Here is a 288358-nt window from a genome sequence, read left to right as displayed (position 1 = left end):
CAATAAAAAGAGCAGCGGTTGTCAGGTTGGGTGAGGGACAGAGGGATGAAGAGTTGGAGTACAGAAGATTTTTAAGGCAGTGAAAATATTCTGCCGGGCACAGTGGCTCACGCCTGTAATCCCAGCACTTTGGAATGCCAAAGCAGGCAGATCACTTGCAGTCAGGAGTTTGAGACCAGCCTGACCAACATGGTGAAACCCTGTCTCTACTGAAAATACAAAAATTAGCTGAGCGTGGTAGTGCATGCCTGTAATCCCAGCTACTGGGGATGCTGAGGCAGGAGAATTGCTGGAAGCTGGATAGCAGAGGTTGCAGTTAGCTGAGATCACGCCACTGCACTCTAGCCTGGGTGACAGAGCAAGACTCCATGTCAAAAAAAAAAAAATTCTCCACATGACACTGTAATAATGGATACACATCATTATACATTTGTCCAAACCCATACAATATACAACAAGAATAAATCCTAATGTAAACTCTGGACTTTGAGTGACAATGATGTGTTAATGTAGGTTCATCGGTTGTAACAAATGTACCATTCTGGGAATGTTGATAGTCGGGGACGGTGTGCATGTGTGGTGGCAGAGGACAGATGGGAAATCTCTGTATCTTACTCTTAATTTTGCTGTAAAGTAAAAACTGCTCTAAAAATAAGGTCTTTTTTTTTTAAGAAGAAATAAAGTCCTTCTTAGACAAACAAAATTTAATTTGTTGCTATTAGACCTTGCAAGAATTGTTAAAAGAATTTCTTCAAACATCAGCAAAATCATGGAATAGGTGGTCCCCAGTTTGCATTCCTCTATAGAATCATCTGGCAGCCATCCACAGATTAAAGTGCCTTTGTGAGAGCTTTGAGATCCAGGTAAACTCCAGAGACGTCTAAGACCCAGAAGAGCTCCTTTGAGAAGGCAAACCTGTACTCCATTAGCTGGCTTGCTATATATGGTCCCAGCTGCAGACCGAAGCAGCCTCATCCCCCTAAGGACTCTGCTTCAGCCCTACTTTGCTGTGGTCCTGCAGCCCATCCCACCTTCCAAGAGAACCAGAAGGAGCCATGCCCATTCGTGTCACCAGTAACAGGCCAGCTGGCCATGAACCCAACTGTGGATCCGTAAGTGGCCCTGTGACCCAGATCCATACCTGATCTCAGTCCGGCCTGACCAGTGACCAAGTAACACCCACTTGTGTTCCTATTAGCAGGACCAACAACCTCAGTTTTGGCTGTGGACACTGAAGTCAGTCCTGGCCATGAACCCTGTAGTGGCCTTGACACTCAGTACCAGTCTCTGCTGTGGTCTGGAGGCAGTCCTGTCCACTCAGGGAACTGACAGGAGACACAGCCACCTGAGCCCCCAGTGGTAGGCCTGCTGACTTAGGTCTCAACTGTGGACCCTGAAGCAGCCCTGTGACTCAGCTCCAGTCCTGGAGGCTGTTCTTCCCACACAGAGACCCAGTGAGAGTCACACCTGTCTGCACCCTGATAACAGGCCTGCTGCCTATGGCTTTGACTACAGACACAGAAGTGGCTCTATGACATGGCTCTAACCCCACTGGACTGATTTTCCAGAGGAAGTCTTGTCCACCTGAGGGTCTGATAGGAACCATGCCTGCCTGTACCTATAGTAACACGCCTGCCAACAACAGACCCAGCTGTGGAATTGTAAACAGCCAAATTACCTCGCTCAAGCCCAGCTCATCTGGGATCCCGGAGACAGACCTATCAGTCCAGGGACCCAGCAAGGTAAAGACCCAGGAGGTCTTTATCTGCCCAAATTAGTCTGTAAAACAGATGTGTTTATTCCTTTAAATGCATAGACATTTGTAGCAAGGCTACAAAGAGCATGAAGAATCACGCAAATATGGCATCACCAAAAGAGACTAATATGGTTCCAGTAACTGACCCCAAAGATGGAAAACTACAAATTGACAAATTATTCAAAATAATTATTTTAAGGAAACTCTGTGAGCTACAAGAGAACACAGATAGACAACTCAACAAAATCAAGAAAAAATACATGAATAAAGCAAGAAGTAAGCAAAGGGACATAAAGCATAAAAAATATTAACAGAAATTCTGAAGCTAAAGAATACAATGAATAAAATAAAAATGCAATAGAGAACATCAAGAGTAGACTTGCTCAAGCTGAAGAAAGTATCTGTAAGTTAAAGACAGGCCATTTGAAATTATCTAGGCAGAGGAGAAAAAAGAAAAAATAATGAAAAAGAGTAAAGAAAGTGTATGGGGTTCATTGGACACCATCAAGAGAACTAAAATACATGTCACAGAAGTCCCAGGAGAAGAGATAGAGAAAGGGGTGAAAAGCTTACTTTTTTTACTCTGTTGCCAGGCTGGAATGCACGGGTATGATCTCAGCTCACTGCAACCTCCGCCTCCCAGGTTCAAGCAATTCTCCTGCCTCAGCATCCCAAGTAGCTGGGACTACAGGTGCACGCCATCATGCCCAGCTAATTTTTGTATTTTTAGTAGAGACAAGGTTTCACCATGTTGGCCAGGATGGTCTCAATCCCTTGACCTCATGGCCCGCCTCTCTCAGCCTCCCAAAGTGCTGGGATTACAGACGTGAGCCACCACACCCAGCCAAAGCTTACTTTTAAAATTATGGCTTAAAACTTTCCAAATGTGAGGAAAGATGTATATATCCAGATACATGAAACTCAAAGTACCCAAACAGGTTAAATTCAAAGAGGACTTCACTGAGACACATTTTTATTTCTTAATTAACTAATTAATTAATTTTTTTTGAGACTGAGTCTTGCTCTGTCACCCAGGCTGGAGTGCAGTGGCACGATCTTGGCTCACTGTAACCTCTGCCTATCAGGTTCAAGTGATTCTTCTGCCTCAGCCTCCTGAGTAGCTGGGACTACAGGCGTGTGCCACCATGCCTGGCTAATTTCTGTATTTTTAGTAGAGACAGGGTTTCACCATGTTGTCCAGGCTGGTCTCAAACTCCTGACCTCAGGAGATCTGCCCGCCTCAGCCTCCCAAAGTGATAGGATTACAGATGTGAGACACCAAGCCCGGCCAATTAATTAATTTTTAAGGCTAGCCAGGGCCGGACATTGTGGCTCACACCTGTAATCCCAGCACTTTGGGAGGCCGAGGTGGGCGGGCCACCTGAGGTCAGGAGTTTAAGACCAGCCTGGCTAACATGGTGAAACCCTGTTTCTACTAAAAATACAAAAAATTAGCCGGGTGTGGTGGCATGCGCCTGTAATCCCAGCTACTCTGGAGGCTGAGGCAGGAGAATCGCTTGAACCCGGGAGGTGGAGTTTGCAGTGAGCCGAGATCACACCATTGCACTCCGCATTTCGCAACAAGGGTGAAACTCCGTCTCAAAAATAAAAATAAAAAAAGACTAGCCAAGTGCATAGTGAGAAGTGGGGAAAGAGTAGAATAAGGGGTTCTATCTGTAACTGACTGTGAACCATCAATTGAGATAACTTGCTACCATTAGACCAGCCCACTAAGAAAGGTTTTAATCAAACCATTAAAATTAAAGGCAAAGAAAAATGTTTGAAAGAAGAAAGAGAAAAGTGATGTATCACAAACAAGAGAATCACCGTAAGACTATCAGTGGCTATCTCAGCAGAAATCATGTAGACCTGGAGAAAGTAGAATGAAATATTTTAAATGCTGATAGAAAAAATAAAAGTCAACCAAGAATATTTTACCTGGCAAAGCTGTTCTCCAGATTGGAGGCAAGATACTTTCCCAGAAAGATTAAAGCTGAGGGCATTCGTCACTGGACTTGATTTACAAGAGATGCTAAAGGGAAGTGGGCAGGAGGGACCAAGATGGCCAACTAGAAACAGCTGCTGTTAAAGGTTCCCACTAAGAAGAAGAAAAACGGTGAGTGAATCCAGCACCAGCAACTGAGGTATACGGGTTCTGTTGTTGGGAATGACTAGGTGGTTGGTGCGACCCACAGAGGCTGAGGAAAACAGGGTGGTGCAATAGCCTACCTGGCAGCCACACAGGGCAAGGGGAGCTCTCACCACCAGCCAAGGGAGACGGTGAGTGATTGTGCTACCCCGCCCGGGAAACCATGCTTTTTCCACAGATCTGTGCAACCCATGGATCAGGAGATCCCCCTTGTAAGCCCATGCCATCAGGGCCTTGGATGCCAAGCACAGAGCTATGCAGATTCTCAGCAGCCACTCTGCTGGAGACTGCCTAAGACTACCAAGTTCCCAGGGAGAGGGGTGACCATCATCACTGCTGCTGCCTGCTGCCTAAGATGACTGAGCTCCTAGGGGTAGGGGAGCCTTAACTGCAGCTCCAGTCTGCCGGTTTTCCCCTGCCGGAGCTGAGGACACTGGGCAGTTTGGATCCAGGAGGAATTCCCCACAGTGCACCACAGCAGCTGTGGCAAATTGTGGTCAGATTGCCTCTTTAGGCCGGACCCTGACCCATCTCTCCTCACTGAGTGGGGCCTCCTTGCAGGAATTTCAGCAACTCCAAGCAGAGGTTTATGGGCAGAACTTTGATCTCCCTGGGACAGAGCACCTGGGGGAAAGGGCAGCACAGTCTCTGCAGATCAGCAGACTTAGTCTTTCCATCTGTTGGCTCTGAGGAATCTAGGCAGTCTGGTCAAGTGGGATTCCCCACAGCACAGCACACACCCCTCTGCCAAGGGGCAGTCAGAATGCTTCCTTAAGTAGGTCCCTGATCCCATGCCTCCTGACTAGGTGAGACCCCCCAACAGGGGTCATCAGACACCTTATACAGGTGTCCCACTGGCATAAGGTCACTGCCCCTCTGGAATGGAGCTCCCAGAGGAAGGAGGAGGCAGCCATCTTTGCTGTTCTGCGGCCTCCACTGGTGACACCTCCCGGTGCAGAAGGGACTGAGGTGAATAGAGTCTGGAGTGGACCCCCAGCAAACTGCAGCAGCCCTATAGAAGAGGGGCCTGTTAAAAAAAATAAATAAATAAACAAACAGAAAGCAACAACAACATCAACAGAAAAGTCTCCACAAAAACTCCATCAAAAGGTCAGAAATGCTAGAGGTAGTTCTTCAAGCTGAAATGAAAGGTTGCCAATTAGTAACATGAAAACATACAAAAGTATAAAACTAAGTGGTCAAAGTAACATATAGTCAAATTCAAATTACTCTAACACCATAATGGTGTTGTGTAAATCACTTTTAACTGTAGCATAAAAGTTAAAGATAAAAGTATTACAAATAATTATTGCTGGCCGGGCGCAGTGGCTCACACCTGTAATCCCAGTACTTTGGGAGGCCAAGGTAGGCGGATCACGAGGTCAGGAGTTCAAGACCAGCCTGACCAACATGGTGAAACCCCATCTCTACTAAAAATACAAAAATTATCTGGGTGTGGTGGTGCACACCTGTAATCCCAGCTACGCAGGAGGCTGAGGCAGGAGAATCACTTGAACCCGGGAGATGGAGGTTGCAGTGAGCCAAGATTGCACCATTGCACTCCAGCCTGGGTGACAAAGCAAGACTCTATCTCAAAAAAAAATATTGCTATAATAATTTATTAACAGATACACAATATTAAAAAGATAAATATTGTGACTTCGAAAACATATGAAGTGGGGGAAAAAATAAAAGTGTAGAGTTTTTGTATGTGATCAAAGTTAAGTTGTTATCAGCTTAAAATGAGCCATTATAACTATACAATGACTTATGTCTGCCTTATGGTAGCTGCAAAGCAAAAACTCATAGTCAACACAAAAACCAGAAAAGAATCAAGCACGCCTCTATAGAAAATCATCAAGTCAAAAAGAAAGACAGCAAGAGAGGAAGAAAGGAAGAAACACACTCTGAAACCACCAGAAAATAACAAAGTAAGTCCTTATGTATGCATAAGTACTTTAAATGAAAATGGATTAAATAAAAAGAATGACTGAATGGATTAAAAACAAGATCCAATTGTATGCTGCGTACGAGTGACTCACTTCACCTTTAATGACATACAGACTGAAACTGAAGGGATGGAAAAAGTTATTCCATGCAAAAGAAAACCAAAAGAATGCAGGAGTAGCTACACTTATATCAGACAAAATAGACTTTACATCAAAACTTTAAAGTGAAACAAAGAAGGTCATTGTATCTTGACTAAAGGGCTAATTCATCAAGAGGATCTAAATAATTATACACATATATGCACCCAACATCGGATGATCTAAATATACAAAGCAAATATTAACAGAAATAAAGGGGGAGATATACTATAATGCAATAATAGAAAGGAACTTTAATACACAACATTCAACAATGTACAGATCATCTAGACAGAAAACTAATAAGGAAACTTTAGACTTGAACATTTTCCAGGATAGAGCATACATTGGGTTACAAAACAGGTCTTAACAAATTTAAGAAAACTGAAATTACATCAAGTCTCTTTCCCTATTACAACAGTATGAAACTAGAACAATAAGGAATTTTGGAAAATTCACAAATATGTGAAAATTAAACAACACACTACAGAACAAACAATGGGTCAATCAAAAAGGAAACACAAATCTTTTGAGGCCAACAAAACAAAACAGAAAAAAGGAAACACAAAATACTGAAACCTGTGAGCTGCAACCAAAGTAGTTCTGAGAGGTGAGTTTAGAGTGATAAACACCCACATTTGAAGAAAGATCTTGTGTTAATCCATTTTCTTTGTCTATAGCAGAACACTGCAGACTAGGTAATGCATAAAGAAAAGAAATGTATTTCTCACAGTTCTGAAGAATGGTAAGTCCAAAGCATGGTGCTGGCATTTGATAAGGGTCTTCTTGTGGTGTTATCCCATGGCAGAAGAGCAAGAGAGCACATGAGACAGAGAGAGGCATCAGGGGCTGGACTCACTTTATAACAACCTACTCATGATAACTAACTTGCTCTCACAATAATGATATTAGCTATTCATAAGGCTATTCACCCTTAGGACCCAGTCACTTCTCATTAGATCCCATTTCCAAACACTGTTGCATTGGAGATTATGTTTCCAACAAATGAACTTCAGAGGGATGCATTTAAACCACAACAGATCTCAAATAGTATAACTTTTCACCCCAAGGAAGTAGCAAAAAGTCAGCAGAAGAAAGGAAAGAATAAAAACTAGAGGAGAAAGAAATTAAAGACAGACTTGAAAAGATATAAAAGTCAATGAAACCAAAAGTTTGTTTTTTGAAAAGTAAACAAAATTGACAAACCTTTAGCTGTACCCACTAAGAAAAACAGAGAGAACACTCAAATAAATAAAGAAATGAAATGGGAGACATTAAATGGATACCACAGAAATGCAAAGGATCCTAAGAGACTACTATGAACAATTATACACCAACATATTGGGTAACATAGAAGGAATGTATAAATTACTAGAAACACACAATGCACCAAGACTGAATCATGAAGAAGTGAAATATCTGAAAGACCACTTTTAAGGATGTTGAAATTTTAATAAAAACTCTGTGAACAAAGAAAAGTCAATGTCCAGATGGCTTCATGGAAAATTCTGCCAGACATTTAAAGAAGAATACCAACCCATCTCAATCTCTTCCAAAAAATTGTAGAGGAGGGAACACTTCCAAACTCATTTTATGAGGCCAGTATTATTGTGCAATATCCTTTGGATATTTGTCCCCTCCAAATCTCATGTTGAAATTTGATCCCCAGTGTTGGGGTTGGGGCCCAGTGAGAGGTCTTTGGGTTATAAGCCCAGGTCCCTCATGACCACCTCGGTGCACTCCTTGTGGTAATGAGTGAGTTCTCACTCTAGTAGTTCCCACAAGATCTTATTGCTAAAAAGAGCCTGGCATCTTCTTCCCTTTTGCTCTTGCACCCTCTCTTGCCATGTGACATGCTGGCTCCCCAACACCTTCTACAATGAGTGGAAGCTTCTTGAAGCCCTCACCAGAAGCAGATGCTGGTGCCATGCTTCTTGTATAGCCTGTAGAACTGTGAGCCAAATAAACCTCTTTTCTTTATAAATTACTCAGTCTCAGGTATTCCTTTATAGCAATGCAGAACAAACAAAGACATCCTGGTACAAAAGCCATAACCAGGACATCAGAAGAAAAGAATATTATAGACCTTATTCCTGATTAACATAGATGCAAAAATCCTCAGCAATATACTAGCAAGCATAATTCAACATTAAATTTAAAGGATCACACAACATGATCAAGTGGGATCATCCTTCAGAGGCAATGATGTTTCAATGTATGCAAATCAATAAATGTGATACACCACATTAACTGAATGAAGTATAAAAATCATATGGTCATCTTAATAGGTGCAGACAAAGCATTTGACAAAGTTCAACATCTTTCATGATAAAAATTATCAACAAAGTAAGTGTAGAATGAATGTACCACAATATAATAAAGGCCAGATATGACAAGCCCACAGCTAACATCATACTCAATGGTGAAAAGCTGAAAGCTTTTCCTCTAAGATCAGGAAAACGACAAAGACCCTCACTCTTGTTACTTGTATTCAATATAGTACTGGAAGTACTACCAAGAGCAATTAGGCAAGAAAAAGACATAAAATGTATCCAAATAAGAAAGGAAGAAGTAAAATTATGGTTGTTTGCCAATAATTTGAGTATGTATAGAAAAGTCTATATACTTCACCAAAAAGTGCTAGAACTAATAAACATATCAGTAAAGTTGAAGGATAAAAATCAACATAAAATATCAGTTGCATTTCTATACACTAACAACAAGCTATCTGAAAAAGAAATTAAGAAAAACTTCTCATTTATGATAGCCTCAAAAAGAATGAAATACTTAAGAATACATTTAACCAAGGAGCTAAAAAAATCTGTACACTAAAGGGGAAAGATATCCCATGTTTATAGATTGAAATAATTAATACTGTCAAAATGTTCATTTGACCCAAAGTGACCTACAGATTCGATGCAATCCTTCTCAAAATTCTAATGGCATTCTTCACGAAATAGGGAAAAGAATCTTAAAATTTGCTGGAAGCCACAAAAGACCCAAATAGCTAAAGTGATCTTGAGTAAGATAAAACAAGCTGGAGGAATCACACTCACTGGTTTCAAATTTTATTACAAAACTATAGTAATCAAAACAGTATGGTTCTTGCATAAAAACAGACACATAGGTCAATGGAACAGAATGGAGAGTATAGAGTTAACCCATGCATATATAGTCAACTACTATTTTACAAAGGCATCAGGATTACACAATGAGGAAAGGATAGTCTATTCAATAAATAGTGTTGGGAGAACTATATCCACATGCAAAGGAATAAAATTGAATCCTTATCTTACATTATTTGCAAACATCAACTCAAAATGGATTTGATTTTCAGCAGAGCAAGATGGCTGATTAGAACCCTGCAGCAATCTCACCCCTGTAAAAATGGCTTTATCTAAAAGACAGTCAATAATGAATGCTGGCAAGGATGTAGAGAAAAGGGAACCCTCATACACTGTTGGTAGGAATGTAAATCAGTACAGCCACCACAGAGAACAGTTTGGAGGTTAATCAAAAAACTGAAAGTAGAACTACCGTATGATCCAGCAATCCCACTGCTAGATACAGACCCAAAAGGAAGGAAATCAGTATATTAAAAAGATATCTGCACTCCTTGTTTGTGGCAGCACTATTCACAATAGCCAAGATTTGGAATCAACGTAATTGTCCATCAGCAGATGAATGGATAAAGAATATGTGGTACAGACCAGGTGCAGTGGCTCACACCTGTAATCCTAGCACTTTGGGAGGCCAAGGCAGGAGGATTGCTTGAGCCCAGGAGTTGGAGACCAGCCTGGGCAACATAGAGAGACCCCCCCATCTCATTTTTATCTTTTTAAAAACAATAAAAGTATTGTAAAAAAGAGAATGTGGTACATACACACAATGGAGTACTATTCAACCATAAAAAAGAATGAAATCCTGTCACTTGCAACAACGTGGATGGAACTAGAAGCCGTTATGTTAAGTGAAATAAGCCAGGCACAGAAAGACAAACCTCACATATTCTCACTCATTTGTAAGAGATAAAAATTAAAACAACTTAATTCGTGGAGATACAGAGTAGGATAATGATTACCAGAGGCTGGGAAGTGTAGAGGGGAGGCAGCAGGAGGAAAGTGAGGATGGCTAATGGGTACAGAAATATAGGTAGATAGAATGAATACGATCTAGTGTTTGATAGCACAACAGGGTGACTACAGCCAACAATAATTTATGATACATTTAAAAGAAACTAAAAAAGGATAATTAGAATGTTTGTAACACAAAGAAATGATAAAAGCTTGTGGCGATAGATACCCCATTTACCCTGATTTGATTATTATGCATTGTATGCCTGTATCAAAATATCTCATATATTCCATAAATGTGTACACCTACTATGTACCTATGGAAATCCAAATATAATGGATGAAAGGCTTAAATGTAAGATCTGAAACTTTAACACTCCTAGAAAAAAAAAAAACAGGGAAAAAGATCCATGACATTGGTCTTGACAGTTATTTGTTGGATATGATACCAAAAGCCCAGGCAACAAAAGCCAAAATAAACAAATGGGGCTAGATCAAACTATAAGGGTTCTGCACAGAAGGGAAACCATCAACAAAATGAAAAGAAAATCTACGGAATGGGAGAAAATATTTGCACAACATACACCTAATAAGGGGTTAATATTCAAAATATGTAAGGAACTCATGCAACCCAACATCAAAGATACTTAACAGCCTAATAAAAAATGGGCAAAGGACCTGAATAGACACTTTTGAAAAGGAGGTATACAAATGGCCCACAGTTATATCAAAAGATGCTCGATATCACTAATCATCAGGGAAATGCAAAACAAAGTCAAAATGAAATACCACCTCACACCTTTTAGGATGACGATGATCAAAAAGTCAAAAGATAAGAGATGTTGGAGAGGATGTGGAGGAAAGATAACCCTACACACTGCTCGTTAAAATGTAAATTGGTTCAGCCATCATGGAAAATAGTATAAAGTTTCCTGGAAAAATTAAAAATAGAAATTCCATATGATCCAGCAATCCCATTTCTGGGTATATATCTAAAGGAAATACAATCACTGTCTTGAAGAGATGTCTGCACCCGCATGTTCATTACAGTATTATTCACTACAGTCAAGGTGAGGAAATCACCTAAGTGTCTGTGGATAGTTAAATGGAGTTTTTAAATGCAATATCATATGTACAATGGAATATTATCTAGCCTTAAAAAAGAAAGAAATGCTCTCATTTGCAAAAACATAGATGAACCTGGAGAACATTATGCTAGGTGAAAGAAGCAAGACACTAAAAGACGAATACTGCATGATCTCATTTATAGGTGGAATCTGAAAAAGTAAACCTCATAGAAGTAGAGAGCACAAGAGTGGTTATGAGTGGCCAGGAGGTGGAATAAATGAGGGCATGATCAAAGAATACAAACTTTCCACTGTAAAGGTTCTGAACCCTAATATATAGCATGGTGACCACGGTTTATAATAATGTATTGTTTACTTGAAAAGTGCTAAGAGAATAGATCTTACATGTTCTCAACACACACACACACACACACACACACACACGTGAGGTGATGGGTATATTAGATTGTGGTGGTCATTTTACAACGTATACATATATCGAAACATCACACTGTATACATTAAACATATACAATTTGTATCTGTCAATCATAGCTCAATAAAGCTGGAAAAAAATAAATAAAGCATACTTCAGAACCATGAAAAAAAGAATTTCTTCAGCATGATATAGCTCAGAAACTCTGATCTATATAAAGAAAAAAAAAGAACATTATAGAAAGAATGAATAAGGATAAAATAAACTATTTCATTTTACTTATTCTTAATTCATCTAACTAAAAACAGTTTATTCAAATCAATGACAGCAACAATGGATTCAGAGATTATGGCCTTTGGAAAAGTAGAAAGACTGACATTGATGCAGGAAGGAGGAATTTGGAATACTCTGTGTGTTGAATATTTTAGCTGTTAGCTTGACTGAATTGAGGGATGCCTAGATGGCTGGCAAAGGATTGTTTCTGCGTGTGTCTGTGAGGGGATTATTCAGAGGAGACTGGCATGGGACTCAGTGGATGGAATGAGGGAAGATCTGCCCCCAGCGTGAGCAGGCGTCATTCAACCAGCTGAAGGTGCATGGAACAAAAAGGCAGAAGGAAAAGGAATACTTTCTCTCCCACCAAGGAAGTGATTACTTCCTCTCTCTCTCCCTTTCGGAGCAGGGAAGCCCCTCTCCTCCTGCCCTAGGATGTCAGAACTCCAGGTTCTTCAGCTTTTGGACTCTGGGATTCCCACCAGCACCCCCTACCCCCAGGGCTCTCAGGCTTTTGTTTCAGACTGAGTTACACCATCAACTTCCTCGGTTCTTCAACCTTCTGATTAGGAATGAGCCGTGCTGCCAGCTTCTCTTGTAGTCTTGCAAAAAACCTATTGTGGGACTTCTTAGCCTCCATAATCATGTGAATCAATGCTGACAATAAATCCCCTCTCCTGTGTCTATATCTATATCTATATCTATATCTATATCTATATCTATATCTATATATGCCTCTGTTTATCCTATTGGTTTTGTCTCTCTATAGAATACTGATCAATGCAGTCTGTTATAAAGTACTTGTGTTAGGGAAACAGGAGCATAGGAGAGCCAGGGTGACACAATTTTAAAATCCACTCCAGTCCGAGCACGGTGGCTTACACCTGTAATCCCAGCACTTTGGGAGCCAGGTAGGTAGATTGCTTGAGTCTAGAAGCTCAAGAACAGCCTGGGCAACATGGCAACACCCTATCTCCACTAAAAAATACAAAAAATAAGCCAGGCATTGTGGTGCGTTCCTGTAGTTTCAGATACTCAAGAGGCTGAGATGAGAGGATCCCTTGAGCCCAGGAGGTGGAGGTTGCAGTGAGCCAAGATCGCACCACTGCACTCCCACCTAGGCAACAGGTGAGACCCTTTCTCAAACAAACAAACTAAGAAACAAATAAACAAACCACTCCATCTTAAAACTGGCAAGGCACATTCCTTGCCAGTCATGACCCATGGTCATAAGATGTTTACAGCTTAGGAAATAGTTTAGTAATGCCTGATAGCAGAAACTCCTACCACAGCAGAATGTCCTGATGTTCCCACATCGCATAATAATGTATGCATTTTTTTTTGAGACAGACTCTTGCCCTGTCACCCAGACTAGACTACAGTGGCATGATATTGGCTCACTGCAACCTCTGCCTCCCGGGTTCAAGCAATTCTCCTGTCTCAGCCTCCCGAGTAGCTGGGATTTCAGGCACTAGCTGCCATACTCGGCTAATTTTTGTATTTTTAGTAGAGACGGGGTTTCGCCGCATTCGCCAGGCTGGTCTCGAACTCCTGACCTCAGGTGATCCACCCGCCTCGGCCTCCCAAAGTGCTGGGATTACAGGTGTGAGCCACCATGCCTGGCCAACTATAACTATCTTAAAAGCATAGGCTGGGCTCAGTGGTTCACACCTGTAATCCCCAGTTCTTTGGGAGGCCAAGGTGGGTGGATCACCTGAGGTCAGGAGTTCAAGACCAGCCTGGCCAACATGGTGAAACCCTGTCTGTACTAAAAATACAAAAAAAAAAAAAGAAAGAAAGCAAATTAGCCGGGTGTGGTGGTGCATACCTGTAGTCCCAGCTACTCGGGAGGCTGAGGCAGGAGAATTGCTTGAACCCAGGAGGCAGAGGTTGCAGTGAGCCGAGATCACACACACTCCAGCCTGGGCAACACAGCAAGACTCTGTCTCAAAAAAAAAAAAAAAAGATAGTTATAGTCATGCTTTGATGTACTTTGATGTACTTACACACTAGAATGCCAAGGATAGTTTTTTTTTTTTTTTAATCAGCAAAGTACTAAATTTTGCCACGCTGTCAGCTTACCTGCACATAGACATAACTTAGCTTAACTTTTGCATAGATAAGAACCCTGTATAAAAATAGTTTAAAACAAAGCAGATTCCCCCTCTTGCCTTCTGAGGACACCCTGCTCTCTGAGTTGCTTTCAATAAACTACACCCTACTCTCTGAGTCGCTTTCACTAAACTATCTCTTTTCACTGAACTCTGACTCACCTTGAATTCCTTCCTGCGTGAAATCCAAGAACCCTCTCTTGGGGTCTGGATAGGATCCCTTTTTCTGGCAACACTAATACTACCCATGAAGTGATATAGTGTTATATGAAAGTCAACTTGGAATAGCTATGAATGTAGGCAACTAGTGAAATAATTTTTAAAGGAGTATAGTTGATATAATAAGGGAGGAGGCAAAATGAAATCACATAATATGCTCAACCAAAACCAGAGAAGACAGGGAAAAGTGAAAAAGGAAAACAAAGAACAAGGGCAGCTAGTAGAAAACAGAAATGAGGCCAGGCACAGTGGTTCACACCTGTAGCCCCAGCACTTTGGGAGATTGAGGCAGGAGGATCTCTTGAGGCCAGGAGTTTGAGACCAGCCTGGGCAACATAGCAAGACCCTGTCTCTATAAAAATTAAAAATACAAAATAAGAAAAGTAGTGAATATGATCAATATTAATCCAAATATATCAATAATCAATTTAAATATTAGTAGTCTAAATACATGAAGTAAAAGGTAGCAGCTGTCTGATTGGATCCAAAACAATACATAGCTATATGTTTCTGTAATAAAACCACCTTAAATGTAAAGACACAGTTAGATTAAAAATAAAGGGATGCCGGGCGTGGTGGCTCACGCCTATAATCCTAGCACTTTGGGAGGCTGAGGCGGGTGGATCACCTGAGGTTAGGAGTTAAAGACCAGCTTGGCCAACATGGTGAAATCCCGTCTCTACTGAAAATACAAAAATTAGCTGGGCAAGCTGGTGCGTGCCTGTGATCCTAGCTACTAGGGAGGCTGAGGCACAAGGTGAGAATCGCTTGAATCCAGGAGGTGGAGGTTGCAGTGAGCCGAGATCACGCCACTGCACTCTAGTCTGGGCGACAAGAGCAAAATTCCATCTCAAAAAATAAAATAAAATAAAAATAAAAGGATGGAGAAAGATATATTATGCGCTAACACTAATTCAAAGAAAGCCAGAATGGCTATGTGACTATCAGGCAGAGTCCATTACAGAGGAGGGAAGGTTATTTAGGGTTCAGAGGGAGGTAAAGAGAGATGAAGAAGTGGATCACAGGAGACTTTAGGCAGTAAAACTATCCCATATGATACTGTAATATCTAATACATGATTTGAATGTATTCGGGAAAACTCATTGAATTATACAACACAAAAAGTGAATCCTAATGGAAACCATGGACTTCGGTTGATAACGTTGTCTCAATATGGTTCATCAATTGTAACAGATATACCACACTAATCCAGGATGTCACTCATAGAGAAACTGTGATGGGAAGCAAAGGTATGTATGTGAACTCTCTGTGCTTCTCCTTAATATTTTCATAGAACCCAAAACTGATCTATAAAATAAACTCTACTTAAACCAACAAGTAGAAACAACTCTCCTTTTGGCCTTTGACCACCTCCTTCCTGACCAACCATCTTGGTCAGAGTCTCTGTTCTCTCCATTCATGGACGTTCCTGTAGCTTGGGCCATGGTGCCCCTCAGGACCCAAGACTGACCTGAACTGGTTCTCCTGTGTCCCTCTGAAGCAAATATTCTGGGGATGAGTTAGACATGGAGAGTTCCAGGAAATGGGCAACGGGATTCTGAGCTTGAGTGGGCCATAGGGATATCAGAGGGTGAGACGTAACTTAACAAAGTACAGGCATACCTCGGAGATATTGTGGGATCAGTTCTAGACCACCTCAATCAAGAGAATATTGCGATAAAGTAAGTCACAGGAATTTTTGGGTTTCCCATTGAATATAAAAGTTGCATTTATATGCTGTAATCTATTATGTGTGCAATAGCATTTTGTCTAAAAAAAGTACAGACTTTAATTAAAAAACACTTTATTGCTAAACAATTTTATGATCATCTGAGCCTTCAGTGAGTTGTAAACTTTCTGCTGTTGGAGGGTCTTGCCTCCATTTTGATTCTTGCTGATTGATCAGGGTAGTGGTTGCTGAAGATTGGGGCAGCTATGGGAATTTCTTAAAACAACACAGCAGTGAAGTTTGCCACCTTGATTGACACTTCCCTTCATGAAAGGTTTCTCTGTAGCATGTGATGCTGTTTGATAGCATTTTACCGATATTCCAACTTCTTTCAAAGTTGGAGTCAACCTTCTTTAATGCTGCCATTGCTTTATCAACTAAGCTTATATAATATTCTAAATAACTTATTGTCATTTCAACATCTTCACCAGGAGTAGTTTCCATCTCAGAAAAACACTTTCTTTGCTCATCCATAAGAAGCAACTTCTCATACATTGAAGTTTGATCATAAGATTGCAACAGTACAGTGACTCCTTCAGGCTCTACTTCTAATTCAAGTTCTCTTGCTATTCCCACCACATCTGCAGTGACTTCCATCACTGAAGTCTTGAACCCCTCAAAGTCATCCATGAGGATTGGGATCCACTTCCTCCAAACTCCTGTTAATGTTGATATTTTGATCTCCCATTAATCATAAATATTATTAATAACATCTAGAATGGTGAATTCATTCCAGAAGATTTTCGACTTACTTTGTCAAATCCATCAGAGGAATCACTATCTGTGACAGCTATAGGCTTAAAAAATGTATCTCTTCAATAATAAAATATAAAATTTGAAATTATTCCTTGATCCATTATGGGCTGCAGAATGGATGTTGTGTTAGCAGGCATGAAAACAATGTTTGTCTCCTTGTACATCTCAGTCAGAGCTCTTGGGTGACCAGGTGTACTGTTAGTGAGCAGTAATATTTTGAAAGGAGTCTTTTTTTTCTGATCAATAGGTCTCAACAGTGGGTTTAAAATATTTAGTAAACCATGTGGTAAACAGATGTACTCTCATCTAGGCTTTGCTGTTCCATTTATAGAGCAACACATTTATAGGCAGAGTGGACTTAGCATGATTCTTAAAGGTTCTAGGATTTTCAGGATGGTTAACGAGTAGTGGCTCCAACTTAGAGTCACTAGCTGCATTGGCCCTACCAAGAGATTAAGTCTGTCCTTTGAAGCTTTGATGTCAGGCACTGACTTCACCTCTCTAGCTATGGAAGTCCTAAAAGGCGTCTTCTCCCAACCGAAGGCTCTTTAATCTATGCTGAATATCTGTTGTTCAGTGTAGCTACATTTATCAATGACCTTAGCCAGGTCTTCTGGATAACTTGCTGCGGCTTCTCCATCAGTACTTGCTGCTTCACCTTGTACTTTTAACTCATGGAGAAGGCTTTTTTCCTTAAGCTTCAGGAACTTACCTTTGTTAGTTACAAAATTCTTTTGCTGCAGCTTCCTTATCTCAGAATTCACAGAATTGAAGAGAGTTAAGGCCTTTTCCTCTAGATTAAGTCTTGGCATAAGGAAATGTTGTGGCTGGATTGTTCTTCTAGCCAGATCACTAAAACTTTCTTCATATCAGCAATTAAGCTCTTTTTTTTTAGACAGAGTTTCGCTCTTGTTGCCCAGGCTGGAGTGCAATGGCACGATCTCGGCTCACCACAACCTCCACCTCCTGAGTTCTAGCAATTCTCCTGCCTCAGCCTCCCAAGTAGCTGGGATTACAGGCGTGCACCACCACGCCCAGCTAATTTTTTGTATTTTTAGTAGAGACAGGGTTTCTCCATGTTGGTCAGGCTGGTCTCGAACTCCCAACCCCAGGTGATCCACCCACCTCGGCCTCCCAAAGTTCTGGGATTACAAACGTGAACCACCACGCCTGGCCAGCTGTTTTATTTTCTTATCATTCATGTGTTCACTAGAGTAGCATTTTAAATTTTCTTCCAGAACTTTTCCTTGTTGTTAATATTTATAGCTTGGCTGTTTGGTACCAGCGGCCTAGCTTTCAAGCTGTCTTGTCTTTTGACATGCCTTCCTCACTAAGATGAATCATGTCTAGCTTTTGATGTGAAATGAGAGATGTGCAACTCTTGTTTTCACTTGAACACTTAGAGGCCACTGTGGGGTTATTAATTGACCTAATATCAATATTGTTGTGTTTGAAGGAACAGGGAGGCCTGAAAACTGGAGCGAGATGGAGAGATGGCCAGTAACAGGAACAGTCAGAACACACATAACTTTAATCAGTTAAGTCTATAGTTTTATAATGGGCATGGTTTGTTGCAGCCTAAAACAATTACTGTAGTAACACCAAAGATCACTGATCACAGATCACCATAATACATATAGTAATAGTGAAAGTTTGAAATATTGCTAAAATTGCCAAAATGTAACAGAGACACGAAGTAGGCAATGCTGTTGGAAAAATGACCCTGGTAGACGTGTTCAAGGCAGTTTTGCCAAACATTTTCAATTTGTAAAAATCACAGTGTCTGCAAAGCACAATAATGCTAAGTGCAATAAAAGGAGGTATGGCTTTATAAGGTGATACACTGGGCCCAAAAAAGGACCTGCCACCCTCTGCAAAGGCGGATTTCTGAAGAGGACTATGAGAATTGAAGAGGTGAGAACTGAAGGTGCACCTAGGGAGCCTGAACTACGGATGTCTGTGCCACACAAGGGCAGGGGCCTAGGTCACTGTGTCCCCACAGAGTGGAGTCACCCCATCCAGGATGCTCAGATTGAACGGAGACACACCGGATCCAAGGAAAACTCTTGGGAGTGTAGGACCTCATTCAAATCGATTTCTCCCGAGTTCTTACACTTGAAATCCAGGTCTGTTAGTTAACACCTCTGGGGAGACCCTTCAGTCCTGTGGCCCTATGCTCCACCCTTGACCAAACACAGAGAGAAGGAAAGGTTTAAAACAAAGACCATTTCTAATCTATGAGCTATTATTAGAAAATAGTACAGTAAATTGGCTGGAATCAACTTTGGTTTGAAAACAATGCCCAAATAGAGTCATAAACAAGACCATTCAAAGTTCATCATATTTTGAGTAGTTTGGTTCTAGCCTTTATAGTTAATTTCGGGAGGTGGACATTTTGCCACCATTGCTTCTTATATTGCAGCAGGCACCAGCACCCAGGGAGCCTGGGCCTTGCAGAGCAGACAAGTCAGCCTCCTGGACCAGAGCAGGCAGGAACAGGGACAGGCGCACATGGAGCCTGGGCACCACATGCAGCTCCACAGAGCAGAAGCGTGGGTGTCCCTGTATTCACTGGCGTCTATGCAGTCAGTCAATATCCGTGAGCTTCTGCAATGTCTTCAGCACTGATGCAGGCACTTGGGAGGTGCCATGGCAAAACAGCCCCAGAAGGCCTGAGGACCACGGAGCTCACGTCCTCGTGGTGGGCAGGCAGACATCAGGGCCCAATATACATGAGATGGTAACAGGCACTCTGCAGACACCTGTGATAGGGCTGAGGGCTGACGGGGAGGGAGCACACTGGGAGGTGACTAAGCTGAGATCTGAATAGGGCAGGAGACAGCTGGAAAGGTCCAGGAGAATATTCCTGGCAGCAAAGCAGGATCAAGGCCCTGAGGGCTCAGAGGCTGTCTTGGGGGAATTGGAGAAAGATGGGGGAGGACAGTGGGCAGGGTCAGGTGCACAGGTGGGGACCTCAGTGCTGCCTGATAACCCCAGGGAGGGTTCAGGGTGGGGCTGGGGTTTGGTGAGGGTCCTCACAGGTTCTCCTGGGAGCTCTGGGGGCTGCCCTGGGTGGTCGTCAGGGATGGAGAAGGAAGAATAGACTGGGCTGGCTGTGGGCGGTTGTAGGGCAGGGAAGAGGAGTGAGGGACGACACTGAAAGGTTTCCTAATGATCTAATTAAGGGGACTTCCCCCAGGGAAGTCTCTGTGGGACCTGAGGATAGGTCGTGCTGCAGAGCCCAGTGAAGTGGGTACCCCAGGGAAGACTGTGGGAAGGTACATCCATCTTGCACTTCTGTTTGGTGTCTGCAATACCTGCCGGCCCTCATGACCAGGTGGCCTTACCTCTCGGCTGAGCCCACAGCAGGGACCCCAAGGGCAGGTGCAAGAAGGGCTTGAGGGCATGGTGAGGCCTCCCAAGTGTGAAGCATTTACATCTCTCTGGAGGCGTGAGTACAGAGAAATTTAGCCCCCAGAGCTCCTGGCCAGTGGAAGAGAAAGACTCATGAGCTGGAAATGCTCAAGAATGTGATGGAACAGTCAGGGCTGTCTCAACACCCGCTCTCTCACTATGCTGCCATGGCCTGGGAGGTGAGGATGGTCAGGGAGGGCCTCCTGGAGGAGGTGGCCCTGAGCTGAATATTTCAGGATGGTTAGGAGATATTTACAATGCTCTGAAAACTTCACGGTGCCCGGAAATCACTTGGAGGTCTTGTTGCAATGCAGACTCCCATTCCTCAGATGGTGCCTGAGACCCTGCATGGTCACAGGTCATGCCCTTGCTGGGACCAGACATGGGGTAAGCAGCACCTGGAGATGCTTCTTGGGTAGAAGTGGGGTGAAATGAAGGGGCTGGCGGGCCTGGCAGAAGGCTCACCACAGGCTGAGACACAAGGTCGCAAACATCCTGGATGGGAGTGCGGGTGGCAAGTTGGTGCAGTTGGTTTGCTGGGGCCCCGCATCAGGGAGGGAGGGCAGCACCATGTGGCCGAGCCTGTGTCCAGCTCTGCAGGGGTGCTGCTGCCAACTTCGCTATCAAATGCCCCAGGCCCACTCACTGCTCGGCCCAGACCCCACATCCTTCCTGACTTGTGCTTCTCCTCACCCTCTACATCCCGTCCATCTTGTGTCCCACAGATCTTACCTTCAAACACCCTCCCTTCTCTCCTCTGCTCCACCACCATCTTCATGCAAACCAACTTTACTTTCCATGGAGCAGTTTCTCCTGGAGCCGTGCCTCTTCCTGGGAAAGCACTTCACTCCTGCCCCTCCCATGCACCTCCACTCAGCCGTGGGACCTTTAACCAAAGGCCTGAGCTTGTCAAGCCTGAGGCCGGCACGTGGCGTGAGTGTGGTGAATGTGCAGCAGCCCCTGCCCGTGCCCGGCTCCCTGGCTCCGGGTCATGAAGGGCCTCTGGGCGTTGCCCTGCATGGTGCCTGTGTCTGCTGTGTTATTAGGAGTTGCCCTGCCCTTTTCACTCTTAACATTTTCCAGTTAGGATGATCAATTATAGAGTCACAAAGTGATGGCTTAGCTGAATTAGTAAAAAAAACTACATATGTTTTTAAATATAACTATTGTAGGGTCACCACCTTTCTTTTTTTAATCATCTTTTTAGTTAAGATCATTGTATTAGTCCATTCTCCCGCTGCTAATAAAGACATACCCAAGACTGGGTAATTTATAAAGGAAAAGAGGTTTAATGGACTCACAGTTCCACATGGCTGGGGAGGCCTCACAATCATGGCAGAAGATGAAGGAAGAGCAAAGGAACTTTTTGTGTGGTAGCGGGCAAGAGAGAACTTGTGCAGTGGAACTCCTCTTTATACATCCATCAGATCTCGTGAGACTTACTCACTATCATGAGGACAGCTTGGGAAAGACCCACTCCCATGATCTAACCTCCCACCGGGTCCCTCCCACGACATGTGGGAACTGTGGGAGCTGTAATTCACGATGAGATTTGGGTGGAAACAAAGCCAAACCATATCACTCATTCTACCTCCTTGAAGAGCAAAGGTAGCCATTTTAGGTTTGAGCAGTTTCTAATAAAATCTAAATGATGTGCAAAAGAAGCATTACTTGGAGCCTTCTTTTTGTTAAAGTAAGGTCTCTACAATTTGTCGTGGAACCAGAAGAGACTGCACTTGAAAATCTTTTCCCAAGAGCCCATTATTGTGCAATATTCATGTGATGCAATATCCATGTGAATCATAAAACAGATGACCCTTATATTAGATCTGATTTAAGGACTTTTTCATGGTGAGATAAAACACTGAGCCCCCAGATATACTATAAAAACAGAAGTTGTGATGCCAGGAAAAGAACTACTGAGAAGACAACGCGGAAGAAAGTACAATAGGAAACATCCACGTCTAGGGCCCTCCCTGGATGTCTCTGCTTCAGTTGATCTTAGGTGGGGCATAGATCTCTGTATTTTTTGCAAGTTCCTCTCATAATTCTGATGCAAAGTAAAGCTGGGGAATTCCTGCAGTGGGGCATTACCTTTAGACTGATAGTGAAGAGACATGTGTCTTTCACCTACACCTAGGCATCTCATAGTCAAACTGTCAAAAATGTAAGATACAGGAAAAATCATGAAAGAAATGGCAGGGGAAGCTTATATGTAGAGAAACATCTCATTTACATCTCATTTTTCTTCACTAACCATCCAAGCAAGAAGAGTGAAGTGAATTATTTAAAGTGTTGAGAGAAAAATATCCACCAACCTAGAATTCTGTAGCTTGCAAAATTATTCTTCAAAAGTGAAGGAGACACAGAATATTCTTGGGAGATGGCAGAGTAGCAAACACCAGGGATCTCTCTCTCCACGCAGAAAATAAATGAACTGACAGAATTTGATGACAAACAATCTTGGAACTCTGAGTCTATTAATGGTTTGGAACTTCCAAGGGAAGGCTTGGATGTAAATTGCAGTTAACTTCCGCTCTTGGCACAGTAGCAGCTACCCATTCTCCACCCTCAGCCCATGGCAGGCAGCTCTACCTGCGTTCCTGGAGTGGCTTGCACCCAGCTGGTGGAAGCCAAGGTGGGAAAAAGACCTCTGTCTTCCAAATATCAAGGATCTGTGCTCTGATTGCTAACTGCTCCTTCTGATCACAGAGGTGCAAAGGGCCTGGAGGTCTTTGTGGTTGCACTTCTATCTATTGGTACAAGCTTCCCCACTACAGTTAAAGTGATGACCAGGATATTTAAAGGACCAAGTATCTTTTCTTTTCCCCCACCCCTTCATTTTTATTTTTTCTTTCTCCTTTTGGGAACCAGACATTAAAGACTAGGGCATTAAAAACAATGACATACACAGGGAAAATCAGAAAGTGACTGCACATGCCTAGGCAAAGGTGCAGGCACAGAGAGAACCTGAGAAGAACTTAAGTTTACACCTCAGACTGATCCTTGGCACAGAGATAGCCTACACAGCTAAGAAAGCAAAAACAGAATTGGACCTGGTGGCTCATGCCTGTAATCCCAGCAATTTAGGAAGCCAAAGCAGGGGGATCACTTGATCCCAGGAGTTCCAGACCAGCCTGGACAATATAGCAAAACCCTGTCTCTACAAAAAATACAAAAATTAGCTGGGCATGCTGGTGTGTGCCTGTAGTCCCAGCTACTTGAGAGGCTGAGGCAGGAGAAGTACTTGAGCCCAGGAGGTAGAGGTTTCATTGAGCTGTGATCACACCACTGCACTCCAGCCTGGGCAACAGAGTAAGACCCTGTCTCAAAAAAAAGAAGAAGAAGGATAAGGATAAGGAGAAGGAAGGAGAAAAGAAAAGAAAAGAAAAAATTTGAATAAAAGCAAAACCCAGCAAATTCTGAGGAGTGGAATAAATATGCTTTCCAGAGTTACCACATTAGTAAATTCAAATGTCAAATTTTCAACAAAAAAATCATAAGGCATATAAAGAAACAGGAAAGTATACCCTATTCAAAGGAAAAAAATAAATCAACAAGAACTATCCCTGAAGAAGACCAGATGACAGATCTGACAAACCAATTAGACAAAACTGAAAAATAATAGTCTTAGAGATGCTCAAAGAACTAAAGGAAGATGTAAAGAAAGTCCAGAAAACAATACATGAACACAATGGAAATATCAGTTAAAAGACAGAAGTCCTAAAAAGCAACCAATAAGAAATTCTGAATCTAAAAAGTACAAAAACGAAATTAAAAATTTGCTAGAGTGATTCAAAGGCAGATTTGAGCAGGCAGAAGAAAGAACTAGTAAACTTGAAAACAGGCCAATGAAAATCATTAAGTCTGAGAAACAGAAAATGATATCGTTTGGATATGTGTTCCTGCCCAAATATCATATTGAATTGTAATCCCCAGTGTTAGAGGTGGACCCCAGTCGGGGGTGATTGGCTCATGGGGCTGGATTTCTCATGAGTGGTTTAGCACCAACCCTTTGGTGCTAGCCTTATGATAGTGAATGAGTTCTCATAAGGTCTGGTTATTTGAAACTGTGGCACCTCCCTGCTCTCTCTTTTCTTGCTTCTGCTTTCACCATATGACGTGCAAGCTTCCACTTGGCGTTCCATCACGATTGTAAGCTTCTGGAGGCCTCCCCAGAAGCAGCTGCTCCCAAACCTCCTGTATAGCCTGCAGAAATGTGAGACAATTAAACCTTTTTCCTTATAAATTACTCAGTCTCAGGTATTTCTTTATAGCAATGCAAGAATGGCCTAATATAGAAAATTGATACCAAGAGTGAGGCATTACTATAAAGATACTTGAAAATGTGGAAGCAGCTTTGGAATTGGGTAACAGGCAGAGGTTGGAAGAGTTTGGAGGGCTCAGAAGACAGGAAGATGAAGGAAAGTTTGGAACTTCCTAGAGACTGGTTAAATGGTTATAACAAAAATGCTGATAGTGATATGGACAGTGAAGGCCAGGCTGAGAAGTTTTCAGATGGAAATGAGGAACTTATTGGGAACTATAGCAAAGTCTTTGTATTTATGGAAGATAAATTCAAAGAGACCCACACTGAGACACATTATAATCAAACTTTCAACAGACAGAAGCATCTTGAAAGCAGCAAAAGAGAAGTAACTCATTACATAAAAGTGATTCTCAATAAGATGATCATCAGATTTCTAATCAGAAATTTTGGAGGCCAGAAGGAAGTAGGCCAATATATTAAAAGTGCTAAAAGAAAAATAAAAACCACCAATATGGAATTCTATATCCAGCAAAACTCTCCTTCAAAAGTGAGGGAGAAATTAAATTCCCAGATAAACAACAGCTGAGGGAGTTTGTTACCACTAGAACTTCCCTTCAAGAAATGTTCAAGGGAATCCTGCAGGATGAAATGAAAGGACACTAGGGAGAAACTTGAAATCATGTGAAGAAATACATATCTATGAGAAAAGTACGTGGGTAATTATAAAAGCTAGCACTATTGTAACAATAATAATGTTTGTACCTCCAATTTGTGTTTTCTACACTATTTAAGATATGAATACCTTTAAAACAATACATTTTAGAATACATTTAAAAACAATTATCAGTCTAAAAAGTAGTATTATTGTAATTTTAGTATGTAACTCCAGATTTTCTTTTCTACAAATTTAAGAGACCAATGTACTTCTTAGTTTATGTTTTTGGTCACAAAAGATATAAAAATGTAATTCTGTAACATCAACAACTGTAAGGAGGGAGAAGGAGCTGTAAAGGAGTAAAGTTTTTGTATGTCATTGAGATTAAGCTGGTATAAATTTGAATTCGTGTGTTATAACGTTTGGGTGTTAAATGTAATCCTCATGGTAACCACAAAAAATAGATATAGAATACATAGTAGTCCCCCTTTATCTGTGGGGCTTATGTTCCAAGATCCCCAGTGGGTGCTGAAGCTGCAGATAGTACTGAACCCTATAAATACCATGTTTTTTCCTATATATAAATGCCTATGATAGAGTTTAATTTATAAAGTAGTCACAGTAAAAGTTTAACAACAATAACTAATAATAAAACAGAATGATTATAATGACATACTGTAATAAAAGTTATGTGAATGTGGGCTCTCCCTTTCTCTCAAAATATCTTATTGTTCTCTACTGTAGGTGACTGAAACCATGGAAAGCAAAACTATGAATAAGGGAGTGTTGCTGTATACAAAAGGAAATGAGAAATGAATGCAAACATTTTACTATAAAAACTCAACACAAAAGAAGACAGTAATGCAGAAGATGAGGGACAGAAAAGAATATTAGGCAGATGCCTTGGCCGAGGTCCAGTGGTTGGAGTCAGCACCTACATAAGATACAGCCCAATGGCTGCACCGAAAACTGGGCCATACAGGAGGTGAACTAATGCAACAGGTCAATAAGTGCTGGGATCTAACCTTGCCCACACAAGATACCTGGGAGGCCTGCTGGAAGTGCCCAGCATGTGCACAGGCATACCCCAGATGGAGACAGCTGTCCAGTGTTACACAACAAGTGACGGTAGGGCAGATTCCCTTGACTAGATGGCAAATAGACTACATCGGGCCGCTGCCGAGGTTGCAGGGGCATAGGCATGTGCTGACAGCTATACACATGGCCACCGGTCTGTTGCTTGCCTACCCTTGCAGGACGGCCGACCAGCAACATACCATTCAGGCCCTGCAGCACTTGTGTGCCCTATACGGTCGTCCTCTGACTGTTGAAAGTGACAAGGGAATGCATTTTACTGAAAAGCAGATACAACAGTGGGCACAACGGATGGACGTAAAGTGAAGGTTCCATGTTCCACATAACCCACAAGCTGCTGGTATGACTGAGTGACATAACCGACTCCTGAAAAACGGTTACGCTTGTATGTTACTCCCCTGTCTTTGTGGGGCTGGAGTTCAAGGTTGGACCTGGTGTTGCAAACCTTGAATGAACAGCCATGGAAAGGTGGCCCAGCCCCAGTGGAGGCACTGCTACACCGGACTGCCACCCGCATCTAGCTACAGACACACACCAAGGATGACCTCCCCCGACTGGGTATGGGGATGAACAGTAATCTGTTGTTGCCTGCCCCAACGGCCCTGAAGGCAGGGGAAGAGAAAACCTGGCTTTGGTCCTGGACCCTCCTAGCCCCACATTCCCGATGGTTGGCTATTGTAGCTCCCTGGTGGCAGGGGGATGGGGGTGGGGGGCTACAGTATGATTTACATGTCACTCCTTAGGTATTTAATATGTGGCCCCCGCGATGGACTGTTCGTAGGGGAATGGCTGGGGAAGGAACCCTCCTCCGGGGGACATACGTATTGTCTGTGTGGCCTATTATGAGCTCCCCGGTGACTTTGGCATGGATACAGGACCCAAGGGAACCATGGGGAGCTGAAAAGATGTGGTACCATCGCCCAGGGCAGAAGTCCTTGGTGGCTGCATTGTTATCCGGAGATGAAAGGTTGTTCTATATTTTACCTGAGGGCTATGATTTACCCCTGTTAGTATCTGCACCTGCTTTGTCGCTTCAACAGTAGGTTGACATGCTCCAACAGCATTGTGGACTGGGTCCATGCCTACACTGAGGTGACCAATGCTTCCAACTGTTGGATCTGCACCACCCTTCCAGCAGCAGCTGCGGATGGCTTGCTCTGGCACATACATCCAGCTTCTGTGGAAAACTGGACATGGTTAGAGACTTGGGGTCCCGTGGCCGACATTTGGAATGCGGCACGACAAGCTTTGGATAGGGCTCCGCAAAACCCACGGCATGCCCATCCCCTGGCTGACCCATAGTGCCTACGATGGATGGGGCTGGTTAGTAGGAGAACACGTGGTGCCCCCAGCACAGGTACCACAATGTATAGAGCAACATTGGGGTAACATCACCGTGGGGAAGTTGCCCGCCATAGCCTGCATAAATATAACATGTCACCACACCAAAGGTGTGGTGGAATAGACAGCCTCATCAAGGCCGAGCCCCAATGGACTTTGTGCCCCCTGAGAGTTTATGGGTCTGTGGAGACACAGTCATATGTGCCAGTTACCTGAACTGGCCACTGTACCTGGGGGTGGCCTTATGTGCCTGCCACTGTCATTCCCACATTGCCTAGATGCCCACACAACAGAGGCACTACATTCCTTGTTTTTGCAAGTTCGACGAGCCCTCTGGTGGCTCTACCCCTTAGCATTAACCATTCCTGGAACAGGTGTCATAACTGTAGAAATGCAAGTTACGGCCCTTGTGGAGCACACTGCTTGAGCCTTGAATTACACCTGAGTTGCCCTCCTTCTGCTGACAGATGAGGTTGATCAAACCAGAAAGGTAGTACTGCAGAAGTGAATGGTCCTAGACATATTAACAGCTGCCCAAGGTGGCACCTGTGCTCTTTGGGGAACTCAATGTTGTACCTTCATCCCTGACAATCAACAAAACCTAACAGCAGCTTTGCAGGGGGTTCCCCAGAAAATCAAGGCAGTTGAGAGCCTTACTGACAACCTCCTACAGACACAGTGGGTGTCTCTGGGCTCTGGCCTGTGCTGGACCCTAATAATTATAGGCAGCACCATGGGAGTATTAGTAATGAGTTGTTGCTCCCTGTATTGCTACTGTGACCTATAAGTTCAGGGTTCCTCCCTGTGGGCACGTCTTCCCACTATAAGGACTCTCCCGGTCTAGAGGATGGAGTGTAAAAAGAATGGCTGTGCTTCAGTCAGGAGCAGGCCGAGGCAGACATCCAGTACAGCATGACACAGCGGGTCTAGAGCACAGGCACACACACCTGTGCATTATGTGATCATATTTATATAGCCATTTAAAGTAACCTGTTTGTGTGAGCTTATACCTGGCTTTGAGCCACTATTGTCTGTAAGTCATATAACTGCACTGCTGACTCTGTAGGAGAGAGAATAAAGCTATGTCCCAAATGCCTACGGTCCCTCGAGTGTTCTTTCAGCTACCTGCCACCCGTCCACCCACTCCCCTCGGGCCCCAGCTCAAAGTGGAACCTGACACCTGGCATGCTCTACATGGCTGGGGGTTGCTTTAAAGAAAATGAATGTGGCCAGGAGTGGTGGCTCACGCTTGTAATCCCAGCACTTTGGTAGGCTAAGGTGGGCAGATCACTTGAGATCAGAAGTTCAAGACCAACCTGGCCAACATGGTGAAACCCCCACTCTACTAAAAAAATACAAAAATTAGCCGGGTGTGGTGGCACATGCCTGTCATCCCAGCTACTCAGGAGGCTCAGGCGGGGAGGAATACTTGAGCCCAGGAGCTTGAGGTTACAGTGACCTATGATCATGCCACTGCACTCCAGTCTGGGCCACAGTTTTATTTCTATACACTAGCAATGAATAAGCTGAAAAGGAAATTTAAACACAATCCCATTTACAGTAGCATCAAAAAGAATGAAACAGAAATAAACTTAATTAAAGAAGCAAAAGACTTGTACACTGAAAACTATAGAACATTTATGAAAGAAATTATTAAAGACACAAATAGGAAAACATCCTGTTCTCAAGGGTTGGGAGATTTAATATAGTTAATATGTCTATGCTACTCAAAATGATCTAATGATCCAATGCAATCCCTATCAAAATCCCCATGGCATTTTTTATAGAAATAAAAAAATTATAAAATTCATATGGAACCACAAAATACCCCCAAAACACCAAAACAAAGAAGAACAAAGCTGGAGGCATCACACTTCCTGATTTTAAAACACATTATAAAGATACAATTATTTTAAAAGTATGGTTCTGGCATATAGACAGACATGCAGACCAATGGAATAGAAAGCCCAGAAATAAATCCATGCATACATATGGTCAACTGTTCGTCAACAGGATGCCAAGAATACACAATGGGAGAAGAGTCTCTTCAGTAAATGGTGTTGGGAAAACTGGACATCCATATGCATAAGAATGATATTGGACCCTTACCGTACACCATATGTCAAAAAAAAAAGAACATCAGAATGGATTAAGAGCTTAAATATAAAATTTGAAACTGTAATATTCCAGAAGAAAACAGAGGGAAAACTCTTCATGACATTGTTCTTGGTAATGATTTTTTGGATATAATACCAAAAGCACAGGCAGCAAAAGCAAAAATAGACAAGTGGTGTTATATCAAAATAAAAAGCTTCTGGGCCAGGCATGGTGGCTCACTCTTGTAATTCCAGCATTTTAGGAGGCCGAGGCAGGTGGATCACTTGAGGCCAGGAGTTCGAGACCAGTCTGGCTAATATGGCAAAATACTATCTCTACTAAAAAAAAAAAAAAATTATCCGGGTGTGGTGATGTGCACCTGTAGTCCCAGCTACTTCAGAGGCTGAGGCATGAGAATTGCTTGAACACGGGAGGCAGAGATTGCAGTGAGCTGAGATCGTGCCACTGCACTCTGGCCTGGGCAACAGAGAGACCCTGTCTCACAAAAAAAAAAAAAAAAAAAGCTTCTGCACAGCAAAACAGAACAAAAAACAATCAACAAAGTGGAACGGCAACCTATGGAATGGAAAAATATATTTGTGAATTATGCATCTGATAAGGGATTAATATGTAAAATACCTAAGAAACTCCTACAACTCAATAGCAAGCAAAACAAAACAAATAAATCAATTTAAAAATGCATAAAGAATTGGAATAGACATTTCTCCAAAGAAGACAATACAAATGGCCATTAGGTATATGAAAATATGCTCAACATCAATTATCATGATGGAAATGCAAAAAAAAACCACACCTGTTAGGATGGCCATTATTAAAAAAAATAGCGTTGACAAAGATTTGGAGAAATTGGAACACTTATGCACGTTGACGGGAATGTAAAATGGGGCAGCCTCTATGGAAAACAGCATGGAGTTCCTCAAAACAATTAAAAATAGAATTATTCCTATGATCTGGCAACTCCATTTCTGGGTATTTATCCTAAAGTATTAAAATCAGTGTCTCAAATTGATATTTGCAAACTCATGTTTATTACAACATTATTCACAATAGCCAAGATGTGGAAGCAACCCAAATGTCCCTCAACAGATGAATGAATGAAGAAAATGTGCTATATACATACAGTGGAATATTACTTAGCCTTAAGAAAGAAATTTTATCATATGTGACAACATGGATGAACCTTAAGGACATTATGCTGTGTGAAATAAGCCAGGCACAGAAGAACAAATACTGCATGATTCCGTTTATATGAGGTATCTAAAGTAATCAAACACCATAGAAGTGGAAAGTAGAATGCTGATTACCAGGGGAAGGAGAAAATGAGGAATTGCTGTTCAGTGGGTATAGTTTCAGTTATGCAAGAGAAAATATTCTAGAGAGCTGCTGTATAGCATTTTGTTTGTAGTTAACCATACTATACCGTATGCTTAAAAGTGTGGTAAGATTATGTGCACATAAAATAATAATAAACTAATTAATTAAAATAAAATGAAATTTGAACAGACATCTTACCAAAGAAGATATACAGATGGCAAATAAGCATATGAAAAGATGCCCAACATCATATGTCTTTACAGAATTGTAAATTAACATTTAGATACCGCTACACACCTGTTAGAATCACAAAAGTTCAAAACACTGACAACTCCAAATACTGGTGAAGATGTGGAGCAATGGGAACTCTCATTCATTATTGATGGGAATGCAAAACGGTACAGCCACTTTATTTTATTTTATTTTTTGAGACAGGGTCTCGCTCTGTTGCCCAGGCTGGAGTCCAGTGGTAGGATATCAGCTCACTGTAACCTCCTTCTCCCAGGTTCAAGTGATTCTCATGTCTCAGCCTCCCCAGTAGCTGGGATTACAGGAGTGTGCCATCATACCTGGCTACTTTTAGTATTTTTAGTAGAGACGGGGTTTTACCATGTTGATCAGTCTGGTCTCGAACTCCTGATCTCAAGTGATCCGCCTGCCTTGGCTTCCCAAAGTGCTGGGATTACAGGCATGCACCACCAGACCCAGCTAATTTTAGTAGAGACAGGGTTTCACCATATTGCTCAGGCTGATCTCAAACTCCTCACCTCAGGTGATCCGCCCGCCTTGGCCTCTCAAAGTGCTGGGATTACAGGCGTGAGCCACTGCGCCCGGCAGGTACAGCCGCTTGGGAATACAGTTTGCCAAATGAAACTAAACATACCCTTACTGTATGATCCAGTAATTAAGCTCTTAAGTATTTGCCCAAGGCGTTGAAAACTTATGTCCACACAAAAACGTGCACACAGCTGTTTTATTCATAACTGCCAAAACTTGGAAGCAACCAAAATGTACTTCAGTAAGTGAATGAAAAAAATAAACTATGGTGCCTTCAGACAACGGGATATTGTTCAGTGTTAAAAAGCAATGAACTATTAAGCCATGAAAAAACATGGAGGAACAAATGGTTTCTAAGTGCTAGAAACCAATCTGAAAGGGCTACATGCTGTACGATAACAAGTATATAACATTCTGGGAAAGGCAAAACTATGGGGACAGTAAAAAGATCAGTGGTTGCCAGGTGTTAGGGAGGTGAGGGGGATGAAGAAGTGGGGCACAGAAGATTTTTAGAGTAGTAAAAGTAATCTGTATGATACTGTAATGGTGAATACATATCATTATATATTTGTGCAAACCCATAGAATGGACAATACCAAGAGTGAACCTTAATATCAAGGATGGACTTGGGTGATATTGATGGGTCAATGTATCTTCATCAGTTGTAGCAAATGTACCTCTCTTGTGTGGAATGTTGATAGTGGGAGAGGTTGTGCATGTGTCAGTACAGGGGGTTTATGGAAACTCTGTACTTTCTGCTCAGTTTTGCCATGAACCTGAAATTGCTCCAAAAAATAAAGTTGACTTTTAAGAAGACAAATATATTTTTAGACAAGCAAAGCTGACAGGAGACCTGAACTACAGGAAATGTTAAAGGATGTCTGTCCTTCAGACAGAAGGAAAATGACACCAGACAGAAATAGGGATTTACAAGAAGGAATGAAGAGCACAAAAAATAATGAATACGTGAAAAACATGCTTTTTTGTTAAGTATCTTTAAAAGATAATTGTATTTAAGCAAAAAAAAAGTAGCAATATTTTATTGTCTTCATAACACATGTATAAGTAAAATGTATGATCAGGCCTGGCACAGTGGCTCACGATTGTAATCCCAGCACTTTGGGAGGATGAAGTGGGAGAATCACCTGAGGCCAGGAGTTCGAAACTAGCCTGGCCAACATGCTGAAACTCCTTCTCTACTAAAAATACAAAAATTAGCTGGGCATGGTGGCGCACACCTGTAATCCCAGCTACACAGGAGGCTAACGCAAGAGATCACTTGAACCCGGGAGCAGAGGTTGCAATGAGCCGATATTGTGCCACTGCACTCTAGCCTGGGCAACAGAGTGAGACTCTGTCTCAAAAAAATAAATAAATAAATAAAAATAAATAAATACATAAAATGTATGGTCATATGTAACATAAATCTGTTGAATGACTTATCCTATTTTAATACACTTAGATGCTACTGTAAATGATGTTTTTAAATTTTCAGTTTCCCATGATTTGATGTGATTATTAGAAACGTTTTTTTAAAAACATATAGATTGTGTTTCCTGCAACTTGTTAAAGTCATCTATTTGTTCTAGAAGGTTTTTTTTTTTTGATTTTTTTTTTTTTTTTTTTTTTTTTGAGACGGAGTCTCACTCTGTGGCCCAGGCTGGAGTGCAATGGTACAATTTTGGCTCACTGCAACCTCCACCTCCCTGGTTCAAGCAATTCCCCTGCCTCAGCCTCCCGAGTAGCTGGGATTACAGGCACAGGCCACCACGCCCAGCTAATTGTTTTGTATTTTTAGTAGGGATGGGGTTTCACCATGTTGCCCAGACCGGTCTTGAACTCCTGACCTCAGGCAATCCGCCCACCTCAGGCTCCCAAAGTGCTGGGATTACAGGCGTGAGCCACTGCGCCCAGCCTAGAAGCAATTTTGTAGACTCCATTGCATGTTCTACATAGACGATTATATTGTGCAAAGAATGACTTTTTTTTTCCTTATTCCTTATGCCTTTGTTTCTTTTTCTTCCCTGATTGTCCTGGCTATAAGCTTTACCATAATTTTGAAAATAGTGAGTAAAGCAGATATCCTTGCTTTATTTTTGGACTTACGAAAAGAGCTTTAATCAAACACAATTAAGTTTAATGGTAGCAGTAGGTTTTCTGTACATGTTCTTTATTAGCTTGAGGAAGTTCACTTCTATTTTTAGTTGCTGAGAGTTTTTTTTTTTTAATTGGGAATGGAAGTAGGATTTTATCAAATATTTTTTGTTTACCAGTTGAGACTATTGTATGGTGTTTCTTAGTTTGTTAATATGGTGGATTCTACTGATTGATTTTTAAAGATTAAGCCAACCCTGGGATATTATTTCTGGGATAAACCTCACTTGGTCATATATTTTTGGTTTTGATTTGCAAAAAAAAAAAAATTGTTAAGAATTTTTGCATCTATAGTCACAGAGGCATCAACCTGCAGTTTTCTTTTCTTTTCTTTTCTTTTTTTTAAGCCTGGTTTTGGTTTCAGGGCAATGCTTATCTTAAAGGATAAATTGGGAAATATTCCTTCATCTTCAATTTTCTGGAACAGTTTGTTAGATTTAGCATTATTTCTTCCTTAAATGTTTGGCAGAATTCACTAGTTAAGCCATAAGTCTTGAGCTTTCTTTGTTCAAGATTTTTAACTACAGAATAAACTTCTTTAGCTTAAATAGCTTCACGGATATGAAGCTATTTAGGTTATCTATTTCTTCTTGAGTAAGCACTGATAGATTGTGTCTTTAAAATAATTTGTATATCTAAATTTCCATTTGTTAGCAGAAAGGTTTTTTAAAAATAGTATCCCCTTGTTATCTTTTTATATCTGTGGAGTCATTCATGATGTTACCACTCTCATTCCTGATACTGGTAATTTGTTTCTTCTGTCTCTCCTTTTTTCTGACCAGTCTGACTTGAGATTTATCCATTTTGTTTGTCTTAAAGAATTAGCTTTGGTTTCATTGATATTCTCTGTTCTATTTCTTTTTCTCTTTCATTCATTTATGCTGTTTATTATTTTTCTTCTGCTTATTTTGCATTTGACTTATTTTTAGCTGTATAATGTAGAAACAGATTATTGATTTTGCCTTTTTTTCTAATAAAGACAGTTTAGTGCTATAAATTTCCTTCTGAATACTGCTTTAGCTGATCTCATAGATTTCTAGATATTTTGTTTTTATTTTTATTGAGTTCAACTTACTCTCTAATCTCCCTTTTTATTTCTTCTTGAACTGTGAGTTATTTAGAAGTAATTTAGCTCCCACGTATGAGGAGATTTCCTAGATAATTTCTTGTTATTGATTTCTAATTTAATTCTATTTATGGTCTGGGAGCATACTTTGTACAATTTAAGTCATTTTATAGTTTTGGGATTTTTTAATGGCCCAGAATATATCTTGGTAAATTTCCCATGTGCATGTGAAAATAATCTGTAGTTGCTATTTTTGAGTGTTCTATGTCAATTAGATCAGGTTAATATTGTTGTTCAAATCTTCTATAATCTTACTGATATTCTGTATACTTGTTCTATCAATTGTCAAGAAAGTGTGTTGAAATCTCTGAGTATAATTTATATTTGCCTATTTTTCCTTCCAGTTCTATCAGTTTTTGCTTCCTGTATTTTGTAGCTCCATTATTAGGTATAGAAAAATTAGAAATTATTATTTTCTCTTGATTAATTGACTCCTTTATAATTATGAAATGACCATTTTTTGTCCTGGTAACAATATTTGCACTAAATCTATTAATGTAGTTATTCTAGTTTTATTTTCATTTTTTTAACATATGTCTTTTTCCTTTCTTTTACTTTTAACCTGTGCCTTTTTAATTTATTATAGGCAGTAATTAGATGGGTCTTGCAAACTTTCCAGTCTGATAATCTTTTAAAATTGGAATGTTTAGAATATTTAGAGTTAATGTAATTGTTGACTTACTTGGGTTTAAATCCATCATCTGGCTCTTGGTTTTCTATATGTTTATCTGTCGTTTGTTTCCTTTTTTCTCTTGTATTTTTTTTATTAATTGAGCAATTTTTATGATCCTAGATTTTCCTACTTTTTGCCTTAGTAGATACAACTCCTTTTTTTCTATAAAAGTTAATTCAAGGCCTGGCACGGTGGCTCATGCCTGTAATCCCAGCACTTTGGAAGGCTGAGGCGGGCGGATCACAAGGTTAAGAGATCGAGACCATCCTGGCCAATATGGTGAAACCCCATCTCTACTAAAAAATACAAAAATTAGCGGGGCGTGGTGGCATACGCCTGTAGTCCCAGCTACTCGGGAGGCTGAGGCAGGAGAATCACTTAAACTCGGGAGGTGGAGGTTACAGTGAGCCGCGATCATGCATCCAGCCTGGCGGCAGAGCGAGGCTCTGTCTAAAAAAATAAGTTGATTCAGTGTTTATAATATGCATTTTTAATCTATAGTAATCTATTTTGAAATAGTATCATGCCACTTTGCATGTAAAAAAAGAGCCTTACAAGAGTGAATTTCCATTTCGTATCCTCTAGCTTTTGGGCTAATGCTGTCATATATTTTACGCCTACATGTTGTAGACCTCATACTGCATTGTTGTTATTATTATTATTTGAGACAGAGTCTCACTCTGTCACCCAGGCTGGAGTGCAGTGGCACGATCTCGGCACACTGCAACCTCCGCCTCCTGGGTTTAAGCAATTCTCCTGCCTCAGCCTCCCGAGTACAGGCACCTGCCACCACGCCCAGCTAAATTTTGTATTTCTAGTAGAGATGGGGTTTCATCATGTTGGCCAGACCGGTCTCGACCTCCTGACCTCTCGTGACCCGCCCACCTCAGCCTCCTGAAGTGCTGGGATTGTAGGCATGAGCCACCGCACCTGGCCACATTGTTATTATTTTTGCTTGAAACAATCAAGTACCTTTTAAAGAACATTTTAAAAGGAGGGAAGTCTTTCATAGATCTTCTACCACATTGGCCACTTCTATTGCCCTTTATGACTTGGTGTGCATCCAGATTTCCTTCTGGGATCAATTTCTTTCATTTCAAAATGCAGAAAACTACATTTTTTATAGTGCAGATCTGCTGCTAATTTAGTCTTTCCATTTTTGTATGCCTTAAAAAGTCTTTATTATGTCTACGTTTTTGGAAGCTATTTTCTTTCGGTACAGAATTTTAGGATGACAGGTTTTTTTTTTTTCTTTCAGTACTTTGAGGTATTGCTTCATTATGTTCAGGCTTGTGTTTTTCTGATGAAAACAAAACACAAAAATTAGAAAGACCTGATGTTCTCCTTATCTTCATTCCTCTATATGTAGTGTGTCTTTATTTATTCTGGCTGCCATTGTCACTGACATCAGTTTTTCAAGCAATTTGACTGTGATGGGCCTTGGCTTAGTTTTCTTCATGTTTCTTGTCCTTGTGATTTGTTGAGCTTTCTGGTTCTAAGAGTTTAGATTTTCATCAAATTTGAAAAGTTTTTATTTATTATGTTTTCAGTTATTGTGCCTTATCTTTCTCTAGAGACTCCAATTACATGTATATTAGGTCACTTGAAGTTGTCCCACCACTCACTGATGTTCTGTTCATTTGAGTATTTTGTATCCGTGTTTCTTTTTTTTCTTTTTCTTTTTTGAGATAGAGTTTTGCCCTTGTTGCCCAGGCTGGAGTGCAACGGCATGATCTCGGCTCACTGCAACCTCCACCTCCTGAGTTCAGTGATTCTCTTGCCTCAGCCTCTCGAGTAGCTGGGATTACAGGCACCTGCCACCATGCCCGGCTAATTTTTGTATTTTTAGTAGAGATGTAGTTTCACCATTTTGGCCAGGCTGTTCTCAAACTCCTGGCCTCAGGTGATCCACCCAACTCGGCCTCCCAAACTGCTGGGATTACAGGCGTGAGCCACCGTGCCTGGCCTGTGTTTCATTTTTGATAGTGTCTATTGTCTAACTTCAAGTTCACTGTGCATTACCTCTGCAGCGTCTAATTGGTTATTATTCCATTTTGTTGTATTTTTATCTTGCTCTTTGAATTTGAGTCTTTTCAAGTCTCTTGTTTTTACATCTATCATGCCTTCATTTAACATGCTCAATCTCTCCTGTCTTCTTGAACATATTAAGTATGTCATATATTATATATTTAATATTATGTGTAAATGCATAACTTTTTATTGTTCTTGCGTACTTTTTACTTTATTTTTTTGAGACAAGATCTCTCTCTGTTATCCTGCCTGAAGTGCAGTGGTGCAATCATGGCTCACTGCAGCCTCGACCTCCCAGGCTCAAGTGATCTTCCTACCTCATCCTACTGAGTAGCTGGAACTACAGGTGCATGCCACCATGTCAGGTTAATTTTTGATTTTTTGTAGAGATGGGGTCTTACTATGTTGCCCAAGCCAGTGTTGAACTCCTGGACACAAGTGATCCTCCTGCCTCTACCTCCCAAAGTGCTACGATTACAAGTGTGAGCCACCATGCCTGGCCTGTCCTTGCCTACTAATTCTATCTATTTCTGAATCTCTTTTTGTTGATTTACTTTCTCCTTATTATAGGTCATATTTTCTTGATTTTTTTCATGCCTTTCCATTCCAATTGCATGACTGCCATTGTAAATTTTGTTTTTTTGTTTGTTTGTTTGTTTGTTTGAGACGGAGTCTCTCTCGTTGCCCAGGCTATAGTGCAATGGTCCGATCTCGGCTCACTGCAACCTCTGCCTCCTGGGTTCAAGCAATTCTCCTGCCTCAGCTTCCCAAGTAGCTGGGATTATAGATGCCCACCACCATGCCTGGCTAATTTTCGTATTTTTAGTAGAGATGGGGTTTCACCATGTTGGCCAGGCTGGTCTTGAACTCCTGACTTAAGGAGATCCATCCTCCTCAGCCTCCCAAAGTGCTGGGATTACAGGCGTGAGCCACCGCGCCTGGCCCTGACATTGTAAACTTTTACCTTTGAGGTGCTCAATATTTTTGTATTCCAATAAATATGTTGAACTTTGTTCTGGGATGCAGTTAATTTACTTGGAGCAGATTAATTGTTTTGAGGCCTGCTTTTAAGTTTAATAAGCAACAGCAGAATAGCCTTTGGTCTAGAGAAGTGATTCTCAACAGGAGCTGATTTCCTTCTTTAGGGGACTTTCTGCAATGTGTGGAGACCATTTTAGTTGTCACAAGTTGTGGAGGTGCTGCTACTGGCATCTAGTGGGTAGAGGCCAGGGCTGCTGCAAAACATCTATAATATGTAGGATAGCCTTCACAACAAAAAATTATCCAGCACCAAATGCCCACAGAGGTAAAGTTGAGAAACCCTGATGCAAGAGCTAATTTCCCTTCACTACTGTGACAATACACTTCTGGGCACTTTATCCAATGCTTCATGAGTTATGAAGTTTTCCACTCTGGCTGGTGGGAACAGAAACTATTCCCAGCCTTGTGTGATTGCTAAGGATTGTTTCCTGTGCTTCTTTTGGGTGGTGCTTTCTTCAATCGAAAGTAGTTTCTTCTATGCAGGCACTGATCAGAACCCAGCTGAAGACTTGACAGGAATCCCTGCAAATCCCTGGAATTCTCTCTCTCCGTGCAGCCCTTATTCTCCATTATTTTATCCCAAAAACTCTAACTGTGTTGCTTTCCCTAAATCTGCAGCTTTGTCTCCTTAGCTCAGGGAGATCATCAAGCTCTATGTGAGCTATCCTTGTGCTGCAGCCTGGTAAATGTCTCCAGGCAGGAAGCTGGGGAAATCATCAGGCTCACCTCTTGTTTTTCAGGGATTATAGTCCTGTGTTGCCCCATGTCCAGTGTCTTTTGAGAACTGTTGCTTCATATATTTAGCTTGCTTTGTCAGTTGTTTCATGCAGGTAAGTTAGGCTCCTGTTACCCTACCTTGTCTGGAAGTGAAAGTTTTCTAATACTTTGTAACACTGGGCCAACACCTTGCATGTCTTCATCATTCTGAGAAAATTAACTGCCTCTTTCTTTACATAATGACATGCAAAATAAACACTTTATTATCAAAGTATGGGTGCATGCAGGCATCATTCATAGGAAAACAAAAAATAGAATGTTAAGTGAAAAAAAGGATATAAAACCAAATGTATATTAGGAATACAACTGTGTTGTTAAAACTATGGAAGTAGAAAAGGGGATTATGCTCAAGTGGAAGAATCATTGGCTATTTAAAAATTATTTTTCAGCCGGGCACAGTGGCTCCCACCTGTAATCCCACACTTTGGGAGACCGATTCAGGCAGATCAGCTGAGGTCAAGGGTTCAAGACCAGCTTGACCAACATGGTAAAACCCCATCTCTACTAAAATACAAAAGTTAGCCGGGTGTGGTGACGTATGCCTGTAATCCCAGCTACTCATGAGGCTGGGGCAGGAGAATCGCTTGAACTCAGGAGGCGGAGTTTGCAGTGAGCAGAGATTGTGCCACCGCATTCCATCCTGGGCGACAGAGCAAGACTCCGTCTCAAAAAATATATATATACTTTTCAAAATGTTTGTATTGTATTATATTGCTTTTATAAGTTTATAAGTGTATACATTTTAAAAGAAAAGATTATATATTCTCTAAGTGAAATAAGGCTATCACATTCTGAGAGGTGAAGTGCTTCCAGACACCAGAGCCCCAAGTAAGAGCCAAGACACTGGACAGGTTATTTGCATCTCCCTTTCAAAATGATAGATACACATTAAATATTTATTGCTAATAGCATAGAGTGACACATTGTATTTGTGAAATTATAAAAGGCATGAGGTTCAAGAGAGAAAAGATTTTAGCGCAGTGCAATACCCCTAGCATCCTCTGGGACATGAGCTAAAAGAGTGCAGCACCAATATTCCTACAGACAATTGATTTTCAATCCTATATTGTATTAAGTTGGACTGGCAATGAAGGTGAACTTATGTGACACTATCATGTCAGTTTGGTCAGATGATCTCTATTTGACAGACCTAAAGTTTCCTTTTTTCTTAAATGGCTTGCCACATATACTCTATGACACATTAATTTTAAAGTAACATTTCAGAGAAACTGTATTCATTATGAAATCTGATAAAATATATGCAGGTTTCAAACCCTGTGACATGGGTTTGTTTCATTAGGGTAGATGGATGAACAGGAAGCACCAAGAATCCCTCTCTTCACTTTAACAACAATTGTGCTGGATGAATCTGTCTGGTGTAATTATTTTCTGTGTGTGTGTGTGTTTTTTGAGACAGAATTTCACTCTTTTTGCCCAGGCTGGAGTGCAGTGGCACGACCTCGGCTCACTGCAACCTCTGCCTCCCAGTTCAGGCAATTCTCCTGCCTCAGCTTCCCAAGTAGCTGGGATTACAGGTATGTACCACTATGTCCAGGTAATTTTGTATTTTTAGTAGAGACGGGGTTTCACCATGTTGGTCAGGCCGGTCTCGAACCCCTGACCTCAGGTGATCTGCCTGAATCGGCCTCCCAAAATGCTGGGATTATAGGCGTAAGACACCGCGCCTGGCCTGATGTAATTATTTTGAAACTCTGGAATCTATTTGAAGGGTTGCAGCTTCCAGGGGAAGACTTGGATGACATTTAAGAATTAGGACATTCCAAAGCAACCACATATATGGGGGAGTGTAGGAAGGCACCACACATGCTCTGGGAAAGACATGGGCTTAAAAAAAGACCTGAGAAAACCTGAAGTTTATAACTAAGTCTGATTCCCAGCACAGAGACATCCTACAACAATTTTTGTTAAAAAAAAAAAAAAAAAAAAGCAAACCTCTGGAGAAAGAAGAGTCAGATTTCTAAAGTTATCATATTATAGATTCAAATGTATAGTTTTCAATAAAAATCACAAAGCATACAAATAAACAGAAAATTCAAAGGTACCATACAAGGTACCATAAAATTTAAAAACGTTTAAAGTTATATTTGGTATACATGGGAGCTCAACAATGTGTACACATGGACACAGAGAGTGGAAGACTAGACATTAGAGATTCCAAAAGGTGAGAAGGTAGGATGGGAGGGGGGTGAGGGATGAGAAATTACCTATTGGGTACAATGCGCACTATTCAGAGGATGGTTACACTAAAAAGCCCAGACTCCACCACTATGCAATCAGTATATTCATGAAACAAAAATGCACTTGCACACCCTAAGTCTATTTTAAAAATTTAAAAATCCATAAAAATGATGTAATTTGTGACATCAATAAGTGAAAGAGGTAGGGACAGAGCTGTATAGAAGCAGACATTTTGTATGCTATTGAAGTGAAGCTGGTAAAAATTCAAATTAGAGTGTTATAACTTTAGGCTGTTAAATGCAATCCCCATGGCAACTCCACAAAGAAAATAGATATAGAACATACACAAAAGGCAATATAAAGAGAATTAAAATGTTTCACTACAAAAAATCAACTAAACCAAAAGAAAGCAGTAAAGCAAGAAATAAGGAACAAGAAAGCTACAAGCCTATAGAAAAAAAAGCAAAATAGCAGAAGTCCTTTTATATCAGTAATTACTTCAAATATAAATGGATTAAACTCTCCAATCTAAAGACAGAGATTTGCAGAATGAATTTTAAAAACATGATCATCTATATGCTGTCTAAAAGAAGACTTATTAGATTCAAAGACACAAACAGTTGAAGGTGAAAGGATAGAAGAAGATATTTCGTGCAAATAGTAACCAAAAAAGGACCTATACTAACATCAAATGATATTGACTTTAACTCAAAAACTGTTACAAAAGACAAAAAGGACATTATATATTGACAAAGGAGTCAACTTACCAAAAATATATAGCAACTATAAACATTTATACATCTAACAGACCATTAGAATATATGAAGCAAAAATTTTTAGGATAATTTTTAGGATAATAGACGGTTCTACAATAATAGTTGGAGACTTCAATACTCCACTTTTATAAACGAATAGGACAGCCAGACAGAAGGTGTCAGTAAATAGAGGACTTGAATACCAACTAGACAATAAACCAACTAGATCTAACAGACATATGCAGAATACTCCAAAAAACAAGAGAATCTATATTTTTCTCAAGTGCACATGGGACATTCACAAAGATAAACCATATGTTAGGCCACAAAACAAGTCTCAATAGATACAAAAAGATATACAGCATACAAATTATCTTCTCTGACCACAACAAGATGAAGTTAGAAATTAATAACAGAAGAAAACTGGTAAATTTACAAATAGGTGGAAATTAAACACACTTCTAAATGACCAATGAGTCAAAAAAGAAATCACAGGGGAAATTGGAAAAAACTTAGAGATGAATTAAAATGATAACACAACATTCAGAAACTTATGAGATGCAGTAAAAGAGATAAAAGGGAAATTTATAGCTGTAAACATGTATTTAATAAGGAGAAATCTCAAATCAACAACCTAACTTTACAATTTAAGGAAGTAGAAAAGCACCAACTAAACTCAAATCTAGCAGAAAGAGGAAATGATAAAGATTAGAGCAAAGATAAATAAGGAATAGGAAAAAAATAGAGAAAATAAATGAAATCCAAAGTAGGTTCTTTGAAAAGATCAACAAAATTGACAAACCTTAGGTTAGCCTGACAAGAAAAAGAGGATTCTAATTACTGAAGTCAGAAATGAAAGTGAGGACATTGCTACAGATTCTACAGATAAAAATGACTTTAAGTGAGTACTATGAACAACTGCACACCAAGAAGTTAGATGATCCAGATGAAATGGACTAATTCTTAGAAACACAAACCTACCAAGACTGAACCATGAAGTAGAAAATCTGAATAAACATATAACTAATAATAATAACAAAAACTCCCAACAAAGAAAATCCCTGCACCTGATGGCTTCACAGGTAAATTCTACCAAATATTTAAGAAGAACCACTATAAATCCTTCTCAAACACTTCCAAAAAGTTGAATCAGAAAAAACACTTTCTAAATTATTCTGTGAGGCCAGCATTATCCTGACACCAAAAGTAGGCAAAGACACTACAAGAAAAGAAAACTACAGAACAATATACCTTAAGAATATTAATACAAAAATCCTCAAAAATACTAGCAAATTGAATTTAGTAACATTAAAAGTAGGATATTATATACTGTGACCAAGTGAGGTTTATTCTTGTAATGCAAGCATGGTTCAACATACAAAAATTGATTGGTACACCACATTAATAGAATGAAGGGGGAAAACAACCATAATTATCTCAAATGATGCAGAAAAAGCATTTGACAAAAATTCAACATCCTTTTATGATTAAAAAAATTCAACAAACTAGGAAAAGAAGGAAGGTTCCTCAACATAATAAAGATTATATATGAAAAACCCATAGGTAACATGATAGTGATTTGTAGAGACATAAAGTAGAACAGTGGTTACTGGAGGCTTAGGGAAGAAATAATGAAGAGTTACTGTTTAATAGGTAGACAATTTCATCCTTGCACAGGGGCCATGCTAATCTTCTCTGTATCATTTCAATTTTAGTATATGTGCTGCTGAAGTGAGCACATGGTAGAGAATTTCACTTTGAGATAATAAAAAACTTTTGGAGATGGACAGTAGTGATAGTTGCACAATACAAATGCACTTAATGTCACCCAAAATAGTTAAAATGGTAAACTGTGTATTATATATATTTTTAATTTTTAAACGCCTGTGACACAAAATCTTTTAAAAATGTATTTGTGTTTTTCTGTTCCACATTTCTTTGGATATGATGTTCTAATCAGCCAGGGGCACCTGTAAAAGAACTATTTTCAAAACAAGGTAAAATCATGACTCTCATACAGATATAAAATGAACATAATCTACAGATTTTATTTATTTCATCATTATGAGGAAACTGGTAAGGTATTACAACTTCACTTCAAAGGATAAACAAATGATGCACTTAAAGGTATGAGTAACAGAAGCAAAAACTTTTCCCCCATGGGGAAGAGGGACATTGACTGAAGCTCGTCCATGAGAATTCTGTGTTCAGCAACAAACAGTATTTACATAATCATGATAATGTAAACATGAACTACCATTTAAAACTCCAATTATAGAATTACACTGAAAACATGAGAGGAGGAGGAAGTAAACATGAGCATAAAGAAAGAGAAATTAAACCTCAAATACTCAACAGGTGTCAATAGATAATGTATACAATAAATAAGTCAATCTAGCAAGATAACAAATTACTTGGAAACATATAGGTAAATACTAGAAGCAACAATTGAAAGTATTGAAAGTTGTTTCTGTGGATCTTCATACATGAGAAAACACAAGCACCAGACTTATTAAACAAAGACTTTTAAAAACTTGTCTTAAATATGCTGAAAGAGCTAAATGACAACATGGGAATAGAACTAAAAGAAATAAGAAAAATGATATATTAAAAGTAAGGATATCAACAAAGAGAAAAATTGTAAAAATGAACAAAAAATTCTGGAGATGACATGTACATAACTAAGAGATTGTGCCACTGCACTCCAGCCTAGGTGACAGAGCAAGACTCTGTCTCAGAATAAATTAATAAATAATAAATAATAAAAATAAATGTAAATGAATTAAACTACCCAATCAAAAGTTACAGATTGGCAGAATGGATAAAAATATGTGATCCAAATAGATTCAGTCTACAAGAGAAGCACTTCAGATCTAAGGACACACCTACATTGAAAGTGAAGGGATGAAAAAGATACCTCGTGCAAACAGTAACCAAAAAAAAAAAAAAAAAAAAAGCAGGGGTGGCTATATTAAGATGAGACAAAATAGACTTTAAATCAAAAATGGTTACAAGACACAAAAATTACATTACATATTAATTAAAGTGTCAATTTATCAAGTTATAACAATTACAAACATATGTGCACCAAACACCAGAATTCCTAAATCTATGAAGCAAACATTGACAGAATAGAGGGAGAAATTGTTCCACAGTAAGAGACTTCAATATCCCTCTTTCAATAACGGATAGAACAACCAGATATAAGAGAAATAAGAAAATAGAAAACTTGAACAACACTATAATTTTATGTATTAACTTGAGTAGTCATGATACTCAGATATTTGGTCAAACACTATTCTAGATATTTCTGTGAAGGCATATTTTGGATAGGATTAACATTTACATCAGTAGACTTTGAGTAATACAGATTGCCCTTCATAATGTCAGTGAGTCTCATCCAGTCATTGGAAGTCTTTAAGAAAAATACTGACTTCCAATGAAGAAGAGGCAATTCTGCTAGAAAACTCCATTCAGACTTGAATGGCAACTCTTCTCTAGGTCTCCAGCCTGCCAGACTTCCTTGTAGATTTGGGACTTGCCAACCTCCACATTTGGGCCAGCCAGTTCCTTTAACACATGCACACATGCACACGCATACACACACACACACACACACACACTATCTCTCTCTCCCTCTCTCTTTCTCTCTCTCTCACTCACATCTTACGTGATCTAGTCCTGTTTGCCTCCACATTCCTTTGGTGTGTTAAAACATACAGTGCTTATTAAATTGATTTTTCATTGTTGTTATACATTTACTACATCTGATTAGAAGAAGTCATAGTCATTTGTTTAAACTGAGTTTTTGTATATTTTTCCTTAACTCAGAGAACCTACCTTTTCCTGCTTGGATTCTCTGCTCTCGCTGTGCAAATGTGTAAAGTCCTTAGGGAAAAAGCCCATGTGAACCTGTTGCTTCATTCTTGTGCTTCCTTCCCTTTTGTCAGGGATTGTAGCCCCTCAAGCTCTGTCTGCATGAGATTGGGATCTCTGGTCCTTCAGTTATGTGTATGTGTGTATGTGTGTATGTGTGTGTGTGTGTGTCTATATTTTGTCCAGCTTTCTTTATTGCTGTCCAATGCAAGCTACTCAATGAAAATGAAATATTTTACCCTGAACTGTTTTAAACCAATGAATATTTTGCCTAGAATTTCAATAGCAATAGTGAGTATTCTTCCAGCCAGAATATCTTGCCTTTCACTGTTTAGAACTACACTGAGTCTTTAATGCATTCTCTTCAAAGCCTATTAAAATAACACTGTCTTTTACATTTTGATTTTTGGTGATGGGTTTGCATAAGACACTTAAAAATACTATTATATACCCTCTTGGCCTTTCCTGTTTCTTGTATTTTAAGTAAATGTAGCAATGAGCTTTGTAGGTATCAGATTTGCTTGATGGAAGAGTAGCCTAACCGGCCCCCACATTCTGTCCCTGTGCCATGTCTCCCCCTTCCAACTCTTGACATCCATGTTGATGCTGGAGTGTGGAAAGACCATAATTAAAGCACACATGCACAGCCACAGTTTCTGTGTGAATGTGTGTGTTTGTGTTCAGCAATTTTCTGTGGCCACAGGGTGCATGGCCATTTTGTAATTTGTGTGTTGGTACGTTTGGTTAATGTATATGTGTGCTTAGAGGGTGTATGGTCAATATGGGCTCTCAGATAAAGTGCAGCCTGTGTGGGTGGTTTGAGTGTATGTATGGTCAGAGTATCAATTACTCCAATAACAAATTTTGTTTGTGGTAAGAATGTTTATGGTCATTTGAAACTTATGTACATGTGAGTGTGAGTATGTGTTGTCAGTGTTTGCCTGTGTCAGAGGGTGATTGTTATTGTGATAAGTGTGTGTGGGATAAGTATATTTTATTTTATTTTATTTATTTATTTTTGAGACAGAGTCTCGCTCTGTCATCCAGGCTGGAGTGCAGTGACGTGATCTTGGCTCACTGCAACCTTTTCCTCCTGAGTTCAAGTGATTCTCCTGCCTTAGCCTCCTGAGTAGCTGGGACTACAGGTGCGTGCCACCACACCTGGCTAATTTTTAAATTTTTAGTAGAGATGGGGTTTCACCATGTTGTTCAGGCTGGTCTCGACTCCTAACCTTGTGATCCACCCACTTCAGCCTCCCAAAGTGCTGGGATTATAGGCGTGAGCCACTGTGCCCAGCCCAACTCTCCTTTTTTCTTTATGATCTCTCACCAGAATGCCCCTTAATGTCCATATTTCTACCAATAATCTTATCAAGGCAATCTAGTCTTTTCTATCAGTTGCCTCAAAACTCTTCTTTCCTCTGCCCATTGCCCAGTTCGAAAGTGACTTCCACATTTTCAGGTATTTGTTACAGCAGCACCACACTTCTCAGTACCAAAATTAGTATTGGTTTGCTAGGTTTGACGTAACAAAGTACCGCAGTCTGAGTGAAACGGCAGAAATTAATTTTCTCATAATTTTGGAGGCTGGAAATCTGAGACTAAGGTGTTGGAAGGTTTGGCTTCTTCTGAGGTGTCTTCACATGGTCTTCCCTATATGTGACTCTGTGTCTAAATTTCCTGTTCGTATAGGGACACCTATTGTATTGCATAGGGGCCTATCCTAACGATCCCATTTTAACTTAATTACTTCTTCTTCAAAGTCCCTATCTCCAAATACAGCCACCTTTTGAGGTACTGGGTGGCCGGACTCCAACATATAAATGTTGGGGAACACAAATCAGCCTGTAACAGCCGGGGTCAGCAGCATCTGCACCTCCTGGGCACATGTCAAAGAGGTAGAATTGCAGGCCATGTCCCCAACCTGTGGAATCAGAATCTGAAATTAATGACAGCCCCAAGCAATTTGCACATTATACCGTGAGAAGTGCTGTTCTAAGTCTTTCTGGTTTATATATACATTTCAGTTTGAGAGGTGCTGGCCTGGAAGTCTTCCTGGGTCCAAAGTAGAAGTGAGAAAACCAACAAACAGAACTAATTGTTTGTTGTAGTAGGGCTGAGGTCAAAAGCGGGTGCTTAGAAATCAAGAACCATGATGAGTGTGCTAAGGCCACAAGTGGATACACAAGCAGGGGAGGCCTCTCTGAGAAGATGACATTTCAGCTGAACACTGAAGCAAGTGATGAAATGGCCATGGGAGTGTCTGGGGAAACAGTAGCAAGTGCAAAGATCCTGGGGTTGGCATGTGCTTAGTGCATGTAAGAAGCACAAAGGAGGCTGGGATGGCTGAGGCCGAGAAAAGCAGGAAGCCAGTGTTAGGAGGTAGTGGGTGTGGATTGTGTTGACCCTATAGCTCATGGTAAGGACCTGAAATACATTTTTGAGTGAAATTTGAAGCCATTGGAGGGTTTCAGTTGAGCCGTCACATGATCTGATTTTTAAGAGAAATCTCTCTGGTTGATGTGCTGAGAATAGACCAATGAAGGCAAAGCAAGAAGGTGGTATCAGAGGCAACTGCAGAAATCCCAGTGAGAGACGAATCCAGGTGGCCTGGGCTAGGGTGGGAGTAATGGAGAGGAAAAGTGCCCAGAGTCTGGTCATGTTCTGAAAGCAGAACTGATAGGATTTGTAATGACGGGTGTGAGATAAGGAGAGAGAGAAAGAGAAGAATCCCCCAAGTCTGGTCCGTGCACCCCTGCAGATCAGCCTTCTCAGAAGTGACTTCATATCTTGCCTTTGGGGACTACAACTGGCACAGACAGATGTCTCTTTTAAACATGGTGGATGGAGCATATATGTTCATCTCTGTTCCTCCCCAAGCCCCTAAAATGTTGATAAAAGAACAAAAGCAGGAAACCCACAGGACAAGGGCTGAAAGACGGGGCACAGTGAGCAAGTTAGAAATGACAGATCTGCCTTGATCAAATGTAGAGGAAGGGATTCAAAAGCTTAGGTACCAACAAACACAGGCAACCAAAGCAAACATGGAAAAATGGGATCACATCTAGCTAAAAAGCTTCTGCACAGCAAAGGAAACAATCAACAAAGTGAAGAGATAACCCACAGAATGGGATAAAATGTTTGCAAACTACTCATCAGATAAGCAGTTAATAGCCAGAATAGATAAGGAGCTCAAGCAACTCTATGGGAAAAAATCTAATAATCAGAATAAAAAATGAACAATACATCTGAATAGACATTTCTCAAAACAAGACATACCAATGGCAATCAGGTATATGAAAAGGTACTCACCAGCACTGATCATCAGAGAAGTGCACATCAAAACCACAATGAGATATCATCTCACTCAAGTTAAAATAACTTATCCAAAAGGCAACAGCAAATTCTGGTGATGATGTGGAGAAAAGGGAATGTTCGTATGCTGTTGATGGGCATGTAAATTAATACAATTGGAGGTTCCTCAAAAAACTAACAATAGAGGTATCATATGATTCAGCAGTCCTGCTGCTAGAGATATACCCAAAATGAAGGAAGTCAGTATACTGAAGAGATATCTGCACTCCATGTTTATTGCAGCACTGTTCACAATAGGCAAGATTTGGAAGTAACCTGTGTCCATCAACAGATGACTGGATAAAGAAAATGTGGTACATATACACAATGGAGTACAGTTCAGCCACAAAAACATGAGATCCTGTCATTTGCAACAACATGGCTGGAGTCTGGGGGGTCATTATGTTAAGTGAAATAAACCAGGCACAGAAAACAAACTTCCCATGTTCTCACTTACTTATGAGCACTAAAACTTAAAACAATTGAATTCACGAAGATAGAGAGTAGAATGATGATTACAGAGGTTGGGAGGGTAGTGTTGGGAAGGGGAAGTAGGGATGGTTACTGGGTACAAAACTACAGTTAGGTAGAATGAATAAGATCTAGTATTTGATAGCACAACAGGGTGACTACAATCAATGATAACTTGTATAATTTAAAATAACTAAAAGAGGCCAGGCACGGTGGCTCACACCTGTAATCCCAGCACTTTGAGAGGGTGAGAGATTGATCTCCTGAGGTCAGGAGTGCGAGACCAGCCTGGCCAACATGGTGAAACCCTATCTCTACTAAAAATACAAAAAAATTAGCCAGGCATGGTGGTGGGCACCTGTAATCCCAACTACTCAGGAGGCTGAGGCTGGAGAATCACTTGAACCCAGGAGGCAGAGGTTGCAGTGAGCCGAGATCGTGCCATTGTACTACAGCCTGAGGAACAAGAGTAAAACTCTGTCTCAAAATAATAATAATAATAATAATAATAAAATAATAAGATAAAATAACTAAAAGAGTATAACTGGAGTGTTTGTAATACAAAGAATAAATGCTTGAGGTTGTGGATACCTCATTTACCCTTATGTGACTATTACACATTGCATGCCTGAATCAAAATATCTCATGTACCCCATAAACATATACACCTACCATGTACCCACAAAAGTTAAAAATTAAAAAAAGTATAAAAAGGCTTACGGAGACTGGAATGTTAGAATAGATGTGTCAACTAAGACCTACTCTCCCACCCTGAAAGAGTCCAAAAGACACACCTTTCATGACTGTGAGAAATAAATTGGTGGCCAGGTGTGGAGGCTCATGCCTGTAATCCCAGTGCTTTTGGAGGCCAAGGTGGGAGGACTGCTTGAGGTCAGGACTTTGAGACCAGCCTGGACAGCATAGTGAGACCCCATCTCTTAAAAAAATGTAGCTGGGTGTGATGGCATGTGCCAGTAGTCCCAGCTACTTGGGAGGCTAATGTGGGAGGATGGCTTGAGCCCAGGAGTTCCAAATTACAGTGAGCTATGATTGCACCACTGCACTCCAGCCGGGGCAGCAGAGCAAGACTCTGTCTCTAAAATAAAAAAAGAAGAAAAAACATGTGCAGAGATCCCCAGCATTCTTGAAGAGCTCTGTGATAGCTTTTCTATATAGGCCAGAACTTACATAAGAGATGTGGTAACTGAATTGGGAAAACTATGTGCAATAGGAGTCACTGGATTCCAGGGTGACAGAGGCCAAGTGGATGCACTCAACCACCAAAGGCAAGACGGGCATAGGTACTATAAGGAACAGCAGAGGCAAAGCAGCAGTCAAAACTGTGATTCCACAAACCTACGGCATTTGTTAGTTGATCATGGCGGTCCTAGAAGTGAAACAGATAAGAAACCTACAGAATTCTTACTTCATCTGCGTTAGCATAAAAGTTCTAGGTTAAATGAACTAAAAGTCTAACTTGACTCAAAAAAAAAAAAAAAAAAAAAACAGAGAGAAATAGCCCCGTATTAGGCCATTCTTGCATTGCTGTGAAGAAATACTTGAGTCTGGGTAATTTATAAGAAAAGATATTTAATTGACTCACAGTTCTGCAGGCTGTATAGGAAGCAGAGTGGTTTCTGCTTCTTGGGAGGCCTCAGAAAGCCTCCAATCATGAAAGAAGGCAAAGGGGAAGCAGGCACATCACATGGTGAGAATGGGAGCAGTAAACCATGCTGTAAGTTTTTAAATGCATATAAGTAAATAGGCCGGGTGTGGTGGCTCACACCTGTAATTCCAACACTTGGGAGGCCAAGGTGGGAGGATTGCCTGAGGCCAGGCACTCAAGACCAGTCTGGGCAACATAGTAGGGCCCTGTCTCTACAAAATATTTAAAAATTAGCAAGGTATCGTGCTGGGCTATGATTGCACCATGGGACTCCAGCCTGGGTGACAAAGTGAGACCCTGTCTCTAAAAAAACAACAACATGGCTGGGCATGGTGGCTCATACCTGTAATCCCAGTACTTTGGGAGGCCAAGGTGAGTGGATCACCTGAGGTCAGGAGTTCGAGACCAGCCTGGCCAACAAGGTGAAACCCCATCTCTACTAAAAATACCAAAAATTAGCCGGGTGTGATGGTGGGCGCCTATAATCCCAGCTACTCGGGAGGCTGAGGCAGGAGAATAGTTTGAACCCAGGAGGCAGATGTTGCAGTGAGCAGAGATCACACCACTGCACTCTAGCCTGGGCAACAGAGCAAGACTATGTCTCAAAAACAACAACAGCAACAAAACCCAGAATCCTGTCTTCATTCATTAGAGAATGCAATTAAGCCTGGGCTGGGACGCCTGCCTTCCAGGTGGTTAAGGGAGTTCAGCAATGGTGACCACTCTGTACACATCATGGTTGTGGTCCCTGAACTTGGCTTTATTAGACTTGCCATTGAGAGGGGGCAGAAGGCCCGCATGCCACAGGCATCACTGTGCTGGTGGTGGCTCATGCAGTCCTGCAGAGGTGTGGAGAAGAGTCCCTCACCTTGAGAGGACACGGGGGGTAGAAGGCTGCCTGAGGCCAGGCTGGATGGGGAGGCAATGTTGTCCCATGCAACTCTGTAAAGAATTGGTCATTTCTCACTGAGGTGGACAGCAGAGACCAGGGTCCTGGGCTGCAGGGGTTGGAGCCACAGCCAGCTGGTTCTGCCTCCCAGTGAGGCTGTGTGTGCTGGGGCAGGAGGGCTTTGGAGCAATAGCAGTTCCTAACAGTTGATCCTTTTGAGCCCAAGCCCTCCAAATTTGATCACCAGCTCAAGGTTCTGCGAGCTGCCAGACCCATAAATCCAACTGCCTCTCCCCCTCTCCATGGAGACCCTCAAAGTCATCTTGAAGATGCTCCACGTTGTAAGACGATGTCACTCCCAAGCTTCATGGAGTCTTCCCAGATGTCCCAGTTTCCGAGGCTGGCATGACCAGTCACCCGGTTCATTCTCAGTCTAGGACTCAGACTCATCCTTGTCCCCTCATTTCCCAAATGTGGGCTGTGAACAGCTGAGTAGATGTTTTAGCTGAAATGTCCCCAAACCCCCTTCCATCCAGTCTCCTCACTGCAGCCTGCATTATCTCTTCAGAGTCAAACAGTGGATGCTCCGGTCCAGCCTTCTTGCCGGGCTCTGCCCCCTCCAGGTCTTTCATGCCCTCTGCTCCCCTCATTTTGAGCCCCATCACTAGGCGGGGTCCCTTGAGCCCCGAGGGGCCTGGCTCCATCCTCCTAGGGCCTCACAAATGCCTACTCGGCACCTGGTCCCTGCTGCAGCTTCACTTCCCCAGGCAGCCTCCCCAACTCAAGGCCGGGTCTGCCTGATGCCCCGCTGCTCCCTTCTGAACGTGGCCTTCCCTGTGGACCTCCTGCCTCACTTCTCAGAGTGTGACGATGCACCACGGAGGCCACAGGGGATCCCATGTGTGTCCCTCTCCATCCCCCTCCAGCCTCCCCATGGCTGCCGGCCACCTGGGCACAGAAGTCCTGTTTGTTTCACTTCCTATTTCCTCCTGTTGCTATGAGGGAGGCACTCAGCCTGATTCTGTGGAGTGAGTGAGTGGAGGCTGGGGAGAGGGAAGAGGGTGTGTGGATGGAAGAGGGGCGGGCAGGGGACTCGAGAGCAGCTGGATCCTGGGAAGGGCGAGGAACCACGGTGAGGACACAGCCCCTCGGGAAGCTTAGGTGGAGTTGGGGGTGCCTGTGGCTGCGTGGAGGGTGGTGAGAGTCAGAAGCCCCAGTGGACAGCGCCGGTCCCCACAGAGAGGGCTTACCTGTTCAGGCAGCACAGTGGGCTTAGGGAATGTTGACAGACATGGGTGAGGGCAGTGTGAGGCACAGATGGCAGCAGCATGTCAAGGAGGTGGGTGTAGGTCCTAGACCAGAAGCAACCAGCACATGGCACATCCCAGGCGTGCTCCCAGCAGGCCTGCGGTGGTGCCTATGATCTCTGCCAAGTAATGGGGTCAGGGAAGACAAACCCATTCCACAGATGCAGAAGCTGGTGCTCGAAGTGGAGTAACTGACTGTTTGTGATGGAGCCTAGGCTAGAACACAGGCTCCCATTCCCAGGTCCTTGTCCCATGCTACTCTAACAACCTGGAAGTTTCCCATATGTTGGATGGAACAGTGAGAGGCAGACCTTATCCAGCCTTCCCCTCCTACTTCTCTTGTTCTTGCTACAGACAGATGGATGTTGCTAACTCTCCCATCACTCTCAGACTTTAGGTTAGAGCAGCAAGGACTTCCTTGACCACAGCATCTAAAAGAGCCACCCAGCCCCACCCTCCTTGCTAATCCTATGCCTGCCTTATCAGTCTCCTGGGCCTATTGTAGCAAATCACCACAAACTTGATGACTTAAACAAACAGAAATTTCTTTCAGTTCTTGAGGTAGGAAGTCTGAAATCAAAGGCACTGGGCTGAAATCAAGGAGTCTCCAGGGCCACACTCCCTCCAGACTTGTGGACCCTCCTTGCCTTCTCCAGATTTTGGAAGCACCTGGCATTTCTTGGCTTGTGGCCACATCATGCAGTCTTCAACACAAGAATGTTCACATCTCTTTCTGCTCCCTCTTCACATGGCCCTCTCCTCTGCCTGTGCTGTGTCTCTCTCAGCCTCCCTTTCCTGAGACACAAGTGATTGCATTGGGGGCCCACCCAGATCATCAAGGAGAGTCTGGCCATCTCAAGAATCTTAGCTGAATCCCATAAAGTCTACCCCATTTTTTTTTATCACATATTATTCATGGGTTTCAGGGGTTAGGATGTGAATTTCTTTGGTGAGGTCATTATTTAGCCTGCAACAACTACTTTATTTTTGTTTTTCTTCATAGTATTTATCACCATCTGTCCAAGTCCATTTTGTATTGCTATGACAATACCTCAGACTGGGTAACTGATAAGGAAGACAGGTTTATTTAGCTCACAATTCTGCAGGCTGGGAAGTTCAAGGGCACAGTTCTGGCTTCTGGTGAGAGCTCTTGTGTATTGTCCTAATATGGCAAGGAAGGTCAAAGTGGAAGCAAATAAGTGCAAAGAGTCAAAACCCAAGAGGCATCATGTCATTATGACAACTCACTCTTATGGGAAGAAATACAGACTCGTGAGAACTAATCCAGTCTCTCCAGAGCAAGAACTCATTGCCAGGAGTACAGTACCAAGACATCAGGAAGGATCCATTCCCATGACCAAAACACCTCCCACTAGCTCCCACCTCCACACATCATCATGTTGGGGGTCAAATTGCAGCATGAACTTTGGTGGGAAGAAACCATATGCAGTCATAGTGCCACCCGATGAGGACACAGTGAGTGGTTTCTGTCTATACATACTATGTCTCCATCTAGAATGTCAACTCCATGGGAGCAGGAACTTTGTCTTGTTCAACACTGTATTCCCAGTGGTATGTGCCTGCACATAGTAGGTACTCAATAAACACTTATGACAATATAGAGACTGAACTGAGAATAAGAATGCACTGTGGTTATATACAATGCTGATGTGAAAACCAATCTCCTCTGTGCACTGGTAATACACAACACCTGTTGGAGGAAAATGACACAACTTCACTTAGAGATTCACAAAGAAGACCTGAATAAAAAGAGAGGCATTCCATGCTTCTGAATCAGAAGAACTTAGTTTTTTAACAAATCAAGTTTGGGAATCAAAATCCCAAAGGAATTTTTCCTGTACTTTGGCAAAGTGACTCAAGAAAGTTTCATTTGGAAGAATAAATAGGTGAAACGAGACTAGACATTTAGGGAAAAAGGAAGAGTAATCAATAGAAATTATACTACCAGTCATTAAAGCATTTAATGAAACTATCATAATTAAAGTAATATAGCATATAATTTTGGAAGAAAATTCAAAAGAAAAATTAATGGAACAGGAAGACACTGGTTTAAACCAGACTCTAGTAATTATAAAACTTAGAATAAAATAAAGAAACATTTCAAATAATAAGTTGAGTAAATATTCCTGAAATATTGTGTAACTGTTTATGGAAAAAAAAATGTGAGAGCTATGCCTCCACTATACATTTAGAGTGGTGACTAAGACATGAGATCTGGGTTCAGATCTCCACCTCATGGCTTACTTGCTGCACCACCTTGGACTACTCACCCCTTCAAGCCTCAAATAGGAGTTAGCAATTCCTAGTATCATTGTGAGGATTCAGAGATTGAGTGCCTAGAAAATACTAAGCACACCCTAGGTGTGTGGCTAAGCTATTTAGAGCTGATTCAATGAAAAAATGAAATGACGTAAAACCTGGAAAAAATGTAGTTTAGTGTCTATCAGAATTTCACATTGGTAGCAACAAAAACAGCAAAGAAAAGCATAAATAGAAATTTATCAGAGTTGAGTACATAAAAATTCAAAGTATACATGGTATATCACAAAAAATCTTCAAAATTGAAAAGGAAAAATACTCTGTATAAATCAGATGCACATCTAGTTACTATTTATAAAATATACATCTTATGAATGAATTTATGTTTAATAGCACAGCAGAAAATTTGGAAATAAAGGCCAGGTGCAGTGGCTCACACCCATAATCCCAGCACTTTGGGAGGCCGAGGTGGCTCACTTGAGGTCAGGAGTTTGAGACCAGCCTGACCAACATCGTGAAACCCCATCTCTACTAAAAATACAAAAATTAGCGGGTGTGGTGGCATGTGCCTGTAATCCCAGCTACTTGGGAGGCTGAGGCAGGAGAATCGCTGGAACCTGGGAGGCGGAGGTTGCAATGAGCCAAGATTGCACCACTGCACTCCAGCCTGGGCGACAGAGTGAGACTTCATCTCAAAAATAAATAAATAAATAAAATAAAAGAAGGGAGAGGACCAGAAGGTAGCTATGCGTTATTGTCAATGAAGGATTTGTTTTGGGATGAGATTTAGAGGGTGCTTATTATGTTGCTGAAAATATACACAGTCACATATGCAAGATCTCTGCCATGTAGAGCTCAATGGTGAGGCACCAAGGGATATAATCTATCCAATTCCAAGGAATGGAGACTCTGCTCATGTGCACACATACACATACACAAGTTACGTAGCATTTGAAGATTAAAATGTCTTTAAAGCCTTTCAAAATAGTATCAAAAACATGGAATACCAAGGGCTTTATTGGCCCCATAAGGGAAGCTTGATTTCTTAAAGAAAAGCACACCATTCCGGTCAAAGCCTTGGTAAAATAACCAGTTTCTCCAATTGTGTCCTGTTACAAATGAAAACAAATTCTTATTTGCATTTATACAAATAACCATATTGTCATAAGTTAAGAATACTCACAAATAGTTTCCAGATTTTGTGGAAATCAGATAGAGAGAAACAAATATGCTCCTAATTTTGTTCATAGGAGTACATTAAATTGTTAAAAGCTGTCAATGTCTCAAAAGAAAAGTTTCAAGACTCTAAAAAAACAAAACAAAGGATTAGCAACATTTAAAGCAAAAGTTGAAACGGTTACTTTAGTCATCTATCAGTTCAGTTTATGCAGTTAACTCCTGTTCTGCTTGATATTCCTGAACACTTCAGCTCTCCATAAGAGTCCTGAAAGGTTTTTTTCCCTCTGTTCTAATGTCACAACCTCCAAAGTTATCAGAAACCTACATTTAAGAACACCTGTTAGAGGCCAGGAGTGGTGTCTCACACCTGTAATCCCAGCACTATGGGAGGCTGAAGGAAGGTGGATTGCTTGGGGTCAGGAGTTGGAGATCAGCCTGACCAACTTGGTAAAACCCTGTCTCTACTAAAAATACAAAAATTAGCCAAGCATGGTGGTGGGCACTTGTAATCCCCGCTACTCGGCAGGCTGAGGCAGGAGAATCTCTTGAACACAGGAGGCAGAGATTGCAGTGAACCTAGATTGCACCACTGCACTCTAGCCTGGATGACAGAGTGAGATTCTGTCTCAAAGAAAAAAATAAACAACAAAGAACACGTATCAGAGTTCTATAGCTTATTATAGAACCACTTTCTAAAAAGGACCAAAAGATGACAATTGTCTGTGGATGAAAAAAAGTTTTAGGGCAGCCATAATCAAAGACACAATTGACAAGGAAATTTGTTATCTCTGTGGCACACAATAATGTAACATAATAATTATAATTATTACTGACAATGTCCTCTAAGTTATATCAGAATTATAGGAGTTTCCCATAATTTTGGAACACATGCCAATAACATATTTATATAAACACAGCCCAAAGAAAATCAAACACCATTTCATATTTGACAATGCTTCCTGTATAATTTTTGTAACAAAATAAGCCAAATTATGTCATTTTTGGACTTCAGGGAACCTAATATCTTAAGTGATTAATTAGGTCAGAAAAAGACATAATTTATAATTTGATTTTGGAAAGTTTGTCAAATATCAAATGTTTAAAACACTTGATATCACAAAATAAGATCACAGATCATTGTAAAATAAGTCGTTCATTTACCAAAGTGATAACTCAAGGATTTCAAAAAAAGGTGAAAACCTTCATTCTTTGAGAGAGGAGACTTAATTTACCAAGAACAAGCTGTAATAAAAATAGCATGAGGCCAATTAAATTTGTTTTTCAAAATTTTATAAACAATCTACAAAATCCTAATCTTGACCACAAGATTCAGCTTCCATAAGCCTTTTATAACTTTTATAACCTTTATTAAGGAGTTGGTTAATGCTTCAAGAAAACTTTGTTAATCTGACAGAGGGGCCCATATACTAGTCTTGCATCAGTGTGCCTTTGACATTAATGATTAATTTATAGAGAAACTGAACTTATTTTATCTTTTGAAATCAGTCCTTACAATCTCACATGCCCACCTCTTCTGTGATACTCCTTGGGCCTTAAGGAGTATTATATAGCTTTAATTTCTTGCCCTGTGTCTCAGAAATGCAGCTTATTTTGATTAGCATCTTCTATAGGTCCTAAAGATGAGGCTCTCATTGCTGTCAGTGTTAAAGATTTAGTAGGACTTCATGTCCTTTTTAGACCCAGAGTCAAAGCCCTGTAATGTATGAATGTGGTAACATTAATTAAAAAAATTTTTTTGGCTGGGTGTGGTGGCTTATGCCTGTAATCACAGCACTTTGGGAAGCTGAGGCAGGCAGATCACAAGGTCAGGAAATTGAGACCATCCTGGCTAACATGATGAAACCCTGTCTCTACTAAAAAAACCAAAATATTAGCTGGGTATGGTGGCATGCACCTGTAGTCCCAGCTACTCAGGAGGCTGAGGCATAAGAATCACTTGAACCCGGGAGGCGGAGGGAGGTTGCAGTGAGCCAAGATTGTGCCACTGAACTCCAGCCTAGGCAACAGAGCGAGACTCCGTCTCAAAATAAATTTTTAAAAAATCTCAGTGTTTATTCCTAAGCAAGCCAAAACTTAATAACAATATGACAGCCTGACCATATAAACATTCTTGTTTGTTTGTTTTTTAATAAATCTTCTTATTGTGACTTACACCGACCGTTCGTGACATTCTTGGACTTTCTAGTTTGTCCTGAACATCCCTCCTTCTTAAACAACCAGTCATTTTATTTTAGGACTAAATTTACCATACAAGATTCTTTCTCATATAAAATTATTTCTCTTTAAGCTTTCTTACTGACATCCTGACCTCAGGTGATCTGCCCGCCTCGGCCTCCCAAAGTGCTAGGATTACAGGTGTGAGCCACTGCACCTGGCCTATACATAACCTTTAAACGAGCTTTGAATTATACAAAACTTGTTCACCTTTTTAAAAGAGACGTATCTTTTTTTTTTTTTTTTTTTTTTAGCAAGAATGCTTTCCTACAATACATATTTGTTGGAAAATACCCAAATAATTAAATTTTGGATTCTAAATTATAACAAGTTTGTCTACAAGTATTTATGACATTACATTTACCTAAACAGAAACAAATAATTATAATTTACTTTAACTGTTTAGCTAGATTACTTATGGAAACTTCAATAGTCATGATTTAAAGTTATGAAACTGCCATTGCAAAATTATAACTGAGACAGCGAAAAAAATATAACCTAACTGACTCCATCTTTCTTCTAACCTCCAAGCTGTCCTTGTTCATACCTGGCCTTTGGGGAGGAATTTAATTTATAGTTTAGCTTTGAAACAAAGATGTTAACAGTCCTTTTCCTTTCCCAAAACAAACCTCCTTACTGCATGTGGACTAGACTGCCTAAAGCCACAAGATTAGAAGTTATGATAATTTTAATAAATAATTCAAGATGTAACTTTTTTTTTTTTGAGACAGAGTCTTGCACTGTTGGCCAAGCTGGAGTGCAGTGGTGCGATCTCAGCTCACTGCAAACTCCACCTCCCGGGTTCATGCCATTCTCCTGCCTCAGCCTCCCAAGTAGCTGGCACTACAGGTGCCTACCACCACATCTGGCTAATTTTTTGCACTTTTAGTAGAGACGGAGTTTCACCATGTTAGCCAGGATGGTCTCGATCTCCTGACCTTGTGATCCACCTGCCTCGGCCTCCCAAAGTGCTGGGATTACAGGCATGAGCCACCACACCTGGCCCCAAGATGTAGCTATTTTTATTAAACCAATATCAATGTCTTATTTATTAAGGATTACACAAGCAAAGATCATTCTGTCTTGGGCTGGGTTTATAGTTTTGTAACCCCTATGCCAAATTTTGACACCTTTTAGTATTTGGCAGGGATAAGTATGAAATTGCTTGATTAATAAATGCAAACAAAAATGTATGCTGGCAATTCTTAAGATATTTCTTATATTACTTTGCCAATAATTTTAAAGCTAGCTTACTTATTAAATATTTTAATTAAGTTGCATAAACTTGAAAAAGCATTTGACTAGTCTTTTCTTTTTTTACTATCTGATTTCAGCACTTTTATTTCATTTTTTAAGCCAATTAACGAGCACTCTTTTATATATTTGTAGTAGTGAAATATTGTGTACACAACACATAAATACATAGACCTATTAGGCATGCCAATAGAAGTACATTTTATAGATTCATAAAAACCTTTTTTTTCCTATCTTAGACTTTCAGATTCTTGATAACCTGTTTCACAACCCTGGGCAGTTGTCAGCTAAATAGCCTTGAAATTGCATATTAAAGGAAGTAACTCAGGTGAAAGTCAAATAGCAAAATTTACATTATAAGGTATGGAGAGTAAAAGCTGGTGTGCTAAAGGGAAATTAAAACACATTTAATTGCCAACTAAACATAAAATTATAGAAATCATAAGGGCCTTTTAAATACACACACACACACACAAAGATCCTATAGCTTTTACTTCAGAACTTTTAGCCATGAGATAAATACAAATTCACCAGCTTGCAAAAAGAACTTGTTGGATCTAAATGGTGGTTTTTGTCTTAATAGAAAAATAGCAGCAGATTTAGAGAAGACAGAAAAGAGAAAAAATAGAGAAAAAGAGGACTTAAAAACTCTATAGTTTGCAGGTCGACCTTAGGGCTCTTTTTCGTTGATGTAAATGTGCATGAAGACCATATTATTCCGATTTTACACAAACTTTCACAAGTAGAGGTGCCATAAAACCTATGGAGTGCTCAAAAGGGGGTCATTCTCCTTGTTTTCTCCTCATTCTTAGATTGTTTCCTGCTTTTTTTTTTCTTAAGAAGAGGAACTGAGCTGTGGCCTAGGGTTTTTGTGTGGTGGATTGATGTGTGCTGCCTGTGCACAGGACTCCACGGTGTGTCACCACTACATCATTTCCACCATCTTACATGTTTCAGTTTCTCTCTCTAGAGGTCTGTGACCTCAGAGAGGGCTCAAAACAGTGGGTGATCAGTCCTTATGAGCCATTTTTAAAATTAATTTTTGTTGGAGATTTACCTTCAGGATTGTGGCATGTCATGGCGGGGTCAACCTCCTAGACACTCCCACAAGGTCCCCCGTCACCCAGGGGCACCTTTCAGCTGGGAGGAGTAAATGCTGTTTCTCTTTGGAGCTGAGAAAATTCAGTCTCTCATTAATATATAAAAACAACAGTTCAGTTCCTTATGCAAATGCACACAGACAAACCAAATTAAGATTAAATTTGAGAGAAAAAGCAGTAGAGAAGATCCTTTAGAATGCATCTCCAAACTAGAATTAGGATCCTTAAACAACTTCAGACCAGAACAAACAACAACAACAACAAAAAACCCAACAACAATATGATCACTGAACACTCTAATGGTAAGGAGAAATTAAGACCAGCTGGTTGTTAATCTTAACTTTAGCCAAGACAAAACTCCAGTTCAGTTACTTACCTAGGGATGGGTCTCAGGCTGAAGACTGCTCTTCACAATCCTAGAAGCAGGGAAAAAATACAAACAAACACGTCTTCCCTGTGGAAGCAAGCTCAAACTTCATACAGGAGTTACCTGCCTTCCATCGTTACGGAAGCAGGAAAACCTTGACTTCCTTGTGTGGGAAGCAAGTGAAAACCTTGACTTCCTTGTGTGGGAAGCAAGTAAAACTCCAAAAAAAGAGGAGTTGTACAGCAAAATAAACTTTAGATCTCGACCAAATTTTGGAAGATCAGAGATTCTCTGGAGGCAGTGTTCTCAGACCTCAGCAAATTTTCCTATTGGTTTGAGTCATAAAGTTAGCTCATGCTGATACCAAGCATTGATAGGAGATTTGCCAAAGATCAGGGTCATCTCCATTCAGAATCCCTCCATGGTTACCAAATGTGAACCCCAAAATTTGAGACAGGTCTCAATTAATTTAGAAAACGTATTTTGCCAAGGTTGAGAACACATGCCCATGACACAGCCTCAGGAAGTCCTGACAACATGTACGCAAGGTAGTCGTGGCACAGCTTGGTTTTATGTATTTTAGGGAGACATGAGACATCAATCAATATATGTAAGAACTACATTGGTTCTGTCCAAAAACACAGGGACAACTTGAAGCAGGGAGAGGGCTTCCAGGTCACAGGTAGGTGAGAGACAAATGACTGCATTCTTTGGAGTTTCTGATAAGCCTTTCTAAAGGAGGCAATCAGAATATGCATCTATCTCAGTGAGCAGAGGGATGGCTTTGAATAGCATGGGAGGCAGGTTTGCCCTGAGCAGTTCCCAGCTTGAATTTCTCCTCTAGTTTAGTGATTCTGGGGGCCCAAGATGTTTTTCTTTCACACTAGTATGCTAGATGTTACTAAAAATTAAATCTTTAATCTTTAAATAGTCTGAGAAATAAAGATCTACACTATACAGATTATGCTTTTGCAAAACTCCAGAACATGATCAAGAATTTAGTAAAGGGTTCTTTTTATCATAACACTGATTCAACTATCTGGTCAAATCACTCATTAGTCTTCTAGATAGTCTTTAAGAAAAGGAATATACATGGGATGTTCAATCTTCTTAAGTCAAATCTATACAAAGAGATTAAATCACATCAGAATTTTTAAAAAATAGAGATAGGGTTTCCCTCTGTTGCCCAGGGTGGAGTGCGGTGGTGGGATCACATCTCCCTGTAGCTTTGACCTACCTGGCTCAAGCCATCCTCCCACCTCAGCCTCCTGAGTAGCTGACTACAGGGTCACACCACCACGCTGGACTCACTTCATTTTTTGTAGACACAGGGCCTTGTTATGTTGCTCAGACTTGTCTCAAGCAATCTGCCTGCCTTGGCCTCCCAAAATGTTGGAACAGGTGTGAGCCACCACATCTAGACTAGAAATGTCTTACTTGCAGAAAGGTTCTAAAATGGCTAATCAAAGATATTGCCATACTTTAATTAGTCCAAAAGATGAAAACCTATTCTTTTAAATCAATGGATTGATGTGAATAAGGATCACCAACCAAACAAGGAAACAACACAGATGGTAAAGCTCAGGTATCTTTTTCTTCGCCCATCCTTGTTAGATCAGCTGCAAGACACTGATGACAAGCTCTGTCATTTTACAAACTTTATGACAGCCAGCTACAAACTACAACAATTACATATTCCCCAAATTTCCTCTATTTTACTTTCACTGTTTGAGTACAGGATAATGAAATGTCAGTCCTCTTAATCATCCATTTTGCTAATGTAATGTACAAGATATATTCTACAATAAAACTTTACAGCTGCTAATATAAATAGCAGTATTCAGTTTATTCCAACTCTGAAATTAGTTTACTAAGGAAAAAAAAAAAGAATCAGGTACAATGTGAATGACTGAAAATCCAGAAATAAATACCATATTCCCAGACATTATCTTACCACTAATCATGATTTTATATTTTATACTATTACTTGAATAAATTTTGCTTTTAGAATTTTGGAATTTAAAAAATTGCATTATTCTGATACCATCAGTTAATTGTTTGCTAACTACTTTTTCTTAAAGGTCAGTGAATTGTAAAAGGCATATTTCACAGAAAATGTAAGATATCATGTGTTGCATTTTAAAATTTAATTTTAGAGTTAGAATTATACTATTTAACTACTTTCTGTGCTAGGTAATGTCACAATATACTTAAAAAGAGTTACATATAATACATAGTCACGAAATATAGATTATATGTATAACTACTACCCATGGGTGTGGAAAAAATACCATTCACTCCCAGTATCTTATGCAAAAAAAAGAAATGTTTACTAACCCATTTACAAGGGCACATTTGCAATCTTTCTTCTATTGGCTCAGCCTCTTTTTAATGAATGTCCACAATCACTAAGTGATACCGTGGCAAATTCTACTCTTCCAAGACTCCCCAGAGACAATCAGCATCACATTTTAATTCCAAAGACCATTAAAAAATGTACATTGCAGGAAAAAATAACTTTCAACAAGAGCCACTTTTTCTGACCTTGTCAACCTGTGAATCAGCTGTCCTTAGAAGCACAGTCATTTAGACACGACACCATTCCTTCAGATGACGCGATCTTAAGGAATTTAGTAATTATGTGATTTACTAACTTCTGACAAACTGAAAAGGCCTTCTCACCTACTCCTGGAGTCTTCCCAGAATCCAGGCACCCAGTGTAAGAAAACAGGTGTTGAAAGCTCTGCTGTCACTTCTGTAAAAGCAAACTAAGTATGGCCTAAGAAAGACTTGTGGGTTCTTGTGGACAAACTGTAAGGTAGCTTAACAGGTAGACGAGATTGAAAACCTAATTTAGGAGTCTGTGCCTATAACAATAGCTGAGTCTTGACCATACTTCAACCCCTCATATACTGCTAAGTGTTCAAACTGTGTTCACATAAGGCAAATACCAGCATGTAACCAATCCAGCTGTTTCTCTACCTCACTGCCACTTTCTTTCTTTCTTTTTTATTTTTTTGAGACTGAGTTTTGCTCTTGTTGCCCAGGCTGTAGTGCAACGGCATGATCTCGGCTCACTGCAACCTCTGCCTCCTGGGTTCAAGCGATTCTCCTACCTCAGCCTCCTGAGTAGCTGGGACTACAAAAGCCTGCCACCATGCCTGGCTAATTTCTGTATTTTTAGTAGAGAAGGGGTTTTACCATGTTGACCAGGATGTCTTGATCTCCTGACCTTGTGATCCACTCGCCTTGGCCAATTATATTTTTAGAAGGCCTGTACACTTGGAAAAGACTATTATAATAATTAGAATAACTTGTCTCATTATTTATTTAGAAATGCTATATTTAAAAGTAGGCTAGGCCAGGCGTGGTGCACTTTGGGAAGCCAAGTGGGGTGGATCACCTGAGGTCAGGAGTGGGAGACCAGCCTGACCAACATGGTGAAACCCTGTATCAACTAAAAATACAAAAATTAGTCAGGCATAGTGGCAGGTGCCTGTAATCCCAGCTACTTGGGATGCTGAAGCAGGAGAATTGCTTGAACCTGGGAGGCAGAGGTTTCAGTGAGCTGAGGTCATGCCATTGCACTTCAGCCTGGGCAACAAGAGTGAAACTCTGCCTCAAAACATAAAAGAATGAAAGTAGGCCAACAATAGGAATTTTGCAGTTGCACAACAGAGAACGTAAATGAATTAACATTCAGTGTCCATAGCATGTTACATACTGTGACTTACCCCATCTACCCTGAAGCATTTACTCCATCCATGTGGTGGCTCAAATAGAGTTCCCGTGTTAATCCCGCAATGAACCTCAATAATTCTCACATCACGGTGGTTGTAAACATTTGTTAACGGAAAAAGAATGCTTTTCCTAAAACAGCTACATAACACTAAGACTACTCAAATTTCTAAATAATCCTTTTACAAGACAGCCTGGCAACTTCCTTTTTTTCATGGGCGTCCGTGTGAAGAGATCACCAAACAGGCTTTGTGTGAGCAACATGGCTGTTTATTTCACCTGGGTGCAGGCGGGCTGAGTCCGAAAAGAGAGTCAGCAAAGGGAGATAAGGGTGGGGCCATTTTATAGGATTTGGGTAGGTAAATTACAGTCAAAGGGGGTTTGTTTTCTGGCAGGCAGGAGTGGGGGTCGCAAGGTGCTCAGTGGGGGTGCTTTTTGAGCCAGGATGAGCCAGGAAAAGGACTTTCACAAGGTAATGTCATCACTTAAGGCAAGGACCGGCCATTTACACTTCTCTTGTGGTGGAATGTCATCAGTTAAGGTGGGGCAGGGCATATTCACTTCTTTTGTGATTCTTCAGTTACTTCAGGCCATCTGGGCGTATACATGCAAGTCACAGGGGATGCGATGGCTTGGCTTGGGCTCAGAGGCCTGACATTCCTGCCTTCTTATATTAATAAGAAAAATAAAACAAAATAGTGTTGAAGTGTTGGGGTGGCGAAAATTTTTGGGGGGTTATATGGAGAGAGAATGGGCGATGTTTCTCACGGCTGCTTTAAGCAGGATTAGGGGCACTGTGGGAACCTAGAGTGGGAGAGATTAAGCTGAAGGGAGGTCTTGTGGTAAGGGGTGATATTGTGGGGATGTTAGAAGAAACATTTGTCGTATAGAATAATTGGTGATGGCCTGGATACGGTTTTGGATGAATTGAGAAACTAAATGGAATAACAGAAGGAGAAAAACAGGTATAAAAGGTCTAAGAATTGGGACGACTGAGGATATCTGATTAGAGAGTGCCTAAGGAGATTCAGCATAGTCCTGCCAGCAAAGATTATTTATTTACTTCAAGAGTTAAGAGTTGCAGTTTGGGGATAGCACCAAGAGATATCAGCTGTGATGGCTTGGAAAAACAGTGTAAACCGGCAGTGTAAACAAGAGCAGGGCATGTATGAGTAGTTGAGAACGGTGAATAGGAGTATGACTAGACAGAAGATAATAGGGATGGCAAGTATTTTTTGGGGCACAGTCTAAGTTGGTCTGGTGTCTGGAATGAGACTGGGGCCTAATAAAAAGGAGGGTCTATACAGAGCTTAAATGGGCTGTACCCTGTAGCATTCCAAGGACAGGCCTGAATTCTGAGAAGGGAAAGTGGTAAAAGTATTGTCCAGTCCTTTTTAAGTTGGTGACTGAGCTTGGTGAGGTGTGTTTTTAAAAGACCTTTAGTCCATTCTACTTTTCTTGAAGACGGAGGACCGTAAGGGATATAAAGGTTTCACCGAATACTAAGAGCCTGAAAAACTGCTTGCCTGATTTGACAAATAAAGGCTGGTCTGTTATCAGACTGTATTGAGGTGGGAAGGCTAAACTGAGGAAGTATGTCTGACAGAAGAGAAGAAATGACTGCGGTGGCTTTCTCAGACCCTGTAGGAAAGGCCTCTACCTATCTAGTGAAAGTATCTACCTAGACTAAGAGGTATTTTAGTTATCTGACTCAAGGCACGCTGAGTAAAGCTAATTTGCCAGTCCTGGGTGGGGCAAATCCTCAAGCTTGATGTGTAGGGAAGGAAGGGGGCCTGAATAATCCCTGAGGAGTAGTAGAATAGCAGATGGAACACTGAGAAGTTATTTCCTTGAGGATAGATTTCCACGATGGAAAGGAAATGAGAGGTTCTAAGAGGCGGGCTAGTGGCTTGTACTATAGCATAACCTGTCTTTGCTGGTGTGTGGCCATTAGGCCTGGTGGAACCAGCATCAATAAATCAAGCGTGATCAGGGTGAGGAACAGGAAAGAAGGAAATTTAGGGAAATGGGGTGAATGTCAGGTGGATCAGAGAGATACAGTCATGGGGGTCAGGTGTGGTATCAGGAATAATGTGGGAGGCTGGATTGAAGTCTGGGCCAGGGACAACGGTAATTGTGGGAGACTCAACAAAGAGTGACTATAGCTGAAGGAACCAGGAAGCAGAAAGTATATGCGTCAGGTATGAGGAAGAATATAGATTTTGGAAGTTATGAGAACTGCAGAGAGTGAGTTGAGCACAGTTTGTGATTTTGAGGGCCTCTAAAAGTATTAATGCAGCGGCAGCCGCTGCACGCAGACATGAGGGCTAGGCTAAAACAGTAAGGTCAAGTTGTTTGGACAGAAAGGCTATAGGGTATGGTCCTGGCTCTTGTGTAAGAATTCTGACCACGTTAACCATGCCTAGGAAGGAAAGGAGTTGTTGTTTTGTAGAAGGTGCTGGGGTTTGAGAGATCAGTAGGACACAATTGGCAGGGAGAGCACGTGTGTTTTTATGAGAATTATGCCGAGATAGGTAACAGATGAGGAAGAAATTTGGGCTTGATTGAAGTAATGGGGGCTGTCTGTGAAGCTTTGCAGCAGTACAGCCTAGGTAATTTGCTGAGCTTGATGGGTGTCAGGCTCAGTCTAAGTGAAAGCGAAGAGAGGCTGGGATTAAGGGTGCAAAGGAATAGTAAAGAAAGCATGTTTGAGATCTAGAACAGAATAATGAGTTGTAGAGGCAGTTATTGAGGATAGGAGAGTATATGGGTTTGGCACCATGGGGTGGATAGGCAAAACAATTTGGTTGATAAGGCGCAGATCCTGAACTAACTTGTAAGGCTTGTCTGGTTTTAGGACAGGTAAAATGGGGGAATTGTAAGGAGAGTTTATAGGCTTTAAAAGGCCATGCTGTAGCAGGCGAGTGATAACAGGCTTTAATCTTTTTAAAGCGTGCTGCGGAATGGGATATTGGTGTTGAGTGGGGTAAGGGTGATTAGGTTTTAATGAGATGGTAAGGGGTGCATGATCGGTCGCCAAGGAGGGAGTAGAGGTATCTTATACTTGTGGGTTAAGGTGGGGGGATACAAGAGGAGGACGCAAAGGAGGCTTTGGATTGGGAAAAAGGGTGGTAATGAGATTCAGCTGTAGTCCAGGAATAGTCAGGGAAGCACATAATTTAGTTAAAGTGTCTCAGCCTAATAAGGGAACTGGGCAGGTGGGGATAACTAAAAAGGAGTGCTTAAAAGAGTATTGTCTAAGTTGGCACCAGAGTTGGGGAGTTTTAAGAGGTTTAGAAGCCTGGTCGTCAATACCCACAACAGTTATGGAGGCAAGGGAAACAGGCCCTTGAAAAGAAGGTAATGTGGAGTGGGTTGCCTCCGTATTGATTAAGAAGGGGATGGGCTTACCTTCCACTGTGAGAGTTACTGGCAGCTCGGCGTCCGTGATGGTCTAGGGGGCTTCCGAGGCGATCGGGCAGTGTCAGTCTTTAGCCGCTAAGCCGAGAATATCTGGGAAGGAGTCAGTCAGAGAGCCTTGGGCCAGAGTTCCAGGAGCTCTGGGAGTGGCTGCCAGGTGAGTTGAATAGTCCGATTTCCAGTGGGGTCCTGCACAGATGGGACACGGCTTAGGAGGAATGCTGGGCTGCAGGCATTCCTTGGCCTGGTGGTCAGATTTCTGGCACTTGTAGCAAGCTCCTGGGGGAGGAGGTTCTGGAGGAATGCCTGGCCGCTGCGGTTCAGGCGTTTGGAAGTTCTTGTGTGCTGGAGGTGTGGCTGGGGTTTGTCTCACAGTGGAGGCAAGGAAATGCAACTTTTTTCTATTATTGTACACCTTGAAGACGAGGTTAATTAAATCCTGTTGTGGGGTTTTGAGGGCCGGAATTTAATTTTTGGAGTTTTATTTAATGTTGGGAGCAGATTGGGTAATAAAATGTACATTGAGAATAAGATAGCCTTTTGACTTTTTAGGGTCTAGGGCTGTAAAGTGTCTCAGGGTTGCTGCCAAACAAGTCATGAACTGGGCTGGATTTTTATATTTGATGAAAAAGAGCCTAAACGCTATCCGATTTGGGATAAAGAAAAAGGAGCATTAACCTTGACTATGCTTTTAGCCCCAGCCACCTTTTTAAGAGTAAATTGCTGGGCAGGTGGGGGAGGGCTAGTCACGGAACGAAACTGTAAGCCAGACCAGCTGTGAGGAGGGGAGGTGATAAAAAGATTATAGGGTGGAGGAGCGGAGGCTGAGGAAGAATTGGGACCTAGCTCCGCCTGGCGAGGAGCAGCCTGGGGAGGAAGGGAGAGGTCAGATGGGTCTGTAGAAAAGGAAGATTAGAAAGACTCAGTGATGCTTGGGGTTGGGACTGAGGGGACAGGCGGGAGGGAAAGAAGGAAGATTTGGGACGAGTTGCACTGGGCACAGAGACTAGGAAGGGACTGATGTGTAAAAGAATGCCTGGACGTCAGGCACCTCAGACCGTTTGCCTATTTTACGACAAGAATTATTTAGATCTTGCAGGATGGAAAAATTCAAAGTGCCATTTTCTGGCTATTTGGAACCACTGTCGAGTTTGTATTGGGGTCAAGCGGCATTGCAGAAGAAAATAAGGCATTCAGGTTTTAGGTCAGGTGTGAGTTTAAGAGGTTTTAAGTTTTTGAGAACACAGGCCAAGGGAGTAGAAGGACGAATGGAGGGTGGAAGGTTGCCCATAGTGAAGGAAGCAAGCCTAGAGAAAAGAGAGAGTAGAGAAACGGAGGGAAGGGGTTCGGGGGTTCTTACCTTCCAGAAAAGGGGTTGGGGTGCAGAGATAAGAGGTTGGGGCACGGAAATAAGGGATGGGGTGCAGAAATAAGGGGTCGGGGCACGGAAATAAGGGGTCGGGTATGGAAATAAGGGATTGGAGCGCAGAGATAAGAGGTCGGGACGCGGAAATAAGGGATTGGGGCGCAGAGATACGAGGTTGGGGTACTTGCCCCTCCTCTAGAAAAGTGGGACTTGCCGCTAAGAGTGAAGGAGAAGGGGTTGAGGGGTACTTGCCCCTCTCCCAGAAAAGCGGGACTTGCCGCTAAGGGTGAAGGGGAAGGGGTTGAGGGGTACTTGCCCCTGCCCCAGGAAAGCGGGACTTGCCGCTAAGGGTGAAGGGGAAGGGGTTGAGGGGTACTTGCCCCTGCCCCAGGAAAGCGGGACTTGCCGCTAAGGGTGAAGGGGAAGGGGTTGAGGGGTACTTGCCCCTTCCCCAGAAAAGCGGGACTTGCCGCTAAGGATGAAGGACCAAGGTAGGCATCCCTGCGTGGTCTGACACCCTTGAAACGTTAGTGTATAATCAGAGAGGTGTCCCTGCAATGATTAAACACTAAGGGAAGGCTGCCTTCCCAGTCCGTGACCGGCACGGGAGTTTTGGGTCCACGGATAAAACTTGTCTCCTTTGTCTCTACCAGAAAATGAAAGGAATTGAAATTAAGAGAAGGGAGAGATTGAAGTGTGGTGCCAAGATTGAAAGGAGAAAGAGGTTAAGGGATAGTGAGGGAGGTTGGAGAAGAGAGTAAAAAGAGGCCGCTTACCGGATTTGAAATTGGTGAGATGTTTCTTGGGCTGGTCGGTCTGAGGACCTGAGGTAGTAGGTGGATCTTTCTCATGGAGCAAAGAACAGGAGGACAGGGGATTGATCTCCTAAGGGAGGTCCCCCGATCCGAGTCATGGCACCAAATTTCACGCGCGTCCGTGTGAAGAGACCACCAAACAGGCTTTGTGTGAGCAACATGGCTGTTTATTTCACCTGGGTGCAGGCGGGCTGAGTCCGAAAAGAGACTCAGCAAAGGGAGATAAGGGTGGGGCTGTTTTATAGGATTTGGGCAGGTAAAGGAAAATTACAGTCAAAGGGGGTTTGTTCTCTGGCGGGCAGGAGTGGGGGTCCCAAGGGTGGGGGGTGCTTTTTGAGCCAGGATGAGCCAGGAAAAGGACTTTCACAAGGTAATGTCATCACTTAAGGCAAGGACCGGCCATTTACACATCTTTTGTGGTGGAATGTCATCAGTTAAGGTGGGGCAGGGCATATTCACTTCTGTGATTCTTCAGTTACTTCAGGCCATCTGGGCGTATACGTGCAAGTCACAGGGGATGCGATGGCTTGGCTTGGGCTCAGAGGCCTGACACTTTTCATACATTAACATGTGGAGCCCATTTTAAAAGCTCTTTAACAGTGACTGTCGAAACAGCTTCCTAGTTATTCATATAATGTTTCTTCTTTTTTTTTAAGTTTTCAAATTAGTTTTAGAAAAACTTAAACACTGATGAATTTGGGCCGCTATCAAATCCTTAAGAAGCATTTTTGCCAAATAAGATGGGCAAACGTCCTACATCTGCTAAATCTGACATGACAGGCCACGTATTTTTGAAAAAAATGAATAAATAACGATTTCTAACAGTCGCTGAGCCTTTTTTTTCTGTTTGTTTTTCTTTTCTTTCTTTCTTTTTTTTTTTTTTTTTTAGACAGTCTCCCAGGCTGGAGTGCAGTGGCGCAATCTCGGCTCACTGCATCCTCCACCTCCTGGGTTCAAACGATTCTCCTGCCTCAACCTCCTGAGTAGCTGGGACCACGCTCAACTAATTTTTGTATTTTCAATAGAGAAGGGGTTTCACCATATTGGCCAGGCTAATCTCGAACTCCTGACCTCAAGTGATCCACCTGCCTCGGTCTCCCAAAGTGCTGGAATTACAGGCGTGAAACACTGCACCCGGCCTAGCCTTTTAGTTTAAAATTATTTCAGTGTTATTTTCACACTCTGTTTGATAATACAATTTTTTTTGAGGCCGTTAGGCTTAAAGTATATTTCTTAAGAGCCGACCTAGCACATAAAGCCGGCCAGTCTGTACTGCTGATGGACCCCCAGTAGATTTGGGGTGCTGACAGCAAGGGGCAATTTCAATGAAGAACTTCACTGTGAGGAATGACATCCGAAAGAGATGGTGCTGGAAGGCAGGCGGAAGACCAGGGTGGGAGCAGAAGAGGAAGCCGCCGACGAGGGAAGGAGATGGTGTGGGACGCCGAAAGCGAAGGGCGAGCAGAGGAGCGAGGAGCGGAGCGCAGCGCGGGCGGAACCGGCGGTAAGGGCGTGGGAAAGGCCGTGTTTTCAAATGAGGCGGGCGCCGGGAGAGGCGAGCCCGGCCGGGGGAGCCACGCGCTCTGGTGGGGAAGAGCTGCCTGCAGACTGAAGCCGAGAGGAGGAAGCAGCGGATCTCCAGGCGTCCCTGCAAACTCCCGTTCCCTCCCCGCGCCCCTCGCGGCCCCCAGCCCGTTGGCGGCGGGAAGGCGCAGGATTCGGAGCTCAGAGGCCCGGGCCGCCGGCCGCCTCCCCTCCGTGGCTCAAGGGCGGAGGCGGAGGCGGGGACTGGGGTACCCCGCTCGCGCAGCCTGGAGCCCACGCTGGGCTCAGCCCGACCCTGCTTTGGCCGCTGCCCGCCGGGTCTCCAGCGCCGCCGGACCCTCACGCCGCCACCTTCTCTCCAGCCCAGCGCCGCTGCGGCCGCAGCCTCCTGCCGAGCATCTTCCAGATCCCTATCCCTGAGAATCAGTTCTGGGATGTAACAGAGCAAGCGGACATTATTCTGGGACCAGCAAGCCTCGGTCACTGCAGCCACCACACTACGTGGGTAAGTAAAGGCCTCTGGGATCAGCATGGACCATGCGGTAATCCAAAGAGGTTGAAATATTCATTCACCATAAAATCTTACAGATTTATTCCCTTGAAACGCGATTTTCTGCAGTCATACAGCCTGAGACAGCTGAGTGCTCTAGCAAAAGGACCAAAGGAGGCAGGTCCTCTAGGGCAGAAAGAGTGAAAACATGAAAGAGACCACATGGCGGCCCACACTGCCTGAGGCCAGGCCTGGCTGACAGCTGGACGGCTGGACCCACCCGGTGACCCTTCAGTCCTACTGTGGGCAGGAGCAGAGCCCCCGGGGCCTCCTGCAGAGGAGTGGGCTCAGTAGGGGGCAGGCACGGCATTGGGGGTTGGGGACTGACCAAGCCTGGGGACTATGACCCATAAGTGAGGCCCATTATAGAAGCTGGTGATGACTTCCTTATTTTCTCCAGAGATGGTATGATACTCCACAGTGTGGAGGTGCCATATTTAGCCATGTCCCTGCTGTCAGCATCAAGAATATGTTTTTTGCTATTATTATGACTTTTGAACCCAAATGCCCATCAACGATAGACGGGATAAAGACAATGTGGTACATATACACTATGGAATATTATGCAGCCATAACAAGGAATGAGATCAGGTCAGGCATGGTGGCTCACACTTTGGGAGGCCAAGGTGGGAGGATCACTTGAGACCGGGAGTTTAAGACCTGCCTGGCCATCATGGCAAAACCCCGTGTCTACTGAAAACATTATACAAAAATTAGTCTGGATGGCGGCACACACCTGTAATCCCAGCTACTCGGGAGCCTGAGGCACGAGAATCGCTTGAACCTGGGAGGCAGAGGCTGCAGTGAGCTGAGATTGTGCCAGTACACTCCAGCCTGAGCGACAGAGCAAGACCCTGTCTAAAAAAAAAAAAAAAAAGAGGAATGAGATCATGGCCTTTGCAGGGACATGGATGGAGCTGGAAGCCATTATCCTCAGCAAACTAACACAGAAACAGAAAACCAAATACTACATGCTGTAACTTATAAGTGTGAGCTGAACAATGAGAACATGGACACAGGGAGGGGAACAAGACACACTGGGGCCTGTCGAGGGTTGAGGTGAGGGAAGGGAGAGCATCAGGAAAAATAGCTAATGTATGCTGGGCTTAATACCTAGGTGATGGGTTGATAGGTGCAGCAAAACACCACGGCACATGTTTATCTATGTAACAAACCTGCACGTCCTGCACAGGTACCCCAGAACTTAAAATAAAAAATAACATTAAAAAAGAATTTTATTTTCACCAGGTATTCAATATTATACTTTTGCCATATTTTACTAATAACTTTAGAATTTTGACATTCCTTAAAAAGTTTTACATTAAATCCTCACTTTGTCCTATAACTTTGCTTACTAGACTTGTCCTTTCCTAGGTTTTTACTAAAGTTTTTTTTTTTTGTGGTTGTTAGGAAAACCTGTTAATGTAACAAAAAATAGAAGGAACAGTAGAATGAGTGGTGGCATACCTACTTCAGGTTACACAAATGGCAACCTGTGCTTGAGATCATTCTTTTATAAAAAAGAGATGCAACAGGCCTAAGTCATGTACAGCTCCCTTGAACATGTTTTTGTATTTTCTCACCTCATACCTATGGGATAATTAATAGCATTGCTTTGCTTTTTAATTAACGGCTGTAATTGTACATGCCAGTCTGCGCTTGCTCTTTTTGAGATGTGTCCTTGTTCATCTTTATCAGTTTTGTTGTTGTTGTTGTTGTGTTTGAGACAGAGTCACACTCTGTCGCCCAGGCTGTAGTGCAGTGGCACGATCTTGGCTCACTGCAGCTTCCGCTTCCTGGGTTCAAGTGATTCTCCTGCCTCAGCCTCCTGAGTAGCTGGGATTACAGGCGTGTACGCCTGGCTGATTTTTGTATATTTAGTAGAGACGGGTTTCAGCATGTTGGTCTCGAACTGCTGATCTCAAGTGATCCACCCGTCTCAGCCTCCCAATATGCTGGGATTACAAGTGTCAGCCACCGTGCCCGGCCAGTTTTTATCTTTAAAGCTAACGCAGATGACGTTGATGTTAAGCCCCGGAGGCTGACAGAATAAAGGGCACCAGAGGGAAGTCAGGGCATTACTCCCGTTGAGTAGAACGGCCACTCATCTTGCCCTTCTGGTCCACAATTCCCAAGTAGAAAATTGGATTCTCCTGCTGGTGCTGGGGGCTTTGCTTTCAGCGTCTGCTCTGCGACCTTTCGCTCCATTTTCAGTGAGTTCGTGGTAGTTAGTGTGAAGTAGGAAGTGACACAGGCTGCCTGATCGTGTGGCTGTTTTGGAAGGTCATTTTTATTTTGAACTTAAAAATCAGATGTTTTGGAAGAACCTACACCCTCCTTTGAGCTATTGTCTGATTTAAAACACTGCAGCATGTGTCTTCCCAAAGTGGATGCACTTAGGTTTATTAATGTTGTATTTGTTAATGGCGTTTTAATATTTGGTTACAAATGAGGAATGTCAGTTCAGTTTACCAGTGACTTCAAAATAGAGACCTGGTAGAGTTTTCTTTTAGGTTGTGCTTTTCCGAAACCCACAAATGGACAGAAACTAATTTATCTTATTTCATCATAGACTTAACAAAACACATTTCAGTGCCTAAATGGGATTTGGGATTTTTGTTTGTTTTTTTGTGTTGCTTTTGTGAGTGTGTGTACAAACAGTCTTGATGTGTTGCCTGGCCTGGTCTGAACTGCCTCAGCCTCCCAGTGTCGGGATTGTAGGCATGAGCCACCGTAACCAGCCTTGATGAGATGTAATGTTCCTATTCTGCCTTCTTGAACTTTGCTCAGTCAGTACAAGTATTCTGTTCAAACTGATTAATTAAACCCAGGAACTGAATACATTTAGATAAAACTTGCTACTTGAGACTCGGGCACCGGGTGGATTCGAATGATGCCGTATCTCGTGATGTCTACCCTCTCACTATCCACATTCAGGGATGGAAAGGATTTGGGGAGTGAGGAATGTTTATAGAAGTTCAGCCCAGCTCCCGCTGTAGAATGTTCTTGTATGAGCAGTCCAGCAGTCAGTAAAGCAACCCTTTTCATTGTTGAACTGCTCTCGTTCTTAGAAAGTTCTTGTTTCTGTTGACTTGAAATTTGCTTCCGTGGTTTAATTTTTCCCGCTGTTCTGAATTCTTTCACGTGCCACGCAGGACGTGCCTGTTCACTGAGTTCGTAATCTTACTTCTCATGGGCCTTGTACTTAGCCTTCTTCAAGCTGATCATGCCTCAGGTTTTGCCTCCTTCTGTCACCAGGCCTCCTCTTCTGGGCGCTGGCCTCTGGCTCTTCCCTTGGGGTCTGGCCAGCACCGCAGGCTCTGGGCCAGCATCAGCTGCCCCGGGGCTCTTAGCTCTTGGGAGTTGCTCCTCCATCCTTTGCCTCCCTGGGCACCGACCTCGTGCCTGGTCTCAGTCCAGGCGCAGCCAGCCAGACCGGCTCTGCAGGGCCTCCTCTCCCTATAGGATGGCCAGACGACGCGCCCTCTCACTGTGCTCCAAGGCCCCACCCTGCCTCTCTGGACACTGGATCTGTAGTGTAAGGGGAACAGGTCACATGACAGTTTCCTTTCTATACCTTTTCATCTTCTGTAGACTATTGAGATTTAGTAAGCATGTCTATTTGCACATGCTTAAAATGGTTGGAAAATTTTGCCTTGTCTATGTTTGCAAGCGATGAAAATTAAAGGTGGTAGGGATTATATTGACTTATTTAATCTTGGGCTCAACATTTTCAAAGCTATATTTTTTGGGTAATATATGAAAATCATACAATGTCTTCCCGTACAGTTTTTTTTTTTTTTTGCCCGTATATTTTTTTTTTGAAGACTTACTTTGTACTCTGTTTTGTTTAACACAACGTTTCAGAATAATATGCCAAGTAATGGATGAGCGTTTGTTAGGTTGGGCTAGGAATGGGGACTGGGGTAAGGCAGACTGTAGTTCTAAGAAGAGGCTCCAGTTTAACACCATTCCTTTAAGAATTATATCTTATTTTAATTCAGAGCAAAAGCCACACAGCCGCATATAGGCATAAGTGAGTCTTTTGAGGAAGTAGGTAACTGAGCTATAAAAAGTCGAGATTGCAGCCAGGTGCGGTGGCTTATGCCTGTAATCCCAGCACTTTGAGAGGCCAAGGCAGGCGGATCACCTGAGGTTGGGAGTTTGAGACCAGCCTGACCAACATGGAGAAACCCCATCTCTACTAAAAATACAAAAAGTTAGCTGGGCATGGTGGCGCATGCCTGTAACCCTAGCTAGTCAGGAGGCTGAGGCAGGAGAATCGCTTGAACCCAGGAGGCGGAGGTTGTGGTGAGCCAAGATCATGCCATTGCACTCCAGCCTGGGCAACAAGAGCAAAACTCTGTCTCAAAAAAAAAAAAAAAAAGTTGAGACCACACAGCCGAGGGACTGCAGTGCATGTTTCTTTTCTCTTCCTTCTGAAAGAACTTTTTACTATTTAAAAACTAATTTTAAAGTTATGAAATATTTCAAAATATAATAAACATTTTTTGGCCTTTTTTCCTCTTTTTGCTTCTTGTATTCAGTCTGCATACTATTTTAACAAAAGCCCACCTCTCTAGTAAGTGTGAAAGGAAAAGAATGAGAAACTGGTGGTGTGACCTCCACTCTGGAGCCCCGTGTCCCGTCTGAGAAAGATGCCTCTTGTAGAGAGGACACACAGTGGTTCTGCTCAGCTGCACTTGGGCATGGAGAACAAGAATCGATATAGACGAAGGCCTGAATCCGCAGAGGCAGACCCTGGGTTAGGAGGCACTTCTGCAGCCTTCAGAAAATACAGACGAATTAATTCACTTATTGGACTGCCTTGATAGAATAGGATTCTATACAGAGGATTATTTGCGGTCAATGATTGGAATGTGATTTTAGAAAATATTCTTTCCTTGGAATTCTTTGGTTCTATGCTGTAATGTAGTTTGTTTGCTTTAGAGGAAAATTGGTGCTTTCAAGGAAGGTTTCAGGATGTAATGGCCAAAGATAGAAAAACAAAAATGATCATCTTCACTTGAATGCTGCTGCTGCATGAGACTAGCCTTGCATTTTTACTATTACAAAGTTAGGGCTGGGCATGTGGCTCATGCCAGTAATCCCAGCACTTTGGGGGCCGAGGTGGGCAGATCGCTTGAGGTCAGGAGTTCGACATCAGCCTGGCCAACATGGTGAAACCCCATCTCTACTAAAAATAAAAAAATAAATAGCTAAGTGGTGGTGCATGGTTGTAGTCCCAGCTACTCAGGAGGCTGAGACAGGAGACTCTCTCGAACCCGGGGGGTGGAGGTTGCAGTGAGCCGAGGTCATGCCATTGCACTCCAGCTTGGGCAACAGAGTGAGACTCCATCTCAAAACAAAGTTAGGTATGTGAGGATACTCACAAGACGTTATACACTAGACATTTTACATTGATTTAAATTATACTGTTAGAGCTTGAATCGACTTTGTAATACTCTTTGGACCAAACCTGGCTATGATTCAGAATCACCTGTGAATGAGTTTTTGAAATAGTGGTGACTTCGATCGCATACTTAGAAGTGCAGATCTAGCTGACGTAGTCTTTGATTAGGAACACCTCCTTGTGTGGTCTGTGCCATGCATGTGTGTGTGGCATGCATGCCTGTGTGTGTATGTGTGTGTGTGCCGTGCATGCAAGTGTGGGGGTGTGTTTGTGTGCACTCCTGTGTGTATCTGCTCCTGTGCATGAGTGAGTGCTTGCTTGTGCACACACATCCCTTAGAGGCATGGATCTGTGGACTTATTGTTCAGTCAGGGACATGTGTGCACATGTGTCTGTGTGCATGTTGCATGCAAGTGTGAGGTGTCTGTGACTACACACATGCTGGTCTCATTATTCCCAGCTTCTCATACTGCAGTTTTCTTTGTTTTGTACAAAGCTGGAAGCTCTGCCAAGGTTTTTTCTTGGTGCGAGCCAGGATCAAAGGGCTATGGTGTTTTAGAGCTTGTAAGCTGAGAGCCCTTAGAAGGTGGGAACTTCACACAGGATCATAGTCTGTAAGATTCCTGGTCCTTCTCTGGGGGCAGTCAACAACGATCTGTACCTCACTCCCAGCCTCTGTGGGCCATGCTTGGCTCTCAGGAGGCTGGGCCCAGGACAAAGTTTGCACTCCTGGTCTCACCACCCCTAGTATCGGCTTAGGGAGCCTCTTGTGAGTGCAGCCATGGATGTTTGCTTTCAGGGAGCAGGAGCAAAGGTTTGGGGAATGTTTCTATCCTCACCTATTTTGGCAGATAGGCAGTGTGAAAGGTGGTGGTTCGTGGGTTGTGTTCCCCATCCCTAGTGTATTTGTCTGTTTTCATACTGCTATAAAGAACTGCCTGAGACTGGGTAATTTATAAAGGAAAGAGTTTTAATTGACTCACAGTTCAGCATGGCTGGGGAGGCCTCAGGAAACGTAACAATCATGGCAGAAGGCAAAGGGGAAGCAAGGCACCTTCTTCACAAGGCAGCAGTAAGAAGCTCCAAGTGAAAGGGGAACAGCCCCTTATAAAACCATCAGATTTTATGAGAACTCACTCCCTATCATGAGAACAGCATGGGGGAAACTGCCCCCATGATCCAATTACCTCCACCTCATCTCTGCCTTGACACGTGGGGATTATAGGCACTAATTTCAAGATGAGATTTGGGTGGGGAAACAAAGCTTAACCATATCATTCTGCCCCAGCCTCTCCCAAATCTCATGTCCCTTTCATATTTCAAAACCAATCATGCCTTCTCAACGGTCCCCCAAAGTATTAATTCATTCCAGCATTAACTCAAAAGTCCAAGTCCAAAGTCTCATCTGAGACAAGACAACCCCCACTCCGCCTATGTGCCTGTAAAATCAAAAGCAAGTTAGTTACTTCCTAGATACAATGAGGGTACAGGCATTGGGTAAAAAGGCCCCTTCCAAATGGGAGAAATTGGCCAAAATGAAGGGGCTATAGACCCCATGCAATTCTAAAATCCAGTGGGGCCATCAAATCTTGAAACTCCAAAATGATATCCTTTGACTCCATGTCTCACATTCAGGTCACACTGATACAAGAGGTGGGCTCCCATGGCCTTGGTCAGCTCCACCTCTGTGGCTTTGCAGGGTACAGCCTCCCTCCCAACTGCTTTCACAGGCTGATGTTGAGTATCTGTGGCTTTTCCAGGTGTGTGGTGCAAACAGTCAGTGGATCTACCATTTGGGGGTCTGTAGGACTGTGGCCCTCTTCTCATAGCTGCACTAGACAGTGCCCCAGTGGGGACTCTTTGGGGGGGCTCTGACCCCACATTTCCCTTCTGCACTGCCCTAGCAGAGGTTCTCCATGAGGGCTCCACTCCTGCAGCAAACTTCTGCCTAGACATCCATGCATTTCCATACATCCTCTGAAGTCTAGGTGGAGTTCCCAAACCTCAGTTTTTGACTTCTGTGCACCTGCAGGCCCAATACCACATAGAAGCCACCAAGGCTTGGGGCTTTCACACTGTAAAGCAATGGCCTGAGGCCTGAGCTGTACATTGTCCTTTTTTAACCACAGCTGGGATGCAACACACCAAGTCCCAAGACTGCAAAAAGCAGCAAGGCCCTGGGCCCAGCCCATAAAACGATTTTTTCCTCCTAGGCCTCAGGGCCTATGATGGGAGGGGCTGCCTTGAAGACCTCTGACATGCCCTGGAGACATTTTCCCCATTGTCTTGGCGATTAACATTTGGCTCCTCATTACTTATGCAAACTTCTGCAGCCAGCTTGAATTTCTCTTCAGAAAATGGGTTTTTCTTTTCTATCCCATCATCAGGCTGTACATTTTCTAAACCTTTATGCTTGCTTTTCTTTTAAACATTAGTTCCAATTCCAAATCATCTCTGTGAATGCATAAAACGGAATGCTTTTAAGAGCACCCAAGTCACTTCTTGAATGCTTTGCTGCTTAGAAATTTCTTCCACCTGATACTCTAAATCATCTCTCTCAAGTTCAAAGTTCCACATATCTCTAGGGCAGGGGCAAAATGCCACCAGTCTGTTTGCTGAAGCATAGCAAGAATCACCTTTGCTCCAGTTCCCAACAAGTTCTTCATCGCCATCTGAGATCACCTCATCCTGGACTTCATTGTCCATATCACTATCAGCATTTTGGTCAAAGTCTTTCAACAAGAATCTAGGAAGTTCCAAAGTTTCCTACATCTTCCTGTCTTCTTCTGAGACCTCCAAACAGTTCCAACATGTGCCTGTTACCCAGTTCTAAAGTTGCTTCCCATTTTCAGGTATCTTTATAGCTGCACCCCACTCTTTTCAGTACCTATTTATTGTATTAGTCCATTTTCATACTAGTATAAAGAAGCTTTCCTGGGACTGTGTAATTTATAAAGGAAAGAGGTTTATTTGACTTACAGTTCAGCATAGCTGGGGAGGCCTCAGTAAATTTATAATCCTGGCAAAAGCAAAGGAGAAGCAAGGCACTTTCTTAACAAGGTGGCACAAAGGAGAAGTGTCTAGCAAAGGGGAAAGAGCCCCTTATAAAACCATCAGATCTTGTGAGAACTCACTCACTATCACAAGAACAGCATGAGGAAACGACTCCCATGATCCAGTTACCTCCACCTGGTGTCTCCCTGACACATGGGGATTATGGGGACTATGAAGATTATAATTAAAGATGAGATTTGGGTGGGGACGTGAAGCCTAACCATATCACCTGGTGTTCAGATGAAGAGGTTGTAGAAGCATATCTACTGCTTAAAGAGGGAAATTGGAGTCAGGAAGCTCTAGGCTTGGTTTTCTTCCACATTTAAAACAAACCCAAGGAAGAGATGGTGCAGCCATGCAAGCCCCTGGTGGATCTGTTCTGTCTCACTCAGGTTTCTATTTTCTCTGTGTCTTCAGTAGTATGTGTCTTACCGACACCACCTTAGGGCTCCTGGCATCCTCTAGTCCACTTCTCAGCCCGACACATCATAGGCACTCAGCACCTAAGTGTTCTGAGAGGGAGTGCAGCTCCTAGGGGTCCGTGTCCCATGTCCTCCTGTTTCCTGCTGGTGGTGTCTGGAAGTGCTGTTGACGTTTGCACCCCAGTCGGTCCTTGTTACTGCGGGTCTTGTGCTGTCTCTGGAACAGCCCTTTATGGGCACCATCTACTCACTCATTCACTTCTGTTGGCTGACATGGCCCCTGAGCTCTCTTCCTGTCCTTAGATCCCTCAAGGCCAGATGCAGTGTTGAATGTGGAGGCTTCCAGCCCCTGCCTTCTGTCCCAGCTTCAGGCTGGCCCGGCTCCTCGTCCTGCTGTCCTGCTTCAGTTCCTCCACATGGCTTTCACTCCCCTAACAGATTTCTTCAATTTGCAAGGTAGCGTGGGAATGATGACTAGCACATGGCAGCACACATCAGGCAGGTTTATGAAATAATGTTTTAAGAGAACACAGAATCCCAAATTACTTATCTTGTAATACGTGTTAAAGTGTGTAACCTAATTGCTGAACAATGAAAAACAATTCCTTTTAAATTTAAAAACTCACTAGTTAGCTGAGAACCTAATGGTAGTTGCAATGTACTTTAAATAGAAAAGTCTTCTTGCTTGACAAAGGTAAAGGAAACTGTTCGGTCCGACTTTGTTCCTTTCATGCCTGCCAGGGCTTCTGGTTTCACGGAGACCTCAGGCTAGGAGCAGCCCTGAGCAGGGAGACTGAGTTACAGAGAATCCCCACCAAGTTGCAGGCAGAGGGACAGCCGAGGCCCTCAGGAAGTGCACGAGAGCAGAACCACTATGGCAAGTTCACTGAGAAATCTGGAAAGTTAGAATCCCAGCCCTAGTCCATCAAATCGAGCATCATAAAATTAAGTTTTCCTTACTGTGAAATGGCAATTTGTAATGATTTCTGAGAAGTGGGACCCATGGTGGTGTCGATGTCTGAGCCAGGTGAGGGTGAGATCCCTGGCACCATGGGCTGGCCCCCAGGATGCCCTGGAAAACGCATTCTGTTCACAGCTGTGTGATTCTTTTCTTTCTGTGTTGGTGAAGCAGCCAGACCCGGTCCGTTTGGAATGCCTGGGATGGTGCCGCCGCATGTTCCTCCTCAGATGCTCAACATTCCGCAGACCTCTCTGCAAGCAAAGCCCGTGGTAAGGCCTTCCCTGCGTTGGGTCGGGTGGCGGGTCTCAGACAGGGTGCATGCATTGAATTTCAACAAATGCTAAAATAAGTTCCTAACCTCTTGAATTGATATGTGAAATAGATGCCAGTGTTTGTTGAAATAAAAATGAGCCAGGAAACGTCAGCCTGGGCCTGAGTCGGGTCCTGCTGGCCACCTGTGCGTGACGTGTGCCCTTCACTTCAGGCCCCACAGGTGCCCAGCCCAGGGGGCGCCCCGGGCCAGGGTCCATACCCGTACAGCCTCTCTGAGCCAGCATCTCTCACTTTGGACACGAGCGGGAAGAATCTGACGGAGCAGAACAGCTACAGCAACATTCCTCACGAAGGGAAGCACACGCCGCTGTATGAGCGGTCCTCGCCCATCAACCCGGCCCAGAGCGGCAGCCCCAACCACGTGGATTCCGCCTACTTCCCTGGCTCTTCTACATCGTCATCTTCCGACAACGACGAGGGCAGCGGAGGGGCGACAAAGTGAGTGGTGCACGGGTCGCTGGGTGCTTCCTGGCGGGTAGTGACCTGGGGAAGCTGCCTTCTGGCCTGCCAGCCCAGCTGGTGTTTTGCTCAGAGATGTAGTTTATTGCAGGTGGGTGATGGTCAGTCTGTACTCAGATGGGGGCTCCTTGGACAGAGAGGAGAGAGGAAGAGTAGGTATGTTCTTGAAGTTTCCATGATTTAAAATCTGCACTATCCCAGCCCCATGGCCTGGAGCCACAGGAAACTTTCTGGGGAGGAATTTGACGAGAACTGGTTTGTGTGATGACCAAAACATGGGGGCATTTGTCCGGTGTGGTGCCACTCACACCCACCACAGCAATCCCCTGCCGACCCCCGAAACATTAATCTCCTGGCTCCTGGATCAAGGGAGCTCTGAATTTCCTCTCCTTCTCCTAAACTCAGCAGGTTACAGGACACTTTGGAAATAACACTGTTTGCCCAAGCAAAACCCTAGAAAGCTGCCTAGACCCAGGCTGGAATTGTTTCCTTAGAGGAGTATTGTAAACACTGTGCGGGCTGGATGCAGTGGCACATACCTGTAATCCCAGCACTTTGGAAGGCCAAGGCAGGTGGATTACCTGAGGTTGGGAGTTCGAGACCAGCCTGGCCAACATGGCGAAACCACGTCTGTACTAAAAATACAAAAATTGGCTGGGCGTGGTGGCATGTGCCTGTAGTCCCAGCTACTCAGGAGGCTGAGTTAGGAGGATCGCTTGAACCCAGGAGACAGAGGTTGAAGTGAGCTGAGATGTCACCAGTGCACTATGGCCTGGGTGACAGAGCAAGACTCCGTCTCAAAAAATACAAACAATAATAATAATAAAAACACTGTGTGTCCCTGAGTAAATGAGTTCACAAATATATAGTTGGTTAAAATCTGATCGAAGAGGCTGGGCACGGTGGCCCATGCCTGTAATCCCAGCACTTTGGGAGGCAGTGGCAGGCGGATCACTTGAGTTCAGGAGTTCAAGACCAGCTTGGCCAACATGGTAAAACCCCATCTCTACTAAAAAATATAAAAACTAGCCAGGCGTGGTGGCGTTCACCTGTAATCCCAGCTACTCTGGAGGCTGAGGCAGGAGAATCGCTTGAACCTGGGAGTTGGAGGCTGCAGTGAGCCGAGATCACGCCACTGCACTCCAGTCTGGGTGACGGAGCAAAACTCCGACTGTGGAAAAAAAAAATTCTGATCAAGGAAATCTTAAATTTGTACTCCTCCCCTCCCTTTAAACTGTCTTATATTTAAAAAAGAAAGAGAAAGAAAATGTCTTTCCTTTAAGTCAGTGTCTCTTTTTCCTTAGTGTGAACTCCACAGAGTAGATAACCAGGGCTGGTTGATGTTACGTCTATTTCTGATGTAAGAAATCTAAGAGATGTAGTTGTTAGTTTCCATGCCAGTTCTTACCTGGTGTGTCACCTGAAGCAGGTGATCTTTCCTCTCTGTCCTCTGTCCATCTTTAAAATGGGAACAAATGTCGGTTGACCCAGCGCAGAGGTCACTGAAGGGCTCACTGCCATCCAGGGATGCACACCCTGTTTATGGCAAAGAAGTATAAAATTAGTAAATGTTGATTTGCTGTATGTGCAGAGAAGTATAAAATTAATAAATGTTTATTTGCTATGTGTGCAATGCTGAAACTCTAAAATGAAGTAAAGAGTTGCAATTGAATATTCAAAGTTTTAAATTAACCTCTAACAAGATAATATATTGAGTACCCTTTGAATCAGAATCTCTGGGTTGGGGCCCCAAAATTTGCATTTTAAATAAGCACCTCAGTCAGTCTTTTGCACACTGAAGTTTGAGAACAACTGCTTGGTGGTCTTGGAAGCCCTTATGCACTAGAATTATAAGGCATGTGCATTTTGTTGTAAAATGTGACTCATGTCAGCAAGGTCAAAGTGTCTGTACAATACAGTTTTCATCTTAGTTGAATGTTCTTTCTGAACTCTGAAACATAGGTAAGAAGTAAGACAAAAGCAAAATAAGTAAGCTTTATGACCCCAACAAGAGTTCCGTGCTAGTGATGGAGATGTGGAAACCAGGTCAAGGTGCTGACTTGGGAACATGGGTGGTGACTGGGGCACGTCTCAGTTGAGGTGCTTGTTCCTCCGGCAGGGAGGAATTGAGAAGAATGCGAGTTGCCCATCTAATTTGGCAAGTTGTCTGTATTAGTCTGTTCTCATGCTGCTAATAAAGACATTACCCAAGACTGGGTAACTTGCGAAGGAAAGAGGTTTAATTGACTCAGAGTTTCCACATGGCTGGAGAGGCGTCACAATCGTGGTGGATGGCAAAGGAGGAGCAAAGTCACGTCTTGCATGGCAGCAGGCAAGAGAGCATGTGCAGGGGAACTCACCTTTATAAAACCATCAGATCTTGTAAGATTTATTCACTGTCACGAGAATAGCACAGGAAAGACATTCAATGACCTCCCACCAGATACCTACCATGACCTGTGGGAATTATGGGAGCTGCAATTCAAGATGAGATTTGGGTGGGGACACAGCCAAACCATATCATCGTCTTTGTTAGGATGAGCTGAACTTGGAGTGAGTAGAACTGCCCGAACATGTCCTGTCTTTTCTGGGTATGCACCTCCTACCTGTCTGTGAAGGTTGTGGTCAGCTTTTTGGAGCTCTGGGCATCTGGTCTCCCTCTGACCTCTCTCAGTGCTTATTGTCTTTATCTCCGTTATGGCATCTTTACTGTTTTCTGGAGATGCATCTTGTTTCTGCCACTGGAATTTGACCTGCTCAGAGTCTTGTGTTTTGCCATCCTTGTGGTATGAAGTGCCATGAAGAATGCAGGGTACACCCTGTAATCAAAGATTGGATTCAAGCTGTGTGTTAGGAGTAACTTAATTTCCTTGAATCTGCTTCCACTTTTATTATAATAAGGAAGAGACAGACATGTTAGACTTGAGAGGAATGAAGGCAGAGGAGACGAGGGTGTTTGTTCCTGAAGGCTTTGGGGTCAGAAACTGACATTTGACTTGGGGTCAAACCCTTGATCACGGGCATCCTTTGCTTCTGGCAGGTGCAGGGGTGTGATTTGGATTTATGTGTCCACAGCTGCCAAGTAGAGACAATGTTCATGGTTTCCTGCAAGGGTTCTAGTGTGTTGAATGCGTTGAATATAGTGGAGCAGAAGCCCATGAGTAGAAACCTCCGCAGGAACCAATGTGAGTGCAAGGAAACCTAAACTGTCATTGATAGATTGTTGGAGGCTCAACGTGGACAAACCTGAGAACTGAAGACTCCAGAGGGCCTGGTGATGTGGGGGTCCACATGCTTTTGTGCATTTTACCTGCTAGATCTCTACCAAATTCTCACAGTAAATATTGGAGAAAAATCCCTTGTACCTCTGGCACAGGGAAGAAAAGAGAATTATTTAAAAATGTGAGAGAACACTCTTTTTTTTTGAGACGGAGTCTTGCTCTGTCACCCAGGCTGGAGTGCAATGGCGCGATCTTGGCTTACTGCAAGCTCCGCCTCCGAGGTTCAAGTGATTCTCCTACCTCAGCCTCCCAAGTAGCTGGGATTACAGGTGTGAGCCACCACACCCAGCCAGAACACTGTTCTTAACAAGGCCTTCTGTCAGGAGAAACTACCTAACCAGAGCCTAACCTGCTGGGTTTCACAAGAACCTAATTAATCTGAGGGAAAGGAAACACCCAAATCTAGCTCACCATAGCCATCCCATCCCAGCTAAGCAGGGCCAGGGACTGAGAATCACATTTGAAGATCACAGCCCAGAGACTCATTATAAGACTCAGGCCTAATAATTGGACTGTAGAACCTGTGCCCCCCTGAAAAGAGAAAAAACAAATCATATAAAGTGCTCAACTGAAACAAGAGAAAGAAGAAAAAGAATGGAAGACATGGAGAAAGAATGGAAAACAGTAACAAATATAGTAAGTAGCTCTTAATCCACGTATATCAATAATTAAACATCAGTGATGTAGATACGCAAATTAAAAGAAAGAGGCTGTTGGATGGAATCAAGACCCAGCTATCTGTGTCTACAAGAAACTCATCTTATATATGAAGACACGTTCTCCTTCTGTTAACAAATGGTTACAAGTACTGTGATGTGCGAGTTACTGAGGTTTATTGTGGAATGAACACAGGAACTCTATTTGAATCACTGCGTGAATGGAGACGTGGCGAATGGTTCAGGGTAGATGGTGTAAGTCACAGAATGTTCTAGTAGATGGGGAAACGCGCCATGGCCACTGAGTGTTATTCATTTACTTTCTCTGTTGTGCAATTGCAAAGTTCCTATTGTTGGTTGACTTTTAAATAGAATATTTCTAAGTAAATAGTGAGACAAGTTATTCTAGTTATTATCATAGTCTTTTCCAAGTGTCAAGGCTTTTTAAAAATATAGTTGAAGTCATGGTAATTTTTTAAGGAAATGTTTTTGTAGGCCTCCCAAATGACAGTGTGTTAGAATAGAAATTTTTCTTTTTTTTTTTTGAGATGGAGTCTCACTCTGTCACCCAGACTGGAGTGCAGTGGTGCGATCTCGGCTCACTGCAAGCTCCGCCTCCTGGGTTCATGCCATTCTCCTGCCTCAGCCTCCCAAGTAGCTGGGACTACAGGTGCCCGCCACCGCGCCCAGCTAATTTTTTTGTATTTTTAGTAGAGGCGGGGTTTCACCATGTTAGCCAGGATGGTCTCGATCTCCTGACCTCATGATCTGCCCACTTTGGCCTCCCAAAGTGCTGGGATTACAGGCGTGAGCCACCGCGCCTGGCCTAGAATAGACATTTTTAAATTAAGTATTTAGAACAGATTTTTTTTAGTCAACAGATTTTCTTTCAGGGATGATCTTTTTTTCTGTGCTTCTTTCCCTCAATGCCTTCTTTGTCCTTATTTCTTAATGGTGGTTGTGTTTTCCCCTCTTCATTTGTTTTTACTCTCATAAAGCTTCACAGCCATTTCTGCAGTGCTTCTTTTTGTTGCTGTGTGCTTAGCATGCAGTAGTATTTTTATTTGAACATTTTCATACCTTAGGTTAAGATTTTCACAGTTTCTAGTACATTATCTTTTGCATTTCTTGTTGTGATTATTCTCTTTGAAGTGACAGCAGAGCTTTCAACACCTGTTTTCTTACACTGGGTGTCTGGATTCTGGGAAGACTCCAGGAGTAGGTGAGAAGACCTTTTCGGTTTGTCTGGTCGTGTCAGTAAATACTGTCTTATGTTAGTAAATCACATAATTGCTAAATTCCTTAAGATTACATCATCTGAAGGGAGGGTGTCGTGTCTAAATAGCTGCGCCTCCAAGAACAGCTGATACACAGGTTGGCAGCATCAGAAAAAGTGGCTTTTGCTGAAAGTTATATTTTCCTACAATGTACATTTTTTATGGTCTTTGGAATTATTCACAAAATATGATGATTATTAGCTGTCCCTTAGCCATCTCGGAAGAGTAGAGTTTGCCACGGTATCGCTTAGTGATTGTGGACATTCATTAAAAAGAGGCTGAGCCAATAGCGAAAAGAATGCAAATGTGCCCTTGTAAATGGGTTAGTAAACATTTCTTTTATTGCATAAGACACTGGGAGTGAATGGTATTTTTCCACACCCATGGGTGTTAGTTATACATATAACCTGTGTTTCATGAATATTTATATGTTATATGTAACTATTTTAAAGTAGTTTGTGACATTACCTAGCATAGAAAGTAGTTAAATAGTATTATTCCAACTCCAAAATTTGATTTTTAAAGTGCAACACAAGGTGTCTTATATTTTCTGTGACATATGCCTTTCACAATTCACTGACCTTTAAGAAAAAGTAGTTTGCAAACAACTAACTGATGGTATCAGAATAATAAAAGCTTTTTTAATTCCAAAATTCTAATAGCAGAATTTATTCAATTAATAGCATAAAATACGAAATCATGATTAGTGGTAAGATAATATCTGGGAATATGGTATTTCTGGATTTTCAGTTATTCTTTACATTGTACCTGATTCTTTTTTTTTCCTTGGTGAACTAATTTCAGAATTGGAATAAACTGAATACTGCTATTTATATTAGCAGCTGTAAAGTTTTATTGTAGAACGTATCTTATACATTATATTAGCAAAATGGGTGATTAAGAGGACCAACATTTCACTATCCTGTACTCAAATTAAACAGTGAAGGTAAAAACAAAGAAAATTTGGGGAATTTTTTTTTTTTTCAGACAGAGTCTTGCTCTGTCGCCCAGGCTGGAGTACAGTGGCGCAATCTCAGCTCACTGCAACCTCTGTTTCCCGGGTTCAAGCAGTTCTCCTACCTCAGCCTCCCAAGTAGCTGGGACTACAGGCATCTGCCACCATACTCGGCTACTTTTTTCTGTATTTTGTAATAGAGACGGGGTTTCACCATGTTGGTCAGGCTAGTTTCGATCTCCTGACCTCAAGTGATCCGCCTGCCTCAGCCTCCCAAAGTGTTGGGAATACAGGCACGAGCCCCTGCGCCTAGCCCCAGGAATATTTAATTGTTGTAGCTTGTAGTTGACAATCATAAAGTTTGTAAAATGACAGAGCTTGTCATCAGCGTCTAGCAGCTGATCCAACAAGGACAGGTGAAGAAAAAGTTACCTGAGCTTCACCATCTGTGTTGTTTCCTTGTTTGGTTGGTGATGCTTACTCACATCAATCCATTGATTTAAAAGAATAGGTTTCATCTTTTGGACTAATTTAAGTATGCCAAAATCTTTAATTAGCCATTTTAGAACCTTTCTGCAAGTAAGACATTTCTAGGCTAGGTGTGGTGGCTCACATCTGTCTGAACATTTTGAGAGGCCAAGGTAGGCAGATTGCTTGAGGCCAGGAGTTTGAGACCCGCCTGGGAAACATAGCGAGGCCCTATGTCTACAAAAAGTAAAGTGGGCCGGGCATGATGGCTCACGCCTTGGCCACCTTTGGGAGGCCAAGGTGGGCGGATCACCTGAGGTCAGGAGTTTGAGACCAGTCTGGCCAACATGGGGAAACCCTGTCTCTACTAAAATACAAAAATTAGCAGGGCATGGTACAGGCACCTGTAACCCCAGCTACATAGGAGACTGAGGCAGGAAGAATGGCTTGAACCCGGAGGTAGAGGTTGCAGTGAGCCGAGATTGTGCCACTGCACTCCAGCCTGGGTGACAGAGAAAGACTCTGTCTCAAAAAAAAAAAAAAAAAAAAAAAAAAGTAAAGTGAGCCCAGCTTGATGTGAGCCTATAGTCAGCTACTCAGGAGGCTGAGGCGGGAGGATGGCTTGAGCCAGGGAGGTCGAAGTTTCAGGGAGCTGTCATCTCACCACTACACTCCAGCCTGGGCAACAGTGGGAAACCCCATCTCTATTTAAAAAAAACAAAACTCTACTGTGATTTAATATCCTTGTGTAGATTTGACTTAAGAAGATTGAACATTCCATCATACTCCTTTTCTTAAAGACTACCTAGAAGACTAATGAGTGATTTGGCCACATAGTTGAATCAGTGTTATAATAAAAAGAATACTTTACTAAATTCTTGATCATGTTCTGAAGTTTTCCAAAAATGTAGTCTATATAGATCTTTATTTTTCAGACTATTTAAATATTTTTGAGATTTAGTTTGTAGTAACATCTAGCATCCTAGGAAAACACAAATACTGTATCACAGCTCATATACTTTTTTCTTTTTAATTTTCATTCAAATTTCAGGGTGCTTTGTTTCTCCCCTTCAATTTTAATTTTAATAGCAGCCGCAAACACTTTGCTTCAAAATTGTGGTAAATCATGACACAAAAGAGGTCTCAAGCACAGTTTTTTTCTTTTCATTTTACTATAGCTAGCTTGTGACCACATCTACATCTTGTTATTGCTTGGCATAGCACATACCTTTTATAACAATACTCTTTGTAATAACTTATTTAACTACAAGGAACTCATAGCCTACTCAACAGTAGTATTTTAAGTTGTTAGTTCATATATTAGATGTACACTCGACACGGTTTGTAACATTTAAAACACACATTATTAATTTAAAGCTTTTGATGTGCCACACAGTTTAATATTAACTTGCTGAATGTAAAATGGACTCAAAGTTTCCTTTTGGAGTATGTTGAAAGATTATCAAGGTTATAGTTATTGGTTATACATAGTTATGTGGTTATAGTTATTTGTTTCTTAAAAATGAACAATCTTAAAGTTTAGAAACATAACAGTACTTGGAACATTGTTCTGCATCCTTGTGAACAAAAGAAGATCCAGTGATACTTAGAGGAGAGACACAAACTTTGGAAGCTGTCTGTTGACTATTAAGGGACTTATCTTCCTCTTAGAGGTGGGACCAATGACTGAGAGTGATATAGGGAGGATAAGACCTGTCTCTAAAATTGCTGTGAATACTGTGCACGTAGAGTGCACTTCACTTCAGAATAGGTTGTGAATGAAAAGTATATTGATGTGCTAGAAAGGCTTTAACCAAAGGCCTGAGCTTGTCAAGCCTGAGGCCGGCACGTGGCGTGAGCGTGGTGAATGTGCAGCGGCCTCTGCCCGCACCCAGCTCCCCGGCTCTGGGTCATGAAGGGCCGCTGGGCGTTTCTCCGCATGGTGCCTGTGTCTGCTGCGTTGTTAGGAGCTCCTGCTTCTCACTCCAGTTCCTCCTTCTCACTCCTGCTTCCTCCTCCAGTTAGGATCGTCAAATACAAGGTCACAAAAGGATGGCTTAGCCGAGTTCAATCTCTTCCTGAACTGTGCCATATGGAAGTATATGTCAACTCGTGAGCAAGGTGGACAGCGTGAGTTCAGTCTTCATGTAAATGCAGCCCTGGACAGTCAAACACTTCACTATTATGCTAATTCATCCACTGTGGACATATCACATTTTTGGTTATGATGATTCTTCATCTTTGAGGGCAATAGACACCACCTATGTTTTGAGAAGGTCCTGGCAGAAGCAATGATATGTGGAATAAACAGAATGTCAAGCCTGCCTGGGCAAAGTTCAGGTCCCTCCAGTTTACTGAGGAACCAAAAGAGACTGCAGTTGCCAGTCTCTCTCCAAAAGCTAATTCTAGTGCCAAGCTCATGGGATGCCGGGCACACATGGATTCCAGACAAGCGACCCATGTATTCCACTCAGAGTCAAGGGCATGGTCGTGTTGAAGTCAGACACTGAGTCTCCAGATATGCTGTGAGGACAGGACGTCGTTCTCCCAGGAAAGGAGCTACTAGGAAGACAGTGGGGGAGGAAGCGGGTGCAGCAGTAAGCATCCACCTTCAGCCTCCCTCCACCGCCACCTCCCCTCCCCCACTCAGTGTCTTATTCAGATGCTGCTGGGTGGGGCCTGGATGTCTGTATTTTTTGCAGGTTCCTCTCAGGATTCGGATGCAGAGCAAAGCTGGGGAACCCATTCGAGGGCATCACTTGAGACTTGCGAAGGGGGTGCTTATTTCCCCAGGTCCAGCCCGCAGGCCCCTAGCCTCTCACGGCTCCTGACCTTGTGGTCCACGGTGTGACCAGCCTGTCCTCCCACCCCCAGGCTCTGTCGTTCGCCATCTGTTGTCTGTGGCTTAGCCGCAGGGTGTAGCTCACACGGGCTCCTGTCCTGCCAGCTTCCTTGGGGTCCAGTCCCCGGGGAACCCCAGAAGGATAGCAGGGGCAGGGGCAGGCTGGGGCCAGGCGCTGAGCCTCCCAGCTCCTTCCTGCGAGGCCACCTCAGCTGGCTCTGTCGTGGGCTGCAGGCCATGCTCCTCTTCCGGGGTGACTCTCACAGCTGTGTTCCTTGGGGCTCCAACGTGACCCTCCTGTGGTGGCCCCAGGCCTGGAGCCGGTCATGGCTGGATGGGGACGGCCTCCGGTTCCTGCCTACATGTGTTTCTTGATGCTGCTCTAAGGTCTCACCCCAGCCTGGCAGTCTCAAGCACCACAAACTTATTACCCTCCTGTCCTGGAAGACAAAACTGAAAATCAGTCTTGCTGGGCGAACGTCAAGGTCTGGGCAGGGCGGGCTCCTGCTGGGGGCTCCTCCTGCCTTCTCGGACTTCCCAGGCTGCCCAAGGCCCTGGGCTGCTGCCCGGTCCTCCCCTCCTGGTCTCTACTCTGCATCTGCTCTCCGGGTCCTGCTGCTGCTGTCACACTTCCTCCCCTGACCCCTCCCTCCTGCATGGAGGGACCCTGAGATGATGCTGCATCTGCCTGGCTCATCACGGCCTCTCCCCACCTGAAGATCCTGTCCCAAGTCCCATCGGCGAGGGTGCTGGTGCCATGTGAAGGTGACATGCACAGGACCAGGCATTCACATGTGGGCCCCTTGAGGGGACATTATTCTGTCTACCAACACTGCCTTCCAGACACCCACACTTTTGGAAACAGTCCCTTGTGTATGAACCTTCCTCAAAGTCACCCAATTCCAGCACTGTCTGTTTCCCTGACAGGGTGTGCTGTCCTTGGCTCTTATTTCAAAGCAGGTCGAGAAGGGAAATCCATGCCTGTCAACATTCCCTAAGCCCACTGTGCTGCCTGAACAGGTAAGCCTGTGGGGACCGGGGCTGTCCACTGTGGCTTCTGACTCTTGTTACCCTCCATGCAGCCGCAGGCTCCTCCAGCTCCGCCTGAGCTTGCCCAGGGGCTGCGTCCTCACCTTCGTTCCTCACCCTGCCCAGGATCTGGCTGCTCTCGCGTCCTCTGCCCGCCCCTCCTCCATCCACACACCCTCTTCCCTCTCCCCAGCCTCCACTCACTCACTCCACAGAATCAGGCTGAGCGCCTCCCTCATAGGAACAGGAGGAAATAGGAAGTGAAACAGACAGGACTTCTGTGCCCAGGTGGCCGGCAGCCATGGGGAGGCTGGAGGGGGATGGAAGGGGACATACATGGGATCCCCTGTGGCCTCCATGGTGCATCGTCACACTCTGAGAAGTGAGACAGGAGGTCCACAGGGAAGGCCACGTTCAGAAGGGAGCACAGGGGCATCAGGCTGACCCGGCCTTGAGCTGGGGAGGCTGCCTACGGAAGTGAGGCTGGAGCAGGGACCAGGCGCCGAGTAGGCATTTGTGAGGCCCTAGGAGGACGGAGCCGGGCCCCTCAGGGCTCAAGGGACCCCGCCTAGTGGTGGGGCTCAGAATGAGGGGAGCAGCAGGTAGGAAAGACCTGGAGAGGGCAGAGCTGGGCAAGGAGGCTGGAACCGGAGCATCCATTGTTTGAAGAGATCATGCAGGCTGCAGTGAGGAGACTGGATGGAAGGGGGTTTGGGGACATTTCAGCTAAAACATCTACTCAGCTGTTCACAGCCCACATTTGGGAAATGAGGGGACAAGGATGAGTCTGAGTCCTAGACTGAGAATGAACCGGGTGACTGGTCATGCCAGCCTCGGAAACTGGGACATCTGGGAAGACCCCATGAAGCTTGGAAGTGATATCATCTTACAACGTGGAGCATCTTCAAGATGACTTTGAGGGTCTCCATGGAGAGGGGGAGAGGCAGCTGGATTTATGGGTCTGGCAGATCACAGAACCTTGAGCTGGTGATCAAATTTGGAGGGCTTGGGCTCAAAAGGATCAACTGTTAGGAACTGCTATTGCTCCAAAGCCCTCCTGCCCCGGCCCACACAGCCTCACTGGGAGGCAGAACCAGCTGGCTGTGGCTCCAACCCCTGCAGCCCAGGACCCTGGTCTCTGCTGTCCACCTCAGTGAGAAATGACCAATTCTTTACAGAGTTGCATGGGACAACATTGCCTCCCCATCCAGCCTGGCCTCGGGCAGCCTTCTACCCCCCGTGTCCTCTCAAGGTGAGGGACTCTTCTCCACACCTCTGCAGGACTGCATGAGCCACCACCAGCACAGTGATGCCTGTGGCATGCGGGCCTTCTGCCCCCTCTCAATGGCAAGTCTAATAAAGCCAAGTTCAGGGACCACAACCACGATGTGTACAGAGTGGTCACCATTGCTGAACTCCCTTAACCACCTGGAAGGCAGGCGTCCTGGCCCAGGCTTAATTGCATCCTCTAATGAATGAAGACAGGATTCTTCAGGTGTTTTATTTTTGTTTTTGTTTTTTTGTTGTTGTTTGTTTGTTTTAGAGACAGGGTCTCACTCTGTCACCCAGGCTGGAGTGCAGTGATGTGATCACGGCTCACTGCAGCCTTAACCTCTTGGCCTCAAGCGATCCTCCTGCCTCAGCCTCCCAAAGCACCGGGATTACAGGCATAGGTCACTGTGCCTAGCCTTACCAGCCCTTTAGTAATAAGCACTTTTCAGAGAATTGAAGCCTGGAGATGAGGCGCAGATATCACCCTGGACACTGGAAGTCTGGTTGGATGCCGGGGTCAGCTAAGAACAAAACAACACTGGAGAGCAGAGGCTGTGGCTTGGCTGCCTTGACCCTGCAGGAGGAGCTTGGACTGGCCCCAGGTGATGCTGCCTTTGCTGTCCTAGGAGAGGCCTGGCAGGGTCCTTTCCATCCCAGAAATGCTGTGATCAGAGCCAATAAGCACCCACTGGAAGCTTCATCTGCCCAAAGGAGTCTGCCTTCATCAGCACAATTCATTGCGCACCAGCTTCACTCAGTGACTGTTCTGGAAGGTGAAGGGCTATCAAAAACAATTTTAAGTCCCCACTTTCAGGAAGTCAAGCATAACAAATAATATGCACCCATGAGAACTCTCCATGAAGAGCTGAGGTCTCTGGGGCTCTCGTGAGCTGTCCACCCAGACTGTGTGATAGAACCCAGAGGAGGAGAGAACCTGGGACTGGGAGGGTCAAGAATGAATCCGGGGCTGGGCACAGTGACTCATGCCTGTAATCCCAGCACTTTGGGAGGCCGAGACAGGTGGATCACGAGGTCAGGAGATCGAGACCATCCTGGCTAACACGGTGAAACCCCGTCTCTACTAAAAATACAAAAAATTAGCCAGCCTGGTGGCAGGGCTGCCTGTAGTCCCAGCTACTCAGAAGGCCGAGGCAGGAGAATGATGTGAACCCGGGAGGCGGAGCTTGCAGTGAGCCAAGATCGCGCCACTGCACTCCAGCCTGGGCGACAGAGCAAGACTCCATCTCAAAAAAAAAAAAAAAAAAAGAATATCCGGGCCCAGCTGGCACGCTGTGCAGCAGCAGTGAAGCCTGAAGCAGGGACGCGTCTAATGGGTGAGGCTGAACACCAAGAGCCTTGGATTCTGAGGCTGAGGCTTGGGGCCTTTTCCTAGTGGCCCTGGACAGCTGCTAGGTGGTTCTGAGCAGCAGATGAAGCTGGGATTCGGGGCCCCAGAGTCCTGGAAGTGCACTGTGCAGAATCTCCCCAGAGGGTGCCGGCTTGACCATTACCGTTTCATTGACCATTGTACTACTATTTACTACCATACTACCACCAAATTTTACCATTGACATTTATACTATTCACTTAAAGAAAATGATTAAAATAAATGTGCAGTTTGAAAGGCAAACTGCGGCCAGGCATGGTGGCTCATGCCTGTAATCCTAACACTTTGGGAGGCCAAGGTGGGCGGATCACGAGGTCAGGAGTTTGAGACCAGCCTGGCCAACATGCTGAAACTCCATCTCTACTAAAAATACAAAAATTAGCCAGGTGTGATGGCGGCGCACACGTGTAATCCCAGCTACTCAGGAGGCTGAGGCAGAAGAATCACTTGAACCCAGGAGGCGGAGGTTGCCGTGAGCTGAGTTTGCATCACTGCACTCCAGCCTGGGCAACAGAGCAAGACTCGGTCTCATTAAAAAAAAGAAGAAAAAAAAAAAAAGAAAAGGCAAACTGCATTACTGTGGTCCACAGAAAACCAGTCACATGAGCCACCAACAGAAGAGAACACAAACTAAGACCAAGGGAAGCCATGTTCCTAGCACCGTGCCATCCCTGCTCCCAGCTGAGGCTTGGAGGAGGCCTACCCTGCTGATCACACGGAGAAGAGCCAGGACTCCGAGGTTACCCGCACACAGCGGGATGGCATCTCCGACACTCCCATGGGGAAGCAGTGTCACCGTGCCCTGAAGACTCATGTTTGAGATAGGCAGGCAGCGCTGCTCTATCAGCCGGCTGGACAGTTTTACAACTCAGGGAAGGGCACTATGTCATGGATGTAAATGACATGGCACAGCAATATCTGTGGTGTCTAGTGGTGATGAACTCCAGGTGCTGTTAGTCGAGGAAATGCTAAATTGCAGTTAGACATTAATGAAAATAGAGATGCAATGCTTTTTCATTGTGATGCATGGGACCCCAAATTCTCCCTAGACCTCTGGACCCAGCATAAGGCTCCTGTGCCTGCTGGCCAGGCTAGGGTGTGGGGACCTTACCACGGCACGTTTCCTTGGTGAGGCCATGTCAACGTTCCTCGTTTCTCACACCTAGGACCCCTCCCACGAGTGGGGGGTATGCAGCCCTCCAAGGAGCCAGTGGTCTCAGACCTGCCACCCCACAGCCAGAGGTTTCTGGCCCCAGGCCACTGGTGTTTTTCCTGCCAGTGCAGGTGAATTCTGGAAGGAGGGTGCCTGGGAGGTGGGTGTGGGGGTGGTGGGTGACTTCAAGCCTCCAAAGACCAGAGGGAAGGCTCTGCCTCATGGAGCTCTGTGAGCAAAGGCCAGGAGGCACCCAGGACCCCGAGTCCGTGCCAGCTGGCATCGGGGGGACTTGGAGATCAGCCTCCCCGGGGCCGCCACCTCCAGGGCCCTGCAGAGAACAGGGCTATCCTGAGCGTGCCAGGGTCCTGGGAATGTCCCCCCACCCCCGTCACATCCCAGTCACCTGGCTGGCCAAGGGCCACCAGAGAGGAAATAGTTTGAAAAACCAAAGTCCTTTCTGCCCCAAAATATTTTTTATTCTTGCATTACATTTGTGTTTCCAATTGTGAATAAAAAATGCTTAGAAAGTGGTTACAAAACAGCGTGAACTGGACAGGAGGAGCAGCTGGCCCTGAGGGTCCGTCACTTCTCCACTTAGACGGCATGAAGTGGGCCTGGCGTCTAGGCGGGGTCAGTCAGGCTTCTCACTCTCAGGATCTGGAAAACAAAACCGCGCAGCTGACTGTGGGCCCACCGCGGTGCTGGCCACTCGCCAAGGGCCAGGCCCTGACACCCTCCCAGGAGCTGCCGACGGGAAGGCTGCGCCAGCTCTGCCATGACCCACGCCCTGTGTAAATGGTCTTGTCCTCAGCACAGCCCTGGCGGCCTCTGTCACCTGGGCCACCCTTCTTTGTGTGACCAGTCAGCACACTGAACGGCTGCCAGAAACCTAAACAGACGCTCTGCTCCTGTACCGTCTGGAGCATCTGGGGAGCGAGCTGCCCTCCAACACCCAAAACAGGAGGCTCTGGGGTGAGTGTTCCTCCTCCCTCCATGCAGAAGCTCGAAGGCTGGCACTGCAGCTCTCTGAGGAGGTGGCCCCACAGCCAAGGCAGCCCTCACAGTGGACCGGGCAGGAGACACTGGGACCCTCAGCTTGCTCATGGTGAGGACTGCAATGCACATGCAGGAGGGACCGCAGTCAGCTCAAGGCTGTCTTTAGTGGGAGGCCGGGGGGCTGGCTGCCACCATGCACTGAGTCCAACAGGATGAGTCCCCACCCTGGATGGCCACCTTCCCTAAGGCCCCTGTGCCTACCAGGAAAGCCACTGCCCCTTGCATGATCCATGGGCAACCCCAGCCCCAAGTCCTCCTCTCAACAAGTCCAAGCTCATCTGAGGAGCTCCCACTTCCCCTGAGCTCGGCCCATCTGGAGCAAAGAGGGTGGCCCCAGGGGCTGCAACAAGTAATGCAAACCAAGCCTCCTGGAGACAGGGGCTGCAGGTGTGTCTCGCTGACCAGGAGGCTGGCTCCCTCCATCATGGTCACAGCCCGTGGCACTGCTAAGTGTAATCAGGTGCAGAGTGGTGGGCAGCCCAGCCAGCTAACCCGACCAGCAGAGCTGACCGTGCTCGGGGCCCAGGCCACAGCTGGCGGGGGCAATGTTGGGGGCCAGGCAGCCCTGCCAGATGCCCTGCTCTCAGACCCCTGCCGGGGACAGCCCAGCCCAGCACCCGCAGCCCCTCAGCACCCTCCTCCAGAGGTGTGGATGCAGCTGAGCCCAGAACTGGCTCCCAACTCCTGTGCTCCCTAGGAGGCTGGTTGCTTTGGATTTTATATGGACAGAGGGTAAGAAAAAGATGTTGTTTCACACTGTTTTCGAGCAAAAGTGTTTATTTTTCTCCTTCAGATATACAATCTCTTGGGGATTCCGTGCCACTGACCACCATGTACAAGGAAGGGATTCACAGGCAAGGGGGACAGGTGAGGGCAGCCCCCACTTCACTCAAGGAACAGGGCAAGGGGGCCCAGTACAGAGAACAGAAATCTCTTACGACAGCATCGTGCCCTGGCAGAAGATTCTGCATAATCACCTAGAAAATTCAATTCTAACTGAATTGATGGAATAATAGATTTGAACCAAAATAATTTACCCAGTTCTAATAAGTACAGAAACTATACAATTCACAGCTGGGCAGTCCCAAGCAGTCTGCTTTCCAGTGGGAGGTGGAGGAGGCTGGGGCCTTCCCCTCCCACCAAGGGCTGTGTTGTGCCCGCTGGGGACGAGTCCCACTGAAATCTCCAGGAGAAGAATGACCCCGCCCTCCGCAGAGCAGGCTTAGGGCTGGACGGGAGAGCGGTTTGCGTGCCAGGGGTGAGCAGAGCCACAGGTCTCCATGGAAATCATGGAGAAGGGAGGGAAGTGGGCAGGAGAGAGGGCAGCCTCTCCAGCTGGAGGAGCTGCGCTTGTCTCCACAGGGTGGGCGGGCAGCCAGAGTTTCTATGCCCAACACACACCTTATCCTCACTCACAGCAGCCCACTGGCACCGAGGGCATGTCTGCTCACCTAACATTTTCTGGCGGATTTCTCATGGCCCAGCGCAACAGCTGACATTCCCTACTGAGCAAGCAGCTCCGCCAGTGTGCCCTGCCCCAGCGTCCCGCCGTCTCTCAGCCCCTGGATGAGCCCAGGGAACCGGCACTCTACTGAGGACAAAGCAGGGCTCACCTAGCATTGGAAGCTCTTCAATACTTAAGGTAGCTAATTCAATGTTTGTAAAAGGCATTTACAACAGAAAACCAAAGATTGAACTTCAGCTTCAGATTTGTAAACCATTCACATCTCTGCAACTTAAAACAGTAAATAAAGATTATCAATGCACAAGCCAATTGCAAATGAAACCTTTTCCGATAATTTTTTTTAACATATCTTTTCATCAGGGAACGGAAAAGCTGGCATTCAAGGCACTGTACTTCTGCAGGGTGACGACAAGGTTCTAACCATCAACTCAAGTATAGGAAGTGGGTGTGGAGACGGCGCGTGGACCACAGGAACCTAGGAGCGAACAGGGTCTGAAGCCGCAAAGGAAGCAGTCTTGCTGCCCACCCGCTGTCCCCCTCGCGGCTGAGTGCTGTGCCCACAGCAGGCGGTGGGGGGGACTCGGAGGCCAAACCACACCTGGTTTCTCCGGGCGGTTCCGAGGGCGCCATCTGGCAAGGGACAGGGCAGAAGCCTACGTGATCCGCAGCTGGGGGCCAGGCATGCTGACCACAGGTGGCTGCAAGAAGACTGGCAGCACGGGCACCGGGGGGGTGTTCCAGCTGCCCTGTGCCCCCAGCTGGCCCACCTGGCCTGCCCAGGGCCCCCAGGACACTGGAGCTGGGAGCAGGCCTCTGTACTGACCCAGAGGCAGCGTACAGGGTGGGGTTGGGAGGTTGGAGAGGGCAGTACCTGGTGTGGGCACGGACAGGGTCGGGGCGGCTCCGGGAATGACCGTGGTGGACAGAGGGCCGGGCGCTGGGGGCAGACGTGGCATCCCCACTCCTGCTCGAGGTGCGGTCATCTACGAAACACAGAGACGAGAAGAGGAAGGTACACGTGGCTGCAATCAGCTGGCCTCCCTTAGTGGCCCCCAGGGTGCCGCAGTTTCTCCATCCTCAGGAGACAGCAGTCCTGGAACCTGCTGTGACAGGCACCCTCTCAGGGCTGACACCAGAATGATGGTGTGGGGCCAGGAACCATCACCCTCCCTTGTTTGCTTCCCCAAGCTGCAGCCTGATAGCCTCTAGGCCACACACCTGGGTGTCCACCAGCCAAAATGGGCCTTGGAGGAGGACTAGTGGGGCCTGGACCCCGAGGGCGCATGAGTGGCCCCACATGCCTCTACTCAGCCACCACAAAGGCCTCCTGCTTGGCTGGTCAGTGCCCTCACAGGAGCATGAACCACCCAGGAGCTGGCAGGAGCAGAGCCCCAGGACCTGGGCAAAGCAAGTGTGCAGGGAGGTGATGGCAAGGCAGCCCTTCCACTGTCCCAGCCCGGGGAGAAGCTGTATGCAGGGTGTGCCCCAGGAAGGCAAGGCTGCTGGCCACGGGGAGTCACTCCTCTCCACTCCAGGGAGGGCCCCACTGGGCACTCTTCACAGGTGCATGGAGGGCACTGGGTGACTTCCACACCCCTTCCTGGAAATCAAGCTCGGCAGTCAGGGGCTGGAGGGGCCTCCTTATCTGGAAGGGCCTCTACGGAACTGACAGCTGAGCCCCTGCCCACGACAAAATGCCCAACACCTCCCCAAGGTGCCTCCATGCTTCCAGTCGACACCGCGGGGATCTCCAGGCGGGGAGGAAAAGGAGTCAACCGCACAGACTGGACAGAGAGAAGGAGAACTGGCCTCATGCACATGACAAGACTGTGTATGCAGAAAACCCACAAGAATGGACAAACCAATTTCTAGAACTAATAGCAAATTTAGCACAATTGCAGGATATGGGGTACGAAAGTCAACCATAGTTTTATATTCTAGCAACAGGAAGCTGGAAAAGGAGATTTAAAGAAAAATAACATTTATAATAGCATTCCAAAACATCAGCTACCTAGGGATAAACTTAATGAAAGAGGTATAACATCTTTACACTGCAGAGAAACAAAAAAAGATGCCAGTAAACGGACACTACGTTCACAGGAACGCTCATGTTGTTCATATGTCAAACCTCACCCAGATAATCAACAGACTGAGTCCACTCCCAGTCGAAATCCCAGTGGGCTAGCCTGCAGAAACTGACAGGCTGTTCCTAAAACATATGGAAATATTAACGACCTGAAAAAAATCAAGAACTTCTTGAAGAAGATCAACACTGAAAGTCTTTCCTGAGCAAAGATTAAACTTCCTAGAAAACTTCAGTCATTAAGAGAGTGTGGTGTTGCCACAATGATAAGGGAATTGCTAAAGAAAACAAAATAGCAAATTCAGAAATGGACCTACACATAGACGGCCACTTGACGAATGTCTGCTCAATTCAGTGCAATTCAATATGGAGAGGAAGGGGCTGGAACGATCAGATATGCAGAGAGGAAAAAAACAGATTGACCTCTGCATCAAAATATACTCAAGAGTTCATTTGAGATGGCTCATGGGATCTAAAGCAATAGCTAAAGCTGCAAAGCTTTTAGGAAAAACAAAATTAAAATTTTTACCATTTCATGTTCACCATTAAGAAAGTGAAAACACAAACCACAGATTGGTAGACTATAGCCATTATATATATATATATGTATATATATGTATATATGTATATATATGTATATGTATATATGTATATATGTATATGTATATATATGTATATATGTATATGTATATATATGTATATATGTATGTATATATATGTATATGTATATATGTGTATATATGTATATATGTATATGTGTATATGTGTATATATGTATATGTGTATTGTATATATGTATATGTGTATGTATATATGTATATATGTATATGTGTATATATGTATATATGTGTATATATGTATATATGTATGTATATATGTATATATGTGTATATATGTATATATGTATGTATATATGTATATATGTGTATATATGTATATATATGTGTATATATGTATGTATATATGTATATGTGTATCTATGTGTATATGTGTATATATGTATATATGTATATGTGTATATATGTATATGTGTATATATATGTATATATATGTGTATATATGTATATATATGTGTATATATATGTATATATGTGTATATATGTATATATATGTATATACACACACACACACACACACAAGGGGTCTTCAAAAAGTTCATGGAAAATACATATCATGAAAAAACTATGCATGACTTTCAAAAAAAATCTTTGCACCCAAATAAACTTATACTAACTTATTGCAGCATGTCTGAAGAGGAGGTAGTCTGAGGCACTAAGAAGGAGAAGACTTCAGTTTGAAAAGAGCCCCTATCACAATAACGTGAATTCTGCCAAGCAAGAACCAACATCACATGTATGGTGAAGCTTGGGTGGAAGAATGGTGAGATCACTGATGCTTTCTGAAAAGTTTACAGGGTCCATGTCCCCAAAGAAAATAGCAGTTTACAAATGGTTGACTTGTTTCAAGAAGGGATGAGACCACGCTGAAGACGGAGCCCACAGCGGCAGGCCATCCGCATCACTTTGTGAGGAAAACACTCATCTGGTCTGAGCCGTAAGTGCAGAGGACGGGTGGTTAACAGCAGAAATAGTGGCCAACACCACTGACATCTCAGTAGGTTGAGCTTACACAATTCTGACAGAAAAATGAAAGTTGAGCAGACTTTCCACTCAATGGGTGCCAAACCCATTGCGCCCACATCGGGCGCAGAGAAGAGCAGAGCTGTCAGTGGTAACTTTGAACAAGTGGGATGGAGATCCTGAAGCTCTCTTTGAACTATAGCGACATGAAACGTGGCTTTCCCAGTATGGTCCTGAAGACCAAGTGCAGTCAAGGCAATGGTGCTGAGGGCTGGAAGTGGTCCCATCAGAGCAAAAGTGGGCCAGTCAAGAGCAGATTGTGGCAACAGCTTTTGGGATGCTTAAGGCATTCTGCTTGCTGACTTTCTGGAGGGGTAACAAGGAATGTACATCTGCTTAGTATGCGAATGTTTAGGGAATGTTAGCCAAAGCTTCAGCAAAACCCCCCCGGGAAAGCTTCCCCAGAGAGTCCATCTCCATCACGACAATGCTCCTGCTCATTCCTCTCACCAAAGAAGGGTGATTTTGCAAGAGTTTCTATGGGAAATCATCAGGCATCTACCCTACAGTCCTGATTTGGCTCCCTCTGACTTCTTTTTGCTTCCTAATTTTGAAACATCTGTAAAGGGCACCCATTTTTTGTCAATTAATAATGTAAAAAAGACTCCATGGCCATGTTAAATTCCCAGGACCATTAGGTCTTTAGGGAGGGACTAAATGGCTGGCATCATTGCTTATAAATGGCTGGCATCATTGCTTGTAAAAGTATCTTGAACTTGATGGCGCTTGTGTTAAGAAAAAAGCTTGTATTTCTTCTTTAGTAGCTATAACTATAGGTATGCACCACCATGCCCAGCTGTTTTTTTTTTTTTTTTTTTTTCAGACAGGGTCTTGCTCTGTCGCCCAGGCTGGAGTGCAGTGGCACTATCTCGGCTCACTGCAGCCTTGACCTCCTGGGCTCAAGCGATCCTCTCACCTCAGCCTCCTTAGTAGCTGTAACTATAGGTATGCACCACCATGCCCAGCTGGTTTTTTATTTTTATTTGAGACGGACTTTTGCTCTTGTCACCCAAGCTGGAGTGCAATGGCACAATCTCGGCTCACTGCAACCTCTGCCTCCCAGGTTCAAGCAATTCTCCTGCCTCAGCCTCCTGAGTAGCTGGGATTACAGAAGCCCACCACCATGCTGGGCTAATTTTTTTTTTTTTTTTTTTGTACTTTTAGTAGAGACAGGGTTTCACCATGTTGGCCAGGCTAGTCTTGAACTCCTGACCTCAGGTGATCCACCCGCCTCGGCCTCCCAAAGTGCTGGGATTACAAGCGTGAGCCACTGCACCCAGCAGCCCAGCTAATTTTTGTATTTTTTGTAGAGATGAGGTTTTGCCATATTGCAAAGGCTGGTCTTGAACTCCTGGACTCAATCAATCCACCTGCCTCAGCCTCCCTAAGTGCTGGGATTACAGGTGTGAGCTACCATGGCCAGCCATATATTTCTTATTTTTATCTTTTAATTCCATTTTTCTGTGAACTTTTGGAAGCCCCCTTGTATATGACAAAAGATATATGATGAACTCCCACAAATCAATAATAAAAATGGTCACTATCCTTGACCAGGCACTTTTTAAAGGACGGCTGATAAGAATATGAAAAGGTGCTCTAAGGCAAATTAAACAATAATGAGAAACCTACTACTAGACCTCAAATTCTTTTTGCAAATACAATTTCAACTACAATGTCCTACACAGAATATTTAAAAAGTCACAAGAAAAGACAAGGCAATATAAAGAAAAACTAGGACAAAGAGCAAACAAAAACTAAAAAATATTATGTGAAGGAGATACAAGATAGAGAATTTTGGTAAAGAGTCAGAAACTTTTTTTTAAGATACAGGAGATATGGTTAAAAAAAAAATTCAACTGAAAAACACAATAACCCAAATTAAAAACTGAATGGATAGGTTTAACAGCAGTTTAGACACAAAGAAAAATTTAGTGACCTAAAATCTAAAGCAAATAAAACAGGAAGGTATGATTCATTCAAAGGAAAATATTTAACTGACAAAAACATGCCCAAGGAAGCCTAGACATTGGACTTAGTAAACAAAGGCTTTAAACCGACTGTCTTAAATGTGCTCGAAGAACTGAAGGAAGCCATGGACACAGAACTACAGGAAGTCAGGAAAATCACAGAGGAACACAATGAGGATCTCAACAGACAGGAATTATGAAGGGGATCAAATGGAACTAGAAGAGCTGAAAATAATAACTGACTCTTACAAATTCACTAGAGGGGTTCACCGGCAGATCTGAGCAGGCAGAATAAAGAATCAGCAAGCTGGAGACACTTACAATGGAAATGATCCTGTGAGGAGCAGAGGAAAAAAGTGGCAGAGTGGACAGAGCCAGAGGGTGGTCCACCATGAAGTGGATGAGTAAAACATTAAGGGAATCACAAGAGAGGAGAGCCCAGAGATGAAGGCTAACTCTTATGCTGCAGTGACTCTCCACAAGGGGGCCAAGACCATTCAAAGGGGAAAGCAGTTTTCAACAACGTCAACTGGGAAAACTGGATATGTACATACCAGAAAAAGAAGGTGGAGCCCTGCCTTGCCTCACAAAAATCAACTCTATCCCAGCACTTTGGGAGGCCGAGGCGGGCGGATCATGAGGTCAAGGGATCGAGACCATCCTGGCCAACATGGTGAAATCTCGTCTCTACTAAAAATAAAATAAAATAATTAGCTGGGCATGGTGGTGCAAGCCTGTAGTCCCAGCCACTTGGGAGGCTGAGGCAGGAGAATTGCTTGAACCCGGGAGGCAGAGGTTGCGGTGAGCTGAGATCATGCCACTGCACTGCAGCCTGGCGACAGAGTGAGACACAATCTCAGGAAGAAAGAAAAAAAAATCAACTCTAAATGGACCAAAGTTCTAAATGTCAAAGCAAAAACCAGAAAACTCTTAGTAGGAAACTTAAGGAAAAGGTTTCACAACACTGGATTTGGCAGTGATTTCTTGGATATTTCACTAAAGGCACAGGCAACAAATGAAAAACAAGACAAATTTTAAAACTTTTGTGCATCCAAAGGCACTATCAACAGATCATATATCTGATAAGGGATTAATATCTGGATTATGCAGAAAATTCCTAAAACTCAACAATGAAAAAAACGAGCTGATTCAAACATTGGCAGAAGACTTCAATAAATACTTCTTCAAGGAAGACATAGAAACAGCCAGTAAGCACATGAAAAGCTGCTCAATATCACTACTCAATTAGGAAAATGTAAAGCAAAACCACAAGATACCACTTCACACCTGAGAGGATGGCTACCATCAAAAACCAGAAAGGATGGCTGAATGCGGTGGTGCACGGTGGCTCACGCCTGTAATCCCAGCACTTTGGGAGGCCGAGGCGGGTGGATCACTTGAGGTCAGGAGTTCGAGATCAGCCTGACCAACATGGTGAAACCCCGTCTCTACTAAAAATACAAAAATTAGCTGGCCGTGGTGGCAGACGCCTGTAATCCCAGCTACTCGGGGGGCAGAATTGCTTGAACCTAGAGGGTAGAGGTTACAGTGAGCCAAGATCGTGTCATTGCACTCCAGCCTGGGCAAAAGAGCAAAACTCCGTCTCAAAACACACACACGCACACACACACATACACACACACACACACACACACAAACAAAAAAACCCAGAAAGGAAATCTTCTGTTGGCACAGACGTGGAAAAACTGGAACCTTTGTGCACTGTTAGTGGAAATGTCAAATGGTATAGCTGTTATTGAAAATAGTTCCTCGAAAAACTATCATACAATTACCATATGATCTAGCAATTCCACTTCTGGGTTTATACCCAAAAGGATAAAAGCAGGGTCTTGAAGGGATGCTTGTACACCTATGTTCACAGCAGATTAATAACAGCTAAAAGATGGAAGCCACCCAAGCGTCCACTGACAGAACTGACAGACAATCCCGTAACAGGATTCCCCTGAGAATGGATGTGGTACCAGATACAATGAACTATCACTCAGCCTTCAAAGGAAAGGAAATTTGGACATGCTACGACATGGATGTCATCAAGGGTGCCCTTGGAGGACATTTTGCTAAGTAGAATAAGCCAGTGGAAAAAGACAGATACCGTGTGATTCCACTCTATGAGGTACATAGAGGATTCAAAGTCAGAGAGACCAGAAGCAGAATGGAAGTTCCCAGGGGCTGGGGGAGGGACAATAGGGAGTTATTGTTTAATGGGTACAGAGTTTCACACAATAAAAAGAGATGGAGATGAACAGTGGTGGTGGCTGCACAGTATTCTGAATTTATTTATTTTTGAGACAGGATCTTGCTCTGTCACCCAGGCTGGAGTACAGTGGTACGATCATAGTTCACTGCAGCCTCCAACTCCTGGGCTCCAGCGATCCTCCCACCTCAGCCTCCCGGGTGGCTGGGACCACAGGCATGTGCAACCACGCCTGGCTGATTTTAAAAAGTTCTGATACATACTACAACATGGATGCACCTTGAAAACATTGTATCAAATGAAATAAACCATTCACCAAAGGGCACATACTGTATGATTCCATTTCTATGAGGTACTTGGAGTAGTCAAAGTCGTAGAGACAGAAAGAAGGATAGAGGCTACCAGGGCCTGGGAAACCAGAGGTGCCAGAGAGGGGGCTGAGGAACTAGTGTTTAATGGGGATAGAGTTTCCCTGGGGAAGATGAAAAGGTTCAGTGGATGGATGGTGATGGTTACACAATGCTCTGAATGTACTTCATGCCACTGAACTGTACGCTTGAAAATGTGTAAAATTGTAAATTTTGTGTTTTATATATATATATATTTTTTTTTTGCCATGACAAAAATAAAAGTTAAAAAAAACCCTTAACACTTAAAAAGAATCCAGAACATCTGAACAACAGTTAGCACTGCTAATCCTGAACGCTGATATAGCTGGAGCCCAGGCAGCAGAGATGAGCCTGCCCAGGCTCCGGGTGCAGCCTCGCAGAGCTGTGGGACCATGTTCAGGAGTCCTGACTTTGTCCTAGAATAATGGGGTTCCACTGAGAATAAATTTGAGGACTCAGACTGGCGGAGGTGTACCTGTCAAGAGGACCCTGCAGTTGTTCAGAACAGAAGTCACAGTGGCTGAGCTTGGGAGTGTGGATGTGGAGAGAAGGGAACAGATTCAGCTCCAGCATCATTGGAACAGCAACAAAGACTGACAGCCAGGTCAAGAGCCAGTCCTGGAAGATCTCCACAAACCGCAAGCACTAAGTCTGCTCTCCTACCACAGTGCAGCCACACGAAAACACACTGACAAAAGGTCATCTGAAAACTAACAACCACACTTACTTCAAATAGCAACAGAAATTATAAAATATTTTCAAACAAAGGTTAATGAAAATGCTGCACATACTTTTGGGATGCAGCTAAAACCATTAGTGGGCACTTTATAGCCTTGAATGCCTACATTACAACGGAAAGGCTAGAAATCAATGAACATATCATAAGAAACTTTCCAGAACAACAAAATTCACCCAAAGATAGAAGGCAAGAAATAAGAAAATAAATTAATGAAACATACAATAAAGACTATCAAACACAAAATGTGTTCTTTGAATAGGCTAATAAAATGTACACCCCTAAGGAGATTGCATAAAGAGAGAGAAAGAGCGAAGGAGAGGCAGAGAGAGAGGAGGCAGAAATCACCAACATCAGGAATGAAATCAGGACATCACTGTAAATCCTGCAAATGGAAAAAATAATAGCTATTATGGATACTTTTATGGCAATTAATTTAAAATTTTAGATAAATTTAGAGGAGAGATACCAATTGCCAGAAAGGCAGAATTTAACAAAACAAAACAGAAAATCCAAATGGTGTTAAAAGTGTAGAAGAAATTGAATCCATAGTAACAACTGTACCCTCAAGGAATGAACAGGTGTGTGATAAATACAGCAAAAATGTCAATTAGAGTGTACGTAGTGGGTCCTATGGATGTTCACTCTTCTGTGTGTTTGAAAAATTTTAAGGTAAAAGATCATAGAGGAAAGTATCCCACGCTAAAAAATACAAAAACAAAACTCCAGCCCAGATGGATTCACAAATGACCTTTACTAAATATTTGAGATAGAAATAACACCAGTCTTCCACAAACCCCTCCAGAAAGCTGAAAAACAGCAGATGCTTCTCCAACTCGCGCTGACATCAAACAAGTTAGGTGTGAAAACCTAGGACAGCAGGTCCTCACTTCCGCCCCACATTGGCTCAGGTGCGTGTGAGCTACGGCCCGACGCTGGTGTCACTTGGGTGACATGCACACCTGCCCTGGTCTCCAGCCTGGGCACAAACAGAACTCAGGCAGAGGTGGGCCTGTCTGCCAAGACCAGGGCTACCTGCTCTGAGTGCGGGGCTTGGGCTGCCCAGGCTGGGGCTGCTGCTGTATCTGAGCTGTGGAGTCACAGCCCCGGCCTGGCCTGGCCTGTCCTTTCCACCTGCCAGCTGCGGAGCTGTGGGTGCGTCGCTCACCTCCCAATCTGTAAAGTGGAGAAGCCTAGTTCTTGGGGCTGTGGGGAGAATGAACTTGGATCATGAAAATGAAGAGCTTAACTGGACACCCCTCTGCCACACAGGGCACTAGCAAATGCTGGAGGCAAGGCTACCCCACCCCAGGAGCACCCGCCCCACCCGCCCCGCACTCACAGCCCGTGCCTCGCCAGGGGCAGCCCAGCCTGCCTGGGCCTCCATGTCTTGCAGCTTCTGGGTCTGCTTCAGCTGGTTGAGCGTGGGCTTCAGCTGCGCGGCCCCCACCGTCTTGCTCGTCCACTCGTCCACCAGCTTGTGCAGGTCGTCCGTGAAGGTACCCTTCTTGTTGTTGCTGTTGTTCACCTGCGCCTGGACGTGCAGGGCGGGCTGGGGGCCTGGCTCAGGGCCTGGGGCCAGGCTGCTGGTGGAGGACCCTGGGGAGTCACACACAGGCCAGGATTGGTGACGCCACACATGCGCCCAGGCCCCCAGTGGGCTGGCCGCATTCATTCTTACGTGACAGCTGAGACAATGGTCTCACTTGGGCCAGGCAGCACCTTGCTTCAAGAGGCGGTCGGATTAAGGGGCCTGGCTGCCCAGGGTCAGACATGGTGGGGCATTTGCATGGGCTGTGCCAGGTGGCCATCACCCACCTCAGAAGCCAGGCCAGGGGACAGGACTCTGCAGCAGCCGGCAGCCTCTGCTCAGCATCCACTCTGTGCCCACCGCTGCCCATCCCCAGACTCACGTGTGAGAGAGCTCAGGAAACTCCTGGCACAGCCAGACACACTGGGCTTCGGAGTCATGGTGCCTAGAGTCAGGTTCCTCGGGCTCTCTCTGGCCTGTGCATCCTCAGCCGTAACATGAGGACGCGGGGCGGTGGAGTACCGTGTGCAGAGCGCTCAGCACACACGGCGGGCTGGCCTGCAGGCAGCCCCCTGGCCCACGGGAAAATGCCTGCCAGGGCTGCCTGACTTGCATTCCCATGAATTTTAATGGTCTGGTTGTTTGGGATTCCAGACATAGAAATTGTCCTGACCAGCACATTCGAGGAAGGTATTCATAAAGGGTACCCATGCCTGGGGCTGCCTGACGCGGCCCCACCAGCTCCTGCCATGGGCTGCGGCCAACGCCCTGCTGCAGGAGGGAGCTGGGAGCCGCTCTGCTGACCATTAGCACACCAGAGCACTCGGCTGCTTCATTCAAAGCGTTTTTTAAGGGACTAAAATGAGACTTTAAAAATTTTAAATCATACCCTTTCCATGCAACACATGTAATTTCTCGTTGGCAATTTTGAATAAGCCAATTCATAAATTTTCTGCATAGAGAAACAATCTAATGACCATCTCTTCAAACAAGCTGTCCCAAAATGTAGTGGACTTTAGTGGCTAGCAATGAAAAAGCACAGACACAGACAATTAAAAATTAGTGATGAGATTTGACACACATGGAGCTATTCCTACATGAAAAGTCCAGCCAGAAAAGAAAAAAAATATTTTTTCAAGAGAGAGAGAGATGAGAGAGAGAGAGAGGTGAGTGGCCCAAGGAGACTAATACCCACTCAGTCCTGGCATCTCTCCTCGTGGGGAGGCACTCATCTTTAGGACTTCAAGGAAATACTCATTCCTACGGTTTTGGAAAAGGAGCCAATTAATGATTGGCAATTTGCGGGTGTTCCGGGGAAGGATAAGCCCGTTAGATGTGAACTGGCGAGACCGCACAAACTCTAGGCGCCACGGAGACACACGGGGGAGCCGAGGACAGCAATCCCGCCAGGCAGAAGCGAAGCAGTGCCCGGCCGAGAGGCATGGAGCAGGTGCGGGGCAGGCGCAGGGCAGGCCCACGCCCGCCCGGCCGCGGGAACCCTGATGTGCGCTAGCCACGAGAAAGCCCATGCGATGAGAGAGGACAAAGGGGGAAAAAACCCGGATAATTACTACTGCTGTGTTCTTTGCCTAGGCAGAGACGCTTCAGGGCAGACCCTGCAAGGGAAAAAGAAACGACACAAGACCACAGGGTTAGGCAGAACAGCACACACTGGGACACGCTACCACACTAAGCAAAAGTCGTCAGTGTGCAGGGAGGGGCAGACACAGGCAGCAGTTCAGAGAGAGGGCCGACCCGGCCGGGGGAAACGGGGCAGCCCCTGGAGAGAGGGTGCAGGCTCCCACGAGCTTCGCCGAGGGGGCAGAGGTGCCAGGGCCAAGCCCCTAAGCTTCAGGGAGAAGTGTTTGTCTCTAGAAGCATATTCTAAGAAAAGTAAAAGAGAAAGAAAAAAGAAAAAAAGAAAAAAGCAAAGCACACCGCTTGGCTTTCAAACATCAGGCTTCTGGGAGCCCCACTGATGGAGGCAGGACACCCTGCTGAGTCGGCCACGGGAGCTCTGGAATGGAGCTGGGCACAGCTGGGCTTGGCCGCCGAAGCCCATCGGAGGTTTTCCAAGTACAAAAAGATACATTGTTTTGCAGGTTGGAGGCCAAGTCTGGATCTCAGATGGCTGCCTCAGATGAGGTCAGCGGCAAGTGTTGAGTAGGGGACTCGAGGGTTTCTATCTAGGGGCTGACCTCAATGTCTGGGGACACTGCCGCCTCATTAACAAGTCAGTATCCACAAGCGGTAGGGCAAGGCCTCAGCCTGGAACATTTCTGGCCTCCTTCTAACCGGGACCGCCACTAAACCGACTGGTCCCAACTACCCAGAGGGCACCTGGTACACACTGAATGCAATGTCCTAGCCAGTCAGTGCCCAGCCTGGTGGGGACAAGGTCCCCAGGGCAGGCTGGGCCGGAAGGCGCGGCCATCCCTGCTTATCCTTTAGGCAGGCAGAGCTGGGACGGGCAAGCACAGGCTCAGACTTCCCCAAGGTCACTCGGCAAAGCCGCACTAGCACAGAGGCTCTGTCTACACTCCAGCCCACGGCCCCTTGCCAGGAGCACACTCCCTCCGCAGCAGGAACACGCTCCTCAGCGCTGTTCCCAGGAGACCTAAAAAGGAGCGACTCTGATCTTGCAGGGACTCAGAAAACCTGGCAACATCTGCGTTCCTTCTCCAGAAGGGCTCATGCCTCCTGCCTCGGGGAACAGCGGGCAACTTGTCATCCAGCTCCTTGGCCCAAGCTCGGCCTGAGTTGTGCATCCTGGACTTGGAAACCTAGCTCAACTATTTTTAGTCCATTCTGTCTGTTCCTGAGCTAGTGTGGGGAAAGGTGAGGTGGTGTTCTGTTGCAGACTTTACTGTTCAAATAAAAAGGAGGGAGCCCAGCGGGAGGGATCCAGACCAGTGGGCTCTGGGTGAGCAGCTCCGAAGGGCTGTTCCCTGGCTGCTCTGTTCTGAGATGAAACCCTGCCAGGAACACAGAGCTGATATCCCCTCGATGGCTCACTCAAGTTTACAGGGGAGGTATGGCTGGTTTTCTGTAGTGCAGGAGGGGCCCCTGAAGTCTGTGATGCAGGCTAGGCTGGGATCCAATATGTAGGGGCACTATGTGAGCACCAATTTCCCTGGCAGGCTTTGTGGGGGGCTGTGGCCCATGGTCCCATGTAGACAGTCCTAAGCCAGGTGCTTCAAAAAGCTGCTCTGTGCCTATCTGGCAGCTCTTGGTGTGGCTGGAACTCTACATTCAGTGCTAATTCCTGGCTGTTGCCATGCTGGGAAGAACACCACCAAACAGGCCGGCTGCCGGCTGGGAACCACCAGAGGGAGCCTGGACCTGCGATCAGAGCTGGGACTCACTCACTGCCCTGGGAACCTGGGGTCTGGAGTGTCTGGAGGACACGGCACCTGCTCAGAGCCAGGGAGCAACCCTGGCCCACGGAGGCCTCCACGGGCCCTTCCTAAACTTGGGCCCCTCCTAAACTTGGGCCCCAGTGACCAGTGTGCAGACGGCTCCTAGACCTCCAGACAAACTGATGGGTGCCAGTCTTTCAAGGCCATGCTGTCGGACGCCACTCACTGCAGACAACTGGGCTGGGGCAGAGACCTCCCCACACTCCGGACAGCCCTGCCCGTCCTTAGGTGGCTCCTTAGTCCACCTCTCCAGAGCCTCGGCCTCGATTGGGCCCTGCCCCTCACTTGCCCACCATGCAGATGGCACCCAAAGACAGCCCCCACCTGGCCCCCTGCCACTCGCTCTGTGCCAGGAAAAGCACCCCCACCTCCTGTCCATAAGGCAGCAACGGGAGAACAAAGGAAACTTTCAGGAGGCTGCCAATTGACGCCAGGCCCATCTCGGTCTCCCTGTGGGGCTTCCATCCACAGCCAGGCCCAGGAAAGAGGCGGCGCCAAGGCCCTGGACTGCTCAGTGGTGCTGGGGCGGGGGCTTGGCAGCCTCATCCCAGCTGTTGGGGGATCCGCTGCTTTCTTCCCAGAATGTAAAAGTGGCAGCACACAGGACAACAGGAGGGCTGGCTCTTGGACTTGGCATCTCCTGCTTTTGTGCAGCCGACATCAGCTGAAGCCCCCCAGGCGCAAGTGGAGGCTCCCTCCCCACTCCAGCCGTGGCACAAAAACAGGCTGCTCTTGGGTCAACGGCCCTGCCCTCTGGGTAGCTCGAGCACCTGCCCCATCCAGACCCTCAGCCTGTGGCCAAGAAGACATCTCAACCAAGAAGGATTCAAACTGAGGGTGTGTGCCTGGGACAGGGGGACTAAAAAGTGGTCAGCCCCTGAGCAATCCTCACATTCGCCTTTCACCTCACAGGGCTCAATACTGCCCAGGAGCCCACGGGACAGCTGGGGCAGCCCACCTGCCATCATGGGTGCCCTGGCGGCTTCACCTCAGTCCCCCACGACTTCCCGCGCACCCTCAGGTGGGTCAGCCCCTGCCATGGTCAGCACTGGCTCCCTTTTCTGGCACAGGAGAAAAATGGGCATCCAGGGACAAAACCCCTTTTAAATTGTCTACGTATTGAACAACCATGTTCTTGAGCCAAAAACTGTCCACAAAGCATGCACTGGGAAGCAGGATCTGCCTTGGCTCTGCACAGGGAGACCTGGGGCTGTTTACATGTTGCCTTGAGCTAAATGACCCCACATTGCACTAGGCCTGGTTGCACACAGGCCTGCTCCACAGACAGCCCACAGTGGTACGCAGCACTGACCACCCTGGCTGCAGAGGTCAGGGCCTGGTGGGCGCAGTGCAGGGTGGGGGCCCTCCTCTCTGGATGACCTCCACCCCGAGGCCTCCTGAACACCTGCTGCAAAGAGCCTCGCTGAGCACGCACTCTCTCCCCACCGGGAGGGATGAAAGCATTCCACGGTGGGAGAAGGCCTAGAAGGCATCGTGCAGTGACACCAGAGGGTCCCTGAGCCAAACATGCTGCAGCCAACAGCCAATGTGGAGAAAACCCAAAGAGATACCAGCGTGCAGAGAGAAAGGCCCACAGGGTGCCAGCACATGCCCGGTCAGGTGGGAAGATCCAGAAGGACCCCAGCTTCTGACAAGCAGAACCAACAGAACCACGACCAGAGGTGCCATCTCAGCATCTGCACCTGACCCTTCTCCCTGGCTCCAAGGCCAACATCCCTTAGAATGCACTGGGCCAGGTGCGGTGGCTCCCACCTGTAATCCCAGCACTTTGGGAGGCCAACGTGGGTGGATTGCTTGAGCCCAGGAGGTCTAGACCAGCCTAGGCAACATGGTGAGACCCTGTCTCTACTAAAAATACAAAAAAGTAGCTGGGTGTGGTGGTGCAGACCTGTGGTCCCAGCTACTTGGGAGGCTGAGGTGGGAAGATTGCTTGAGTCAGGGAAGCGGAGGTTGCAGTGAGCTGAGATCTTGCCACTGCACTCCAGTCTGGGTAACAGAGCCAGACTTAGTCTCAAAAAAAAAAAGGGAGACTGCTCTGGGGCACTGGGTCATGTGAGCTCCCCACAGCATCTGCTGACCACAAGGGGGCATCTGCAAGCTGGGTGAGAGGTCTATGCCAAGGGGCCCAGCTCACAGGGGTTCTAAGCAGGGCCTTGCACTCCCTAAGGGTCTGTCCACCTGCTGCTCCCAGCCTCCACTGCTTTATTCCCTGTCCTGCACCTTGAGTCAGCTCAGGCCCCTGGAGGTGCCTGCTGCACTGCCCTGCTCTATCCCTGGGCACAGCCACCTGGGCACCCGCAGCCCATCCTCTGGCCTGGCCTCAACCCACCCTGCCTGGGGCCGTTTCATCTTCTCTGACCTTCACAGAGGCCAGGATCCTTCTGTATTTCAAAATTTAACACATTTTGTTTTCCTGGAACTGTTTCTCTTCCAGGAAGTGGGAGTGCCCCACACCAGGGCAGTGAGCTGAAAGCTCTCCCCAGGCTCTAGGGAGCAAAGGCTTGGCTGGCTGCGCCGGCTGACCCCCCCGGCCGCACCTTGGCATCCACCCTGCTCCTCCTCTACTTGCAGCGCAACCCCCGACCCCTCGGCGGCTTCCATGCACCGACCTCAGCATCGTCCTAGCCCATCTGCTCACACTACCCCTGCCTGCATCCCTCCCTCCTGGCCTCCAAGCCCGGCGCAGTCCCACGGCTTCCGCCCAAGTCCTCAGCCTCTCAGCGCTCACAGGGCTGCCCCCACCCCTGCAGTCTTTCCCCTGGAGGTGCTTGGTCTCCTCACAGACCCCACAGCTCTCCCTTCTCTTTTGGGCTGCCCTGGGCGTTTACCCATGAGCAGCAGATGTGCCAGTGGATGGCTCAACAAGAAGTCCAGCCTCCACAGCCCAGGGGCACAGAGACAGGAGGGGCCAGGCCCAGCCACATCCCAGTAGAGTGGCAGAGACTTCGGAGGCCTGGAGCTGATCCAGACAGGGCTTGAGAGGCGCCCAGGGCAGAGGCCCACCTGGGCTCTCCCCGGCCAGCAACTTCAGAGTGTGGGGGAACTGGGGGAGACATTATGGCCCAAAAAGACTACGACTAAGACTTGCCTGATGGGGGCTAAGCCGTGAAAACAAGCAATACCACAAAACACAGCATGGGGGTGGAAGTGGGGCCTGGGTAGGCGCCATACCTGACACCAACACCCTGCACTGAGTCTCCCAGGTGCCCTCGCCCCCAGTGGCAGCCCCAGATCGAGCCGCACACGCAGGAGCCGGAAGAGGAACAGCAAGTGAGGCACAAGGCCAGCAGGGCCTGGAACCGGCTGCGGAGAAGGAACCACAGCCAGCTGCCGTAAGAGGACCCAGAGACGCAGGGGTGGGGGGGAAGGCGCCCACTCCCCCCCAGATTCAACTCAGCAACTCACCAGACACCAGGCCACCGAGACTCCCAGACCAACAGCCCAGATGACATGGTGGCTGAAACAGGGCAGCCTGTTAAACAGGCGAACGGGAAGCCCTGGGAAGGCCCTGGCATTTCTACATGGCCCTTGTGTCCTCAACTTGCCTGCCCGGAGAATGATGACCCACGTGGACCTCTGATGGGGTGGGTGGATGGCAGTGGACGCCTCCCACAGGCATGGCCTCTGGCTCCCAACAAGCACAATGTATCTTTATTGTACAAGCAAAAAGTCACGTGCCCCAAACCAGCATATCCAATCCAATTGTTTAAAAAGCTTAATTTTCCTGTTAAAAAGACAAAAGCCTAAAAATCTCACAGTTTTTGGTTCACTGGCCAATCGTCCTGAGGGTTAAAAACAAACTGCGTGCTTTGGGATGGCCCCAAGCAGGCAGAGCCTTCCCTGGAGATGGAGTTCCTGGGCACTAACTGCTCCAGGGGATCTGAGCAAGGCTGGGACTGGGTTTTGGCTTAGTAGCAATTGGAGGAACTGCGTCATTGACTTCATCCCTGCGGTCACGGGAGGTCACAGGGAAATACAGCAACTAAAGTGCTCCCACTGGCTGGAGGAGGAGGAGGAGCCGGCCAAGCAGGATGCATGCTCCAAAGAAGAGCTGCCCAGGTGGCCGTCACTCTCCTATCTGGGGTTGGAGACAGCAGTGGGTGAGGAGCAATGACAAAGGGGACCAGACCTGCCCTTCCAGTGGGGAGGGGCTGGGGAGGCCCGAACTAGAGCACGTTCTCTCAGCATTTCCACATGCAGGGCACAGGGCGGTGGGTGTGCAGGGTACTGGGTGCTGGGATTTGGCCCTGGTACAGAAACCACGCCCTCCAGTGACCTTTAGAACCGTATAGGCTCGCTATGTGCATGTCTTCACAGTCCAGACACGCGTGACACACACTGTGCATCTGGAGGAGGTTGGGGTTGTCTTTTTGTTGTCGCTGGAACTGGGGACAGCGGACATGTATATTTGCCACAATTGCAACAGAAAAAAAAACTACATCCAACATAAAAAAAAAAATTAAATAAATGAGGTGACGAAAAGAATGCAAAGGGCTCCAGTCCTTCTGGGCAGAGGTGCCCGGGGCGGAAGGCAGGCCAACCGCTGCACATGCTTTCCATGCCCAGGCACCAGCCATGAGCATGCACACACGCTGTGTGGGGCTTGGGGGTAGGCACTGGCGGCCGCCGCTCCAGGCGACCGGCTCATGGGGTTCCACTTTGATATTAAATAAGTGACTTCGATGGGGTGGGGGAGGCATCCTATGAAATGTATGAAAGGTAATGAAGACAGGGAGGGGGTGGGGGGAGAAAACCAAGGGCCAGGAGGTGATAAAATACAAAAGAACAAATACAGACAGATGGACACAGATACGGGTCCACTGAGGAATCGAGCACGAGGTTTGCTACTAGACTTATAGGTCACTCTCTCAGACGTTGGGTGGTAAACCGTCCAGCCTGCAAATGAATATAAAGGGAAGAAAACAAAGAGACACTCATCAAGTACAGGTTGCTGCGATTCCTCCTCCACACCAACAGCCACACCAGCCTCGTCACTTAACATCCACGGCTCCATCTAGCCCAGCCCGGAGCACCAAAGCCACTGACCATGTAATGGGAAGGAGGCAGCGGGAGAGCAGAAGAGAAGCAGCCCGGAGAGGGGCGGGCAGGGTGGGGTGGGCGGGGCGGGGCGGCTTCATGGTCACCATGATTTCTCTGGACAGAGATGGTGAGGACAGGAGAGCACCTTATTGAGCAGCTGCTGCTGTCCACGCAGCGTTGACGAGAGAATTTCCTCCTCAAGGCCAAACTCCCAGCTCGAAAGCTGTGCCCTCGTCCCCCCAGCCGTCCCTCTGGACTTTGGAAGGACCCGGTGTTTAGCACCATCTGGCTCCGCTGTGGGGGTGGGGGTGGGGCAGCCAGTGCCTGGGAACTGGCGCCGGAGCACACAGCCGGATGCCAGGTCCCCTGCCCTCCCCAGTCCTAGCCACTTCCCCAAGGTCCACTCTAGCAAAGCATCACCTCCCCCTGAGCTGCTTACAAGCAAGACTTGGTGGTGGATGGGACAATTCCATTCCTTTCATCCAAAGACTACACCTTTTTTTTTTTTATCCTTTTTTAAAGAAGCCTCTCAACAGCCTTTGCCACAGCTTGCAACCCCTCTACACAACACAGGCGTGCTCCTGGGGACACCACTGAGGCCCTACGTGGCTAGCACATGCTCGGAGACAGGCAAGCTGGAAATCACCTTGGCCACGCGCTCCGCCTCCATCACTGGCTAAGCCGGAGCAGATGTCCGAAGACAGGGAGGCCCGGACGGAGCAGGGCTGCTGGGTCTGCACTGCCTTCCCGCTCAGGCCCGTGCTGTCTGCAGTGAGCCCCACACTGGCTTGGGCAGGGTCCTTAGCGGGAGGGCCTCTGCTGGAGTCAGCCAAGTGACCTGGGCGGGGGGAGAAGAGGCGACAGGCACGATGAGGCGCCGCCGGGTCGGGGCAGTGTGGATTGAGTCTGTTCTGCCTGCTCATTGCTGGGTGACCTTGGGGAAGCTCACGTCTCCTGCAGACCACAGGCACATGGCCACATCTCCCACAGAGGAGTGATGGGGAAGAGCAAAGAAAGTGCCCAGTCTCTACCAGCCCCCACTGCCGTGCTGGACTTGTGTTGAGCAAATATAGCGACAGAAGACACACCCAGGCACACGGTGGCCTGTGTACTTCTCATCTCAGTCTTCCCTTAGCTCTGGGAACTGTCTCTGAATTCGTGTAATGGGTATAATTCATGGCTGTGTGCCCTGAAGGTTGTGGGCTTATAGTGAGCTTACGGTGGCTTGCCTGGCATGCTTGGGGACTTGGGCTCACAGGGGCTCCAGCCCAGACTGCCAGGGCTCTCCACCAGCAAGCAGGCTGCAGTGCTGCTCAGGAGGCCTCAGGAAGCCCTGACATGCAGGGACGTGGGCTGGTGGCTGCCTGGGGCCAGGCCAGTGCCACTCAATGACTAGGTGTCACCTTTAACAAGACTGGGAAATCATCACCGTCCTCCCGTCCTCCCCCAGCCCCTAACGACAGTTGCTCGGCTGGCACACACCCAAGAAATGGGTCAAAGGAAGCAGCCACCATCCGTCCACGCAGTGCCCTGCAGAGGAGCTGGTGAGGGAGGGCAGCCTGAGCTTCCCTGGCACAGCCCACAGCCTAGGGTCTCAGGCCCAACGCTGAGCAGCCCCTGCCCACTCACGGGCCTTGCCTCTCTGCATGAGGACAGAGGACCAGGGCTGCCTTCATGCTGCAATGACTCCCCTGCTCCAGGGAAAGGAGATTCAGTAAGGAGACAACCCCGAGTGGTCTTCCAGGTCCGAGGGTGTCACACCTGCACGGAGCCTACCTCCCAGGCTCACTCGGGGGTCCCCAGGCCCGCTCCCATCCCAGCCCTGCACCCGGAGGCCGACCTGTGCTGGAGGCCACGACCTTGAGCTGCCGCACCAGGGGATTTAGCAGCTTGCCCGCCTTCAGCTTGCTCTTGCTGGTTTTTCTCCGGCGGCCAGTGGGGGGTGCCGTGTGGAAGAAGCCCACGTTGGGGGGCAGTGGCTTGCCCAGGCGGCGGTACAGAGCTTCGATCTCCTGCTTCTGCTGGCTCTGCAGCTCCGAGATCTCCTTCAGGTGCCTGCAGGAGGGGACAGGAGGGAGCGCCGATGGGCTTCCTCGGTGTTTCCAACACCGCCAGCCCCTCCAGGAGGGAGGCGGCGTGGGAGAACATGGGATGAAGGGTGGGCGCCCTGCCTGTGCCTTGGCCTGGGCCACTCAAAGCGGCACACAGGGGCTGTAAAATGACACTGTTTGTTCATATCTAAACGGGGAGGTGCCAAGGTGGTGGGCCTCTGGCATCGACGTGCCCAACAGCACGGGCCAGGCTAAGAAGTGTCAAACTTCCAAATACCCAGACTCGGAATGCTTACATTGATACCTGCAATGAAAGTCCCAAACATGAACACAGGTGAGGGGAAATCAGCAGGTGCCAGGCACTGGAGACTGCCTCCATTTATCAGGCAAATGTGTGTTATTTCCTCCACAGGGGAAACAGAGAGTGGAAGGCAGCTCAATGCAACACGGCATGAAGAAGTCAGCGAGACGCTCACTGACTTCCAGGGGCCATGCCACACCATATGTGAGCCCACTGCAACAGGTCCCACATCACCCCGCAGGTGAAATGCAGGTGGCTCATTGACCACGGGCAAGGGCAGAGTCTAGAACTGCCGAGGCAAGAGGAGGATGCCGAGGGGAGGATGCAGAGGGGTGGATGCAGAGGGGAGAATGCGGAGGGGAAGATGGGAAGGGGAGGATGGGGAGGGGATGACGCAGAGGGGAGGACGCCGAGGGGAGGACGCCAAGGGGAGGAAGCCGAGAGGAGGAAGCCGAGAGGCGGATGCTGAGAAGAGGATGTGGAGGGGAAGATGCGGAGGGGAGGAAGGTGAAAGGAGGATGCTGAGGGGTGGATGGGGAGGGGAGGATGCAGAGGGGAGGAAGCCAAGGGGAGGAGGCCGAGGGGATGCAGAGGGGAGGAAACAGAGGGGAAGAAGGTCAAGGGAGGTAGAATGGGGAGGGGAGTAGGCTGAAGGGAGGATGCAGAGGGGAGGGTGCTGAGGGGAGGAAGGTGAGGGAAGGATGGAGGGGGAGGAAGGTGAGGGGAGAATGGAGAGGGAGGGAAGGATGGAGGGGGAGGAAGGTGAGGGGAGGATGGAGAATAGAGGATGGAGGAGGAGGAGGAAAGTGAGGGGAGGATAGAGAGGGAGGAAGGTGAGGGGAGAATGGAGAGGGGAGGAAGATGAGGGGAGGATGGGCAGGGGAGAAAGGTGAGGGGAGGATGGAAGGGAAGGAAGGTGAGGGGAGGATGGAGAGGGAATGATGGAGAAAGGAGGATGAAGGGGGAAGAAGGTAAGGGGAGGATGGAGAGGGGAGCATGGAGAGGCGAGAAAGGTGAGAGGAGGAGGCCAAGGGGAGGAAGGTGAGGGGAGGATGGAGGGGGAGGAGGGAGAAGGGAGGATGAAGGAGGAAGGTAAGGGGAGGATGGAGGGGGAGGAAGGTGAGGGGAAGATGGAGGGGGAGGAAGGTGAAGGGAGGATGGAGGGGGAGGAGGGGGAGGGGAGGATGGAGGGGGAGGAAGGTGAGGGGAGGATGGAGGGGGAGGAAGGTGAGGGGAGGATGGAAAGGGGAGGAAGGTGAGGGGAGGATGGTGAGGGGAGGGTGGTGAGGGGAGGATGCTGAGGGGAGGGTGGTGAGGGGAGGAAGGAGAGGGGACAATGGAGAGGCAAGGAAGGTGAGGGGAGGATAGAGGAGGAGGAAGGTGAGGGGAGGATGGAGGGGATGATGGAGAGGGGAGGAAGGTGGGGGGAGGATGGATAGGGGAGGAAGGAGAGGGGAGGAAGGTGAAGGGAGGATGGTGAGGGGAGGATGGAGGGAGGAGGAAAGTGAGTTGAGGGTGGAGAGGGGAGGAAAGTGAGGGGAGGTTGCAGAGAGGAGGAAAATGAGTTGAGGATGGAGAGGGGAGGAAGGTGAGGGGAGGATGGAGAGAGGAGGAAAGTGAGTTGAGGATGGAGAGGGGAGGAAAGTGAGGGGAAGCTGGAGAGACAAGGATGGTGAAGGAAGGATGGAGAGGGGAGGATAGAGAGGGGAGGAAGGTGGGGGAGGAAGGTGAGGGGAGGATGGTGACGGGAGGATGGAGAGGAGAGGATGGGGAGGGGAGGGGAGGAGCTGGGCCTCCCTGTTGCATCACAGTGCTCTGAGCTTCTGCAAGGCCCAAGGCCACCCCAGGGGCCCTGGCTGGAGGCCTGTAACCCCTTGCCTTCACCCCAAGTGCCCCTCCTCTTCCTTTGATGGCAAGGAAAACAGGTAGTTTTCAAGGTCGGAAATGAGGAAGCAAGTTCTGATTTTACTCCTGAATTTCAACACCTGCCACATAGGCTTTTTGTTTTTTTTAATGACTTCCTCTAACTACTAAACAAAATAAATAAATAAAAATAAAACTCTTGAATGGCTTTCTCCCTACAAACACCAGAGAGACACAGCATCAGGTGATCTTCTGGAAGGGAGTACTATTTCAAGAGAGTGCTGACTGCCCCAGCGTTGGGGAGCAGCTGCATGGGCAGGGGAGCGTCTTATCCAGGCTGGAGCTTATCCAGGTTGGAACTCTGCTCCGAGGCCGCACCCACATGGTCCAGCTCCCGCGGTCGCAGACTGCAATGTGGCTTCCACACAGGGGTGCCCTGGACCACTCCAAGCTGCCCCTGGGCTGCTCACCACAGAGCCCCGCGGCCTGGGAAATCTGAAAGCACAGTCAGCACAGGGCTCCTGGAGCCCTAGGAAACCCCAATGCTCATGGCAGAAATGCTGCAATGAGGCACAGGCACCTCAGTATTCAGAGGGTTCAAATGAAAGCAAGGTTGGGGAGCTGCTGGCTACTGCCCATCAGATGCCAAGTCACCTCAGTTCCCAGTTGAGGCTGAAAATCTTCCCCATCCTTTCCTAAATGGTCCCCACTTCCCTCTGGACTCCACGGCCCTCCCAGCATCCACTTCCTGTTCTTAGGCTCCTGGAACTCTCTCCTTTGAGGTGCTTCTGGTCCTCTCCCTGCCCTTTCCCTAGACCCCACCTGCCCCTGGCTCCCAACCACTTCTGCCATTTCTAGTCCCCACCCCATTATCTCTACCCTCTGTCTCTGGCTCCTGGCCCCTGTAACCCAGGCTCTCAGAGCCTATAGCAGCTCCTCTCCCCAGTGTTCTCACATCCACACCTTCCTGCCCCCTACAAGCTTCTCTTCGTAGCAGCCACAGCTGGGGTGTGGCTTGGCAACATCTCAGCTCCCCTTTGTGCCTGCTGACCCTGACCACTGGCTCCCCAGGATGACATTCCTGCTGAGCAAATGTGCCCAGGATCTGCTGCCCTCTGTCCCAAAAGGTTCTAGGTCATACCCACCTTGGGCTCCATCCACTCTCTGGCCTCCACCAAGGATCTGTTGGGCCATGTGGCCAATGGGGGCCACCTTCCTGGAGGCCTCTAAGACCAGCAGTGATTCCACCCATCCCTGCCTTCCTGCCTCTCCCAGCAGCTCCAGTTCCCTCCTCAGTTCTCCATGAACACATAGACACTCACTATATCCTCAATGTATGGCACTGACCACCCCGCCAGCCTGGGCAGACACTCTCTTAGCCTCTGTGCATACACTGTGCAGAGAGGGCTCGCAGGAGAGAAAGGAGATGTGCACGGCTCTTCCCACATAAGCCTGTGATTTCCAACAGGACACGACTTACAAACGTGCCTTCAGGCACTGGTGAATTTGGTGTTAGCCCTCCCATCCCGAAGGACATCCCAGTAACCCCCCAGCCGCAGCAGGACAGAATAAATATTTGCTGGATGAGGGAAAGAGACATGGAGAAAGAGAGAGGAAGAGAAAGAAGGAGGGCGGGAGAGAGAGAGACAGAGACAGAGACAAAGAAAGGAGAGACAGATAGGAAGAGAGAGCATGGCAGAAACAGAGTGGTGGGAAGCGAGACAGGGAGAGAAGGAATGAAAGGGGAGAGAGAGAGAGAAGGAGAAAGGAAGAAAGAGGGAAGGAGACAGATGAGAGGCAGACAGGGTGAGGAAGACACATGCCTCAGTGATCCCCCAAGACATACCCCTAAGGGCAGCAGGAGGAGGCATGGCACCCAGAGAAGCCAGAAGCCAGGCAGACAGCAGGGTGGGGGCCGGCCCAGCCTGGAGGACTCTGAGTGGGAGATTGTCTACTCAAAACCACAGGGATGCTGGGCCTGGTGGCTCACACCTGAAATCTCAGAACTTTGGGAGGCCAAGGCGGGTGGATCACTTCAGGTCAGGAGTTTGAGACCAACCAGCCTGGCCAACATGGTGAAACCCCGTCTCTACTAAAAATAGAAAAATCAACCGGGCGTGGTGGCAGGCACCTGTAGTCCCAGCTACTCGGGAAGCTGAGGGAGGAGAATCGCTTGAACCCGGGAGGTGGAGGTTGCAGCGAGCGAAGATTGCACCACTGCACTCCAGCCTGGGTGACAGAGCGAGACTGTCTCAAAAAAAAAAAAAAAAAAAAAAGCCTTCATCACTCCCCTGTCCCTGCTTGGCAGCTCCAAGTGGGCGCTGCTTGGCCAGGACTTCAGCCCCGGCACCAGGGTTCCCTCAAAACTGGGAAGTGGTGCCATGGTCCGGGGGCGGGGGCAACACTTCCTGCCCGCAGGACCTACTTCTCCCGCAGACTCTGCAGCTCCTTCTTTATGTCAGCATCCTCAAGCTCCGAATCATTGTCGCTGCTGATGTAGGACGACTGGGAATGGAAGGAGGTCACGCTGATCGTGGGGACCTTCATGCCCACCCTGCTGGGTGTCTCGGGGCCCAACGAGCCGGCCCGAGAAGGCCTCTGCAGGAAGGCGGTGGCCTTCTTCACGAAGTCGCCAGCCACGCTGCCACTCACGGGCAGGGACGCCTGCTTCTGCACCGGGGGTCTCACCCGAGGGCCCTCGTCCCCAGAGTCGCTGGACACGGGCTCGCCCACGCCGACCTCGATGGAGGAGGCCGTCTGCGCCCGCCGCACTGCCAGCTTCACGTCGGGGCTGGAGGGGGCCTCGTCCAGGTAGACGTCGGGTGGGGCAGAGTATCTCAGGCTGTGGGGGGAGGCCAGGGTCCACTCGTCCTGAGTGCTGACCACCGAGAAACGGCCCACAGTCTTGGCTGGTGAGCTGACATCCTGCTGCTCTGGACGTTTCCGAGGGGACCCCGAAGCTCGAGCGCCGAGTGTCTGGGGGTGGCTAGCCTGGCCCCCCACTGTGGAAATGCCCGTGTCACTCGGCGGGGGCTCTGCTGAGCTTTCTCCAGAGACTCCACCATCCCTGTCTGTGGGCTCCACACGTGCAGGTCTCACAAAAGCAGGTACATCCTTGGGAAACAAGCGGAGATGAAGAGGTTTCATGTGAACATCAGCACAGAGCAAACCCTGCCAACCAGCCAGGGGGTTGTCAAGTCGCCCTTACCTGGGGGATGCTGGGGACCACATGGGAGTCTGAGGCCACCTGCCTTCCATCTCTGTCATAGCCCAGCATACTCCTGGGAGACGACTCTGCTATGGGAACATCAGAAACATTACTGGGGCTGAAGGAGGAGGAAGAGGCAGAGATGGCTCACAGCTGACCCGAAGCAGCCCAAAGGGATCCCATGGGAGTGCCTCCAGACAGGCAGGACAATGGAAGTGGGTACTGGGAGGAGCCAGCTGTGTGTGCTCACAGCAGTTTTGGAAACTAAAAATACTCCATGATGTCTTGGCCCCACGGCATTCTATGACAGATGATCAATAAACCCGGGCAAGAGAAGAGGCGTCAGCCCCGGGCACCCTCATGCAGCCAGGCCTTCTCTGTGCACCTGAAGGCCAGCACCCTGTCTCATCCCATCGTCTGATGTGAGAGGGTCCCACAGCGCAGATCAATGGGGCTGGGTTCCAGCCCTGCTCCCACGGTGTCTCAAAAACTGTCACCCCCTGCACCTGCAGCTATTCCGGTGCTCTCCATCTAGGGAGCTCTTTCTGACCAGCTTTTCCCAGGGTTGCCGTAAAGAGGCAACCAGAAAAGCCAAGCAAGCTGACATGGGGGCCTCGCCTGAGCTGAGACCCTCATGTGACAAAAGAAACTCGTGGGTAGGCTAGGGCATGAGCCAGACCTATGCGCCATGGGGAAGGTGGCAGCAGCAGATGGAGCCTCTGGGGAGGTTGGGGCCGCCCGCACATGTACACGTGTCTCCTTTGCACACCCCATGTGGAAACTCACAAGGGAACAACAACCAAATCAGATTCCTAAGGAGCCCCAATCCAGTCCCTGTCGCGTGTCCCCAAGCCGTATGCAACACCTGACTCCCCTCCTCATATCCCCATGCCCACCTCCAGGGCTAGGAGGTTCACTGTCAATCGCACTCTCTCTACTTCTAAATGGCTCCAACCTCCAGGGAAGGTCACTTTTGCCAAACTAGAATCTGTCTCCTTGGAGCTTCCCCCATGAGTTCCACACTCTGGAAAGAGTATGGACTTGGAGTACAAGTTACATCATTTGCAAGTTACTGAAGCTCAGTTTGCTCATCTGCCAAAGGGGCCCATGGGACGGACACATCTCAGAACACGAAGTCAGAGTCCGTGGAGCACCACAGGCAGCCCAGCGTGGTCAGGGCTGGCACTCCAACACAACCTCTCATTTCCACCCTTTTGCGAAGACGCTCTTGCTTCTGCCCCGTCCCTCATCTTCCTCAGGCTAAACATCACCAGTTCCCTGCGTGCACAGCTTCTGACCCCAGAGCCAGCTGCCCCGACCCCTCTTAAAGTCTGGCGTCTAGAAATAAATGTGGCCTGGGACTACGGGGTCCCGCCTGCGGCTGATGTGCGCTGAGGTTTCCATTAGGAGGCTCAGGGGAGTCCTGATTCATAGTGTGCCCATCCCCCAAGAAATCCTGGGCTGAGAAGGAACCTCAGACCTCACAAGATCAGTCCGGCTCCCTTAGAAGGGACACTGAGGCATGCAGATAATGAAATGAGAAGCAAAGCAAAGGCGTTTCCACAGAGACGCAGTGGCAGCCAAGAGCCACAAGGGAAAGCCCCACGACAGGTCTTCAGGGATTGCCCTGGCACCTGGCACTCCCAGCAGTCACAGCGCCCCCGCCACCGCACTGCTCTGCTATAGCTGAAGTAAGGCTGGGTTTTTGTGGGCATCTTGTAATCTTGCTGAAGAAAAGCAAGGGCTGGGGTGGGTCCACCGGAACGTGTGCAGACCCTCAGCCACTGGAGAGTCCAGGAGCTGTGACGTGTCCCTGCAACATCCCAGCACCCACCAACTGGGGCTTTATCCATTTCCCCAGAGGACTTCATCTCTCTAGCGTGTTAGCATGTGGCTCCTTCTAGAACTCAGTAGGTTTTAATTAAGTCAGGGGCATCCAGTCTTTTAGCTTCCCTGGACCACATTGGAAGATGAAGAATTGTCTTGGGTCACACATGAGATACACTAACAATAACTGATGAGCTTTAAAAAATTGAAAAAAAAACAAAAAGCTCATAAGAAGCTTACCAATTTGTGTTGGGCCCATTCAAAGCCGTCTTGGGCCACATGCAGCTCATGGGCCAGAGGTTGGACAAGCTTGAATTAAATCATGACAGGCTCCTGCTGTGTCTGGGCCCTACCCTAGATGCTAAAGGATCCCTTACAGATAAAAGGATCTTTAAGAAATGCTTTTATGCCTTAACAGATGAAAGACGAGGGTGCGGATGCAGAAGGTTCTGGGGCAAGGAAGCCAGGCAGCACCTTGTGAACGCAGGGTTCAGCAGGAAGCTGTTACCTGTCATTGACGAAGACATGCCCTGCTCCATCACGGCCCCTCGAGTGGGGGCTAGTTCTGACTTCTCCACCTGGAGAAAGAAACACAAAAAGAGAAGAGCCATGAGACTCACATGTCAGCATCTCAACAGCTGCATCTGCAAATCCACTCCCCTCATCTCAGGCTGCCCCTGGGCTGCCCCAGCCCCTCTGTGTGCATGGATGGGGCTGAGTCACCTGACGCTGCACAAGCATGACCCCAAACAGGGGCCACTTGTTGCAAAACATGCATGGGTGAGTCAGACACACGTGGGTGGGTCACCAAGAGAGGGACGGGCCCTGAGTGAGGGCGGCTCTGCATAGCCAAGATGCCTGCCCACCCCCGGGCCTGTGCCCGGGCTCCGGCCCCTGACCCAGGGCGGTGTCTCTGGGACAAGGCAGCTACTCACCAAGGGCTGGGGCAGCTGGGCACGCCCTGAGACCGCCTCCTTAGGCACTGGGGGCAGGGCCAGGTCCCCCCCGCAGACCTCTGAGCGGGGCTGGTCCCCTCTCAGGGGCTCCAGGGTGAAGTCTCTGTCGCCCACCTCCACAGGGGTCCCAGCTGAGGCTGAGGAGGTGGGCACGTGCTCCTGGTAGAGCAGAGTCCGCAGCTTCTCGTCCAGGCTCTTGATGGTGCTGTCCACAAAGCCCACCCTGGGGGGCGGCCCTTCCCCATCCGACTCCAGGGCTGAGGGTGGCTGTGGGGGGACAGTGGGCCCCAGGGGTGGGCTTGGGAGCTGGGAGGTGGCCAGGCTGACGGCCCCCACTGCGGCAGGAAGCAGGGGAGCAGGCTGACCCAAGGCGGGCTGTGGGGTCCCGCTGTGGGGGCTGGGCTCAGGCACAGGAGGTGGCAGGGGCTCCCTTGGGGCACTGGCGTCCCTGGTTGAGGCAGCCTCTGGAGCTGGAGTGCAAGGTGCTAGGCCCACCACGAGGGGCTGCACAGCAAGCGGGGCCTCGTGAGTCTCCGCTAGTGGCTGAGACGTCTCGAGCTCACTGGTCAGCCCCTGAGGTGTCCCTGGACCCCCTGCCTGGATGGCAGTTCCTGACGCTGGCTCTGGCATGGTGCTGGTGGCTGGAGCTGCTCCATCTTGGGGCAGAGCAGTCACAGGAGGGGAGGAGGGGGCCAAAGGGGCTGGGGGTGCCCCAGGAGGGTTGCTGGGGCCCGCCTGGCTCAGGAGCTGCTGACCGGCTAGAAAGCCGGCTTGTTCCTTCAAGGACAGCTGGTCTTTATAGGGCGCTGAATCTAGAAGAAATGGGGAAAATGCCTTTGTACCAGGGTACTCCAGTCCTATCTACCTGTTTCTTCCTTGGCTAAAAAGATGCCTTACACGGCCTGGCCATGGCCCCAGCGTGCTGGTCTTCTGTTTCCCGACACGCCAGACTCCTGCCTGCCTGCAGCTCAGCCCAGCCTTGGCTGCTGCTTCCTGTAACGCCTCCCACAGGTCTCTGAGCCACCAGCTTCACAACTCCAGGTCCCTGTTCCCATAGTGTCCCTTGTGGCTGAACCAGCACCACCCTTCCTTCTGTGTCTTCTGTAGCGTGTGACCATCAGCTGTGGCTGTTGCCTGTCTGTCATCTGTCTGTCCACACCTTCACCCGCACGGACAGCTCCAGAAAGATACGGCTCTTGTCTATCTTGCACTGGACAAAAGTTATTCAATGAAATTTCAAAAGTAAAGAGTTTAAGTAGTGAGCTGTACACACTTCCATGCCCAGGAGTGAGCAGGAGCCTGAAGCCTTCAGACCCCCAGTCTTTGGTATGGTCAGAAGAGCAGCCAGGGCTGGTCAGTGACCCTGTGGGAGGAATCCAGAACCCCAGCAGTATAACCAAGTCTCACAGTGCCTTGTGCAGGAGCTCATGGAGCCTCCACCAGGCTCACAGGGACTGTGAGCATCTGAGAGGTGGCAGGACAGTGTTTCCCAAACTTGGCCTTGGAGCCCAGTTTTCTTTACATGAAAATGCAACCCAACCTTTTTTTTTTTTTTTGGAGATGGTCTGGCTCTGTCACCCAGGCTGGAGTGCAGTGGTGCAATCTCGCCTCACTGCAACCTCTGCCTCCCGGGCTCAAGCAATCCTCCCACCTCAGCCTTCCTTGTAGCTCGGACCACAGCTGGATAATTTTTGTATTTTTCATATGAGACTGGGTTTCACCATGTTGCCCAGGCTGGTCTTGAACTCCTGGGCTCAAGCAATCCGCTGGCCTCAGCCTCCCAAAGTGTTGGGATGACAGGTGTGAACCCCCACGCCCAGCCCACTTTGTCTTTTTAAAAAACACAAAGAAAATGAACACAAAAAAAGAAAACTGTTCAAAAAATAAAAGGTGAGAATGGGGAGATTAATAGGACCCTGATGCCCTCCCTCGTGCCCCGAGACTCCCTTGGTCCCCATCCCCTGCCCGGCCCAACAAAGGTAAACTAATTTGACCAACATTTCCTCCACTGCTCTTCTTTCTGGCCTTACCGTTCGTCTGTCTAAACATGATGGTCGTGCTGCACGTTCTATCAATGGAATGGTACTCTATTCTGTGGTGCCTGACCTCTCTCACCGTGTTTGTGAGATGTGTCCTTGTTATTGTTTGCACAACTGCACCATGATGCACGCATCCGTTCTGTGTTGGTACTCGCTGGGCTGTGGCTGGGTGGGACCACGACTAACACTGAGGCACAGTGTGTGCAGGCCCGTGTCCTGCCAGGCACACGCCACTGGGGAGCTGCTGGTCACTGATCCCCTTTAGCTTTATGTAAGGGTGCCAAGCTGCTTCCCCAAGCAGGAGCCAATGCCCCCACCATCGGCAGCCTCTGAGCACCCCTAGGGCTGTGTGATGGCGTCTTATTGTGGCTCTTTATTATTTTTTAATTATGGAAAAAACATTTAAGATGAGATCTGCTGTCAACACATTTTTAAAAGCATGATACTCTATTGTTAACTATAGGCACTATGTTGTGTGGCAAAGCTCTAGAGCTTACTCAGCTTATATAACTGAAACTTTATGCCCTCAACGGTAACTCCGTTTCCCTCTCCCTCCAGCCGCTGGCAACTTCCATTCTGCTCTCTGCTTTTTGACTTTGACTGTTTTAGATACTGCATATGAGAGGAATGAATCGTGTAGTCTTTCTGTGCCTGGCTTATTTCATATAGCATAATGTCCTGTAGGTTCATCCATGTCGTCGCAAATGGTAGTTTCCTTGTTTTTGTGGTTAAATAGTACTCCACTGTGCAAACATATCACATTTTCTTTATCCATTCATCTGTGAAGACACTTAGGTTGTTTCCATATCTTGGCTATTGTGAATAACGCTGCAATGAACACAGGAGAGCAGGTATTTCTTCCAAACCTTGTTTTCAATTATCTTGAATATATACCCAGCAGTGGGATTGCTGGATCATATGGTAGTTCTATTTTAATTTTTTGAGGAAGGTCGACATTGTTTTCCATAATGGTTGTAGTAATTTACACTCATACCACACTGCACAAAGGTCCCCTCTCTCCACATCCTGGCCAATACTTGCAGTCCTTTGTTTTTGAGAGCAGTGATCTTAACAGGTGTGAGGTGATAGCTCAGTGTGGTTTTGATTTGCATTTCCCTGATAATACTTAATTCAATTGAGTACCTTCTCCTGTGTTCACTGGCCATCTGGGTATCTTCTTTTAGGACACACCTGTTCAAGTCTCTTGCCTGCTTTTCTACAGAGCTGTCATTCTTTTCTTTTTAATTTGTGGTTCTTCATGATGCTGGGTAGAGAACTGTCTGGGGGCTATCTGTACTACAGAATCTCGCTCCGTGACTCGCCTATGTGCTCGATTAGTGATGTCTTTTGATAAATAGTTTTTGATTTTAATACAGTCAAATTTAACCAATTTTTAGCCAGTCTTTCCATTTGCATATTTTGTTGAACTTTAACGTATGTGTTCTACGTGGGGGCCATAATGATACTGCCTCTTATTACTTCTAGGAACTTTACTGTTTTCCCTTTTACATTGAGATTCACAAGCCACTTGTTACTGAGTTTTGTGTGTGGTATGAGGATCATCTCCCTGTGTGGACAGCCTACTATCCCAACTCTTTCTGTTGAGAAGACCATCCTGTCTCCACTGTTTGACAATCGACCTTTCTTGTCAACCACGTGTCCAAAGATGTGGGCCTGCTTCTGAGCTGGCTTGACTCCATTGCTCAATTTCTCTACCCTTGTTCTAGGACCAGATTGTCTCTGTGACTCCGGGTTTATATAAGTCACAACATCCGGGAGAATGGTACCCTTCCCCTAGAAGCTGTCTTGGTTTTTACTGGTTTTTGCATTTCTGTAAAGAGTATATAATCAGTGTGTTGATGCTCATTTAGAAATTGTTAGAATCTGAATCTACAGATCTATTTGGGAAGAAGTGTTTATAATACTGAATCTTCCAGTCCATGAATATGGTACATATCTTCCTACTCATTTCTTTTTAAAATTTCTCTCAATGTTTTATAGTTTTTGGTATACAGATGTTACATACTTTTCGTTAGATTCATACACTGGTGTTTGGCATTTTTGTGTTAATATAAATTGAATTTTTCAATATTCCTTATTTTCTGATTGTTGTTGGTATACAGAAAGATAACTGCAGTCTGTAGCTACTTTGCTAACTTATTAATTCCAATCTATCTGTAAATTTAAATCTCTATGTATATAATCATGTTATCAGCAAACAGTGGTAGTTTTATTTCTTCCTTTCCAATCCTTATCACTTTCTAAAACAGTAATTGTTTTAATACCATTAGATATTGAGGCAAAATGATAAAATTATAGTGTTACCCAAAGGCCACGATTATTTCTACTTCAAAATAGAAAGAGTTTTAGCAAATGTATTCCTTGGAAATAACTGCTATTTAGCCCAGTAATTTTATAGGTAGAGCTTCTGAGTCAAAGAAGTTATCTTGCTTTGTCCAAATTCTTAACAAAAAATAGTAATGCTAAAAGGAATATTACCTTTTATGTAACATTATATACAATTATATTGATCAGAACAATCATTCAGCTCTGCGTTTCTACTATGTGACATGCATTATGTGTTTATTTCCATTTACAGAGTGGTTGATATTGGAGTAGATAATAGAAAAACACCAACCTCAAGTTGGTATCAACTCAAATAAGCAAACATTTTCTTTGGAAGACCTTGTTTAGAAATCAATAGCATTTTCTTCAAATGAAAAATAAAGTGTTTGTGACACCACCATGACACTTCCTTATACATATTTACAAAAAGTGGTCAGGGCATTGGCTCTTAAATTGGGCTGCAGGTTGGGTCCTACCCCCAGAAATCCAGATTTACCTGCATGAAGCAGGGCGTGAGCTTCTTCAGTCCCACTGCTTTCCCTTCTTTTTCTTTCTCCCTTTTTACCTCTCCCCCTTCCCTTCCTTTCCTGCCCACCCCCCGCTCCCCTGCAATATCTAGGACACAGGATACTTAATAGAAGTGCTGAGAATAGGCATCCTTATCTTGTTCCCCATCTCAAAGAGAAAGCATTCCACATTTCACCATTAAGAATATTTGCTGGTTTTGTTTTGTTTGTTTTTTGTAAAAACAGAATTTCCCATCTATTGGGATATAGTGAATAAATTATTTATTCAAATTAAGTTAAACCAACCTTGCATTCTGAAATCACTGCAACTTAGTAACTTGTCATACATACTCTTTTCATGTATCACTATATTTAATTTGCTACTATCTTGTTTAGTATTTTTGCAAGTGTTGATGGGAGAGGAAGAGACTGACCTGTTATCTTCCTATTTTATAATGTTCTCAGTCAGATTTTTGTGTCAAAGTTACGCTAGTTTGATAAAACAAGCTTCTTTGTTCTCTGGACGAGTTGGGTTAGATCAGAATTATTTCTCACTTAAGTATCTGTGGTAAAGCCATCAAGCTGAAACTTTTCCTTATAGGAAGGGTTTTTCCCCCTTATACACACCTCTGTGTGTTGACACTCACTGAGATGGAGGCCAAGGGGTCCAAACATATGTGCCTGATTTCTTTCTCACTGCCTTTTCTTCAACTATGATTTCTCTTCCCCTAACATTTGAGTGAGTCCATCTTTCTCATTATCGTGAACACTTCTTGGTTTTTTAACTATGCAGCATCCATTTGCTTCCTTGTTGGGTAGTGGCACTCCAAATTTCCTCTTGGGAACAACTGTCCCCTACTTTAACTCCAGGGCTATGCCTGCAATTTGGGCACAAGTCAGTGTGCATTCCAGCCACCAGCCACAACTGCTTTAGAGAATGTGTCCTTGTTCTGCATAATGGGAGTCAGGGCCAGATATGTATGAAACCTTTCAAAAAGGGTCTCTATTTTCTACCTGAAAGACTATACACACTGAGCTGTTCCAGCAATCTTGTCACCATGAAGGGTAGACATGAGAAGGCTTCTAATGACTGATTTGACTTTTCAATGTTTATAGCACCTTTCAGATTTTCTATTTCTTCTTAAGTTTGGTAAGTTGTAGTTCCCTAAGACATAATCCAAAGAAATTTTCAAATTCTTATATTTGTCTTAATGTTTGTAGGACTGTAGCAGTGTCCCCCCCTTTTCATCCCTAATATTGATTACTTATGTCTTTCTCTCTCCTTTAGTCAGTCTCATCACAGGGGGCTTACTAATGCTATGAGCCATTTCAAAGAACCGTTGCTAAGCTCTGTTGATACTCTATTGTATATTTGTTTACTATTTCATTAATTTATGTTCTTACCTATTTTACTTTCTCCTTTCTTTATTTGGGTTCCATTTTCTCTTATGCTAACTGTTTGCACTACATACTTTTATTACTATCAGACTTTTCTCCTGTCCAATATATGCATTTAAAGGCTACAAAGTTTCTGCTCAATATGCTGTTAACTGCATTTCACAAATTTTGATATGTAATATTTTCATTAGCATGATGTTCATATCATCATTCAGAATGTTTTATTAGTTTCCATTGTAATTTCTTCTTTGCCTAATGAGATATTTATAAATGCACTGCTTAACTATCAAATGTGGATATTTTCTAGTTAATGAGTTTGGGTTTACTTCCAACTTTAATCAAAAGCATGCATCAAGTGATTTTGATTCTTTGAAACTTGTTGAGATTTGTTTTGGGTCTGCGTAAGGTTAAATTAAAAATATTCTGTGTGCATGAAAAAACAGTGCATTCTTCAGCTACTGAGTACAGTGTCCTGTATATATAAGATACTAATTCTGTGGTTGAAATTTTCTCTATCCCTACTATCTCCTATTCCAAAAGCTGAAATCTCCCATGATTGTAAATTGCTCCATTTGTTTTAGCTGTGTTAATTTTTATTTTATGCATTTTGAGGGCTTATTACTAAATATAAGCAAACATTAAATTATTATATCTTCCTGGCCAGTTGAATCTTTCACCATTATGTTTTTGCCTTAAAATCTACATTGATATAAAAATATAGACATTAGCTTCCTCTAGGTGAGTATTTGTGTGCTCTTTTTCCATTTTTTTTACTCTTAATCTTTTTACAATCTTATGTCTTTGTTCTGTTTTTTTTTTTCACTTTTGAGAATCTTTGAGATTTAGTCCATTTGCATTTAATTACTGATCTACTTGGGTTAAAACTAGCATCTTACTAAAGATTTCTATGTGTTCTCCATGTTCAGTGTTGCTGTTTCTTTCCTTCTTTGCCATATTTTAAAAAATTCCTTCCCCACCTGTCCCCTCCACCACAAGTGTGGAGGTTATCTGCTATTCTACGAGTCTCACAGGGGTTACTCTAGAGACTATCATTTGCATTCTTGATTTGGCTCTCTGCCTAGGCAACATGGAATCCTGGAGCCCTTTAAATGCATTTCCTGCCTCCTGATAAATATGCCCCATTTTCATGCATTTTAACATGCCAAACATTTTAAACCTCAAGACATTGTTTTTTCATCCAGTCAAAATTCACTTAGATCTACTCATACATTTATAATTCCATCAGTTTTTGTTCCTACCTGCATTCTGGCCTTTCATCTGCAGTCATTGTTCTTCTGTCTAAAAATATTCCCTTTAGTATTTCTTTAATTGAGCTGTGAAGGTGATGACTGCTTTTCTCTTCATTTCATCTTCATGGAAGTCAGATCCTTTTACCGATATTTGAGGTTGGGGCTTATTTCCTTCAGCACTGCGAGGACAGCACTATTCCTTGTCCACTGGCATATGTTATCTGTACTGAGACAGGGGCTTCCAAACCTTTAAAGGACCTGTTTTTTCTTGGGCATCCTTTAAATTTTCCCATGTGCCTTTGATTTCCAGCACTTTATGATATATGTAAGTGCAGATCTCTTTTTTAACTTACAGAGTTTGGAAGTTTCTTGAATTAGTGGCTTCATGCCTTCCAATTCTCTGCATTATCTCTTCAAACTTGTTTTTGCTGCATTCTCTTGTTTTCTGGGACTCCAATTACATGATGTTTGACCATCTCACTGTAATCTCTATATTTCTTAGCACCTCTTTTCTATTTTCTACTGTTTTCATTATCCTTATTTTAATTTAGTTTCTTTAGAGCTACCTATTTAGCTGCTGATTCTCTCTCTGGCAGTGTACAATCCATCCTCTGATGTCTTAATTTTAACTAATGTATTTTTCAGTTCTACAACTTCCATTTAGCTTTTTTTTTTTTGGCATAGTTTCTAATTCTTTGACAAAAATTTCAATCTAGTCATTTGTTTCTTTTAATGCAGTAGGCAAACTTAGTTCTCAGTCTGATAACTCCACCATTGGGAACCTCTGCTGACATGCTCTGTTACTGCTGTTTGGATCTTAATAGCTTTATTTAGGTATAACTGCTACAATAAGTTGCACATATCTAAGTTTTGACACAGGCATATAAGTAAAATCATCACAATCTAATGAACATAGTCATCACCCTCCTGGATGTTTCCTTGTGAACCTTGTGTCTGTTCTTCCCTCTCCTTTCCTGCCATGCCTTTGTTCCCAGCTACTGATCTGCTTTCAGCCACCACAAATAACTGCATTTTCTAGAATTTTATATATGTCCAGTCACATGGCAAGCATTCTTTCTTGTGTCTTTTCATTCAGCGTGATTATTCTGAAAATCATCCATGCTGCAATGTGTATCAACAATTGATTCCTTTTTACTGCAGAGTAGCATTATAGTGTATGGATAGACCACAAGGTGTTTCACAAAAGCATGTGGAAAAATTCAAAGAATGTTAGAGAAAAAACAGGTTCTTTAAAAGTTTGGAAGCTTCCGCCACAGTACAGACAACATATGCCAGTAGACAAGGAATAGTGCTGTCCTCACAGTGCTGAAGAAAATAAGCCCCAGCCTCAAATCCTGGGGAAAGGATCTGACTTCAATGAAGATGAAATTAACACAAAAGCATTCATCAGCTGCACATTTCAACTCAAGAAATGTGAAGGATAGACACCTAAGCCGTTTCCAGGTCTTGGCTATTATCAATAACGCTGCTATGAACATTCCTTTGCAGTGTATAGGCATCTGTTTTAACTAATTTTGGTTAAGTACACAGAAGTAAAATGGCTGGATCACATGGTATCTGCATATTTACTTTTTAAAGAAATTACCAAACTGTTTTCCAAAGTGGCTGTACCATTTCATACAGTGCATAAGAGTTCCAGCTCCTCCATGGCCTCGCCAACACATGATCTGTTAAAGTTTAGCTATTTTAATAGTGTACGGTGGTGTCTCATTGTGGTATTAATTTGCATTTCCCTACTGAGTAACCATCTTTTCATACACCCCTTTGGCATCTACATATCTTTGGTGAAGCATCTGTACCAACCTTTCCAATAGATCGTTTATTTTCTTACTACTGTCTTTTGAGAGTTCCTGATATCTGGATACAAGACCTTTATCACATATGTGCTTGGAAAATATCTTCTCCTAGTCTCTAGCTTATGTTTTCATTCATTTTGTGTCTGTCAAGGAGCAGACAGTTTAAACTTTGACGAATTCAGTTTACTAATTTTTTGTTTTACAGATCATGCTTTGATGTTGTATCTTAGAAATCTCTGCTGACCCAAGGTTACATAAATTTTCTCCTAGGTTTTCTACCATAAGTTTCATAGTTTTCAGTGTTACATTTAGGTCTACATTCTATTTTGAGTGGATTTTTGTATATAGTATGCAGTATGAATAAACATCCTTTTTTGTGTGTGTGTATAAGGATGATCAACTGTTACAAAGCTGAAAAGACTGTCTTCTCTTTCCTGAAAGTCATTTAAATGTTTATCAAAAACCAAATATCTGTAGGTTGTGTGGGTTGATTTCCAGACTATTTCATTTTGTTGATCTATTTGTCTGTCTTTGCATCAATACCACATTGTCTTGATTACTGTAGTTTTATAATAATTATTGAAATCTGGTATTGTTAGTTCTCTGATTTAGTTCTGTTTCCAATTTTCCATGTCCTTTGTGTTTTCATGTGAAATTCAGAGTTGGCTTCTCAGTTTCTACAAAGACTGCTGGTCTTCTGACTGCAGTTCATTGGCTCTGTCGGTCAATTTAGGGAGAATTAGCACTGTAACAATACTGTGTCTTCTGACCCATGAACAGGGCGCTTGTTTGGATCTTCTTTAATTTCCATGAGCATTGTTCTGCCGTTTTCACTGTACAGATCTTGCACATATTCTGTCAGGTTTAACCCTAAATAATCCATACAAAAATAATTTTTAGAATTTCAATCTTTGATTGTTGTTAGCATACAGAAATACAACAGCTTTTCATATATTGATCATGTATCTTACTACCCAGCTCACTTATTGATTCTAGTTGTGTTGGGGATTCCATTTGTTTTTCTACACAAACATGTTTTCTGCAAATAAAGATGGGTTCAGTTTTTCCTTTTCAATCTGGATGTGTTTTATGCCCTTTCCTTATGAACTGCCCAGAAGCTCCAGTAAAATGAGGAAGAGAGGTGGAAGAACAGACATCCTCACCTAGTTCCCCATCTTTGGGGGATGCTTTTCGGCTGTTCACCATTAAGTATGATGTTGCCTGTAGGATTTTGTATATTCCCTTCATCAGGTTGAGGAAGTTCCTTTCGATTCCAAGTCTTCTGAGGATGTTTATAATTGTTGGGTTTTGTCAACCGCTTTTTCTGCATTTATTGAGACAACCATATGAATTGTTTTTGTTTTCTAGTTGATCAATATGGTGAGTTACACTTCTATAGCTTTTTGAACATATGAACTACAGTTATAGTAACTGTCTTAATGTACTTAATCTGCTAATCCTAATGTCTGTATCAGTTATGGTTTGTTTTAGAAGGTAGGGTTTTTCTTATGTTGTCCTGTCTCATTATTTGGATTGGATGCCAGATAATGTAAAATTTAACATATTGGGTGCCGGATGAATTTGTATTCCTATAAACATTCTTGAAGTGTGTTGTGGGATGCAGTTAAGTTACTTTGAAACAATTGGATCTTCTCAGATCCTGCTCTTAAGATCTGACAGGTGAGGTAAGAGAAGCACTTAGTCTAGGGCTAATTATCCTCCAGGACTGAGGCAGGTGCCTTTTTTGTACTGTACCCAAAACCCCTTGAATTATAAGGCTTTCCAGCTGGCTGGCAGGAACAGTCATTCCCAGGCCTGTGTGAGTTCCCGGGTCCACTCCCTCTGATCCTTCGTGGTGGGTCATTCCTCAGCCTGGGTGAGTTTCCTCACACACAGTGCTCTGCGAAATCATCCAGGGGAATCACCCGTTATCTTCAGACTCTTCTCTCCGCAGCTCTCTCCTCTCCAGAACTCCGCCTTGGAAATTCTTGACATTTGGGTCTCTCCACACTCTCAGCTTGGTCTCCTCACTCCACAATCTCCCAAGCTCTGCCTGGGCTCTTCCTTCCCTGCTCTGGAATAGAGACTTTTTCAAGGCAGTAGGCTGAGATAACTGTAGTGACTTTTTTTCAGTCTTGCAGGGTCCTTCACTGACTGATGTTCGAAGCCTTGAAAAAAACATTGTTATATAAATTTTGAATGCTTTTTAAGTTGTTTTCTGAAGGAAAACAAATCTAGAGACTATTATTCCATCTTGGCCTAAAGCAGAAGTACAAGGGCCCTTTTTATTGTTGGTGGTTTCTGCTGCTTCTCTTTTATGCTATCTCATTTCTGTCTCATTATCTGCCTGGTCATCTTTTTCAACACATGTAAACTTAAAAGAACTTTAAAACTTACCATACAGTAAAATTAACTTTTTCTTTAGGGATAGAGTTCCATGAGTTTTGACACACATGTATCCATTTAGTTACCACCACAATCAGGATAGAAAACAATTCCATCACCCCAAAACACCTCGTTGCATGTTCCCTATATAGGAACATTCTCCTAGTCTCTGGCAAGCACTGACCCTGTTCCTTATCATTATAGTTTAGCATTTTAGAATGTCATTATAAATGGAATTATACAGTATTAAGCCTTTTGAGATTGGCTTCTTTCACTCAGTTTAACGCCTTTGAGGTTCACCCACGTTGATCAATTTACCAATGATATATTTCTTTTTCAAAGTACCATAGTTTTTATCTATTCACCCACTGCAGGAAAACTGGGTTGTTTCCAGTTTTGGCAATTGGGTAATTATGAGTAAAACTACAATCGTTCATACATAGATGTTTAAGTGAACCTAAGTTTTCATTTTTCTAGGGTAAAAACTGAGTAAAATTGCTATGACATATAGCAAGTATATCTTTTATAATAAACTGCCTCACTGTCTTCCAGAATGGCTATACCATTTTACATCCCCCCAGAAATGTATGAGTTCCAGCTGTTCCACAGCCACACCCAGATTTGATGCAGTTAGTCTAGTCATTCTAACAGGTGTGCAGTGATGCCTCCCTGTGGCTGCTTTAATTTGCATTTCCCCAGTAGTCAAGAATATTGAACAACTCTTCATGTACTTAATTACCATACTTATATCCTGTTTGGTAAAGTATCTGCTCATCTGCTCAAGTGAGTTGCTCATTTTTTTTTTTTTTTTTTTGAGACGGAGTCTAGCTCGTTCGCCCAGGCTTGAGTGCAGTGGCGCAATCTCAGCTCACTGCAACCTCTGCCTCCTGGGTTCAAGCAATTCTCTGCCTCAGCCTCCTGAGTAGCTGGGATTACAGGTGCCCGCCACCACGGCTGGCTAATTTTTGTATTTTTAGTAGAGATGGGGTTTCACCATCTTGGCCAGGCTGGTCTTGAACTCCTGACCTCATGATCCACCCGCCTTGGCCTCCCAAAATGCTGGGATTACAGGTGTGAGCCACTGCGCTCAGCCAAGTTGCTCACTTTTTATGCTCATTTTACTGTTGAGTTTTGAGAATTCTTTAAATATTCCTAGCACAGACACTATGTTGGATATGTGATTTGCCATTATTGGCTAACAGTCTGTAGCTTGTCTTTTCATTCTCTTAACAGTAGTTTTCACAGAGCAAAAGATTTTGACATTGTCTAATGTATCCATTTTTTCTTTTATACATCATACTTTTGGTGTCAGGTCTAAGAACTCCTGCCTGGCACAGATCAAAAAAGATTTTTCTCCAATGTTTCCTTATAAAACTTACACAGTTTTTGCATTTTACATTTGATCCACTTTGAATTAAGTTTTGAGTAAAATGTGAGGCTTAGGGTAAAGGTTCATTTTTCTGCATAAGGATGACCAACTGTTCCAACATCTATTGAAAAGATTATCTCTTCTTGGATTGCTTTTGCATCTTTGTCAAAATCAAATCATCATATTTGTGTGGGTCTATTTCTGGGCTCATTCAGTTCCACTAATGTGTGTACCAAACCCTTTGCCAATATTATACTGTCTAGATTACTGTAACTTTATAGTAAGCTTAATATTCAGTAATGTGATCCCTCTAACTTGATTCTCCATTTTCAAAATGATTTTAGCCATTTCTATTTCCTTTGTACTTCCATATAAATTTTAGAATGTCAGTATCTACAAAAAGTAATCTGCTTTAACTTTTGTTACTGCAATGCATCTACAGATCCATCTGGGGAGAAGTGACATTTTTACTATGTTGAGTCTTCCAATCCATGAACAGAGTATGCTTCTCTATTTAGTTAGGTAACCTTTGATTCATTTCATCAGTACTTTGTAGTTTTCAGCATACAGATTCTGCATGTTTTATTAAATTTGGATCTATGTAAATCCTTTTGGGGGAGCTCCTATAAATGGTATAGCCTTCAAATTTTGGGTTTTCAATTGTTCACTGCCAGTATATACAAATATTGAGGTATTTTTGTATGATGACTGCGTATTCTATGGTATTGCTAAACTCACTTATTAGTTCTAGAAGTTGTTGCTGTAGAATCCATGTCATCATCTACATATGAAATCATGTTATCTGCAAATAAGATAGTTTTATTTCTTTCTTTTTAATCCACATGCCTTTCACTTCTGTTTCTTGCTTGTCTTTAAATCTGGCTAAGACAGTTCAATGCTGAATAAGATAGGTGAAAACATACTCTTGCCTTGTTTCTCAATCTTAGGGAGAACACATTTGGTCTAAATATGCTGTAAACGGTGGGTTTTTATGTTGTGTGTATGTATGTGTGTTTTAAATTAATCAGACTGAAGAAGTACCCTTATTTTCCTAGTTTGCTAAGAATTATTACTTTTTTTTTTTTTTAAGATACCTGGGTCTTGCTATGTTGCCCAGGCTGGAATGCAGTGGCCATTCACAGGCACAGTCTTAGCACACTGCAGCCTCAAACTCCTGGCCTCAAGTGATCCTCCTGCCTCAGCCTCCCAAGTAGCTACAACTATAGGCATGTGCAATTGTGCCTGGCTTGTTTGCCAAGGATTTTTGTCATGAATGGATGTTGTATTTAGTCAACTGATTCTGCTGTGTCAACTGTTATGATCATATGTTTCTTCCTTCTTTAGACTATTAATATGGTGGACTGACTCTTCAATATTGCTCTCCCAGCATATACCCACTTTCTCATGGCACATTGTCCTTTTAATATAGTGCTGAATTTGACTTGTTAATATTTTGAGAATATTTGCCCTCTATGTTCATGAGACTTATTGGTCTATCATTCTCTTTTTTGGTACTGTCTTTGGCTGGTCCTAAAATCAGGGCAGTGCTGGCCTCGTAAAATTATTTGGGAAGTGTTCTTTCCTCCTCTATTTTCTGGAAGAGATTTTGTGGAAGTGGTATTGGTGTTGAATCTCTTTTAAATGTCTGGCAGAGTTCACCAGTGAAACTATTTTGACCTGGAGAATTCTTTTTGGGGAGATTTTTAACTACAAATTCATTATTAAAAGAATGAATTTAAAAAGAGGTACAGGGCTATTCAGATTATTCTATCTTAGATGAATTTTAGTAGTTTATGGCTTTTGAGGAATTAGTCTCTTTCACCTAAATTGTTTAATTTCTGTCTGTAAGCTTGTTCAGACTATTGCAGTATTATCCTTTTATCCTTTATCTACAGTAATATACCTCTTTTATTCCTGATATTGGTCTTTTATGTGTTTTCTTTTTTCTTTTTTTTTTTTTTTTTGTTGAGACGGAGCCTTGCACTGTTGCCCGGGCTGGAGTGCAGTGGCACGATCTCGACTCACGGCAAGCTCCGCCTCCTGGGTTCAAGCCATTCTCCTGCCTCAGTCTCCTGAGTAGCTGGGACTACAGGCACCTGCCACAATGCCCAGCTAATTTTTTGTACTTTTAGTAGAGACGGGGTTTCGCCGTGTTAGCCAGGATGGTCTCCATCTCCTGACCTCGTGATCCGCCCGCCAAAGTGCTGGGATTACAGGCGTGAGCCACTGCACCTGGCCTTATGTGTTTTCTTTAGTATTGGTATTTTGTTTTGTCCTTGCAGTCTTGCTAGAGGTTTATCATTTTACTAACTTTTTTAAAAATAAGTTTGTTTAATTGGTTTTTGCCTGTGATTTTTGTTTTAGATATCACAGCTTTCTGCTCGTCTTTATTTTCTTCATTATGCTTGCTTCGGATTTATTTTGCTATAGGTTTTCCTTGTTTCTTAAGGTAGAAGGTTGAGTCATTGACTTGAGACCTCTTTTCTCATCTAAGCATTTTAGTACTATAAATTTCCCTCTAAGTACTGCTTTAACTACATCCCACAAATTTATTATGCTGTATTTTCACTCTTGTTCATTTCAAATTGTTTTCTAATTTTTCTTCCAACTTTTTCTCTTACCTGTAAATTATTTAGAAGTGTTACTTAATTTTATATTACACTGTATTGGAGAACATACTTGACATAATTTCAATACTTTTAAATTTGTTAAGTTTTGTTTTATAACTCAGGATATATTAATTGTTCCATACATACTTGAAAAAATGTACTGTTTTTGAGTGGAGTGTTCTATAAATGTCAATTAGGTCACGTTAGTTGATAGTGTTTTCAGATCTTCTATATTCTTGATAATTTTCTGTCTACTAGTTCTATCTATCATTGAGAGTGTTGGAGTCTCCAACTACAGTTGTGGATTTGTCTATTTCTGCTTTCAGTTCTGTTAGTTTTGAAGCTCTGCTTTTAGATGTATACACATTTAGGGCTGTTATGTCCTTTGAGGAATTTACTCTTTATAAATACGTAATGTCAGCCGGGCACAGTGGCTCACACCTGTAATCCCAGCACTTTGGGAGGCCGAGGCGGGTGGATCATGAGGTCAAGAGTCGAGACCATCCTGGCCAACATGGTGAAACCCTGTCTCTACTAAAAATACAAAATTAGTTGGGCACAGTGGTGTGTGCCTGCAGTCCTAGCTACTCGGGAGTCTGAAGCAGGAGAATCGCCTGAATCTAAGAGGCAGAGGTTGCAATGAGCCAAGATCGTGCCACTGTACTCCAGCCTGTCAACAGAGCAAGACTCCATCTCAAAAACTAACTAACTAAATAAGTAAATAAATAAAGTCTCTTTTTAACCCTGGTAATTTCTTTGCTCTGAAGTCTATTTTGTCAGAAATTAAAACAGGCAACCCAGCATTCTTTTGATTTGTGTTTGCATGGTCTGTCTTTCACCATCCTTTTTCTTTTGACCTTTCAGTTCATCAGTATTGTTGTACTTGAAGTTTCTAATAGATAGCATGTACTTAGCTCAAGTTGTTTGGTTTTTAAATTTAATCCATTCTCATAATCATTTTTTTAATTGATGTGTTAAAACTGTTAACTTGAGGTTAATTATCAGTATGCTTAGATTAAGGTCTACCATTTTACTGTTTGCTTTCTTTTTTTCTCTCTGTTTTTTAATTAAAAATATTTTATTTCTCTTCTCATTTCCTCTTCCGGGTTATTTGAATTTTTTTTTTTTTTTTTGAGACAGAGTTTCGCTCTTGTTGCCCAGGCTGGAGTGCAATGGCGCGATCTCGGCTTACTGCAACCACCAACTCTCGGGTTCAAGTGATTCTCCTGCCTCAGCCTCCTGAGTAGCTGGGACTACAGGCATGTGCCACCATACCCAGTTAATTTTGTATTTTTAGTAGAGACGAGGTTTCTCCATGTTGGTCAGGCTTGTCTCAAACTCCTGACCTCAGGTGATCCCCCCGACCTTGGGCTCCCAAAGTGCTGGGATTACAGTCATGAGCCACCATGCTTGGCCTTTGAATTTTTTTAGTTCATCTTATCTACTATGATTTTGCCTATACACATCTTTTTGTATAATTCTTTCAGTGGTTGCTCTAGGAATTCCAAAATATATACTTAACTTTTCACAGTCTACATGGAATTAGTAGTTTACCTTCCATCTGCCACACTGGTGGAATGGGAAGTAAAATTGTTATAATCTTTTTTTTTACTTCAATTGTCAGAAATGTTTTAAAGAACTCGAGGAGAAGAATAGTGTATTATATTTACAACTTCTGTTGCTCTTCCTTCAGCCCGGATGTTCCAGGTTATCTTCTAGTCTCATTTCCTTTCTGTCTGAAGTTCTTTAACAATTCTAATTTTAGAGTAGGTGTGCAGCCCATGAATTCCCTTAGTTTTCTTTATTTGAGAATGGCCTTACTTCAGCTTCATTCTTGAAGGGTATTTTCCCTGGAAACAGAATTCTAGATGGACAGTTTTTTCTTTCAACACTTTAAAAATGCCCTGCTGCTTTCTTCTGTACACCACACTTTCTGGCGAGAAATCTATAGTCACTCGAATCACTGTTCCAATCTGGGTAATGCATAATTTTTGTCTGGCTGTCTTTACTTTTCAGCAGATTGATTTGCATTTAACCTATTTGGGGTCTGCTTAGCTTCTAGAATCTGTAGACTTATGTCTTTCACCAAACTTGGGAAATTTTTAGCATTATTTCTTCAAATGTGTTTTCAGCACTGCATTCTTTCTCTTTCCCTTTTGAGACTCTAATGACACACAAGTTAGCCCTTTAGTTATTGTTCCGCAGTTCCCTGAAGCTCTGTTTATTTTTCTCTATCTTTCTCCCCTGTTTTCCAGTGGGACAATTTCAGGTATTTTAACTTTCAATGTTAAAAATTCCATTTGTTTCTTCTTTGCATCTTCTGTTTCTTTGCAGATACTACTTTATCATTTGTTTCAAGAATGTTTGTCATTGCTTTTTCAGTTATATTTATAACAGTTGCTTTAAAGTTTTTGTCAGATCATCCCAAAATCTACATCGTCTTGTCACTGGCACCATGGCTATCTTTTTCCATGCAAGTTAACATTTTCATGGCTTTTCATTTGATAAATTATTTTGAATTGTGTTCTGAACATTTTCAATGACATTAGGAAATCCTGAGACTTGTTTAAACCTTATGATGAATGTTAATATTTTTGCTTCAGTAGGCAATCAACCTAGTTAGGTTCAGACTGCAAGTTGCAACCCGACTTCTATGGGCTGTGGTTACATGTCAGTTCCACTTTCAATGCCTTCCCAGTACTAATCTCATCTGAAACAGGTGTACTGGAACCTGGGCGAGGTCTACTCATTAGCTCAGTTGCCCAAGTTTCTTATATGCTATTAGGGTCAGATGCATGCATGCACAGGTTGGGGGTGAGCCCAGGAGTCCATAAACAACTTTATAGGGTTACTTTCCCAAACTCCTTTTCTGTGCTCTCCATGATACTTCCTGGTTCCCTAGGACTCACCTTTACAAACCTCCGAACAGAAACCACCCAATTCTGCGGCTGTGCCATGAATGACAAGGTGGCAAGAGGACAGAGAAAAAAAAATGTGACAGGTTTTGGTTCTGTGCTCCTAGAGTCCTGGCTTCCTCAAATAAAGAATGGTTCTCTGCTCTATTTTGGCTCCTGCATGTTCCTGTTACCCGCTGCTCCTGTTACCTCCAGAACTGTCGGGGTGCTGGTGCAAGAGAAGGGGGGTGAGCAATGGGGAGGGGTTCTCTCTCTTCTCTGAGCTTTAGGAGTTGCCTTTCCTGGTCTGGGAGATGGAACTACAGGATCTCTCCTGGAGGCTTTCCTGCCTGCACCAAAGCATTTGCTTCTGCTTCTTGGGCTGTACTTCAGTCAGACCAGGAAATATCAGAGGAAAACATTCAACTCACCACCAGCTCAGTAGCACTTTGAATTCTGGGGTGCATCCCCAATCTTCCCACTGCTAAAATTTTCCCAAGTACTCAGACAGCTGTGTCACACATCAATCCAGGATTTACAGTGCATTTCAGTGGAAAGAAAAATGGATGTGTGTGCTTTCTCTACCTTACCCAGCACCCAACTCTTTGGTCATTTTATTATGTGCCAGATATTGTATTCAAAAAATTGTTCATACAAGTCATGTGAGGCCCAGAATAATATTCCTTCCTGCAGAAAGGCCTTCCGTGCACATGCCTGAACCCACGGCACTCCAAGACCATCCTAATGAGGGGCTGAGATGCTCCGAGGTGGGCTCCTCTCTCTGCAGGCCTATCTCCTTCCAGCTAGTCCTTCCTTCTCCAGTACAGCGCTTCAGCAGGACCACCCTCAGGGCCCTGGACTCTATAAGCTCCTTTTCTCTAGCCTGATGAAGCTGCTGAAGCCACAAGGCCTCTCAGCCACCCCTGCAGGAATGGGAGATGCTCCCTGGGAAAAAGGAGCCAAAACTAGGTTCACATCCCTATGTCTCCATCCTTCCCAGGACCCCAGCCTAATAATTCTCCACTATGATCAGATTTCAAATGCCTTCACACAGATGACTTTTATCATTTTTTGGTTATTCTCAGTGGATGGTTCATCTAAATTAACAGATCTGCCACCAATTTTTCCTTTTTTTTAAATAGAAAAAAGACCAGCTCAAAAAGGTTTCCTGAGGTCACTCAGTGCATAGATGAAGGAAAGAGGGTTTAATTTCATTCTATTAACTGTACTGTCCCCTAAACTTACACCACAGTGTCCCTTGCACCCCTACATCACAGGAAAAATTAGCTCTTAGAAGGGTTTTTCTTATAATTGGGTGTGTATGTATTAAAATCCAGAAGTAATATATGAACATATACTTATTTAAAAATTCAATCTTGTAGGCAAGGCTGCTTCTCTCTGATTTCTCAGCCCAGGCTGGGGCCAAGCCCTTTACCTGAGATCACCTTGTTTCAGCTCGTTGCTTTGTTTGGATTTCGTTATTAGGCTGACCTGTCCCCCATGGGAACGAATCTCCAAAAGATAATGGGAGTCACTGGAAGCACATGACATAAAATTAAAAATGACTTACAGATATTTTTCATGAATGTGCCATAAGGTTATGTCAAGTTATAGAATCAGTAACTTTCCCCTGCCAACTGATAAGGAATTAAACCTTAAATTTGTTCAAGTGACTATTTTCAGCCTCCCAAAGGACCATCAAGATTTAACTGACAGCCCAAAGCACGGGCTTGTTGGCATCTGTACAGGCAGGTGCAGGTGCAGATCAATGCACAGTGATAAATGTCTGTGTGAACACTTTAAAATCAGAGTCTCAGCGCCAACAGGGACTTTCCCACCCCACCCCCCAAAGCAAGCAGAACCAGCAGAGGCGTGTCTGCTGCAGGTGTGCGGCACAGAGGAAAGGGACAGGAGCAAGGAGTTGCCAGGTTAACACTGTGAAGGAAGGACAGCGGAGCTCTTCAACACACACCTATATGGCCATGCGAGCCACCTGCTTGGTGGGGTAACAGGGCAGACTCAAACCTGGAGGCTGCTTTGACTGAGCTGATTCAGCAGAAAACAAGGATAGGAACACAGCCCCACAGGGTGCTCTGCGCCATGGGAGACAGGGCAGGGTGAGCCCCCTGCACGGACCTGGGCACGGGGCACATACCAGCTGGGTCATGCACAGAAGGAGGCCTGTACATGAAACAGGGAGGGGCTTGTGTGGGCGCCTGCTGCTCATACCTTGGCTGGCTTCTGGCGGCAGGGAGCTTAGAGGAAGTGGGGGCGAAGATTCAGGGGCCTCAGGGGCGGGGTGCTCAGCCACCGGACAGATGATGAACCACCTCTTCCCGGTGTGCAGGACTGAAGGGCAGAACAGAAACAGCACACTGAGTGAGTGAGTGCCTTTCCAGGCCAGTGTGACCCCCATCACCTGCACCAGACTTGCCACAGTGGGTCTGGGGAACTCCTTTACACCTATGGGATTTTCTCCAGGAAGGGTGTGGGCAGAGAACACTGTTCCCAGTCATTAATCCCCAACGCTTCCCTCCACGAAGCAGGTGGTTCCCCAGGCTCCTTGGTAAAGAGGCCCTGGTGATGGGCTTCTGCCTGCTCTTCCCTCACACCAGAGGGCAAGGGGTGCACAGCAGAACCTGGGGTGCCTCACCAGCAGCCCCCGAAGCTCCCGAGAGGACCCCTCGCGTAGGCTTGGTTCCTGGGATGCCCAAGGCACCATCCATGAAGGCCGTGATGCCGGTTGCAGGTGACAGCTCCTCGGACAGGGCAGCTGTCCCCAGACTGGGACCCCTGGTCACAACATCCCCCCAAGCAATGGCCAAACCCCTGGTAATATGCTGAGTGGGGACTTTCATCAAACGCCTGCTTAAAAGCAGGGAGGGAAGTTGCAGACTCACCATTCTGCTGATACACGGGGGCGTTGGCTTGGGATTGTCGGCTCTCCTGAATGAGGTGGAGGGTCAGAAATGAGCCCACTGAGCTGCAGCGCCCACCTGCCCAGCCACCGCACTCTCGCCACCTCCCACACCGGATTTCACAACCTCACCTCCCCGGCGCCCAGGCCGCAGGTGCTGAGGTGTGGCGGGCTGGTCCCTGGGTCGGAGCCACGGTCGGCGTCTGTGTCCTCACTGAGCATGTCCTCTGCCTTGTCCATGACATCCTTCATCTGCTCGATGAACGTTTCCCGCTCGGCCTGCAGGATAAAGTCATGCTCCACCTGCAAAGGGACATACCGCCAGTGAGGACCCGCTGCAAGGCCAAGACCACCCTGGGTCTTCATCTGGATTGACAGATGTCTACCCTGTACCAGGCCCCAAGGGAAGACATGGTGAAAGGGTGCAGTCCCCAAGACAGGGGCTGGACAGCTCAGCAAGTGACATGGATGGCCCCAGGATGGGAGGAGAGCAGCCTCATCTTGAGAAGCAACTCCCTCCTCCAAGCATGGGACCTGGGCCAGCAATGCCCTGCCCCAGCTGGAGCTGGTTACAGACCCTGAGGCCGGTCCAGCCATCTTCAGAACAGGTAAGTGCATAGGATGCAGGGGGCCGAGGACGGGGACTGGGAAGAGGGGAGGGGGTCCATCTGGGCACAGGTGCCCAGGCAGTCATGACAGACAAGAAGGATGGGTTTGAAGGCAAAGGTTCCAGCCAGCAGGAGGTTGTGGGAGACAGAAAGCAACAGGGGGACGGGAAGGTTATAGCAGGATGGCCACACGTCATCTGTCGGTCTGCGCACCCCCTGCTCTCCCAGCCTCAGGCTTTGACCTTCAGCTATGGCCCTGGCACACAGGCAAGCGTGGCCTGATGTCCAACGAGCAGCTCCTGTCATGGCTGAGGGGAGGTCCCACACCACAGCCTGAATGCCACGAAGCCTCCAGACCAGGGGCTCAGGAGACGTCCACAGTCTCCAACTTTCACAGTGGGCATGTGGCCCTGGGCTCACACCGGCTCTGGCTAAATCCTCGGCCATTCAGGCAGAGAAAATGCTGTGCATCTCATAAAACCATAACCAATGGAAGAGGTCAGCCTGTGCCACCACCCAGTGGGGTCCAGACCCTGCCCCTTTCCTGCCATGGCACCTCCTCCCAGGCACACACCTCTGCAGTCACCAAGATGCTCTAGGCCCTGCCTGGGGCATCTGTGGTCTCAGATCCCTTCTGGGATGGGCACATCTGCCCTACTATAAACAGCTGGCTGAAAAGCAGAGCTCCTCTGCGCTCCACACTGCCCTGGCACCCCAGACCCCAACCCCAGGAGCACCACCTGCATACACCTCCAGACAAAGTGCTGGCTTGTGCTGTGTTCTGTGATTCACCACTTAATTTAGTGTAACATGTGACTGCAATGTTGTCTAAGAGGAGTACACTGTGGCCAAAGTTGGAACATCCAGCCAGCTGTGACTGGAGTGCCACATACGAGAATTTAAGCAACGTTCCAATTTTGTGAAACTTTCACTAAACAAAACTGAACTAGAACCCCTTTGCAACTAGAAAATGTTTTCCTATTATGTTTCTTTTTAAGTATGTTGAGAATAAAATTAACTTGAAAACAAAATAAAAATCTAAAAATACAAGGTCCAGGTAAAACCTGGCATTAGAATCCACACCAATTAAATGAAACTTCTGCAGTTCCACCTTTACTAAGGGGCTGGCAAGGTCGCCATGGTCACAATGATGAACCCAAGGCCTGCCGACCTCTAACCACTGATAGGACATTCAGGGACAGCTGGTACCTCACACTCACAGAAAGACAGTCCACAGGGCGGGCAGAAGCTTGTCTAAACAGCGCCTGTCCCGCAGGCCACACACCCACCCTTCAACTCGAACCTCTGGAGCCAGTCTGTCCCTGGGATAGGAATGGGCTGTGAGGAGGAGGGCTGCTGGGCTGTTTTTATGGACCAAATTTGTATATCTGTAGCATGCTTACTTCACACAGGTATGTTAGGTGACTTGGTTTACTAAGATGGCAGAAAAAGCAATAAAATGAGAGGAGTATCCAACTGCTGAGTGAAAAAAACAAGGCTGAGAAGATGCTATTTTTACAAAGCACACAGCTAAAGATAGCCACATTGCTTACTGTGCAGGACTTACATGTGTGCAGCTCACAAAGACTCACACACAGAGACACACAAGAAGACTGAAAACCAGGGGGCCAGTGGACACGACACAGGCTGATGTGGCTGATGTCGTATGTGTGGCTTCCTGCTCCGGCAGGCAAGCACTGGAGGCGTCAGCCGCACATGCAGCATCAGCTGGTGGCTGAGTGATAACTTCATGGGCGTTCACTTTATTATTATGCTTTATCATGTTTGAAACACATGTGTATAAAGTAATACAAGACACAGGTTTAAAACACAGTAAGATGAGAGAAGAAATGTTCTCCAGTTTCAGCAGCCCAGTGAGGACCTGGTGTTTGCGCTGCGCTGACGAACCAGGTGCTTGCTGCTGACAAAGACTCCTCCCTGACCAAAGCACAGCTCGCGCCTCTGACCCTCCAACTAGGCTTGACTAGGCCCCATCATGTCTTCAGCCTAAGCCAGTTGTAGAAAGAATTCCCAGCCTTTGTATCTGACCATATTCCTCATCTCCCACCTTTGAGGTTGAACAAGGCCTCTCACCCACCCCCAGCAAGGATCCTGTTACGAGGGTTTCTCCAGAATCCCTGACCTTGATGTCTCCTCTTAGCTATTTTCCAGCCACCCATCACCACACTGCTCCTCTGCTACCAATCCCCTGTGGTCTCTGCTGCATTTGGAGTTAAACTCATTCTCTCTCGCTTATTGCCACAGTCCTGTATAAAGTCTTCCCGACCACTGTAGCAAGTGTCAGAAGAATTTCTCTAATGCTGCGGGGGATTATGCCCTGGACCTGGGATCTGGGAGGGCTTTGTCCAAGGTGTCTCTGCAAAGCAGACACTAAGGCAGGGACTTGCTCCCTAGGAGCAGAAAGCCAGGGGCTTCCCCCTGCAAAGCCCACATGAGGATTTCAAGAAGCCAGGGCAGGGGTGGCCAGGGGGATGCAGCCCAAGGGGGCAGCTTTCTGATGATGTGCAATGCAGCAGCTGCAGGCAGGCACGTGGGGCAATCTATGATATTAACTTGAGTGGAATATTCTATTCCCTACTCATGCCGGCCTACTGCAGGCACTTGGTGGCCGTCTGGAGTGAGCGCTACAACACTGTCCAGTGTGCTGCTGGCCCCTTTAGGACCTGGCTCCCTAAACCTCACTCATGCAGGAATAATGGTCTGGGGAGAATGTTCTCCTGGGAGGCAGTCACGGATGGACCAGGAAGTTTGAGGAACACACGTGCATCCTTTCCATGTTTCTTCGTGTGTGCTTTCAGCTGGAGAGTTTCTGAGGGCCCGAAAACGATCCCCACTCCTAGCCTGGCTCAGGTGCTGGGGACCACAGGTGTGGGGCTGTGAAGGCCTACAAGGTGCTCATGAACTCAGGTTGGTCTGCACAGGAGGGAGGGGTGGCTCCAGAGGGAGATGCAGGCAGAGCTGGGTGGGCACATGGGACATGGGTCAGGGCTCAGAGCCCGCACTCCAGCTGGGGAGGCTGGAGGAAGCTCTAAGCAAGGACCACAGGACATCAGACTCCGAGATGCCCTCCCGTGCCTCACTTAAGGAACCTACCCACAAGGCTTCCTTTTATTTGGAGGAAGGGCTCAGATGCTCCAGAAGCCCTCAGGGAGCAGCATCTTAGAATGGTTAGAACATCCTTCAAGCTGTTCTTCCAAACCCAAGGGGTTTCCGCCCAGTGTGGGGAAGAGCTGGAGGCGTAAAAGGTCAGCACTGTCCCGAAAAGCCCCTGGGCCAACCGACACCTCCACACAAGGCCAGGCTCGACATGTGACCTGTGGCGCTCTGCTCAGGCCCACACGTGCCCAAGAAACACCGGGAGCCAAGCCACCCAGACCCAGCCTCACCATATACGTGGCAATTTCATCGGGTGCGTCCCCGTCCAAGTCGAACTTGAAGGTCACCATCTTGTGGTTGTGCGTCTCCAGCTGGCACTCCACCATCTTGTCCCCAGTGTTGCACACCTGGAAGGGGCAGCATCAGCACCCGCCACGTGCGTACCCACACGTGCACCCGCCACACCCCCACACACCCCCAAGTCCCCCCACCCCCTGCCACGCCCCCACCCCCCCACCACACCCCCGCCACGCCCCCACCCCCACCACGCCCCACCCCCACACGCCCCGCCCACTCACGTTCAAGATGGTAAGCCGGGGCCGGCTGGCCCTCTCCTGCCGGGAGCGCGCACGCGTGGACCTGCGGTGGTGTTTTCGGGCTGCCCTGCCCTCCAGCCTGCCCCCTCCAAAGGCGCCTTCACAGCTGTCACTCAGCTCTTTTCCAGAAGTGACATCAGAACCTCCATAGCTGAGCAAAACCCAAGAACATTAATGGCACCAAAGGACAACCAGCACGTCGGCAATGGCGGGGAAAGTCAGCTTATTTGGAACAGTCTGGAGTCTCCAGGGCCCAAATTTGTGACCTACAGAGGCAGCCCCTGTCCTGTGCGAATACCCCAAGCCTGCTTCTGGGCCCTCACCCAGCTCCCTGCTGCACCCAAGTGGCACGGGCAGAAGGAAGCACAGGCTTCCTAGCTACTAGCTGCGTTACCTTGGTCCTCTCAGTCTCCTGACCTGCGAATCAGCCCCTGTGCCTCAGTTTCCCCATCTGTACTACAGCAACAGAAACACACCCACCACTGTTGTGAGGCCAATCCGTTTTGCAGTTTGCAAAATGCCAAGCCCAGGCAGTGCCCAGCACCCCAGGAGGGTGGAACAAATGGTCACAGTTCAAATAAGGACACGGTTCATTTCCTGAAACACCTGTGTCCACAGCCCAAGAGGCCAGGAAACCCAGGATCGGGGCTGGATTCAGCCCTGTACACAGGGGGCCACCCTCCCAGCCCCCTCCTAGTCTCTGGGCACTGCCAACTCCGCCCATAGCCTCTCCGTTCTGGAACATTCTCAGCACTGCAAACCAGAGCAGAGACCCAGAGCCCAGCCAGGGGCCTCTGGCTACCAAACTCCAACAACAGCTGGCAAGACCCAGAGAGGAGGGCCCTGAGGCTCCATCAGGTCAGGTTTGAAAAACCCCTAATGGCATCAGGGCAAACTATAGTGGGTTCCAGGGGAAGCAGCGGCAGGAACCAGGCTGAGTGGCTGTACGGGCCTGCGCCCCTACACCCGTCCTGCGAGGTCGAGGCTGGGCCACACTACCTCTCACAGCTCTGCGGGAGGCCGGGCGGCTTGTCCTGTGAGGCCTGCTCCTGAAATAAACACCCAGAGAAAAGAGAACAGGTCATGCGGACTCCTGCCTCCCTGTGGGCACAGCTGCGCATAGTCAGCAATCCCTCCCCACCTCCTCGGCCCAGCCTACCCCCCTGCGTTCTCCCGCTCTCTTCTGCAGCCAGGTGGGTATGACCCGGGGGGCGTCACAATGGGAGCAGGCATAGAGGTTTTTATCTTGTTGAAACGCTTGGACCCGAGTGGATTCATAAAAGCTGGGAGCCACTTCCTTTCCAAAAATGTTAACCCACTTTGATCATCCCTCAAAGAGGACACACTGGTGCTATGAAAGCTTTTCACAGTCTCTTGCATCCTGTCCCAGGGAAAGCATCCTCTAAACCTGTATCTATAAAAATCACACCCTCCATCTTGATGTGGCTTACAGAAAGTGTGAAATCTAGGGAGAGGTGAGAACAGAACCTGGGTGGCTGTCCCAGAGCTAAGCAACCCTGACCTCTAGGACTAAGACCCCAGGTCACTATGCGGATCCCCGGTGGCCACAACTGCCCAGTCATGGGACAGGCTGGGGGGAGGGGCACACACCTCTTGGACTGGTTCCACCGTCAGCTGGACAGTTGGGCAAGGGCTGGCGATCCCGGGCCCGCCAGGCAGCGACGGGTTTGCTGGTGGCAGAAGTGTGGCAGTCTGGGTGGGCACACTCTGCACAGAGGCGGACACCGTGGCCAGGGAGCTGGGGAACTGAGGCAGGAGCTCAGGGGCGGCAGGCAGCAGCACTTCCGGCAGAGGCGGGGAGAGGACCGCAGCCGGTGGCACAGGCACGGTGGAGACCTGAGCGGCGACGTCCACAGCATAGGGAGCTGGGTGGCCAAGCAGAATCTGGGGGCACAGGGGACAAGGTGCAAGTCAGGGCTGGCGCTGCCTTCACTGAGGGGGCCGTGCCCAGGTGTGTCTGGGAATACCCAGGCCGAGATGAGAACACCCCTCTCCAGACCACACCCTCCCCAAGGGGAGTCCCTGTCTCAGAGCACATTTAGCAGATGGAGTGAGCAGAAACAAACAGGAATGGTCATTCTCACACCCCTTTCTGTGGAAGAGTCTATTTGTGTGCAAAGGCCAGGAACGGGGCTCCGTCTATGAACCTGCCAAGCTTGGTTGAAGGGTCAGAGAACAGGACACACAGCATCAAAGCCAGGCCCCCACCACCCACTGGGGCCTGCGGCAGCCTTCCCCATCTGGCCCCTGGTCAGAGTGTGCATAGGGCCTCAGAGCACGCACTGACACCTGCCGCCTCCTGGAGGGCGACTGCGGCTTAGGCTTGGCTTTCTCACTGTTCTCGTCTCTCTCTAAAAGCTCCTTGGCAGTAAAAGGTAAGACAAGTGGGGAAGGAGGAACCATGGATTGGAAAGTGCAAGTATCCTCTGTCTTCTGCCCCCCATTTTGGAGTTGAGAAGGCTGAAATTTTAGAGGAACTTCTCACCTCTCAGGGCTGGAAGGAACAGCCACATTCACTGGGCCTGCTGGCCCTGAGACCCTCTGTTGGCAGCCAGTGGCAGGGTCAGAAATACCAAGCCCCAGCCTAGCAGGTAACCACTTCCCTCCCGGACAGACAAGACACCCCAGCTGCTGCATTCAGGGTACCCCATGGGGTGGCCAGCCCAGCTCATCAACAGACTTCTGAACCCTTCCCCAGCCAAACAGCAGGGACAGCCACTGAGTCTGGCAGTGACCCTCACATGTCACAGGGCACCCCTCTGTAGCCACTAACTGTGCCCAGAAAGGCTCTTCAGGTAGGAAAGCCCAGACAGCAAGGTCCCCCTCCTGCTCCCTGGTGTGGCCCTCGGCTTTCTGATAAACAGACCTGACTGCAAACCAGCGGGCTCTGAGCTGCCGCTGAAACCTGCTGGGACCAACAGCACTTACTCGGGTGGGCCACAGGACGGATGCGATTCTTCCCACTCACTGTCTAATCAAACGCCACCCTGCTATCCAATATGTACCATCCCTTCCTTCTCTATGCACAAAGCCCTCTGGAGATAAGACAGCAAGAAGTGATGGCCAGGAGGAACGGCTCACGGTGGGGCAGCTTACTCCAGTCTGGATTCAGCACTAACGGAGCTGGGGGGCACCTGGCACCAGGGATGCTCCACCCCAGGCCCCTTCACATTAGGACCATGCCAGCTGCTTTCCTGCGGAGGCTGAGGCTGAAAAGGCAGGGCTGTGCCACAGTTACAGGGCTGACAGGGCTCAGAGCTGGGGTAAGGCCAGATAGGAGGAGGTCAGGTAAGGAGGCCCAGGTGGGAAAATGCCAGGAAGGATGGGACCCAGATAAGGAGGCCCAAGTGCGAGAGTGCCCAGGTGGGAAGGCTCCCATACTAGCCCCTCTCCCCTCACTCGAGTTTGAACAGAATAGTCTGCAAGCCCCAAAACGTGAGTGGACTGTGTAGGGGTGTAGATCCCTGTGGGAAGGCCTCCCACCAGCAGGGCACATATCCTGTGTTCCAGAGCGCCCCTTCACAGCCAGCCAGCATGCTGCCACGAGGTATCTGCCTGACCTGACACCAGGACATGGCCTCGGGTCCCACCATAACCACCCTTGCAGCCAGCAGTGCCATCTGCCCCCAGCCCCTGCCCCGCTATCGGCCTCACTTCCTTGCCCTCCCTAAGATGGGGTTGTCACCCTGCCTCATCCTGACAAGATGCTCTTTGAAGGGCAGACCTCAGACAGACACCCTGTGCCCCAACGCAAGCCACACCAAGGCTGCCAGACCAGGCCTGGGTGAGGGCAGGTACAAAGATACCACAAGAGCAGGAGCCACAGAGCCGTGGGAAGGTAGGGACACAGAACCTATCAGGCACGGACTCCTGCATCTCCTGACCCATTCGGAAAACGGAAGAGACGCAGATGCCTCGCGCTGGCGCCAGCCCCCGCCTCCCTCAGCCTCACACACATCTCTTCCTGAGAGGGGCGAACCTGGGCAGGGCTGCCTCCTCGCCTGCCTCTGTCCTCCTTTGCATCTCTGGGTCCTGAGGGTCCCCAGACGCTGGGAGGGTGAGCCCCTGCCCAGCAGGTGATTACCTGGCTCCCTGGTGCAGCAGCTGGAGCAGCTTGTTCAGGAAGGTGGGGCTGGAGGGGCTCAGGGCGCACAGGCAGTGCCGGCTGCGGGGGCAGCACAGGTTGTGGGGGCAGCATGGGTTGTGGGGGCAACACGGGTTGAGGGGGCCGTGTGGGTTGCGGGGGCAACACGGGTTGCGGGGGCAGCGTGGGTTGCGGGGGCAGCATGGGTTGTGGGGGCAGTGTGGGTTGCGGAGGCAGTGCCGGCTGTGGAGGGGTGGCCCTCATATTCTGCACCTTGTGGTGGGGGGAAGGAGGGACGTCGGTAGGCGCCATCTGTGGGAAGGCCGCTGGGTACACAGGTTGGGCTGGGAGCTGGGCCACGGCAGAATGAATGGACAGGGCAGCCACGCCCGGTGGGGCTACGGCCAGCAGGGGGATAGGGGCCGGTGCATTTGGCACAATGGTCCGGCAGGGCATGGCCAGGGGCGCCCCAGGGGGGTGGGGCAGCTTCACAGCCTGCAGAGGCAAGGCTGGGGACGCAGGGGGGAGTGGGGCAGCGAGGCTCGGCAAGATCACGGCTGGAGAGAAATACTGAGGTGGTGGCACGGGAGGCACGGTCGCGGTCGGCAGGTCTGGGAGGGCCGGAGGGAGGCCGTCGATTCCTGCCAGGGGCGTGATGGGGGGCACAACAGGAATCGGGGGCATCTGAAAGAGACACAGGAGTGTGTCAGTGTGGGCCCCAACCAGGGTCCCTGCCCACAGCACTTGCATGCAAAGACAGCCACAGTCATTGGGGACGAGGGGACACAGGATGAAGACAGCATGACCCTTTCCCTCCGAGACACCTTTGTGTAGCTGCTGTTGAAGGGAACCCAAAGATAAACCCAACAGATGCAGAAATCTCAACCATGTAAAGCTCTTCAAATAGAAAAGGAAAGTTGGCAGGCTGGGAATGACCTGCTCAATCACCCCTGGTCCAGCGCAGGGAGGCCTCCATGTGTCCACACTCACGACAGCCATGCTGGGGGCTCTGAGGGAGTCAGGGGCAGCTCACATAGTGTGAGCAGCAGGAGCAGTGACCACAGGTCATAGAGGAGTGACTTCAGAGCCCTGGAGCATTTTCATTCAGAATTGCTGGGACTGTCAGAGCCACCAGACTGGCCCTGAGCATCTGAAATCACCTTAGCCTGATCCCTGCAACATGCACAAATTCAAGTTGAAACCTGACTTTTCAGAGGGTTCTCAGAGAAAGCAAATCTTTGAGCCACCTTGGCTGGCTCAGGGGACACCCCTATCCTGTCCAGCCTTGCCACACCAGGAACTCCCGAAACCTTGCCTGTATCTTCTCTTCTCAGCATTGCATGTGCCTCCTGGGGGTGGCTGACACCCGGCCACATGGACATAGCACTTCCATCTTTGACAGCCTTCTCGTGCATGCTGGTGTGTGTCACCTGGCCTACACCTCTATGTAATCAAGAGGCAGCAAAAATGCACATGGACTCCTGTCTGTCTGAACCAGCAAGATAACGATTTCACTAGACCCTGAAGCTGCCTAACGTCCTATGGTGACATCTGGGCCTGAGCAGGGTGAGACAACACAAAAGAATCTTCCAGGTGGGGCTCGTGAATCACAGGAACACTCACTTGCCCCATCTTTAGAGTGAAGCACACTTCCAGTCTTATCACTGATCAGCCTGTCTGGGTCACCGAAGCCCTCGGGAGTACCTAGAATCCTCCATGCCATTTACCTGGGCAATGGTGCCCTGGCCCCGGCTACATTCTGCACCAGTTACATGCAGTCAGGTCCCTCGAGTGAAAGACAGTGTACCCAGAGACAGCAGAAGTCACTTCAGCTGTGTGAGTCGAGCCTTGCTGGCTGGGCTTCCCTGCAGTCAGCAATGCCACAGGCTGGCTTTGGAACTCTGAGGAGCCACATGCTGCACGGCCCTGGAGGAGCTCCACAGGAAGAACGCTCCTCTGAGGCAAACCTACCTGCTTTCTATGCCAACCCAGCAACCACTTCAAGGACTGTCCACGACCTTGGACTAACAAACCTTTTTCTATCCTGGATGAGCCTGGGCACATGGGTAAGCTGAGGGCAGATGGGCACCTTGCTGGGAGGGTGCCAGGTGATGGGGTACTGGGCTGCCCGCCCTCCCTGAAGGACCCCAGGGAGGTCATGGCCTGGAAGGACCAAGAGCAGCCTGCCAGGTTGGTAGAGAAGGTGAGGCTGGAGAGCAGGAGACAGCAGCCAAGCCAGCCACCAAGGGACAAGTGGCTGGTTGTGTGGGTCCCTGGAGCGTTCCTGGTGCATATGACTGTGCACACACTGCCCAGCCCAGACTCCCCAGGCCAGCCCCAACTCCCTGGCCAGCCCAACCCCAGGTCACAGGTCACATGCACAGACAACCCCCTCTGTGGGTGTCCTAGTGCACCAGCCAGGGCCTGGCAAAGCGTGCGCCACCACTGACGGCAGCCATCAACCTAGAATTACCTGCGGAGGGACTTGAGCAAGCGGCTGCAGGGGCGCCTGTGGCATCTGGAGGGGCTTCAGCTGAGCGGGGGCCCCCACCTGGGAGGCTGGAGCCAGGTACGGTGGCAGGTGGGGGGGAACCGGCTGGAGGGGGCCCACGGGCTGTGGGGCCAGGACCTGCGGCAGGGGTGTCGGCTGGGCCAGCGGAGGAGGCTAGAGGGAGAGAAGGTAGCTCCCCTTACACCACCAATCTGCCCAGACAAGCGCACCCCACTGGTTACACATGACAGGATATCAACCCTCACCCTCACATGCACACACACACGCTCACATTCACACATGCCTGCACACACACACTTGCACAGTCACACGTATACACATTCAGACACCCAGATCAACAAACTCCAGCCAGCCTGGAGCCAGGGCACAGCAGATCTTTCAGAAATGTTCTGAGTGAGCAGAGCCTTCCGTGTGCAGGGCACTGCGAACACTATGCATGCACGCAAACACACACACATACACGTACACACACATACACATGCACATACGAGAGTCACTCCCATCCCTCAGGCACACCAAAGACCTGGGGGAACCACAGAGAATTTGAGCGAAGGGTCTGTGGGAGGTGCTCATAGACCTGGGCCCAGGGGCCAGCAGAGGTGACTGCCTGCCTGGAGGGACAGTGGCCACAGGAGGTGCCACACTCACCTGCTGGCCGGGGGGTGCTGGCTGGCCTGGGCCCGTGGGCACGGGGGTGCTGGGCGGCGGCAGCACGGGGGCGAAGCTCATGGCCGGATCCGGGAAGTGCTGCTGGAGGGACGGAGGGCAGGCGGGGGCCGGGACAGAGCCCACCGGCAAGCCAGGCTGCAGAGAGCACCAGGGCCACACTCAGCAGCAGCTCTCGGCCACCAGGCCCCCTCCTGGGCAGGGGCAGGGTAGCCTCATGTCATCCCTGTGCCTGGTCCCTACCAGGGTCCCTCTTCCCAGGAACATGACAGCAGAAGCAGTGAGGGAGCCCTGGGCATCATTCACAACAGTGAAGGGCCAGGAACAGCACAGTCCCCAGCCCAGGGGTGCCCGGGCACGTCAGCCCCACAGAACATTACACAACCACAAAAAAGGCCAGCACAGAGGCTTTGCAGAACCATACAGAAAGGCTCCCGAGGACATTAAACTGGGGAAGCTCATGGTCCATATGACTGTGACCATGTAAGATGAAAACTTATACATAACACAGACGATATGGAGAGAAATGGGCCCTGGAACAGCATGTGAGCACTCCAGCGGCAGAGTGAACACAGACTACAAAAGGATGGGAAATCTAAGCTCTCAGAATGGGTATTTGCTGCCATTGAGGAATTGCTGCGAATTTGTTAATTTGTTGGTGTACTAATGGAATTGGGCTTTGTTCTCTGAGAGTCCTTATTGTGCAGAGCCGGAGGCTGAATCATTTATAGGGGAAGTGTCTTGCTGTCTAGGATTTATTTCAAAACAACGAGAATGTGAGGAGCAGGCAGGGCTACAGAGGATCATGGCTCTTCCACCCTGCCACGAACGTTCTCTCCCGTGGGGTTCTCTGGATCACGTGAGTGATGGCATGCCCAAAACTGCCCTCCTCACTTGTCTTTTGCGGTGGGTGCTTTATGAAAGGCAGCATGGTGTGAGTGGTTGGTGCAAGTGTATCTGGGATCCAGCTGGGCTTCTGGATTCACCTGAAGCCAGGGAGTGGAGGATGGGCCTGACTGGGCCGGACCATCCGTCTACCAGCTCTGGGCACTGTACACAGCCCAGGAGCTCGGGCAGGGCCTGGCAGCCTGGAGCAAGTGGCCTCGTGCTCCGGACAGCCTCCAGGGCAGCCTGGCAGCCCCACAGCAGCTGCTCCTCCTTGGCTGTTTCTCCTCCTTCACTGGGCGCTGCAGACACATCACCATGGCAACCATCCCAGGAAAGGCACGGAGGGGTAGGGAGAGCCCTCAGCACACCTGGGGACTCCTTCCAGGCCTCATCCTTTTTGAGTAAGTTGTCTGTGTCACTAGGTAGGAAGACTGAGACTCAGGCCCCTGGTCCAAGGTGACTGCACCTGTGATGTCCCTGCTCAGGTATGCTGGTTTCCACGCTGATGCTGAGACCAGCAGCATCACCGAGGCCACAGGAGAGGGACTTGGCCCAGTGGGAGCCCATGCCAGGAGTGACTCATGTGGTATCACATGGCATGGGAAGCCCTAACCTAGGCTGAGGAGGGATGAGAGCCAGGCAGAACATTCCAGTCCAGCCCCAGTTCAGCCAATCCTCAAAGCCAAGAACCACCACTCTGGAGCAGCAAATAGCCTTTTCTTTTCTTTTTTTTTAAATTTGTTGTAGAGACAGGGTCTTGCTTTTTTGCCCAGGCTGGCCTGGAACTCTTGGGCTCAAGTGATCTTCCTGCCTTCGGCTCCCAAAATGCTAGGATTACAGGCATGAGCCACCACGTTCAGCCTCGCCTTTCCTTATATGAGTTCTGCTGTTTAAAATTGTATTTCACTTCATTTTGTGAAATGAAGAAAACTGCAAATGCAAATTGCAAATGAGTCCTGGGGCTGCAGTCAGCAAAGGCAGACTCGGCAAACAGCTTCCACTGCTTTTCCAAAGGGCCTTTCTGGACCCTTCCGACTGAGCAGGCCTGGGAAGGCTGGTCCCGCATGCAAGGGTGCAGCAGGGCAGCCAGCAGGACAGAGGAGGCCAGAACAGCCCATGTGCCCACGCTCAGCCGACATCAAGAAGACGGGCCACAGCGCTGAGAGTGCGAGTGACAACCAGCGTAGCCAAAGCGCCAGGCAGGAGCTGCTCACGAGGGAAGAAGGAGCTTGGCCCGGAGTACACAGTGGCTGCACCTGTGATGTCCTTGCTTGGGCTTCCTGGCTCACACAGTAGGTGAGAGCCCACCCCATAAACTACCCTCTGAGGCTGGGTGCAGTGACTCACGCTTGTAATCTCAGCACTTTGGGAGGCTGAGGAGGGAGGATCACCTGAGGTCCGGAGTTCGAGACCAGGCTGGCCAACATGGTGAAACCTGGTGTCTACTAAAAATACAAAAATTAGCTGGGCGTGGTGGCGCATGCCTATAATCCCAGCTACTCAGGAGGCTGAGGCAGAGGAGTCGCTTGAACCCAGGAGGCAGAGGTTACAGTGAGCTGAGATCACGCCACTGCACTCCAGCCTGGGCAATAGAGCAAGACTCCGTCTCAAATAAACAAATAAATAAACAAACTATGCTCTGAGGGTACCAATCTACTGCCTGGGGCTCATGGGCAACCCCTCTGTGGCTGGGCACTTGGGACTGCAAGGAGCAATTGTTTTGCTTTCTGAAGTGTTTTTTAAAAATCAAAATAAAAAAATAAGTGCCAAATGTGACCCCACTCATCTTAGTCTTTCCCATGGGAATCAACCCACACGTGTCGTCGCAGCCCGAGGCTCCATCACTCCTTTGCCACACGTGCTCCCTGAAAGTGTTCCCCTCATCCCCGCCCTATTTTCATAGCTCTGACTTTAACCGCTACACAATATCTGGGAGAGAAGTGCCAGGAGCCCCTCAGGAGGCTGGGCAGCGAGATCGAATCTCAGGTTTCCTTCGTACAAATGATGCTTTTCTGTGATCTATGGAACAGTCTGGGATAATGTCCCAGGCCCAGGGCACTGTCAGTGGGTATCATGATTGTGGCTGTGGGTTGTCACCATTATCACTGTGCCCACTCCCCAGGGGGAACCACTCAGCTCTACCATAGCCTCCCAAACTCTGGGTGCCCTGGGGTCTGTTTTCCAATAGGGTGTCTTTCCTATCTAGTAGGTCTTTACGGGAATGTCAGGGCTACTCGGCCAGCAGTTCCGCAGCTGACAGCAAGGACGCGGCTTTCCTCTGGGCCTGGCTTTTGAATGTCTCCCCAGGAGAAGTGTGGCTGGACACTGACCACAGGCCACTTTTAATGCTGACCACAGTGCAGTGCAGCCTGGACAGCCCATCACAGAATTTAGAGCCCTCAGGGCCCTCAGACCAGGTAATGGGGATGGGGAAGGGGGTGGGAGTGGCGCTCTGACTCACTGCAGCTGTGGGCTGCTGGTAGGCCCCCAGCGAGGGCAGGCTCTGCGGCAGGACGGGCCCCTCGCTCACAGGGGGGCTGCACACACACTGGGCCGGGGGCGGCGCTGCGTCGGCAAGGGAGCCAAGCACCACGCTCTGCTGGCTGCTCTGCGAGTCCGAGTACACGGTAGAGCCCTGGCCGCTGTCGAAGGTGCTGTCCGCTGGGGAGGACAAAAGCAGGACTTAGAGTGGACATCTCCAAATGTCACATGAACAAACATTGGCTCATCTGCGTATTTTCTTCTGCAAAATAAAGGCTTGATTGTTTCTCCAGATCACATAAATAACCCGCATATATTGTTTAAACAATTGGCTGCTACAGAACCATACTGGGGATGCTGTCACGGTGCCCTACTCCAACACTGCCCATGTCTGGCCAGCATAATGTCAGGGCGGGTACATCGTGCCAATCCTCCCACAAGGCAGGTACCCACAACCAGCCCGCCGTGGCCTGGGCAGCAAGCACACATTGCAGCTCTTAAAGGCACAAGGGACTTGGGAGGCCAAAGGAATGTCTGAGGTAAGAAAAAACTGATGTCTTCACTGTGGAGATAAATATCACCTGTGTTTTATAAGAGGAGAGGGTGTCTCAGCACTCTGACCACCTTCACACACCATGGCAAAGGGCCCAAACTGTGGGGATTGAGGTCACGGGACCAGGTCTAACTTGGTTGGAAAATGGGGTCAAGGTGCCCCCAATACCCGCAGAGAGGCCTTGAGAGGGAAATGCACCCACTATTCCCCTGTGCAGTGGATGCGGTGGCAGGGGTGACACCAAGCGCCCATGGCCTGAGCTCCCCCAGAGGCCTCGCATGGCTCAGGCTGGCCTGGTCCCCATCAAACCCAAACAGACCTGCCTGCTCATGGGGGCACAGACAGGACCCCAGAGCCCATGGGCTTCTCATACTACGGTGTGCCTGGGAACATCTTCAGCCTGTGGGGTCATGCCAGCAGAGGGGAAAACAAAAACCTGTCTGAAATGGTACTTTGGGCTTACTGCTTCCAGATGCCAAAAGCTACAGAAACTTTAGAATTTACCACTTACAAACGCCACGCTATTTTCACGAGGGGCTGCATTTCAGAATACTGTGTCTGTTTATAATTTAAACAAAAGGGAAATCCTGTTGGCTTGGCGTTAAAATAACTTTTCCCAGGAATGGACGGAACCTATTGTAACCTAGGAAGACATAAGAAATGCTGAGGTTTAATTGTGCAAAACCAATCAGACAGGCAGGTCTGATTTTTAATGAGCCGAGTGGTCACTAAAGTGGTCATATCCACTTAGAGAAGAGAGGGGAGAGGAGGACGGGGAGGAAGGGGAAAACGTGTATAGACCTGACAAGTTTCAAGTAGAACAATTCTAACCATATGTGTAGCATTTTATTTATTTATTTTTTTGAGACAAGGTCTCACTGTCATCTGGACTGGAGTGCAGTGGTGTGATCACGGCTCACTACAGCCTTGACCTCCCAGGCTCAAGCAATTCTCCTGCTTCAGCCTCCTGAGTAGCTAGAACTACAGGCATACACCACCACACCTGGCTAATTTTTCTATCTTTTGTAGAGATGAGGTTTCGCCACGTTGCCCAGACTGGTCTCGAACCCCTGGGCTCAAGTGACCCACCCACCTTTGACTCCCAAAAGGAGCCACCATGCCCGGCCCACATTTTACATATTTAAAGTGAATATGTGCCAGGCATGGTGGCTCATGCCTGTAATCCCAGCATTTTGGGAGGCTGAGGCAGGCAGATCACGAGGTCAGGGGTTTGAGACCAGCCTGGCCAACATACTGAAACCCCGCCTCTACTAAAAATACGAAAAAAATCAGCTGGGCATGGTGGCACACACCTGTAGTCCCAGCTACTCAGGAGGCTGAGGCAGGAGAACAGCTTGAACCCAGGAGATGGTGGTTGCAGTGAGCCAAGATCCTGCCACTGCACTCCAGCCTGGGTGACGGAGTGAGACTCCGTCTCAAAAAAAAATAAAAAAAATTTAAAAAATTAAAAATAAAGTGAATATGGGCCGGGCACAGTGGCTCATGCCTGTAATCCCAGCACTTTGAGAGGCTGAGGTGGGCAGATAACTTGAGGTCAGGAGTTCAAGACCAACCTGGCCAGCAGGGCAAAACCCCATCTCTACTAAAAATACAAAAATTAGCCAGGCATGGTGGCACATGCCTGTAATCCCAGCTACTAGGGAGGCTGATGCAGAAGAATCACTTGAACCCGGGAGGCAGAGGTTGCAGTGAGCCGAGATTGCACCACCGCACTCCAGGCTGGGTGACAGAGCGAGACTCTGTCTCAAAAAAAAAAAAGTGAATAAGTTCATTAATCACACAATTAAACATTTTAGAAGACATTTTTGAAACTATTGGCAAATGTGCTACTACAGTCACCAGCTGCTTAAATAGAGTCACCAAGGAAGCCCCCGCTTGGTCAGGACACTTGGTGGGCAGTTTAAGAAAACACAACAAGGGAAAACCGTAAAAACTGACATACTGTTGCATCTTCCAATACAATAATGTGTGTCTGTTTGCCAATCTTGTTACACAGACCAGGTTCTTCTTGGATTATGGGGTTCCTGCTCTTACCCAGCATATCCCAGAGCAAGGTGCAGAAGGCTATGCAGGGTGCTATCCATTATGAAACAGAAGGGGATAAGGGTGTACATGTGTGCACACATGTGGATGTCAGTGTGCATGTGCATATTCATGTATGAATGCAGACATGTGTGCATGTGAATGTGTTCACATTTGTGGGGGTGTTCACATGTGTACATGTGTCCATTTGCATGCAGGCTGGGCGTGCATGTGTACACACACGTGGGGCATGCATGTCTGTGTGCAGGTGTTCATGTGTGGTAGCCATGTGTATGTGCATGTGTAGATGTGCCTATGTATTTGTGTGTGTGTTCTATGTGTGCCTATGGGTGTTCTATGTGTGTGGTAGGCTACATGTTTTATTATTGTTTTGTATTATTATTTTTGTATTAAAATACAAAAATTAGCTGGGCGTGGTGGCACATGCCTACAGTCCCAGCTACTCAGGAGGCTGAAGCAGAAGAATCACTTGAACCCAGGAGGCAGAGGTTGCAGGGAGCCAACATCGCACCAGTGCACTCCAGCCTGGAGACAGAGCGAGACTGTCTTTAAAAAAAAAAAAAAAAAAAAAATTGGTAGCATCTGTTGCCTCTAGGGAGGACAATGAAGTGATTTGCTACCTCCTGGCCTTTTTGAATTTTACACCATGTGGCTATATTACCTACTTTAAAGAAACCACAATGAACAAGTAAAAGTGTTTTTGAGGGGCCGGTTGCAGTGGCTCACACCTGTAATCCCAGCACTTTCAGAGGCTGAGGCGGGCGGATCACGAGGTCAGGAGATTGAGACCATCCTGGCTAACACGGTGAAACCCTGTCTCTACTAAAAATACAAAAAAATTAGCTGGGCGTGGTAGCAGGTGCCTGTAATCCCAGCTACTCAGGGGGCTGAGGCAGGAGAATGGCATGAACCTGGTAGGCGGAGCTTGCAGTGAGCCGAGATCGCGCCACTGCACTCCAGCCTGGGCAACAGAGCAAGACTCCGTCTCAAAAAAAACAACAAAAAAAGTGTTTTTGAGAAGCATGGCCATGGCCTCTGCACAAAGCACACAGAATCCTCAGTTGGTCTGGAAGTGGGCCTGTCTGCAGAGAGAACACCCACAACTGAATTGCAATCATCAGTCAGTCAATGTCTCCATCTGATTTTCCCACAGTGGATCAAACCTGAATTATATTATCTGACCACAAGCTAAACATATAGAAATATCCTCAAACTATGTCTTTTCAAAGTTTGAAAAAAGGAGATTTTTAAACTCCCATCCTAGGAATTGTTTAACCCACAATTACGATTTAAAAGTGCGTAGTGCTGTGTCAGATGTGAAGAATTTCTTCTTATAAAAAGTCTGTGCTCTTTAATTTTTTAGATGTATCAGAAAATGGAGCAATAATGTACCAATTTTATTCTCCAAAGCAAATCTGCGCAGGTTTGAGTGACATAAATAGTAGGCAAACCATCTCGACATGATGACTGCTTGTTTGAATTTAAATAGCCTACTTTAAAGAACTAGCCATTTCAATGATAAATGAAGGATGTGCATATTAAATAAATTAAACAGACTATTTCAGTCTTTGCACATGAATGATCTGAAATATTGGCCCTGGCAGGTCCCTTGGCTCTGTCATTCTATCCCATGCATATTCACAGAATGAACAATGCCATGTTCCTCAGTCCTCAGCTCACTGCTGAATTCTTAGGATGTTGAGGGCACAGACAGGAACTTTTCTGCCTGTATGTGCAGAAGATACTAGGTTTTCCCTAAATGGTCTTAGATGAAACCTGATCTAAAGTGATTCCTGCCAATTCATCAGTAACACCCTACTGAAAATGCACAAAAGGTCCCAAAGGTTCTGCCTTAGAAGGGAGATACTACGGGGGATGGGAGGTCCCCACGGCAACACCACAAGCCAAGCCAGCAAGCAGCACACTCTGTTCCTAGGACAGATGTCCCACCAAGCAGCCACTGCCGCCACCTCACCTGGCCTTCACATTCCCCCCAAAGGGCCAGAACTGTCATTCTCAGACAGGTTAAGGAACCTGCCCTAAGTCCACAGATCCATAGCACAGAGTGGGACTGAACTGGCTCCACCAGACCCTGCTGGCTCAGGGCCCATTTGTCCCCATCTGTCCTGAGAACATGAACTTCACTGAGCCTTAATCTCCTGGTTACAGATCACCGGGAAATGCTGAGAAAGCCCCAATCCCTTCACTGAAACAAGGCTCACCCATACCTAGGGTCCACACGCTGCATGGTGGGCTGGGGGGACAGGGCCCAGGCTGGTCACAGAATCAGGCCCTGCACATCCCAGTGCTTGGGTCTGCTGGCCCCACCACCCTGGAAGTTGCTCTCTTATGAAGTTCCCGACATGCCCTGGCACCAAAGGTGCTGGCAGAAGGCGAGCCTGTCACGGGGCATAGGCGCCCAGCCAGGACTCCTAGAAACTACCTACAGCTAAAGCAATCACCCACGCTATGTGAGGACAGCCCAGAGCTACACGATGTCTCCTCTGAGGGGATGCTATGCTGACCCCCTTCCTCACAAAGCATTCCAATAAAGGGAGAGGACTTCATTTTTCTTTGCCCAATAGCTGGTTTTTGCAGGGTAGGTGGGAGGGGTGCCCATGGCCACCCCACCCCTGAGCACTCACAGGCCAGGGAGGTGGCGCTGGTCGGCAACGTAGGTGGCAGGAGGTGCTGGTCGGCCTCCGGCTCCTCGGGCTCTGGTGGCCCGGGCTGCCCAGCCTGTGCATGGTAGGTCACCTGGACCTGCAGGGGCACCGGCGGACCCCTGGCCTTGTCCGGGCTGCCCACATCCTGCTGCTCCTTGGGCTGCAGCGCAGGCCAGATCCTCTCCCGCCGCCACTGGATCAAGGCCACGCGGTCACGGATGGACTTGGCCACGATCTTGACGTCACTCTCGTGGAAGAATCCAGACTCAATCTGTAAAGGCAGTCATGTTGTCAGCATCGCTGGGGATCAGCCCTCACCGGCCCACACCCCTTACCTAAAGTGCTTTCCCATCACTGGCTCATCCACGCAGGACACGCTCGCCATCCCACTGCCACTGAGTGTAAAATCCGTGGGGACAGCTCAGAGATGGCATGGCAGAGGTTTGCCAGGCAAGGCAAAGAAAGACCACCACCACGCAGGCTTGACCTGCCTCCTGCAGAGTCCACAGCAAGAGCAAAGCAGACCAGCCCCTCAACCAGACCCGAGGGCTCCCTGAGCTCCCGGCGCCCCCGGGGCTGGTGGCAGACAGGAAGGGGCTCCTGATTGTCTCCATGCTCAGAAGTGGTGACAAGGAGCTTTGGAGCTAGCATTTTCCTGAAACATCTCTGAGTCTGGGGCTGCCCAAAGATGGGGAACGGGGCCACACCCGAGTTGCAGATGGAGGAAGGACATGCGTTTTGTAATTAGGGACCAGTAAGGTATGCACTGATGCCTGGCAAATTTTAAAACTGATTTACCAAGCACAGCCTTGAGAGCATTTGTAAGAGAGCCCGAAGGTCTCCAGGAAACATCATGAGCTCGCCAAGAATATTCATGGAATAACTACCTTCTTTCTTCTGATAAAAGAGATCCCTTTTGAAGGGGCTGCTCTTGCTAGGCTGCAGTTGCAGTGACCACAAACACATGAAAACATGGGAGAACAAAGATTCCAGATCCACCCGCACTTCCCCTCCCTTCCTGAGCACCTCAGTCCTAAAGGCGCTAGGTCAGGCTGGACCAGCCAGGCCTCCGCAGTAGGGCGGAGGTGCCTGTGCAAGAGGGCACCCTGGCTTCGGGGCAGTGCCAGGCACAGAGGGAGTCATAGCTATCGGGGAGGGGAGGTGGTGACAGCACCAATGGAGGCCGGCGACCCCACAAAAGTGACCAAACAAGAAAATATATTAGGGATAGTGGACGCCAGGCTCCTCAGGTGTGGAGAGGCAGAAATTTTCAACAGGAACCTTTTTGCCAGGTGGGAATTGGAGCTGTTGGTGTGAAGCGCACAACAGACGTGAATAAACACAGACAGACTGCACAGGCAGGCTCGCGACACCTTCGCGGTGTAAATGCACAGACACACGTGTACTTGTGAACTGAGTTCACCAGGAGGGCCTGGGAGCAACAACACCCACAGCAAGGAGCATGCAGAGCTCGGCCAGGACAGGAATGCAGCGTGGCTCTAAGAGGCGGCAGCTCAAGGCTGGGCAGGAGAAGGACAGGATGAGCTTGACAGTGAGGACGTGCTCAGAGTGACAGGGATGTGCAAAACGGCACGGGAGCCAGTGCTGAGGGCCTCCCGCTGGCAAATCTGGGGCACTTTGAGCATCAAAATGAACAGTGACACAATGATGGTTTGAAGGACATGTCCACAGACTCTGACATGCATTTTGCATATGGGGGTGGCAGGAGGGGTGAGGTGTCACTGCTGCTATCAGGTGGGGGGCGGCAGGTAGGTGTGGCCTCTCTATCCCCATCTCTCCCTCCGTTTCTCCTCTGTGGCTCCCTCACCCAGTCTCTTTGCCTCTCTTTCCTGTGGATCATCTGCTCTAGGGGAAGCCATGTCACAAATGACCCTATGCAGAGGCCCTCCTGGCAGGGAACTGAGTTCTGAGGCAGGGTCTGAGACTGCAGCCCAGGCCAACACCTGATCCCATCTCACTAGGGCCCTGAGCCAAGGCACCTGATCCCTGACCTCTAAGGCTGGAACCAGGGCATTTCAAGTGACTCACTAGGCAGCAATGGGACAGTTCATCTGTGGAGCAGGACCCATTGAGTAAAACAGAAAACCATGAGGCCACAGAGAGGTAAAGAAATAAGTGAGAAGATTGGTGACAAACAAGATATTTACAGTGTCCAAACATTCTCCATGAGACATGTACAGTTGCGAAAGGTGAGAGGAGCTCAACTTAGAGAAGCCACAGGTGCCCTGCACCAAGCTCAGAGCCAGCATCTGCCTAACTGGCGGGTGAAGCTGTGCACCCCGGGGAAATACATGCAAACTCAGCCCCTTCCATGAGATTCCTGTGGAGATGCAAGACCTGACTGTGACCCACCCACAGAGGGCCACCTGAGCCCGTCCCGAGGGACAGGTCATGGAAGTCAGGCGAGGAAAGGGGCCCAGAGGACTTGTGATGGTGTCACTGGGACAACTGGGGACCTGAGTGGCCCGAGGATAGGAGGATGGGCCTGAGGATTGACGGTATTTCCGGATGCAAGAAAGTGCCCTAGTTTCAGGAAGCAGACATGAAAGTATTCAGGGCTTCAGGGGAATCAGGTCAGCCACTTAGTCTCAAATGGTTCGTGGAAAATAAATGGTTCTTTGTAGTGTCCTTGCAATTTTTCAGTAAGTTTGTGATTATTCAAAAGTCTTTGTTTCAAAAGACAATTTTTTTCCACAGAATGATGTTCCCTAACAGAAACAGCCCTGGTCAGTCTCCCCTGATTCAGAAGAGACATGAGTGGGGCGGCGGAGGGGGACCAGTGAGGTGGGACAGAAGCTTACGGCTCAGTCAGTGGGACCCATCTACACTCAGGGTTGCCGCTGGCCCCAAACCAGCCCCAAGGCCACTCAGCAGCAGGGCAGCCCAGCTGGGAAGGAGGAGAAACCAGGCACCAGGTTCCCTTCTGGCTGAGAGTCCAGAGCAGACTTTTTTTCTAGGGAGCCTCAGAGAACGGGCTCCAACCCTAGGGGATCTCACAGGGAGGCCGAGGCAGGTGTCCTTGTCACTGGCACCCAGGCGCAGGTATGCACAGCCAGCCAGACCTGCTTGGCCCGGGCCTCTGCTCCTAGTGAGCATGTGGGTGAGGCCATTCCTAAGGCTCCACGTAGCCTCGGGGTCATATCCAGGGCGTGGTCCCACCCTTGCCCACCTCGGCCCAGATATGTGACCAGAGGCTGCCAAGGCCACGTCCTCCTGCTGCCATTACTATTTGCTGCTGGCACCACAGCCCGCAGCCCATTTTCCCTTGAGACTGTCTTCATCATCACCCCCAGCCTTCCTCTCTAAAGTGTTTCTTCTATTTTTTTTCCCAAACAGGAAAACATTTAGCCGTGGTGAGTGCCACACAGGTGCATTGCATTATCAGGAGAGTATGAAGGTGGAGGGGAGGGCTGGCTGGGAATCCCCTTGGGGGTCGACTCCCAGAGTCCCTTCCAGATCGAAGCTGGCCCAGGCCCCACAGAGCCCGCTATTTCCTCTGTCTCTCTCTGGGGAGCTCCATCTGGCCCCTTCCATCTGCCGTGTGGAACTTGCTGAGAGGTGACTTCAGGGGAAGGAGAGCTCTGCCACATCTGCATTCTCTCCCACCCTCGGGGTCCTTCCAGAAAGAGGTCTCATCTGGATTCCAGAACATCTCTAAGACCTAACATCTGCTAATCTCAGGGACTTTCGTTTGTTTGAGACAGGGTCTCACTCTGCCGCCCAGGCTGGAAATCATGCAGCGGGATACAGCTCACAGCAAAGGCCTCCTAAGCTCAAGCAATCCTCCTGCCTTGGCCTCCCAAAGTGCTGGGATGACAGGCATGAGTGACTGAACCCGGCCTAATCTCAGATTTTAGGAAGAAGAGCAGCCTCAGAGCCAGGTGCTAGTGTCTCTCTAGCCTCAGCAGATACACCAACATCAAGCTGTTTTCACTGCATCACGGTGAGGCCCCTCCAGTCTAGGGTCCATGGCAGGGCTGGTGTCAGGACCCCAGGGAGGCCAGTGACGGACTCTGGTGTCTGAAGCGGGCGGGAAGGAGGAGTGTGAGGTTAGAACCTGGAAAGGCCCCATAGGGACCCAGCATCAACCTGCCGGGGCACACAAGCTGTTCCCGGGGAGTGAGCCCCAAGGTAGGAGCATGTTGCTTCCAGCTGCTGTCAGGCGGCTCTTGAGGTCCTGCCTTCCCTGTTCTTAGCAGAGCGGGGCGGGTGCTGTTTATTGTTGTGCTTTAGCTGAGCACAGGTCATGTCCCTTCTTCTTGGATGCTCTATTTCACGGGTGATGTGTCTCACAATGAAAAAAATGTAAAAGATGCAGAAGCCGGGGTGAAGGTGCTCAGGCCAAGGGGCCTCTGCTGTGAACTGATGCAGGAACACAGCCGCAGAGTTCAGCCAACTGCCAGGGACGGGGACTTGTGTGGTGACGGGCACAGGAGGCTGTAGGTTGAAGGGACAGCTGCATCCACAATGACTCTGCAGGAGGGAGGGGGCAGGGAGGCCGAGTCTCCGTGTGGATGAAAAGCAGGGAGGAGTGGCAGTCTTGGGAGGCTCCTCCTGCTTGCCTGTCTTCAGAGCAGCTAGACAAGGCCCAGGGCAGGTTCTGGGCTTTGCCACCTTAGGACAAAACCCAAGACAGGCAAGGAGGCCACGAGGTCTGGTGGAGGCAGCAACACTGCTCTTGTAGAATCCTGGGCCCCTCCCCAGGCTGCACCACCCATGTTGGAATCAGTGCTGAGTGGGCTCTGATGTCCCCTCTGCCGCTCAGCCGTCGCTGTAGCACTTGGCCTCCTGACACAGCTCCCCGGTCCCTCGTACCCTCTCCCCCCAGCACTGACCAAGCATAACCACATTCATGGAAGGAACAAGAGCGCCTCATTCTCCTGCCCTTCCTGAGGCTGTCACCACATCAAAACCAGGTCATCCAAATGTCCTCCTATCCTTGCCCTTGGCCCAGACCTCAGCACCGGGACAGAGGTAACTCCCTGCAAGGTCAGAGCCAGCACAGCTGCCCCAGGACCTTCCTCATCCTCATTTGTGCGTGAGACTCCCACAGGTCATCCTCATCCTCCCTCGAGGCCATCTTCTGTCCTCTCAAAACCTCAGCCATCCCACTGAGCAGCCAGCCAGGTGCCTCCAGAAAGATGTTCTTGGCCTGCAGCCACCATCCCAATCCTCAGCTTACACGCTGTACATAGCCTATGCAGCATCTCACTCGGCACTTGCTATTTGCAATGAATGTGTGAACGGACAGCTGTATTACATCAGCAGAGAAATGGTGCACCTGAAGTCACAGGACAGATGTGCTGGTAATTATCCGAATGTAATTCACAGCAAACTTGTAGCAATTCAATTTGAAAAAATGTACCTCTGTGCACCACATGGTCATGGAGAGCAATGAAAGATCCTCCAGGAAGCACAGAGCTCATCAACCCCATTAGATCTGCTCATAGCAGAGGCTTCTGTGTCTGGGTCAGGGATGTGAGCAGAGACAAGCCAGATGAGAATGGGACAGGTGGCCACTTTGCAGCATCTGGGGTGATAGTGCAGCCAGCTTGCAGGAGCCCCACAGAGAAGCCAGCCTGGGCGCCACCCCACAGTGGGAGCTGTAGCCATCCTTACTGTGCTATCACAGCCCAGGACATGGGCCACTGTGCAGGGGAAGGCAGAGCCCTGGCCCGAGGCACTGGCAGCCTGAGGAGGTGTCTCCTCCAGTCCAAGTCCCAGTCACTGAGGCCCTGCACTCAGGTCCACACCAGGAGCACCCCATCCTACAGCTGTGGTGAGGCTAGGAGCAGCAGGAAGCGTGCCAAGACCCCAGCAGGACCTTAGCTCAAGTAGCCCAAAGTCCTCAGCCACACAGGCAGCCCCAGGAGCAGTCCAGTTCCACCTGCTTCCTTCCTCAGGGGTCACGGCTGCAGGAAGTCCAGCTGAGAGACTGCTGCTCCCTGCACTGACCTCACAGGGTAACCTACACCATGTGGCCCACTGAATCCCTCATGTACCACATACCAGAGCCCCCATGGACAAGGAGCTGCCAGGAGGAGCAGAGTCTGTGACACACACGCAGCTCACTGGCACCCCAGCATTCCTGGCTCCAAGGGCCCAAGCACCTTCCATGGTATCACCAAGCCTCAGTTTCCACACCCGAGTCAGACCTCCGCAGGAACCTTCCAGAGCAGCCGCCCCTCCCACCTCTCTGCAACCCCCATCCAGGTGTGATCCACTTCTCTTTGTTGAGACCCAGCCCGGCCTGGAGAAGTGAAGCTTGGGAAAAATCATCAGCCTGGAACTGGTGACTGATGGACATTTTCAACAGACGTGATGTATTCAGTAAAAAGCTTATTCAAAAGAAAGAAAAAACGGCGAGCACCTTTGTGGTCAGGACACATGAGCCGAGGCTCTCTATCATGAGCACACCGGATTTATTTCTGCTCGGGTGTTCACTGCAAATGCGCAACTTTCTTACCATGCAATACTAACTGCCTTCTTCCTAGCCTCTCGTTCCCACTGGTCTTCCCCTTTGTGACTTTGTTTTCACCTGTTCCGGTGCAGACATTCCTGTCCTTCGTATCAAGTTGTCTGACTTAATGTCAACGTTTGTTCATGTTTTGTAACTAACAACAAAGACGTCTCTGTCTCTAGGCCCTGCACTAGGGTTCTCAGGCGGCAGTGTTGGCCCTGGGGCCCTCCCAGGCCAGGTTCCCACCACTGTCCCTCTCTGGCGTCCACTGCCCAATGCCCAGCAAACATGCCCTATCCCTGTAGGGGTGTGACCAAAGTCTGCTTGTCCAAGAACTTCTAACAGCCCCCGGCCCAGGGCAGCAGTGCCCCACAGAACATTCCAGGCCAGAAACGTCCTGCATTGTTCAAGACTAGAACCACTAACCACACTTGGCACCGAGCACTTGAAATGTGGCCAGTAGGACTGAGAAAGTGGATTTTAAATTTTAATTAATTTATATTTTAATAGCACATGTGGGCAGTGGCGATTTTACTGGATGGCACAGACCTGAGAATCAAGTCAGAATAATCTAGATCTGTCCCACCTGCTGCACCTGTCCCCACATCCCACACAATTACCATTCCATCACTGACCCCCTGGCATCGTCAGCGTGGCCTCTCCTCCTACCACTGCACCTGGACCACTCCCACTCCTTTCTGCCTGTGCCTGTGGCCCTGTCTCTTCTGCCTCTCATTCCAGTCGGCTCAGCGCCCCCTCCAATGAGGCCTCGATGACACCCCAGCACAAAGGGGCACTTCTGCTGCCAGCCCCAACCCACTCCTCATCCACAGAGCTTAAGATGATGAGAGGAGCAGGAGGAAGAGAAGAGGCGGAAAGGTACCCCCGACCCGCCTTTCTAGGTGGAGAAGTCCCAGGTCCCAGAAACCCAATGTAACAGTGCTCCCAAACAAAAGGAAAGGCGAAGATCCCAAACCCAAAGCCACCACACTGACACAAAGTCAGCAAGAGTCCGGCAAAGCAAGCGAGGCCTTTCTGACAAGTCAGAGGTCCTGGGTTGCTCTCTGCACACCCACCCTGAATTCCCACACTGCACTGGCTCGGAGCTGCTAATCCCCTGGGTGCTGTGTTTTTGAGGGGACTCCCACTTAGGCCACCCCTGTGCAGACCCTAGGCAGACGTGGCCAGGCTGTGAGACCTCAGCTGCCCACACCTGCCTGGATGGCACTGCCACACCCACTGGCCTTGCAGTCCCCTCCGGAGCAAGCCCCCTCAGCCCACTTTTGTTCTCATCCTTGGAAGCCACGAGCTGCCAACACCTGCACCCACCACACCCCATCTGAGTCCTGCTTACCATCTCTTGGGCCACCTCATCCGGCGTCTCCTTCTCCAGGTCGAAGGTGAACTCTATGGCTCCATTGTCCTTGGGCTTTCCCTTCAGTTTCTTGGGGTCTTCCACCCAGAGCCTCAGGGCGATGGTGGACTTCCTGCCGTGGTCCTCCTCCGCGAGCTCCACCCTCACGCCTGTGTCCTCTGCGAAGAAGGCGTGGCTCAGCAGGTCTTTGATCTCGTACCTGGAGGGAGAGCAGCTGACAGGCAGGGGCACAGGCGCCAGGGCCTCCATGCCCAGGCTCCTGTGTCCACGCGCACCAGGACAAGGACAGGCACACCTGCAGGAGCCTGAGGCCAGGCCTCATGTCTCAGCACTCCCAGGGGTAAAGAAAAAATTTCAGTGAATCCAGTCTTACTATTAACACATAGTGTTTTAAGACTTCCTTTATTCCCCCTCATTATAAAAAAAAAAAATGCTCATAAAAGATTCAATGATACAAAAGAGGATTTGGAAATACATTAGGCCTCCCATTATGCAAATACAGCCCCTGTGGATGTGCTAGCCAGCTTTCAATTGTCAGAAGACACAACTGAAACATTTTAGTGTTTAGTCCTGGGTAGGTCTAAAATGGACACAGAAGCGGAGCCCCCCACGCTCTGAGCTCCCTGTGCCCAGTGCCATGAAGCAGTGACCTTTTCAAGGGGGCTTCCTTCAGGATGCTGGCCAGATGACAGAGAACAGGGCAGAGGGTGAGCTGGAGGAGAGTGAGGACCTGCAGAACTAGGGGGTGCCCAGCCAGACCCAGCCTCGAAGGCTCTTTGCAGGGATCCGGGAGGGCGGGCCACAGGGTGTTGCCATGGTGACCACTTCGGGGCTCTGCAGGGCTTGGCCACCCAAAGAAGCCTCCCTAACCACTAACCTATAACCTCCTTTACCCTATAAATGGAACCACACAGCACGCACTCTTTGGGGCCTGGCTTCCTCTGTGTGTGCTCCAGAGTCACCTGTGTAGTTTCGAGTATCCACAATCCGTCCCTGCTTACTGCTGAGGGGTGTCACGTCAGATGGTGGGTATACTCCAGTGTTAGGGGGAGGGAAGGCTGAGGAAGCACCCCCAGCCTTCCACCTGACCAACAGGGAAGGACAGGCCCTGCTTGGAGGTGGGGAGCTGGCTTTGTGGAGTGGTTCCAGGACTGCTATTTTTGAGAAGGGCCAAACAACCCAGTCCATGAAATACACGTCAGGGCTCCACATGGAGGCCCACACCTACAGCCACTGGCGTGCGGATGTTCTTCAAGGCATGGGAGTCATGCAGAGAGGAGCAGAGGGGCTGGAGAGAAGCCCCAGGTGCTCAGACTCTACAGGCTGGGTCCTGGAGGAGCAGTCAGCCAAGGACAGGACTGTCCTCAAAGCCAAGGAGGGGGCTGTCCCCAAAGACAAGGAGAGGGTTCCCAGATGGCCAACAAGGACGTGAGGGCCTGGCCTCCTGGCCTGGTGTCACCCACACGCACTCAGGGCCGACATGCTCACCAGCCCCTGCTAACGTGCCCCAGACACCCTGGCCTGAGCCTGCCTGTCTTGAAGTCCCCTCATCAAGAACACAGCTCTCAATGCCAGCTGGAATGAGTTCAGCTGGAGATGGACCCCAGAACCCAACCCTTCAGGGGAACTCACCTTTCCTCCTTGTTTTTGCAGATACACTCCCCAATAATCTCCTTGATTTCAGGATCATGCACTTTCTCAAAGCTGGCCGGCTTGATACCCTGACAGGGAGAAAGCAGAGTTACCTGACCCGATCGGCTGCCGGAAGGCGAGGCCTCCACCACAGTGGGAGGAACTCCCACTCCCAGCCACGCCAGGACACGGGCATTGGACTTAACCTGCACAAACTACTAGAAAACTGGGCAAAATATGTGAAACGGATGACAGGGCAGCGCCAAATGCAGGCTCTGGGAGAAAGGGACACAATCCCCCATGGCCCCAGGTCACTGCCCAGAGCAATTCCCAGACAAGGCACCGTAAACCAGCAGAGCCCTGTGGCCCCACTGAGTTGAGGGGTAGAGCTGAGTTCAGGAAGGCTGAGGAGGCCACAGGCAGAGTTCCAGAAAGAAGAGAACATACAGCAAAAAAAAAAGAGCCCCAAGTATCTGCACCTGGGTCCCCTCCAGTCTTTGCTGAGGACCAGACCACAAAACCACATGTGCATTGTCAATGCCACAGGGCCAGGTGAAGAACCACAGGGAGCTGCAGGCAGGGCAATTCGCAGAGTTCACACAGGTCAGGATGTGTACAATGTACAGCATCCAATCAAAAATTACTAGAAATGCTGAGATGCAAGAAAATGTGACCCACGACCCTGCAGAAAAGCCAGCCAACAGAAAGAGACCTACAAATGAGAGGGGCTGCAACTTGTAGGCAAGTAGGTTAAAACTCTTTACAGATACATACAAGTAGTAAAGGAAAATGAACATAAAAAATGAGAGATAAAAACAGAACCAAATAGAACTCCAGATGAAAAGCCCATCTGAATTGAACACTTCACCGCAGCAGACTGACAGCAGATTACACACTGCAGAAAAAAGACGAGTGAACCTGAAGATGTGGTGCAGCAGAGAAAGATGGTCACTGAGGCTCTATTCTGCTCATTTCAGAATCTGAAATGCTACCAAGGTCACATATGCACATGATATTCATAAAACTGGAATCCCAAAAAAGATAAGGGGACATAAAAAAAGACTTGAAGAAATAATGGCTGAAAATTTCACAACTTTGATGGAAACTCTACGCCCATAGATGAAGTGAGATAAACCCGAGCTGGGAATAAATTGAAGAATTCTGTGAAACCGCTGCAATTCCCTTCCAAATCTCCCCTCCCCACTGCTTGAAGCCAGGAGCCTGGTCTCCTACCATTCAGAACCTTCTTGGGTCACCCTACTTCTGTCAAAACCATCATCACCCCGGCTACAACACACTGCACACCTCCACCTCAGCTGCAGAATTTGATACTGGGGTTAACACCTCAAATGCAGCAGTCAGTCTCTGGAAAGGTGTTGATCAGAGCTTCACTGAGCCTCCCAAGTAGGGCCACGAGGGCCCCTGTGCCAGGAGGCTAGCAGAGGCAGCGCCATGATGCGGTGGATGGGACGCCTCCTACAGAGCCGGGCCTTTCTAACCACACCTGGGCTTCCTCCCCACACCTCCTCCTTGAGGGTGCAGGAGCACTATTTGTGGTCACTGCTGCTGGCCAAGGGCCAGGCCATGCGGCTTTGTTGCGGGGGGGTGCAGGTGGCAGCCTGAGGGACAGTGGCTCTTCGCCCAGCTGATGGCTGTGCATGAAGGGAGCAGAGGGCAGCCCTGCAACCGGACTCAGAAGCAGCAGGGCGGGGCCAGGTGCTGCTTGCAATCTGCTAGGTTGTTTTGTGTTGGAAGTAGAGTAAGACGGTGTATGAGCAACTAATTTTAAAAAATTTTAAACACAATGAGGGTACCAACTATCACATTCTTTCTCCTTCAACACGATTTAGCCTTCAAAAGCTTCACCTGACTCTTAATATAGATAACATAAAGCATAAATTTTCCCAAGGTCAGGGAGGAGGGTGGGGGCACGCCCACCTGCCCTGGGTGCTGGAGCCCCCAGCCTGGGGCAGACACAGGAGTGAAGAACCTAAGGGCTCTGCCCAGTAGTGTACACCCCCAGGGTCGAGGAACACCACCAGCCCCTGGGACAGCTTCGGGACAGACCACCATCCACACTCCACAGTGAACCCAGGGGCCCTCCCATCCCACAACAGCACCCCAAGGCCTGGCAAATGGAGCTCTTAATCTCTGGAGCGCCCCACTTCCTCCTGCTGCAGACCATCCCTGCCTCCCTGGAGGGCCGCTGCACACAGCCAGCAGGTCCTGACACTCCTTCCAGTACCCATGGAAAACTGTGCGCCTGTCTGTGAAGTTTCTGACCCAGGCCCACAGGTGAGTCAAGGACTCTGTCTGCCCTCCCACTTCCTCAGAGGCACACAGGAGGGGCTCAGAACAACCAAGTGACCGATGATTTACAACAACCAAGGGACAGAAATGCAGGTAATCTGCAAGGAGGGCTCGGGATGGAGGGATGGGTCAGAGTGAGGCTGTGCAGCTGCTGAGGACCACAGCCCCTGGTGCACCTGCAGAAGCAGCCATGGCCCCGCAGAGCAGCACTGAGGGGCAGCGTGGCCCCACCCAGTCAGGTGGCATGTGGAGACAGCAGGGACTGCAGGGATCAGGGCAGCCTGGGCCCTCAGTGCAGACGCCGCATGTCAGGGACAGCTCTGCAGGCCCCTGGGCTTCACAACAAGACGGATGGTGCAGAAAACAGGCACAGAAAGCCTTGGCCTGGCCATTCCGTTTCCAGATATTCTGTTTGCATTCCCTCCACCCAGTGGGGCCACCACAGAGGGAGGACAAGACAGATCTGTTTATGCAGCTGAAGCCGTCCGATTAAAGAAAAAAATCACAGCGACAGCAAAACAGGGATTAACGTTCCCAGCTGCCTGGCGCTGACGACTGCCTAGAGACACACTTGGTGTAGGGGTGACTGGTTTAGCTGAAAAAGAAATCAAACCATTGTTTCAAAATGAAGAAGATAGGAAAGCAGGCAGCCATGGGCGGCCCAGAGTGTGAGCACTGGGGATGGGTGGCCTAGGCACGCCTCCAGGCAGGGGGCTATGGTGAAGCTCCAGCCTCTCTGAGCCTCAGTCTCCCCACCATCCCTGCTGTGAGAGCGACAGCCTCCATGGGTAAGCACTGCCTACAGCACCCCATGCACCACCATCCCTTCAGGTAGGAGACCTTGAATAACCACCCTGCTACTAAGCCTCAGTTTCCCCCTCTGTAAAATGGCCAATCTCCTGAGTTTCCCCCTCTGCAAAATGGCCAAGCTCCTTACACAGCTGCCAGGATGGCTTTACAGAGCCACATGGAGCCCAGCCCAGGGCACGGCCCAAGGCCTCTGTGTCCTTATTAATTAACCAAGGGGCCACGTGGACTCACACAGGTGACCTTGCGGTAGATCTGGGCCGCGTTCTGGCACTCCGAGTAGGGGTACTCCGAGGTGGCCATCTCCAGCATGCACATCCCAAAGGCATAGACGTCCACGGACTCATCGTAGTGCTCCTCGTACATCTCGGGCGCCATGAACTCGGGAGTACCTGTGCCCGGAAGCAACAGACGCAGCAGTCAGCTGGCCACGGGCCCAGGAAGAGCTGGAGCCAGTGTCCCGGGAGCTTTGGCTGCCCAGAACCCCATGTCCCCTCCACATCCCATGGCACACTCAGAACACCTGGACCCCAGGGCCAGCCCTGCCCCTCACTTGGGACACAGGTGTGCTTTACAGACAGAGGGTTCCAAAAGTTCCACCTGGAACCACAGGAGTCCAGGGTTAGAAATCAGGTGACAGAGCCATCCCCTGCTCATAAGCTGGGAGACTATGACTTCCCAGGGGACGGGGTCCGAGCCTGGAAGGAGGCAAAACCCTGAGCACGCCCTCGCCTGTGGACACTATGATCCAGCCACAGGCTCGGCCGCAGCCACGTTCAGAAACCCTGGAGCAGAAAGAACTTGGGTTGCTACAGAGCTACCTAAAGCCACAAAACCCCTAAATGTCCCAAAGTGGGGAAAGGCTGGGTACACTCAGCCCACCCCTACAAGTGTCACGCAGCATGTACAACAATCAGCATCACTGAAGACAGTGTCCCTGAATGGGGGTGGGGTAGAAAATGGTACCCACCTGACAGAACCACAGAGTTGCTAAGATGGGAACTGTATGTGGCTCCTAAACACAAGTGATGCAAAAACAGTGTCTTCACTGAATTTTTAAGGACATGGCAAAGTTATGGTAGGCTGAGCAAAATGAGCATGAGGCTAGACGTGCTGGCTGGCCTCACCTATGCAAAACCAAACCCCCAGGGCAAGATGATGTCTGCAGGGGGCGAGGGCTGATTTTTATTTTACTTATATTGGTCTGGGGTTTCTCTATTCTCTATAATAAGCTTTAGCTTTCATAATATAGCAACTGTAAAGGCCTTTTTAATAAAATAAGTCCGGTTGCATGTCTGTCGCGCTGAATGCAAAGAAAGGGGACTAGAGACTTCAGTACAGCTGCTTTTAACGTCTGGATGTTTGTTGACTTTGGAAGGTCTTCAAAATGTTCTAGTTTCTTTTTAAAAGCTCAAGCTAACTAATTAGTGCGTTTTAAAAGCACGTTTTGTTTACCCGTCATTTCAATTTAAAATGTGTTACTTTTTTTTTTTTTTTTTTGAGACGGAATCTCACTCTGTCCCCCAGGCTGGAGTGCAATGGTGCAATCTTGGCTCACTGCAACCTCCATCTCCCACCCAGGTTCAAGCAATTCTCCTGCTTCAGCCTCCCAAGTAGCTGGGACTACAGGCGTCTGCCGCCATGCCCGGCTAATTTATTTGTATTTTTGGTAGAGACGGGATTTCACCATGTTGGTCAGGCTGTTCTCGAACTTCTGACCTCAAATGATCCGCCCGCCTCAGCCTCCCAAAGTGCTGGGATTAGAGGTGTGAGTCACTGTGCCTGGCCACTCTTTTTTAAAGTTAACATTTTGGATAAAAATTGCGACAAGAATATGGTTTGGATTTCAGTCTTAGGCACACAGAACTCTGGAAGAACCCATGAGAAACAACAGGAGCTGAGTGCAGGGGCCTGACGCCGGGAACTTTTATTCTTTTGGGTTTTTTAACCACATGATTATACTGAAAATTTGCTGCACTAGCAATTTTTTTTTTTTTTTTTTTGAGACTGGATCATGCCCTGTCGCCCAGGCTCGAGTGCAGTGGCATGAACACAGCTCACTGCAACCTCGACCTCCCAGTCTCAAGCAATCCTCCCACCTCAGCCTCCCAAGTAGCTGGGACTACAGGTGTTCACCATGCCAGGCCAATTTCTTTTTCTTTCTCTTTCTTTTCTTTCTTTCTTTATTTCTCTCTCTTTCCTTCCTTCCCCTTTCCTTTTTTTTTTTTTTTTTTTTTGTACAGACAGGGATCTCACTACATTGCCTAGGCTAGCCTCGAACCCCTGAGCTTAAGCAATTCTCCTGCTTCAGCCTCATTCTCTAGGAGCCTGAGCAGCTGACGACACTCCTGGTTGTGGCCTCTCTAACCAAAGCTTCCCGGACTCCAGCTGAGCAAAAGCTGGGTTGACGAGGGACAGCCCACAGAGCTGGGCAACCATGCGGGTCACAAGATCTCCCCACTGTGCCTGCTGGAAACACCTGGCCTTCATCTCAACCTGATCTAGCAACTCGAAACCTCGTTTCCAAGAGGGCAAAGAGCCGCCCAGCCAGAGGAAGCCGAGGGGCTCTGCCAGGGCTGCCGCTTCACAGTGGGCTGTGCTTCTTCCTCCAGGAGTGTTCGCTCCTGAGTAGGAGATCCCAAGCCTCCCTCCTGCCACCCGACTGCGCCCGGGGTTTGAGACCTGGGTTCCTACCACTTCTGAAGCCAAATTTGCAAAATCTGCCCAGAAAGTGCGCAGAGCTCAAAGCCCTGGGCATGGGCTCTCCACGGTCCTGGGCCCCTGCTCTCAGCCCCTCCAGGAGGGAGTGGAGACCCTCACCTATATACCCATTTCACAGATGGGGAAACTGAACCCTGGGTCAGCCCCTACACTCCACCACTCAGCTCCCCCAGAATGCCAGAGGCTTTGTGTCCACAGGGCCACCCCCGGGCAGCCACCTTGCCCCAGATGTCACATTCTGAACAGACTTCCCAAACCAAAGCAGCTCTGGAGTCTCATTTTCCCCACACCTGCCAAGTTCTGTCCCCAAACATGCAGCAGAACTAAGAATTCACAAAGCCCCAAGATCGACTGCTCACTGTCCTGCCCTCACATTGGGGGCACGCTGGGTCTTCATTAACATGGGGGAGCCTCTCCCAATCTGATCCGATCGGGTCCCATCTGGGCTTCCTGAGCCCTGACCCACGCTGCTTGCCCTGCACATGTTGCAGCTTTCCCATCATCCTGGCCCCAGAAACAGCTGCTCCACAGCCACCCAAGCATTCTTTTCAAAGCCGGTGGAGGCCCCCACCCAGGACCAGTGGACACTTCACACCCACTGTGCCAGGAGCACACCTGGGGCCAGGTACATGGCACAACGCAGACCCCTGGTCTCTGCAAAGAAGCTCCGGGCCAGCTGCCCCTAGGGGCGACGGCATCTCGCCCCAAAAGAAGGCTGGGAAGGCTTCTCACAGGAGGGCATCTGTACTGAGGCCTGAAATGCCCAACAAGCTGAATTAATTCCTTGGCGCCCTGCTCCTATCCTGTGCACAACGCCTGCTCTGTGCCCCGCCCCGCAGGTATGTGGATTCCCCAGATACTCCAAGTTCTCACTTCCTTGGGCCTCACAGCCCGGGTGACACCTCCCTGCCCACTGAGAGCTCCAGCGTCACTGGCCACAAACCTCCCAAGTTCCTCTGTGGTCAGGGCAGCTTCCCTCTCCCGAGTGCCCACAGTGCCCACACACACCACGAGCATCGGCACCCAGCCCACCTCCCCTGCTAGACAATCACAGCTGGCACCCAAGCCACAGCCACGGAGGGAAACACAAAGACCATCTGGGGCCAGAGTCGGACAAGGCAGGGGCAGCAGGGGAGGGAGGCAGCCAAGTCAGCTGTCCCAGCCCAAGTGGCCTGGGAATCCAATGAGTGGGCAGGCCCTCCAGCTGAGCTACAAAAGGCTTGGTGGGGTAGCCCAGACACCCCGGCCCGAGGCTCCCGCGCCCAGACGCTCCTCCCACTGGGTCTCCTGCACCAGGTCTGAACAAAACTGGATGCTCGCCAGCACTCAATGCTGCCCAGCTTCTCATGGGCTCCAAGGGCCTGGGGAGGAGAAGCAGATTTACCTATCACACTTTTGGCAAATGACGCCCTTTTCAGAGTGGCCAGGCCCAAGTCACCAATCTTCACAGACCCAGTTGGTCCGGTGATAAAAATATTGTCACATTTCAGGTCTCGGTGGATGATGGGTGGCGTCCTTGTGTGCAGGAACAGCAGGCCCTTCAGGATCTGCCGGCACCAGCTGCGGAGAACCTTGGGCTTCATCACCTTGAACCGCTTCAGGTACCTGCAGGGGTTCACGGGCACAGCTCACCAAGCAGCTCGCCGGCAGCGGCCCCCTAGCAAAGCCCCCACCTAACACTGCTCAGGCCTGGTACAAAGTCCATTCCCGTGCACACGGCACATACCTGTGACAGGTAGTGAAGGTGAGACGGGAGGGCCAGACAGTTCCTCCCTGGAGCCAGGCCCCTGAGCAGGCAACTGGGTGGGCTCACAACCCTCTTGCTCCCCTCATGCCAAGGACCTGGCTACTAAAGCTCATACTAAGCTCCATCTTGACCTCACTGGGAGATGGTGCCAGGCTGACTTGTAAGTTGCCCAAGGCAGGACGGAGTACCAGCCAGCAGATGCTCAGGTGAGGGGGTGAGGGTTACGAAAGGCCAGGGCCTGTCAGAACCACAGGGGCCAGGTGGGGCTCTCTCTGCCACTGGCCACCTGTGCGGCCTGCCCTGAGCTGTGCCCTGGGAGGAGGTGGGTGGGTGAAGCTAAGAAAAGGGCTCTCCTCTTGCAGCGCATCCACCTATGAGGGAAACTGCCCAGCTGAGGGGCACTGAGGCCCTGCCCAAGGCTGCAGGGTCCAATGGTTCAGATGGACCCAGGATACAGCACCAGGCAGGGAGCCCTCATCCCCACAGTACAGACTGGGACCTTAGTGAGCAGCAACAGGCTGCCGTGGCCACCCCGCTCCCCACTCCCCAGCCGTCACTAACCACCTCCACATCCTCAGAATCCCACAGTCCCCACTGTGCACCCCGCCCAGCCTGCGTCCTGAGCCTGAGGATGTGCCAGGCTGGCTCCCAGGCAGAAACAGAACCCCAGCCAGAAACAAGGCCCAGACACCATAGACAGATCAACCATCTCCCTGGGAAGTAAACCACCTCCTGGCATCCCATGCAGGAGAGGAAAGAGGAGACAGCCTCCCACAGGCACCAGCCAGGACCACCCCAGCAGCCCGAGACCTCACTCCCAGCTATGGTAGCCCTGCACCCATGCCAGGACCTGCCCTAGCCCTCAGGAAGCAGAGCTTACGTCTTCAGCGTCCCTGAGGTCATCAGCTCCGTCACCAGCACAATGCACCGCTTGCCCTTGGCGCTAGACTCCCAGAAGTCGTAGAAGCGCACGATGTTGGGGTGCTGCAGGCCTTTCAGCATCTCAGCCTCTTCCTTGAACCGCTGCCGCTCCAGCTTGGTGAGCTTCCGGTCCTACAGGGCAAGAGACATGCTAAGTGGGAAAGAGATGGGACACAGAAGGGGACACGGTGGCGTCACATCCCAGCAGCGCCACACAGTAGGACCAGCCCTTCCCCTACCCACAGGCAGCTAAGCGGCTATGATAGAAGGGCATGCAGACACTGGCACCACAACTGCTGACTCCTTAGTCCCCACAACCCTGGACACAGCCCCCAAAAAGGGACCTCAGCAAAAAGACATCCTAGGAAGCCGAAGAGGTCTCGCAAATCCACATGGCCACACTTGAGCACTTTTTCCAAAAATACACCTCTGAGGCCTTTGCCTCCTCCACAATCACTCACTTTCTGTGTGTTTGTGAAAAGAATGGATCATCAGTTTACTTCTAACGTATACACAACTCAGAAGAAGTACTCAGGGCCCAGTGGATTAGAACAGAGGAGACGTGGACAGGTGACTGAGATACGAGCTGAGAATGGAGGGAAGAGAAAAGCCCCAGCAGAGCCAAACTGACCAGTCAGCAGCCCAGAGGGCAGCCCAGGCCCTCCTGTGCAGGAGGACACAGCAGACACCTCCCCAGACCCTTGGGCCACTGTGTCTGCACAAGCCAGCAGAACCAATCACTGACCTAAGTTTAAATAGAAAACAGCAAACAAACGCCACCATCATCACCCGGGAACCCTGGTCAGGTGCATGCCCCACATGCCCACTCTGCCCACCATCCCACAAGGGAACCACCAACCCCAGGCACCACATTCAAACACCCCTCAGCACTGGCCACCCTCCCGCCGCCTGCCCAACCTCCACCTCTCCCCTCTGACTCCCACCACCCCGTCTGAGCTCACCCATCCCTCGCCACCCTCTCTCCCACCTCATCCCTCACTGTAGTCCCCCTGGATCCTGGCCCTTCCCTTCCCCCAAATACTTCAATAGATTCTCTCCACAGAGGGCTCAGAATAAATCCAGGGAGCCCGCATGGCCCCGAAGGCTCCATGTGCTTCCAACTTTCCCTCACGAGGTGACAGCCATGTCCAAAGGCCCAGCCAAGGCCTCTCCTGCTGCACACGTGCCACGCCCTTCTCACCTCCACCTGAGGTCCTGCCCCCAGGATCACCTCCTCATCTTGGTCCAATGAGCCCACAGAGCAATGCCTGCCTCTGTTGCACCAATTCCCATGGGAATGTCAGAAAAGAAATGTGTATTTTCCGAAGGAAACCAGAAACATAACTAAACACAGAACAGCAAAATTCCAGGGAATTCTAAACAGACAGAAAGCAGGTAAATCTGGACAGATGAGGGGAGAGATCAGAGTGAAAGTAAATGCAAGGCAAGACCCCTGGATCCTTCCGGAAAGGCCCAAAGAACGTCAAGCCAGACTCCAAAGCAGAGAGGAGAAGCGGGCGGCAGGATCGCGACAAGGGTCATCTTGGGAAAAAAAATTACATCCCAAATGCAGCCGCGCCCATGAGACCCTTCTTCCTCCATCGACCGGCCAGACCCCTCCCCACAGCACACACCCTCATGGGCCCCTTCATTCCAGTGTGGGACTGCACAGTGACTATCACCACGGGGCCAGGCAATACCCAGAGAAGCCATTGTCATGATGGGGCCAACCCAGAAAACAAATAATTCAGAGACCAACGGCAACTCCCAAAAAAATCTAATTAATGTTCCCATAAAGATTCAAGAAGTTGACACAAGTAAGTAAAATCAAGCTTCTATTTAGAAAGGAACATTCGAGAAAGAGCTCTTGCAAATTATCACAGGGATGGGGACTGCCCTTCCTAACCAGCTCAGTGTTTTAGAAATAAGATATTCCATAATCCAATGAAACATTAAGTACAAAAAAGTTAATGTTTAATCCAGACAATAAAATGGAAACATGTTCTACTCATCAAAAACGATTCTTTAAGCCAGGTGCGGTGGCTCACGCCTGTAGTCCCAGCTACTCGGGAGGCTGAGGCAGAGGATGGCTGGAGCCCAGAAGCTCAAGACCAGCCTGGGTAACACAGCAGGACCCCATCTCCAAAAAAATGGTTATTTATTTAAGTCAAGTCACAAACTGGGAAAAACTATTCTTAATACATATATCTGACAAAGGACTCAGATCCAAAATGTATAGAGAACTCCTGTAATTTAATAATAAACACATGAACAGATACTTCACCAAAGACACAGAAATGGCCAACAGCACACGGAAAGAGGCTGAGCATCATCAGTCGCTGGGAAAATGCCAACAAAGACCACACTGAGATACATCCCATACCTACCAGAAGGGCTAAATTAAAAGATGGATACGGCCAGGTGCGGTGGCTCACACCTGTAATCCCAGCACTTTGGGAGGCCGAGGTGGGCGGATCACGGGGTCAGGAGATCGAGACCATCCTGGCTAACACGGTGAAACCCTGTCTCTACTAAAAATACAAAAAATTAGCTGGGCGTGGTGGCGGGCGCCTGTAATCCCAGCTACTCGGGAGGCTGAGGTAGGAGAATGGCGTGAACCCAGGAGGCGCAGCTTGCAGTGAGCCGAGATTGTGCCACTGCACTCCAGCCTGGGCAAGAGTGAGACTCTGACTCAAAAAAAAAAAAAAAAAAAAAGGTGGATACTTCCAGCTGCTGGGAGGCTGGGGAACAGTGGGTCCCACCTGGCACACTGCTACCAGGAGTTCAGGTGGCGCAGCCCTCAGAGGAGGGCTTGGCAGGGTTCACACCTGCTCTGTGTCCAGCCACTCCCCTCCCGGGATCCATCTGGGAGGAAGGAAAACATAAGTCCATAAAAAATGGACTTGGATATTGGAAGCAGCATAATTCATCATAGACCCACCTGGATACCACCGAAACGTTTGGGGCCAGGTGAATGAACCATGCTGCACCCATCCAAATGGGACCATGGCTCAGCAGCAAAAAGGAGCACGCTCCTGCCTCTCAGCAGCACACGTGAAGGCCAAAAGCATCGGACTGAACAAAAGAAGCCAAACAAAAGAATATGTCTGGTAGGACCCCCATCTTCATGTGAAACCCTGGAAAAGACAGACTAATATCTGGGGGATGCCATCAGAATAATGGTTACCTCTGGGGTGGGTAGAAGTGGGAGCCAAGAGATCTTGGGGTGGAGGGTGATGGAGAAATGTTCCACATCATAACAGCACGTGGGCTCCACCTCTATGTGCATTTGTCAGAGCTCAACTTGCACACTTAAGTTGTGTGTTTCATTATATGTAAATTACCCTTCAATTTTTCATATGTAAAAACAAAAAAAAAAAGGAAAAAAATCCAAAGACCAAATGAGAGAAGTAGAAGAAAGAAAATAGAAGAGAAACATTAAGAGACATGGAAGAACTGCCTGGAAGTCAAACTATGTCAAAAGGGTTCTAAGAACAGACACCATGAAGTATAAACAAATAGTAGAATAGCATTTCCCTGAGCTGGAAGGAGAACGATTTAGAAGAAAATGGCCCACCAAGGCCAGGTCAGAGTAAATGAACAGCCCATCTCCAGGGCTGTTCTAGTGTAATGTCAGAACCCTGAGCAAGTCCTATCTGCAAAGGAACGGCCCAGGTGGGCGGCGAGTCTCATCGGAGACACTGGGCACAGGTGGCAGGGACAGTGTCCTCAAAGTGCTAACTCAGAATTCTATACGCTGTCAAACGGACACCAAGCCAGGCGGTCCAGACTCGTTTTCAGACATGCAGGAGCCAAAAGTTAACTTCCCATGCAGTCTAGGTGGAACAAGTTACTGGAAGAAATGTTTCCACAACACACAATACAACATAACACAACACAACACAACAGGAAGACATGCACCCAGGGTGACCCTCGAGGTCCCTGGGGGTGAAGGAAGCTGGAGAGGAGATGGCAGTGCTCAGCTAGGCCAGTTCGCCCAGGAAGCCTTCTCTGGGAAACAGCATGTCAGTTTACAATTCCCTTTCTGTGCGCCTAGTCCTTAATTCTAGAGGAAACTCACAGGATCATTTATAGCACAAGTTATTTTTGCCAGTATTTTAGCACCAACAGTAACGTGTAAAAGATTTCATTGTAGTTTCAGAGCAAAATGTTCACATTCTAAATGACTAAGAAAAAACGGGAAGTAGGGGGGCGTACCCTGCATGCACTACAGTCTTCATTTTTAACAGCAGTTACCTACTGAAGTTGATACATTTAAGACACGAAAGTCAGAAATGGTTAACAATGGTGCCTCTTAGAGGTGGGCTTGGAAGGGAAGAGGATCTGATTTTATATTCTACACCACACGACTATTTTAATCAATGTAACACATTGCTTGGTAATTTTTACAGTAGGGGAGACAGGGTCTCACTCTGTCACCCAGGCTGGAGTGCCGTGGTGTGATCATAGCTCACTGCAGCCTCAATTTCCTGGGCTCAGGTGACCCTCCCACCTCAGCCTCTTGAGTAGCAGGGACTACAGGCACATGCTACCACGCTGGCTAATTTTATTTTTTTAGAGATGGTAGTCTCACTATGTTGCCCAGGCTGATCTTGAACTCCTGGGCTCAACAGATCCTCCTGCCTTGGCCTCCCAAAAGTGCTGGCATTACAGGTGTGAGCCACCATGCCCAGCCTGCTTGGTACTTTGACGGTCGGTTAGTGTCTCCGCCTCCGAGCCCTGCCCAGAGCCCACCTACAGGGTATGCTGCCCCCACAGAGCCTGTCCACATCCTCATCACCTGTTTGCTGACATCGGGTTGGCCTGCATTACAGGAGCAACTCCATGAACACCTGTGGACTGAATTCATTCATTAACCTATTAGGAAGGCTCACAGTCAACAAGCCAGGGCAGGAAGAATGCACCTGATCCCTAAGTGATTTCCAAATCCTGCCAGACTCACACGGTGCTTTAAGGTTTGGTGCTGAGTCAGAGGCGGGGGCCTCCTGGCTGCTCACTCAACATGATGCCCCCGCTCCCAGACACTGGAGGGTAAGGTCAATCAGCACCAATCTTCCTCCTACCAAGTCCCCAGTGCTATGCAAATTCATGGCTCTCGTTCCCTCATAGTGGTGAAAGTCAATCAGATGACAAAAGACTTAAGGCATTCTGGGACAATGCCAGCTCTTATTTGCTCTAGGAAAAACGTCCTGTGGGTCACACACAGGCAAGGCAGGACAGCACCCTCCAAGCCGGGCAGCAAAGCCCCTCAAGAACTGCACGAGTCACACAGCCAGGGTGGTCAGAAGATTCTTGGTCCCAACGGCCCTTCCCAGCACCCCCAGGACACCTGGGAAACACATCAGGGGTTGCCTTCGATGTTGACTGAGAGCATCAGAGGTTCCTGCCCTGAACATGGCAGGGTGTCTGCAGGCAGCCCCCTCCTATGACACTTCAGGGCCACCTGCTCTGCCAGAACAGTCCCCAGTGGGCAATGGTTGGAGATGTCAGACCTACCAGGGGCACACTTGGGATTCCGTGGCATCTTCCTTTCAGCTAGGCAGGACCCCAAAATCCAACCCCTTGAAGGGGCAGAACTGGGTCCCACCAGGAGGTGAGCCCCACGCACACTCGGGCAGAGGAGAGTGCCCAGAACCAGCAAGGCTGAGCCCTGAGAGATAAGCCTGCTGCAGGGCCTCGCTCCAGTTCCATGGGGCCGTAAATCAAAACCAAAGGAAGCCTGGAGCTTCTCTGTCCACAACAGTCCCATGCACAGAGAACCTGCCCAGGACGGAGGCCCCAGGTGCAGGATGGGAGGGCATCAGGTCTCTGGTAGGGCTCAGGCCTAACCAAGGACTTATCTCCCTGTCACTTAAGTGCTCACACCCAAAAGCCATGATATCCACAGGGACACACTGGGAAGACAGCATGAGACTTCCACCATATATGTGTCCCCTTCTGTCCCCTCCACCCCCGGGAGGGTGTACCCACTGCTCTAGGAGGCCCGGCATCCCCACATACTCCACGCCCTCCTGGTGGGAAGAGCCTCCCTGCTACTCCCAGGTCCGGAAGATTTGAACCAGTCGACCCAAGCTGGGGGCCAGCAGGCTCCTGCCTGCCCTTTCACCACAAAGTGGAGAGAGGGTCTGGGTCTGGTTCCAGGAGGACAGGGTTTGGCAAGTGCACAGGAATGGCTGGTGCAGAGCAAGCCACACCATCCCCCATGCTCTGTCTGGAGTCGCTCAGTCATGGAGGCTCTGGGTGTGCGGAAAGGGCTGTTCACAACCCCATGGGAATGCAGCCAACAGATGAGAAAACCAATAAATATGCAACTACACACTGTGCCAAAAATTACCAGTCAGGGCACCCCTGCCCCCGAGGAAAAGCTCCAGTTTCAGGCAGCCTGGGGAAGAGGGCATCCCCCACCCCACCTAAGGCATAGGCAGGTCTGAGGTCCCTGGAGGAAGTGGCCTCTGTGCAGGCATGATGTTTGAGCAGTGGGTGGTTTATGTCACTACAGGGCCAGGCAACGGGGCGCCACTTGGACAAGAGGCAGGCACTGGGCCTGCTCTGCAGTGAGTGGTCAGTGGGCTCAGTGGAGCCATTTTGATGTCAACACCAGGCATCTGCCACTGACCAGCGAAGGGGAGGCCTGACAGAGCTCTTCCACCTGCTGCCTCCAACATTCTCTGCTGGTCTTAAAACAAACTCACTTCCTTTAAATCCAAGTTCCCTCTTTAACCTCATCTTGAGCAACAAAATACACAACTGCATTGACAGGTGAGCCAGTGTGTGTTTTTTCTAATTCATGATTTTAAAAAGAACATCATGGCTGGGCACGGTGGCTCACACCGGTAATCCCAGCACTTTGGAAGGCCGACGCGGGCAGATCACCTGAGGTCAGGAGTTCGAGACCAGCCTAGCCAATGTGGTGAAACCTCATCTCTATTAAAAATACAAAATTAGCCAGGTGTGGTGGCAGGCACCTGTAATCCCAGCTACTCGGGAGGCTGAGGCAGGAGAATCACTTGAACCCAGGAGGTGGAGGTTGTAGTGAGCCAAGATCACACCATTGCACTCCAGCCTAGGCAACAAGAGTGAAACTCTGTCTCAAAAAAAAAGAACATCATTATAAAGATGAACATTTTTCCCGACACCACCAAATAAAAGTGGCCAAGGAGTGTGAGGAGTCACAGACGGAGGCTGATGTGCCCCCAGACTTGTTTGCAGAAAAGGGACCCTGACGCCGGTGACCTGTCCCAGATGCTGCCCTCCATCTGGATGAGTGCAGCCAGGGAAGGAGGTGCTCAGTTGGGGGTGAGTCGGCAGCACTGGACTTCTCCCACATTCAGTCTTCTTTGTCAAGGGCTCCAAGAAGTTTACAATTCTCTGAGGCAGAAACCTGAACTTGAATATCTGGCCCCTGGTTGCTTTTGTAAATCATACTATTTTATTTAAAAAGGGAGGGAGGAATTATTAGCTGGGTGTGGTGGCACACGCCTGGTGTCTCAGTTACTTGGGAGGCTGAGATGGGAGAATCACCTGAGCCCGGAAGCAGAGGTTGCAGCTGAGCCAAGATCCTGCCACTGCACTCCAGCCTGGGCCACAGAGCAAGACCCTGCCTCAAAAAAAGGGGGTGGGAAGGGGCAGAGGGAGCAGGGGAAGGTGCCAAGTGAGCTTTACTCTCTTAAAGGCCACCTGGGACCCTGCCACCCCCACATACACACCGGTACTCACCCTGTCACCCACACACAGAAAGAAGTAGGTGCCTGCCTGCCCCAGGGGTAAGTTGGGATGTAAAATGTGTCATCACAGGGTCAAACAGTTGTAAAAGATGCCATTTCCAGCATTTTATAAATACTGACTTTTTAAAAATGTTCTTTGAAATGTTTCCCGTGGAACCCAAATGTCGGCAATCTGATGCCCTCCACCAGCTGTTTCTAAACACGGGAATAAACACGTCTCCAGCTCCAACCAGGACGCAACCTCCATTCCCACGGAGGTGATGGACACGACGCGGCTCTTCCCGAAAGCCTCTCACTGACTGCCCTGCCACACTTCCCTGCCATCACATCATTCCTATCGGAATCTAGCTTTCCTTAGTTTCCTGCGAACATAAGACTCTAAGGACCAAAGGATTTTCTTCAGGACTGAATCACTACCATAAATTAGCAGTGCATAGTTGACCAAAGCAAAGGAATAACTAATTTTGTTGAAAGTGCCTCCGTTACTGAGCCAGATGGAGCTCTTGTGCCAATTACTTGGGGTGTCCGTGGGTGACTCTAAATCATATGTAGAAGGAGGCAGGCCCAGCATCGTTCTGTCCACCTTCTGGTGTGTGGATGTTGAACTTTGAGAAAGCCTGATCCTGTCAGCCAGTAGACGGGTGGAGAGAGTCTGTCATGGCCTTGTCACGAATTCTCCACGCTCCCTTGAGCACGTACAAAACTCCAGCTGTCCTTCCCCGGGACCAGCTGGCAGCCGTGCCAGGGACTCCTCTAGGTTCTACTGAACACATGCAATGGGGGTGGTGCCCGGTCCATACTGGCTTCCCATGCCAGCACCCAGCATAAGAGCCAGCAGCAAGGTGAGGTCCAGGGAAGGTCAGGGGTCCCCACCCACCTGCCTGTTAGGAAGCCCCCATGCCCAGCATGAGCACGGCAGGTCAGTTTTGGGACAGGCCCTCTGTGCTGGGCCCTGCCCTCCCCACCGCAGGGCTCCGGTCACAGGGCAGGCTGCAGGAGCCCTCCCCAGCCCAGGCCCACCCAATACCCTCCATCGTGGGCAAAGACAGGGCCACCATGGGATGCCAGTGGAGCTGTCACCACGTGGCAGGGATGGGTGGGCAGCCCAGGAGGAGGGCAGGACCACAGAATGGAGCCATGAAGGCCAAGATGAAGAAGAGGACCAAAGGGGGACCCAGGCTGGGTCAGGCACCCCTGAGGCAATGAACCATGACAGGGTGCAGCTGACAGGACTGTGGACCACCTGGGGTCTGATGCTGGGGCAGCACAGGCAGGCAGGAGCCTTCCCAAGGTGCCCACTCCCCGGGCCCACCACACCCACAAAGCCTCTCCCAGGACCTGAAGCCTCACAGTCCACAGACCAGATGTGGTCCTTCCTTCCAACAGGAACCTCACCAGGGCTGGACAGTCCCCAGCCCCCTCCTCAGGCCACCCCATGGAGGTCTCCCCAGCTAGGGCCTCAGGGAGACCCAACCCTCTGCCCAACAGCAGCCGTGACACGCCATCCAGTTAGTCTCTCTGCCCGTCAGCTCCTGGCTGGGCTGCAGGGTCATCAACTCTACCTCACTGGGCCCCATCCCCCTTCACAAAACAGGAAAGGTCGGAGGTCTCCTCAGGGTTAGTGCAAGGCTGTGCTGACAGGTAGAGTTGCCCAGAACCGCAGCTGGCACAGCCAACCTCACCCTCGGCCCCTTCCTACCATGTCCCGTCCTGCACTGGTGTTGGGCAGCATGGACAGAACAGGAAAAGCTATTCCAATCAGAGAGACGGGGTGGAACCTAGGCTCAGACACTAACCCTGCCTCTGAGCTCAGCTCCCCATCTGTGTAGTGGGCAGATAGCAGCACCCATCCCCCACAGTGTCCAGCCCTCAGCAAGTAATATGCACCCTGTGTACACCCTCGTGGGCTCTGGGTGGTACACCTGCCTCCAGAGGAGGCCTGGCCCACTGCAGATCAAGCAGACAGGACCTATGCTCATTCACACCCTGGGGGAACCACTTTAAACAACCAAGACTCCCTCCCCAACAACCTGCAGCCAGGGAACCCTGTCCTGGAGGAAGAGGGGATCCCCTTTGGTCCCAGGCCTCCAACATCAGGTGATGTCCCAGCCAGGAGGAGCCCGGCGCTAAGCAGGGTGGGGCCTGGACGCGCCTGCACTCTCCAGGCTTCCAGGGCAGGGCACCAAGGCCAGCGCCACCATCTGCACCTGCACTCAGCTGGATCAGAAATGACAGAGCCCAAGCGAGGAAGCAGGTGCGCAAGCTGGTGGCAACAGGTGGATTTGGGCACATGGCATACGGGTGTTTTATTTCCAAATAAATGTTTTAAAGCTTGCAGGGCTGACCTAGAGCTCCATAAAAGCAAAGGAGCCCCCACATAGCCTCTTCCACCTGAGCGACCCCACTCTCAGCACTGCGTGTCCCAGATGGGCTAAGCCTCGGCCCACACTACCCTGAGCAGGCGCCTCCCCAGCCCTCTGTGGACAGGGGTCTCCCCAAGGACCAGCATCCTTAAATGAAGACCACCAGCTAAAAGCCAATGACAAACTTGGAAACAATCCACACTTAATCCTTAACATTAGGGGTCTCTGAGGGGAAAGGGAAAGGGCTTCCTCCCTAGGATCCATATCCACACTTTTGGATGCAGGTATCCCTACTACGGTCAGAAGAACTGATGAGCATTTGTCCTTGTGTGCACTTTTTGAAAGAGAGGAGCAGGAGGGACTCAAGCCGGGCATCACCCAGGGCTGCCACAGGCCCTCCAGGACAGTGGCCAGCCCCGCCCACGGCATGTTGACCAATGGGACTGGGGGTGTTGGTAGATACAGACCATTCACATTTAGGGGAAACGGCTCAGAAAGCTACCTTGTCAGAGGGCCACCTCGTGCCAAGGCACCTGCCATCAGGCTGGAAGGAGGGAGAGAGTTTGAACCCATGCCCCTCCCCTCCAGGGACATTCAGGTGCCCTCCTCTCCTGTCTACAGGTGGGCTTAACACGGGCAGCTGAGGGGCAGAGGGACACAGGCCTGGCCCCGGTCTCAGCTGCAAGTCCTGGTGCCATGTCACTGGGTGGCCACCCTCCTCTCCAAGGCCAGAGGTTAGCAGGCTGCCCTGGCCCTGCATGAGTCCTGAGAGCCAACCTGTCACATCCAGGCTCCCCACGCCCGTCTGTTCTCCTTCGGAGGCACGGGGAAGAGGGAGAGCCAGGCAAGGGGTCCCTGGGGCAGAGGGGTGCAGCCAACTCAGGACAACCAAACCCCAGAAAGCCGGGGCAGCCCTGGCCCTGACAGCCAGACAACCCAGACACACACCCCCAACATGGACAGGCAGCTGTGCAGGCAACAGACACTGCAGGGCCAGCCCCAAAGGAGGAGGCCTTTCCTGTTCTCAAGGGAACACTGATGTTACTTCCTGATGGGGAAATGTCTGCTCCAACCCTCGGCCCTGGACCAGAGCAGTGGTTCGACCACCCCAGGATGAAATGAAAATGGGGCCCTCCCAGTGGGCACACAAGTGAGGAAGAGAAATCCCCACGGGGCCATCCCACCACAAAAACTTTCCTGATTGCAGGCCTGGCTCCTCCCCAGGAGAACACATCGGCACTCACCCAAGGTAACTGGGAGCCCGGCGGGCACAGGCCAGGCGGCCACCCCTGCATCTGACCACACCATGTATCTGGTTTCTAGAAAGGGCCAGCCCCACCCCACGGCCACTTCCCACAGGGACACCTAAAGATAGATTTGGATAGCACCAGGGACACAGGTCAGCAGGGTTAGCAGCTCCACCATCAAGAACAGCTCCTGTGGGGTGGGGCAGGCGGGGCACCCCAGGGCAAGGCCTGTGGAATCCTGTGGAGTTCCACAGAATTCTGAGGAGACAGCTGTAGAGGCCAAGCTACTGGGGTCTTCCTGCGGCTGCCCTGCCCCCACACAGGGTTCAAAGGCTCAGGGCACCCCAAGGTGGCAGTGGGTGAAGGTCTAACAGTCTGTGGAATATTGTGGACCCTCGAAGGCAGGCCCTTCCCCCCACCCCACACCCCAACATAGGGAAATACCCAGACCTGTAGCTCTGGGCACTGAGGAAGGGCTGGGCATTCTGGTGCCTGCTACTGTACAAGGCCCTGGTTCTGGCTTGGTCTTCTACGCCTACGCCCAGAATGAAGTCACCTAGGCCTCACTTCCTTCCCTCCCCAGAGGCCCTAGGTGGCCCAAGCTATCACCAAGAGATAAGATGACCTTGAAGGCCAGGCTACTAGGGTTCAAGGCCGGTGTTGGCCTCAGGTCAAGATGTCCACTGAATAAACATGCGCCCAGGCACAAACATCTGTGGTGTCCCTCTAAGCCAGGAATGGCACCAGGCTGCTTGGCAGGGGAGTGGGGGCACCAACAGATGGCCCCAGCAGCATGAGATCAGGGCCACAGGAGGACCACGGAAGGGTAAAGCAGCATGGGGGTGAGGTTAGGCCCCCCTGCCCACATCTGCACCCCAGTCCCATTAACTGACTCCTCAGTACCTCCCAGAACTGGCGGCAAGAGCCTTGGGGACCACAACCGAGACGGCAGGTACACAGCACACATATACCTGAAATAAACCTCGGCACCACTCATCCTCATGCCACCATTCTGACTCTTCTGGAGAAAAGGAAACCCCACACTCAGCACTGCTTCTCCCACTAAAGTTGTGCGGCCCAAAACAGCAGCTACACATGTGGCTAATGAGCACTTGAAATCAGGCCAGTCCAGGTTGAGATGTTCTGTAAGTGCACAGTACGTGGCAGCAACGTAGTATCTTCTTAAAAGATTTTTTGGGCTGGGCACGGTGGCTCTCGCCTGTAATCCCAGCACTTTGGGAGGCCGAGGCAGGCGGATCACGAGGTCAAGAAATCAAGACCATCCTGGCCAACATGGTGAAACCCCATCTCTACTAAAAATACAAAAATTAGCTGGGCGTGGTGGTGCACATCTGTAGTCTCAGCTACTTGGGAGGCTGAGGCAGGACAATCGCTTGAACCTGGGAGGCAGAGGTTGCTGTGAGCCGAGATCTCGCCACTGTGCTCCAGCCTGGCAACAGAGCGAGACTTCGTCTCAAAAAAAAAAAGATTTTTTTGAATCTTATTGATAATTTTATATTGATTCACATCAAAAACATAATATTTTAGATATACTAAATTTCATCTGTTAAAATTAATTCCACCTTTTTTTTTTAGTTCTTTTTGTTTTGTTTGTTTGTTTGTTGTTGTTGTTGTTTTGAGACTGAGTCTCACTCTGTCACCCAGGCTGCAGCGCAGTGGTGCAGTGGTGCAGTGGTGCAGTGGTGCGATCTTGGTTCACTGCAACCTTTGTCTCCCAGGTTCAAGCGATTTTCCTGCCTCGGCCTCCCAAGCAGCTGATACCACAAGTACTCACTACCACGCCTGGCTAATTTTTGTTTCTTGTTTTTTGATACAGGGTCTTACTCTGTCACCTAGGCTGGAGTGCAGTGGTGTGATCATGGCTCACTGCAGCCTCGACCTCCCAGGCTCAAGCAATCCTCCCACCTTGGCCTCCCCAGTAGCATCACACCCAGCTAATTTTAGTATTTTTTGTAGAGTTGGGGTTTTGCCATGTTGCCCAGGCTGGTCTCAAACTCCTGGGCTCAAGCGATCCACCCACCTCAGCCTCCCAAAATGCTGGGACTACAGATGTGACCTACCACGCCTGGCTTCCACTTGTTCCTTTTATACTTTTAAAGTGACTGCTAAGCTGAAAATTGCACATATGGCTCACATTTGTGGCTCACATTACATTTCTATAGGACAGGAATGCCTTGGAGCATTACCACTAAGCAGTAGACTAAAAGCAGAGAAGCAGGGCAGAACTTCAGCAGTCTAACAGGGCTGGGAAGATGGCAATCAGAGCCCAGAGCCTGGCAAGGAAGAGAGGCCTTGGTAGACGTGCAGGCTTTCAGATTAGCCCTTCCAGAAGGGCTGTATACTAGAAGGCTGGATAAAACAGAACAGACCAACCAGCCCTCACAGGGGCTGAAACACAGCTTTGAATCAGTTCAATTCCAGATGGGGTTAATATGATTTGCTCTTATTCTGCTGCCTACTAGAGGCAGTAAAAAGTAAATCTCTAGTGATAGACAAAATCACCCAGAGCCTCAAATATGTCCATAATTTCTAAACACATCAATGAAAAATGACCAAGAAGATCAGGAGACAAGACCAAAATGATGAAAAATAAAAACAAAAGAAGAAAAACGAGACCATAACAACAAATTCCCAGGGGATCCAAATATTGCGGTTATCAGACACAGACTTTAAAATTTGTGTGAAATTAAAATTAGTGTAAAATTAGTATGGTCCAAAAAATAGCAGGACAAATAATTTCACCAGAACTAAAATCTATGAAGTCAGAAACAAATGGAAATCTAGAACTAAAAAGTAAAATTAAACCCATCTATTGAGTTCAACAGCAGATTAGACATAGGTGAGAAGAGGATTAGCAAACTGGAAGGCAGCAGAAAATAAACGAACTGAAACATGGACAAATGCATATGAAAAAGAAAATTAAAAACTTATAGAAGACAAAGGGGAAGGTCCAACCTATGTGTAAATGCGGTTCTGGAAAAGAGGGTATAAATAATGAAATCAAAACATTATTTTAAAAATAAGGCCAGGTGCAGTGGCTCATGCACCTGTAATCCCAGCACTATGGGAGGCCGAGGTGGGTGGATCACCTGAGGTCAGGAGTTCGAGACCAGCCTGGCCAACAGGACAAAACCGTCTCTACTAAATATGCAAAAATCAGCTGGGCATGGTGGTTAGCACCTGTGATCTCAGCTACAGTCAGGAAGAATTGCTTGAACCCAGGAGGCAGAGTTTGCAGTGAGCTGAGATCGCGCCACTGCACTCCAGCCTGGGCAACAGAGCAAGACTCCATCTCAAAAAATAATAATAATAAATAAAAATAATACCCCAGTTTGTGACCAGCTTGGGCAACATAGTGAGACCCCATCTCTACAAAAAAATTAAAACAGCCAGGCATAGTGGCGCATGCCTGCAGTTCCAGCTACTCGGGAGGCTGAGATCAGAAGATCACGGGACCCCAGGGGTCCTAGGCTGTAGTGAGCTATGATTACACCACTGCACTCCAGCCTGGGTGACAGAGCAAGGCCTCATCTCTAAAATAATAATAATAATAATAATAATGCCACCACATTTTCTAAAATTGAAGCAAGACACCCATAGATTCAAGAAGTGCTAAAAGCCCCAAGCAGATTAGATACAAAGAAAGCCACACCTGGGCACATTACAGTATAAAACTCCTAAAAATCAAACACAAAGAGAATATCTTAAACTCAGCAAAGGGTGGGGGGGGGGGGCACTACCTTCAAAGGGGCAGCAAGTAGACTGACAGCTGACCTCAACAGAAACCATGTAAAATGACTATGCAATAACATCTCAAAGTGATGAAGAGGCCAGGCATGGTGGCTCACGCCTGTAACCCCAGCACTTTGGGAGGTTGAGGCAGGCAGATCACTTAAGGTCAGGAGTTCGAGACCACCCTGGCCAACATGGTGAAACCCCGTCTCTACTAAAAATACAAAAATTAGCCAGGCATGGTGGCACGCACCTGTAATCCCAGCTACTTGGGAAGCTGAGGCAGAAGAATCACTTGAACCCGGGAGGCAGAGGTTGCTGTGAGCTGAGATCATGCCACTGCACTCCAGCCTGGGCCACAGAGCAAGACTCCGTCTCAAAATAAATAAATAAATATATAAAATTAAAAAATAATAAAGTGATGATGAAGAAAAAAACTATTAATCTCAAATTCCGTATCCAGCAAAATTACTCTTTAAATAAGAATAGGGACTCTTTTAGACAGAGACAGCAGTGGCAGCAAATGGGTACTAAATGGAATACAAAGGGGAAAACTTCAGGTAAAGGGAAAGTGGTGTGAGACGTTTGGAAACGCAAGAAAGAACAGAAAGCAATGGAAAGGATAAATGCATCAATCATTGTCACTCTCTGCTAGTATTAACTGTACAAAAGAACAATTTAATAATGTCATATGGGATATAAAAGACAGGGAGGGTTAAATTATATAACAGTACACAAAAAGCAGGGGTGGGTAAGAAGAGTGGGTAAATGGAGTTCAAATGTCTTAAGATGCTTATACTGCCCACGATGTGGTAAAGTGCTAGTTTATATTAAACTTCAAACTTTGGATACATGTTGTAATCTCCAGCATAACCACTAACTTTTTGTTTTGTTTTGTTTTTGAGATGGAGTTTTGCTCTTGTTGCCCAGGCTGGAGTGCAATGGTGTGATCTCGGCTTACTGCAACCTCTGCCTCCTGGGTTCAAGTGATTCTCCTGCCTCAGCCTCCCGAGTAGCTGGGATTACAGGCATGCGCCACCATGCCCGGCTAATTTTGTATTTTTAGTCAAGACAGGGTTTCTCCATGTTGGTTGGGCTGGTCTTTAACTCCCAATCTCAGGTGATCCACCGGTCTCGGCCTCCCAAAGTGCTGGGATTACAGGCGTGAGCCACCATGCCCGGCCAAGACTAAAAATTTATAAATGAATCTATAACGAATTTGTAAGTGCAAACTCAAAATTGCCCAAAGATTCATGAATAGTTCATCTAGTTACAGGGCAGCCACATCTGAGAATATACATTGATTGTTAAAATTACCATTACATGGAAACATGAGTATGTGATAAAATAATGACCAAAAAATATGAATGAAGTAAAATGAAATAAAATGACAGGTGGAATGAGCACAACTCACAGAGCCCACCACCCCTGCCCTCTTGTCACCTGCTACCCTGCCCTCCTCAACTGTCCAGCTTCAGAGCCCAGGGTTCCCAGGATGTGCCCATTGCAGAAGCACAACCATCCTTGTTGCTCCAATCTACTCTGGGAAGATGGCTCTTATATCCCTTCCCAAGATCAGAAGAGGATCCCAAGTACAACACAGAGCTCAAGACTCAGTTGGTGCCCCCTCCCTGGAAGTAGGCTGATACACAAACGAGGGAAAAGCCATCTCTCCTCCTTGACTGAGACTAGAAAAGCTCAGGTCTGGTGCCCACGGGGACTTCTCCACCTCCACCTATGACGTTTCACATTCAAAAGGTGGGAACAGCCCCAAGGCGGAGTCCAAAATTCTGAGTCCAAGCATCCCAACACACACCCTGGAGAGCCCAAGTTTGAAGAGTCTTTTTCTCACTCACACCCAGAGATGAAGAAACACCCCTTCCTCCACACCTTCCTCTCTCTTTTAAACAAACATCTGCCAATGGTTATGACCTACTGGGCAGCCACACACTGGGCCCATGAAGGTGACCTTGAGACAGGACTTCTACCCTGAGGGCTCAGTCCTATGAGCCCTGCATGTCGATGCTGCTCCCATTTTACAGAGAGGGAAGTGGAGACACAGACAGGCTCAGCAGCTTAGCAAGGGGCCGGCCGGACCTTGAACCTCGGCAGCCTGACTGTGGCTGCCTCCCCATCATGTGCCCCGACCACAGGCCACTCTGGGGGCCATAGGGAGGGAGAGGAGGGCCTGGCTGAAACAACATAGCCAGGGTTTATCCTGGAAGGCTCAAGATAAGAGCCTCTGAGCAGGCAGGGCGAGTAGTCATCTGTCAGCCAGACGGATGGGGCTGGGGCCAGCCTCTCTGGGATGCTGTCCTGCTGGGGGGCCACTCACACACTGTGACTCCATCAGGCAGTCAAGCCACACCAAGCCCGGCAACAGAATCCACTCTATGCATGACTAACTTATCCTTATCCCAACATCTGGCTGCTGGCTTTGCTGAAACCTAGAGTAGCCTGGGAAGAAAGGGAATGAAATCTCTCTATTTTGTAATTTCCTGCAGGGTCTGGGGGCACCTCCCACAATTGAAGAGTTAAAATTAGGTGAATGAATGAATAAGCCAGTGAATAAACAACTAATGAATGAGGAATGATGAGTGAGGGAACCGATCATGAATGAGTACATGAATAACTGAATGGTGAGCAAAAGAGTGAATGAGTAAATGAGTGAGTGAATGTGTGAGTGTATGAATGAGTGAGTGAATGGGGTAGATGAGTGGATGAGTGAGTGAGTGAATGTATGAGTGGATGAGTGAGTGAATGAGTAGATGAGTGAGTGAGTGGATGGGAGTGAATGAGTGAGTGAATGAGTAGATGAGTGAGTGAATGAGTGAGTGAATGTGTGAGTGAGTGATGAGTAGATGAGTGAGTGAATAAGTGGACCAAAAAGTGACTGAGTGGATGAGTGAGTGGATGAGAGTGAATGAGTAAGTGGATGAGTGAGTGAGTGAATGTATGAGTGACTGGATGAGTGAGTGAATGAGTAGATGAATGGTGAATGAGTAGATGAGTGAGTGAGTGGATAGGAGTGAATGAGTGAGTGAATGAGTGGGTGGGTGAGTGGATGAGTGGGTGGGTGAGTGAATGAGTGGGTGAGTGAGTGGATGAGTGAGTAAATAAGTGAGTGAATGTGTGAGTGGATGAGTGAGTGAGTGAATGGATGAGTGAGTGAGTGAATGTATGAGTGAGTGGATGAGTGAATGAATGAGTGGATGAGTGAGTGAGTGGATGGGAGTGAATGAGTGGGTGGGTGAGTGGATGAGTGGGTGGGTGAGTGAATGAGTGGGTGGGTAAGTGGATGAGTGAGTACATGAGTGAATGAATGTGTGAGTGAGTGAGTGATGAGTGAGTAGATGAGTGAGTGAATGAGTAGACCAAAGAGTGACTGAGTGGATGAGTGAGTGAATGAGTGACTGAGTGTATCAGTGAGTGGATGAGTGAGTGGATGAGTGAGTGAATGAGTGACTGAGTGAATAAGTGGATGAGTGAGTGAGTGGATGAGTGGATGAATGAGTGAGTGAATGAGTAAGTGGATGAGTGAGTAAATGAGTGAGTGAATGTGTAAGTGAATAAGTGAGTGGATGAGTGAGTGAGTGAGTGACTGAGTGGATGAGTGGATGAGCAAGTGAATGAGTAAATGTGTGAGTGTGTGAATGAGTGAATGTATGAGTGAGGGAATGTGTGAGTGAATAAGTGAGTGGATGAGTGAGTGAGTGGATGAGTGAGTGAGTGAGTGGATGAGTGATTGAATGAGTAAATGTGTAAGTGTGTGAATGAGTGGATATATGAGTGAGGGAATCTGTGAGTGAATAAGTGAGTGGATGAGTAAGTGAGGGGATGAGTGAGTGAGTGGATGAGTTAGTGAATGAGTAAATGTGTGAGTGTGTGAATGAGTGAATGTATGAGTGAGGGAATGTGTGAGTGAATGTATAGTGAGTGAATGAGTGAATGTCAGTGAGTGAATGAATGAGTCAGTGAAGAAGGGAGGGAGTGAATGATATGAGCGCATGAGGGTAGACATCCTCTGGGACATGTTCTCCTGGAAGCCACTGAAGTCCCTGGGGCTCCCATAGCGGCCCTGGACACACCCTTGAGACCCAAAGGAGGGCCGGTCTATGTCTGTGCTGGCCTCACACAGCCTAGGACATAAAAGAGACAATGAGCATCTGGAGAACAAATGACCATGATGGTGCCCTGGACCCTGAAGCGGGAGAGACCAGCCCTCAGGCAGCAGGCCTGCCCATCTTGCCCCCTACTCAGAGGCCTAGAAGGGCAGAGAGCCCTCACCTGCTCAGGGATGCAGAGTGGAGCCTGCGGGCTCACAAGGAAAGGGCCTGGTATGATCTCAGCAGGCTCAGGAGGTGGACAGATCTGAGTGAGAGCACAGGTCACGAGGCTGATGTGCGGCAGGCTCGAGTGCCCCAGCACCCATGCGCACAGGAAGGCGAGTTCCCCAGCACCTGGGTTCAATGGGCCCAGAGGCAGCTGCAGACAGTGTGGTCCCACTCGCTCCCCTGACAGCCGCCCTGACCCAACTCCACAGCCTGGCAGCCAGTGGTCTGCCCCAGGCTCACACTGTGGCCAGCGCCCCTAGTCACCCAGCAAGGGCCCAACAGTGAGCAACGCCCCAGTCCCCCATCCCTGCCCACCCTGCCCATCCCTCACCCCTCCATCAGCACGAATAGCCCCACCTCCCTCGACACCCCACTGTCCTCCCCAAATCTCAGAAGCACCACAGCCCACATCCCTGGGGTGGGAACGCTTACTGCAGAGAGGCAGGGAAGTCACTCACGTGGGGACAGTGCATGAGGCCGTCGGCAGATCAGCCACACCAGCCATGGGCCCTGCTCACCCAAGCGGGCAGGGTCAGGCCATGGGACTGCTGCCCAACCCCACCATCCTCACAGTGGGGCCCCAAAGAGGGGAACCCCCAACTCCCCACCACAGCATGGAAATGCATCTTCCATCTCTCCCAGGCCACAGAGAGGTCATGATCTTGGTGCCCACAGGCGTGGGGCTCCTCCCTGGCCATGCTGTGGGGGTGTCCCACCAATCCCCCAGTCAGAGTGGGGGCACAGGCACCATGATAGACCAGCCCCACTCGCTTCCTGGAGGATGACATGGATAATCTCCCCTGGGATCCTGGGGGAAGGGCGGGCTTCGACCATCAGCAATGGTGACTTTCAGCACTCACTCCACCCTGCCTTGAGGCACCCAGAGAGGCCACACAGCCAGTGCCACCAGCAGGCCTGGCTCAGAGGTCTTAGTCCCCTTTCACCACATTGCAGCCTTGTTCCTTCCACCCAAGCACAGCCCTGGGAGCTGCCCCTTCTACTCTAAGCTGTTTCTCCTCAACCGCACCCCAAAACCCTACAGAACCCCCTCTGAAGTGGTAAGAACAAACCAAGACCAGAAGAATCCCAGATGTTCCAAATTAAGGTTCCTGAGGCCTCAGCCAGGGTCTTGGACGCGAGGGAGAGGGGACTGAGGTCCATCTCAGGCTGCAAGACCTGTCCCGTCTCAAAGGCACACAAGGGCTGAGGTGTTCCATGTGTCACCCCAATGGAGAGCAAGCAGCCCCAGCCCACAGCTGTCCTGCCACACACGTGGTGGGTGGAGATGGGGAGCAGGCACAGAGACCAGAATGTCCCGGCCTTGTGCCAGTGTGCCTTGAGGTGCCACAGGCCTGTCCTGTGGCGTACAGCCCCAGGAGATCACCATGGACTCTGTACCCCAGGGAGGCCGCCAGGTGCTCGCACCTACCTGGGGTGGAGCTGGCCCCACCACCACATTCCCCTGCTCAAAGGTCTATGTCCTTCTGCTCAACTGTTTTTTTTCCAGGAAATCATTTGGAAGAAAAAAAGCTATTCCCAAGGGTCTTCAAGGCCACAGTTTCACAGGAGAGCTGCAACCTCTTGGTCCGATCATAAAGGAAAATCTCAACAATGAGGCTGCTCTGCCAGGGCACCAAGCACCCCCGGAGCTGTGGTCACCAAGGCACCATCAGAGGGAGGGGCTCTGATGCACAAATGTGAATGCACAAAGAACACACACAACTTGTAGAACATGCATACTCACAGAACCTGTACACACGGAGGACACATGCATTCACAGAACACACACGAAGAACATGCACATACACAGAACACACATGCAGAGCACACACAGCTGCAGAACACACACACGGAGGACATGCGCACATGCAGACAACACACAGAACACACACACAAAGAACACACAGAACGCACACACATGAAGAACACACACACACAAAACACAGAACACAAAGAACACACAGAACACACACACATGAATAACACACGAAGAACACACACACGAAGAACACACAGAACAAACACACACAGGAAGAGCACACAGAACACACACAAAGAACACACAGAACACACGAACACAGAACACGCACATATAAAAAACATACAGAACACACACACGAAGAACACACACAAAAAACACACAGAACACACACACACAAAGAACACACAACATGCACACACACAAAACACACAGAACACACACACACGAAGAACATACACAGAACACATGGACACATGAAGAACACACAGAACACACTGACACACACACACAAAGAATACACAGAACACACATGAACACACAGAACATACACAAGAACATGCACACATGAACACACACAGAACACACAAGAACACACACAGAACACGCACAAAGAGCACACACAGAACAAGCAGACACACAGAACACATGCACACACGAAGAACACACAGAATACATGCACACACAGAACATGTGCACATGGAGAACACGTACATGTGCAGAACACACACACAGGACATGAATACATGGAGAACACACCAAATACACACGTATGCAAAACACGTGCACACAGAACATGCACACACAGAATACACATAACATGTACATGTGGAGAACACACATGCACACAGAGAACACATGCACATGGAGAACATGCAAACATGGTGACACATGCACACAGAAAACGTGCACACAGAGAAACCAGCCAAATGGCAGGACACACAAAAATGAGGCCTCCCTTTCAGCCTTGGCGACAAGGGTGTGGGTGGTTCTCCTTTCTCTACAAAAACGTGTTACCTCTATTGTTTTCAAAATATTTCTCAGAAGAATATAAAGTGAGAGGGCGGCAGATAACATGAACACAAAAACTCCACTTTCAGTGGAAACGTCCAGTTCCAGCACGGTGGTGTAACAAGGGACACCCATCTCCAAAGCCGGTAATTTGGACCTGGGGACGTCCCCTGATCCAGGCTCCGCCACAGTGAAACCAACCAAAACTGAGATGCTTGTGTGTTCTGTCTGGGAATTGTCACTGCAGCATTATTTATAATAGCAAGAAAAGCCAGGCACCGGAGGCAGGGCCTGGGGAGGAGATGAAGGTCCTCAGGGCAGTCACGAAGCCCCTGGACAAGGAGGAAGGGAGCAGGCATCAAGGTGCCGCGTGGAAGGGGTGGGACACGAAGATGTCCCCCTAAAGTCCACAGGCACGAGAACGGAACTGTGAACGAGAACGGTGGCTGTGTTCTCTCCGAACCCACAGGATTCTTTTTTTTCCTTTCCTGTATTTCCCAAATTCTTTGCAATCTACTGAACTTCGCAAAACTAAAAACAGCGCCTGGAGAGGGCGTGGGTGCCGGCAGCAAGCGAGCCTCCCTGTTGCAGGCACCGCAATCCTGGCCCGTGACTTAGGCCAGCAGCAGAGCACTGACAGTGAGGCTATTTTCATTTCCACAGTGAGGTTACCATGGAGTTTAATTTCCTCAAGTGCTCCCTCTGGCATCTGTTCTATAAATGGCTTTGGGGTTTGCACCAAATACACTCACTGGAGACAGAATTACCAATTCTGTGAAGCTCGCAAACCAACCACCCTGTTGGGCTCCTCCTGAAGGGTCCAAAAAAGGAGGGGCTGGCCTGATCACCCTGGGCGTGCACTGGACACCTACTGCATGCTGACCGGGAGATCATGAATGACAGATGCTCACCCTCCTCAGGAGCTGGTGGGGAGCTGAAGGTTTGCTGCCTGTAGGGGGAATGGTGGACAAGGTCCCCCCCCAGAGATCTGGGGCAGGTCAAACCCACGGCTCTGCAACTTAGGAGTGCTATCCGAGCCTGAGCATTTTAGAACAAGGTAAACAATATATGGGAGATCCTGATAACTAACTGGGGTTGGGACTTAAGGTTTGTCAGGCATCCTCTACTTTCTGGTCTGCTTGCAAGTTCCCATGATAATGGGTTAACAATAATGCCTGAGGGTTCTGGCCTCAGCCTCCTGCACAGCTGGCCTGGCCTCTCATCTGGATGCCCCAGGATATTACCCTCTGGGGGCAGCCTCTCTGCTCTCCAAGGAAGCCTGGCAGGGGTGGGCAACACAAACAGCCCCAAGGCACCCCTCCAAGCTGGGAGCTGTCCTCCTCAATCAGCAGATAAAGAGACAGGGCCAGGGAGTCCTCTACATTCCCAGGGGGTGGCAGAGCCAAAACAAAACACACTGCCTCCCCTCTCCATGTCCAGCCCTCAGTAACCCCAGCTGCTGCACACCCAGCCACTGCCACAGTGTATCCCCAGAAAAACCTACAAACACGAGGCAAGACCTGCCTCGGGGAAGCAGGTGTCACTCTAGGCCTGGATTCTGGCTGCCCTCCCCAAGAGGGCACAGCCTCCTCCTGTCCATCCCCCAAACTCGGGCCCTGATGGCAGCAGAAGCATTGGGGCCCATGGTCAACACTCATTCTGCAAGGGAGGGCCAAGCACACGTCTGCCCGGTGCTGGCTCCTGGGACAGGCCCTCCCACCTCCCCCAGTCATGCAGCCACCACCCTCCATGGTGTTGTCCCATCCAAGGACACTAAACATGGCTGCCTAGAAATCCACCCCCACCCCCAGTCAGAACTCCCCGGTGCATCCAGGGCTAAGGTGGGGCAAGCCACGTGCTTCTCAGGGTCTCCTGGGTCCCCAGGCAGGGACTGGAGCCAGGGCAAGTGCATGCCAAATGCTGTGCCCTCAGCCACCAAGGCCAGGGCGGTGAAGGGGTGGGGGTTTCCCCCAGCACCCTAGGTCCATGTGCCCAGGTCACTGCAGGCGACCCTTGGCAACTCCCTGTACCCACCTCAGCCTGTCCACCAGCACCAGAGGGCTCAAAAGGGGCAGCCCCAAGCCCCAAAGAAATGGGGCCCTACATGTTAGGAAAAAGACACGCACTCCAGACAGATCACACTGTCCACATGGGCCTTGGCAGGGAGGACAGGAGACATCAGTGATGCCCTGTACCCCGCATGCCCCTCAGGCACCACCCTCTGCAGCATCAGTTTCCTCATCTATAAAATGGGCCGTGGGCAGGAGGATCCCATAAAATTGTGCCCCGAGGCTCCGCACGGGGTCTAGGCTACAGCCAGCACTCAACAACAATTGCCTCCAGGGGTGTCTCCACCAAACTGGTGGCTTTACCTGAGGCTCAAACCCACCCCTGATTTTCCTCTTGCCATCCAAAGCCCCCAGTACGTCTGGAGCCTGAGACCCACTGGCCCAGAGGCTGCCAGAAGGCACTGGCGTCACACGGAGCCAGTGTCCCCAGCAGCAAGACATTCGGAGGACCCTGCACTCAAGGGGCCACGAAGAAAGGCCTTTAACACCACATCCCCCAGAGAGAAGCTTCTCAAAGGCTGCCCCCAGCTTCATCTGTGTCACTCAAAGAGTAAAAGTCAACACCAAAGATAAAATAAAATCCCTCAGCAGTGCCAAAAATACCTCCCCACGGGATGAGGCTGAGCGGGCGCCAGCTTCCACACCAGCAACTGTTGCTATGGAGACCAGGCTCCAGACAGCCGGCCGCGGGGCGGGCCGAAGGACAGAGTGGGGGCCAGGCACAGGGTGCAGGGACGGACAGGGGCTGACCAGCAGGATGGGGGAGATGACAGAGGCTGGCCAGCAGGGTGGGCACCCAGGAACAAGGGGGCCCAGGATAGGGCTAAGCCTGAGTACCAGCCTCCACCCACTGGGGCCAATGGCCTCTCCAGACCTGGGGGGTCCAGGGGCTCCCACCTGCACATAGGCTGCCCATTCCCCATGAAGGCTGGTGCTGCCTTCCCACACGGTGGCCGTCTGCTCACTGACACATCTGTGCTGACAGATGCCCTGAACTCAGGAAGTGGGTAAGGTGCTACCAAAGTGCACAGTACCAGCCCAGTGCTCCTCAAGCCTCCCCAGTCACCGGTAACACTGATCTGCAAATGAAGGGGTGAGGAGGAGGTAGTATGCTCAACTGGAAAATCTGTACCAGAATGGATGGAGGAAAGCAGGACCTCCCACAGACGTTAACACAGCTCTGATCTGAGCCCAACATGTTCAACATATTATAGAGTGCCTAACTCCAATATCCACTGGCCTCCCCTGACCTGAAGCTGTCCCCTGCAAGCTCAGTTCACTTCTTGGCCTGTGGCTTCCAGCATGATGAGCTCTTCAGCCCTGCTGGCCTCTGGCCTCCTCTGTCCTCACCCAGGGCCAGGCAGGACAGGGTCAGTCCAAGGCCACCAGACACACAGCCCCAAGGCTCTGCCCAGCTTGGGGTCCCCATACCCCCACCAGACACCCATGTTCCTCCTTGGTGTCCTCGGGCATCCCTCACTTTCTGAGCCTCCCTGAGCCCCAAACAGTGCTGACAATCTGCTACGACATTCACATCAGGGCCAGGCAGGACAGTGAATGTCAGCCCGTGTCACAGAGCCTGCAAACACCCACTCTGTCCCATCCTGTCACACACCCAGCCCGTGATGGCTCAGAGTCAGCACCCTTCCCCACCCCTGCCCCTCAGTGGGAGCCAGCAGCCTGTTCCTGCAGCATCCCCCATGCCAGGCACCTTGGGTACCCGACAACAGTTTGCTGGGGGAAAGCGGGGCTTCCCAGCACATTTAGAACCCTGAGTCCTCCTGGGGCCCACAGCCCCGAGGGCTGGCCCCACCTTTCTGGCCCCCATTCCAAACCTGGGCAGTTCTACCTGCAGGTGCTTGGGCCTCCCTGACTCTTGGAAGCCGTAACCTAATATACTTTCTCCATTCCATGCGGCTGACAGAGGCCATCAGTTCTTCTGCCCGCCCTCATCTGCCTCCCCAGCAGAAATGTTGAGCACCCAGGCTGTCCTTGCCTCTGCTTCTCCCACTCCCAGCACCTCACAGACAGCTGTGAAGCCCATATCTCTGAACGGTTTTCATATACTCTCCCCCAGGAGCCTTCAGTGGCTCTCTAGTACCCACTGACCAGGCAGGCAGTTAAAACACCTCCTCAGTGTGGCCTTATGTCAGCCCTCTCCTCTCCAGCACTTACCAGAATACAGCCCCCACACCCCCACCACACACACACACACACACACACCAGCCAGCCAGCCTTCCCTGACACCTGTTCCCAAGGATGCCATCCCGCGGCCCCATCAATGCCTCCAGGCCCTGCTCAGGGAGCTTTGTCTAGGAAGCCCTCGGGACATCCCTCCCACAGGGCTCCTGGCTGGCCCCAACTGCACCATGTCCACAGAGCTGCGTGGGTAACCAGTGGGGACCGTGACCAGGCTGTAGCAGCCTCCCCCAGCTTCAATCACCACACACAGGGCTTCCAACACCACCTGTATTCTCTCACAGTTCAAGATGCCTCATTCCCTGTCCCACAGTCCCTTCCTCTCTCTTCCACACCCACATCCCCTTCTCTGTCTCAGAAGCTCCTGCCTCCCACTTAGGATGGCCTGAAGATGACATCTGGCCAACCCTGACAGCCCAGGATGATCTCCCAGTCTCAAGATACTTAATTTAATCCCATCTGCAAAGTCACCTCTGCCGAGTGCAGTGGCACGTCCACAGACTGCAGGGGACTAGGCCTTCATCGACCAGCCCCTGTGCCCCCGGCCTGGACCCCGCAGCCATTCCCACAGGCTCCCTCCCAACCTGCTCTGTGGCCAGGGTCTCCCGGCTCCCCAGGGCTGCCTGTTCTCATTTGCTTTTTCTTTCTTTCAATGAAAATCTGAAACCTCCTCACTCAGCAGGCGCCTCCCCAGCCTGGGTGGCTGCTCCTCTGCATCCTCTGCTACCACCCGCCACCAATGCCCCCAACTCAGACCACTGTCCACTCCAGCCATGGTCCTGACTGCCATACCTTTCCCTGGGCCAAACCCCTGGCCCACCAGGCCCCAGGGGGCCTCATTGCAGCTCAACGTCCTGAGCTGAGTTCAGCAAAGGGTACTTGGGGTTCCTCTACTGGGGTCATACCTGCAGCCCCCAGGAAGGACCTTCCCAGTGCCCCCCAAAAAGCTCTGGGCCCTACCCCTCCAGCAGAAGCATCACTGCCCCACCCCACAAGGCCTGTGAGGCTCTGAGCATCCCATGCCCCCCATCCTCCAGTGCCACCCACTTGGACACAGACCTCAGAGGGCCCCTCTCCTCCAATGGTTGCCACGTGGAAACCAGCCTGGGTGCCTCGCAAATGGCCTTAGATGTGGTCCTTGCAGGAAAAAGGGTAAGGTCTACCCTAGCAAGAACCCCCACCCCCACAAAGGCAGCCTAGCCCTTCCAAGCCGGCCTTCCAGCCAGAAGTGTCCAGCAAGCACAACCTATGTGTGCCTCAGTGTCCCTGCCCCAGGGAAAAGCTCCTCAGGGGCTTCAGGGAGGCTTCAGTGAGAGAGGAGCATTTAGCCCCGGCTGCAGTGGTGTCCAGTATCACGCTGGAGACTAAGGCCTTTCCAACCCTCCTGATTCGGCCCCCACCATGCCACCTGCCCCAGCCCCACCCCATGTAATTTTCCCTCCCCCAAAGAGAAAACACAGCGGAATCCTTTTGTGGAAAGGCCATCAGCCGTGCAAATACCCACCCCTCCCTGAGAGCTGTGGCTCCCAGCAGTTCCTGCCCCTCCCAAGCAGAAAGTGTCCTCTCCCCTGGTAGGGCCGGGCTGACCGCCCACGGGACAGGTGGCCCCTCGGTGAGGTCAACTCAAAGGACTCCTCATTCCCACGGAAGCGCCGGAGGGGCAGGCCATTCCCTGGCAAACGAGCCAAAGACGAGACATACACACACACACACACACACACACACACACACACACACACACACACACACACGTGCACACGGAGTCCAGCAGAGGCCCTGACAAGCATACCAGGCCCCCACACGCAGCAGGGCTGGGAGCTTGGGGTCAGCCATGGAGTGGGGCATGGGTAGGAGTGGCCTGCACTGTGCTGAGCGGCCACCCCACTAGGGCCCAGTGGTGTCTGGACACAGAGCCATCTTGTATGGTCAGGGTCCCACACCAAACCTCAGTCACCCCTCACTTCCCCAAGCCTACCTGGAGGCCAGGAACTACGTATGTCCCAGGTAGCATCAGAGTGTGAGACCCCCGTGACCTCCAGCGCAGCCAGCAACCCTCACCGGCCCAGCCTGGTTTCCAGGTGGAAAGTTGGCAGCTGCCTCTGCTTAGCCTTGCCAGGCCCCAAGGGGCTCCACTCTGGCCTGCAGTGAGTGGGAGCGTGGGCACAAAGGGCCTGCCTGAAACCCATCCATAAACAGTTCAGGAAGAGGCCGGCAGGGCTGGAACGTTCCAATGTCACCATCTCGCTCCCCTCGGGGAACAGAGCATGCCTTTGTCTTTTTATCATTGCCTTCATCAAATATTTACAGAGGCTGACAGGCCATTTCAGACAGGCCAGATATGAGCCAAAAGGGCTCTTTCTCAGGACACGGGGGAGACACAGGTCCTGGGCACTTGGGAGGCACATGGTCCAGCATGTAGCCCTGGGCAGGGAAGGGAAGGGAGGGCCTCCTGCAGGGCAGGACCTGTCCGTAGCCCTCGGACACATCCAACCTGGGGCTTAGGTACTAGTTTTCTGCACACAGTGCCCAGGGCTAGCAATAGGCCAGGCCGGGCTGACACCCCAGCCCTGCTCCCACAAGCTCTACAGCAGGAAGAATGAGCCTCGTGGCCAGGCATGTGTTCTCCACGTTCCACCTCCCGGGCTGCCAAGAGCATGCAGCATGAGCACCCCAACCAGGAAGGCATGCAGGGGCCTCAAGCTGTGAAGGCTGGGGTCAGCAGCCCACCTGGACCCATCCCCACTCCCCCTGCTCCTCCAGCCCAGTGTGAATGCTGGGCAGCCTTGCTTGGAACAGTCTCAGCCCAGGCAGTCCCAGTGTCCACAGATGGCGAGAGATAAGCAGACAGTGAAACGCACTCGGCCACACAGAGGGGCTGTTAAGAGCCAGGGCCGCACAGACTCATCCCAAGTAGGACCCTAAAGCAGGCAGAGAACAGCCACAGGATGGAAAGGATCGGTGGTACCAGGACCCTCTGCTGGGAGGGGACGCCTAGGTCCTCACTGGGGAGGGGCTGCACACACACTAACTGTCCCTAAAAATCCATCCCAGTAAAAGAAAGGCCCCTTGCTGTTAGCATTTTATTTTCCTTTACCTTTAAAAAATATCATCGGTCCCTTTCTATCTTAAGATCTATTTCCATATATTTTTTCATCTTCTTCTGTTTCATTTGTTTCTAGCTGTTTTAAAGGTTTTTGCCCTTTTCCCCCAGCTAACCCTATTTCATCCTTCTCATAAATGTGCCTAGCCAAGTTCATTCACTTTCATGCCTCCCTTTTTAACTCTCTTTTTACAAATGGTGCAGGTGGCCATCTGTACAGAACCCACCTGCAACCACCACACCCTGAGCCCATGTGGCCGTCTCACTTCTAAGTCACCCAATCCAGAGGCCCAAGAGGTACCAAGAGCAGCAGGGCCATGCTCCGGCATCCTCTGGGCTCAGTTTTCCCCAAGCTCAGCCGCAAACGAGGGTGCCAAGTTCACTGCATCCAACCACACCAAGCCAAGGGCACCAGAGGGACTGACAGGCTGAGGAACTGGGCACTGGCAGCCCAGGGTAGGCGTCGAATTGCCGAGAGGCTGAAGGGGACAACAGGCCATCATTGTCCAGCCAGCAACTGGGCTCCCCAACACTGTGGCTCTCCCACCACCGCTGGCTCTCGAGGGAACGTGCAGAAACGTGCCCTCCTCTGGGCAGACACAGACAGCCTCGGGTCTCCCTCCTGTAAAGATCACCCAGCCATATCCAGCTGACCCAGGACCTGCTGCAGTGACAGACACAGTCTGGATAGCCCATCAGACAAACCTGCCCTGGACCTCTGGCTCAAGGGGCCAGAGCAAGGCCAGGCCTCGAGGAGGCCCCCCCATAAGCCATCCATGTCCCCAGGGGTGTCAGGGCCAACAATTCCACTCAATGGACCTTCCCCACCCCTCAGCACCTTAACTCCTGCAACCCCCCAATGGTGTGCACTCCCAGGTGGGGACTAGGGCAGGGGAGGCTGAGACTAAGCCAGGCAGCATCCTCACGCAACGCCTGCTCAGCATGGCCTGCCACTTGCCTCCTTGAGGGGATGGAGCACCAGGCTGGGGCTGCCCTGGACACACACAAGACCTGCCCAACCGCTGCCCCCCCTCCTAGCTCTTCTCCACAGCTTTGTGTTTTCTTTTTTTTTTTTTTGAGACAGAGTCTTGCTCTGTCGCCCAGGCTGGAGTGCAGTGGCACTATCTTGGCTCACTGCAAGCTCCGCCTCCCAGGTTCACGCCATTCTCCTGCCTCAGCTGCCCAAGTAGCTGGGACTACAGGTGCCCGCCACCACGCCCAGCTAATTTTTTTGTATTTTTAGTAGAGACGGAGTTTCACCGAGTTAGCCAGGATGGTCTCGATCTCCTGACCTCGTGATCCACCCGCCTCGGCCTCCCAAAGTGTTGGGATTACAGGCTTGAGCCACCGCACCCGGCCCACAGCTTTGTGTTTTCAATGCTTCTTCCAAAACACAAATTCACTACGCTGCTCGAACCTCTTAATTAAAGACAAGAAATTCCAAGAGACCTGTCCGGGCAGATGCCAACAGCCTTGCAGCTGGCTGACCCAGGAAGATGGTTGCCTAACTTGAAGACACAGGACAGGGCCAGATAGGAGGCCTAGGGCGTCTCCCACCACCTGACGCCAAGCCCAGCCGCCACCAGGTGGAGGAGGGTAGCCTAGAGTCACCAACCTGGGCAGGGCTACAGTAGGAGGTCACCAGGTCCAGAGCCCAGGACTGTCCTTGACATTGGGGGAAGCCTGAAAACAAGAAAATCAGGGGCAAGCATCTCGGCTCAGTCCTGGTGCCACCAGAATGGGAGAGAGGTGGCCCACTCAGACCCCAGGCATCGGTCATCTTCCTTCTGGGAGGCCTGTGTGACCCCAGCACAGCCAGGCTGAGAAGCCGCACCCCACAGAAGGCAAGGGGACTTGCCCACATGTCTCAGGCCCACACAAGGACCTCCAGTCACAGGGGACAGCATGGAGGCACGCAGGGTGTGTGGGAACCTGGGTCCAGCTGGAGGGGGCCAGGCTGGGACTGAGCAGGCCTCCACCCACCCCGAACCGAGCCAGCGAGAGGATGACAAGTGGGTCTGACCCAGGCCTGACTCACACCCGAGGAGGCCCCGAGCTCGAGACTGCACCAAAGCTGCCCAGCTCAACTGCAGGTATTGGGCAGCAAGGGCAGGAGTAGAAGGACAATGGGGCAAGAGGGCAGGGCTGGACAAGGGGGCAGCAAGGCCAGAGCTGGGCAGGGAGTGGGGGCCCAGAGGCAGTCTGGGCTATTCACTGTCACTGCACATATCAGCGCAGACGCTATGATCATGACTTAGCAAAAATGCCCAAGAGTATAAAAAACGAGATAAGAAGGGCATATACCAAAGTGAAAACTGCCACATCAGAGGATGCAGGCTGTGGACAGCTCCTCCTCTGTCAGGCTTCCATGTCCATCATGTCATCTTCCCTAGGAAGCATCCCCTCCACGGTGGCCATCCCCCCCATCCCCATGAAACCCAATGCCCAGGCACCCTCCCCCAACTCAACAGAGCTGGTCCAGGGCTGGCAGGTAGGAGGAACAACACAGCCCTGCCCCTACGCCCTACCGGGGTAAGCAGGGCTCCCTGTGAGGCCTGAGGAGGGGCCCCACCCAAAGCAGCTGGATGGGCAACAGGTGGGTCCCCATCAGCCTCCTCCTGCCAGCAAGCCCCGCCTGCCTGGGGAAACTGCAGCCGCTCAGCTCCCTCAAGGCTGACAGCAAGTCCTGTTAGCGTCAACCACTCAACCTAACTCAGAGGCGGGGCAGTTCCAGCTCAGGTGCCTCAGGCACCCAAACGGAGGAGGGAGCTGGGCGATCCTGAGGCCCAGAACCACCGGAGCCTGCAGTCCACCCACCTCAAGCTGCACCACAACCCCTTAGGCTATGCAGGTCCCCACTCAGCCCCTGGCTGCCTGGGTGTACAGGACAACATCTTGTATTTTCCTGTACCTCAGTTTCCTCCTTAGTAAACTGGGAAACTTTACTGAGGGGGGAATCACAGCACCTCCCTCTCAGGGAGCCGATATGCCTCTAGAGTATACAGTGGTGCCCCACTGATGTGAGCATGGTCATTTCTTAATAACAGCACTCTGACTTCCTCTAGGTCCCCCACAGGGACCAGCCTAGCCAGATCTGACCTACACATGCAGCACCCGAGCCAGGAATGCACGACCTCACACGGTCGTACAGAAACACCACACAGGGCCGGGCAGTGGCTCATGCCTATAATCCCAGCACTTTGGGAGGCCGAGGCAGGCAGATCACCTGAGGTCAGGAGTTCGAGACCAACTTGGGCAAGATGGTGAAACCCCGTCTCTACTACAAATACAAAACTTAGCTGGGCACAGTGGTGTACACCTATAAATCCCAGCTACTCGGGAGGCTGAGGCAGGAGAATCGCTTGAACCCAAGAGGGTTCCAGTGAGCCAAGATCACACCACTGCACTCCAGTCTAGGAGACAGAGCAAGACTCCCTCAAGAAAAAAAAGAAACACCACACAGATCCAGATGGAGTCTCCATGCAAGACCACTGGCCCTAAACCTTCAGAAGACAATGCTGACAGATTTAAGAACAGTAATAATAAAAGGCGGAGGGACTGTTCTGGATTGAAATTGACATGACAACCAGACACAACATGCGATCCTTGACTGGCTCCTGGATCCCTTCCCTAGGAAGCGCAGTCCGCCCATCTGAGACCTCACTGAGTGCCTCAGGTCCTATCCTGGAGTGCCTGGAGCACGGCAGGGGGTGGAGGTGATGTGGGAGCATCCTCGTTCCTATCAAAAGACACAGGCTGAAGTACTCAGGGGTGAACTGCAAATGGGTCAGGAAATCACAGACACAGATATACAGGAGAGTGGTAAACACTAACAACTGGTAACTCCAACTTCTCTGTTGGTTTTTCCAAAGTTTTCCAAAATAAAATGTTGGGGGTAAATGAAAACTGGATTGTTGGCAGAAAGGAAAAAGTTTTGCCAGGGTTGGCACAGAGGGTAGGGAGCTGGGGTGGCCACACAGGAGGGAAGGAAAATCATCAGGGCCCACAGATGCCTGGGTGTGGGAGCTGTGGACAGGGAGGAGCCTGCAGATGCAGCAGGCATGTGTGCTGTGCTGTTCTCTGCAGGCCCAGGCAGAGGAGGGCTCTAGCACACACAGACACTGACGGTCTTGGAGGGACAAGGTAACCAAGACAGACACAGCAGGCACGCTCCACCCACAGCCCGCCACCCCTCCTGACCAACAGAAACCCAGAAACTCACTATGCCCAGCCCCAGAGAACAGATCATAACCTGTTACACCAATCAAGCCTTTCCCAGATACAAGCACAGTTACAGTTGGCCACACAAACACATGCTAACCAAGGAGACCAGAGAATCCCTGGTAAATATTTCTCTTTATGGATTAAAATATGAACAAAGCCACTTGAAAAATGGACCTTTTGGCTGCTTGGCCCCCACCTAACCACCCATTTGTTTCCCACCATCAAATGTGGTTGTGATGCCTGGAGCTGTGGCAGCCCTACTGTAGCCATGAGACCAAGCAAGACTAGGGACAAAATGCCAACATGGATGAGGACAGAAGAAACAGAGAGAAAACCCCACGTCCCAGTTGATGTTGCTGAGCCACCTCCAGGGCTGTCACATGGCCATCTCCAGATTCCAGATTCTGAGTAAGATCAAAGGTCAGCATTGTTTCCCACAGTCGGCTCACAGCTGAGAATTGTCCCATCTCCCCCACCGGAGAGCAAGCACACACAGTGCCCAGAAAGCAGGGGTGAGGGGCAGATTGGGGAGAGTGAATACCAGAGGGAGCCCATGACCCTCCACTAACAGTCAGCCTGTTAACGCCCCTCCCCAGAGCCAGTCCTGGCTTATAAGATAACTGTAAAATGAAAGAAAAAAAGGAGGTGGCCCAACACCTTCCCCCTCGCACCCTTCAAGAGCTTCACAACACAGTGGGCATCATAAAGGCTCTGAGAAGTTCCTCAACAGCAATGCCTGTCTGACCCACCATTCCCCAAACACATCTAATGACAGCACCCCTTCTGCAGCCACCCTCAACAAAGGGTTCAAAATAGCACCAAGCCCAGGAACAAACCTCAGAACCATGGCCTCTTGCAAAACAATAGCTTTAAAGACACTCCAGAGACAGATTCTAGAAGTCATGACACCCTGAACTGCAGCTGTATTTTTAAATGCTATACAAGTGTAAACAAGACCTAGAAGGTCCTATTCAAAAATAAAAGCAGTTGTGTTCACCTGGTTGGATTATGGTTGATATTTTCTTCAGCAACATCTTTTTTTTTGAGACAAAGTCTTTACTCTGTTGCCCAGGCTGGAGTGCAGTGGCGCGATCTTGGCTCACTGCAACCTCTGCCTCCTGGGTTCAAGCGATTCTAATGCCTCAGCCTCCCAAGTAGCTGGAATTATAGGCGCCCGCCACCACGCCCAGCTAATTTTTGTATTTTTAGTAGAGACAGGTTTTCACCATGTTGGCCAGGCTGGTCTCAAACTCCTGACCTCAAGTGATCCACCTGCCTCGGCCTCCCAAAGTGCTGGGATTATAGGTGTGAGCCACCGCGCCTGGCCCATTTCTGCAAACATCTTTAATATAGCTGTTGCATTTTTTAAATTAATCAACTATTTTTAGAGACATTCTAGATTTATGGGAAAATTGAGCAAAAAGTAGAGTTCCCATACACTCCCTCACACCCACACACAGGTTCCCCTATTATTAACATCTTGCATTAGTGTGGTACACTTGTTATAACTGATGAACCAATATTGATGATTAACTAAAATCCAACATTTACACTTGGGTTCACTCTGGGTGCTGTACATGCTATGGGTTTTGACAAATGTATAATGACATGTATTCACCAGTAAAGTATCATACAAAATAGTTTCACTGCCCCACAAATCTGCCTCTTCATCCCTCCTTTCCTCTAATCCCTGGCAACCACTGAACTTTTTTTTTTTTTTTTTTTTTTTTTTTTTACTGTCTTCATGGTTTCTCGTCTTTTCCAGAATGTCATCTAGTTGGAATCATACAATATGCAGCCTTCTCAGATTGGCTTATTTCACTTAAATATTCATTTCTGGCTCCTCTCTGTGTTTTCATGTCTTCATAGCTCATTTCTTTTAGCACTAAATAAGATTGCATTGTCTGCATGTGCCACAGTTTGTTTATCCATTCACCTGCTGAAGGACATCTGGGTTGCTTCCAAGTTCTGGCAATTATGAATAAAGCTGCTATAAACATCCGTGTGCAGGTTTTTGTGTGGACCTAAGTTTTTAACTCCTTTGGGTAAATACCAAGGAACGCAGTTGCTGGATTGCATAGTAAGAGTGTGTTTAGTTTTATAAGAAACTACCAAAAGACCTTCCAAAATAGCTGTACCATTTTGCAATCCTACCAGTAATGAATAAGAGTTCCTGTCACTCCACATCCTCACCAGTATTTGGTGTTAGTGTTCTAGATTATGACCATTCTAGTAGGTGTGCAGTGGGAGCTCATTGTTTTAATTTGCAATTCCCTGACGACTTATGATGGGCAACATCTTTTCATATGCTTATTTGCCATCTGTGTGTCTTCCTTGGTGAGGTATCTGTTAAGCTCTTTGGCCTATTTTTTTAGCTGATTGTTTTCTTATTGTTGAGTTTTAAGAGTTCTTTGTATATTTTGGATAACAGTCCTTAAGCAGATGGGTCATTTGCAAATATTTTCTCCCCAGCTGTGGCCTGTCTTCTCATTCTCTTGACAGTGTCTTTCACAGAACAGAAGCATTTAATTTTAATCAAGTCCAGCTTATCATTATTTTCTTTCAAGGACTGTGCCTTTGGTGTTATACCTAAAGTCACTGCCAAAGCTAGGTTTATAATTTTGGATTTTACATTTAGGCATATGGTCAATTTTATTTTTTGTGAGGGGTGTAAGGTCTGCGTCTGGAATCATTTATCTGCATGTGGATGTGCAGTTGTTCCAGCGCCATTTGTTGAAAAGATGATCTTGTCTCTATTTTATTGCCTTTGCTCCTTTGTCAGAGATCAGTTGACTTTATTCATGAGGGTCTATTTCCGGGCTTGCTATTCTATTCCATTGATCAACTCATCTGTTCTTTTACCAATACTGCACTGCTTTGACCACTTTTCTTTCATTCTTTTTAAAAAATGTTAATATAATTTAATGAGAGCCAATTTAAATTAGGAGTCGTAATCAAGTATTCTGGGAAATGCTTAGAATTCAATGCTCCAGGGAAGAGAACTGGATGTGAAAACTCTCAGAAGCAGGAAAACTTACAGACATTGTTCAGGTTGCCAACCTCCAGCGTCCCCACTCAGTCCTCTCCACCCAGCTGGGATTCCCCAAAACACAGCCCTGAATTGTCTCTGGTCAGAGGCAGATCCTAGCTTGCTTTTCAAAAATCCCAGCTGCTGCCGTTCACACCCTTTTCCTTATCTGCAGCTCAAGCACTAAGGCAACAGCGGCACAGGTGCCCACAGCTCCCGGGCGGGGAGACAGGCAGCCTCGGGAACCAGCCTCCACCTGCTGGCTCGGCTTGCTCTCCACATCTCTACTGGAGACAACTGTTTATTTTGCAGGGGGAGCAAGAGGGGTGAAAAGAGGTTGACCTGAGGCCCCTGTGTGCTCAGGCGAAACACATTTCTCTCAATAGAGCCCCCAGCCATGAAGGGCAGCTAACACCATCCACACTGCACAAAAAGGTAAACCGAGGCTCGCAGAAACAGATGCCCTCCCACGGCCACACACTGGGAACGTGGCAGGGCCCTCCTACCCCTGGGGTATTTTGTGTGTACCACAGGGCAGTGCGGCTGGGACCTTTGGGGTGACGTCCTTCCTGGCTTTGAGGCTCCCAAACCCCCCTTCCCACCATAGCAGGCAGATGCTGATGCCCCATCACGGCTGCACAGCCAGGGCCAGCCAGGGCGGACCACAAGGGAGACCCAGACACATGGCCCAAACCCCTGCTGGGCCAAGTCAAGTTCTTCTCCATCAACGAGGTGACCTAAAGCTCCGTGCCATCACCTTGGGTGTCTTCCAGCTGCAGCCTGAAGCCAGACCCAAGCCACAGGACCTGAGAGACACCTACAAGATGACTATGGGCATAGAAGGGCTGCAGCTCCCAGCTGTCCTGGAAGGTGAGGGGCAAGTCCAGCCAGCCCAGGACCACTGGCCAGCTCCACCCAGACCGTGGATTCATGGTGGCCAGCAGGGCCCAGGGGTGGGAGGAAGGGTAACTCCCAAGGGAAGGGACAGTCGTCTTTAAGGTGCAGCACAGTTCCCAATTTTGTCTTAGCACCTAAAACTCGGAATCTGCTGCCCATTGTATGAATCATGTTTTGAAACAGTTCTGGCATCCTGGAGCACCCTCCTGTCCTGGGCAGCCCCTCTGGGCAGGGTAATGAGCTCCTCCCTCTTGGCCCCCCGAGACACAGTCCTGGCCCATCCCTGCACTCCTGGGGTGCCTACCCAGGCTCCCAACTCAGGATCAGCCTGGGAGACCCCACTCCACCCGAAGACCACCTACAAAGCACTCAGATTAAGCATGTCCCAAGCCAAGGCCTGCCCTTCCCCTAAATCCACATTTCCCCCTCCCCCTCAGAGGACAGCAGCCACATCCTGCCAGGCCCAAAGCTGCTGCCACACCATGATTCCTACCTTCTCTCTCTCTTTTTTTTCTTGAGACGGAGTCTCGCTCTGTCACCGGGCTGGAGTGCAGTGGCGCGATCTCGGCTCAATCAACCTCCGCCTCCCGGGTTCAAGCGATTCTCTTGCCTCAGCCTCCCGAGTAGCTGGGACTACAGGTGCCTGCCACCACGCCCAGCTAATTTTTGTATTTTTAGTACAGACGGGGTTTCACCATGTTGGCCAGGATGGCCTCAATCTCTTGACTTCGTGATCCGCCCACCTCGGCCTCCCAAAGTGCTGGGATTACAGGCATGAGCCACCAAGCCTGGCCTTTTTTTTTTTGAGACGGAGTCTTGCTCTGTGGCCAGGCTGGAGTGCAGTGGCACGATCTCAGCTCACTGCAACCTGTCTCCTGGGTTCAAGCGATTCTTCTGCCTCAGCCCCCCAAGTAGCTGGGATTACAGGTGCCCGCCACCATACTTGGCTAATTTTTTTGTATTTTTAGTAGAGACGGGGTTTCACCATGTTGGCCAGGCTGGTTTCAAACTCTTGACCTCAAATGATCCACCCGTCTCAACCTAAGTGCTGGGATTACAGGCGTGAGTCACCGTGCCTGGACGATTCCTACCTTCTCTACCTTCAGATCTGATGTAAATCCTGTGCTCTCCACCTTCAAATGCACCCAGAATCTGATGCTTCTCCCCTCCCCGCCTCTATCCCACCCAGTACCAGCCCTGTAATCTCTCACCTAGACAGTGGCAGTCACCTCCCTGCTGGTCCCCTGCCTCTACCCTCATCCCCAACTGTCCCCAAGGTGGCCAGAGAGATCCTGTCAAAACCTCACTCCACTCCCGCCCCTCCTCCAGCCTCGCTCAGAACTCCCCAACCTGCCCAATACATTTCCAGGTCTCACAGGCTCTGTCTCCCAGGGCGGTGACCTGTCCTGCTCACTATGGTACCCCAGGTCTAGAACCAGGACACACGTTCAACAAATGCTCACTGAGTCAACATACACACAAGCCTGCACTGTTGAGACCCAAGCACAGGCCTCTGGAACCTTCAGGAACATCCGCTCCCTCCCCTTCTCTTGATGCTATCTTTTGGCTAGCTGTCCATCAATAAAGCTTTACGCAACCTCAGAGTAGGCCCCCAGCTGTCCCCGGAAATGACAGGACAGGGTGGGGGGATGCAACTCTCAGGGCCCACGAGATCCTCCCACTGACCTGGAGCTTGTCCTGGACTTGGTGGCCACTTGCTTCCCAGAGCCTGACACAGTCATGGCACTGCCACCAAGTCTAGGTCCTCACAGTCCAATCCAATCCAGTCCTCCACGGGGGTCTCCAGTGCAGGCCCCATCTTGCACCTCCTTGGCCTCTTCCAGCCCTGATGTGTCCCGGCCCCTTTGTCTCCCTTGCTGTAAGATGGTCTATAGACTGTCCCCATCTGGGTCTGTCTGGTGTCCCAGTGGCCACCTCTAGGTCACCTGGGTCTGTTATATCCTCTGGAAAAGCAGCCGCCTAGAGGAGGGCCCAAGATCAAGCCTGGAGACGCGGGTGACCCGTGAAGCAGCCAGGGCACGTGTGGACACTTGCTTCCATGTTTAATGTGAGGAAAAATAAGAACACTGACCCTCAGCTGCCCCAGCCACATCCCAGGCACTCCGCAGGGCCTGTGGACACAAATGCAGAGGCAGGATGTTTCTGCCACCACGGAAGGTTCCAGTGCTGCAGGAGGGCGTGTCCAGCTGCCCTGGCAGACCTCCTAACATGCTGACGAGGAATGAGAAAACACAAGCTTTGGCAATGGCAAATCAAATCATTTGCAATGGCAAATGGCATGTGGGGGCTGGCCCTCCACACATCTGAGCCAGTGCTGGGATCCTCCCTCTGGGGCTCAGAAAGCAGCACAGGTACGCTCGAGTCCCATGGTAGCCTGGTCCTGATTCAGCTCAGCCAGGCGCCCACACGGCACCACTGAGCCACAGGAGCACCTGCTTCTAGTAGAAAACAAGCTGTGGTGCCTCAGCCTCAATGTGTCCCCCATGACGGTGACCTGCACAGGCTGCTGTCTGTCATCGCTGCTGACACACACCTCGCCACCACCACTCGGGGGGCAGAAGCACCACTGAGAGCTTGGCGCCCACATTTCTGCCCCGGTGGGAGGGAGGGAAAGTCCGTCTGCACAGGCCTTTCAGGCAGCTAGCGCCAGCCTTTTTTGCCAACTAAACCAAAACCATGGTCAGCATGGTGCAGAAAACATCTCGCCCAGGAAAGCAAATTCAGTGCTGGCATCCAACTGATTTCAAATTACAACTCTCCCAATAAAATTAAGCACTTCAGAGAATTTTTAAAAGGGGTGACCACCAGCCAAATCGGGTCAAGCCTTCTGATTGTCTTGCCCCAGTGAGTGAGTGCCATGCACCTCCTCTGTGCCCGGCACTGGCTCGCCCCCTCGTCTCCTCTTCTCCCCATGTCAGCTGGGTCAGGGCTAAAAGCAGGTGAGGCTGGCAGCCGGGCCTCTAACGAGAGGCCATCGGTGCAAAGCACGCAGGCTCTCCAGTCCCCCAAACCCTGGCCTAAGGCTGCATGGCCCATGACATGCAGAGTGCCTGCCTAGAAAGGTGATAAGGATCCCACCTGCACGGGACGACGGGCCAGCTCAGCACTGGCACTGGCGGGGCTGCCAGCGGCTGGGAGAGAGGCTGTCGGGTGGCTGGGCTGTCCTTGGAGGATGGTGGGGGGACCACCCACTTGGCACAGGCCATACTCAGCGAGTCTCCTCCGGCATCATCCACTCCCAGACCCAGGAAGATGGAGAGGACACTGAGACACCCGGCTGGGGCAGGACACATCGTTCCTTGAGCCCTGCCCCCTCTGGCGGCACCAAGCAGCAGCAAGACCTACTTTGTAACTTTCTGGAACTAGAAGCAGCGCCCCCACCCTTAGTCCTCTTTAGGACTCCACCGCTCTCCCAGGGCCCAGCAAGTGCTCTGAGCTGAGGATCAAGGAATGTACGTCTCCATGAAGCAGAAAGACCCCCATGCTGGGTGCAGGCCCCCCAGCACCATCTTGGGAAACTCAGGTTCCAGCCCTGCCACAGCAGCTCAGAGGCAGTGGCACTGAGATCCTAAGATCCTGTGTCCCCTAAAGTAGGGAGCTGCTGACAGGGAGGCGTCAGTGTTGTTAAAGGGGGTGAAAACCAAGCTTACTCCAGGTCCCCAAGGGAGACACAGCAGAAACAGGAAGGTCCGGGAAAGGCAAACAGGCTGCCTACCTGGGTCTGAGTTGGCTATGTTTTCTCAACCTGGGACCTGTGGCCAGCTCAAAGGTGGCAGCAAGTGAGAGTGGGAGCCCTGAGCCACATGGAACAGTGTTGGTCCAGCAACGTGGGTAGCCAAGAAGGGCGAGGAAGTCACAAAAGCTCAACACCAAAAGGAGAAGGGAACAAGATTGTGCTGACCCAACAGAAGGTGGCAGAGCAAGGGGTGGCCACAGCACCACGCCAGGCACCTCCCCGTTGCTGTACTGTGGCCTCACCACCCCCTAGAGGAGGGTCTTGTAGAAGGTCAGGCCAGTGACCCAGATCAGCACCCCCAGGGTAGCTGGGCCGGCTATGGCAGGTGGCAGACGCTCCCAGAGCCGACACGGAGGCCCAGGCTACCCCGCACCCTGTCTGACAGTACAGGGGTCTGTGGGGGAACCAGGGCTGGCCAAAGATGACCACAGGAACACAGGACATGTGGGCAAGGAGGAAGGCGGTGGGATTCTGGTGTTTTACTTCCTTGTTACCATAATGTGTTCTGCTGCCAAGAATAAAAGTTTATTCAAGAGAAGAATGACAGGGAGGTATTTTAAAATGGCTTCCCCCACAAAAAACAGTGCAGGTTCCAGCTTTGCACATCTGGAGAATTCAGAAGGTGAAACACCTCACTGCCCTTCGATGTGAGATAAATAAATATTACCCTCTCTACAGAGTTCTTTCAACACTAATTTATCAAAGGAAATCAGATGTCCTCTAAGCCAGGCTTACTAGGTCCACATGAAGGCGTTTCTCCCATCTGGCAGGGAACCCTGAAAAACACAAGTGAGCCCCACTGGCGCCTCTCAGTTCTCCAGGGAGGCCCCCCAGCCTGTGGAGGGCAGAAAGGGGAACACAGCCCAGGCACCTGGACAGACTGCAGGTGCTGCAGGAGTAGGGGAAGAAAGGGATAGAGGCCAAGAGCAATTCCAAGAAGGGCTCCTGGCTGAAGGCAACATCCCCCTAGACCCTCCCTCCACAGTGTAAAGCGTGACTCCCAGGAAGCCTCCCCATGCCCAGAATGCTAGGGGTCATGTGCAGGATGGCATCTCCACACTGTGGACTAAGAGAGCCCCTCACGACACAAAGCCAACACACCTAGAGAAGGAGCACCCACCTGTCACCCTTCCCTGCTCAGTGAGACCTCACCCCACATCCCACCCAGGAGCACACTCCCCTCGCAGAGTCCAACGCCCCTCCCACAGCCCCTGATCTCCCTGCAGCCCTACACCCCACCCTCTTCCGTTCCACACGCCCACCAGCCCCTGGCCCACACCCAGGACATCACACAGGCAGCCCCATCAGTCCTTCCAATAGCTCTGCACAAAGTCAGCCTACACCACTCTACACACAGGCAGGGGCCCTCCTAGGACCCCTGATCCCACAATGCCCTGCCATCTCCTCACTGGTGACCTTGGGGGTTGTTCCCCTCAGTCCTCACAGTTTGTGATGAGGAGACTTCCAGCACAGCCCCAACACACACCAAGTTCTCAGCAAAGGGGGCTATTCTAAGCAGGTCCAGACTCCCTCTCATGGAAAACCCTCTCAGATCAGCACAGAGAGAGCTGATCCCAAATGACACATCGACTAGGGACAAATGTTGGAGGTACTTCTTTTGGGGGAGATGCAGGGAAACCACAAGTTTGGGGCACCAGTAACATCTTGGCAAGGAACATCAACATATAGACAAGAAGCATATAGACCAGAAGCACCTCTCGGTTGCTGTTCCCACCTAGAGTCAAGGAGCAAGAGACCCCTGGACAGAGGCCAGGCTCCACCCCATGCCTGCAGGGGACAGACCCAGAGACAGAATCGCCTGTGTTTCCTTAAAGGGAATGGGAACTAACAAGCTCCAAGAGTCACATGCGCCTGCGATGCCTCAGCCAGATCAGCAGGCTCTGGCTGCCGAGGTCTAACTCAAATCCAGCCTACTGCAGCACCCCTGTTCCATCCACCACCCTGCAGAGGCAGCACCTGAGGGTGCTCGGGTCAGAAGGGCAAGAGCAGGAAGACCGCTCACCAGAATCAAGAGTCATCTCCCCTTTCAGGCCCTCTCTTCTCTCTGCTTTCCCTTGCAGCAGGAATGCCCAGCACACCCCAGGACCCCCAGATCACAGCCCCCTGCCCCACCCACCGCCTTTCCTGTACCATCAGAACCTACAGCACCATGAGGGAGGGGAGCTGTTCAGTCCCTCCTAAGGACCTCACACAATGCCACTGACCCCTAACTTGAAAAGCCACATCTCCAAAGCAGAACCAAGGGGTGGTGGAGAGGCAGGTCTCTGGAGCTCTTTGTCTTGGGAGAAAGGCTGACGACAGGTCGATACCCACCGAATTATCCAGGCTTGCACACACACGCAGGCCACCCTGTCGGGGCCGGAGGATATAGCAATTGAATCCCATTTCTGAGTCAAAAATGCAAGAGTCCCGCAGTGTGGCCAGCGGCCCTAGAACACAGCTTGCCCCAGCTAGCCCCAGCCCCGTTTCAGGCCTGGACTGGACAGCCAGCTAACTTTACAGGCCAACAAAGTACACTTACACCTCCAGCCGGCACTCTCCCAGACTGGCTCACGCCTGACAGCTGCCCACCTCCAAGGAGGGAGGCCTGTAAACACCCCCTGGACAGGCATGGCCTCTGCTTCCAAGGCTGGCCCAGGACAGCTAGGGTGGCTGTTTATATAATCTTGCAGGGCTGGGGCTGACACCACGGTGATGGCAGGATTATGAAAAATGCATGCCCAGAGCCGCTGCAGCCAAGAAAAACCCCCACCCGCATTCTGCACGACTCGGTTTTAAGACCTCTCACACGTCCATTTTGTGAACAAATGGAGCTCTCAGAGCAGCAGAGGCGACTAACCACACTTCCAGGCCTTGCCCAGCTGTCCCCAGAGCTCTACCAGGCACCACCTCTGGGTCACAGGCCCTGGGTCAGAAGAAGTCTCTGCAGGTATCCCTGCTGGGGCAGCCACAGCTTGCTGGACACAGGAAAGTACTAATTTATGGGCAGCTCAGAGCCCCCAAAACACTCTGACTGCACACACCGGGCCTTGAAGCCTCCACACTGTTTTGCAAAGACACAACAGTCCAGACTCCCTGGGTCATTAAAGTAGGTCATCGGGACTGGAGAAGCAGCAGCCTAAGAGACACAGCCTCCGAGGCCCACTCTCCAGGGCCCTCTCTACGCCCACAGCGTGCACACTTACACCAAACGCACAACAGAGGCCTGCCCTCGCCACCAGCTGACTCACAAACCGCAACCTGAGCACGGACACAGCCAGGCCCCATATGCCGTCCGCACACCTGGTACGCATCCTGCCAGCCATCCACACAGAGGGTGACACACATGGAGCCCCGCCGCCCCCAGGGCTTCTTAAGGCCAGGCGCAGGAGCAAGGACGGGCCCAAGGACCCACTCGCGGACAGACCCTGCGGAAAGCCCCCTGCGGGCTGGGACACCCTCACCTGCAGCTCACACCAGGCCACCTCCACCCAGGTCTCCGTGTCCAGCCCCTTGTAGACCGTCTTGAAGGAACCGCGGCCCAGCTCGATGTCGAACTTGAGGAAGCGGCCGTCCAGAGAGGTGGCCACGGCCTTGAGGTCGTCCTCGTCGTCCTCCTCCTCTTCGGGCTCGTCCCGGCGTGTGCGCCCGGGCTCAGGCTTCGCCTCGGCCGCCCCCTCATCCTCCTTCCTCACGGTCGCCGCCGCCTCCTCCCTGGGGCCGCCGTCGGGGGCAGGCGCGGTTTCGACAGCGGCTACGATGGGGTCCGGGCCGGGCTCCTGAGTGCCCACGGGCTCGGGGCCGGCGTCCGCGGGGGCTCCGGGGGCTCCCGGCTGCGCTACCGGCGCTGCGGGCGCGGGGGCGGCGGGGCGTCCGCGGGCGCGCTCCGCGATGAGGCGGCGCGTCTTGCAGAGCAGAAGCACCCGGCGCTGCAGGGGCTGCGGGGGCTGCGGGCCCGGCGCCTCGGCTGCCTCCAAGCCCGGCGGCTCCTCCTGGTCCGACTCTACCACGCTGCGCCGCAGGAAGCGCTGGGGCCCCGGCCGCGCCGCCTTCGCCCGAGGCTCCGCCATGCCCGCGGGCCCCGCGCCGCGCCCGGGCTCCATCAGCGTGCCGGGGGCGTCTCGGCGGCCGCCATCGCCGTCCATCTCTGTGGGCCAAGGACACACAGGCCCGCGTGAGCGCCGGCCCTGCCGCACCTGCCCAGGCCGCCGGATGAGACAGCGCCGCCCTAAGCCCGCGCCCTGCCCAGCCCCGGCCGCGGAGAGAGCCTGCGGGGGCCGTCTCTGGGGGCCCTGGGAAAGGGTGGCTGCAGACGGGACCAGAGGCTTGGGTTGGGGAGGAGGGGTCCGTGCCCTGCTCAGCCCCAGGCTGCGGAGAGGGACGGGCCTGTGGTGTCCCTGGAACCCTGGGAGAGAGGACCTGCTAGGGTGTCCCTGAGGGCCCCGGAGGCCGGCAGAGGGATCTCGCGCCCTGCCCAGCCCTGGCCCAGGAGGGTTCTGCTAGGCTGTCCCGGAGGCAGCTGTAAAGGGGATAGGGAAGCCCGGGGGTGGGAGGAAGGCAGTGGCCCGGCGGCGGCTCCACAAAGGACGCGGGCCCGGGGCGCGGGAGGGGCGCGCGGGGAGGGGGCTGCAGCGCCGCGGCGCGCACACAAAGGCGGCGAGCGGCGTTGGGGGGGAGGCTCGGCACTCACAGGGCGAGCGGACGCCGTCCATGCCCGCGGCCCGGCGGCCAGGGCGTGCGAGGCGGGAGAGATCACGCTTCGAGGACGGGGTCCGAGTTCCGGGCGAGGTCCGCGCTGGGGTGGGGGCCGTGGCGCCGCTCCGGCTCCTGCGCGCTGCTCTCTCGGGCCGGGCCACTGCGGGGCCGCGCTCCCGCGTGCTCCTGCCGGCTTCGCGCGGCTCCGCTCCCGCACCGGCTCCGACCCGGCGCGCGGGGAGGGCGGGGCTCCGTTCGCCCCGCCCCGGACCGGCGCAGGGGGCTGGGCCTGGCACGCCCACCTGGCTGCGGACGGGCTGGCGGGCTGGCGGACTGGCGGGCGCGCGCGGCCACCTGCGGGCCGGCTACCTGGGCTCCCACCCGCGGTTCTTTGCTCGAGGTAGCGCTCCTGTCCTCTGAAGTTCTTTGGAACGCCCCGCAGGGCTGTCAGCTGCGGAGGACCCCGTTTGTTCCTGAGAGGAGGCAGCAGGCTCAACGCCTCAGCACGCCGCAGCCCGGCGCGCCAGACCTCAAGGCCCTGTGCCAGGACAGAATGGGCAGGCTAGGAAGAAAAGGACCAGGGGTACCGCCGTCCTCGGGAGCCCAGCCTGGGGCTAAGCCTGGTGGGGGTCAGCGTGTCCTTTCCTGCCCTCACTTCACCACCAGGAACCATGAGGACCTCATCATCACCCAGGGAGGCACTGGTGATCATTGTGCCCATTTCACAGTCTAGAGCAAACTGAGGCGCCAAAGGCAGAAGTTATATGCTCTAAATCCCAGAACTTTCAAGACCGAAGCTGAGCTGGAATGCCTTGGATGGGATATGGAGAGGCTTCCAGAAGCCCGTTGACGCAAAGTGTTCTTCCTTCCCACCTCTGCCAGATGCCACCTCTCCCGAGAAGTCTTCCATGATCTCTCGCTCCTTCCTCCTCTAGACCCCCACGGACAAGCCCTCTCTTGGGCGTCTCTGGCCCTAATGCAGCAGGTGACCTGTGTCAGTAACCATACTGCTAAGTTCTGAGCCCTGCTCCAGGCAATGCCCTGAGCTAACACTTCACCCTTACCCCAGCCTCCATGATCCTAGGTGAGGAAACTGAGGCACAAGGGAGATACCAGAGTATTCTCATCTCAGTCCCCATCCCACTGGGCTGGCACCCCCATCAGATACACACACACTTCCAGAGATGAAAAGATGCTTGTGGGCCTGTAGGCCTTGGAGCCCCTGGCACAAAATAACTCGTGTGGCATAAAAGCCAGCAGAGGCGATATCTCACCTTCACAATGTAGAGGGAAGAATATGCCAAGCCAACTGTTACCCAGAGAAGCAGGACTTCCTGGAGCCCCGCTGGGCACTGGCACTGGCTGAAACTAATTTGTGAGGGGCAACAGTGAACATCCCTCCCCAGCTCTGGGTTCAGCAATGCCACCCTGTAGCCTGAAGTCAGCAATGCTGGGAGTATTTACACTGCAGAAATTGGCAAACACCTCAAATCAGGACTTTTCTCCCCAGAGAGCCAGTGGTTAAATAGTGTGCTAGGTGTAGGGCTATGCATTTGGCACATGCCTGTTATTTATATAATCTAATCTACCTTGTGAGACAGGCATTCATTCCGGGGCTCAAGTCCGCTGGCATGAGCCCAGAGCTCACATGAGGAGGAGGCCAAACAGCAGACGCCAGCTCTGCAGGACAGAGAGGCCTGAGGGACAGGGATCTAAGTTGCATCTCCTGGGGCAGGAGTCTTCCAGGTAGAGGTCAGGGGTGGAAAAGGATCTTTTCTGTCTTCCCTTTGGAGGCTAAAGACCCCCCAACCTTGCCCCTAACCAGCTGAGTGAACTTGGGCAAGTCCTGGTCCTTCCTGAACCTCAGTATCTGGCCCTGCAGAGTGGGCTGATCATCCTGACTTGCCCACCTTAAAAGGCTGCCAATTCCTTGTAGATTCAGTCAATCTAGGAAGGGCACCAAGTCCACAGACCTGTTCATGATGGATGTGTTCAAGCCTATCCAAGGGAAAACCAGGATGGGACAGAGCTAAGTGTGTTCTGAGACCAGCACGCACCTATGTGGCCTCCTCCTGCTCCCAACAGGCCACACTGGCAGTGTGTGGGCAAAATACCTGCCAGCATCGGAGAAGGTTCATCAGCACCCATGGCTGCTGCCCACCCACACTTGTACACATGCGTGGGAAAGGATGGCTACACCCACAAATAAGCAGGAAGCAGCCCAGGCTGTGGGGAGTGGGGGACAGCCTGTCCCTGAGAGAGTACTGTGTGCTCTCTGAGCCCTTGGGGTGAATTCACGCATCTCTGCTTACACACCTCCCATGGTGGAGAGCTCATTCTCTCTGCCAACCCATGACCATTAGGGTACACAGCTAAGTCAGTAGTGGACAGGTCACAGTTTCCTCTGCAAGGAATCTCAGGCTGGGCTCAGGAGCAGCTCCTGGGATCCTGGCAGATGGAGCCTGAGGGATCCTTGGACAGACCTTGGAAGTCAGGACTTCACAGCACTGGCTATATGCCTTTTGGCAGGTCACTGGATATCTCTGAGCTTCCATCTCCCTGCTGCTAAGACGGGGAGTATAAATACTGTAGTCTGCTTTGCTGGGTGTCCTGAGGCTGCATGATCCAGGGTCATGATGCCAGCATTTGTCTTTTGGAGGTTTGTTTTTTGTTTTCTGCTTTTGTTTTTGTTTTTTTGAGATGGAGTTTCACTTTGTTGCCCAGGCTGGAGTGCAGTGGCGGGATCTCAGCTCAGCTCACTGCAACCTCTGCCTCCCAGGATCAAGCAATTCTCCTGCCTCAGCCTCCTGAGTAGCTGGGATTACAGGCGCCCACCACCACGCCCAGCTAATTTTGTATTTTTAGTAGAGATGAGGTTTCACCATATTGGCCGGGCTGGTATCGGACTCCTGACCTCAAGTGATCCACCCACCTCAGCCTCCCAAAGTGCTGGGATTACGGGGCAGCATTTGTCTTCGATGTTTAGAACACATGAGTACATTGAGGTCTTGCCCAGAGATTTTTCAACTTTAAGTAACTTTCTCAAGGCCTCAGAGTGGAGACAGTGACCTCTACCCACAGCTATCACCTTAGCTTCCACAATGCCAGGGAGCCCCTTTGGTGAAAAAAGTTTCTCCCAAGTCCAGGCTATGCTCCAGCCTACCCAGCCAGTAGGCACGTGCAGGCACACACCTGCTCCATGCAGATGCAGTTCCAGGAGCTGGGCCTCAGCAAGCAACAGGACCATGGTTTCAGTTTGCTCATCTGTGAGATGGGCATAATGGTCATGCTCAACAGTCTTGGCAACAAAAGGCATTCAACAAATGCTCATGAAAGAAGGGAGGAAGGGAGACGGGGCTAGCCCCACTGCCTCTGCTCACATCAGGGCCCATCGAGGGTCACTGGGTAGAAGGAAGAGCAGGGTCTAGCCATGCCCAGCTGGAGCTCAGTCCACAATTGCCCCGTGGGGCAGGTTCTGCCTCTGAGTGGAGTCAGGCAACCTATCTAGTGCTCAGGTCCAGTGTGGCCAGGCCACTTGCCTGAGTACCCCCCGGGTCACACCATGGGGAGGATACCCTGGCAGGGGCATCAGATGGGGAGGACAGTGCTGGAAAAGCAGAGCCCAGAGAGGCCAGGCAAGTGGCTTGGGGAAATGCAGGAAGACCTGTGACCTGAGGAAGGGTGTGGGGACAGGATGAAGGCCTGACAGTGTGTGGTGGCAGGAAGGTGGCAGTAGGTGGGAGCAGGTGGGCTGTGGAAGCTCGGGCCCCTACTCCTGGAAGATGATGTCAGAGGATGGGAAGGGCATGACCAGGCTGCAGTGTCTTCCTGCCGTGGGTCATAGAGCCTCAGGACAACCAGCAGGATGGAAGCTCCCCGTGGGTAGGGCCTGAGGTAGGCAGGTCGGGTGATACAGGATGACGCAACACTTCTGACTCAGCTGTGATGGATGAATGGTTGAAGAACTTGTTTCCTTCCAACAGCAGGGTTCCATTAGAAATGTTCCGAAGTATGACACACAAATCAGAAAACGATCCCCAGTTTCCTAAGTCAACACTTCACTGTGTAGGACTTTATTTGCGATTCTAGTGGAGAGGTGAGATTTGGGGTGACGCTCAGTTCTGGTAAGGCAGATCATACAGCTAAAAGTAGGCCAGGTGCTGTGGCTCATGCTTGTATTCCCAGCACTTTGGGAGGCCGAACGGGTGGATCACCTGAGGTCAGGAGATCGAGACCAGCCTGGCTAACATGGTGAAACCCTGTCTCTACTAAAAATACAAAAAAATTAGCTGGGTGTGGTGGTGTGCACCTGTAATCCCAGTTACTCAGGAGGCTGAGGCAGGAGAATCACTTGAACTTGGGAGGCAGAGGTTACAGTGAGCCAAGATTGCGCCACTGCATTCCAGCCAGGGCAACAGAGTGAGACTCTGTCTCACGACAACAACAAAACAAACAAACAAAAACAAAAACAAGAAAGGCCGGGCACAGTGGCATGCACCTGTAATCCCAGCTACTCGGGAGGCTGAGGCAGGAGAATCGCTTGAATCTGGGAGGCAGAGGTTGCAGTGAGCCAAGATCATGCCATTGAACTCCAGCCTGGGCAACAAGAGTGAAACTCCGTCTCAAAAAAAAAAGTAAAACTGCAAGTACAGGGAAAAAGAAAGTGCATGGATGTGGGAGGAAGGCAGAGTCACCCTGACCTCCCCCGCAGCTCCTCTGGCCTCAGTTTCTCTATCTGTAGTGTGGGACCCGCTGGGCCATCTCAGCTGCTGGTAGGAGTCACCGTCGGACCTGCATGACCCTGTCTCATGCCCTCTAGCCCAGTGAGTCTTACACACAGCTGCCCTGCAGCATCTCCAAGGCCTGAGATGCCGCCCCCGCAACCGGAGATTCTGCTGTGTGGGATGGGGTGGGCCTGGCCTCAGGTGTTTGAAAGCTTCCAGGTGGTCCTGCGGAGACTCCACGTGCTGCGAGGGTCTGGCACACAACGGCACTCAATAAAAGCTGCCTGCGTGGGGGGTGCACCTGCGTGGAAAGAGCAACAGAGCAGACCCTCCATTCCACTCTCTGGCCGCAAATCTTGTTTTGCTGTGCTCCCCGAGAGCAGCCTCATGCCATGTGCCTCTCAGGGTTGCTTGTTTCTCTCAGGGGAGGAATCAAAGTTCAGCTTCTGGAGCCCCACAGCTTCCCTGACTTGCACGCTGACACCCGGCTCCCAGGTGGCCCTGAGGGGCAGACAGGTACCTGTTGCCCCTGGAAAAGACCTCAGGTCCTGCTCACCAAGGCTTTTATTTCATTTTTGTGGGTCAGGCCAGCTAAGCCAGCTCATGTGGCTTAAAGGGCAGATGATGGGGGCCTTGCTGCTCTGGTCTCCTGGCGGAGGCTCCACGGCAGGGTGGAAAGGCTGCAGAGTACCCACTATTTAAAGAACCCTGTGGCCGGGTGAAGTGGCTCATGCCTGTAATCCCAGCACTTTGGGAGGCTGAGACAGGTGGATCACTTGAAGTCAGGAGTTCGAGACCAGCCTGGCTAACATGGTGAAACCCCATTTCTATTAAAAATACAAAAATTAGCTGGGCATGGTGGCTCACACCTGTAATTCCAGCTACTCAGAAGTCTGAGGCAGGAGAGTCACTTGAACCCGGAAGGCGGAGAGGTTGCAGTGAGCTGAGATTGCACTCTGTCAAGAAGAAACAAAGAAGGAAAGAAAGAGAGAGGGAGGGAGGGAAGGAAAGAAAGAAAAAAATAAAACATAAAATAAAGAATCCTGTTCCTCTGTTCTTGGAGGTGCAGGGTCCAGCAGGGCCTCAAGGGGTTCCGGGTTGACTAAACGGTTCATGGAGGGAGGGGATCCATGCCTCCAGGAGGAAATAAGCAATGCAGTCCTTTAGCCCCAGGGCAGCGGCCACCTGAGGCACCAGGACACACCCCTAGCCTGTCTGATGGTGCAGGACTGGGTGGCACCAGTCCCCCAGAGAAAGAGGACAGAGCCCTGAGAAAAGCTAAGGGGCATAGCGGGCCAACAACTGACATCCCATGATTGCTGAGTTGACACCGGCCCATTCATGGTGGAAAACCAGCAGCATCCTCCGGTGTGACATATTCCCAGTGGCCACAACAAATCATCGGGCACAGCTGGCAAGAATTGGAAATGAGGCTGTGTTAGCAGGAAGTTGAGGCTGACATTTTCAAGGAAATACCCAAGGTTGGATTCGCTGGGGACCAGAACCAGCCAGGGTGACACTGGCTTTCGGCTTATGTCCAGAGCAGAGCGTATCATGTGAAGGGCAAGCCAGGGAAGTGTCAGGATTTTGCTTTCTTCAGGGTATGACCTTCCCAGGGGTAATCTGGCCACATCTCCTTGATTGACCCCAAGCCTAGGCTACCACATGTTCCCCATGGGCCCACAGGGGAGAGTGACATCTGGGCCTAGAGAGATGGGGGAGAATGTGGAGCCACTGGTGAAGGTCAGAGGGAGCTCCAGAGCAGGCGTGCTGTGGGAGGGGATGGTGAACTTGGCTTGGCCTGCTTCCCTGCTGCTGCTGCTAGGGACATCTGGCCGCCAGAGCCAGAGATGGGGGTCTGGAGGGCAGAGGGAGGAGGCGCAATGTTCTAGAACACAGTCCTTATTTCTCTGTTTTTAGTAATTTAAAAAATTATGTAACATTTCGTTTACTCCCAAATATCAAAACACTTTGATTTTTAAATAACAGCTTTATTTAGATATAATTAATGTACCATAAAGCTCACTCTCGTAAAGTGTGCGATTAGGAGGTTTTTAGTACATTCAGTGTTGTGCAACCATCACCTCTATCTGATTCCAGAACATTTTCATCACGTCAGAAAGAATCCCTGTCCCCACTAGCAGACGACGCTCCCCATTTCCTCCTCCCCTCAGCCCCTAGCACCCACTGGTCCACTTTCTGTCTTTATGGATTTGCCTATTCTGGACATTTCACATAAATGGAATCCTACAATGTGTGACCTTTTGTGTATTATTTCACTAAGCATCATGTTTTCAAGGTTCATTCATATTCTGTAGCATGCATCAGAATTTCATTTCTTTGGTTTCTTTTCTCTTTTTCTTTTTCTTTTTTTTTTTTTTTTGGATGGAGTCTCACTCTGTTGCCAGGCTGGAGTGCAATGGCGCAATTCTTTTTTTTTTTTTTTCTTAAGACAGAGTCTCCCTCTGTTGCCCAGGCTGGAGTGCAGTGGTGCGGCCTCGGTTCACTGCAGCCTCTGCCTCCTGGGTTCAAGCAATTCTCCTGCCTCAGCCTCTAGAGTAGCTGGGACTACAGACACATGCCACCACGCCTGGCTAATTTTTGTATTTTTTTTAGTAGAGATGGGGTTTTGCCATGTTGGCCAGGCTGGTTTCAAACTCCTGACCTCAGGTAATCCACCTGCCTCAGCCTCCCAAAGGGCTGGGATTACAGGTGTGATCCACCACCCCTGCCGCGATTCTTTTTTTAGGCCCAAATAACATTCCATTGTTTGGGTATATGGACTGATGTTTTTTGTTTTTTGTTTTTTTTGAGACAGAGTCTCACTTTTGTTGCCCAGGCTGGAGTGCAATGATGCGATTTTGGCCCACTGCAACCTCTGCCTCCTAGGATCAAGGCATCCCCTGCTCCAGCCTCCCGGCTGGGATTACAGCCGCCCGCCACCATGCCAGGCTAATTTTTTATATTTTTAGTAGAGACGGGGTTTAATCATGTTGGTCAGGCTGTTCTTGAATTCCTGACCTCAGGTAGATGATCCACCCACCTCAGCCCCCCAAAGTGCTGGGATTACAGGCATAAGCCACCGCACCCAGCCTGGATTGATTTTTTTAAGAGCGCAAATTCATTATAAAAAAATTTATAAAACCAGGTGTGGTGGCTCATGCCTGTAATCCCAGCACTTTGGGAGGCCGAGGTGGGCGGATCACCTGAGGTCATGAGTTTGAAACCAGCCTGGCCAACATGGTGAAACCCTGTGTCTACTTAAAATACAAAAAAATTAGCTGAGCGTGGTGGTGCACCTCTGTAATCTGAACTTCTCGAGAGGCTGAGGCAGGAGAATCACTTGAACCTGGGTGGCAGAGGTTGCAGTGAGCCGAGATCGCACCACTGCAATCAAGCCTGGGCAACAGAGCAAGACTCCGTCTCAAAAATATATATATATATATGAAACAGAAAAAGCAGAAATAAAAGTGTTTAGGCCAGGTGTGGTGACTTACACCTGTAATCCCAGCACTTTGGGAGGCCGAGGTGGGTGGGTTGCCTGAGGTCAGGAGTTCGAGAGCAGCCTGGTCAACATTATGAAACCCCGTCTCTACTAAAAATACAAAAAATTAGCTGGTTCTGATGGCAGGCGCCAATAATCCCAGCTACTTGGGAGGCTGAGGCAGGAGAATCGCTTGAACCTGGGAGGTGGGGGTTGCAGTGAGCTGAGATCGCACCACTGCACTCCAGCCTGGGAAACAAGAGCGAAACTCCATCTCAAGAGAAAAAAATGGTGTTTTAAGTTGTGCACAATGTCACTACCTCAACATGATCCCCACCACACCCCCTGTGGCAGGCACACATCTATCAGTGTGCAGCTGTCCACACAGGAGGGCAGATCAAATAAATGAATGTGATTGAACATTTTTCTTCTAACTACAGGGTTATTATTTAATTTTACTTGATTAGGCTCACACCAGATAAAAGGTCATATTTTCTGTTTTACTTTAGACCTCAAACGTCCTGGGATTGCAGGTATTTGAGATCCCCACCAGGACTCCTGCTGAAGCGGGGCCAGCCCCCAGGCGTGGAGAACATCATTGCCCCCCAGCCTCCTCTGATCAGACCACTGCCAAGCTGCACCAGTAACAGGAACCAGGAATCTTGAGAAGCTGGAGGTGAACTGTTGAGCCCAGTAAGTGGTGAAACCTCAGTTAAGTCTTACAGCTGAAATAATGATAATAATGGCCACCATTACTGGGCACTCAGTGTGTGCTAGGTGCTGAGCTAATGCTTTGCAAAAGTACTCTCGTTTCACCCTCAGGACCCCCTGGATGTGGCAGCATTCACAGATGAAAATGCAGCATGGAGAGGGGACCCATCATGACCGAGCTCCACACCCAGCAGGTGGTGCAGCCTGGAGGTGAGCCCAGGAGGACTTGCCCAAGACTCCATCCTGCAGCTGCCATCCAGCTTGTCCCCAGGCCTCTGTGGCAAGTCCTAGGTTCCCTCGAGGCTTCTCTCTTGGGACTCCTCTCTTATGAACAGAAAGTTGAGTCATGACCCTCCTTTAATTCTACGTTGACCCCAGGCCCAACCCTGTGTGCTGACTGTCCTCTAGCATAACTACTGCCTGCCACAGCCCTGAATTTGACCTTCCCCCTTGGCCCTGATGGTTCATGCCAGCCCCACCTCAGCCTACAACCGCTATCTTATACCTGCTATCTTTTTTTTTTTTTTTTTTTTTGAGACAGTCTCGCTCTGTGCCCAGGTTGGAGTGCAATGGCACGATCTTGGCTCACTGCAACCTCCACCTCCCAGGTTAAAGGGATTCTCCTGCCTCAGCCTCCTGAGTAGCTGGGACTACAGGTGCGTGCCACCACGCTAGCTAATTTTTGTATTTTTAGCAGAGACGGGGTTTCACCATGTTGGCCAGGATGTTCTCAAACTCCTGACCTCGTGATCCGCCCGCCTCGGCCTCCCAAAGTGCTGGGATTACAGGCATGAGCCACCGCACCTGGCCCCTGCTGCCTTTAAATGGAGTCACCTGTGTAGACTGATACAGGCTTTCTGAAAGCAATTTGTGACTGGAGCAAGAGCCTAAAAATTGTTCTGACCCTTTAAGGTAGTAATTCTCTTTTGGAGAATTTACACTAACAAAGTGACCAGCAATGCAGATAGTGTTGTATAAAGATGTTCACTGAAGGATTATTTGTAATGAAACATTATGAATAATATAAATAGTTAAGGAAACAGTGCTATTCCTACATAATCAAATATGGTCAAGCCGGGTGCGGTGGCTGACACTTGTAATACCAGCACTTTGGGAGGCCGAGGCAGGCAGATCACTTGAGGCCAGGAGTTCAAGACCAGCCTAGCCAACATGGTGAAACCCTGTCTCTACTAAAAATACAAAAATTAGCCAGGCATGGTAGTGGGCGCCTGTAATCCCAGCTACTCGAAAGCCTGAGGCAGGAGAATCGCTTGAACCCAGGAGGTAGAAGTTGCAGTGAGCCGAGATCATGCCACTGCACTCCAGCTCCAGCCTGGGCGACAGAGCAAGACTCTGTCTAAAAAAAAGGCTGAGCCATTTAAATGCTCTTCATGGAGTTGTGTAATGATTAGAGATACTGTGAAGTGACAACACACAGGAAGAAACGCGGGAAGGAAATACACCAAAGCACTGCCAGTGAATGCTTCTGCTCTTGTGCATACGTCTGCACGTCAGAAAAGAGGCAGTTCCACCTGTGTCTTTAGACAGGGAGTGCTGACAGACCCCCAATGAGGCTGTGAGATGAAGGAGGGGGCTCAGCAGAGAGTGTCGAATGCAGCTCAAAGCTTGGGTCTGGAGGCTCCTGGCTCTGATTTAAGCCTTGGCGACGCCCTCTGGCCATGACCTTCGACTGGCTTGTTAATTTATCTGAATGTCAGTTTCCTCATTAGTCAAAGGGACAATGGAGGTGCCTCTTTCCTGGTTGTGAGAGAGTCCTGGGGAAGGTCTTAGCAGCCCTGGAAGGAGGCAGATGTGTTGGCTTTTGCAGGCTGCAGAGATAGCCATCAGGTGTGCTGGGGCAGCTTGGGGAAACTGGCTAAACTGGCTACTGCTGTCCTCTTGACACTGGGCAAACTCAGGCTGGGAACCCCCAGCTTCCTTATCATCGCTTCGCCAGCAATGCCTGCCCACAGAGAGAGAAATGGCCACCCGTTCCAATCTGCCTGGGCACATGTCCTCACCTCCATTTCCACAGGGGGACACGGAGTTTCAGGGGACACAGCAACAGGTGTGTCAGGACCACAGAGCCAGCGGGGGTCTGTGTGGACAGAGCAGAAAGAAGGAACCGGGCAGCCACAAGTTTCGGCCCCCACCCAATGGGCTTGGTGGGGCCCTCGGACCAGAGTCTATGCCTGCTGTCCAGGCAGGTTCTGACCGTGGCCAAGGCCGGGTTGTCCTCCCAGCTGGGGGAGCTGACTCAGGCCTGGGGCTGGCAGGGGTCTCTCCTGCCCAGAGTTTCCAATTTGCACTCAGTGGGGCCCCAGGCAGCCTGGCAATTGGAGCCGACCAAGTCCCCTTGAGGACCCCCAAAGGGGCCGCATCATTCTCCATGTGAATATAGAAGAGGGTTTTTTCCACTTAATGATGAACTTGCCTGCCAGATTTCTGTTTTTTTCCAGCAGACTCAGTCCAAGTTGCTTGTGCCTGTCCCTGGAAGTGCCTGGCTCATTCAGACTGAAGGTGTGCCCGGGTAGACGTGAGGCCGCTAGCAAACGGCCTGCTGTGCACGTGGCCCAGTGCTCGCCTTGGAAAATGACTGTAGCATGTGACAGACCATGTGGGAGGCATCATTCACCCGGGATAGCCAGGAAGCTGCCCAGATGAGGGGCACAGAGCCCAGGATTAGGAGACGAAGAAGAAGATGATGAGACAAAGTCATTTCCTAGAGGGTCCAAGCGGGAGGGCTTTCTAAGAATGCCACACAATCCAGGAGCTAGATCTACAGCTTATACAGTCGATTCTTGGATCTGAGGGAGTCATGCTTTGTAGTCTCTTCGAACACTGAATTAGCGAATCCCAAACCATTGTGTCCCAGCAAAACACAACACACTTTCTAATCAGCTCCATGTACAGATCGGCACACTTCCTCTCCTCTTTCTGGATGGGCAGTTGATTCGTTAATAGAGAACCTCAGTCAACAGCACCATAACTCACATGTGATGGAAGCTTCTCTAACACACATTTTCTCCCCTAGGCACATCACAGCTTCTCTATGCTTAAGAACACAGGGCAGCTCTTCAGCACGGTGCCTGCAGCCATTTGAAACAACAAAATCACCAAAAAAAACCCCAGAAAGTGTGGCACTAAATAGAATGCAGGACTGACAACCCAGGAAATAAAGGGACAAACGTAAGTAGAGAATTAACAGGAAAACAATACAAATGGGCCAGGTGTAGTGGCTCACACCTCTAATCCCAGCACTTTGGGAGGCCAAGGCAGGTGGGTTGCCTGAGCTCAGGAGTTCGAGACCAGCCTGGGCAACACAGTGAAACCCCGTCTCTACTAAAATACCAAAAAATAAAAAATAAAAAAAATGTAAAAATAAGCCAGGTGTGGTGGCGTGCACCTGTAATCCCAACTACTCCGGAGGCTGAGGTAGGAGAATTGCTTGAACCTGGGAGGCAGAGGTGCAGTGAGCCAAGATCACGCCACAGCACTCCAGCCTGGGTGACAGAGCGAGACTCTATCTCAAAAAAAATAAAACAGACACACAAAAACAATAAAAATGGCTCCTAGATAGGAAAAAGTGCAACTTTGCTCATGAAAAGAAAATTGCCAATTGAAACCACAGAGAGCCCTCATGATGCCAGGTTCTACCTACTGGTCTAGCATAAACGAGGAAGCATGAAAGTGCACTGAGAGGCTTGGCCTTGGGGACAGACCCTCCCATGCTTTGCTGGGGGCAGCCATCCACTGTTTGTGTCAAGGAAAGTCACAAATGAGTGGGGTCTCCAAGGCGGGGTCCTTCCCCAGGAGCTTGCGCAGGAATATGCACCTGAGCATTCCCATGTATAGGCTCAAGGACAGACTTTTTCATTATGAGTGACTTGCCTTTTGTCTCTCCCTCATATTGCTGTAGGGCTCATCTTATTCTTTCAGTTGTGTGTGCAGGGGTTGCATTATCTTCACATCTCATTTTCAGTGGTCTGAGGAGTAAGGCCCCAGGCATTCAACATGTAGGGTGGGTGAGCAGGACTGCAGCCTTTCCTGGAGCCAGTACGTTGGCCTCAGGCAGCCCCTGCAGGGGGTCTCTGACAGGATCACCAGTCCCAGCCACGGGGCAGTGGCCTAGAGGGGACCACAGCACGGGTGCTGGGGGCTGGGCAGGGGTGGGCCCTAGATTTGAGCCTTCTTGTTGTGAGCCCATTCTGCTGAGGCCTGGGTGGGGCATGCCCCCCCCCCACCACCTCCTACCCAGTGCTGGCATATTACAGACCCTATGTGGGGTATGGACCACAGAGGGTCCACATAGATCAGACACACAGGTAACTTTTGCGCCACCCAGCCTGATGGTCTAGGGCAGACCCAGGGTGGTCACCCAGTCACAGGACATGCCCCTCCAACACTCCATAGTAATAACTGTCACCCTCTGGAACAGCTTGGTCCAGACCCGATGTACACGTGCTGTTTTAAGGTCCCACAATGACCCTATAAAATAGGAACTGTGATTCTGCTCAGAAAAATAATACAAACAGCTTCTAGATATGAAAACGTGCAACTTTGCTCATGAAGAGAAAATTGCCAATTGAAACCACAATGACAACCCTCATGATGCCAGGTTCTACCTCTTGGGTTGGCAAAAATGACAAAGTGTGAAAGTGCACTGAGAAAGATCTCTGACAGAGTTAGGTTTACAGATGAGCCAGGCTCTTAGACACTAAGTCGAAGTCACCCGCCTAAGGTCACGTGCTGGTACCTGGGGAGTGTATGCAAACTGAGGCAGTTGGTCCTGAGCCAGGCCTCACTGGTCAGGAGGCCGAGCTCCAAGAATCAAGGGTGCCCAGCAGGGTGAGGCAGAGCTCCCAACACCACACCTCCTGACATTCCCCATTGTCAGCCAGAATGAGATTGGCAGCAGAGTTGGTTTTGCTTACTAAACTTTTCATTTTTTTTTTAATTTTAAGAGGGGGTCAGCCGGGTGCAATAGATCATACCTGTAATCCCAGCACTTTGGGAGGCCGAGGCTGGTAGATCACGAGGTCAGAAGATCAAGACCATCCTGGCCAACATGGTGAAACCACATCTCTACTAATAATACAAAAATTAGCTGGGCATGGTGGTGTGCACCTGTAATCCCAGCTACTCCAGAGGCTGAGGCAGGAGAATTGTTTGAACCAGAGAGTCAGAGGTTGCAGTGAGCCGAGATCGTGCCATTGCTCTCTAGCCTGGCGACAAAGTGAGACACCATCTCAAAAAAAATAAATAAATAAAGAGAGGGGTCACTATGTCACCCAGGCTGGAGTGCAGTGACTCTTCATAGGCGCAATCATAGCACACTACAGCCTCGAATTCCTGAGCCCAAGTGATCCTCCTGTCTCAGCCTCCCAAGTAGCTGGGACTACAGATGTGTGCCACCTTGCCTGGCTCAACTTTTATTTTGAAGAGTTTCAAACCCACAAGAAAAACTGTGAGATTTTGCACTTGCTTTTTGCTTTCTCTCCCTGCTGCTTGCATTGACTGCCTTCAGGTGCCACTGCCTCTGCCTCCATGTGTCCCTAGCTGTCCTTTGGGCTGTTCCCCTAATGAGTGACCTGCACAGAGCTGCAGGCCAGCCTCTCTCTGCTCAAAAACTCTGAGCTCAAATGTGGAGACGCTGCTGATTCTAGTGTGTGTCCTTCCTCTAGTGCACATCTCAACATTTTTGCTTGCAAGTGACAAAATGCTAGCTCAAACTGGCTTAAGCCAAAAAGGAAATTCATTGACTCCTAGAGTGGAAAATCTGGTAAGCAGTAATAGTTTCAGGTATGGCTTGATCCAGGCACACAAGTGCTTCCTTTCCCTCTTTCAGCTCCACTTCCTTTCATGAAGGTGTCATGCCTGGTCCAACTCCCCCTAGAGGGGTACCCATGATGACAACAGCTCCCACATGACCTTCTTGGCCTGGCCTCTGCTGCCAAGGAAAAGCCTTGGGTTGGAATCTTATTGGCTGACTTGAGGATTTGCTCATCCCTAAACCAATCACCATGAACAGGGCTGGAGTGCTCTGATTTGGCAGACTGGGTCACATTCACCTGGAGTCAGAGGGCAGGTTGCTGGAATAGGGATTGATCCCAGAAGAAGGGGGAAGGTCAGCTGTCCCATCTTCCCATGACCTTGATCTTGGGGAGGCTGGCTTGCTCACCTTGAAGGTCTCCACTAATTCCCAGGGGTTCCCAAGCATGGCTCTTACTCTCTTGGCCTCAGTTTGCTGGTCTGTTAAATAGCTCAGTAAATAGGGTGTGGAGGGGTCGTGGGAGGACCCCCAGATGACCTGGCACACAGAAGGTGCCCATCAAATGCCAGCCCTGTCCTCCCAGGCTCCGTGCTCAGCACATGCCTGCGAGGGAGTTACAGTCTCTTGGGGCCTTTGGAATGGGAACCTATGTTTCTCTAAAACGCTTTATGTGAACTGCTCAAGGAAGTCACTGATCAATAAACTACAGCAGTGACCCTTTTGATGAACAAATACATATTGATCTTAGAAAAGAATTGCTGTTTTGCAAGATAATTGGTTCAGTGAGACCAGAAGGCTTCTTTGTTTTAAATAAAGACCTGATAAAGAGTGATGTCTGCAGGGCAGGAGCAGGTTACCCCCCAGCTGCCTGGCACCGTGAGTGTTTTCCCACAGGGTCATCACAGGCCAGGCTGGAGCAGAGCCCTGGAGCCTGCAAGGCTACGGAACATGGGGCGGCTTATGCTTCGCTTGTGCTTTGTGGGGCTTGAAGAGGGCTTTGGTTCCGTGTCTCTGATAATGTGGGGTCGGAGGTTGGGGGGAAAGGAGGTCTTGGATCTGAAGCAGAGGAGTGGACATCAGGCCAGGCCAGAGGTCAGACCAGTCCAGGTGTCAGAGAGGGAAAGCCAATGGGTGTTCTGGCTGCAGAGGTGAGAGGCAGCAAGAAGCCCTTGGCCTCTCCCAGGGATCTCCTCAAACGCCTGGGCTGGACATTCTACTCTTTTGACAGGTGGAGAAACCAAGGCCCAGAGAGGAAAAGAGAGCTGCCCAAGGGCCCCTAGCAAGCAGGTCACCGAAGAGCCAGGACTCTAGGCTGCTGGGCGGCCAGCCCAGAGGGAGTTAGTTATCTGTGAGCATCGGCCAGATTTGGGGAGTGTCTCTAAACACAAGAGCAATGGGGGTAGGATGAGAGAGATTTTAAAAGGAAAAGGTACATCTGACCTATTTAAAAAATATTAAGAAATGAGATTAAAAGGCAGCCATCTATTTGAGAACACGACATGAAACATAAGAGGGCATTTTTAATATGCAAGAAGCTCATGCGGATCAGTACAGTACAGTAAAGTAAAGTAAACTCCCAAAAGAAAGGAGGAGCCACAAAAGGTCACAAACCCAGAAGACAACGGTGTGGTCTCTTCGGGAACAGTTGTGAGGCAATGAAGGCAAACAGATGTCTTCACACATGAGTTTAGCTGTTCTTGTTCCAATAAGGTCCAGAGTTGGCAGAGGACTGGCAAGATGGGTGCCCTCCATGTCACTGTGGGCAGGCCGGTCAGCAGAATCCTTTAGGAAAGCAATTTGGCAAAAAGTCTCCCACATTTTCCCACTCTTTCATCTACTTCTAGGAATTTACCCTAAGGAAAGCAGAGACTGAAGGATACAGTTGTTTATCTAATAGTTATTCAAAAGGCCAAAAGAGGCTGGGCGCGGTGGCTCACTTTGGGAGGCCGAGGTGGGCGGATCACTTGAGGTCAAGAGCTCTAGGCTGGGCACAGTGGCTCAGGCCTGTAATCCCAGCACTTTGGGAGGCTGAGGTGGGTGAATCACAAGGTCAAGAGATCAAGACCAGCCTGGTCAACATGGTGAAACCCTGTCTCTACTAAAAACACAAAAATTAGCTGGGCATGGTGGCGCATACATGTAGTCCCAGCTACTCAGGAGGCTGAGGTAGGAGAATCGCTTGAACCTGGGAGGCGGAGGTGGCAATGAGCCGAGATCGTGCCGTTGCACTCCAGCCTGGGGCGACAGAGTGAGACTCCATTAAAAAAAAAAAAAAAAAAAAAAGGCCAAAAGATTGGAAGCAGTCACAGGTTCTGGCCAGAGGGCCTGGGGCTGAGAACAGGACATGTCCTATTCCATATCAGTTGGAATCGCTGGCTGAGGATGGTTGTAAGGAAATTGTGAAAAGCGTGGGGAAATGCTTGTAAAACAATGCCACTTTTTTATTTGGAAGAGGTGCTACATTTATTAATTTTTGCTCCCTGAGGTAGGTCATAATGTTGTTGCCATTCATTTGTCCCCTCCACTGTAGGGAGATTATTCCTCCTTGTCATGTGTCCTCAGCTGTTCCTGCCTGGGGCAGATGCTCCCCAGCTCACCCACTGAAAGGAGCGGCAAGGAGACTTTCTCTGCTCAGAGTCTCAAGTGCAGGAGGCTGTGCACCAGCACCGGCAGCAACTTCAGATAAGATTTCAGTTTCTCTTGGCCCCTGTGTTCCTCCAGATGGTGGCTGCTCCTTGCCCAGCCCGGCTGTGGGATGGGAAGGTACAGGGAACAAAGTGTAGCTGTCACAAAGCCCTCACATAAACTGAACGAAAGGTCAATCTTTGTTACCCTAAGTGCCTGGGGTTTTGAGATTGTTTATTACTGCAGCAAATGTTCACTGATACACTCAGCACTGGGTTCCTGGCACTACAAGAGTTTGGTGTATCATAGAAACTCAATGAACAACTATTAAAAGATCAAACAGGCCGGGCGTGGTGGCTCGTGTCTGTAATCCCAGCACTTTGGGAGGCCAAGGTGGGTGGATCACGAGGTCAGGAGATAGAGACCATCTTGACTAACACAGTGAAACCCCATCTCTACTAAAAATACAAAAAATTATCCAGGCATGGTGGCGGGTGCCTATAGTCCCAGCTGCTCAGGAGGCTAAGGCAGGAGAATCACTTGAACCTGGGAGGTGGAGGTTGCAGTGAGCCGAGGTTGGGCAACAAGTGTAAAACTCCATCTCAAAAAAAAAAAAAAAAAGATCAAATAAAGAAATAATCTCGGAGAAAGTACTGTAAGAAACTATACCGAATATTATCTGTGGTTATTTCTTTTCTTTCTTGGTGCTTTTCTGGTATTTTCAGACGGACAGCTACAGCTGTACCATGTGACTTTAGCAATGACAAACAAATAAATGTTAAAGGTTTTGTTTTTTTTTAAATAAGGATAACAAAAGCAATGTATTGTATTGGACACCTGCTACAAAACTTTCCCAAGGCCAGGCTCGGTGGCTCACGCCTGTAATCCCAAAACTTTGGGAGGCCGAGGTGGGCAGATCACCTGAGGTCAGGAGTTCGAGACCAGCCTGGCCAACATGGTGAAACCCCCATCTCTACTAAAAATACAAAAAATTATCCAGGCATGGTGGTGGATGCCTGTAGTCCCAGCTACTTGGGTGGCTGAGGCATGAGAATTACTTGAGCCCAGGAGGCAGAGGTTGAGATCGTGCCACTGCACTCCAGCCTGGGGGATAGAACGAAACTCAGTCTCAAAAAAAAACTTTCCCAAGACCCAAGAGAGGCTGTGAGAAATATTTTAATTATTATTGTCATTAAATATTTAATTATTATTGTCATAGAAAGGTATGGCCAGGCACAGTGGCTCACACCTGTAATCCCAGCACTTTGGGAGGCCGAGGCAGGTGGATCACTTTGAGGCCAGCCTGGCCAACATGGAGAAACCCATCACTACTAAAAATTTAAAATTAAAAAAAAAAAAGTGAGGTGGCACATGTCTATAATCTCAGCTACTCAGGAGGCTGAGAGAAGAGAATCACTTGAACCTGGGAGGCAGAGGCTGCAGTGAGCCAAAACTATGCCACTGCACTCCAGCCTGAGAGACAGAGTGAGACTCTGTCTCAAAGAAAAAAAAAAAAAGTATAAACAGGTATAAAAGATAAAGCCTCTCTCACATCCCTTACCTGATTCCCCACCACACATCCACTTACAGACAACCCCGTCTCTCATTTCTGGAGTTTACACACAAACAAGAGTGCAGGTGCTTAATTTTCCTCGTTTGTTCACACCGGAAGAGCGTGCAGAAGCTGCCGCTCAGTACTTCCTTCTCAGCCTAACACTATGCTTCAGAGATCTTCTACACAGTCTACATGAGGGGTCCTTGTTCTTTTTGACAGCTGTGTAGCATTCCCCCTGGCCAGAGGGATCATGGTTTATGTAACCAGCCCATTCTGCTTTTGCAAATAAGGCTGCAGTGAGCCCGTGACTTGCTCGTGTCATGCCCCTCTGTAGGATGAATTCCTAGAAGTGAAGTTACTGGGTCAAAAAGTTTATGCATTTGTAATTTTGATAGCTTTTGTCAGATTGCACTCAAGAGAGACTGTACCAATTCACACTCCCTGCAGCTGAGGCAGGGGAGTGTCCATTCTGCAGCCTCTCCTATGGAGAGTGTTAATTGACTTTGAGATTAGGAGAAGAGCAGTAATTTCCATGTCTCTTGTTACAAGGGAGGCTCAGCAGTCTTCCCACAGGTCAGGGGCCATTCTTTTTTTTATTTTATTTTATTTTTTTTTGAGATGGAGTCTCACTCTCATCGCCCAGGCTGGAGCGCAGTGGTGCTATCTTGGCTCACTGCAACCTCCGCCTCCTGGGTTCAAGTGATCCTCCTGCCCCAGCCTCCCAAGTAGCTGGGATTACAGGCAACCACCACCAAGCCTGGCTAATTTTCTGTATTTTTAGTAGAGACAGGGTTTTACCATGTTGGTCAGGCTGGTCTCGAACTCCTGACCTCAGGTGATCCACCCGCATCAGCTTCCCAAAGTGCTGGGATTACAGGAGTGAGCCACCGCACCTGGCTGGGTCAGGGGTCATTCTTATTGCTTTTCTGCCAACTGCCCACACAGGGGCTGGCGTCTTCCTGCCCCACCGTAAGGGCCCAGGGCTCCAACATGAGTCCTGAGTGTGGGGACACCTGAATGATGGCATGGCTGTCAGGACAAGGCCTCCCAGCCTCTGAATGTCTGGCCGTGGGAAGGGGAGAGCCTCAGCCACAACACGAGCCTGCTCTCGGCTCATGTGTGGCATGGTATGGACATGGCACCTTCCCATAGCCAAGACAGCTAGGCTCCCTGCCCACCACTGAGCTCAAACCTGGGCTCCACCATCTCCGTAACTGGAAAGCAGAAACAACACCGGCACCTCCTCCTGGGGATGTAGGGAAGAGTCAGTGTCTGGTGGCTCCCGGCGGCGGAAATTTGTCCCATCATCGCGGCTTACCAAGGGGAAGGTGAGGCTCTGCGGTGTAAAAGGCTTGTCCCAGCCCTGGCCATTCCACAACTCAGTTGGGCCCATTTCCCTGTCTCCACTGCCCTATCACCAGAGTGTCCAGGGAGAAGCTGGATGGCAGGGCAGGGCACCGAGGACCCCAGGAGCCCAGCTGTGGACTTTGGATCTATCTCCCTCCCTGCTCCCGACACCCTTGTCCTCAGTACTCAGTTGTGGGTTCTGCCTCCTCAATCAGATCCCAACTAAAAAGTCACCTCTGCAGAGAGAAGAGGTTCCTGCAGGGCTCTCTGGTGACCTTCATCTGTGCTTGCAGCCCTGCCTGAATCACCCTCCCATTTTATTTTATTTTCATTTTTATTTATTTATTTATTTTTATTTTTATTTTTTGACACAGAGTCTCTCTCTGTCACCAGGCTGGAGTGCAGTGGTGCGATCTCGGCTCACTGCAAGCTCCATCTCCCGGGTTCAAGCCATTCTCCTGCCTCTGCCTCCCAAGTAGCTGGGACTACAGGCACCCACCACTGTGCCCAGCTAGTTTTTTGTATTTTTAGTGGGGACGGGGTTTCACCGTGTTAGCCAGGATGGTCTCGATCTCCTGACCTCGTGATCTGCCCGCCTCGGCCTCCCAAAGTGCTGGGATTACAGGTGTGCACCACCACGCCTGGCCCATCGCCCTTCAATTAAAGTGTCACCATCTCCCTTGCCAGCAGGTCTTAGCATGAGAACTGTGTCCAGCTGACCCTGGGCACCTCCCCAGTCCTCAGCAGAGCCTGAGCCGCTGGAGGTGAATCATGATGGGATTTCAATGAGCAAGGCCTCCGCTAGGCTCTGAAGGCGACCCCTGAGCCCAAGACGAGTGCAGGGGCTGTGGCCACTGGAAGTGTGACCCCGGGGGCCTGATGGCCTTCATTCAAGTCCTACCCAAGGCCACCCCAGGCCACACCTGCCTGAGGAAGAGATGCTTTAGTCTGGGGGCACTACCACAACCTCACCTCCTGGGCCTCAGTTTCCTGTCTACAAATGGTGTCATGGCACTGCTGGCCCCACAAGGCCACTGAGGGGGCAGAGTGGACATCTGCAGGGCTTGGAGCTGGTGGCCCAGGCTGTATCATAGGAGGATCAGCTACTGTAGTTCTATGCACCCAAGACCCCAAACCCCTGAGTCCACCCTTCCTAAACCCTGGACAGTGAGGGATGCTGGGACCGGGTTGGCATCTTACCACTGCCCAAGGTCCCTGTCCTCACTGTGCCACATGAGGGGAGGCTGCTGGAATGACTTGGCACTTAGTTCATACCTGGGTTCCTGCCAGTCACAACCCCATCTCACAAGTCACCAGGCAACCTCCTGAGAGGCCCAACTCCACACAGGGATCAGCAGAAACCCCCAGGCCTGCCCATGCCCCTCCTCATGGCCCTCAGGCCTGCCAGCAGCTCACTGAAAGGGACACAGCTTTGGGTGGTTCTGCAGCAGGGCCACTTGTAACACAACATTAATTTGTCATTCTGTTGAATACGTTAATTTACTCAGAGATATTGTTTGTGACTTTGGAATTGTTTTGAAAATGTGCATAAGTTGTACATGACACAAAAAGTCAGGGTGGTCAGGTCTAACCTCCAGTGGATGCAGGAAGCCCCTCCCAAGTCCCTGACAGGTGTCTGCCCAGAGGTGCCTTACTGCATTCACATCTGTCGTGTCACTGCCCTGGGACAGTGAATAGCCCTGCCTCTGCCTGCACCGCCCGGCCCCTCAGTTGTGCCTCCCTGGACACACTGCCGACCACCAGATCGGCCATTACATTCCAGCCCAGAGAAAGAATCATGGGGTGAATGAATGAGAACATGAATTAGAAAGGTCAAAAGTTCTGGAAATTGGGCAGAAATGCGTAACAACATCCTGGAGGTTGCCAAGAGGCCAGTGTTGCAGGGAAATGCCCAACCATCCGCTACAAAATTCTCAAGCTGAACAACACAGTTTACCGAGATATAATTCACATAGCATAAGTTTCATCCTTTTAAAGTATATAATTCAGTGTGATTTAGTATACTCATAAAGTTGTGCGACCATCACCACCAAGTCCATAAGATTTTCATCACCTCTAGAAACCCTGTACTCATTAGCAGTCACTTCCCATCATCCCCTCACCAGCCCCTGGCAACCACTAATCTACTGCCTGTCTATAGACTTGCCAATTTGGCACATCTCATATAAATGGAATCATACAGTATGTGGCCTTCAGTGTCTGGCTTCTTTCGTCTGAGCTGCTTCCAAGTCATCTGTGTTTAGCCTGCATCAGTACTTCATTGCTTCTTGTAGCTGAATAATATTCCACTGAATGGATAAATCACATTTTGTTCATCCATTCACCAGCTGGTAGACATTTCAGTTGTCTCCACTTTTTGGTGATTGTGAACAGTGCTGCAATAAACACTCATCTACTGTGTTTTTGTACATGTCTAAGTGGAATTACTGGGTCAAAAGGTAATTCTTTTTTTTTTTTTTTTTTTTTCGAGATGGAGTCTCACTCTGTCACCCAGGCTGGAGTGTGCAGTGGCGTGATCTCGGCTCACTGCAACCTCCAACTCCCGGGTTCAAACGATTCTCCTGCCTCAGCCTCCCGGGTAGCTGGGATTACAGGCGTGCACCACCACCACACCCAGCTAATTTTTGTATTTTTAGTAGAGACGGGTTTCACCATGTTGCCTAGGCTGGTCTCGAACTCCTGACCTCAGGTGATCCACCCACCTCGGCCTCCCAAAGTGCTGAGATTATAGGTGTGAGCCACCGTGCCCAGCCATCAAAAGATCATTCTATGTTTAACCTTTTGAGAAACCTCCAAAATGGTTTTCCACTGTGGCAGCACCATTTTACATTCCCACCAGCAATGTGTGAGGTTCCAGCTTCTGCAGGTCCTTGCCAACACTTGCCCTCTGCCTGTTGGTTTTGGTTTTAATGCCGGCACTCTGGAGGATGTCACCTGCCATATGCCTGTTTTTTTGTTTTGTTTTGTTTTAGACAGAGTCTCGCTCTGTTGTCTAGGCTGCAGTACAGTGTCGCAATCTCAGCTCACTGCAACCTCCGCCTCCCAGGTTCAAGCGATTCTCCCGCCTCAGCCTCCTGAGTAGCTGGGACTACAGGCATCTGCCACCACACTCGGCTAATTTTTGTATTCTTAATAGAGACAGGGTTTCACCATATTGGCCAGGCTGGTATTGAACTCCTGACCTTGTGATCTGCCGACCTTGTGATCTGCCGCCTTGGCCTCCCAAAGTGCTGGGATTACAGGCATGAGCCAACGCGCCCGGCCTGCCTGTTGGTTTTAATGTCGGCATACTGGAGGGTGTGGGCAGTATTGTGCTGTGGCTTTGGTATGCTTTTCTTAGGTGACTGATGATGTCAAGCAGCTTCCCCGTATTCGTTCTCCATTTGTATCTCTCCTTTGGAGAAATGTCTATTCAGATTATTTGCCCAGTTGTGAGTTGGGTTGTTTGTCTTTCTGTTGTTGAGTTTTAAGAGTTCTTTATGGGCTGGACACAGTGGTTCACGCCTGTAATCCCAGCACTCTGGGAGGCCGAGGCGGGTGGATCACCTGAGGTCAGAAGTTCGAGACCAGCCTGGCCAACATGGTGAAACACCGTCTCCACTAAAAATATGAAAAAAAATGGCCAGGCATGGTGGCGGGCTCCTGTAATCCCAGCTACTCGGGAGGCTGAGGCAGGAGAATCGCTTGAACTCAGGAGACAGAGGTTGCAGTGAGCCGAGATCGCGCCACTGCACTCCAGCCTGGGCAACAGGAGCGAAACTCCGTCTCAAAAAAAAAAAAAAAAAAAAAAAAAAAAGAGTTCTTTATATTCTGGATACTGGTCACCTATCAGATATAAGATCCTTGCAAATATTTTTTCCCATTCTGTGGGTTGTCTTCTCAAAAGTTTTTAATTTTGATGAAATCCAGTTGATCTATTTTTTTTTCTTTGGCTGCTTGTGCCATCAATCTTTTGGCCAGACCGCCACACTCTGGCCGAGGCCCTGCCCCTCCCCTCTGGGCCCCTGGTCACCTCCTTTCCCCTCCCACACCAGGCCTGCTCTCAGAGCCCAGGTGCGCTGCGGCCCCTGCTGGCGGCTGTAGGCATCGCCAACCCTGTCGTCCCAGTCCTGGGACGCGCCTGCTGCCCTCCCTCCCTGTCCGCGTGGGCTGGTTATCAAGGCTGACTGGCTTAATGAGGGGCTCTGAGAACATGGGAGTTAGAAATGATAAACTTGACAGACCAGCATCTGTGCTCAAGGCTACTGTCATTTTCCCAGGAAGGGAAGGAAAGGAAAACATTTCCCCTTCCCTGGTCCAGGTTCAGCACTAGACCACAGCCATTCCTCATTTCATGCTACCCCCACCCTGTGAGGTCAAGATTCTCATCCCCATTCAACAGAAAAAACCAAGGCTCAGAGAAATGAAGTGAGTGCTCAAAGTTCTAGGGTTACTAAACTCTAGAACAGGGACTGACTGACTGACTCACTCATTCATTCAACAAACATTTGTGAGGATGTGCCTCATACAGACCCCCTGCTGAGCCCAGGCACGTGGCAATAAAGAGAAACAGAGACCATGTTCTGGCTAGCTCACAGTCTTGGGAGGCAGACAGCAAATAAAAGCCATAGGGGAAGTTCGGCGAGGTCTCTCACGCCTGTAATCCCAGCACTTTGGGAGGCTGAGACGGGTGGATCACTTGAGGTCAGGAGTTCGAGACTAGCCTGGGCAACAGGGTGAAACCCCATTTCTACTAAAAATACAAAAATTAGCCAGGTGTAGTGGTGCACGCCTGTAATCCCAGCTGCTTGGGATGCTGAAGCAGGAGAATCGCTTGAACCCAGGAGGTGGAGGTTGCAGTGAGCCGAGATGGCGCCACTGTACTCTAGCCTGGGTCACAGAGTGAGACCTATCTCAAATAAAATAAAATAGCCATAGGGAAGTCCAGGCAGGACCCCCAGGAGCCAGGTTCTGGAGTTTAGAGTTGGGGATCTGTTGGGGGAGTATCGGAGAAGGGATGTCACTCTCCTGGAGCCCACAGCCCCATGCTGACGTCTGACTGTAGGGACTGGAAGCTTCGTGGTCCTGCTCCTGCTGCAAGCAGAACCTATTGCCCAAGATGCCCCCCGACCCTCCAGGGGCCTGCCTAGTGGTTCTGTTACCAAACAGAAGAGTCACAGACAGAAGCAAAGTGCGGGACTGAGAGAAGGCCCCTACCCTTGTCCATCTGTGTAGATAGACAGCCTATGTTTGTGTTTGCTTCACACATCTACAAAAAGACATTCTGGAAGGAAACCGAAGACCTAAATACATAAATAACCATGGCTGCCTGGGTGGGGCAGTGGGGACAGGCATGGCTGGGAGGCCTTTTGAAAATGTAAACAGTTAAACATCAGTCTTCAAAATTTAAAAATAGAAAGCGGCCAGGTGTGGTGGCTCACACCTGTAATCCCAGCACTTTGGGAGGCCGAGGAGGGCAGATCACCTGAGATCAGCAGTTCGAGACCAGCCTGGCCAACATGGTGAAACCCCATCTCTACTACAAATACAAAAATTAGCCAGGCATGGTGGCGCACACCTGTAGTCCCAGCTACTCGGGAGGCTGAGGCAGAAGAATCACTTGAACCCAGGAGGCAGAGGCTGCCGTGAGCCAAGATCACGCCACTGAACTCCAGCCTGGGTGACAGAACAAAACTCTGTCTCGAAATAAATAAATAAATAAATAAATAAATAAATAAATAAATAAATAGGAATGATGAAAATGTTCTAGAATTTTGGTGATAGATGTACCACTCTGTGAATATACTAGAAAGTACTGAATCATACACTTTAAACGGGTGCATTGTATGGTATGTGAATTATATCTTACTAAAGCTGTTTAAAAAGGAAGTGGGGGCCAGCTGCAGTGGCTCACGCTTGTAATCCCAGCACTTTGGGAGGCCGAGGCAGGTGGATCACTTGAGCCAGGAGTTTGAGACCAGCCTGGCCAACATGGGGAAACCCCGTATCTACTAAACATACAAAAATTACCCAGGCGTGGTGATGTGTGCCTACAGTCCCAGCTACTTGGGAGGCTGAAGTAGGAGGATCCCTTGAGCCCAGGAGGTTGAGGCTGCAGTAAGCCATGATCACATCACTGCACTCCAGCCTGGGTGGAAAAAGTGAGACCCTGTCTCAAAAAATATAAATAAATAAATAAATAAATAGGAAGGGGAAGGCCAGGTGTGGTGGCTCACACCTGTGATCCCAGCACTTTGGGAGGCCAAGAGGGGGCGGATCACCTGGGGGCGGATCACCTGAGGTCAGGCGTTCGAGACCAGCCTGACCAACATGGTGAAACCCTGTCTGTACTAAAAATACAAAATTAGCCAGGCGTGGTGGCGAGCGCCTGTAGTCCCAGCTACTCAGGAGGCTGAGGCATGAGAATCTCTTGAATCCAGGAGGTGGAGATTGCAGTGAGCTGAGATCCTGCCACTGCACTACACCCTGGGCAGCAAAGTGAAACTCCATCTCAAAAAATAAAATAAAATAAAAATAAATAAATAAACGAATAGAAAGGAGAAAACTAACAGTGCTGAAAGTTGTTCACTGAAATGTGAGAGTGGTGCAGATGGGGGCCAGGGAGACCTACAGATAGACGTATCAGCCTGATTTCGCACAACCCGGGGATGCTCAGCAGGCATCAGAGCCCCCAGCAGGCTTGCTAAAATATAGACTCCTGGCCTCACCCTCAGACCTTCTAAATCAGTGGGGTGGAAGAGGCCAGGGCCTGAGAATCTGCATTTCCAACACGTTTCCAAGGATGCTGGCATTGGGTCCTGGGATCCTCTTTGAGGGCTGCTGGCCTAGATGGCCTTTGGTAGCACTGGGCACCTTGGGGATAGGAGAGGGAAGGAAAGGTTAACCATACACCATTTTGAATTTCATACTGTGTGATTAGTCTATAACAAAAATATATAAATAAGATTTAAACGTTTAAATATTACTAGAACTTATGGAAATTAGGTGTGTGTAGCTGAGATGGCTAAGTGTCCTCCGCTATTCATTCTCTTTTTCTTCCTTAGGCATAGAAACCCTGAACTTTAGTTGAGAACATGGTTGCCTGGAGTAGAAACTACATCTCCCAGCTTCCCTTGTAGCTAGGTATGGCCACGTGGTGAAGTTCTGGCCACGACACATGAGTGAAAGTGTCCAGAAAGCTCTGAGAAGTGTCTTGGAGGGTCAGAGCACACCTTTCTTCCTCCCTTCCTCCTTCCTACTGGCTGGGATGCAAGCTTGATGACTGGAACTCAAGCAGCTATCTTAGGTCATGAGGTGGAGGCTACACGTGGAGAAAGCCAGGGCAGGAAGCTGGGAGGAAACGGGTGCCTGAGAATGTGGAGCTGCCACCGCAGCCGTGTACAGCATGCCTCCAGACATCATTTGTGTAGTAAAGAAACGTCTGTCTTGTTTAAGCAACTGGTACTTTGCCGTTTGTGTCACTCATAGCGACACTTAGCCCTGAGTGACAAAGCATATAGAGCCCCTGGCGCAGGGCCTGGCTCATGGCAGGTGCTCCAGCTGAGCATCCCCCAGTAACCCCGTACCTGCAGCAGGGAGAAGGGAACCCAGGCCTGAAGCCTAGGGACTCCCGTGAGCCTAGGAGAGAAGCTGACCCAGAGGAGGACATAAACTCCCACCAGCCCCGGCCTGCCCAGCTGTTGGTTGTAGGTCACTGGCCTTCAAAGGCCACACCACCCACGGTTTCTAGCACTTACTGTCCCACTGGCAGAGGGCATTGCCCTAAGAAGATGACATGTGTCCAGCCACATGCTTCCCTGACTGCAGATTCTACCAATTGAATTAGATTTTCCTCTGGTTGATGTTAGTGTGAGTCTTCATTTCCTGACCATCTGCTGTTTGGGTGGCAGGAAAGCCCTCTGGGTGCCAAAGGGATGGCAGCCCAGAATGGAAAAGGCTCCACAGATGCCAGTGAACAAAGAGGCTGAAGTGACGTTCTGCGGAGGCCCCACACTGGGCTGCCCCCTCTGCGTAGGCAGCGGTCCCACACACGGGGTTGGGCACTCAGCCGCTTCCGAGCCCAGTGCCTGAGCCTTAGCTTAGTCAAGAGCACTTCTCACACTGAACACTTGTGAAAATAGGTTTATAGTCAACTAAGAGGGGAGTGGCGTGTGAGAGAAAGTGTGGAGGGGAGGCAGGGAGGTGGATAGCACAGTACCAATGCCTCTTGGGTCCCAGCATGACCAGCGCAGAAAAAGCACAGCCTCAGGCCGCACTGCACTTGTTTGCTTGTCTTCTAAATCCTAAACACCATGTGCTGGCTTTGGACGGCTCCATTGACACCCTTCCCCCATCACCTCCCGGAGCCTCAGTGCCCCGTGTTAGCACTGAGCAGGCACTGGGAAGTCATCTCCTTATTGCTACCTGCCGCATTCACTGACATATTTTCTTCTATCTGCACACCCAGGTTCACAGCAGCATTATCCACAGAGCCAGGATACGGAAGCAACACAAGTGTCCAGCAACAGATGAGCAGATAAACAAAATGTGGCGTCTCCATATGATGGAATGTTATTCAGTCTCAACAAGAAGGACATTCTGGCACATGCTACACACGGATGAACCTTGAGGCCACTATGCTAAATGAAATAACTTGATCACGAAAGGACACATACTGCATGATTCCACATATATGTGATACCCAGAGGAGTTGCATTCATAGAAACAGAAAGTCGGATGGCGGCTGCTAGGGCCTGGGGGAGGGAGGAATGGGGAGTCAGCATTGAATGGGGGCAGAGTTTCAGTTTGGGATAATGAAAAAGCTCTAGAGATCTGTTTCATAAATCTGGATATATTTACACTACTGAACTATACACTTAACATGGTTAAGGCCAGGCGCGGTGGCTCATGCCTGTAATCCCAGCACTTTGGGAGGCCAAGGCGGGTAGATCACCTGAGGTCAGGAGTTCAAGGCCAGCCTGGCCAACATGGCGAAACCCCATCTCTACTAAAAATACAAAAATTATCTCGGCGTGGTGGCACGTGCCTGTAGACCCAGCTACTCAGGAGGAGTAGCTACTCAGACAGGAGAATCGCTTTAACCTGGGAGGCAGAGGTTGCAGCGAGCCAAGATCACGTCATTGCACTCCAGCCTGGGCGACAGAGCGAGACTCCATTTCAAAAAAAAGAAAAGAACAGAAAAGAAAATATATGAAGAGCTAATGAACATGAATTTGTGTGCAATACCACTAGTCACCAGGGAACGGATAACTAAAACCTCAGTGAGTTACTACTTCAAACACATTATAATGGCTAAAATCTCAAAACCTGGAAAATATCAAGTGTTAGGACACGGAGCAAATGGAACACACAGCCACTTTGGAAAATGGTCTGTCAGTTTCTTATAAAACTAAACATACATTTACTATATAATGTGGAAATTTAATTCTGTTTACTCAGGAGAAGTACTTGTTTGAGTAAACAAGTACTTACACACCAGTGTCTTAAGGAATAGATTTATTTGTAACAACTAAAGCTGAACAACCCAAACGTCTATTCCCCAGATACATGGATAAACACACTGGGGTGCATCCCAACAATGGCGTGCTGGTTAGCAGGGAGAAGGACTTCAGAACTGCTGATCCAGGTAGCAATATGGATGAGGCTCAAAAACATTTTGTGGTGGGGCAAGGTGGCTCATGCCTGTAATCCCAGCACTCTGGGTAGGACTGCAGGTAGCACTCCTACCTGCAGTCAGGAGTTCGAGACCAGCCTGGCCAACATGGTGAAACTACTAAAAATACAGTCTGTCTCTACTAAAAATACAAAAATTAGCTAGGCGTCATGGTGGGCGCCTGTAATCCCAGCTACTCAGGAGGCTGAGGCAGGAGAATCGCTTGAACCTGGGATGCAGAGGTTGCGGTGAGCTGAGATCATGCTATTGCACTCCAGCCTGGGCAACAAGAGCAAAACTCCATCTCCAAAAAAAAAAAAAAAAAAAAAGAATGAATGAATGGATACTGGATATATCCATTCTCTGCCCCAGGGGACAGCATATTCAGTCCAGGTGACAGGTCAAGATGTGGCCAATTCAGTTCCATATTTCCCAGCCTTCCTCGAAGATAAGGGTGGCCCTGAAACCTAAGGTGCAGTCTACCGGGGAAATTTAGGGCTTTTGCTTTTAAGAGAAAAGGGGGCCCATGTGGCTTGTGATCTCCTCCCTGTTTCTCCCTGGACTGCACACAGACATGCTGTCTGGACCTCAAGCAGCCCTATTGTGACCAGGAGGCAGCAACCCTGAGGAGAAGGCCAACAGCATCCCAGAGATGAGGCCCAACTCTGGCAGCGTGCCCAAGGATGAATTCTCTGGCCACCATCTCCCAAGGTCAGGCTGGACACCAGAGGGAGGACACACATTTGGTGATAAGTTGTGATGCTGCCTTTAAAACATTCACTCTCACCTGACCTGGAGATGAAGTACAAGCATTTCACCTACCTCCGTATCTCCACGACCAGAGGCCTCATGTTGCTTCTGGAACCCATCTTGGGAAGAATGGGTGCCTCCCTCATTCCCAAGTGGGCCAGCACATGAGCCCAGTATGGAGAGAAGGAAGAAAAATGATAATCAGAGTCCACTTTAATTGATATTTATGTTTAAAGCAAATTCACAGAAACAAGGGGGAAAAAAGGAGGGAAATAAATGCTGCTATTTTCTACTATGGTTAGAATTTTTAACAGAGAAAAGAGCTTCTGACTCCTCTGTCCTACAGTCTTGTGGACACCAGGGTTAAGGGCAGACACTGTAAGCAGATCCTAGTGACAGTAATTGCTCCCTGTCTTTCACCACACCCCAAGGACAGCAGTGAGTCCCAGGGAGTGAGGGCAGCTGTTAGAACCCGCTGGAGCAAGCATTGCCACCTGACCCCAAGGCCTCTGCGAGCTGGTGCCTCACCCCAGGGGTGGCCCCCACTTCAAACTCTGAGTGCAGGGATGGGTGATGGTTGTGGTTACTGGCCTTTGGTGATGATGTGTCCTGTACCAAAGCCAGAACTGCCACCCTAGTTGGGGAGCTGGACACTCATGTCCAACGGCCACTGGGAGAGAGGAAGGGGGCCAATCCTGGCCAACGATACCTGTTGCAAGGCTGCGGGAAGCAAGCCCTCATGTCACAAGGGCCCAAGCCAATCACTGCAGATGGGGGCGCACTGGTTGTGGACAGCTCTACTTGCTAGAGGGAGCTCATGGTCACTGTAGCCCTAGCAAAGTCAGCAAGAAGGTGGGCAGCGGCCTCAGGGGACAACCAGACCATGCAGGTGTGCTGGGGTCGGGGAGCAATGGGAGAGGCTCGGTCCCCATCACCCCTTTTCCTCCCTCCCTCTCCCTACTCCCTTCTTTCTCTCTCTCCACACTCTCTCTTGTTTTTGTCCTCCTCTGTGAAGCTTTCCAAGAACTCTATGTTCTTCAGTCTTTTCCGTACTCAGATCCCACGGTCCTGACCCATCATGGCACAACTGTGAGGCCCCACTATTACTGCCTCGCCTGCCTGCATTTGCAATCCAGGACACTGAGTCAAAAGGAACCTCTGTGCTGGGCGCAGTGGCTCATGCCTGTAATCCCAGCACTTTGGGAGGCTGAGGCAGGTGGATCACCTGAGGTCAGGAGTTCAACCTCACCAACATGGTGAAACCCCGTCTCTACAAAATTAGCCGGGCGTGGTGGCGGGTGCCTGTAGTCCCAGCTACTTGGGAGGCTGAGGCAGGAGACTCACTTGAGCCCAGGAGGTGGAGGTTGCAGTGAGCCGAGATCACACCACTGCACTCCAGCCTGGGCAACAGAGTGAGACTCCATCTCAAAATAATAATAATGATAATAATGTAGGAAGTACACATGGCACTGCACCAGAGGCAAGTCCTCTGAAGAAGGGCATTTTTGTTATCTAACAAATAAACAGATGGACAGGGAAAGACCAGCAGGGCTACAAATGTGCCATGTGCCCCCTGGGGGAACTGGGAAAGGACGGCAAGGGCACAGAGGAAGCAAATCTCATCCCATCACCCAGAGGACACCACTGGTAACATTTCAATGTTTATTTCCTATGTATCTGCATTTACATCATTGCTGATTATTCAACTCTGCAGTCTTTTCCAAGAAAGGCTGTAGAGTCAGCTTTGACGGGCTCCACTGTACTTCCTGTAATGCTTGCACATATTCTATCATATGGAGGTACCGTAATTTATCTTTTCTCTGGCATACATCTAAGTTGCCTACAACTTTTCCTTATTTCGTATAATGCCATGGTGAATTATGCATAAAGCTTTTATCTTATTAAAAAATATCTCCCTGGCTGGGCGCAGTGGCTCACGCCTGTAATCCCAACACTTTGGGAGGCCGAGGCAGGGGTATCACAAGGTCAGGAGATAGAGACCATCCTGGCTAACACAGTGAAACCTCATCTCTACTAAAAATACAAAAAATTAGCCAGGCGTGGTGGCGGGCGCCTGTAGTCCCAGCTACTCAGGAGGCTGAGGCAGGAGAATGGTGTGAACCCGGGAGGCGGAGCTTGCAGTGAGCCGAGATTGCGCCACTGCATTCCAGCCTGGGTGACATGCGAGACTCCGTCTCAAAAAAAAAAAAAAAAAAAAAAAAATATATATATATATATACACACACACACATATATATATATATATCTCCCTATAATAGATTCCCAGAAGCAAAATTATTTGGGTCAAGGAATATAAATATTTTAAAGGCTGTTGATAAATCTTGCAACTTTATCATCTGGAAAAGTCAAGCCTGTTCTTATTCCTACCAGCTGTGTATGGAAGTGTTTATCCTGTAGCAATTGTGGAAGTTTGGATATTCTCAGATTTCAAAAAGGGAGTTTTGTTTATTCCATAGGAAGTGAAAAATCATGAATCAGTTTCAATATGCATTTCTGTACTTCTGGGAATTTTTACTTTTCAAATACATAGTAGTCACTTTCGTTTCTCTTGATTCACTCTGGCAGAGGCAATACTAAAAGTTTATTTAGTTATATTCTGGGGCATACAACTAAACTATGTTTCTTGGCCCCATGCTCCTGGGTGTGATAACACAGCTTTCTCACCACCTGAATGTGAGAAGAAGTGACCTGCTTCTAGGTGAAAATACTCTGCATCCCTGGGACTTGAGTGCCAAGCAGGAGAGCCCTCCTACCCACATCGGGTGTAAGTGAGTATGAAATAGACCTTATTGTATTAGCCATCAAGTGTGGTTTATTTGATACTGTAGCAGAGCCTGGCCTCTTTTGACCAAAATAGTCACCATTTAAGTTATCATTCCTGCTGTATAATAAATTAACCTAAAACTTAGTGGTTTAAAAAACAAGAATAATTTACTATCACTAGCAATTTGTATGGGCCAAGAATTCAAGAGAGACTCAACAGGATGGTTCTCTGGGTCTCTCAGGAGGCTGCAGTCAGGTGTTGGCCAGAGCTGTGGTCTCATCTGAAGGCTTGGCTGGGACAGCAGATCCACTTTCAAGGTGACTAACTCACACATGGGCAAGTTGGTATTGGCTGCTGACTGGGGGCCGAGTTCCTCCCCAAGGGATTGGTTCTCCTCAGGGCTGCTTTGTCCTCATGACATGGCGGCTGGCTTCCCCTAAAATGAGCAGTCCAGAAGGGAAAGTCTGAAGCCACAATGTGCTTTATGACCCAGCCTTAGACGTCACACACCATCTACCTCTGCTGGAATTTACTGGCCACATGCAGTCTCCCTGATTTACTGGGAAGGGAGACTAAGCTGGTTATGAATACGGAAGCAAGGATCATTGGGGGCCATCTTGAGGCTGGCAATTAATTCTTAAATCACTCAAGTATGTGTGCAGAGATTTATATACCAGGAGAGGATGGCCATTATAGTGTTGTTTTCAGAAGAAAAAAGGAAGGATGCCAGGCACAGTGGCTCACACCTGTAATCCCGGCACTTTGGGAGGCCGAGGCAGGTGGATCACCTGAAGTCAGGAGTTCGAGGCCAGCATGGTGAAACCCGTCTCTACTAAAAATACACAAATTAGCTGGGTGTGGTGGTGGGCACCTGTAATCCCAGCTACTTGGGAGGCTGAGGCAGGAGAATCGCTTGAACCCAGGAGGTGGAGGTTGCAGTGAGCCGTGATCGTGCCATTGCACTCCAGCCTGAGTGACAAGAGGGAAAATCCATCTTAGTAAATAAATAAATAAATAAATAAATAAATAAATAAATAAAGGAAAAGATAAATGTCCATCAGGTTGAATAAATCATGATATAACCACAAAATAGAATTGCAAGCAGTCACATGTTGCAGAAGAATTTTTATGACATAAAAAGATGTAGTCATACATATAACTGAGTGGCAAAACAATATGTAGAGTGATTCTGATTGGTAAAGAGTGTCTTTATTTAAAAAAGCATAGGAAAAGTGTGAAAGGGTATATACCTGGGATATTTTGGTCATCAATCAGCAAGTGTCCACACCCCTCACCTCCCACTGTGGGTGAAGGACCCTTTCCCACAACACTGGACTTGCTTTGGTCAATGGAAAGTGGAGAGCAGTATTCATGGTCAGTTCTGAGACTACGCCATCAGTTGACTTGCATGCTCCACTTGCCTCTATGGCAGCTTCTGACTTTCCATATGGGAGGAACATTTCCTGAGAACCAGGTGGGCCCAGGAGAATGAGAGACACACAGAGCAAGGCCACAGCCTGGGACCAAGTCCACCAAGATCAGCCAAATGCCAACCAACCCACAGGTGCAAGAGCAAGACATAAATACTCACCCTTGGCTGCCTCTGAGGTTCACGGTTGCTGTTACTGAGGATACAATATCAAAACATGGACAGTTTTTATTTCTGGGCAACAGAATTATTTTTTTTTCTTATCTTTGTTTTCTAAACTTTTTAAAATGAACTTACTTTTTAAAATAAGAAAAATGTTATTTGGCTGGGCACGGTGGCTCATGTCTGTAATCCCAGCACTTTGGGAGGCCGAGGCAGGTGGATCACTTGAGGTCAGATGTTCAAGACCAGCCTGGCCAACATGATGAAACCCCATCTCTATTAAAAATATCAAAAGTTAGCTGGGCTTGGTGGCGGGTGCCTGTAGTCCCAGCTATTCAGGAGGCTGAGGCAGGAGAATCACTTGAACCCGGGAGGCGGAGGTTGCAGTGAGCTGAGATTGTGCCACTGCACTCCAGCCTGGGCAACAAGAGGGAAACTATCTCTCAAAAAAAATCATTTAAGCCTACATGTATTTAAAGCAAGCTTTTGGAAAGTTTAAAAAGAAAACCTTGCCCACAAACTCACCCTATGTCTCTGTTCTGCTCCTCACCCAGATGTATGGTAATCTAGTGATAATTCCAGTATGCATACTTGGATAGTCTATCTTTTCTCTAAAGATACATTGTAAACACTCTTCTATGTTGGTACACATCCTCCATGACTAACATTTACAGTGTGTAGTGTGTATTAGTCAGTTTTCATGCTGCTATAAAGACATACTGGAGACTGGGCAATTTACAAAAGAAGGAGATTTAACCGACTCACAGTTCCATGTGGCTGGGGAGGCCTCACAATCATGATGGAAGGTAAAAGGCACGTCTCACATGGTGGCAGACATGAGAAGAATGACAGCCAAGAGACAGGGGTTTCCCCATATTAAACCATCAGATCTCATGATCCTTATTCACTACCACGAGAACAGTATGGGGGAAACCGCCCCCATGATTCAGTTATCTCCCACTGGGTCCCTCCCACAACACAAGGGAATTATGGGACCTACAATTCAAGATGAGATTTGGGTGGGGACACAGCCAAACCATATCACAGTGACTGACAGAACATTCCACCAAGTGAATTTCAGAACATAGCATGCTTGTGTTTTTCCCACTCTTGGAAATTTCAGTTGTTTCTGATTTGTCATGCTTAACAATCAGGGGGCAATGGATATCTTCATGCATGTGCTTCTCCACCTTTCTTTGGGTTTCCCAAACATAAAGTCACACACTTGAGACTACGTGAGAGGAAATGAGTATTTGAATCACTCTTGGCATATATTTTAAAATTTGCCATCCAGAAGAATCAGCCACTGCCCCTCTCCACCAGATGTATTTACAGGTGCTGACCTGAGGCAGACAATGCAGATAACCCATCTGTGTTCCGCAGGAAATGAGCTCTGATTTTATTCTGAGGGACACTGTACCTAGCCTACCTTGTAAATAGTGGTAGCAATGAAATGTAAGAAGAATTAATTGAGAGGGTCATCTGGAAAGCTCCATAAGAGGGGACAGACAACTGGAAATGAGCCCTGCTGTTCTCCCAGCATCCGCTTCCTGCTGTGATGGTTGGCTATCCAGCAGCCCTCATGGACCATGAGGCTACTTTGAGGATGGAATTTATACACTTTGCAAAGCAGAAAAGAAAGATCCCCAGTAACATTATGGGGGCCGAGCATGGTGGCTCACGCCTGTAATCCCAGCACTTTGGGTGGCCAAGGAGGCAAATCACTTGAGGTCAGGAGTTCGAGACCAGCCTCACTCACAGGGTGAAACCCCCTGTCTACTAAAAATACAAAAATTAGCCAGGCATGGTAGTGGGCACCTGTAATCCCAGCTACTCAGGAGGCTGAAGCAAGAGAATTGCTTGAACCCAGGAGGCAGAGGTTGCAGTGAGCCGAGATTGCCCCACTGCACTCCAGCCTGGGAGACAGAGCAAGACTCTGTCTCAAAACACAAAAACAGAAACAAAAGAAACAGGCCACACAGCTGGGCGTGGTGGCTCACGCCTGTAATCCCAGCACTTTGGGAGGTCGAGGAAGGTGGATCATGAGGTCAGGAGATCGAGACCATTCTGGCTAATACGGTGAAACCCCTTTCTCTACTAAAAAGTACAAAAAATTAGCTGGGCGTGGTGGCGGGCGCCTGTAGTCCCAGCTACTCAGGAGGCTGAGGCAGGAGAATGGTGTGAACCCGGGAGGCGGAGCTTACAGTGAGCCAAGATCGCACCACTGCACTCCAGACTGGGCGACAGAACGAGACTCCGTCTCAAAAAAAAAAAAAAAGAAAGAAACAGGCCAGGCACGGTGGCTCAGGCCTGTAATCCCAGCACTATGGGAGGCCAAGGTGGCTGGATCACTTGAGGTCAGGAGGTCGAGACCACCCTGGCCAACATGATGGAAATCTGTCTCTACTAAAAATACAAAAAAATAAATAAATAAATAGCTGGGTGCGGCAGCAGGCACCTGTAATCCCAACTACCCGGGAGGCTGAGAAAGGAGAATCACTTGAACCCGGGGGCAGAGGTTGCACTGAGCCGAGATTGCGCCATTGCACTGCAGCCTGAGTGAAACTCCATCTCAAAAAAAAAAATTACGGGGGTACCATGCTGGCCTTAGATTGCCTATCTCCAGGCTTTTTTCATGTGAGAGAAAAACACATCCTAATTAGTGAAGCCTTTGAATCTTCAATCTCTGTACTGGCAACGAGACTGCTTTTTACCTCTCCAAAACCTTACTATCATTGGTTTTTTAGTATATTACAATGATAGAAATTATTTATAGGTATCAAAAGGGGCTTAATTCTTTTGCAATCTGGATATTTTGAGAGTCATTATAGGCAGAAGAAATAACACAAGCAAAGTTGTACAAGCTGGGAAAGACAGGCATTTTCAGGGACACATCAGTTACTTCCTGGAGTGTCTGCCTGTCTGCTCTCACCTTACTAAGAGAAAGAAGGTGAAGTCATATTGTGGAGACCGTTGCGGCCAGGTGAGACATGAATTCCATTCCCATCATGGAGAACCATGGAGGCAGGGTGTCGCAGTGGAGACAATCTATGTTTCCATCTCCCTCCCTCTCTCTCTCTCGTTTCTTCCATCCCTCCCTCTGTCTGTCTCCATCTGTCTCCCTTCTTCCTTCTCCCTGCAAGTCTTCCCCTTTCCCCTCCCTGCTTCTCTCCCTCCAGTTGCAGCAGGAGTGTTCTCAGGGAGTGCCCTGTCTGGGACAGAACAACTCACTGGGGAACATGGACGGGTCGCACAGCTTGGAGAAGGAGTTGGAAAGCCGACACCCTCCACAGCAGGCGAGCCCAGCCCTGCTGGCGCTCTGTGAAAGGTTATTTCTGTGTTTCCTGTGTTCAGACCAAGACATGCCATCCCTGCCTGATAAATGCCCCTTTGTGCTGGAAGGGTTCTCATAAACCCATGAGATGCTCTCAGCCAGACCCAACTGCACGTGGCCCTGAGCTCTGCCCGGCAACAGTACTGCTGGGGCCGGGACCCCTGCCAGCCTAGACGCCATCAGAGCCAGAGACAGGAAATGTGGCATTCTGGGGAGCCGCCCCGGAGGCTGTGTGGCTTCTACACAGCACAGGCAACATCCACAGGCGGGACAGGCAGCCATGCCACAGTGAGGCCCCAGGTCACATGCAGAGGCCTGGCTCATGGCCAGACCTGCCTTAAATGTGGAGCTGGGAACTGAGGGGTCTGGCGACTCTGCTCCTTGGGATCCACTTCCTGAGCAGCAGTGGCCACAGGACGAGTCCCTGTGGTCGTTTGGCCCCACCCACCCCATGTCCGGCCATGAGGACACACCTTACATCCTACCTGATCTGTGTGTGTGTGTGTGTGTGTGTGTGTGTGTGTGTGTGTAGACAGAGTCTCGCTCTGTCGCCCAGGCTGGAGTGCAGTGGTGAGATCTCAGCTCACTGCAACCTCTGCCTCCTGGGTTCAAGCTATTCTCCTGCCTCAGCCTCATGAATACCTGGGATTATAGGCGCCTGCCACCACGCCCAGCTAATTTTTGTATTTTTAGTAGAGACGGGGTTTCACCATGTTGGCCAGCTGGTCTTGAACTCCTGACCTTAGGTGATCCACCCTCCTTGACCTCCCAAAGTGCTGGGATTATAGGCGTGAGCCACCGCGCCCGGCCCCTGCCTGCTCTTGACAGGAACCAGGGGGTCCCAGGGGCCGTCCCCTGCACAGTGCCACTTCCCTGGCAGCACCCCCACCCCCAGAACTCCACGTCCACCTTCCTTGGACTAGCATATTTCAACTTCCGAATTTTTCCTATAGGCTTTGGTTAAAAGGAAGGAATAGAACCAGAGGTTCACCGCCAAAGCAAGATTCCAGGGAAATTTGGAAGGAGAAGCAGCTGTGGAAACCAGCGTTTTCAGACCGTGAGGCACAGGTGGCCTTCAGATGAGGCTGACAGTGGCCGGGGCAAAGGGCAGAGGACAGAGAGCGAAGGGCATGCCCCCCTGCTTGCTGTCTGCAGTCGCATTCTCTGCAAATAAGGTCGTCTGGGACCCCTGCTTTTCAAGGTTGTTGTCCCAGATGATGTATCTTTTTTTTTTTCTTTGAGACAGGGTCTCACTCTGTCACCCAGGCTGGAGTGCAGTGGCGAAATTTCCACCCACTGCAACCTCCGACCCCTGGTTCAGGCAATTCTCGTGCCTCAGCCTCCCAAGTAGCTGGGATTACAGGCATGCACCACCACGCCAGCTAATTTTTGTATTTTCAGTAGACATGGGGTGTTGTCATGTTGGCCAGGCTGGTCTCGAACTCCTGACCTCAAGTGATCCGCCTGCCTCGGCCTCCCAAAGTGCTGGGATTACAGGTGTGAGCCACCACGCCTGGCCCCTGATGACATATCCTTGACCAAAATGAAGGCGACACTCGCTTACCTGCTGGCCTGAATGTGCTCACCAACCCTCTACTTGACCCAGTGAGGACATCCCCAGCCTGAACACAATGATCCCAACCAGCATGAAAACATGTGGGCTGACTCTCTCGGGCTTGGGACAGAGTCCTCTCTAGGCCTCGTCCCTTCACGGATTTATGCAAGGAAAATAACTAAAAATGGTATGTTTATAGTACGTTTGTACCAACATGCCACACTGATGACTCCTGACTTTTCCACAGTGGAGGGACACCTGCCTCATGCTGAGGGACAGTGGGAGGGCTTGTGGGAGGCACTGGGCCCCGGACTTACGGGGGGCAGCTGCTCAGAAGCAGGCTCTCCCCTACCTGTGCCCCTGCGTCAATCCTCAGCTTGGCCCACATCCCTGCCTCAGGACTTGCAGGGACAGCTGTGCCCAGTGGCTTGGAGTAGGGTTCCTGGGCCAGCAGCATCAGCCCCTCTGGGCTGGTCCCAGTGAGCTGTGCTCTCACAGAGTTCTGATGCATGTCCAAGTTTGAAAACCGCAGGCCCAACCAGAAACAGGACCAGACAACTCCCTCTAGGCCGGGAGTGATGGTGTTCTACTGGTGTGAGCTCATGCTCAGAAGTCTCAGGCTGACCCCTGTCCCCTCCCTGCCACAGCACAGGGAGGGAGTGGGGACAGGAGGCTTCCACAGCCTGAGCCTGAAGCCCCCGCCCCACCGCGGGCTCTTGTGACATTCACAGAGGTCTCCCCCAAGGAAGCTACGGGTAGCCTTGGGCCTGAGGTGGGCTGAGATTCCCTAGGCAGGACAGGAAAGGGCTTTGGCTTGGCTGCGAGGTAGCTCCTGGCACCCAGCCACAGTAGGCAGAGGGTGCAGTGTGGACTCAGGCAATCTGGGTTTGAATCTCAGCTCTCAGAGCCCCAGTTTCCCCGTCTGTAGAAAGGACACAACAACACCATAATGAAATCATGCACACCCCACCTGGGCTACAGTATGCTCAGCAGTGACTGCTGTTGAAATCCAACCAATAGTCCCATAGACAGTCTTTCTTTTCTTTTCTATACATATATATATATTTTTTTTCTTGAGATGGAGTCTTCCTCTGTCATCCAGGCTGGAGTGCAATGGTGAGTTCTTGGCCCACTGCAACCTCTGCCTCCCAGGTTCAAACAATTTTACTGCCTCAACCTCCCAAGTAGCTGGGACTACCGGCGCCCGCCACCACGCCCAGCTAATTTTTTTTTTTTTTTTGAGATGGAGTTTCACTCTTGTTGCCCAGGCTGGAGTGCAATGGCACGATCTCAGCTCACTGCAACCTCAACCTCCAGGTTCAAGTGATTCTCCTACCTCAGCCTCCTGAGTAGCTGGGATTACAGACATGCACCAACACGCCCGGCTAATTTTGTATTTTTAGTAGAGACGGGTTTTTCCATGTTGGTCAGGCTGGTCTCAAATTCTTGACCTCAGGTAATCCGCCCGCCTTGGCCTCCTAAAGTGCTGAGATTACAGGCATGAGCCACCACACCCGGACCTATTTTAATTTTTTTAGTAGAGACGGGGTTTCACCGTGTTCTCCAGGCTGGTCTCGAACTCCTGACCTCAAGTGATCCACCTGCCTCGGCCTCCCAAAGTGCTGGGATTACAGGTGTGAGCCACTGCCCCCACCTTCTTTTTATTTTTTTGAATAAATCACTGCAACCAGACAATGAGATGGCTGACCCCTTATTCACCATGACCCTTTCTTGCCCCTCTCTAGTTCCTGTTTTCTTACGCATTGTTACTTTTTTTCCCTGCTCTATGAACCCCTAGTTCTAGTCAGTCAGGGAGATGGACTTGAGACTGAGCTCCCGTCTCCTCAGCTGCAACACCTGATTAAAGCTTCTTCCTTGGCAATGCTTGTCTCAGTGACTAGCTTTGTGTGCGGTGAGAAGCAGGACCTAGACAGAACCCTGGTGTTTTGGTAACACTTCCATACTCAGCCTCTCAGTGGTGGTGGTGTCACCACTTTTTCAAAGAAAATTTTTTTTTGAGATGGAGTCTCACTCTGTTGCCCAGGCTGGCATGTAGTGGCACGATCTTGCCTCACTGCAACCTCTGCCTCCCGGGTTCAGGCGATTATCCTGCCTCAGCCTCCCAAGTAGCTGGAATTACAGGCACCAGCCACTATGCCTAGCTAGTTTTTGTATTTTTAGTAGAGACAGGGTTTCGCCATGTTGGCCAGGCTGGTCTCCAACTCCTGACCTCAAGTGATTCGCCTACCTCGGCCTCCCAAAGTGCTGGGATTACAGGCATGAGCCACCGTGCCCGGCCCTCAAATTTTTTAGGAAAACAGCCATAACTCATAGCTCTGGACACCCCAACAGCCTGGGACGGGTGGGAAAATGTCTTCGAGGCTGTCAGGTGCTAACAGAGGGAAACAGCTCCCGTTCAGCCCTCTGAACTTCCTGGGTTCCATCGAGGGGGCTGAGGGTGGGAAGGGGAAGCCTGTGGACCCCAGTGGACCTAGTGAGGAGGCATGTTTGTGCAGAGAGGATGCCTTCAGGGGCATCTGGGGGTTTCTTGGAGGAGGTGCCCCAGACTTGGAGAAGGACTTTGGTCCCAGGCAGAGGAGGCAGGAGAGACGGAGCCTGCTGGCTGGGTGCACAAGCCCCACCACCATCTGATGCAAGCTCACACTGGCCCGTTAATGGCTGTGCACTGAGCCCTGGGCCAGGTACTGAGCTTTGAGACCCAGTTGACTAAGGAGATGTTACCTAATTGTAGCCCCAGGGTTGGGCCTTCAGCCCAGCTGGCTCCCTGGATGGGCCAAGGCCAGCAGATGAGGCTACGCTGGGAGCTCGGCCTGGGCTCTTGGGAGAGGAAGGGGGAGGTACCCAGGCTGAATCTGACTCGCAGGTGGATGTCTGTTTGCCAAACCACAGACCACCTGCCCCGCCAGAGGCCCATTCTTGCTCCCACCCTCTCTGGCCCCGTGGCTTTGTGGCCTGAGTCAGCGGTTGATGTCAGGACCAAGAATAAGAAGCCTGGGCGGCCCCTGTCATTAGTGGTTTGCTGGGCATGGGCTAGGCCGAGCAGGCTGGACAGAGGGACGCCTGGGAACTGCGTCTGGAGGCTGGCAAAGAGAACGTGGCCAGGCCATGCCCCGGGCAACCACCTGGGTGGTGGGCAGACGGTAGGCAGCACCTGGGGGCTTTGAAGTAGATTTCCCTCCCTCTGGGTCCACCGCCACTGAGATGCTGGCCTTTTGGGGAGAAGGGCAGACAACACTCACACAAACACTGGCACTGACCCAGGTGCAGACACGTGGTCTGCACTCAGGTGACGATGGGAAGGAGCCAGTCATGTGGCTATCTGGCGCAGGATATTCAGGTGGAGGAAATGGGGAGGACAAGACCCTGAGGTAGAGAAAAGTCAACAGAACAAAAGAAGGGGATGGCCAGCATGGAGTGGGTGAGGGGAGGGCAAGGAGTGGGGCGATGTGGGGGCTCAGGTATGCAGGGGCCAGGAGTGAGGATGGTCACGGGGAGCCTTCAGGGAGATTTAAGCTGTTCAGTCACATAATCTAACTCACTTTTCCAAAGTAGAATTGACATCAGCTCTATTAGAAAAAAACTAAATTGGCCGGGCGCGGTGGCTCACGCCTGTAATCCTAGTACTTTGGGAGGCCAAGGCGGGCGGATCACGAGGTCAGGAGATCAAGACCATCCTGGCTAACATGGTGAAACCCCGTCTCTACTAAAAATACAAAAAATTAGCTGGGCGAGGTGGTGGGCGCCTGTAGTCCCAGCTACTTGGGAGGCTGAGGCAGGAGAATGGCGTGAACCCAGGAGGCGGAGCTTGCAGTGAGCCGAGATCACGCCACTGCACTCCAGCCTGGGCGACAGAGTGAGACTCTGTCTCAAAAAAAAAAAAAAAAAAGAAGTAAAAAACTAAATTATAGCAGCCTCTGAACAGGATAGTTGTTTTTTTGTTTGTTTGTTTGTTTTTCCTTACTCACATCTAAGAAGTCTGGAGGTGGGCAGCCCAGGGAGGCCTGTGCTGCAGGCATTGTGGATGCAGGTTGCTTCTGTCTTCAGCTCCACTACTTGAGGCTCCCATGGCCAAGGTCTCCTCACGGTCCAACATGCTGTTGGAGCTCCAGCCATTACATCCACTTTCCAGCCAGCAGGATAGAGGAAGTAATAAAGAATGGCACACCCCTTCTGTTTAGGGTTCCTTCCCTGATGTTGCACACAACATTTTCATTGCCAGAATGTAGCCATAAGGGTACCTCTAGCTGCAGGGGAGAGAGAAATGCAGCTCTGATTCTGGGAAGCCACTGGTGCAGCTCAAAGTCAGCAGCCTGTGACTGAGCGGGAAGAAGAGAACAGATAGTGGGGGATGAATACTCTCCCTGCCACTTTGCTGTGGCAGCCGGGGACAAGAGCTTTGCTAGGCACAGATGTCCATAAATGCAAAGTGGCATCAGCCCCAGCCTGGCCCCTGGGAGCCCCAGTGGGAGAGACGGATGCACAAACAGGCAGGAACAGAGCAGTGTGTCAGGGTGCAGCAGAGGAAGCAGGGGCCAGCCTCCTGCTTCTGCCTGTTCTCTGCCCGCAGTGCAGCTGGACCCCTCCACATCTGCTGGCCTGGCCTCGCTTGCTCTGTAGACGATAGCATCCCACTCCCGAATGCAGATGGCCATCATCCACTTAGCCACTCCCTTGTGGTGGACGTCCACTTTGTTTCTGTTGTTCTGTGGCCTTCTAGGGCCAGCTGTGCCTCGCTGTGCAGCCTGGACACATTGCTTCTCTGTGGTGGACAGCATGAGAGGCTCTCATACCTGCGTGGTGCTCATCTCCCATCACCTGGCCCCTTATCATCCTTGACCTGGCTGTGCCTCCCCTCCCACTGAGCCCTGCCTGGTGACCTTGGCGAGTCCCTCGGCTCTCTGAGCCTCTGCCATCCCATCTTTAGTGTGGGGATGATGGCATGGCACCTCCTCACAGGCCTGGGCTTCCTTCCTCTGTCCTTCTGGAAATGGGGTGGCCACGCTACACACCCGCCTCCCTTACCTCCCTGCTCTGTACACTGACCCGGTGAGAGCTGTGGTCCCTGGGGACTGCCTGATAGAAATGCAGACTCCTGGGCCCACCCTGATGCCAGGTAACAGCTCCTTCAGGTGGGTGGGGAATGGATGGGCCACGCCTGGTGCTGGCAATACCACAGGCTTCCAGGGAGTTGCCATTGCCCTGGGCCGACTGCCAGCCTCGTCCTCCTCCCGCTCATGTTAGCAAGAGCATGTGCAGGCAGGCAGGTGGGCATGCAGAGCTGGGTCGCCTCGGGCATGCTGCGCCACCTTGCCAGACTTGCTTTCTCCCTTGGTGACGTGGAAACGGCATCCCTGCCTGCAAGCCTCTCCGAGGTGGAGGAGGCCAGGGACTGGCTGCTTCTGAAGGCTTTCTGTGGGTGAAAACATGGTCCATCTGACCCATGGACCTTTCAACAGCTTGGTGCTTTCACCGCATGTTCCCCCAGGTCCGAGAGACACAACTGTACTCCCCATAGTACGTGGTGGGGCTCGCTTAGACCATGCTTAGTCCCAGCTCCTAGGACAGTGGGTGAGTGGAAGGTCCAGGCCTCCGGTGTGCCTGTTCTCTGCCCCACTGGGGTCTCATTCTTGGTCAGCGGGATGGAGCCACCTGCTTGAGGTGGCACTGTGAGGAGCACGCTGGGGTGACGCCTCCGTGGTCCTCACATGCCATCTTGCCATATACCCACTTTACATATGAGGAAGCGCATCCCAAGCCAGAAGGGGCAGATCTGAACTCTTCTGCCAGCCCCAGAAGAATCCACGAGAGTCTTTGATGGGGGAGAGGGATGCACCAAGCCTCCCCGGGCACCAGAGAGGCATCCTGAGATACCCTGTGGGCTCCTCCACAGAGGCCTGGGGACCTCGTACATATACAGTGTTTGTGTGTGCACGCCCACCCACACATAGGGCTGCTCTCCTGGGGCACCTGCCAGCCCGTTCCTCCCAGCCACACCCCTCCTCTGTGTCTCTCCTGGGGACATGTCCCTCAGCTCAGGGTCAGCATCTAGAAACTGGTCTTGGACAGCTCATGCACTCATGGTCTCCAGGACAACTTGAAAGTAGGTGGTTGGGCCCGGTGCAGTGGCTCACGCCTGTAATCCTGCACTTTGGGAGGCTGAGGTAGGCAGATCACAAGGTCAGGAGATCAAGACCATCCTGGCTAACACGGTGAAACCCCGGCTCTACTAAAAATACAAAAAATTAGCCAGGCGTGGTGGCGGGCGCCTGTAGTCCCAGCTACTCTGGAGGCTGAGGCAGGAGAATCGCTTGAACCTGGGAGGTGGAGCTTGCAGTGAGCCAAGATGGCGCCACTGCACTCCAGCCTGAGCGATAGAACGAGACTCCGTCTCAAAAAAAAGAAAAAAAAAGGTAGATGGAGGTGACACGGGGTACAGTGTGCCTTTAAGACTTGTCCTGGGTTGGATCCAGCAGAGAACAGTTGGGTAAACAGCATTGAGCACAGTGGGGAAAACAGACACTACATACTCAAATGAGGATGATGGAGCAGACGAGGGAACTCCAGCGCTGCAGCCTGCCTGAGCCCTGACACCCACACGTCCTCCCAGCAGCCCCAGGAGCTGAGGAAACTGAGGCTGGGAGAGGGTCTCAGACGGCCAGCACAGAGCAGGTTTACAAACCCCGAGGCTGATGTCCCAACTGTCACTGGTGCTGCGACCCTCCCGGCTTCCTCTTAGAAGGTGGGAATGGGGCCAGCCGCAGTGGCTCATGCCTGTAATCCCAGCACTTTAGGAGGCTGAGGCGGGCAGATCACCTGAGGTCAGGAGGTGACCTGGCCAACATGGTGAAATTCTGTCTCTACTAAAAATACAAAAATTAGCTGGGCGTGGTGGCGCACACCTGTAGTCCCAGCTACTCGGGAGGCTGAGGCAGGAGGATGGCTTGAACCTGGTAGGTGGACGTTGCAGTGAGCCGAGATTGTGCTACTGCACTCTAGCCTGGCGACAAAGCAAGACTCCATATATATGTAAGGCTGGGCGCGGTGGCTCATGCCTGTAATCCCAGCACTTTGGGAGGCCGAGGCGGGTGGATCATGAGGTCAGGAGATTGAGACCATCCTGGCTAACACAGTGAAACCCCGTTTCTACTAAAAATACAAAAAATTAGCCGGGCGTGGTGGTGGGCACCTGTAGTCCCAGCTACTCAGGAGGCTGAGGCAGGAGAATGGTGTGAACCTGGGAGGTGGAGCTTGCAGTGAGCCGAGATCGCACCACTGCACTCCAGCCTGGGCAACAGAGCAAGACTCCATCTCAAAAAAAAAAAAAAAAGGATGGGAATGATGAACCACACTGCAGGAGCTGCCGCATGGCACAAAGGAAAGAATACTCTCGTCTCCACCTGCCAAGCCCTCCCACCTCGGGGCTTCTCTACGCACCCTTGGCCTTCCGAGGTCTCAGGGCTCCCCTGCAGCTCCCAGGGCCCTTTCTGGGTGTGACGTATTTTCTCTGTGGTCCCACACCTCCTGCCCCTCTGGGAATTGAGCCCTCATGGGCGGGCACTATCCCCCAGAATAGGAATTTGTCCCATACTGTGAGAGAGTTTTTTGTGTGAATGGTGCTGGATTTTCAGCTGCTGGTGAACACTCAGGTGTGCCAACAGTGCCCTGACTATGCGAGGACAACAGCAATCATCCCCATCGTAGGCCACCGTGCCAGACCCTGTCCTGCAGATCCCCTCTGAGGCAGAGCTGGGGCAGTGACAGCCTGAGCCTCAGTTTCTCTGCTGTGAAGTGGGCCAACGACAGCTCCTCCTTCATGGGATGACCCCATTTGGAGGATCCGGGCAAGCGCAATCCTGCTGCCCTGCCCATGCCCACTCACTCCTACCTCCTGTCCCAGTGGCAGCCTGGCTGGACAGAGCCTGGGGTCTGAGCTGGCCTTCCTTCCACTGCCCTTCTGGAAATAGAGTGGCCACACTGCCGCAAGCTGACTATGCTGTGGTCAGGATGAACTCCCTTGGCCTCCCAGGGTGGCCGCCACATGCTCTCGACCCCCAGGCCCCCAGGTGGGCAGTGCTGAGGAATGAACATATGGAGAAACAGAGACCAAACAACCACTTCAGTCATACAACAGGTGGGGGCCCGCCTAGCATCTGGCCAGGGCTCTGGGCACTGTCCTGCCCCCAGCCCACCCCCTGCCACAGGTGGCACAGATGGGCCCATGAGTCAGCGCACGTTCATCCCCTTTGTGCCTCCTCCAGCCCCTCCAGGAGTCTGTGCTCTCATAACCCCCATTTCCCAGGCAGGAAAACCTAAGGTCAGGGAGTGGGAAGCCCTGTGTCAGCGTGGCCCGCAATCAGGGGAACCCCGGACTCTCTGACGCTGTTACTAGGGGCGCAGCAGGCGCTGTGCTGGAGCGATCTGCGGTTCCCAGGGCGAACCCCGCCTGGGAAAAACCCAACGTGGGCGCCAGCGGCAACGCCGGCTCGCTTTCATGCAGTTTGCCTGGTGGCCAGGGAAAGGTCGTTCTTGGCCTCATTTTGTGGATTAAAAGTGTCCGCGACGGAGGTTCAGAGCAAGACGCAGGCAGGGTCCTCTGGGGCCATCGGCGTCGCGCCCCCTCCCTTGTGGGGCCCCGCGAGAGCGTCTCAGGCCCGAGAGGTTGGGGTCGCCCCAAACTGCGCGCTCTCAGCGTACAGCCTCCACGCCCCGGGCCCGCCCCGGGTGGAGGCGGAGTCTGGGGCAGCCGCTAGCCGCCGGGCGGGCCGGGGGCGGGCGCGCAGCTGGAGCCTGCGGCTGAGGCTCGGGCGCGCTCAGGCCCGGATCCTGGCGGCCTGGGCGGCCGCACCATGGACTCGGGAACCGAGGAGTACGAGCTCAACGGCGGCCTGCCTCCGGGCACACCCGGCTCCCCGGACGCCTCGGTAAGAGCTTCCCCCCACCGCTGCATGATCTTGCCAGGCCCTGTCCTTTCGGGGCGCGGCTCCCCGGGCACCTGTGGGCTCCGGGCCGAGTGTGCGCCGCGTCCGCACTGCAGAGTGGTGGGAGACGTCCCGCTCTAGGCCAAGTCGTTCCCGCCCCATCAGGGTCAGAACGATGCCCCCGGGAGCTCCAGCCACCCCCGGCAAGTGGGCGGGACGTGGGGGCGTGGGGGCGCAGGGCGGGCTGGCGTCCCCAGCCCCACTAAGCAGCGCCCGCGCTTGGCTGCGCGGTGGAGGGGGCCTCGGCGCAGCTCCTCGGGCTAAGGACTGCCGGCGCCCGGCTTTCCCGACCTCCCCCCACTCTCGCGCGGGCCTCTCTAACTTCAGCCTCGCCGTGCCGGCTCCTCCGCGCACTTTGCCCGGGGGCGGGCGGAGGGGAGTCACAGCCTCCGGGCTCCAGACCAGCTGCATGCAGACAGTTACGTCACCCCACGCTGACCACACAATCTGATGCGTGCCTTGATGGGGGAACTTGGGGCCCGCTGTGGTCCCTATTCCACTCACCTGCCTTGAGAAATAGAAACGTCACACAGCCTTCAGTGTATGCCCCCACCGGCCCTCCAGAGCTTGCCCTGCCCGGCCTGGGAGGGTTGTGGGCAGGGGGCAGGCCCTGGTAGTGGTCCCGCTTCAGAATTCTTCATCCCAGGACTCGGCACTTACTGAGCACCTTGTGTTTGTTGCAAGGTCCTGGCATGGCCCTCTGGTGACTTGTTTACTTTGAACATTCTTTCCTTTTCTAACCCCCTCAGGGATGGGGGCAGGGAACAGCAGCCTGTTGGGTTTTTCCAGGCCTCTCCATGGCGTGGACCAGACTGGGGCAAAGACACTCTGCCCACTCGCTGGTGAACAGTCCTAGGCCGGTGCTGTGGGGACAGGCCATGTTCGGGGAGGTGGGGCCCCATGAGCCACGGGATAGGATGGCCCTGGGGCTGCATGGACACTTGTTCCTAGGTTAGAGAGGAGCTGTCGCACTGCAGGACTTGACCGGTGTGCGGGACCCCAGCGACCTGGCCCTACCCCAGTGTGTGAGCACTTTGGAGCAATAGGCAGGGGCCTCCTCTGGCTGTGTGTCCTTGGGAAGTTGCCACACCTCGCTGGGCCTTTCAGACATGGTCTTATAAAGAGAGAACAAAGGGTCTCTCCTGCCTTCAGGGAAGTGGGGAAAGCAAGTCAGGTAATAAACAGGGCAGTGGCTTGGAAGCGCCTTGGAAAGGGAGGGATACTGCACCTCCCCCAACCTTGACCTTGCCCGGGCAATGCCCTCCACTCAGAGCAGTCTCTGCTCACTTCTGCGGGCGGCAGGATAGGCTGTGCCTCCTGAGATGGGTGCATCTCAAGCCCAGAGGAGATTGGGTTGGATTTGTTCCCGGATCACTGTCTTGGCTCTGGGCACCAGAGGGAGAGAGACACAGCCCCACCCCACCAAGCCGCGGTTGGAGAGCAGCCCAGCCCAGACAGGGCAGGAGAGGCCAGAGCAAAGCAGGGGGTTCCCTAGGGGCTGGGAGCCCATTGTGGGGGGCGGGGCATGGTGGTCAGGGAAGGCTTTCTGTGGAGGTGGGGACATTGGTGCTGAGCCCTGGAGGGCGGGGAAGGTGGGTGAGCAGATCTGGCTCTCTGAGATGTGTGGAAGGACATCTAGGCAGAGGGAACAGCGGGAGCAAAGGCTCAGAGGCTGGACCACAGAGCACATGAGGGCCGGGTAGCAGGTGGGGGGATGGGAAGCCAGGCCGATGGGAGGGGCCTTGCAGGCCTGATCACGGTCTGGTGTCCAGGGAGCTGTGGAAAGGCTATGAGCCAGTGTGAGGATGAGCACATTTCCCCTTGAGGGGTAGAAAACTTGGAGGGCCGCTCTGCTCACCCAGCCTGGGGGCCCAGGACCACCCTACACACCTGTTCCTCTTCCCACCCTCAAGACCTTGCTTCTCCGTTTCTTGGGCACATCATGTCAGCACTCTGTGCCTCAGTTTCTCATCTGTGAAATGGGTGTGGTTGCGGTGCCTGCCACAGAGGGTGGTGAGGACTCAGTGGCTGATGTATATGAAGTGCTTAGAGCCAGGCCAGCACTCAGTGCCCTCATCCTTCTGCCTGCCACGGAGACCCTCTCCCACTGGTGACCCCTGGCAGTGGTTTGGAGAGGGCAGCGCTTTGCCCAGCTCCCTCAGTTTCCTTTTCTGTAAAATGGGGCACAACTGCTCACCTCCCAGGGTGGACGAGGCTCAGGGAGGAGCCACACGTGGAACTCCGACCTGGGTGGGCTCTGTTGGGCCACGCCCGTGGGAAGCTCTCAGGTCTCCCCCACCCCGTGTGCCCTGCGCCCCTGTGGCCCTTCATGTGAGGGCCCCCATCAGTGTCCAGGGATTGAGTCAGCTCACTTGTGGCTGTCAGCAGAAGGAATAGTAAACAACAATGTTAATGTGAAAATGGCCTGAATCTGTTATCCCCAGGGTGTCTCAAGGCAGGGAGGTGGTGGGGATGGGGTTAGGACACGGCCATCTGGTGCCAGCTACACCTTCCTGCCCCTCACAGCCCGCAGGTTGAAGGTTCCTGGGGCCACATCTGGGCCGAGAGGCATGGTCCTTGGAGGTAGGTAGCTGTGCCCTGTATACCTGCCGTCTGGGCCGTGCATGGCCTCAGCTGCCCAGGAGGAGGTTTGCTCGTTTCCTCATTTCTGCTTTCCTGGCAGATCCTGAGGCTGGCAGGGTCTGGGCCAAGTTCTAAAAGGCAACCCTAACATGGTCTCAGGGCCACTCGTGGCCAGTGCTGAGTCCGCGGGAAGTGGGTCTGCCTGGCCCAGCTGCGGTGGGAACCCCGCCTTCCAGCACTTCCTGCTGTCTTGCTGGGGTTTCCTGCCAGGAACACAGACATGGAGCTGGGAGACCCTCTCAGGGCCTGCTTCCTGGGCTGGCCAGTAGGAGACGGTGCAGGGCTCCAGTGCCAGGCCCTGCCTGTCT

The 288358-nt window shown here is 49.0% G+C and overlaps 3 protein-coding genes, 1 long non-coding RNA gene and 1 other non-coding gene across 45 annotated transcripts in view; 2 read left to right on the top strand and 3 right to left on the bottom strand.

Annotated features, from left to right (window-relative positions):
- Positions 1 to 44026: 44026 nt before the first annotated feature.
- Positions 44027 to 44134, bottom strand: LOC115935958 (U6 spliceosomal RNA). The gene has a single exon (XR_004071541.1). It is a non-coding gene; the product is annotated as a U6 spliceosomal RNA (small nuclear RNA).
- A 7532-nt stretch (positions 44135 to 51666) lies between these two features.
- On the bottom strand, positions 51667 to 58448 carry LOC134756885 (uncharacterized). The gene is made up of 2 exons (XR_010130287.1): positions 57422 to 58448; positions 51667 to 55669 (listed from the first exon to the last, which is right to left on the bottom strand). It is a non-coding gene; the product is annotated as an uncharacterized lncRNA (long non-coding RNA).
- A 14207-nt stretch (positions 58449 to 72655) lies between these two features.
- Positions 72656 to 101649, top strand: FAM120A2P (Putative uncharacterized protein C9orf129 homolog). Of its 3 annotated transcripts, none has more exons than XM_004048282.4 (6): positions 72656 to 73216; positions 73620 to 73762; positions 83826 to 83926; positions 84142 to 84428; positions 100622 to 100695; positions 101247 to 101398. In XM_004048282.4, exons 3-6 carry the CDS (start codon positions 83849 to 83851, stop codon positions 101396 to 101398), a joined length of 591 nt encoding a protein of 196 aa, XP_004048330.1. In that variant the 5' UTR covers positions 72656 to 73216; positions 73620 to 73762; positions 83826 to 83848. The 3 variants fall into 3 exon arrangements, with proteins under 3 accessions (XP_004048330.1, XP_055205915.1, XP_055205914.1); XM_055349940.2 differs by lacking the exon at positions 72656 to 73216 and adding an exon at positions 99772 to 99877 and having other exon boundaries at positions 73247 to 73762; positions 101247 to 101649; XM_055349939.2 differs by lacking the exon at positions 72656 to 73216 and adding an exon at positions 99772 to 99877 and having other exon boundaries at positions 73247 to 73762; positions 100622 to 101649.
- On the bottom strand, positions 99227 to 236743 carry WNK2 (WNK lysine deficient protein kinase 2). 38 transcript variants are annotated; one of them, XM_063696569.1, is made up of 31 exons: positions 236497 to 236742; positions 235271 to 235953; positions 190280 to 190452; positions 189037 to 189257; positions 185166 to 185323; positions 181815 to 181903; positions 180162 to 180381; positions 172306 to 172597; positions 167024 to 167223; positions 163657 to 163812; positions 162970 to 163161; positions 160497 to 161180; positions 158003 to 158296; positions 157391 to 157440; positions 156374 to 156542; positions 156086 to 156202; positions 152203 to 152373; positions 152054 to 152099; positions 151383 to 151502; positions 130520 to 131352; positions 130093 to 130162; positions 127758 to 127846; positions 126975 to 127663; positions 122175 to 122389; positions 120981 to 121172; positions 120092 to 120190; positions 113426 to 113470; positions 111666 to 111922; positions 102165 to 102276; positions 101892 to 101923; positions 100588 to 101768 (listed from the first exon to the last, which is right to left on the bottom strand). In XM_063696569.1, the coding sequence occupies exons 2-31, from the start codon at positions 235949 to 235951 to the stop codon at positions 101673 to 101675; spliced, it is 6762 nt and encodes a 2253-aa protein (XP_063552639.1). In that variant the 5' UTR covers positions 235952 to 235953; positions 236497 to 236742; the 3' UTR covers positions 100588 to 101672. The 38 variants fall into 38 exon arrangements, with proteins under 38 accessions (XP_030870310.3, XP_055205891.2, XP_055205901.2 ...); XM_031014450.3 differs by lacking the exons at positions 100588 to 101768; positions 101892 to 101923 and adding an exon at positions 99227 to 99429 and having other exon boundaries at positions 236497 to 236743; XM_031014449.3 differs by lacking the exon at positions 101892 to 101923.
- Positions 236744 to 284982: 48239 nt separating this feature from the next.
- NINJ1 (ninjurin 1) overlaps positions 284983 to 288358 on the top strand; it is a 13206-nt gene continuing 9830 nt past the window's right edge. The window contains exon 1 of one of the 2 annotated variants that reach the window (XM_004048279.5): positions 284983 to 285350. In XM_004048279.5, coding sequence (XP_004048327.1) covers positions 285276 to 285350 — 75 coding nt within the window. In that variant the 5' untranslated portion in view covers positions 284983 to 285275. The remainder of the gene's footprint in view (positions 285351 to 288358) is intronic. The other variant, XM_031014766.3, reaches the window with a different exon arrangement.

This window comes from Gorilla gorilla, chromosome 13 (assembly GCF_029281585.2).
Source record: "Gorilla gorilla gorilla isolate KB3781 chromosome 13, NHGRI_mGorGor1-v2.1_pri, whole genome shotgun sequence".
NCBI classification, from domain to species: Eukaryota; Metazoa; Chordata; class Mammalia; order Primates; family Hominidae; genus Gorilla; species Gorilla gorilla.
The sequence above is the reverse complement of the archived record's forward strand: the minus strand, read 5'-3'. Positions and strand labels throughout refer to the sequence as shown.

Coding starts and splice junctions, on each gene's coding strand:
- FAM120A2P (XM_004048282.4), top strand. CDS start 83,849: ATGCCTGGGATGGTGCCGCCGCATGTTCCTCCTCAGATGCTCAACATT. Junction 83,927..84,141: donor CTCTGCAAGCAAAGCCCGTG/GTAAGGCCTTCC, acceptor CCTTCACTTCAG/GCCCCACAGGTGCCCAGCCC. Junction 84,429..100,621: donor GGCAGCGGAGGGGCGACAAA/GTGAGTGGTGCA, acceptor TTTCTCCTTCAG/ATATACAATCTCTTGGGGAT.
- WNK2 (XM_031014444.3), bottom strand. CDS start 235,951: ATGGACGGCGATGGCGGCCGCCGAGACGCCCCCGGCACGCTGATGGAG. Junction 131,353..151,382: donor GCCGCCAGAAGCCAGCCAAG/GTATGAGCAGCA, acceptor CATTTCTTCTAG/ATTCAGCGCCCTATAAAGAC. Junction 113,471..120,091: donor ACCCGTATCTGTGTCCATCT/GTCTGTATTTGT, acceptor TTTCCCTTGCAG/GGTCTGCCCTGAAGCGTCTC.